Source organism: Phocoena sinus, chromosome 3 (assembly GCF_008692025.1).
Source record: "Phocoena sinus isolate mPhoSin1 chromosome 3, mPhoSin1.pri, whole genome shotgun sequence".
Lineage (NCBI taxonomy): Eukaryota > Metazoa > Chordata > Mammalia > Artiodactyla > Phocoenidae > Phocoena > Phocoena sinus.
Window position 1 is genome coordinate 54,574,902 of NC_045765.1, and position 283,614 is coordinate 54,858,515.

At 42.3% G+C, this 283,614-nt stretch overlaps 16 protein-coding genes and 2 non-coding genes across 57 annotated transcripts in view; 8 read left to right on the top strand and 10 right to left on the bottom strand.

Moving 5' to 3' along the window:
• Positions 1-14,594: 14,594 nt before the first annotated feature.
• ZMAT2 (zinc finger matrin-type 2) lies at positions 14,595-20,087 on the bottom strand. The gene is made up of 6 exons (XM_032625352.1): positions 19,983-20,087; positions 19,561-19,654; positions 18,208-18,331; positions 16,880-16,953; positions 16,286-16,431; positions 14,595-15,656 (listed from the first exon to the last, which is right to left on the bottom strand). Exons 1-6 carry the CDS (start codon positions 19,998-20,000, stop codon positions 15,513-15,515), a joined length of 600 nt encoding a protein of 199 aa, XP_032481243.1. The 5' UTR covers positions 20,001-20,087; the 3' UTR covers positions 14,595-15,512.
• On the bottom strand, positions 14,615-28,586 carry HARS2 (histidyl-tRNA synthetase 2, mitochondrial). Of its 4 annotated transcripts, none has more exons than XM_032625348.1 (18): positions 28,291-28,586; positions 27,007-27,081; positions 26,485-26,604; positions 26,280-26,375; positions 25,458-25,583; positions 25,245-25,352; positions 24,886-24,984; positions 24,472-24,565; positions 24,017-24,144; positions 23,682-23,924; positions 23,402-23,518; positions 22,076-22,222; positions 19,983-21,659; positions 19,561-19,654; positions 18,208-18,331; positions 16,880-16,953; positions 16,286-16,431; positions 14,615-15,656 (listed from the first exon to the last, which is right to left on the bottom strand). In XM_032625348.1, the coding sequence occupies exons 1-13, from the start codon at positions 28,507-28,509 to the stop codon at positions 21,600-21,602; spliced, it is 1,632 nt and encodes a 543-aa protein (XP_032481239.1). In that variant the 5' UTR covers positions 28,510-28,586; the 3' UTR covers positions 14,615-15,656; positions 16,286-16,431; positions 16,880-16,953; positions 18,208-18,331; positions 19,561-19,654; positions 19,983-21,599. The 4 variants fall into 4 exon arrangements, with proteins under 4 accessions (XP_032481239.1, XP_032481242.1, XP_032481240.1 ...); XM_032625349.1 differs by having other exon boundaries at positions 14,617-15,656; positions 21,399-21,659; XM_032625351.1 differs by lacking the exons at positions 27,007-27,081; positions 28,291-28,586 and having other exon boundaries at positions 25,458-25,587; positions 26,485-26,526.
• Positions 28,587-28,666: 80 nt separating this feature from the next.
• On the top strand, positions 28,667-42,130 carry HARS1 (histidyl-tRNA synthetase 1). The gene is made up of 13 exons (XM_032625353.1): positions 28,667-28,827; positions 29,107-29,196; positions 34,238-34,357; positions 36,548-36,643; positions 37,284-37,409; positions 38,040-38,147; positions 38,299-38,397; positions 38,627-38,720; positions 38,946-39,073; positions 39,166-39,408; positions 40,654-40,770; positions 40,971-41,117; positions 41,517-42,130. Exons 1-13 carry the CDS (start codon positions 28,738-28,740, stop codon positions 41,586-41,588), a joined length of 1,530 nt encoding a protein of 509 aa, XP_032481244.1. The 5' UTR covers positions 28,667-28,737; the 3' UTR covers positions 41,589-42,130.
• Positions 42,131-42,274: 144 nt separating this feature from the next.
• DND1 (DND microRNA-mediated repression inhibitor 1) lies at positions 42,275-45,253 on the top strand. Its single transcript, XM_032625355.1, is given in 5 exon segments — positions 42,275-42,568; positions 42,672-42,789; positions 43,174-43,635; positions 44,313-44,705; positions 44,708-45,253. Coding segments are annotated over 5 exon segments (1,062 nt in total). The 5' UTR covers positions 42,275-42,544; the 3' UTR covers positions 44,773-45,253.
• WDR55 (WD repeat domain 55) lies at positions 45,099-50,607 on the bottom strand. The gene is made up of 7 exons (XM_032625354.1): positions 50,322-50,607; positions 46,794-46,894; positions 46,613-46,700; positions 46,329-46,508; positions 46,133-46,232; positions 45,874-46,043; positions 45,099-45,792 (listed from the first exon to the last, which is right to left on the bottom strand). Exons 1-7 carry the CDS (start codon positions 50,510-50,512, stop codon positions 45,474-45,476), a joined length of 1,149 nt encoding a protein of 382 aa, XP_032481245.1. The 5' UTR covers positions 50,513-50,607; the 3' UTR covers positions 45,099-45,473.
• A 1,748-nt stretch (positions 50,608-52,355) lies between these two features.
• On the bottom strand, positions 52,356-64,542 carry IK (IK cytokine). Its single transcript, XM_032628740.1, has 20 exons — positions 64,360-64,542; positions 63,736-63,802; positions 62,297-62,389; positions 61,505-61,564; positions 60,518-60,685; positions 60,224-60,338; positions 59,692-59,762; positions 59,552-59,598; positions 58,498-58,661; positions 56,303-56,411; positions 55,916-55,955; positions 55,541-55,754; positions 55,273-55,291; positions 54,730-54,808; positions 54,390-54,470; positions 54,077-54,134; positions 53,150-53,238; positions 52,839-52,947; positions 52,629-52,663; positions 52,356-52,544 (listed from the first exon to the last, which is right to left on the bottom strand). Exons 1-20 carry the CDS (start codon positions 64,373-64,375, stop codon positions 52,517-52,519), a joined length of 1,662 nt encoding a protein of 553 aa, XP_032484631.1. The 5' UTR covers positions 64,376-64,542; the 3' UTR covers positions 52,356-52,516.
• Positions 64,543-64,645: 103 nt separating this feature from the next.
• Positions 64,646-66,512, top strand: NDUFA2 (NADH:ubiquinone oxidoreductase subunit A2). The gene is made up of 3 exons (XM_032627930.1): positions 64,646-64,781; positions 64,904-65,010; positions 66,201-66,512. The coding sequence occupies exons 1-3, from the start codon at positions 64,681-64,683 to the stop codon at positions 66,290-66,292; spliced, it is 300 nt and encodes a 99-aa protein (XP_032483821.1). The 5' UTR covers positions 64,646-64,680; the 3' UTR covers positions 66,293-66,512.
• Positions 66,471-71,963, bottom strand: TMCO6 (transmembrane and coiled-coil domains 6). 6 transcript variants are annotated; one of them, XM_032627926.1, is made up of 12 exons: positions 71,793-71,963; positions 71,546-71,658; positions 69,874-69,989; positions 69,584-69,767; positions 69,221-69,325; positions 68,959-69,044; positions 68,610-68,726; positions 68,282-68,393; positions 67,981-68,167; positions 67,743-67,837; positions 67,164-67,331; positions 66,471-66,913 (listed from the first exon to the last, which is right to left on the bottom strand). In XM_032627926.1, the coding sequence occupies exons 1-12, from the start codon at positions 71,875-71,877 to the stop codon at positions 66,800-66,802; spliced, it is 1,482 nt and encodes a 493-aa protein (XP_032483817.1). In that variant the 5' UTR covers positions 71,878-71,963; the 3' UTR covers positions 66,471-66,799. The 6 variants fall into 6 exon arrangements, with proteins under 6 accessions (XP_032483817.1, XP_032483820.1, XP_032483818.1 ...); XM_032627927.1 differs by having other exon boundaries at positions 66,475-66,913; positions 67,981-68,044; positions 68,610-68,744; positions 71,793-71,955; XM_032627924.1 differs by having other exon boundaries at positions 66,475-66,913; positions 67,755-67,837; positions 68,610-68,744; positions 71,793-71,954.
• Positions 71,964-77,517: 5,554 nt separating this feature from the next.
• Positions 77,518-80,874, top strand: CD14 (CD14 molecule). Its single transcript, XM_032627638.1, has 2 exons — positions 77,518-78,131; positions 78,221-80,874. The coding sequence occupies exons 1-2, from the start codon at positions 78,129-78,131 to the stop codon at positions 79,334-79,336; spliced, it is 1,119 nt and encodes a 372-aa protein (XP_032483529.1). The 5' UTR covers positions 77,518-78,128; the 3' UTR covers positions 79,337-80,874.
• Positions 80,875-83,364: 2,490 nt separating this feature from the next.
• On the bottom strand, positions 83,365-105,604 carry SLC35A4 (solute carrier family 35 member A4). Of its 3 annotated transcripts, none has more exons than XR_004349077.1 (5): positions 105,574-105,604; positions 104,490-104,588; positions 102,147-103,891; positions 88,143-88,260; positions 83,365-87,180 (listed from the first exon to the last, which is right to left on the bottom strand). XR_004349077.1 is itself a non-coding variant. In XM_032625747.1 (3 exons), exon 3 carries the CDS (start codon positions 103,272-103,274, stop codon positions 102,300-102,302), a length of 975 nt encoding a protein of 324 aa, XP_032481638.1. In that variant the 5' UTR covers positions 103,275-103,891; positions 104,490-104,588; positions 105,574-105,604; the 3' UTR covers positions 101,370-102,299. The 3 variants fall into 3 exon arrangements, 1 of the variants encoding a protein (XP_032481638.1); XR_004349076.1 differs by having other exon boundaries at positions 84,656-85,211; positions 105,574-105,600; XM_032625747.1 differs by lacking the exons at positions 83,365-87,180; positions 88,143-88,260 and having other exon boundaries at positions 101,370-103,891.
• On the top strand, positions 86,787-100,725 carry LOC116750722. 7 transcript variants are annotated; one of them, XM_032625739.1, is made up of 19 exons: positions 86,787-86,922; positions 87,120-87,198; positions 88,975-89,067; positions 89,236-89,546; positions 89,631-89,678; positions 89,823-89,942; positions 90,530-90,607; positions 90,932-91,014; positions 91,546-91,632; positions 91,707-91,823; positions 94,696-94,829; positions 96,596-96,804; positions 96,877-96,960; positions 97,894-97,947; positions 98,054-98,108; positions 98,181-98,251; positions 98,688-98,852; positions 99,995-100,153; positions 100,232-100,725. In XM_032625739.1, the coding sequence occupies exons 6-19, from the start codon at positions 89,859-89,861 to the stop codon at positions 100,475-100,477; spliced, it is 1,626 nt and encodes a 541-aa protein (XP_032481630.1). In that variant the 5' UTR covers positions 86,787-86,922; positions 87,120-87,198; positions 88,975-89,067; positions 89,236-89,546; positions 89,631-89,678; positions 89,823-89,858; the 3' UTR covers positions 100,478-100,725. The 7 variants fall into 7 exon arrangements, with proteins under 7 accessions (XP_032481630.1, XP_032481624.1, XP_032481625.1 ...); XM_032625733.1 differs by lacking the exon at positions 87,120-87,198 and having other exon boundaries at positions 86,814-86,922; positions 89,236-89,311; positions 89,434-89,546; positions 89,619-89,678; positions 98,057-98,108; XM_032625734.1 differs by lacking the exon at positions 87,120-87,198 and having other exon boundaries at positions 86,814-86,922; positions 89,236-89,311; positions 89,434-89,546.
• TRNAE-CUC lies at positions 93,057-93,129 on the bottom strand. The gene has a single exon. It is a non-coding gene; the product is annotated as a tRNA-Glu (tRNA).
• LOC116751028 (SLC35A4 upstream open reading frame protein) lies at positions 103,694-105,588 on the bottom strand. The gene is made up of 4 exons (XM_032626511.1): positions 105,574-105,588; positions 104,490-104,588; positions 103,982-104,038; positions 103,694-103,891 (listed from the first exon to the last, which is right to left on the bottom strand). The coding sequence occupies exons 1-4, from the start codon at positions 105,586-105,588 to the stop codon at positions 103,694-103,696; spliced, it is 369 nt and encodes a 122-aa protein (XP_032482402.1).
• An 83-nt stretch (positions 105,605-105,687) lies between the features above and the next one.
• APBB3 (amyloid beta precursor protein binding family B member 3) lies at positions 105,688-111,977 on the top strand. 7 transcript variants are annotated; one of them, XM_032625742.1, is made up of 13 exons: positions 105,688-105,945; positions 106,486-106,649; positions 106,732-106,808; positions 107,356-107,453; positions 107,657-107,803; positions 107,926-108,053; positions 108,306-108,311; positions 108,481-108,595; positions 108,734-108,818; positions 109,062-109,145; positions 109,412-109,527; positions 109,665-109,856; positions 111,423-111,977. In XM_032625742.1, the coding sequence occupies exons 1-13, from the start codon at positions 105,883-105,885 to the stop codon at positions 111,657-111,659; spliced, it is 1,512 nt and encodes a 503-aa protein (XP_032481633.1). In that variant the 5' UTR covers positions 105,688-105,882; the 3' UTR covers positions 111,660-111,977. The 7 variants fall into 7 exon arrangements, with proteins under 7 accessions (XP_032481633.1, XP_032481634.1, XP_032481636.1 ...); XM_032625743.1 differs by having other exon boundaries at positions 105,698-105,945; positions 107,393-107,453; XM_032625745.1 differs by lacking the exon at positions 105,688-105,945 and adding an exon at positions 105,952-106,198 and having other exon boundaries at positions 107,393-107,453.
• Positions 111,978-112,118: 141 nt separating this feature from the next.
• Positions 112,119-124,498, top strand: SRA1 (steroid receptor RNA activator 1). Of its 3 annotated transcripts, none has more exons than XM_032625750.1 (6): positions 112,119-112,790; positions 112,916-113,041; positions 116,669-116,874; positions 118,067-118,175; positions 118,330-118,400; positions 124,042-124,498. In XM_032625750.1, the coding sequence occupies exons 1-6, from the start codon at positions 112,766-112,768 to the stop codon at positions 124,135-124,137; spliced, it is 633 nt and encodes a 210-aa protein (XP_032481641.1). In that variant the 5' UTR covers positions 112,119-112,765; the 3' UTR covers positions 124,138-124,498. The 3 variants fall into 3 exon arrangements, with proteins under 3 accessions (XP_032481641.1, XP_032481639.1, XP_032481640.1); XM_032625748.1 differs by lacking the exon at positions 124,042-124,498 and adding an exon at positions 121,017-124,027; XM_032625749.1 differs by lacking the exon at positions 124,042-124,498 and having other exon boundaries at positions 118,330-118,760.
• On the bottom strand, positions 118,902-242,993 carry LOC116750720 (ankyrin repeat and KH domain-containing protein 1). Of its 16 annotated transcripts, none has more exons than XR_004349073.1 (38): positions 242,538-242,993; positions 219,391-219,544; positions 215,240-215,396; positions 214,372-214,519; positions 213,489-213,636; positions 211,657-211,890; positions 209,659-209,753; positions 198,163-198,400; positions 197,743-197,934; positions 192,931-193,040; positions 182,318-182,374; positions 173,616-173,703; positions 170,816-170,943; positions 170,464-170,607; positions 168,748-168,850; positions 159,362-160,120; positions 152,742-152,887; positions 152,405-152,516; positions 151,768-151,913; positions 151,128-151,270; positions 150,473-150,686; positions 148,246-148,421; positions 147,865-148,027; positions 145,876-145,971; positions 145,305-145,421; positions 140,375-140,549; positions 139,132-139,588; positions 138,178-138,324; positions 136,100-136,249; positions 134,321-135,933; positions 131,208-131,384; positions 129,346-129,597; positions 128,644-128,792; positions 127,746-127,910; positions 124,561-124,670; positions 120,220-120,393; positions 120,008-120,063; positions 118,902-119,303 (listed from the first exon to the last, which is right to left on the bottom strand). XR_004349073.1 is itself a non-coding variant. In XM_032625731.1 (37 exons), exons 1-37 carry the CDS (start codon positions 242,829-242,831, stop codon positions 120,216-120,218), a joined length of 6,711 nt encoding a protein of 2,236 aa, XP_032481622.1. In that variant the 5' UTR covers positions 242,832-242,993; the 3' UTR covers positions 119,721-120,215. The 16 variants fall into 16 exon arrangements, 13 of the variants coding, with proteins under 13 accessions (XP_032481622.1, XP_032481612.1, XP_032481613.1 ...); XR_004349072.1 differs by having other exon boundaries at positions 119,962-120,063; XM_032625731.1 differs by lacking the exon at positions 118,902-119,303 and having other exon boundaries at positions 119,721-120,393; positions 134,321-134,432; positions 135,657-135,933.
• On the top strand, positions 141,243-141,352 carry LOC116752381. Its single transcript, XR_004349464.1, has one exon. It is a non-coding gene; the product is annotated as a U6 spliceosomal RNA (small nuclear RNA).
• Positions 242,994-271,210: 28,217 nt separating the features above from the next.
• The window catches only part of SLC4A9 (solute carrier family 4 member 9), a 12,499-nt gene continuing 95 nt past the window's right edge, over positions 271,211-283,614 (bottom strand). Inside the window, 25 exon segments of the mRNA XM_032627682.1 lie at positions 271,211-271,264; positions 271,608-271,760; positions 272,166-272,340; positions 272,600-272,666; positions 274,513-274,583; positions 275,758-275,936; positions 276,084-276,245; positions 277,464-277,577; positions 277,707-277,894; position 278,070; positions 278,108-278,166; positions 279,402-279,658; positions 279,824-279,957; positions 280,132-280,297; positions 280,461-280,577; positions 280,943-281,097; positions 281,445-281,519; positions 281,521-281,533; positions 281,791-281,948; positions 282,099-282,154; positions 282,590-282,637; positions 282,640-282,687; positions 282,973-283,081; positions 283,084-283,141; positions 283,495-283,614. The exon segment at positions 283,495-283,614 is cut by the window's right edge and continues 95 nt beyond it. Coding sequence (XP_032483573.1) covers positions 271,211-271,264; positions 271,608-271,760; positions 272,166-272,340; positions 272,600-272,666; positions 274,513-274,583; positions 275,758-275,936; positions 276,084-276,245; positions 277,464-277,577; positions 277,707-277,894; position 278,070; positions 278,108-278,166; positions 279,402-279,658; positions 279,824-279,957; positions 280,132-280,297; positions 280,461-280,577; positions 280,943-281,097; positions 281,445-281,519; positions 281,521-281,533; positions 281,791-281,948; positions 282,099-282,154; positions 282,590-282,637; positions 282,640-282,687; positions 282,973-283,081; positions 283,084-283,141; positions 283,495-283,614 — 2,737 coding nt within the window.

Here is a 283,614-nt window from a genome sequence, read left to right on the forward strand (position 1 = left end):
AATAGAAATTTAAAAAATAAAACAAGACAAACAAAAAAATAGGGAACCTTATAGAAAGTGCTCAAAAATTATTTTTAAAGGTTATCTTTTTGCTTTGTTACCATGTTTTGGATATTTTTCTTAATTCCTCCATGTGATTATGAATAATTCTAAAATACTGTTCATCATTAAAAGGTGGTTCAATTGCAGGTTTTGTTGTGATGATGGCTTGACCATATGCATAGATAAAGCAAAGGGTATTTACTAACACACATTAAGTCTTTTTGTATGGTCAATAAATTCAGAGCCATACAGCGCTGAGCAACTACTAGGTCCACAGAATTAACTGCTGTTTGGACATTACGTAAGGAATCTAAGATTGCATTTCCAATAGCCTCTGTCTTTCAAAGATGCTGTTATTACTCTTGCTTGCTCATCTATTCCAATGCTAGAAAACCAAAACCAAGATGTTTATCTCAATCAAGTTCTGTCTTTAGCACCAGTAAAAGTGAGTAAATTCTCCTTTCCTCTAGATTTCCAAAATTTGCTAAATTCCCAGCCTGCCAGTAAGTAACATTCCTTATTCTTTGTGACGTTAGGATCCATAGGCCCAAATGAATAGACCTCAGACCAGATTCTTAGATGAGCTTCTTAGGCACTAATTCCACATATGAAATACAACTCATGTTTCTTTTTTTTTCTTTTAATATCTATTTATTTTTGGCTGCATTGAGTCTTAGTTGCTGCACACGGGATGTTTCATTGTGGGTGCACGGGCTCTTCCTTGCAGCACACGGGCTTCTCTCTAGTTGTGGCATGTGGGCTCCAGAGCACGTGGGCTCTGTAGTTGCGGCACGAGGGCTCAGTAGTTGTGATGTGCGGGCTTAGTTGCCCCGCAGCATGTGGGGTCTTAGTTCCCCAACCAGGGATTTAACCCACGTCCCCTGCATTGGAAGGTGGATTCTTAACCAATGGACAACCAGGGAAGTCCCCAACTCATGTTTCTTGATGATAGTATTGTCAAACCTAATAAAATTAAATCTGATTTCAAATATGATACTTTCAGTGTGGTCTTGATTGCACAAAATTTTTGTCAACATAATTTGATTTGTCCAGTTATTAAAAATCATATTTTTTAAAAAGACAGATTCTGATGGAAGCTATTGCATAAAAACTAAAAGGAAATTCTGGTTCCAGGGAAGGTGAAGTAATCACATTCCACCTTGTACAGATGCATTCTCCCACCGAATGAAACTATAAATGCTATATAAAATGCATGGAGTAGCTATCTTAGATTTCTGAAAAGTTAATAGTAGCAGGCAGATTTGTGAAAATACCAAAACTCTGAAGTTCCACTGAATCAATAGTGTTTGTCATTTTCCTCCTCTGATACTGCCCAGCCTGGACTCAAAGGCAGCCTGAAACTCAGAAGTGCACACCAGCTGTAGACAAAGAGTTCCATTAGAATCTTTCTCTTTCTAGTCTTGGAACCAGAATTAAGAGGACCACACCTCAGAGACAGTAGGGGAATTCTTTTTTTTTCTTTTCCCCCTCTTTCTTGCTTCATCCACAGGTGTCAAAAACTCTGAGGAAGGGGAAAACTTCTCTGCAATGAAAGGATCTGTGATCCCAAGAACATGGAGCAAATCCCTGTTGCTTTTTACAAATTATTCTGTCATCTGTTTACTTGGTCCTGAATGCAGACACCATCATTGGAAATACGTGGCAGAGAAAGGAAACTGAAGCCTCAGCTTTCAGACTGAGCAGAATAAAGAAAAAAGAATGAAAAGCATTGAGGACAGTCTCAGAGACCTCTGGGACAACATTAAATGCACATTTGAATTATAGGGGTCCTAGAAGAAGAAGACAGAAAGAAAGTGTCTGAGAAAATATTTGAAGTGATTACAATCAAAAACTTCCCTAACATGGGAAAGGAAATAGTTAATCAAGTACAGGAAGCACACAGAGTACCATACAGGATAAACCCAAAGAGAAACACACCGAGACACATATTAATCAAACTATCAAAAATTAAATACAAAGAAAAAATATTAAAAGCAGCAAGGGAAAAGCAAAAAATAACATGGAAGGGAATCCCCATAAGGTTAACAGCTGATTTTTCATTAGAAACTCTGCAAGCCAGAAGGCAGTGGCAGGACATATTAAAAGTGATGAAAGGGAAAAACCTAAAACCAAGATTACTCTACCCAGCAAGGATCTCATTCAGATTTGATGGAAAAATTAAAACCTTTACAGATAAGCAAAAGTTAAGAGAATTCAGCACCACTAAACCAGCTTTACAACAAATGCTAGAGGAATTTCTCTAGGCAGGAAACACAGAGAAGGAAAAGACCCACAAAAAGAAACCCAAAACAATTAAGAAAATGGTACTACAAACATACATATCGATAATTACCTTAAATGTAAATGGATTAAATGCTCCAACCAAAAGACATAGACTGGCTGAATGGATACAAAAACAAGACCCGTACATATGCTGTCTACAAGAGACCCACTTCAGACCTAGGGACACATACAGACTGAAAGTGAGGGGATGGAAAAAGATATTCCATGCAAATGGAAATCAAAAGAAAGCTAGAGTAGCAATTCTCATATCAAATAAAATAGACCTTAAAATAAAAACTATTACAAGAGACAAAGAAGGACACTACATAATGATCAAGGGATCAACCTAAGAAGAAGATGTAACAATTGTAAATATTTATGCACCCATCAGAGGAGCACCTCAATACATAAGGCAAATGCCAACAGTCATAAAAGGGGAAATCGACAGTAACACAATAATAGTAAGGGACAAATCGACAGTAACACAATAATAGTAGGGGACTTCAACACCCCACATTCACCAATGGACAAATCATCCAAAATGAAAATAAATAAGGAAACACAAGCTTTAAATGACACATTAAAGAAGATGGACTTAATTGATATTTATAGGACATTCCATCCAAAACCACAGAATACACTTTCAAGTTCTCATGGAACATTCTCCATGAGAGACCATATATTGGGTCACAAATCAAGCCTTGGCAAATTTAAGGAAACTGAAATCATATCAAGTATCTTTTCCAACCACAATGCTATCAGACTAGACATCAATTACAGGGAAAAAAAACTGTAAAAAAATACAAACACATGGAGGCTAAACAATACGCTACTAAATAACCAAGAGATCGCTGAAGAAATCAAAGAGGAAATTAAAAAATACCTAGAAACAAATGACAATGAAAACACAATGACCCAAAACCTATGGGATGCAGCAAAAGCAGTTCTAAGAAGGAATTTTATAGCAATCCAATCCTACCTCAAGAAACAAGAAAAATCTCAAATAAACAACCTAACCTTACACCTAAAGCAATTAGAGAAAGAACAAAAATGACCCAAAGTTAGCAGAAGGAAGTAAATCATAAAGATCAGATCAGAAATAAATGAAAAAGAAATGAAGGAAGTAACAGCAAAGATCAATAAAACTAAAAGCTGGTTCTTTGGGAAGATAAACAAAATTGATAAACCATTAGCCAGACTCATCAAGATAAAAAGGGAGAAGACTCAAATCAATAGAATTAGAAATGAAAAAGGAGAAGTAACAACTGACACTGTAGAAATACAAAGGACCATGAGAGATTACTACAAGCAACTATATGCTGATAAAATGGACAACCTGGAAGAAATGGACAAATTCTTAGAAAAGCAAAACCTCTGAGACTGAACCAGGAAGAAATAGGAAATATAAACAGACCAATCACAAGCACTGAAATTGAGACTATGATTAAAAATCTTCCAACCACAGTGAGAGGCCACAACAGTGAGAGGCCTGCGTACGGCAGAAAAAAAAAAAAAAGGTACTCAGCATTTAGGGCTTCCCTGGTGGCACAGTGGTTGAGAGTCTGCCTGCCAATGCAGGGGACACAGGTTCGTGCCCCGGCCCAGGAAGATCCCACATGCCGCGGAGTGGCTGGGCCCGTGAGCCATGGCCACTAAGCCTACGCGTCCAGAGCCTGTGCTCCACAAAGGGAGACGCCACAACAGTGAGAGGCCCACGTACCACGAAAAAAAAAAAATCTTCCAACAAACAAAAGCCCAGGACCAGATGGCTTCACAGGCGAATTCTATCAAACATTTAGAGAAAAGCTAACACCTATCCTTCTCAAACTCTTCCAAAATATAGCAGAGAGAGGAACACTCCCAAACTCATTCTACGAGGCCACCACCACCCTGATACCAAAACCAGGCAAAAATATCACAAAAAAAGAAAACTACAGGCCAATATCTCCGATGAACATACATGCAAAAAACCTCAACAAAATACTAGCAAACAGAATCCATCAGCACATTAAAAGGATCATACACCATGATCAAGTGGGGTTTATCCCAGGGATGCAAAGATTCTTCAATATACGCAAATCAATGTGATACACCATATTAACAAACTGAAGGATAAAAACCATATGATCATCTCAATAGATTCAGAAAAAGCTTTTGACAAAATTCAAGACCTATTTATGATAAAAACTCTCCAGAAAGTAGGCATAGAGGGAACCCACCTCAACATAATAAAGGCCATATATGACAAACCCACAGCCAACATCATTCTCAATGATGAAAAACTGAAACTATTTCCTCTAAGATCAGGAACAAGACAAGGTTGCCCAGTCTCACCATTATTATTCAACATAGTTTTGGAAGTTTTAGCCACAGCAGTCAGAGAAGAAAAAGAAATAAAAGGAATCCAAATCAGAAAAGAAGTAAAGCTGTCACTGTTTGCAGATGACATGATACTATACATAGAGAATCCTAAAGATGCTACCAGAAAACTACTAGAGCTAATCAATTAATTTGGTAGAGTAGCAGGATACAAAATTAATGCACAGAAATCTCTGGCATTCCTATACACTAATGATGAAAAATCTGAAAGAGAAATTAAGGAAACACTCCCATTTACCACTGAAACAATAAGAATAAAATACATAGGAATAAACCTATCTAAGGAGACAAAAGACCTGTATGCAGAAAACTATAAGACACTGATGAAAGAAATTAAAGATGATACAAACAGATGGAGAGATATACCATGCTCTTGGATTGGAAGAATCAACACTGTGAAAATGACTATACTACCCAAAGCAATATACAGATTCAATGCAATCCTTATCAAACTACCAATGGCATCTTTCACAGAACTAGAACAAAAAATTGCACAATTTGTATGGAAACACAAAAGACCCCGAAGAGCCAAAGGAATCTTGAGAAAGAAAAATGGAGCTGGAGAAATCAGGCTCCCTGACTTCAGACTATACTACAAAGCTACAGTAATCAAGACAGTATGGTACTGGCACAGAAACAGAAAGATAGATCAATGGAACAGGATAGAAAGCCCAGAGATAAATCCATGCACATATGGTCACCTTATCTTTGGTAAAGGTGGCAAGAGTATACAATGGAGGAAAGACAACCTCTTCAATAAGTGGTGCTGGGAAAACTGGACAGCTACATGTAAAAGAATGAAATTAGAACACTCCTTAACACCATACACAAAAATAAACTCAAAATGGATTAAAGACCTAAATGTAAGGCCAGACACTATAAAACTCTTAGAGGAAAACATAGGCAGAACACTCTATGACATAAATCACAGCAAGATCCTTTTTGACCCACCTTCTAGAGAAATGGAAATAAAAACAAAAATAAACAAATGGGACCTAATGAAACGTAAAAGCTTTGGCACAGCAAAGGAAACTATACACAAGAGGAAAAGACAACCCTCAGAATGAGAGAAAATACTTGCAAACGAAGCAACTGACGAAGGATTAATCTCCAAAATATACAAGCAGCTCATGCAGCTCAATATCAGAAAAACAAACAACCCAATACAAAAATGGGCAGAAGTCCTAAATAGACATTTCTCCAAAGAAGACATACAGATTGGCAACAAACACATGAAAGGATGCTCAACATCACTAATCTTTAGAGAAATGCAAATCAAAACTACAATGAGGTACCACCTCACACCAGTCAGAATGGCCATCATCAGAAAATCTACAAACCATAAGTGCTAGAGAGGGTGTGGAGAAAAGGGAACCCTCTTGCACTGTTGGTGGAAATGTAAATTGATACAGCCACTATGGAGAACAGTATGGAGGTTCCCTAAAAAACTAAAAATAGAACTACCATAGGACCCAGCAATCCCACTATTGGGCATATACCCTAAGAAAACCATAATTCAAAAAGAGTCATGTACCACAATGTTCATTGCAGCACTATTTACAATAGTCAAGACATGGAAGCAACCTAAGTGTCCATTCACAGATGAATGGATAAAGAAGATGTGGCATATATATACAATGGAATATTACTCAGCCATAAAAAGAAATGAAATTGAGTTATTCGTAGTGAGGTGGAGGGACCTAGAGTCTGTCATACAGAGTGAAGTAAGTCAGAAAGAGAAAAAAAATACCATAGGCTAACACATATATATGGAATCTAAAAAAAAAAAAGTTGTGAAGAACCTAGGGGCAGGACAGGAATAAAGATGCAGATGTAGAGAATGGACTTGAGGACACGAGGAGGGGGAAGGGTAAGGTGGGACAAAGTGAGAAAGTGGCATCGACATATATGCACTACCAAATGTAAAACAGATAGCTAGTGGGAAGCAGCCGCACAGCACAGGGAGATCAGCTCGGTGCTTTGTGTCCACCTACAGGGTTGGGATAGGGAGGGTGGGAGGGAGATGCAAGAGGGAGGAGAAATGGGGATATATATATATGCATAGCTGATTCACTGTGTTATACAGCAGAAACTAACACACCGTTGTAAAGCAATTATACTCCAATAAACATGTTAAAAAAAAAACAACTACAGACCAATATCCCTGATGATTACAGATGCACAAATCCTCAATAAAGTACTAACAAATTGAATTCAACAGCACATTAAAAGGATCAAGTGGGGGAATTCCCTGGCCGTCCAGTGGTTAGGACCCTGTGGTTTCACTGCTGAGGGTGTGGGTTCAATCCCTGGTTAGGGAACTAAGTACAATCCCACAAGCCAAGAGGCATGACCAAAAAAAAAAAAAAAAAAGTCAAGTGGGATGTACCCCTGGGATGAAAAGATGGTTTGTCATATGCAAAGCAATAAATGTGATACTCCATATAAAATTAATGAAAGACAATGTGATCATCTCAATAGATGCAAAAAATTTCTGAAAAAATTCAATATATTGGGCTCCCCTGGTGGCGCAGTGGTTGAGAGTCCGCCTGACGATGCAGGGGACAACGGGTTAGTGCCCTGGTCCAGGTAGATCCCACATGCCGCGGAGCGGCTGGGCCCGTGAGCCATGGCAGCTGAGCCTGTGCGTCCGGAGCCTGTGCTCCGCAACGGGAGAGGCCACAGCAGTGAGAGGTGCGTACCGCAGAAAACAACAACAAAAAAACTAACATACAGACCAATGGAACAGAATTAAGAACCCAGAAGTATACCCACACTTACATGGTCAGCTAATTTTTGACAAGGAATGACGAATACTCAATGGGGAAAGGATAGTATCTTCAATAAATGGTGCTGGGAAAACTGGATATTCACATGCAAAAAAGTGAAATTAGACGCCTTTCTTACACTATTCATATATATTAACTCAAAGTAGACCAAGAGATTAAATGTAAGCAATGAAACCATTAAACTCTGAGAAAAAAACATAGGGTAAAAACTCCTTGACATAGATCTTGGCGATGATTTTTTGGATATCACACCAAAAGCACAAACAAGAGCAAAAATCAACAAGTGGGACTACATCAAACTAAAAAGCTTCTGCACAGCAAGAAAAACAATCAACAAAATGAAACAGCAGCCTACAGAATGGGAGAAAATATTTGGAAACCATACATCTGATAAGGAGTGAATATCCAAAATAGGTAAGTGGCTCATACAACTCATTTAAAAAAAAAAATTAAAAATGGGCAGATACCTTGAATAGACATTTTTCCACAGAAGATACACAAATGGCCAACATGTACATGAAAACATGCTTAATATCACTAATCATCAGGGAAATGCAAATTAAAGCCATAATGAGATATCACCTCATATCTGTTACAATAGCTATTATAAAAAAAAAAAACAGGAAACGAATACTGGTGAGGATATGGAGAAAAGGGAACTTTGGGGCACTACTGGTTGGAATGTAAACTGGTGCAGCCACTATGGAAAATAGTATGGAGGTTCCTCAAAAAATTAAAAACAGAACTACCATATGACCCAGCAATTCCATTCCTGGGTAGTTATCAAAAATAAAAAAACCCTACCAATTCAAAAAGATATATGCACCTCTATGTTCACTGCAGCATTATTTACAATAGCCAAGATATGGAAGCAACCTATGAGCCCACTGATAGATGGACAGAAAGATGTGGTTTTATATATATATATATATACACATATATATATGCAAAGGAATATTACTAAGCCATAAAAAGAATGGAATCTTGCCATTTGTGACAATATGGATGGATTTAGAGGGTACTAGGCTAAGTGAAACAAGTCAGACAGAGAAAGATAAATACCTATGATTTCATTTATAAGTGGAATCTAAAAAGCAAAACAAATGAACAAACACAGCAAAACAGAAACAGAGTCATAGATACAGAGAACAAACAGGTGGTTGCCAGAAGGGAGTGGGGCAGGGGCATGTGGGAAATAGGTTAGTGAGATTAAGAGGTACAAACTTCTAGTTACAAAATGAATGAGTCACGGGTATGAAATGTTTAGTGTGGGGAATATAGTCAATAATAATATAATATCTTTGTATAATGACAGATGGTAACTAGACTTATGGTGGTGGTGATCATTTTGTAATGTACAGAAATGTTGAATCACTATGTTGTGCGCCAGGAAATAAAACAGTGTTGTAGGTCAATTATACTTCAAAAGCAAACAAAACTCATAGAAAAAGAGGTCAGGTTTGTAGTTACCAGAGGCAGGGGGGGAGTGAGGGGAATTGGATGAAGGTAGTCAGTCAAAAGCACAAACTTCCAGTTATAAGACAAAAAAGTACTAGGGATGTAATGTACAACATGTTAAATATAATTAATACTGCTTTATGTTATACATAAAAGTTGCTAAGAGAGTAAATCCTAATACTTCTCATCACAAGGAAAAAAAATTTTCCGTTTTCTTTTATTTTTGTATACATATGAGATGTAGAAGTTCACTAAACTTATTGTGGTAATCATTTCATGATGTACATAGGTCAAATCATTATGCTGTACACCTTAACCTTATACAGTGCTCTATGTCCACTGTATCTCAATAAAACTGGAAGGAAAAAAATGTTTAAGGAAAAAATGACCTGGCTTCCAGGTTGCTGCAGAATGCCAGCGACCTAAATTTGAATCTCTCCACCCATCCTAAAAACAAACAAATGAACAAAAAGGAAAGCTAGGGAATTCCCTGGCGGTCCAGTGGTTAGAACTCGGTGCTTTCACTGCCAGGGGCCGGGTTCAATCCCTGGTTGGGGAACTAAGGTATCCGGTAAGCCATTTTGTTCAGCAAAAAAACCCCAAACAAACAATAAAACCACCTATGACTGCAGCATAATTTGGAGACAGAGAATATTATAAACTTCATTTTATATATAAACTGGTAACTATACAACCCAAATCAGCAGATCCAGTTACAAAGCCATGCTACTGAAGAGAGGCCAAGATGGTAAAGATTAGAGAGCGGCAGAATCCTACCAATGGTGGAAGACAGATAAAGTCACCACCAGAAAAAGAGTCCCAGCTTGAGTGGAGAAACGCTGACAATAGGTCTCAGACCTGGTGGATGAGAGGAATTGAGGACTCTAAAAGAAATTCTTGAAAATGAGACCGGAAACGGAAATCTTTGAAAGGCATCTTGTCCAGAGGAAAGAGATGATTTGAAGGGCAGGTATCCTTTGAAGGCTTGATGGTGAAGAGAAAGAAGGAAACAAGGAGTGAAAATGAAGACTACCAGGGAAATGAAAGAGAGTCACAAAATCAGAAGACACATCAACCTGGGCTCCACTCGCAAAAAAGTGCCTTCTATTTGGAAAAAATGCACTACATTCTACCAACAGAAGAGGGCACTCTCAAACTAAGAAATCTGATAAAACATCCAACTGCCTGCCTCATTTGCAATTGCTGAGACTGGATAGTAGACATTTCAAAATGAACAGAAAATAGTAGGTATAATATTATATAAAGACAACAAAAAAAGAGAATAATTTTTTTTCAAAACTAACCATGAGACAAGAAAACTCCAACCTGATTTAAATAACCTTAAACAGTCATTTGGTGATATGAAAAAATACTGTGAATCAGAAAAATAACTCAGAACAAAAATGGACAAAAACAAAAAGATATAAGACAAGGGTTAGTCAAAATCAAAAGAAACTGATCAAAAAGAAAAATCATCTCAGGAAAAAAAAAAGACTAAATTATAAGATGTCCAAGGGGAAGAGATTTTACTTAAAATATAATAACTGGTTTTGACAGAAGGAATTAAAACATCCAAGAAAATAAAAATAAAATTAAGAAATCAGTAAGAAGGATCAGAGAGAAAGTGCTAGATAGAGAGGCAATTAGAAGATCCAGTATATATTACAGTCCCTGTAGAAGAAAAACAAAATAATGAAACCGGTGTTAATATTCAAGAAAACTTCCTGGAAATAAAACTTCAATCTACACATCGAAGGGGTCTCCCAAGGACCAAAGAAAATTGATATGGAATGGTCAACTGTGAGGTATCTTAGAAAATCAATTAGATTTGAAAGAAAAAAATCTTCTGGGCCTCAGGCAAAACGACCAAATCATTTAGGAAGGAAAAGAAAAGAAGTGAGAACCAAGATTTTATATCCAGCCAATCTGTCCTTTAAGTACCAAGGCTATAAAAAATCAGTATTAAATATGCAAGAACTCAGAATACTGTACTCAGGAGCCTCGTTTGAGGAATCTACTATAGAATGGGTTTCACCCAACTAATACTCATCATGATGGTGAGTATTAAATATACTAATGAGTTGTAGATCTGCAAGTTAAAATAAAGGTGGTGACAAGGGTGGGAAAAGAGTATGCAAATTGTTTTCTAAAAACAATATGACTCAAACTGGAAGGGAGGAAAGGGAAAAATGGAATAAAATAATTGATCTTTATATAAGTAATAGGAGGCAGTCAAGATAGAGCTGACAAATGAAATAATACAGCCCACCTATGGAAAAGTTATTTGAGGACTTAGAAAAAATACAAGTATAACTGATAACTATTGGAACAAAAACGCAAACATTACTTAACATCAAAAGTAATTTTAAAAGTAAGTGGGTTTTTCTTTTTCTTTTTTTTTTTGGTGGGGGGGTAGGTTGTTTAGCACTTCCTTACTTCCTGGAACTACTAGGTGAATCCAAGATGCTCTAGGCTCATCTCTGTATTTCCTGCCCCAGTCCTAGCACCAGCCATTTCTCCAACGAACCCTGGTTCCTAGTCGAATGGGAGCTGAACACCTGCTGGAAACCTGGTCGCTTTGGTGCTCTCGTCAGAAGAGGAGTCTCAAAATGCTTCCTCGAAGCGGGATCACTGGGAAAATGAAGAAAGCTGGTATAGCAAAAGGGATTAATAGGAAAATGAAGAAGGCCGGGACAGCAAAAGGGATTAATGGGAAAATGAAGAGGCTGGGACGGGGGCAAAAGGGCTGGAGAGCGCCCGCGGGTCTCGAACCACTCTCGGAAGGGTGGTTGAATCACAATGCGGTCGAAGGAACCGCTGAGCTATAGCCAGCCCGACTTCGGGTTCTGGATTATATCCCCTTGGCTGTTGAGAAAGAGGTGCGTCACAACAAACCAACCAGAGCAGATACGATCCAGGCTGATTTAGCGTGCTCCCCCACCCCCAGTCCAGACACTCTGAGTGTGCCCATCTGCCGACACACAACAGTGAGAAGGACCCAGGTCTCCCCTACCTCTTAGTGAGCTCTTCCGCAGTTGCTTCCGGGCTTATTCCCTCCTACCACGCGGCAGTCACCAGGTCCACCAGTCTCTGGACTTCTGGTCCAGCCTCTACGCTCTCCCGACAACCACACAGGGCCGCTCACTCTGTGATCTAAACAACTTTCATAGTGCCTTGGGTCAGGAGAGTGGAATCTTTACAAGCTGCTAATTGTTACTTCAGGCCTTATCTTGGAACTTTGCAGCTAAACCCCACGGCTCCTCTCCCAGGTGTTATACAGTTCCCAGGTGTCATATAGTATCACTCCTTCTGTTACTATTTTTAAAAAATTCTAAACTGCACAAAATCACCCTATTCCTTTCATGTATACTGTAAACAGCCACAATCCCTACTTTTCTCCAGTTAACCATGACTATGATTTCAGTGTGTACTCCTCCAGTTTTTTCCCTCAATCTACGTATTTAACTGTACACACAACATAGTTTTGACGGGCAGGGGTGAAGGGTGGGCTTATTGGGGATTGGGTTGTTCGGTATTGTTCTGTTACACTTAACAGAATGTCTTGGAGATCTTGTCAGTACATACACTAGATCTAATTCATATATATTGTAATGGCTGCATTATACTCAAGTATAAATGTACCGGTTTTATTTTAAATGTTTCACTGTTATAAACATAGCTGCAGTAAACATCCTTGTATGCATATGTACACATAAGCAAGTCTGTTTTTAGGATACTTATATGAGTAGAATTGCTGAATTAAAGACTTCACATTTAAATTTTTGGAGGTTATGGGAGAGATGTGAGAGGCCCTGGGACGCCTGAAGTCACAAAATCTGAAGCCATACAGATCTTTTGTTCCCTAAATACTTTAACTGGCAATTCCACCAGAATGTAAATTCCATGACACTTGGGACCTTGTTGCCTTGTCCCAGAAGATACTACCAGGGCCTAGAACATGTTCAGCATCTCAGCACTCACCGAACGAACTCATGTAGGCCGGTCACAGGCATATGACTCAACCAGAATGCAAAATTTCCTTGGATTTTTAGAAAGACCGCAAACATCAATAAAGCTTCTCTTCCAGAGTTTGGAGTTCTCTAGGATTGCTCTGGGGTCCTAAATTTCCATCCCATCTCCTTCCTCCCCCCGCTTTTTTTAATTCACCAGCTTGAACCCCTCCAAATATCCATGACCTAGACAGACCCCTTGGAAACTCAAACCACTTGCCAGTCCCAAGAGAATTTAGAGAAAATGGACTTCAGAATTGCTTTTTAGTAGAGATGACCAGAAGTCAGATTCCACCGGCACCAAAGAGGGAAATCACTTGAAGCCAAGTTGAATTAACTACCTGAAGAATGAACACTGAACCACGGAAGGAACTCAGCTCATTGTTACATTCTCTAGCCTGCCTTGACAGGGGGAACAAAAGGACCCAGTTGACTAGGGTAGATTCTTACCCAAGGACCTGTAGAACACATAATCCTGCCAAGGAAAGCACCAACTAATATGTCCGCAACTGGCCAACGAATATTGTATGAGAAATTTTGAGCCAGTCCTTGAACCAGTAGATAAAGGCACATTCAGTGTTTCCATTGGCAAGATTCAGCATCAGAAATAAAATTAGGCAGGGAATTCCTGGTGGTCCAGTGGTTAGGACTCCGCTTTCACTGCTGAGGGCTCAGGTTTGATCCCTAGTCAGGGAACTAAGATCCCACAAGCCGCACAGCACGCTGCCCCTCAACCCCTCCCCCAGAAAAAGAAAAGTCAGCAAAAGAGATGCCTAACAGCAAGGGGATTTTGCACAGAAGTCCAAAGGAAAGAGTATGGTGCTTTGGGGGACCCACAAGTGGTTCAGATGCTACATAATGGTGTCCAAAGGGCTAGATAAGGCAGAAAATGTCAACAAGCCATATGGTAGCAGCCTTGTTAGCCCAAGCAGAGCCCACTTTTCAAGGAACAGAAGCAATTAATGTTGTTACACAATTCACCTGTTTGAAGCTTGTGTAACTACCATTTGTTTTTTTACTTTAAGGAACTGACTTCTTTTTTCCATCTGCATCCCTAGGGCCTGGCACAGTACCTGATGTAGGGAACATCAAAGTTGTTTTTGCTTTAGTTAGCCAGTCTGTACCATCTAATTCTCAAGTTAGACCCAACTTGAGGCAAGGCAGCTTCTCAATAGTTCTCAGTGGGGCTAGCGGGGGAGGAATTATGCCCCGCCCCCCTCCAGGGACACAGACATCTTTCATTGTCATAACTTGGGGAGAAGGTGCTATTGGCAACTAGTGAGTAGAGGCTAGAGATACTCTAGACACCCTACAATGCACAAGGGAGCCTCCACAACAAAGAATTACCCAGCCCAAAATGTCAACAGTGTGAACACCAAGTAACCCTGTGCCTAGCCTAACTGCAGAGAGTTAGGAAATCACTAAGTTTTCAACCCTGAGCTCTGCTGTTCCAGAAACAGAAGATCAAAGGAGGCTAAAATTACAGGAAAAGTTATATTCAAACTCCTCTAGACACAGATTACATCAGAGTAAAGTATAACTCGTGTTGAAGGCACCTAGAAAAAAAGTGACAGGGCTCAAATGAAGGGAGAAGAATAAGTATGGGGAAGAAAAAACAATACACAGGGAAGAATATGGGATGTTCCCACCAAATGTGAAATAGGCCCAGTCAATGCTATTTATTATACATGTTGAATAGCCTCTGAGACCCAAGGGCTCCCATATGAGGTTTTTCTCCTTTTTCTTTTTTGCATCAAACAGGTTCTTCCAAGAGCCTGCTTACAAGGAAGACAAAAACAGAGTAATCCTCAATAAAATGAAACAAATAGGAAAAGCTGAACAGTTTACATATGAAGAACAAAGGTTAAAAAACTCACCAGACAAAAACCACACCAAACACTCATCCCATTTAATTTCCTGTTACATGCTCTGAGGAAGCTGAGAACACCAGGCCCCAAGGCAGCAATGCTCCTGAGGCTCTAGCTTAGGCTCCCTCTATGTGACAGTTTCATGCACACGCACCCGCACATACCAATGACCCAGGCAGAAGTACACATGCATGCACAGGTGGCCGGAGAACCACGGGGCGGGACTGGGGGAGAATGGCAAAAGGAGGGGCCAGTCAAGGATATGCTATCAACTGGAAACTGGGGACCCAGAGAACCCTTCTGCTGTAGGCTAAGCAAGAGTAAAAATTAAAACAAAGGCAGAACACAGGGTAAATGTAGGATGCTCAGATGAGATGGACAGATGAAGAGGGAAAGATGCAAGGGGAGTTTCGGGAAAGCAGCCTCAGAAGAGGTGGTTTTTCTTTATTGGGAACTCAGATGATCAGACGTCCTCTGTCTCCAGTGAAATACTGAGGCTGAAGGAACATGCCACAGCACATTCCTTTGCATCCTGTGCTCTCTCCCAAGGTAGAGGGAAACCACAAACACCCACCCTCTAGCCCTCCCCACTGCCACTCTTAAGGACTTTCCCCAGTACCTCCCAAAAGATGACGCCCACACACACAAAGTTAGGCCTGGCAAAAAGCCAAGCATAGAAAGCCTCAGTAACTCTTCTTGGTGGAACCAAAGCCAGAGAAGCCCATCACAGCTGCCATCTCATCATCCTCCTCAAATGTCAAGTCCTCCTCAGCCCTCCTTTTCTTCTCCTTCTGTTTCTCTTTCTTGTAGGCTTTGGCCTTTTCCTCCTAGAAGGGAAATCACTCAGAATCAGTTCAGACTCGTGAGCCAATTCTATCTTTAGAATAAAATAATTAAAGACAAGTAAAATTTCAAGAGCAGAGGAAAAGCCACAGTAAAGATCATAAGGGACAAGAAAGAGAAGTTTTAGCCTGTGGAAAGCATTTCTCAATCCTACATCCCAGTTCATCTCTAGTTCTTAACAAGGTGATGGGAGTAAAGCCACATAATAGGAACTAACATTCTGGGGCATAGAGTACAAGCCAGGAACTGGTCTAAGTGCTTTAGGTATATTATATACTAAGATCTTGAATATGGGGAAACAGAGGCACAAAGAGGTTATATAGCTTATCCAAGATTCACAGCCAGTATGTGAAGGAAACAGAATTCTGACCCAGTCAGCCTGGTTCCACGGGCCTGCTGGGGACTAGGTGCATTTAATTAATCACTCCTGTAGTTAAAAAAAAAAAAAAAAGTATGGCCCAGAGAGTCCAGAAAAAAAGGATAGGTTTAGAGCCATTTCCTTCAGATTATGAGAGTCCCAAACAAGGGCAATAAATGTTCCCCTTAATGTACAGAAATTCAGGAGATATAACTCTCCTCTGGGGATGGGAGTGGAATGAGGAAGAGAGCCTACCTCTTCTCTGAGTTCCTTCATCCTTTCCTCAAAATCATAATCCTTCTGCTTCTCTTCCATCTTCTTCTTGTTGACTTCAAAACGTTTCTTCACCTGATCCAAAGTGGAACGTTCTACACGCATAGACATGCCCAGGTTTCGCTGATCTGGGTAGGGTCAACAGTGAAGAAGGTAAGGTTGTTAAGACATCCTAAGTCCCTCAAAAGGTCTTTTCCTGACATTAAAAAAAAAAAAAAAAACAGACTCATAAAACACACAGTAAAAATAATTAGGGCTAAAAAAAACTTCCCTGGCAGCAGCCCCAGATAACAAGATATAAGCAGCTTTCAATTACCCTTACTGAGCAGATGCACACCAGTGGGGACAGCTGGGCCCTGGAGAAGACCATGGTCTGGGCTTGTTGACAGCTTAGAACAGATACTCACCTCATGGACTCCAGAAACATTAAATAATGAAGTAAAGAATGACTTAAGCTGAAGCAACTAGAGAATTCCCCAGACACTGAAAAAGAGGCCCAATAGTAACTACCCTTTCCCACACCCCACCTCCAAAACTCAAATCCAGCCCCAATCACAAACTACCTCCAAGTCTTACGTTTCTTTCCATTAATGTGATCCAGGAAGTTGATAGAGTCTTTCACCACACAGTCACAGACATTGCAATAGTATCTAGAAAACAGAAAGAAATAGCACTATGGACACATCTGGTTGTAAGGATTTTATCGTTTTCAACCAAAAAACTCATTATTTTTAGGTAAAATTTGTTTTTAGAAGAAGCATCCTCATTTCCACAAAGCCTTGGCTCTTGGAAGAGTGTGGCTGCCAACTTCCAAGATGGCCCCAACAATGATCCCACACTCCTGGTATTCCTACCCTATATAGGCCCTTCCCAATTTGCACAAGCGTTAGTCTGTGTGATCAATAGAATGTATCAAAGGTGATGCTATGTCACTTCCAAGATTAGGTTATGAAAAAACATGGATTCTGTCTTAGTCTGTTCACGAGGATCACGTGCCCTAGGGAAGTCACTTGCTTTGTTGTGAGCGGCACTATGGAGCGGCCCATGGAGCATAGAACTGAGGCCTCCAAACCACAGCCACGTGACAGAGCTTGGAAGCAGATCCTCCAGCCCCACTTATACCTCAGATGAATGCAGACGCAGCAGACACCTTGATGACAGCTTTGTGAGAGACACTGAGCCAGAACCACCTAGGTAAACCTTTCCCGGGTTACTTCCCCACAGATTCTGTGAGCTATCCATTGTTTTATGCTGCTAAATACTGGGTTAATGTATTAATTTAAATAGCAATAGATAACTAACACAAAGAGGAAGGACAACAGTGGACAACAGTGGATTTACTCAGAGAAGCAGCTCAAAAAAGTGTCACTCGTTGTTATCTGTGTTATGCTCCTGCTGGAAAACCTAACTGGACAGAGAGGTAGTGGTGAGCAAAAAGATGAAGAGTTCTTGTGGGACCCTTCTTCCTAAAGGTTATAGTCTTGGTCTAGGAGGAAGGTGCACAACCAGGAAATCCAAAACAGCTACAACCTTTGCAGCCAGTCTGGAACCTCAACCCCCTTTATTCACCATCAACAGCTCCCGGGCTCCATTCTAGCTTCACCTAATTTCTCCCCTAGACATCTCCTCAGTAGTCCTTTTCTTCATTTCTTCCTCTGGCAGGAGAACAAATAATCTCTTTTAAGATATTAAGAAGTAGTTACAGTGCTAATATGAAGACGCCTACAGAGTGACCCCTCTTAGAGACACTATTATGTTAACTTGAGACCTTGGAGGACAATGGATGGAATTACAGGAAACAAGGTTGTTATTCTAAGGCCAGGTACCCTGCTCAACACTTCCTAAAACCAACGCAGTTTATTAGACTTACTCCTGGCTGCAGAGAAAGATGAAAAGTCACTCACCCTCCCATCTCAGACTGTGGGGTGGTCTTGGTAATGACGATTGTCTTCCCAAGTTTGGATTCCAGGTCCACCTTGTAGTCCCTATGCCGGAGAAGCTCTCGCTTGACTGGCTGCACTGGTTTTCCTGAAATATAATGGGGAAGGAAGTCCCTTCATTATTAGAGTTCCTTAACCAGAAAGGAAAAGAAACACAAGAAATCCAAAATCCTGAGGCTTACTTTCATGTCTTTTTGAAACCTGAAGCAAGGGACACAACAGTCACTTCTAGCAGCAGCTAAGGAGAAGCTCAACAGAAAAAATGACAAGCAATCCTTAACTCTCTACATCTTTCCTCCACTTCAAATCCAACAAGTCTAAAAGCAATGTGTTTTTTTTTTGTTGTTGTTGTTGTTGTTGTTTTTGCGGTACGCGGGTCTCTCACTGTTGTGGCCTCTCCCGTTGCGGAGCACAAGCTCTGGACGCGCAGGCTCAGCGGCCATGGCTCACGGGCCCAGCCGCTCCGCGGCATGTGGGATCCTCCCAGACCGCGGCACGAACCCATATCCCCTGCATCGGCAGGCGGACTCTCAACCACTGCGCCACCAGGGAAGCCCCTAAAAGCAATGTTTTTTATTCATTAACTAACTGAATTGAAGGGAGGAGCTCTGAATTTTCACAAAAAGCAACCTTTTAAAAGAAGAGTAAGACCACTCAATAGTGCTTTCAAACAGATATCCCAAGCATAAAACAGAAAGGAATCTTCTGAAAGTTGGGAAAACTTTTAAAGGGGGACCAACATTTAGGAAATATCTGTTATATGTCAAGTACTATTGTACAAGTTACATAAAAACCAAAAGTTAGATTATGCAACGTGGTGTAGAAGTAAAGCAAAAGAAAAATGTACAGTTTGAAAACAGATGAGAAAATAAGACGTTTCTTTTTATACAGTGGACTCTCTAGGAGAGAAGCACCAACTCCCTAACATAGTATAACGCACAGAGAACAGCACTAAGCGCTAGGTTAAACAATACCATGTTCCCTGCTGCTCTTCAAAAGCAATAATACAAAGCAGCAAAATACTCCTTCTTCTGTCACTAGTAAGGATCCCACTCTCTTCTCTGTACTTGAGGAAAGTACGAAATGAACCAAACAAAGGTAAGGCAAGGAAGCAGAATCACAGAGCTGGAAAGCACCTCAAAAGCACTTCAGTCCATCTCCTCGCTCTCATACCTGAAGAAACTGAGGACCAGGGAGGCAATGCTCTGCCAAAGGTTACACAAGAAATGAGGACAGCGCATTTCAACTCCCCACCCACTCTCCAACCATTGCATCGCCTCTATAATACACTTAGCACTTGATGGAGAAGGCACCCACCATCCTTCTTTTCTCTCTCTTCCGTGAGCCTCTTCTCGGCGAGCTTCTCATATTCATCTTTGTCCCACTTTCGGCGAAAGTCCAAGTTTTTTGTCTGGGGAGAGGAAAAAGCGCTTGAGATTCGTCGCTAATCGTGTCCGACTCCTGGAAAAACGGAAGCGCGTCCTCGCTGCCAAGGGCCCCGGGACCTGGGGAAAGCGAAGCCTCTCCGGACAGCACCAGGAGGCTGAGGTTGCCTCAGGACCCCAACCAGAGCCCTCCCCGATTCCACTGACCCTGTACCAGGGCCTTACGAAGAAGCTCTTGAAATGGGGCCATTAGATTGCGAGGAGGTGTCGGGAAGTCAATCGGGTGCAGAATACTCGGCGCCGAGAAGCCACCCCCGACCCCCCACCGCAAGCCTCCTCACACACAACACCTACCCCACTGCCCGACGCCATCTTCACTTCGAAGTGAATGGGAAGCCGGAAAATGCCGTAAAAAGCGGCCTTGAGCCGTAAAGCAAGCTTGCCTCCAATAAGCTTAGACTCTCGTGTTCTGAACGAGCTAAGCACTGGAGGGCATCTAAAACAGGATTTCGGCCCCGCCCCCGCTCCAAAGAAATAGCGCATGCGCAAAGAAAGTTTGAAGCAACACGGAAGTAAGGGCGCCTGGAAACGTTTTTGCCGTGGCTTTCAAAACAAGCGTAGATTCAACTTGTCTTTTTAACCAAAGAGGAAAATGAGATTCGGATCAGTGCTCTCTGATCTAATCTAATCAACCTGCGTGCACTGCCAAGAATTTCCAAACCTTCTTTAAGGCTGAAGCGCCGTTATAGGGGCTCTAGATGCACTAAAAATAGGGCCCCAAGAGCGCTGAACTGTTTGTAAAGGCTGCAGCCTTTCCAACGCACATATGCAAAGCGCTTTTTGCGGCTTGCCTCTTTATCTTGAAGCAATGCTATCAAACTTTGGTTAACTCATTTTTCCTTCAGCTGAGAAACAGTCATTCAATCTATAGTGCACAGTTTAATCAACATGATGGGACTTGGGAAGGTCGGTCATCAACAACACTCTAGGGTGAAGAACTCTAGCAGATATCTCACTATACATTGATTTAGTGACGTGACTGTATCTCCAAGTTGGGGGGGAAGGGGAACTGTGGCTGCTCCCCTCACTGAATACAGAAACATCACCCCAGGGAAGTTACTCCTAGCTCACAGAATCCTCCAGTGTACACTCAAGCGTTTTCCATGGCCTATGCAAACCAATCCCTTGGTAACAAATTACCCAAACTATTATATTTAATATTTTATTTAATATATTATACAACCACTTCTAGAACAGGCACCTCCATGGCAGGACATGGAAGTCAGAGCAGTGATTCTGGCACAGGTAATGGTCTCCAAAATCTCAAAAGATCAGATCTCAATCTTGTCAGGTCACTTATTAAGTTCAACATTCAAGATTATTAAACAGACAGCCTCACCCTGCTATTATTAACAATGGATGGGCTAGAGAGATGCCACATCAATATGGGCACTGCTATGCCCTTGGGATAGCACCTCTGTCCTCAAACAAAACAGAAGACAGTCATTGCCCAACTCTTTGCTGTCTCCCAAAAACTCCCTGGACAGGCCAAGGGCAGGTTATGGACAAACTTCCCAGAAACTGGCTCAGAAGCCAGAGCAGAAGGCTAAGTATTTGACTTTTGATCTCAATGGTCAGAATCCTCTCAACCTGAGGTGACTTTCCCAGAGACTTGCTCATAGCAACCATCTCAGCACCTGTTGGCAGCACTCAGTGGCATTTCAAACCTGCCATCTGCCTCGGATGTTAGAGCATGTCTCTGTCACGTACCAGCCATCTGCGCCCATGCAGAATAGCTGCTCACACTAGCCCAGGAGTCCTCAGGGCCTTCTACAGTTCTGTACCCAGGAAGGATGAAGGATGCAGAGGCACTTGTCACCCATCCTGGCCAGCAGTTATGAAGTCCCTCAGGAAGTCAGTCCTAGATGAAACCTTTTCTACAAAGAGCAGCAGATGGCATTCAGGCAAGGATCAAGACTCAGACAGTCGCTTCTGAATTTCAGCCACAAGATTTTCCCGTGTAATGGCCACCTGAAACATAACAGAACTCTCATGTGACAAACTAGAGAGTGATACTAGTTCCTTAGCCACTACTTTTCTGGATTCATTTAACTGTGCAACTGCTCCCACTACTTATGCAACCAGTAGGGAGGAGTATGTGCTTCAACCTGACCTGGAGAATGTATGCCCTCAAGACTAAAGGGATTCAAACACCTGATCTATGTCTATTTTGTTGATGAGTCTTGAAATACCCATAGAGATTTCGTTTGTCCTTTTGCCCACCCAACCAATCATCGGCTATAATGGTTGCCTAGGGTGGGTGCTCATTCATCTCTATCACGATTAACCCTGGAGATATTTTCTCAGCCAAAAGATATATATTTCTTAAAGAATCTAAGAAAAGTAGAAACACTTGGTCCCTCCTATTTCTGCCTGCCCCCACTCACCTCCTCCCTGCTGGCCACGGAACGGAGCTTGATGACCCCTTCCTTCAGTTCTTGCTCACCAATAATGACCACCAGTGGGATGCCCATGTTCTCACAGTAGTGCAGTTGAGTTAGTAGTTTAGGGTTGTTCTTATACATCAGCTCTGCCTGAAAAGGGTGAAGAAAGAATAGGGGACTTAGGGACTTCCCTGGTGGCACAGTGGTTAAGAATCCGCCTGCCAATGCAGGGGACATGGGTTCGAGCCCTGGTCCGGAAAGATCCCACATGCCGCAGATCAACTAAGCCCATGCGCCACAACTACTGATTCTGCACTCTAGAGCCCGTGAGCCACAACTACTGAGCCCACGTACCACAACTACTTACTGAAGCCCGCAAGCCTAGAGCCTGTGCTCTGCAACAAGAGAAGCCACCACAATGAGAAGCCCACGCACCGCAAAGTAGCCCCCACTCGCCGTAACTAGAGAAAGCCTGCGCGCAGCAACGAAGACCCAATGCAGCCAAAAAATAATTAATTAATTTTAAAAAAAATAGGGGACTTAGAAGTGACCATACCGAAGCAACCTAAGTGTCCATCAACGGATGAATGGATAAAGAAGATGTGGCACATATATACAATGGAATATTAGCCATAAAAAGAAAGAAATTGAGTTATTTGTGGTGAGGTGGATGGACCTAGAGATTGTCATACAGAGTGAAGTAAGTCAGAAAGAGAAAAATAAATACCGTATGCTAACACATATATATGGAATCTAAAAAAGAAAAAAAAATGGTTTTGAAGAACCTAGGGGCAGGACAGGAATAAAGATGCAGACATAGAGAATGGACTTGAGGACACGGGTAGGGGGAAGGGTAAGCTGGGACAAAGTGAGAGAGTGGCATGGACTTATATATACTACCAAAAGTAAAATAGATAGCTAGTGGAAAGCAGCCACATAGCACAGGGAGATCAGCTCAGTGCTTTGCGTCCACCTAGAGGGGTGGGATAGGGAGGGTGGGAAGGAGATGCAAGAGGGAGGAGATATGGGGATATATCTATATGTATAGCTGGTTCATTTTGTTATAAAGCAGAAACTAACACAACATTGTAAAGCAATTATACTCCAATAAAGATGTTAAAAAAAAAAAAAGAAAAGAAGTGACCATACCACTCAAACCCCAGGAGCAGGCATATCCAAATAAGTAAGTAGCTCACCCTCATACCCTAAGAAGACACACTAGTGAAGACTAGAAAGATCTTGAGTTCCACCTTAGGCATAAGGTAGAAGTGGGCCTGGTGCATGAATTCCACATATACCTAGATGTTTTGGATATTAGCTCCATTATACCTTGATCCCAGCATCCCAAAGCTCTGCAATTAGCTTCAGCCGTTCTTGGAGAAAGTTCTTCTGTGGTGTGGCCACAAACACTTGGGTCTCTGTGGTCCGTATCTTCTCACCAAAAGTCTAGTAAAAGAGAGAGAGAAGGTAAAACTAATAAAAACTTCCTTTGCACCAATAATTCAAAAAAAAACAAAAACAATCATCAGAAAAACAGTCCAACTGCACTTCCAGAAACATGAGAGTTTTTAAGGTCTGCAGCCCCACTCTAACCCTACCGGGGACCTACCTTCATCCTCTGCTCCACAATGGAGAAGATCCGCTCCACCCCAATGCTGAGCCCCACACATGGCACGTTGTGGCCTTTGGGGTCAAACATGCCCACCAGCCCATCATAGCGCCCACCAGCAGCCACACTGCCCACATTCAGTAGCTCCTCCTCAGCATGAGCTGGGGTCTGTAGCAGCACCGCTTCATAGATCACTCCTGTATAGTAGTCCAGGCCCCGAGCCAGGCTCAGGTCAAAGGAGATCTGTGGGGACAAGGTTATAGTCAGTCTTAGACAAGACTCAGGACCCTGAGAGCCCTAGACACAGCAGGAGGTGCACTCCCTACCCAGCTTACCTTCTCAGCAATTCCAAATAAAGTCAGGTATTCAAATAGCAGCTTCAGGTCTCCCAAGCCCTCTAGGGCCTGCTTGTTCTGGGATAGTCTGGGATCCTGGAACATTTGTTTCACCAAGGACACCCCTCCTGGGGAGACATGTGGGGAGAAATAATGTCTGTGTTATACACCCAGATGTGTTTCATCCAAATTTATCCCTAATATGCTCCAGCTAGTCCTCCTCATTTTCTTAAAAAAAAAGATCCTGATCACATATGACCAGATGCTCCTCTTCTGCCTCCATCTTTGACACCTAAAGACATAACTGGTTACAGTAAGTAAAAAGGTTATTAAATTAAAACCAGGCTCTGGAACTTAGCACATTTATGAAAAGGAGCTGTTTCAGACGTAGAAGTTATACACTTATCACCCTCACTCTGGTTCTATCATGTACCTCTGAAAACACTGATTCTTACCATGACATTGGACGTAATCCCCAATTCGATCAGCTACTTCAGCAGCCAGGCCTTTCTTTGCCACCATCTCATGTCTCACATCTTTCCAAGACATCTGCACAAACACCCAAACATTAGCCTAGCCCCAAGATCCTTCTTTCTCTTAATGGAAAAGGACATCTCATTTCATTCATTATGTATGTCACAAGTAGCTAACACTCTACTCAGCAAAGTCAGAGGCAGCTTAGGAAATCCAGCCATAATCTCCACTGCACAGCAAAACTCAGGTCTCGTTTCAGAATGTCTCCCTACCTTCCTCCCAGAAATAGTTCACTTCCAGCCACCATCTCCTTATTTTCCTCTAAAGGTATATATAGATTTGAAGGCAGGGCAGAAACTCTGATAGGATCTACTGAAGCATGTCTTCTTTGTTACCTTGTCTAGTTTGTCTACTGAGGAGCAGATGGCATGGAACTTGCTTTCAGGAACACCACAGACAGCAAATATCCCATCCAAAATCCGCCGGTCATTGACCTGTGAACTCAATGGAAGTGACCCAAGTGGGTTATGAATGACCTTCTCCCTCAAAACAATGGCAGTCCCTACTTGCCTGACTCATAAAAGGGATAGAAAGGAAATTCCACAGGGTGACTATATAGATATAGATATAAAATGCAACACCTGTACTAAGAAAGTCCTAGAGCTACAGGCTTAATGGCTGGGGTCACCTATGTTTTCAAACAGCATTAGGCCAAATCCAGACTTCTCCCCTCAGTCCTCGGCTCTGGCCACACCTTAATGAGAAAATCCCCCAGCTGCAAGCCACTAAGGATTTCACACACGATCTTCAAACACTCTGCATCAGGGATCATAGGGTCAAACTGACCAGCAATGTCAAAGTCCTACAGCAAAGAAAAAGACGGGCGAAAAAAAATTAGTGAGCAGCCAGTTCCTAGGTTGTGGTCCCCAGAACTATCAAACCACGCTGCCTCCATCAGGTCACTTACACACTGGCAGAACTCCCTGTAGCGGCCTTGGGCTATGGTTGGGCTCTCCCGACGCCACACCTTTCCAACATGATAGCGTTTCATCTTCTTCACTTTATTCATGGCCAGATAACGAGCAAAAGGGACCTCACATAAATAGGTTAAGGAGGAAGAATACTACATCCAGAGCTTAGCCCCAGTGGAAAGACATTAGGGAGGACTGGGCCTCTATCAACTGGATCTCATCCACTAGGATTAGAACAAGGACTTTCTCTGTCTCCTTTCCCACTATCACCAAGGCATAGCAATCAATAAACACTGAATAGTGTCAAATGAAGGAATCCCCCTGCAAGTTTGGTAGAAAGCAGGGGAAGCAGAGATAGAAATGATCCAAGAACTTCAAGTCTGGGCCATTCCCTCCCATTCAGATCAAGTCTCAACTGTCTCAGAAGAGTCAAGCTTCAGAACCTGGATTTGCCTACAACTTCTATATCAATGTTTCTTCAAGTGTTCAAGGACCACCTGCATCTTTATTATCCAGGTACCTATTTAAAATGCAGATTTCTGAACACCACTCCAGCTACAGAATTAAGAAAATCTGGGGCTAGAGGTCAAGAATCTGTATTTTTGCAAGATTCCTCAAGGGATTCTGACACACTATAAACTTAAATGACAGAGCTCCAGGCCAGGCTCTGCTGGCAGAATTGCCTTCTGGAAGAAACTTGAAGTAAAGGCTGCTGCCAATGAACCTATAGGGTCCCAGAGTCACTCCTGTCCCGTTATCAGAGAATGACCTCTGGGTTTGGAAAGAGGTAAGTCAGGCTGCCGTACTCAGAAGGATACAGTAAGGTCATAGCGCAAGGACAATAGCTCTCCACCCTGATCCTTCAGATCATAGATGAGCCCAGAGTCCTCTCCATACTTCTCAGTAAGCATTTCCTACAGCGGTCAAACAGAAAGTGCCACGGTTAAAAGGAGGACTCCAGAACATAGGCTAGAAGCCCTTTGGGAAAGAAATGGGGTTCCTGCATTTTTTTTCTCCTCTTACCTTTAGCTCAAATGCTGGGGTATCCAACCCCTTTGCTCCATGACGTTTAAAGCAGCTAACAACCATATCAAGAATTTTCTCCCTCACGACCATCTGCTGGGGACTAAGATCTCTGGTGCCCTAGAAACCAAAAGGAGCCAGAGTGAAAACAAAGACAAAGACAAGTCCATTTAAGACAAAGAGTTAAACTATATCTATAATCTAAGGTCTGGAGTTGAAATCTCTTTGAGTTCAGACGACTATGAGCTCCACCCAGTATCTCAAGAATAGGGAAGAATTAGTGAAATAGTGAAAAATTAAAAATAGGGAATACCCTGGGGGTCCTGTGGTTAGGACTCTGCGCTTTCACTGCCAAGGGCCTGGGTTCAACCCCTGGTTGGGGAACTAAGATCCCGCAAGCCATGCAGCACAGCCAAAACAAACAAACAAACAAAAACAAAAACATTAAAAGTGGTCAGGAAGAGAAGCACAGGGCAGAATTCCAAGGCACTCTAACAGACAGGGCGGGGCAAAGGGCATTACCTTTGGGGTCTTGATAATAAAATTTGATTTCTCTTGATGTGGTTTCAGTTGGGTTGCTAACGCTGCCTCCGCAACCTGGTAGAAGAAATGTGAGATATGGCTCCTCTCAATACTGGCCAAACCTGGGGTATCTCTGGCCCTGTGTACCACCAACCTGAAAATATTTTTGGCCCTGAGCAACAGGAAGTCTGAACACTATCTTATCTATCCCAATCTCAGCCTACTTCCAAAAACCCAGTTGTATCTGCAACATATATGTAACACATATGGGATCAGATGTTTACCATACAAGCTTCCTCACTATAATTGGAGTTTTTAAAAGTATGAAAAACTTTAACCAGCAAAAAACAAGGAAGGCACAAAGCAACCCAAGACTACCACCACTAACCATATAGGAGTAGGGATTAGTACAATCTCCAGTTCTCAGTTCCTACTCAAAGAGCAAAAACTAAGAATTGTTAATAAGGTAGTAATGGTCATTAGGTTTGGAGATAGGGAAAAAGTAACTGGAAGACAGAAGAGAAACAGCCCAAGAACACAGAACATGCCTGTGGAATGAAAAGGAATGGATTTCCTGATTGGAAAAAAAAAAAAAAAGTCGACTGGTAGGATGCTGTGACTGCAAATAACAAAAGATCTGAGCTCTGTTGTTCATGATAGCACAAAGCATCTACTAGGAACACAAAAGTGTCATTCCCAAGGTAAAACAGAATCTGTGATTTTGATTATCCCCAGCAGGTTGTATGCCCTTCCAGAAGTATAGAGCGTGTAGTAGTTCATACTTTGGCAGATTCTGTGCTCCAAAGGACAGCAGTTGAAGCCCACAACCCCTCCTAAGAATCCATAATCTCTGAAAACTAAAAATTTTGAGGTAAATTCTAATGTGAACTCACTCTACTTATGGCCGTTAGTCATCTCACTTAGTGGGAATATTCATATATTTTGCTTAAAAAAATTTAAATGTGTTTGATCCCAAAAGGTTCAGATAAGGGACTGTGGACCTATATTAAAATGCTCCCTTACTATGTAGCCATAGATAAGTCATTTAACCTTGGAGCCTCCGTTTCTTCAACTGTAAAACGGAAATAATAACCCCAACATCTCAAGATTGCTATGATGATTAAATGACAAAGCATCCTAAAAGGCCTTAGCTCTGTGTCGGTACATAGTGGGCACTCAATAAAAAACCGACTGTTAACACTGCGGGAGTAAAGGCCGCGAGTCTATGCTTTCAGACCTGGAGATCCTGCCCCGACAGACCAGAGCTATCTCAGTCTGGCTCACCTGGCTATGAGAATGGACTGCCCTGATGCATACAGCACCGGGCGGTCGCCGGAGCTGGCCAAACAGCACAGCCCAGGCCCTCCCATGTAGGAGTCCGAGCTGGGGCATCGTGCAGCAGGAGGCAGGATTTCCGGAACACGAGGCAAAGGACCTAGGAAAGAGGCAGACAGGACCCCAGGAAGGGTACAGGGCGCTGTAGAGGCGAAGCCCGAGCACCATAGAAGAGGTGAGCGTTTCTACCACTCCCGAATTCCGGCAGGTTGCTCCAGCCCTCTCAGGCTCACGCCCAGTTCCCGCACTTCCGGTAGGAGCCGGAAGTGATTGTTGTACTGAGTGGTGGCTTTCTAGGCGTGCGGGCCCTCGACTCGATAGCCGGAAGTCATCCGAGCTGAAGCTGTGGCCCACACAACCTATCTAGACAGTAGTCAGCTCCAGTTGGCAGCCAGTATGGCAGATCGTGCGACGCTGGAGGATCTGGTGCGACTTCAGGGAGAGCGCGTGCGGGCCCTTAAGCAGCAGAAGGCCAGCGCCGAGCAGGTATGACCCAGGAGGCAGGAGAGGGGACAAAGGAAGGCCTGGGAGAACAGAGCGGGGAGTGGTCTGCACAGAGGATGGGGATGTGGAAGAAAGGACTGGACTTGTAGGTAGGAGGACGGGCTGGGTGGGGAGGTAGCTGCGGTAGGACCCGAGAGAAGCAGAGCTAGGCTTGGGAGAGAGATATGCCCCACATCCTGCTGAGGGAGGGATACTGAATGAATGACGGAAGAGGGAGGGGGTGGCAGATGTGGTAGCCCAGCGCCTACTTTCCCTCCACAGATCGAGGAGGAGGTGGCAAAACTACTGAAACTGAAGGCACAACTGGGCCCTGATGAAGGGAAACAGAAGTTTGTGCTCAAAACCCCCAAGGTAAATATTCCTTTAGGGAGCCTCTGAGACGGTCCCTAATTCCACTCACAAGGACGCATATATGCCTGCTTCTCTGAATCAGGTCATTGAGGAGGATCTGAAATCCTGCAGAGGAAACAACAGTTGGTTGTAGGCGCCAGGCTGGATTGGACTCTGAGTCATTCTGGGATGGCAAAGTGATGGCAGAAGCTAGGCCACCTGGGTGCTTAGGGGAGTCTACCTGCTACTGCTACTCCTTCTTTCATTCAGTAAATATTTACTGAGTGCTTACTGTGTGCCTAGCACTGTACAAAGCAGTGAGTGTACCATGGTGAACAATATAGCCTGCCCTCAGGGAGCTTACATTCTAATGAAGGAAACAGACTTAGGAGAAATAATCCCACACATGGATATGTAACTACAAATTGTGTTAAGTGATGTAAAGAAGTAAAAAGGATGCTCTGAGAAAAATAAGGGAGAACTGGGAAGTCTGAAGAAGTGATAGACTAGCTGACCTAATAGATGAGTGGAAGACAGCCGGGTGAAGAGTGTGAGGAAGAGTCCAGGTAGGGTATGGAAATCCTGAAGTGAGAAAGAACCTTGGTAGTTTCCAGGAACTATAAAAAGACCTTTATGACCAGAACCAAATAGAGAAGGAGAGTAGAATGGAATGAAGTTGGAGATTCCTAGCTCAACCACCATTATTTCAGTTCAGATGCCACTTTCTGTAAGTTCTATAAACTGAACTATTTACCTATCATCTGGGTTCCCTTGGCACTTCATAAGTATCTCTGTTATTGCATTTATTGCTGACTTTTCATTATTCACATGGTTTATTTAACCTGAGAGTCTGGGACTAAATAGGTATTCAATGAATGTATGTGAAATTTAATTCCAAAGTAGAGGGGAGATGATCTGTCTTCTTTATGTTGAGATGTCACTGTTTAAGAGTAATTCTTTGGGCTCCTAAAATCATTGAGCTATTCCTTTCTACATATAACTCATTTCAAAGGTTAAAGAGGGGCTTCCCTGGTGGCTCAGTGGTTGAGAGTCCGCCTGCCGATGCAGGGCACACGGGTTCATGCCCTGGTCTGGGAAGATCCCACATGCCGCGGAGCGGCTGGGCCCGTGAGCCATGGCCGCTGAGCCTGTGTGTCCGGAGCCTGTGCTCCGCAACGGGAGAGGCCACAACAGTGAGAGGCCCGTGTACTGCAAAAAAAAAAAAAAAAAAAAGTTAAAGAGATGGTGTAAAACCCCAAGGCAGTGACCATCAATAGTTATTCAAACTATTGGGTGAAAAGATTAATGGCGATTTATGATAGATCAGGCTGACCTCAGCTAAACCCAGTGATCAATCTTAGCATCACTAAAAGTAGGACAACCAGACATTATATTCCTCTTGATGTGATGCAATAAGAAGTACACAGCACCACCTATGAAGTATTCTTGCCAAGAAGAATTGTACCTGAATCTAATCAGTCTTCAGACTTAACTACCAGTTTACCTAACTACCAGTTTACTGGAAATATGGGAAATGGAGGAACATGTTAAATGACCACATTGAATATACAGTTAACCAAATCTAGAATGAGAAAAAGTCTTTCAGAAAAATGACTCAGTTTCCTCAACAAATAAAGGACATTTTTTTTTAAAAAAGGAAAGGAAACTGTTGCAGATTAAATAGACATGAGACATATCAACCAAGTACAAGTTATGAACTTATTAAGAATCTGATTTAAACAGTCAACCATAAAAAGATATTATTGTGGCAGTTGGGGGTAATTAAACATGGCTTGGGCACTAGGTAAAGGGCTGCTGTTAAGTTGTATTGGTTGTAAAGAAGGTATTGTAGTGTTTTGTTTTTTAATCCTTATATGTTAGACAATTATACTTAAATATTTATGGATGAAAGTATATGATATCTGGGATTACCTTAAAATACTGCAGGAAAAAAAAATATTGGGGCTTAGATAAAATAAGAATAGCAGATGTTGATAGTTGTTGAAGGTAGGTAATAAACACAAGGTGGGGTGGTCCAGTGTTCTATTCTCTATAATGTGTGTTGGAAAATTTCCATAATTTAATGTTAAAAGAAAATGAGATACAGCAGAAACTAACACCACACTGTAAAGCAATTATACTCCAATAAAGATGTTTTAAAAAAAAAAACAAGAAAATGAGAATATACTGGAGAGTTAATATCCACTTAGTTTGTTGAAATACATTTCTTGACACGTGATTCATAATTAACAGAAAACTCAGTATTATGGGGAAAGGACTTTTTCAAGGGACCTTCCTGGTCAAAATTATTTTCATAATGTCATTTGCCTTTTTCACTTCGTTTGCGACGAAGGTGCAAAAGCAGTGGTGTGTAGAACTGCTGGTGTCTTAGCACAAATTAAGATGTTGGCACTGAGCTGTACTAATAAACATTATGTTCTTTACTGTCGTGAACTCACAGTAAAAAAAAAGATTCAGTTTCACTTAAGAATGTCCTTGATAAAACAGTAAAAATTATTAATTTTATTGAATATCGACCCTTGAGTACACTGTTTTTTAATATTCTGTATGATGAAATGGAAAGCACAGATAAAGCACTTCTGCTGCATTCCAAAGTAGGAAAAATGCTGTGCCATGTGTGAACTGTAGGCTGAACTAGCTACTTTTTTCATGGAAAACCTTTTTTATTTGAAAGAAAAACTGAAAGATAAACTATTGTGTTAAAGATTTGGATATTTGGCAGACATTTTCACAAAACTGAACAAAGCGAGCCTTGTCACCTCAAGGAAAACATTCAACAGTATTTGTTGCCAGTGATAAAATTCAAGTGTTCAAGTCAGTGTTAGAACTTGTATTTTCCACCATGAGCTTGACAGGTTCTCAATACTTGAAGACTTTCCTGATGAGATCTATGGTGACATGAACAAATATGGTTTTTTGATATTGTATAATGAGGCATATCAACATTTGGAAGATCTGTGTAACTGTTATCAAAGAACAAATATTTTCTAAATGACCAATGCATGATGTTATAAAATTGTGCCTGCGTAGAATATCCAAAGTACAAGATAGAGTAACAGATATTTTTTAAATTGTACTAAAATATACATAACATAAAATTTGCCATTTCAACCATTTTTAGGTGTACAGTTCAGTGGCATTAAGTACATTCATATTGCTGTGCAACCATAACCACTATTCATCCCCCATAACTTTTTCATCATACCAAACTGAAATTCTTTACCCATTAAACAGTAACACCCCATTCTACCCTCCCTTCAGCCCCTGGTAACCATCGTTCTACTTTCTGTCTCTGTGAATTCTGGGTACCTTATAATAGATTTTAATGTAACAATGTGAAAAGTTCATTGATGTACTTTCAGATTCCACATTGCAAACCAATCCTTAAGAAGCTCTCCTTCTGGATTTTGGTGTAGTTTAAGAAGAATATCTACAATTAGCTGAAAAGTTTATTAAAAATATTCCTCCTTTTACAATTACACATCTCTGTAAGGCTAGATTTTCTTTATATATTCAACCAGAACAACATATCACAACAGAATTGAATGCAAAAAGCATATATGAAAATTCAGCTGTCTTCTATTAACCCAGGCATTAAAGATTGCAAAAATGTAAATCAGTGCCACTCTTCTCACCAGATGTTTTTGTTTTGGAAAGTAGTTACATTTTTCCTAAAATGTTATTTATGTTAACATGTAGTGGATTTTCTTTTTGTTAAGTGAATTAATATTTTTAAATGTTTGCAGTTTTAATTTATAATACGATAAATATTGATAGGTATAATCCACCTTGGGGTCCTTAGTAAATAGTAAGAGTGTAAAGGGGTCCTGAGACCAGAGAGGTCCTACTTGTGAGTAGCATATAAAAGCCCATACTAGAAGCTCTGACCTGGAAGAACAGAGTTCTAGTACCGACTGCCAGGAACTAGCTGAATGGCCTTAAGTAATGACTTAACTTCTCAACACATTCAAATTCATTAACTTAGCCCTTGTCATAGGGCTATCAGAAAAAAATTAAAGAAAAAAATAGTGGAGACTTCCCTGGTGGTGCAGTGGTTAAGAATCCACCTGCCAAAGCAGGGGACACGGGTTTGAGCCCTGGTCTAGGAAGATCCTACATGCTGCGGAGCAACTAAGCCTGCATGCCACAACTACTGAGTCTGTGCTCTAGAGCCCGCGAGCCACAACTACTGAGCCTGCGTGCTACAACTACTGAAGCCCGCGCACCTAGAGCCCATGCTCTACAACAAGAGAAGCCACCACAATGAGAAGCCGGCACACCGCAACGAAGAGTAGCCCCTGCTCGCCACAACTAGAGAAAGCCCGCACGCAGCAACGAAGACCCAATGCAGCCAAAAATAAATAAATGTAAAAAAAAAAAAAAGAGGGCTTCCCTGGTGGCGCAGTGGTTGAGAGTCCGCCTGCCGATGCAGGGGACACGGGTTCGTGCCCCAGTCCGGGAAGATCCCACATGCTGCGGAGCGGCTGGGCCCGTGAGCCATAGCCGCTGAACCTGCACGTCTGGAGCCTGTGCTCCACAACGGGAGAGGCCACGACAGTGAGAGGCCCGCGTACCGCCAAAAAAAAAAAGAAAGAAAGAAAAAATAGTGTTTATTAGGATTTCCTTTTAAGGTATGTTGGGAGAGAATGTTACTTGTAAAATTTGGAATTCGATTCATTAAGCCAGTTTGAGTTGGTTATATGCCTGTCATCAGGTAGATGTTTTCTATTAGGCAGGGGAATGTTCTGTTTCCCAGAAAATGAGTTTAGGAAAATTTCTCAGAGAACAGAGTTCCAAGAATTCTAGAAGACAGAACCAAGCTAAAAAGGGGTTGGAATTTAGAAGGGTGAGAGCAAATGGGTGTGGTAATTAATAGGGAATTGTTTGTACTTGTTTTACAGCTCAGTGACCTGTAGGAAAACCTAAGTTTGGGGCAGGTTTTCATTCGCCATCATTGAAGTCATGCTTTTATATTTCTAGACCTTACTGTTCTTTGTTTTTAAACCCCATCCCTGGTTCTCTGGCTGATTTTGACTCCAAGGGCACAAGAGACTACAGTCCCCGGCAGATGGCAGTTCGGGAGAAGGTGTTTGATGTAATCATCAGCTGTTTCAAGCGCCACGGTGCAGAAGTAATTGATACACCTGTGTTTGAACTAAAGGTGAGGGGTGGATGAGGAGAAATTGCCTGGTGGAATAATGGGTATACAAACAACAAAGAGGATGGCAAGAGAGTGAGGCCCAAAGGTCTCTCTTGTTGCAGACAAAGGTTGGCATTTTCTCCATGAGAAGGGGGACAGGACTGGCATAGAGAAAGAGGCCCTGCTTTTTATTTACCTTGGTTGTGGCCGGCAGCATCCAAAAGAGAGCCCTTCTCAGGGGTGGAAGTTGTTATGGCTCATGGCTACATTAAATTCCATGGCACCTGTACTTGAGATGTTTCCTAGATACATGTAAATCGAACATATAAAGGATAAATATGCAACCAGTCTCCTATTGATGGACCCTGAGGTTGTTTCTAGTTCTTTGCTATTAAAAAACAGTTCTTTGCATCCCTCCCTGCTTAAAACCCAGTAACTCCCAATGCATTTATAATAAAATCCAAACTCTTTACTCAGGCTTACAAGGCCCTACATGATGTGGCAACTGCCTACATTTCCCACCTCATCTCATGCGCTTCTTCCCCTTGCCCACTGTGCTACCATGGTCTTTTTCTATTCCTGGAACATACTAAATATGTTTCTATCTTCAAGCCTTTGTTCTTGCTCTTCCCTCTTGCTGAACTTCCTTTTTCTCTAGCTCTCTGCATGACTTTAATTCCAGAGTAAATTAGACATAACAGATTTTAATTTCAGATTTCAACTAAAATGCCATTCCTCAAATACTCCTCTCCAACTGCCTTGTCTAAAGCAGCCCTTGTCTATCACATTGACCTATTTTATTTCCGTTAAAGAAGCTATCACTATCAAAAGTTATGTTAATTTGTTCCCTTGCATTAATGTACTGCCTGTCTCTTTTCATTACTATAGAAGACCCATGAGGGCATGGACTGCCTTTGTTCACTGATGTATACACAGGGCTTAGAACAATGTCTGGTACTAGTGGGCATTTATTTGCAGGGTAAATTCACAGAAGTAGAATTTCTGGGTCAAATGGTTGTACTCATTCCTATTTCTACCAACTATATTAGTTTGCTAGTGTTCCCATATCAAAATACCATAGACTGGGTGTCTTAAAGAACAGAAATTTATTGTCTGGAGGCTAGAAGTCCAAGATAAGCTGTCAGCAGGGTTGGTTTCTTCTGAGGGTCATGAGGGAAGGATCTGCTTATGGCCTCTCTCACTGGATTTTAGATGGTGTCTTTTCCCTATGTCTTCACATCATCTTCCCTCCTCTGTGTCCAAATTTCCTCTTTTTATAAGGACATGAGTTATATTGGATTAAGACTCATCCTAATGACCTCATTTTACCTTAATTACTTCTTTAAAGACCCTGTCTCCGAATAGAGTTACAATCTGAGGTTACGGGGGCCAGGTGGGTGCAGGGAATAGGGCTTCAATATATGAATTTCGAGGGGACACAATTCAGGCCATAATACCAACCACTGTATTCTCTGGCCATAACACCAACCATTGTATGAGTATTTCTATTTTCTACACACTGGGAATTTTCAGGTTTTTTGAATTTTGCCAGTCTGGTAGTGAAATATGTTATCTTGTTGAAGACATCACAGGGCAAGGACTCTCAGTTTTGGCTTTTGACAGTGTTCAAATCTCAGGCCGTCATAAAAACATTTACCTTTGTTGATCTAATGACCCACTCCTAGGCATTTATACTCCAAAAAAATATTCAAAACAAAAAACTGTGTACCCAAATATATTTATTGAAATGCTATGGAATTTTTTTTCAATTGGAATAACCTAAACATCTATCAGTGTAACACTAGGTAGGAAGGAAATAGCTTCTTCTCACTAGAATATTATGCAGCTTTTTTTTTTTTTTGGCCATGCCGCACGGCTTGCGGGATCATAATTCCCCAACCGGGGATTAAACCCAGGCCCTCGGCAGTGAGCGCGCAGTCCTAACCACTAGTCCGCCAGGGAACTCCCAATGCAGCTTTTAAAAACAATACTTCAGCTCTGTCACAAAATGGAAATGTGATAAGCAGAAAACCAAATTGGTATTTCCTTGATTATAACTACATCAAATAAGGAAACATTGGGAGAGAGAACAGAGGAAATGTAGATAAGTTGAAATCAGTCATAGTTAGAATGGTGGGTTTTTGTTTTTAAAAATTCCTTTCAAATTGTTATATTTATCATTATGGTCACATTTCTTTATGTTTTCTCCAGGAAACACTGACTGGAAAGTATGGGGAAGACTCTAAGCTTATCTATGACCTGAAGGACCAAGGTGGGGAGCTGCTGTCTCTTCGCTATGACCTCACTGTATCTTTTTAAACTTTGGATGCATTGGCCCTTACTGGGCTGGGGCTTTTTCTAGCCTCAAGTTTGGGGGCAGCTAGACATAGGTGGGATCAAATATAATGCATCTTGCAGTCAGGGAAGTTATTTCTCTAAACCAGGAGCTGGGCTTTGGCTAAACAGAGCATAGCTAGCCTTTGAAGGCTTCTGAATCCTGAGTGAGACCTCAGCTTTATGTCAGGGTCCAGTTCTGACTCTGCCAACAATCCCCTGGATTCAGAATATGTCTCCCTTGCCCTGGCTGGTGGACAGAGTTCTCCCTAATTGACCAACAGCACGTTTCCTTTATCTCCAAGCTATATCAGAGAATCATCTGCTTAGAGATCCCTACTTGGGGCCCTTTTTCTGCTCCCTGGCCAATCTGCCCACCCCCATGCTGTGCTCAGCATGGCCCAAAAAGAAAAGAGCCTTAATATTTTATGAGACTTCAGCTGCCCTGTATGGTAACAAAGTTGATTCTTGCTGATGTTCAGAAATGCTGTTAATCTTACAGATGGTGGTTTTACCCACACAGGGTGCGGTTAGACCCCAGCTTCTGTTGGTGATGATAATCAACTTCCAGACTCTGAAAGGTGGGGCTTTCCCCTTAACTCTTTGTCATCAGGTTCCTTTTGCTCGGTATTTGGCAATGAATAAACTGACCAACATTAAACGCTACCACATAGCAAAAGTGTATCGGCGGGATAACCCAGCCATGACCCGAGGCCGATATCGGGAATTCTACCAGTGTGTGAGTATGGGGGCAGGATGGGTAAGGAGGCCCTCCCTTGAGCCAGTAGAATCTATTGAGTACTTATGGTGTCCTGAAAAATCTAGATGCCCCAGATAATGCTAACCCTAAGATTTCTTTAGTATTTTCATATACAGGACAGGGATTATGCTCCTCATTTTATCTGAGGAAACTTGAGGCTCAGCAAGATGAAGAGATCATAGGGATAAGAAAGGCAAAGTTAGGACTAGAACTCTTGGTCCAGTGCTTTTTATATTAAACCACAGTGATAGGATCAGAGCAAAGGATTAGGAAACTGGATTTGAGGTACTGTCGCACAGACTGGTGGCACAGCTTCTGAATGAATAAAGGACTAAGGCCGTATAATTGCTCCCACAACAGTGGAAGGAAATAAGGAAAAATAGATGAGTGAGATAATGAAGGAATAGCCCTGTGGATGGGAAGAAAACCAGGACTGGTAAGAGACCCAGGAATACTGGGGTTTTGCTCTGGGCTGACAGTCAGATGGAGAATGAAGAATGTGGTCTGCGCATGAGTGCAAAGAGGCCTCCTTCATAGAAAGCAGAGCTCCCAGGAGGCCTCCCTCAAGGTTAAACCCCTGAGGACCTCTAGCTAGCCCTCTCCCTACAGGATTTTGACATTGCTGGGCAATTTGACCCCATGATTCCTGATGCAGAGTGCCTGAAGATAATGTGTGAGATCCTGAGTTCACTCCAGATAGGCGACTTCCTGGTCAAGGTCAGAGCTGAATGGGGCTGGGAGGGCAAAGCTGGGCCTGGCCTCTCACAGGAGAAGGTCCTTGTGCAGAGGAACCAGTAGCCTAAGTGTCCAAGGCTATCGAGGGTCATGTAAGGAGATCCTCTTCTCACTATGCCTTGGGTCGCTGCAGGTGAATGATCGGCGCATCCTAGATGGGACGTTTGCCGTCTGTGGTGTTCCTGACAGCAAGTTCCGCACCATCTGCTCCTCAGTGGACAAGCTGGACAAGGTAATGACCCAAACACCTGACTCTTCTTTTCCCAGATCCCACCCTGCCCTGAGAAATGGAAAAGATTAGGAGAGAGAGGGCCCTGCTTCTATGCCCACAGAGGAAGATTAGCCCCAGGATATAGGTTGACGGGCAGCTTCTGCTTAAGACCACACCCTGAGAAGGGCTCACACTTGCTCTGCACTGGGGAAGCTGCCCAGGGTTCCCTGACTGGTATCTGTCTGCTCAGGTGTCCTGGGAGGAAGTAAAGAGTGAGATGGTGGGAGAGAAGGGCCTGGCACCTGAGGTGGCTGACCGCATTGGGGACTACGTCCAGCAGCATGGTGAGAAACAAACCCTGCCTCCCCGGCAGCCATCCCACTGCCCTCAAGCAAAAGCCAAACTCCTCCGTGTGTGTGCGTGTGTGTGCGCGCACGCGCACTGGAGACAGAGGGAAAGGGAATGCATGTGTGTGTATGCACACATGCATACATGTGTAATCCAGAGGAAAAGGTAAAGCCCTTATCTTTTTCTTCTTGTCAGTCTGGCTCACAAATCTGTCTCCCCAGGTGGGGTATCCCTGGTGGAACAGCTGCTCCAGGATCCTAAATTGTCCCAAAACAAGCAGGCCTTGGAGGGCCTAGGAGACCTGAAGCTGCTCTTTGAGTATCTGACCTTGTTTGGCATTGCTGACAAGGTGAGTCAGGTTGGGATGGGAGCCTTAGCTGAGCTCCGGGGCTGGAGGCCTTTGATCCTCATCTGCTGCTGACCATGTTCTTATCCCTCCAGATCTCCTTCGACCTGAGCCTGGCTCGAGGGCTGGACTACTATACCGGGGTGATCTTTGAGGCGGTGCTGCTACAGCCCCCAGCCCAGGCAGGGGAAGAGCCCCTGGGTGTGGGCAGTGTGGCGGCTGGAGGACGCTATGATGGGCTGGTGGGCATGTTTGACCCCAAAGGGCGCAAGGTGCCATGCGTGGGGCTCAGCATTGGGGTAGAGCGGATCTTCTCCATTGTGGAGCAGAGGCTGGAGGTAGGTCTTGGGGCTGGGTGGAAGACATTCTGGGCAGATGGTGGCACCTGAGCTATCTTCTTTGATCTCTAAGGGAGCAATTAGTACTGCATTGGGCAAGTTGCATCTTTGCAAAGAAATGGAGAGAAGACTGTTGCTGTCCTTCAGACTCCCACCCCATTATAGGCCAGCTTGACGGATCTTTGATCATTCTTTCTTCACAAAATCCTTTGCTCCCTACTTCCTTCAGAGCTGTCAGGAATCTATGCCAGTATATCCAAAGACCTGGATCTTCCTCATAATACAGAACACTTAATACTTTACTACTCTGTGCTAGGCACTGTGCTTAGTGTTTTTCACGCATTGTCTAATAAAACTCTTAAACAACCCTCTGAGGGTAGCTACTTTCATTATTTACATTTCTCAGGCAAGGGAACTGAAGATAATAGATCAAATAATTTGCCCGAGGTTTAAGTGGCAGAGTCAGAATTCGGATGCAGGCAGTCCAACTCCAAAGTCTTGCTCCCAACCACTCTGCGATATTGTCTCTAAGTGGGAAGCGTGTATCTGAGGCTGTGGGATCCCTCAGATGGCTATCCTGACTCTCTAGCACCTAGAGTAACATGAAGGAAGCCCTTCTTGGCCTCAAGCCCACCTTTGTTGCTACTGCTCTTAAGTGGCTGGTTGCCTTTCATCCCTTGGGTAATGCTCTGGCAATAACCTTCCCACTGCTCCCACCCTTTTCTCTAGAGTGGAACCCACTGGTGTTTTCCAACTGAGGTCACAGTTCCAGTAGGCATCTTGTGTTGTAAGAACAATGGGAATAGTTTTCCAGAAAAAGAGACAGCAGCAGCATTCTTTCTCCCCTCCATCCACACCCCGACCCAAGTCGTGCCCTATGGCTGACGCATAAGAGACACAGTCTCCTTGTGGGAACTAGGACTGCCAGGGGTGATTGGATTGCCTGGGTGAGCTCAGAATATCACTTATGATGCATAAGGTTCTAGATGGAGATAAGCTTGAAGTTACTGTACATAAGCTACCTTTGCCCTCCATTATTAATTCTGGCAAGTCATATGTACAAGCCAGTCAGTTCATTTCTTATTCTTCTAAGAGCTACTTTTTGCCCAATTGCTAGATGAGAAGACTAGCCTGCCCTGGTGGAGTTGGGCTTGGTCTCAGACTCCTGACAAGAGCCTGCTCTGTTTGCTCTTTGAAGGTGTTGTAAAGGGTAGCCCAGTTCTTTCTTAACTGCTTCTTCCCTAGGCCTTGAAGGAGAAGGTACGGACCACAGAAACACAGGTGCTTGTGGCATCTGCACAGAAGAAGCTGCTGGAGGAGAGACTGAAGCTCATCTCAGAGTTATGGGATGCTGGGATCAAGGTAGAGGAGGCAAGCCCCAGGGTGGCAGCAAATTTGGGAGTGCTGGACACAAACGAAATAAAAGCTTATCCATAGTGGCCCTGCCATTACTGTGGCTTCTTGGGGTGAAGGTCAGAGAAAGGTGCCAACTTGGGCCCCAAGGAGATTGTCCCGGAGGACTGCAGAAGACAGCCTTCATCTCCTTCCCTGGTCCCCTGCAGGCAGAGCTGCTCTACAAGAAGAACCCCAAGTTACTGAACCAGCTGCAGTACTGTGAGGAGGCAGGCATCCCACTGGTGGCCATCATTGGTGAGCAAGAGCTCAAGGACGGGGTCATCAAGCTCCGCTCGGTGGCCAGCAGGGAAGAGGTAAGTAGGTGGACAGGAAGGCTGAGGGATGGGGAAGGCTGAGGGATGGGGAATGTATGCCATTTCGGCAGACCAAGGCCGAAAGTTACCGTACATAAGCTAGACCAAGGCCAAGTCCCATTCAAGACCTAAGCAAAAGCCTGGCATTCATATTAACGCCCAGTCCTAAAGGACTTAAGGGGGTAATATGTTACTATGGTCATGGTAGGGTAAAATCTCCATCCCCACACATACCCTGTGTCTCTCCACCTCCCCCAAGAAGCGCTGTCTCCCCTGAGGTGTTTGATTGGGTTCCTGCGCCCAGCTGAGCCAGGCCTGATGACTAGAAGAAGGCATGGGTGCTCAGAGAGCAGTGGAACACAAGATGCTCATACCACCTTGTTCCTCCATCCTGGCCAGGTGGACGTCCGAAGAGAAGACCTCGTGGAGGAAATCAGAAGGAAAACAAGCCAGCCCCTTTGCATCTGCTGAGTTGAACTATCAGAGGAAAGTGGGACTGGCACTATTTAAGGCTAAGACAAAACTCTGCATATGTACTTCAGCCGCTTTGCACGTTTCCTTCCCAACAGGAAGACCTGAAGAGTGGTCAGAACAGAGACTTTTTTATTTTTATTTTATTTTATTTTTTTTTTGCGGCACGCAGGCCTCTCACTGTTGTGGCCTCTCCCGTTGCGGCGGAGCACAGGCTCCGGACGCGCAGGCTCAACGGCCATGGCTCACGGGCCCAGCCGCTCCGCGGCATGTGGGATCTTCCCGGACCAGGGCACAAACCCGTGTCCCCTGCATCGGCAGGCGGACTCTCAACCACTGCGCCACGAGGGAAGCCCACTTTTTTATTTTTATTATGATTATTTTATTGGTAATCACTGGCAAAAATGGCCACCCAAAAATGGGTGGGCCACGGGGAACTGGCCCAAGATGGTCTCCTCGGCAGGGCCCTACAACCAGGTGGAGGGAACGCTTCCCACAACCAGCCGCCGCGGAAGGTCCAATAAAATGCCTCAACCACTGGAGCCTGCCTGTGTCACTACTGCCTAGCCCTGCCTTCCCTGTTAGAGCCGGGGCCTCCCACTGCGACCACTTCAGCGGTGGAAAATGGGGAGAGACACTTACAGTAGCTCCCACGGGCTATTCCGCAGGGGAAGGGCGCCCCTGACATTCTCGCCTCCACCCTCCATCCTGCAAGTTTGCGAGCCGTGTTTTAGGAGGTGGGGCTACCCGCAGACCCACCCACTAGGGTCTCTAGCTTTCACCTGAGGGTCCGAGGTTCCCGCGGCGCACGTGCGGCGGATACCCCCACCCCCTTGGTGGGCGGGGTCGTGCTCAGAGCCAATGAGAGCTTTGGGGGTGGAGGAGTAGGGAAGCTTCCAGAGGGGCAGATTGGGAGGAGGTTATAAAGGGGGTACGAGCGAGCCAGTGGAAGAGCAATGCAGTCCAAGCGGGAGTGTGAGGTAAGTGTTTGCCTACCAGGGGGTCGGCGAGCCCTGGACGTAACAGACGAGGTGGGGGTGGACGCGGCGACAAGGCATTCCAACCTGCCCTTTTCCCCCTCAGCTGTGGTGTGAGAGGGTGAATCCAGAGAACAAGGCGGCGCTGGAGGCGTGGGTCAGGGAGACGGGCATCCGCTTGGTGCAGGTGAACGGGCAGAGGAAGTATGGCGGGCCACCCCCAGGTACGGTAGTCCCAGCCCTACGCCTACGGGAGGGCTAAGGCTGCCTCGACGGCCACGAGCCGCCGCGTTCGGGGGAGGGAGGGGCCTACGCCGAGGCTCCACAGTCAGAAACTTGTAACTACCCCGTTACCCGGCCCCCAGATGATGAAACTCATCGTCTGTGGCTTCCCACCCACCCGCCCCCTCGAGGAAGGGAGCCAGTCTTAAGGTGCCAGCCCCGTTGGTAGCTCAGTCACCCAGTTACGCCAACGACCCGGGGCGTACGGGTGTTGTAACCATTTCACAGACGTTTGCACACATACTCCCTCCTGCGCTCGGTTCCTGGACCTCGACCCCGGAACCGTCCGGGTGGTTGACGGTGCCCCTCCCCACCCCCTTCCCCAGGATGGGTGGGCAGCCCGCCGCCGGCCGGGTCAGAAGTGTTTATCGGGCGGCTGCCCCAGGATGTGTACGAGCACCAGCTGATCCCACTGTTCCAGCGCGTGGGCCGCCTCTACGAGTTCCGCCTGATGATGACCTTCAGCGGCCTGAACCGCGGCTTCGCTTACGCCCGCTACAGCTCGCGACGCGGCGCCCAGGCCGCCATCGCCACGCTGCACAACCACCCGCTGCGGCCGTCCTGCCCGCTGCTCGTGTGCCGCAGCACCGAGAAGTGCGAGCTGAGTGTGGACGGCTTGCCGCCGGGCCTGAGCCGCCAAGCGCTGCTGCTCGCGCTGCAGCCGCTGGGGCCCGGCCTGCAGGAGGCGCTGCTGCTGCCCAGCCCCGGGCCGGCGCCCGCGCAGATCGCACTGCTCAAGTTCAGCTCGCACCGCGCCGCGGCCATGGCCAAAAAGGCCCTGGTGGAAGGTAGGGGTGGAGACTGCGGGGGGCCGCTGGTTGGGGCTAAATGCGTTCTACCCGGCACTTTACTTCAACACGTCAGCGTAGATCAGCATAGCGGGTTAAAGTCGCGAGACCTTAGGGTCAAACACACTTGAGTTTGAGACAGACTATCTGACCTCACGTTTTTAAATTTCCATCGGTGCTACCAGCTACCACTCACCTAAACTTCACACTTCACATACACTATCTCCTGACTTAACCCTCCACATTGCAGTGAAACACAGAACATTGTCCCTCTTTAGATAGGAGACTGTTTTAAGAAAAATTTACTTGCCCAAGGCAATCCAACTGAGCCTACCTTTTATCCACTGTAGAACCCGCTTCCTGAAGCTGAGAATTAAGCAGCATTTAGCACATTCTGTAGTTTTTGGCAAGTATTCATGGTAAAGGTTAGCTATTCTGATGGTTATGAGGTAGACAAAGCCTGCAATCAGCCAGTACTCCAAGGAAACTTAGAAGGTAGCAGTTATTGCACTCCCTTTGTAAGTAAACACAAAGAAGCCTAGAGAAGTTATTTAACTTGCCTGGTGTCACACCAGGAAATGGGGAGGCTACAAATTAAACAGGCTTGTGTGACTCCAGAGGACTCTGGTGCTTGGGCCCAGGGCTTAGACCCCGCCCTGTCTGCCTTTTTCCTGCAGGGCAGTCACACCTCTGTGGAGAACAGGTGGCCGTGGAGTGGCTTAAGCCAGACCTGAAGCAGCGACTCCGCCAGCAGCTCAAGTGTCCGTCTCTACAGTGCCTACAGCCAGAGGGCAGCCAAGTAGCCCTGGCCAGGGACAAGGGGCTGGAGTCCCAAGGGGCTCGGGCTGCCCTGCAGCTGCTATGCCAACGGATGAAGTTGGGCAGCCCACTGTTCCTCACCAAGTGTTTGGGCACAAGCTCTGCTGGCTGGCACCGATTCTGGTACCAGGTGGTGATCCCTGGGCATCCAGTGCCCTTCAGTGGCCTCATTTGGGTTGTGCTGGCCCCCAGTGGGCAGGATGGGCATGAGGTGGCCAAGGATGCTGTGTCTGCAAGGCTGCTGGAGGCACTAAGTCTGGGGCCAGCCTCCAGCGGTCTGCTGGGGCTGAGGCAGGAGGTACCATGGTTCAGCAGTGATCTAATCCTCTCCCCAGGCAGCCTGAATGAGTAGGCTGAGCCTGTGTCAGTCCCTGGCCCAGCAGGCCTGGGCAGCTGCTATCTGATCCCAAGAAGGGGAGGAGCATGGGCCCTGCCCTAGGCCTGACACAGCCTCCCAGCTGAGGCAGGGCCCACAGCACCTCGGGGCAGCTCAAGTTTGGCTAAGTTGTGGTGAGGGAGCTTCCCTTCTCCCTCCCAGCCTGGGGTTTAACCTGACCCCAGGGTTGTTCTCTGACACACAGTCGCACACACACCCCTCTCTCCTCCCACAGCTTAGCATGAATCTTTGCTTCTTATTTTCTTGATTTGTCTTTGTTGATGTTTTTATTTGGGGGCTGGCTGAGCCAAAGGGTCAGAAATCTGCCTTTGCCCCAACCACTTGGCATTCTGGTTTTGGTGTATGCGTAGTTTTGAGTTTTTCTATGCTGGTTGTATTTATATTAAACCCCTGGTTGGTTTACACCTGTGTCCGTGCTGTCTTGCGCCATCTGTGGGCTTGTCTTACAGTGGTGGAGTGAGCAGCTGCTACGGGGCAAGTGCTTCCCCACATCAGTGTGCCGATCCTGAGCATCTTCTTGTGCACAATAGGATATTTTAAATTCCCAGCCTCTCTAGGGATCCAGCCCAGAAAGCAAGACTCTTGTCTGCTGAGAACGCATCCTGAGATTCGGCTCATTCCCTCAGTCACTGTCATCCTCAGTCTCCTCCTCCTCCTGAGCTGTGGCGTCCTCTTCCTCCTCCCTCAGTCCTGCAAAGAAGTCATCCGTGCTCCAGGCCTTGCTGCTCAGCGCCCGTAGTGGCCTTCCCTTTTTCTTGCGCCGGCGGTAGTCATCCACCACCAAAGCCCGCACCTGGGCCATGTCCCAAAACTTGAGGCGCTGGTCATGGCCACTGCTGGCCAGGAAGCGGCCACAGTGGGAGAGGGCTAGCTTCTCCACAGGTTCCCCGGCATGTTGGCCCACACTGCCCACCACTCGGTTTGGCAGGATGTTGACAGCCCTGGACAGAAAGAAAAGTGTTTGGTATGGGCCGGTTAGGTCTGCCCTTCCTATGACTGGAGGGCCATCCGGCTTCTCTCACCTGATGACTCCATCAGTGGAGCCGGTACACAGCAGACTCTCAGTGACTGGAACCATGCAGTCAATGGACTCAGCTCGCAGGGCAAAGCGGTCACTTGTGGCCCCAAAGCCATCCCAGTTGAAGAGGTAGATGGTACCTTCACTGGAGCCACAGGCCACCTTCTTCCCACACTGCAGGGAAACAGGGCAAACCATGTTTGTGGAGCCACATCAAACCAAGTCCCTATCGCACACCCCCATCCTGCCCCACCCAGCTGTACTTTCATAAGTGTGACAGAGGTCAGGTCTCCAGACTGAGGCTCGGAGAGCAACTCGAACCGGCGTCGTCTGATGTTGAAGACACCAAGGCAGCCATCTCCGCTGTAGAGAGAGCAAAGCAGCAGGCTTGGCTGGAGGTACCCACCAAGGGAAACATTTAACACAGGGAAGGGAGGGGATGCAGCTTCAAGGCTGTACCTGGCTGTCAGCAGCAGCTTCTTGGCTGGGTCCAGAGCCATGTCAGCAATGTACTCCTCATGCTGCCGCATATCCATTAAGGGGCCCTCCTTCCGCTGGTCCCAGAGGCGGATGCCACCTGTGTCATCCCCAGTTGCCAGAACATTCTCATCCACCAGCAGCAGGCTGTTGATGGGGGCACTAGAGACACAGATACAGAACTTCTTTGAGCACCTTTGTCCCAGTAGGGATGTACCAATCAATCCTTACCCTTTTGTCTCAACACACAGTTGGCTTCCCCTTACCTGTGAGCCTTGGAAATGCGTCTTTGCAGTTGTCCCAGCTCCACATCTAGAAAATGGATGGCTTTGTCCTTGGACACAGTAACAAGCTCTGTGGGGAGGGAGGGGGAAATGCCCAGGTCATGGTGCTGTTCATTGCTCCCTTCCCACCACCACACTGCTGGCTGCCTTTCCTAATACTCACTCTGCCCATCTTCAGAGAAGACAACGGCTCGGCAGGACTTGAGGTGGTGACCTGAGGACCAGTGCTCCTTGGTTTCTCCCTCTTGGCAGGAGTAGGAAAAGCTGGGGAGAATGGAAGAAGAGTGAATGACTCCAGACCTCACCTGGGAGTATAGAGACCAACTAGCCAAACTTCCACCTACCTAGGAGTTCCTGCTTGTACACCTCCAAGCCCAAGGAGCTTACCATCCCATTTTCTTTTTTTTTAAATGAATAGGTATTTATATTATTATTTTCTTTAATATTTATTTATTTATTTTGTCTGTGCTGGGTCTTAGTTGCAGCACGCAGGATCTTCATTGCGGTATGCATGCAGAATCTGGTTCCCCGACTAGGGATTGAACCTGGCCCCCTGCATTGGGAGCGTGGAGTCTTACCCACTGGACCACGAGGGAAGTCCTCCATTTTCCCATCTTCAATGAGCTTCAAATGTGAGGTCTTTTTTTCATTCAATGTACATTTTTGTGACCTCACCCTACCCCTCTTCATCATCTTTGAAAGCCATAACCTGGGGAAAGATTAGGTCTGAATCACTCTGGAGGTCCAAAAATAGTTGATGACAGAACAGCCCAGAAGTTGGAAATGTAAAGATGAGTAAGACAGGGATATTACACTCCAGGTCTACAGGAGCTAAAGAAAGCCACAATTAATTATGGCACATTGGGCTTCCCTGGTGGTGCAGTGGTTAAGGATCTGCCTGCCAATGCAGGGGACACGGGTTCGAGCCCTGGTCTGGGAAGATCCCACATGCTGCGGAACAACTAAGCCCGTGCACCACAGCTACTGAGCCTGCGAGCCACAACTACTGAAGCCCATGCGCCTAGAGCCCATACTCCCAACAAGAAAAGCCACCGCAATGAGAAGCCTGCGCACCACAACGAAGAGTAGCCCCCGCTCGCCGCAACCAGAGAAAAGCCCGCGTGCAGCAACGATGACCCAACGCAGCCAAAAAAAAAAAAAAAAAAAATTACGGCACATTGTGAACATGTGTGGCGGAAGGATGGATGACAAGGGAGGTAGAGCAGAGAGGCACCAGCCTGTAAGCTCAGCTTTGGGGCAAGTACCTGTCAGAGATTATCCCTAGTGTCTGCCTCAGCAGATCTTCAAAAAGGGCTGAATGAATAAGTGCTTACTTGCTAGTTGAGTTCCAGGCAGAACTGGGTCTACTTATTGTTTGTTCTGTCCCAGTGCCTAGCATGAAAAAGCTGCTTAATAAACAAAGATTGAATGAATACTTTGGAAGGGAAGAGAGCCCTGGAAAGCTAACTAAGGTGATGACATGTGAGTTGGATCATCAAGAATAAGTAGTTCACCTGGCAGAGAACAAAGGGCAGATACTGGAGGCAGATGCTGATGTCTCTCCCACGAGGAATGAGGAGAGTTCAAGTGGGAAGAGAGAGGTATAGCTGAATCTAGTAAGATGGGCTGGACTAGGCTTGAGACAACCATGTAGGCCAGGCAGAAGTCTGAATTGAATCCTTTGGGAAAAAGGAACCTCTCTGCAATGGTCATGGGAAAAGTTTGAGGCCTCCAGAAGGCAGTGGCTGAAGGTAGAGAAGAGGAGACAAACAGAAGCCAGGGGTGTGTGTGAAGAAAAGTCCAGAGTGACTCCCAAGTGTCTGGCACTGTAAACATGGATAAAAGTAGTAAACCTCTCTGCAAGGTATGTATTATGGTTCCCATTTTCTTTCATCCTTCCTTCCCGCCTTGCCTTCCCTGCCTACCTGCCTTTCTCTCTCTTTCTCCCTCCCTCCCTCTCTTTTTTTTTTAATATAAATTTATTTATTTTATTTATCTTTGGCTGCATTGGGTCTTTGTTGCTGTGTGCGGCTTTCTCTAGCTGCGGCAAGCAGGGGCTATTCTTCGGTGCGGTGCGCGGGCTTCTCATTGCAGTGGCTTCTATTGTTGGGGAGGACGGGCTCTAAGCATGTGGGCTTCAGTAGTTGTGGCTCGCGGGCTCTAGAGCGCAGGCTCAGTAGTTGTGGCGCATGGGCTTAGTTGCTCCATGGCATGTGGGATCTTCCTGGGCCAGGGCTCGAACCTGTGTCCCCTGCATTGGTAGGCAGATTCTTAACCACTGTGCCACCAGGGAAGCCCCCCTCTCCCTCTCTTTCTCTTTTTCTCTCTCTCTCCCTTTCTCCCTCCCTCCCTCCCTCCCTTCCTTCTTTCCTCCCTCCTTCTTTCCCTCCATCCCTCCCTCCTTCCTCAGAGCCACAGGGCTTGCAGGATCTTAGCTCCTGGGGCCCTGACAGTGAAAGCGGGGCCCTGGCAGTGAAAGCACGGAGTCCTAACCATGGGACCGCCAGAGAATTCTTTACTGTTCCCATTTTCAAAGATGAAAATCAGAAATTAACTTGCCCAAGGCCATTGCAGCTAATGAGGGGTTTGGGGTTTAAATTCATTAAGTAAATCTGATAGCACAACTCTCCTGGTTAAGGCCTTCAATGGCTTTTCACTGCTTCTAGCCTACATCTTTTATTCAAAATCAAACGTGTATTGAGCACTAACCCTGGGCTAGAAGCAGGAGATAAAGTGGAGAACTAAAGAGACTACAGATTACACTCCAGAACATTGTTTTTCAGACTCTAGTCAGGACCCATTACTGAGCTGCAATCAGCATTTTCTGTGTGTGCCCACAATAACAACAGAATAAAATAAACCAGAAAATATTAGAGTGCATCACACATAATATAAAAGCTATTTTTACTGTGGGGCGAGGTCAAAAAAGTTTAAAAAACATTTTTTTAGTGGAGGAGACAGTGTTCAAATAATTATGCAAACGGATGTATGATTACACACCATTATGTAGTTTATGAGGAAAAGGTATCTGGTGCCAAGGCAGCATTTAACAGGTAATCTAATTTAGTCTGAGGCATGTTTGAAGAGTGAAGAGATGCTGGGGACTCTGAGACAATAGGTGCAAGTGAGGGAAATTCCAGGAAGAAGGAATAACATGTGCAAAGGAGCTGAGGCTTCAAGGTACGTTAAAAAGGTAACGATGAATAAGCACAGAAAACAAAATAAAGTGAGTAAGGGCCAGACGGTCAAAGCCCTGAAAGCCGGATTAAGGAATCTCAATTTAATTCTAAAAGCAAAGGTAAACTATTGAAGGGTTTTAATCAAGGAAGTGAGGTGGTTGGATTTGTGTTTTTGAAAGATCAATTAAAATGGGCAAGAAGCGAAAGCAGGGGGCCCAGTTGGTTCTGTTTCAGGATCAATACAATATTTCGGTGGGAAATAACAGTGTCCTGAACGCCTGCCTGTCCGGGCTCCGTCACGACTTTCCAGCCACTTTGTCTCTCAGTTCTTTCAATAGATTTGTGTGGTAACTTGCTTAAAGGCGAATGTTATTAAACGAATTGGACAAGACTGAGTCTTGTAAACTTAGTCTCCCTGTAACTTTCTCTCCTCATCCCAGCTCCATCGCTGCAGAGCTTCCAGACCGAGCAGCCCCACACCCACCACGCCCCCATCTCTGCCCCGCACTTACACGAACACGTCCCCGTCCACGTCCCCAGCCGCCAGAAGATCGCGGGCCGGATGGAACGCCAGTCCACTGGCCGGAGCGTCCAGCACGATATCTTCCGGAGTGTCCCGGATCCGGGCTGGGGCTTCCGTGGAGTCGGGGTCCTCCTCGTCTCTCCCATCCTCTACGGGCCTCTCCTCACATGTGCGGTCCATGAACCAGAGGATCCGAGCCGCGCAGCAATTGGTAAGTAAACCCAAGAACCAGTCACTCGGCGGGAGGAGTGGCCCAGGGAACCGCTTCCGGGGTAGGGGGCCAGGCAGGAAATGGCGTCAAGGCGTTCTCCGTAACCCGGAAAAGGCGGGGCCTGACTCAGCTGGTGGGAGGCACCGACCCGAGGAGCCCGGCCTCCTCATCCAGATACTTCCCAGTGTTGCAGCGGAGGAGGTTCCTGTGTCAGATAGACGGCGCATCCATCAGTCCCCTCCTTGGTCACTTCACGTAAAGTCGAGAACTGCGTTTAAGTTCTTTCCCCTTTTCCTGAGCGGTGCTGACAGTTTGGTAGTGTCTCCCGCAATCAGTAAAGGATGACTGACTGCCTGCCTTCGGGAGAGAAGAGCGGGACGCCAGTCGTTCATGGTTTGGTGAAAGACCAAGACAAGCGACAGCCAGTTTGGTCAGTAAGAGACAAAAGCCCACGCCGCGAGAATTTGACCTGCGGGGGTCGTAGACAGCAGGCAGTACGCGCACACACTTAAGCTGCAGCCCTCCATGCCGAACATCCTCGTGGCCAAAGCAACAGCGCCCCGCCCGTTCCTACCGTTTGGCTACAGACCCTCAGCGGGACTGGGCCAGCAGTGCTCAGTGCTGTCAAGGAGTTGCTGAAAAGGAAAAATGGGCACAACAGTTGACGTTCTGGACATCCCGGTTACCAAAGGTTCCACAAAGATGAGAGCACTGTGTATGGTGGGGCAGATAAGGAGGAGCATGTGCTCCTGTCTGGATCTTGGTTACTTCCACAAGGCTTGGTGGTTCTTGCAGAAACTTATTTTAAACTGGTAGTCAACCCCCAGAAGGTCTCGATCTTAGTGACCCTCTAGGTACCTTCATCTGAGCCAGGTGGGTCTCTGTGACCTTTTTCCTAATTGTGACTGCTGCCTACAGCCATGACATCAGGGTGTCACCTACTGTCTGAAATTAGCCATTCTAGGTGCTATTGCAGACAGTGCCCAATTTCAGCCTCCTAGGCGCCGTGCATAAAGCTGGCTTCCTCAAAAAGCTCTTGCCCTGCCAAGGTGAAAGTAACCAAAGGCAATGGCTAAAGTAGCCATCTAGCTCTTCTTGGATCTTGTAAGCCCACAGGTCTTAGCTCAGGGCAGGCAGTGGCAGCTATGGATCCAGCCAGAAAGAACTGGTGACCTTTGCTAATGAGTACCAGACCAAAGTGCTGGCAATGAGCCAAGAGGAAGAAAAGGGTGGGGATGGAGTGATTTGGAGGCCAGCGATCCCACCCTGGGCCTTGGCAAACTTTCAGTGTGTTGAAGGGCACTAAACTCTTCTGGTCTAGGACAGGGATTCTCCAAGGCACTTCCCCTTCAACCAGGTAAGCAGTGATTTGTGCTTGGAATTACTAAAGATCCCAGAAGGGCATAAATTTGTGAAGGGTTTTTGTTCCCAGGAGTGTTTCTCATCAGGTGCCTTTACCTAGAGCCCAGTCCTGCACAACCTTGGGATCAGACTGGCAGCCCACTGGGCTGACCCTAATTCCCAGGGAACCTCTGCCCTAAGACTAGGTCCCCGGATGGGCCCAGATGAGTCTGATATTTAAGACCAATCATCCTTAAGTTTCTCTACCCACCTCTTGCCTGACAGTGAGGGTCATTCTTCCCTCCTCCATTGGGCACCCTGGCTAGTATATGTCCTGCTTAGCAATCTAGAGCCACAGCTCAGGAAAGGACTGAGCTGACTTTCTCCATGTGATTTTTATAAAATCACATGTATATGAAATTAGTAGCCCTCTTGGTGCATCTGGGCCCTCAACATAGAGAAGATAAGAGAGCAGGTTAACCAATTTTAATGGAACCAAAAGATTATACAATGAAATTTTATATACATTCACACACAAAAAAAAACATCGTGCAACTTTTTCTGGAATTGTAGAAAGCGAGCAGTGGAGAGCACATCCTTGTGGAGATTATTCTTGGGGTTGGAACCAGAGATTAGTATTTTGGTCTTTTCACTTCAACCCTGCAATAGAAAGAGAAATGAGCATAAGATCAATACACTAAGCAGTTCTCACCAGTCTCACAGAGGAAGAATAATGCTGCTCACCCATCGGCTTCCATCTTCTTCCTCTTCTCAATGATCTGCAAAAAGAACAGTTATAGTTGATGGTTATGCTGCCAGTCTAAGCTCACCTGAGACCCAAGGCTGACCTCTCTCCTACGTCCATGGCTCTCTGACCCACTGCCTGTTCCTGAATCTGTGGGCCAGTATCTCCTCCCAGCTGAAGCTCTCCCACCCAGAACCAGTCCCACTTACCGCACTAATCTTTTTCCATTGGCGATCAAGCTCTGCTTTGTCATTGGTTTCCTTAAAGCGCCTGGTTTTACGCCCTTCAGACATCTTGATGCCATACTGAAATGCAGCCCTGAGGGAAAAAAAGGGCAGTTGAGGGAAGAAGGCATCCGAGGTTGAATAGCAGTAGCAAGGTGTTCCCAGGAGACCCGGTGAGCAGAGAACCGATTTCAGAATGTTTCAGCCAGACTACACCCTCTAACCTGCTGTGGGCTAGTCCACCCCCACCACCATCCCTCTCCTCACTCTTAGCTGTATTTAGTACCAAGACTCACTTGGGCAAAGCCTCCTTGTTGTTCATATACTCGCTGTATTCCTCCTGGGTATCAAAGTCCCAGCGGCCTAAAGGGCCTTTCTTGTTACCCTGTTGCAGGACAGAATGGGGGGCAGGGAAGGAAAAGATGTCAGTGGAAATGAGATTTTAGCCCTTGATTAAAGCCAGGCTCTCCCATAATCCCAGGTTTTATCATTCATAAATCCTACCCTAATAAACAATAATAAATGTTAACTGTGTACTTACTATGTGCCAGGCATCATTCTGAACACTAAATATGTATCTTATTTAATTCTCTCAAAAACTCTATTAAGAGAGAACTATAGTTCTCTCCATTTTTCTAATGAGGAAACTGAGGAAAAAGCAGTAAAATAAGTTGGCTTGGTCACAAAACCAATACCTGGCAGAGCCAGGTTGTTAAGCAAGGCTCCAAGATAGAATTAAACCATGCTATTAAGCATTGCAGTACAGAGAAAACAAGGAAAAGTATATGACACTTCTTTACCCTTAATGGTGTTAGTGTTTGTTGGTGTTTTTGTTTGTTTGTTTTTGTTTTAAGGCTTAGAGGAAAATGTCAATCCTGGCTAGAATAAAACTCAGTTTGTTTGTTTTCCAGTTATTTTCTAAAAACTGAAATTCCTTCTTCCCTTTCTACATGTGCACTAAAGGCCTGCTTACTCCCTAGGATGGAAATCAAAGCCTGGCACTTCACAGAAAATAAAAAGTAATATATTTATGGCCCTATCTCATTTGACTTTGTACAGATGCTTTAAAACAGTCAAGCTGCCCAGGACCCCACAATGCTGCTGTTCCTATTGCTGCAGCTGAAGGAAGATGAGGCCCAGGAAATGAAACAGATCATTTGGGAGGAGGGAAGGGGATATGCGCTAAAGATTAACTGTCCCCACCCATCCTTCCAGCTCCACACCTGGTCCATTTTGCTATAATCCACCTCCTCGTCACTGTCCACAGCCATGTCATCCATCCTAAAGAGAAGCAACAGTTAAAGAGATAGTGCAGACCCAGACTCCTATGGTTCATGCAGAAACCTACCACTAAGAGGCTATATGCCTAGGAACAACCACCCCTCCTAGGCCTCCCACTCAGAGCCTAACAGAATACTTTACCCAGTAAGAAGTACCCCTGGGTCCCAACAAATCAAATTTACACCTCACTCCCCCGCCCCCACCTTGTTCTGCAATCATCCCAGCCTCCCTTCTTTGTAACAGAGTCTCACGTACGTGGCTGGGTAGCACTCAGCATAGCTATTGGACATGCCAAAGAAATCTCCCAGCTGCTTCTTGTCTTCTGGCTTCTTCAGCATACGTTATGTTAAAGAAAATAATTCTCCCAATAGCAGAAAAACTTCAAGCAGGAAGGGCCAAGGGCTAGAAGCCCCAACATGAAAACTCTAAGGAGAGGGCTGTGAACATGAATGAGTCCTCTGAGAAAGGGGAAAGTCATGACTTCATCCTTGCCAAAATTCAGCACAAAAGGGAAAGAGCAAGATGGGGGCGGGGAGATTGTGGGGAAGCAGGGAGGCAGGAGGAGTTGGAATGAACACGCTGAAATAAAGGATATGATTCAGTGCCTTCCCAGCCAGCAGATCCAGCAAACTTTTCATTGATCGACTTGATCAGCTCCTTGGCGGATCCGGGTCCTGGGCGAAAGAGAACTCTGTTCAGACTTTGAAATAAGGAGCTTACAACCTCTTCCCCACAACACACTTCCCACCTGTGCCTTTCATAACAACATTTTTTAAGCAACAGAACCCTTTAGCTAACAAAGTTTTAATCAAATTCCAATTCAAAATGAGCTACTCTGCTTGAGATGTACTAGTGTGCCCAGAATACTGTCCACTCAACCTGCCCCACGTCTTCAGAACCCCACAGCTGGGAGAATTATATCAAACAGAGCAAATATGCCCTGCCCTTGCCCAGGAAGACAGAACTCCAGACTCATCTTCTGTCTATTCCATAAAGCAAGACACGGATCTTCCGAGAACCCAGAACTAGGAAGTCCCCCAGTCCCACCCTTGGCAACTCTGAGTTCTGGGTCAGACTCTCAGCCCAGAGGAAAGCAGCACTGCCAGAGCCAATGCAAGATGCCATGGGTAAAACTCACCTTTGTCAACATCCATGGGCTAGAAAGAAAACAGAAACTGAAGTGAGTGTCACCAGGAGGGATGCCCACTCATCTCTCCCTCAAGTTTAAATCAATTCCCTACCCTACCCCCTGCCCCCATTTCCAGGATGGTTCCCACCCTGGATTAACTGACCCAGTTGCTGCTGTGAAACCATGAGCCACCTATATAACAGAGGGATTTTGTACCTGGTTGGGCAGCCACAGAGATGGGCAGCTCCGCCACCTAGTGCCCGGGACTACATCTCACCTCATCGTCCACTTTTGGCTTCTCAAAGTAGCTGTGCCTCTTCTTCTCTTCTTCTCTCTCTCGGTCCCGCTCCCGCTCTCGATCGCGTTCTCGCTCTCTGTCACGGTCTCTGTCTCTCTCCCGATCACGCTCCCGTTCCCGGTATCTCTCCCGCTCCTTGTCTCGAGGTGTCTTGGTTGTGGAGGGCACATAATCCCCAATGTCTTCAAATATACTAGGAAAACAGAGATCCCTAGCTGACAAGGTCACATAAACTTCCATTTCCCCTGGCCATTTCTCCAGATTCTCACACCAAGGCCTCCCCCAAATGCCAAAGACAGGAAACCCAGAGGCCCTTCCTCCCTCAGATCAGGGGGCAAGGGCTAGGATACATACTTCATGTCAGCCTCAGGGGGTTTCTTCTCTTCCATTTTCCCTGTAACATAAAGAGAGGAGTGAGGAAGACACTCCTGAGTTATTTCCCACTCAGCCTCAACATGCTTTTCAGTTCTCAATGCCCTTTTAAACATCTTCTGTTTAAAAGATGGGACAACAAAAGCTACCCCATACTCCCCCTCCTCAAGCCTCAAAACTGACCACTGCTTCCTGGGTGGGTCAAGCAGACAGAACCTGGATGTAACCATCCCTTGCTAATGCTCCACTGCTCCCATTTTTCTCTGGTCCCCAGGAGCCTCCCAATGTTCTGGAAGCTCCAGGAGACCTTGGTTCCATCTTAGATGCCCCTCCAGGGGTAAGGTTTCTCTCCCTAACTCTCCAGATTACCTTTATCTTTCTTTTTGAGCTTCTTGTTGCGGGTACCCTGCCTCAGGTAGGAAAGGATCTGGGTGAGCTTGCTGATGACAATGTCATTTGTGGTCAGTGTGGTCTGGGCCTGAAAACCCCCAAGGAGCAAGAATGTTATCCCACTGAGCAGGACTCTCTTCATTTACTTATTCATTTACTTAACAAATTAACAAATTAAAGGAAAAGTGAGAATTAAGTAGGTGAAGACAGGGAAAGGAGGTGTTGTAAAAGGATATTCCAGACAGATGAAACAGCATACAACGGCCTGGGTCATAAGTAAATCTAGTACATTCAAGAAAGCCAGGATGACTGGAGAATAAACTGGGAAGCATGGTAGAAAGAGGCTGGAGAGGCCAGGAGTTACAGAGCCTCACAAGCCATGATACAGACTTTGGCCTTGGGATTCCCTGGTGGCACAGTGGTTAATAATCTGCCTGCACGGGTTTGAGCCCTGGTCAGGGAAGATCCCACATGCCAGGGAGCAACAAAGCCCGTGCACCGCAACTACTGAGCTTGCGCTCTGGAGCCCGCAAGCCACAACTACTAAAGCCCGCGCTCCGCAACAAGAGAAGCCACTGCAACGTGAAGCCGGGGCACCACACTGAAGAGGGGCCCCCGCTCACCGCAACTAGAGAAAGCCTGCACACAGCAACAAAGACCCAATGCAGCCAAATATAAATTAATTAATTAAAAAAAAAAAAAGATTTTGGTCTTTATCCTAACACTAAAAAACCATCAAGGGGCTTCCCTGGCAGTCCAGTGGTTAAGAATCCACCTTCCAATGCAGGGAACACGGGTTCTATCCCTGGTTGGAGAAGTAAGATCCCACATGCTATGGAACAACTAAGCCCCTGCGCCACAACTACTGAGCACGTGAACCACAACTATAGAGCCCATGTACTGCAACAAAGATCCTGCAAAACTAAGACCCGATGCAGCCAAAAATAAAATAAATATTTTTTAAAAATAAAGAAACCAAAAAAATAAATAAATAAATAAATAAAATAAAGAAACCATCAAATCTTCTAAACCGGGGGCAGGGCATATATGGGAAATCTCTGTACCTTCCTCTCAATTTTGCTGTGAACTTTTTTTTTAATTAATTAATTTATTTATTAATTTATTTCTGGCTACATTGGGTCTTTGTTGCTGTGCACGGGCTTTCTCTAGTTGCAGCGAGCGGGGGCTCCTCTACATTGCGGTGCGCGGGCTTCTCATTGCGGTGGCTTCTCTTATTGCGGAGCATGGGCTCTAGGCACGCGGGCTTCAGTAGTTGTGGCTTGTGGGGTCGAGAGCGCAGGCTCAGTAGTTGTGGCACACGGGCTTAGTTGCTCCACGGCATGTGGGATCTTCCTGGACCAGGGCTCGAACCCGTGTCCCCTGCATTGGCAGGCAGATTCTTAACCACTGCACCACCAGGGAAGCTCTGCTGTGAACTTTAAACTGCTCTAAAAAATTATCTTAAAAAAAAAATAAATGACAATAGTGAAGGAAGAAAAAAAAAAACCTTCTAAACCATGATGAGAAAAAGTCATGCTGTTAAATGATCACTCTGGCCATGTGTAAAAATGCTAATGGAAAAGGGGACGGAAAGATGTGGGGAGTGGTAACGGCCAGAGTACAGGGTTTCTTTTCGGGGTGATGAAAATGTTTTAAAATTGATTCTGATGCCGGTTGTACAATTCTATGAAAATACTAAAAGCCACTGAATTGTACACTTTAAAGGGGTGAACTGTTTGGTATGTGACTTACATCTCAACAATACTAAAAATAAATAGAATATTGGAAGGGAACCACAGTGGAAGTGGGGAAACCAACTAGGAGCCCCTTTTAATAGTTCCAACAAGAGATGATGACTTTTTTTTTTTGGCCATGCTGCACAGGATGTGGGATTTTATTTCCCCAACCAGGAATCGAACCCATGCTCCCTGCATTGGAAGTACAGTCTTAACCACTGGATCACTAGGGAAGTCCCAAGAGATGATGGCTTAGACTGGAATGTTATTGTGTTATTGGTGGAGACAGAGAAAAGTGAATGGATTCAACTGAGATTTAGGAGGTTAAAAGGTGGGCAGGCCTTGGTTAAATGTGGTAGATGAGGCTCAGGGCAGAAGTGAAGCTGATTCCCAGGTTTGAGGCTCACATAGCAGGCTCTCGGGACTTGGGTCACTCACCTCCATGGTGGGGCAATCAGCTTTGCTGCGGATGAGAGTAGTGGGGATGTCAGTGTCAGCATACTCATCATCCAGGTCTACCACATAGGCCATGCGGCCTGGAAGAAACAGCTCATTCCGCTCATATGCTTTGCTCTTGAAGAGCATGCGGTAAACATTTCGGCCTACAAAAAAGAGAAAGAGTAGCAAGTAGCCAGTGAGAAACTTCTACAATAACAGCTACTGTTTACTAAGTGGTTACTGTGTGCCAGCCACCATGCCAACTGTTATGCTTGCTTTGCTTCATTCAGTCTTCACAACAGCCCTGTGAGGTGGTCATTATTATCTCCTTTTAGCTGATAAGAATACTAAGGCTGAGAAGTAAGGGTTTTACTACCACTTAAGTCATATGACTATTGCAAGTCCTATAGCTACTAAGCGACAGAACAAAGAATGGGACCCCGGCCGTTTAACTCCAAAGCCTGAGCTCTTATCCACCCTTCCTACATTGCCTTCTCAAGGGCACTATGTGCCTAGCATTGTATTAGGCCCTGTGAGGAAGAAGGATGAAGTTTAAGGTAATACTGATGAAGATGGGAAAAAATAGCTCTACTATATGCTCAGTGTGATAGGCATGTTGCATGTATTATTTCTCTTCGTCCCAGTAATCCCATGAGGTGAACGTTAACCCCATTTTTGCAAGTGGACAAACAGAAGCTGAGAAGTTAAGTTGGTTGCACCCAAAATCACATGTTTAGTGTGATTTCATTACAGGATTCAAATGCAGGTTTCTGAATTCTGAGTTTTTAATCATCAACCATGCTACCTCCCATATGGATAAGCCCAAATCTGAAAGAGCTTCCAACCTAACTGAGGGGATATTAGTAATATATATGAAATAACTAAGTCTACATCTGAGTTCTATTAGAGTATTTTGTGGGAAGTAGCTGGTTTGGGGACAAAAAAGAGATAAAAGTAGATTGAGGGAAAGGGGAAGCATATTCCATCCAGAGCACTAAATTCCTTACAATTCCCCTGGAATGCACAGCCACTAGTGTAGAAATTCTGTACTCACCCAAACGTGTTTTAAATTCTATTTTATTTTCAGGATCCTCATCTTTCCTGAAAAGACAAAAAGAACATTTTTTGCTAAATGAGTTCCTACTTTTGGCCCCTCCTTTCTAAACTCTCAAGCTCTCCCTGATGTTTATTTACTTGGTTTCCTTCTGGGGCTTTTCCATCAGTTCTTCCTCCTCTTTCTCTTTGCTGGCAATTTCTGCTCGTACCTAACAGGAAAGCAAGTAAGGTTTAGACATTTATTCACTTTACATATCCTAACTGAACACCATTATACCACACTGTGCCAGGAACTAAGAACTCAATACTGAACAAAACAATATAGTCCTTGCCCTAATGGAGCTTATAAAAAGAGAGACAGACAAATTAAACAATTAAACAACAAAGTGTGATAAATGCTGTAAGTAAAACAGAAGAGCTATGCAAGGGTGCAGGTAGTGGGAGGTGAGGGGTGGGGAGACTTAACAATACACAGGTGATCAGGGAAGGTTTGTTTACCCAAGAAGATAAAACTGAGGCTGAGACTTGAAGGATGAATAGCAATTAGTCCTACAGAGGGGACACCGTTAGTTCTTCTACATGGTCTGAACTAACAGCAGTCTCCCTCCTCACCCCAAAAGGTGAGCATTCAGCATGCTAGTATTACTCGCCATCTACCAACCAAGCTCACCTTCTGAAGCAGAGCAAAATCCAAGCCTTTCACCAAATGGGTGTGTTCCATGTCACCACCCAAAAATTTGGACTCCTGGATCAACTGTCTTCTCTTCTCTGCAGCTGATTTGTCCCTGTAGAATGAAAGAGGCCACATAAGAACCATCCTTTGTGGGTGGCAAGTGCCTCTTGAAATGGCTTGGCATGGGGAAATGGCTTTCCAGAGCAAGGAAAATGTGAGGAAGAATTCATACTGCCATTGTATGACTTTGCAATGCTGAGGGAACCATGCCCTGGCCCACTCGGTACTCACGCCTCAGCAGTGGGGCCCACAGCCCTGTAGTTAGCTGTGGTGCTGATCAGCTCAGTTTCCTCATAATCTTTGTTCACTCCATCCCGCCGTTCCTTGGCACGGTCCCGGTACTTCTCTGCTAGTTCTCTTTCTCTCTCAATTTCTTGTTGGCGAAGTTTGGCATAATAACTGTGACCAGGGAAAGGCAAATGTGTAAGGCTCAGCAGAACTGTTCCTGCCTGTTTCCCTATACCTTCACCCAACTCTCTATGCTGAAAGCTCATATATGTCCTCATAGAACTGCTGGCCACCTCTTGATATTCCTCAAAAACAGAACTACAGCATCTTCCAGCTCACAGATACACTGTTCTAATGCCACCATAGTATACTCCAACTGTCACTTCAGAATCCTTTGATGTCACCTAACTCTACATCACCGAGTCTCTACAAGTGAGACTTTACCATACGGCAACCAGGAAGTCTCTGAGTTTTTATCACGTTCCAAATATCACCTGAAAATATATCATTCCTTGCCAGTCCTCCTCAAGAAAAGAGAAAAAAGCAAAGTACCAGGTCTAGGAAGCTTCGTATCATATAAATAATAGCAATGACAATGATAACTGACAGCAGCCAAAATTAACTGGGTGGTGACTATATGCCAGGCACTGGTACTAAGTGTTTACATGGACTATCACAGTTGATCCTCATGACAACCTGGTAACAGTTATTATCACTATCTTGATTCCACCCATAAAAATATTGAGGATTAGAGAGGTTAAACAAAATGCCCACAGCATCCAGCTAGAAACTGGTAAAGATGAGATTAAAACACAAGCTGACTCCAAAGCCCTAAACAGCCATTCTAAATATCATTCCTCTCCACTATTAAAGCAAGACTCTCAAGACAAGAAAGGAAAAGTTCAGTCTCTTGCCTCATAACTAGCCCCTACTCCTTTTCCCAGAACAGTATCCACCATAAAACCCAACACTCTTCCATCCTTCCTTTACCTTTTCTTTTTTCTCCTTCGTGCAGCTGGATCTTCATCCTCATTGTACTCCCTTGGCATCCTAGAAAAGAAAGAAATTCACTGATTGTGAAATATTGCCACAGCCCCAGAAACCCCAAGAAGTGGCTTTGAGGACTGAAGAAAGGCTTAGAATACTGACCACAGCAATAGCTGACCAGTTTCAATCAGGCAGAGATCCATGTCAGTATTTGTAGGTGAGTGGTTCTCAAGCTTTAGAAAGCATCACAACCACCTGAAGGACTGTTAAAATTATATATTCCCAAATATCTGCCTTAGAATTTGAGTCCGTGGGGCTAGAATAGACCCAGAAATCTACTTATTTAAGCACCAGTAGCAACTCTAGTACAAATGGTCCATGGAACATACTCTGAGAAAAAATGAGATCCCCATGGGACTTCCCTGGTAGTCCAGTGGCTAAGACTCCATGCTCCCAATGCAGGGGGCCCAGGTTCAATCCCTGGTCAAGGAACTAGATCCCACATGCCGCGACTAAAAGTTCACACGCCACAACTAAAAATCCTGCATGCAGCAACTAAAAGATCCCGTGTGCCACAACTAAGACCCGGCACAGCCAAATAAATAAGTAAATATTTTTTAAAAAATGAGATCCATACAGCATCCCAGTCTTTCCTGGAGCTTCAATCTCAAAAGGCAGAGAATCAGAACCATGGACCTCAAAAGAGAACTAGCTTTCCAGTTCCTAAGATAACTAGTTCAATAAATTTTCCATAGGAAGGAGATGGGAAACAGATTGGATCACCCCAGAACTTACTCATGGTGACGTGACTTAGAGGGTGGTGCAGAAGCAGGTGCAGCCCTTGGGGTCATGAGAAGTTTCCTGAAGTCTTCATTAGTGAGTTTTGATCTAGAGGGCGAAAATTTTATAAATTAGTACCCAATAAGAATTGGAAAAGGAATATGTAAAAAATATGGTTCACTTTACTAGAAATCAGAGAAAAACAAATTAAAACAAAGAACATGCCACTTTTAATGCATCAGACTGTTAACGATTAAAAAGTTTGATAAATTGGACTTCCCTGGTGGCACAGTGGTTAAGAATCCACCTGCCAAAAAAAAAAAAAAAAAAAGGTTTTCCCTGGTGGCGCAGTGGTTGAGAGTCCGCCTGCCAATGCAGGGGACACATTCGTGCCCCGGTCCGGGAAGATCCCACATGCCGCGGAGCAACTAAGCCTGTGTGCCACAACTACTGAGCCTATGCTCTACAGCCCGCGAGCCACAACTACTGAAGCCCGCGTACCTAGAGCCCGTCCTCCACAACAAGAGAAGCCACCGCAATGAGAATCCTGCACACTGCAACAGAGTAGCCACTGCTCGCGGCTACTAAAAAAAAAAGTTTTATAAATCAAGAATGAGTGAGAGGATGGGACTTCTCTGGTGGCACAGTGCTTAAGAATCCGCCTGCCAACGCAGGGGACACTGGTTCGAGCCCTGGTCCGGGAAGATCCCACGTGCCACAGAGCAACTGAGGCTGTGCGCCACAACTACTGAGGCTGCGCTCTAGAGCCTGCGAGCCACAACTACTGAGCCCGCGTGCCTAGAGCCTGTGCTCCGCAACAAGAGAAGCCACCACAATGAGAAGCCTGCACACTGCAACGAAGAGTAGCCCCCGCTTGCCACAACTAGAGAAAGCCCTCGTGCAGCAACAAAGACCCAATGCAGCCAAAAATAAATAAATTACTAAAAAAAAACCCAACACAGGTGGCAAAGTTGATATATAGACAATATATCACTGATTAATTTTAATATTTTAATTCACAAAGCAATGATGTATTTTACTCAGATATGAATGTGTGTACACAAATACATTTAAAAAGAGTAGGACAAAAAGATAAGTGTAAAAAAGGTAATGGTGGTTACCTCTAAGAAAGGGGATGGAATTGGGGATGTTATCAAAGACAACATTACCCTTATTCTGATGTTTTAATTTTCTACAAGAATTAATTCCTATATAACGTGTAATTAAACATCAATTTTAAAAACTAGCACTCTCCCTGCCATAATTTCCCCTCTAATACTCTTATACAGTTGGCCTGATCCAGTTAAAGTTCACAAAGATAAAGAGGCAAGCGGTATGATTTTTTTGGTCATCCTTGCTGACAAGACATTCAGAATTCTTTCACCACCACCACCACCACCACTACTTTACTCATTACCCAGCTCATTCCCATGGTTCTACATCAAAACACTCACTGGTGGAAGGAGTGAGGATCGTCCACATCATGGCCATCTGGGGCCAAAGGGTTGGAGAACGGCTCGCCTAAGAAAAGGAATTGATGTTAATCAATCTCTTTAGTCAGGTCTTGTGCAAAAGTTGGGGATCTAGTAGTGAACAATACAGACGTCTTTTCCTGTCGAGTTAAGTTGCTCACAATCTAGTGAGAAAGAAAGGCAAGAACATCGACACTGACAATACAGGGTAACAAGTGCTGAAGTAGGAAAATACAAGGAGCTATGGGAGCTCAGAGGAGGGGGCCCCTAAACCAGCGCTGGAGGATCAGCAAAAACTTCTTGAAGATGACACCTAAGATACTACACGAAAGATAAATTTACGGAACCAAAAATTAAGTGACGGGGTCTGGGGGTGGTTCACAGATAAATCTCATCTGTCGTGGGTTGGGGCAAGGACAAGACTGAGGGACAGTCTGGAGCTGCCCGGCCTCGCTCGGGGCCCAACTGCTTCGCCAGGCTACAAGCGTCACATCCCGGCCCGCCTCCACCCTCGCGCACACAGCCGGCTTAAATTCTGAGGCCAAAATAACGCGCCAAGTGTCCCGAGTCCCGCGGGGAAGAAAGGGCAGATGCCCCGAGCCTTACTATCTCGCTCCGGCATTTCGTCCGCGGTACTTCAACCCAGCAACGACCGAGGACCCTACAACAACACGGCAGCTACAGGCGACTCCCCACAATGCACCTCAACAGTCTACCCACAGTGCCTTTCGTGCCCCAGCTTTTCCGCCGCAACGGAGGGCGGAGAAATCCGAATAAGAGTTGACCTGCAATGCTTTTATGGCATTGGCTAAACTTGGCCCCTCCCCTTACGTCAGCCAACCTATCCCGGGGCTGGAGCGTCCGCGGCTGGTCTGATAGGATCACTTGGCCGGAAGGTCTAGGGCGGATGAGTTGGTACTAGCCCAGATGGCGGCTGCTGCAGCGAGTAGGGGGATCCGTGCCAAATCGGGCCTCCGTGAGATTCGTATCCACTTATGCCAGCGCTCGCCCGGAAGCCTGGGAGTCAGGTGAGGCGCGGCCCAGTGAGGTGGGCGGGCTTCGGGACGCTGGGGTCACGACCTCGACCTCCCGGGTGTTTGAGGAGGCCCGCGCCCACACCGCACGCACGGTGCTCTCTTCGGCCTTGCAGGGACTTCATCGAGAAACGCTATGTGGAGCTGAAGAAGGCGAACCCCGACCTGCCCATCCTAATCCGCGAGTGCTCCGATGTGCAGCCCAAGCTTTGGGCCCGCTACGGTGAGCACAGGACGCCGGGGACCTGAGACCCCGGTGGAGGAACAAGGGTTCGAGAAAAGAAACGGCCGCCCAAGGTCACACAGAAACCTTGTTCAGGGTCTGAATTCGGACTTGCTGTTGACCTCGTTGCAGATAAGGAAATATACATTCGCAGAGTTACAGGATGCTTTGTGTCCCAATAACATCTATGTGGAGGCGGGCCCTGTCCTGCATAGGGATCAGAAGCTGTCGTCTTTGTAATTCAGAACAGGCTTCAGATAGGGGAGAAGGGATGCTGGTCCAGTCCATCAGTGTAGGTCCTTCCAAATTGTGTGGTCAGTGCCGGTCCAGACAGAGTGAGAATCTCAATAGTAAAAACCTAAAATAATGACTGTGTTGAGCACTTACTGCTAGGCCCTGTGCTGAGTGCTTTCCTGCCTAAATCTCATTTAACCTTAATTAATATGAGGGGTGGATTCTTTGGTTATTCAGCTAGTATGTATAACAGGGTTGAGCTTCTACCTCTGTTCCCCCTTCCTAGACTGCACTTCTGCCAGACTTCCATGGCTGGCTCTTTGTTATAATTCAAACTCCTCAAAAAGGCATTCCCTGGCCAGTTATGTAACATTGCCCCTTTACCCTATACAATTTTACCACATACTTATTAATGTGTCATTTTACCACAATTCGAAAATAACTGTCATGCTGCCTGACACATAGGGACACACAATAAATATTTATACTCACTGAATAATGGTATTTTTAATCACAGCTTTTAACTAAACCTCACCCTAGCAATGTCTGGAGGACGGCAGGGAGTCACACCCAAGGCAGATCCATTATAACAGTGGACAACTGCAGTATGCCATGCACTAAACATTGTTTGGAGGAGGAACAAAGGTTTTCCTCCCAAAAGGCAGTAGAGAAGGAGATGGACACAAATAACTTTAGATGAACAATGGGAGCCACTGAATGGGCACCATTAAAAGGCAGGCTCATGTAATACACTGCTCACAATGGTTAATAACAAATGCCTACCATGCCCCTTAAAACGTTCCTGAAACACTTTCCTTCCCATTATGACTGCCCAGAATCAGCCGAAATTCTACTACCCTTCCTATCCTACCAAGACTGTAAGTTGAAGACAGTATTATACTTTGGTAGCCCGTACAGTGCAGAGCGGATACTTAATCACCTCCCTCTCTCTTCAGCATTTGGCCAAGAGAAGAATGTCTCTTTGAACAACTTCAGTGCTGATCAGGTAACCAGAGCCCTGGAGAATGTGCTACGTGGCAAAGCCTGAAGCCTCCACTGAGGATAGCAAGAGCCCCAGAGCCTGAGCTCTGCTGGACTGAGTACAATGTGGAGAAATGTGTTCTTCTGCTCTTTATAAAGCTTGTGCTGAAAATGCTGTCTCAGGATGTTCTGTTTCTCATTCCACCGACTACCCCTTATTGTGCAATCAAATGAGGCAAAGCAGCTGAATATAAAAATAAAACTTATTTTATTCCGTCCCATCAAAAGCCACCAGCTGCTGAAGAAAAGAAAAAAAAAAAAAAGAACAAGAAAAAAGGAGATTCTATGGACCCAGATTAAGTAGGCCACACTGGGTTCCCTCTGGTCCTCCCACCTGGACACTGCTGGGTAAAACAGGAGGAGCTGGGATCCAGAGATCTTAACTTAGGCTTAGGTGTGGGAGCAGAGGGCATGATGTCACTATGGTTCTAAACCTCCCAAAGGGGCTCTGTGGGCCAGGAAGCTGGGGAGTGGGGGAGATGGGGAGTGGAGTACATGACTTTGAGAAGTCAAGTCACCCATGAAGAGCTGTCTGCTGGAGAGCATGCACACGATCCTGGAGCTGTGCTACCTCCTCATGCCTTTGTAGGGCCTGCAGCCCTGACTGCTGCAAGAAGGCCTGGGCAGCCTGAGAGCAGGGAAGAAAAGGATTCAACACTGGGTCCCTCAGTGCTAACACGCAATTACCACAGCCTTATGGGTTAGCCCACCTCTTCTTGGAAGAATGCATTCCCAACAAGAGTATGGAAGTTCGGACCTGGAGCCCACATAGGCTAGCCAGGCCCAGAGCAATGACTAAAGTTACTGGAAGGAAAGGGGCCATGGTGAGACCAGAGGCTTCAGAACAGAAGGATTGGGGACTAAGGCCAGAAACCCACCCCTGGCTGATAGAGGAACAGCAGTTGCAGCAGCTCCAAACTCTGGCCTACTACTTCAGTGTCAGAGAAGGCCAACGTGTCCAGCAAGGAGGAGAGCAGGGGCCCTGGCCATAGACGCTGACAGTAAGCAGGACCTTTCTCTGCAACGTTGCACAGAACCGTGAGCACCTGCAGACAAATATATGTACACAGTCACCACAAACGATGAAAACCAAAGATTTTAACGATAGCTTCTGTGGAATGCTGACCACATGCCCAGGCACTGTGCCAAGCAGTTTTATATGCATATTCTGTAATCCCCTCAGCCACCCTCAGGTAGGATTACTATTCCCAATTATAAATGAGGAAACTGAAGCCTAAGGTGGTTAGTTGATTTGCCCAAGGTTAGTTACTAGTAAATTACAGTTTAGGGACTCACACCTAGACTGTCTGGTCTATGACTGATGGTCTGGCCCTGAAGCCATCCATACCACACCACCTGCCAGCTCTCAGCTAAGGGCACTTCTGAGGGCTCAGGGCTGCTCCCACTGTTTACACTTTGGCCACCAGACCTTGGACTCAAGTGACCCCAATACCTACCAACACGCTCACCACATTAGATACAGACAACAGGTGCAAGAGGGGCTCAATCAGATCCAGGGAGAGCAAGGAGGTGCAGAAACTAGGACTGTTTGCTGGAAGGGAAAATGTCAGGGTGAAGTTCCTCCAACTGGGGCGTGAAACCAACCCACTCCCAATCCTACCCTTGTCAGCCCAGGCCATGAGGCATTATTCCCAGTATCTAAAGGCCCAGACCTAGGCAGATTATGGTGCTTACCAGTGAGGTTGTTAAGGAGCCAGAGGCCCTCAGGAAGCAGGCTGGGCTGTTTCTGGAGGAGGAACTGCAGGAGGATAAATAAGGCTGCCACAACACGCTCATCTCGGAGCTGCAGTTGCCCTCCCACAGCCTCTGCTGCTGCCTCTGTTAGCAAGTTGCTTAGACACCGAAGCACAGGGCATGCCAGCTGCAAAGACGAGTTAGGGTTCAGGTTTAAGGAGGAAGGGGCAACCTGCACACTGGAGCAGGAGCTGAGTAAAAAGAAAGGTCACCCAGAGGTTGACCTGTCCTCTTCACCTACCAGCTCCAGTCCTGCATCCTCAGTTCTCTGGACAGCCCCAGCCAAGTCCAACAGCAGCAGCCCCAGGGTGGACAGAGCACCCTGGGTGATGAGCAGGGCATTGTTGACCTGGCTGGGCAATAGGAAGCAAGTAGTCACTACTCGGTCAATCCTACCTTTAAGGTGGCAAATGGCCTAGGTCTGTGGGTTTCCTGAGCTCCAAGAAGAGAGGACCATAAAACAAGGAAAACTCACCACAACAATTCCAGAAACCAAAGTTCAAAAACCTGAGTGTCATGGAAGGAAGCCCCAGGGGAGGTTTGTGGCACTTCCCCAATTGACCTATTACCTGCAGATGATATAGTGAAGGCACCAGGCAAACTCCACAGCTACTCCAAGGTTCAGCTTTGGGCCAGGTTGCAACAATTGCAGCATATGTTGTGGGAGAGTGGAGCCCAGGACAGAGCTGTCAGTAGAAGCAGAGCTGTGAGTAGGAACCACAGAAGGCAAGATGCCAGTCACTCTTCCCAAACCCTGAGAGCAGGTGGGAAAGCGTCCAAACCCAAAGCTCTTCCCAGTCAGGCACATGGGGTTGAAATGTGCAACAGCTTTGGAAACAAAACTCGATCAGGCATCAGGAGCTACACTACCAAGTAGGTCACACCTGCACACACATCTGGAGACTCAATTTTACTTACGGGATGATCTTCTCTGGAGCTTCCTTAGCCTGCAGAAGCTGGGACAAGGCATATCCAAGAGCTTCCAGCACAGTCAGATGGGGAGACTAGAAGCAGACAGAGTAGGGATCTGACTCTGGAGCCTAGGCCATAAGATTTCCTGAGACTTTCAACCCCTTAGCACAGAGCAGAGGCTGGAGCTGCCTACCCAAAGCAGGTGGGGCATGTGGAGAGACGTGAGGGGAGGGGTGCCCAGAGAGGAAGCAAGGAGGTGGACACTTACCTGGATGCAGGCAGCCAAGGCCGGAACAATGCCCTGTGGCAGGAGCTGCCTTCTCACAGCCTCACTCTCCACAATCAGGTTACCCAGTGTATACAGACAGAGCTCCTGACAGCAGGACAACAAAAGCACTGGGCTTGGCCTGTCTCAGGCCGGGGTGGGGTAGGGGTGGGAGTGGGGAAGCTGGAGCATACCTGTCCTTGAGGATCGGGGCACAGGGGAATGGGAGATGATGGGTATGTGTATGGCTGGGGGCATCAGGAGAAACAGGTTTTCCTCTTTTGCCTACCTGCCAGCTCAAACTGGACCCAAAAGCACAATTTTTAAATCCAAACCAAGAACAAGGTAGGAAGGGGCAGGGCTTACTATAAAGTCTGAGCTGTGACCGGAGAGGTAGGTGAGAAGGTAGGAAGTGGCTGGCAGGCAGGCCTCAACTACTGCAGACTGCTCAGAGTGAGAGAGCTCATGAAGGCACCGAGCCGCCTCAAGCTGCAGCAGGGCCTGGTTGCTGGTCAGGAGCCCGACTAGGGTCCGAATGCTGCCCTCCAGCCTACATGAGTGAGCACCAGAGCCCTGCTCAGCCAGTGGCCCATCCCCCCCACACTCCTGTCCACCCCTCAGAGACCCAGCCACACACTCACACCACCCGCACTGACCTGATGAAGGTCTGTTGCGTCTCAGGGTGCTGCAAGCCTCGCCGAAGGCTGACCAGAGCCCCCTCTCTCTCCTTTTCCTCTGTCCCCCGCTGGGCTAACCGCAGGAACTGCTGGATCTGGAGCCCAGGGCAGGGAGAAGAGAGATGGCAACACATAGTTGCCAGAAAGCAAGGCATGAGTTCTGCTCTTCCCACTTCAGCTGTGAGCCCTTCAATATGGCACTATTCCTAGAACTCATCATTCACAGTAATATGGCCAATAAGTGCCAACCTTGCAGTAGAGTGGACAGAAGAGGGAATCAGAACTGGGTTTAATACAAGCCCTGCCACTTACGCTACAGGGGACTAAACCCCAGTTTCTCACCTGAGAAAAGAGCATAACATCTACTCTGCCTTTTTACTGTGTTATTTCAAGGATAACATTTAAACCTCTCAGCCTGACACAACCTATCCCTCTAGCGATTCTCCCCATGCAACCGACACTGCAACAACACTGCGCATCACATGACGTGTTTTTTAATGCTTCCAAGCTTGCGCATAATCTATTCTTTCTGCCTGGAATACCCTCCCCAGATCCTCCACTTCCTTTAGATTTCTGCTCTCACTGCCTCCGGGAAGTTAGCTCTTTCTGGCTCCCTTTGGAAGACTCAGGGGTTTCTACTGTGCCTCATGTTTCCTTCATGACAGGTAGGAGCACATCTGTCTCCTTCAATGGGTTGTGAACACGTCAAAGAAAGGGACTCGCTCTTCACCTTTCTGTACCTCAGTACCCAGCATAGGTGCCTTGGTATAAAGTAAGCACACAATGAATAAATGGTATAACCTAGGTATAAGTGCTTTGTAAACTATATATGTAAACATAATATAAACAGGGGATACCCAATGCTTGCTGAATGAATAAATGAGCTGAAACAAATTCTTTCGTTCACTTATTCCATAAATACTGAGCATCTACTATATGCCAGATACTGTATAGGCATCTGAGTTTTCACTGATGACAAGTAAGGTCCAGGTTCCTGTGGATTTAAAGTCTAGTTGGAGAAACGGTAACAAGCAAACAATTAGTATGATTAATACTCTGCAGACCCACTTTAGATGCAGCAAATGCAAAGGCCTTGAGACAGGAAAGAGCCTGGTATATTGTTCCAAGAACTGAAAAGAGGACAATTTGTCTGAAATGAGTGAACTGATAAGGTTGGAAGTAGCAGAGGTTAGACCATGCTGGACTGTGTAGATCACAGGAAGGATTTTGGTCTCTGTGTTTTTAAAAGACGCATCTGACTGATGTATAGAGAATTAACTTGAGGAGGCAAAATTTCTGCAGATGACCTGTTAGGAGGCTGCTGTTAAGTATTCAGAGAAGAGGGTGGTGGCGATCGTGATAGCAACGCCATTTAAAAGACTCCATAGCAAAAAAAAAAAAAAAAAAAAAAAAGACTCCATAGCTCTTTAGGAGGTAAAAAAAAGGAGGGGGGGACTAGGACTTGATGATGTATTGATGTGGGGATGAGGGATAGAGTTGTCGAGGGTGATTCCCTGGTTTCCGGCTTGGCCCACTAGACGGAAGGTGTTGTTGAAGGGACCGCGTTCAGGTTTGGGGGCGGACCTCGAGTACAAGAGAAGGTATTTGCCGCTACCTGGTGTGGATCTCACCAAGCACCCTGCCCCCTCACCTCGGCTTCCCCGAAGATCACGGCCACACATCCCTCCTCGGCTTCCTCCAAGGCTTCGTCTCTCAGCAGCCTCTTGCTGACCAGCTGCTGCTCTCTCCGTGCCTTCCGCAGTGCTGGGAGCAAAGGAGCCGCTTGATCATGGGAGGGGCACCCAGGACCCAGAACCCATCTCCAACCCTGGAAGCCGCCTCACCCCTACTCCGACCGCCATACCCTCATCCTCCCGTGTTCCCTCGCCCGCCCGCACCTGCCTCCCGCTCCCGCCGGCGGCACCGTAGCTCCTCCACCCCGCAGCATAACGGCTTGAGGCGGCCCCGCTGTCGGCTCCACATGCTGGAACTGGAGTAAACCTGCACCAAAGAGGACGCAACGGGACCGAGGAGTCTAGAAGATGGTACGGACTGCGCAGCCGCAGCATAGAACGGAAGGGGAGGTGCCAGTGGGCGGGGCATGACGTGAAGTGAAGGAGGGGCGGAACACTGGGAAGAGACCACGGGCGGGACGGGGCGGGGCGGAGCTCTAGACGAGCGAATTCCAGATAGCTGCCCCTTCGCTTGGCCTCCGGCTTCTCGGCTTCCGATCTAGTAAAGGAAGTAACCCAACCTCGACCCGGACAGCCCCAGGCCCCTAGCGTCACCTTCCACTCAGCACACACAACCAACCTACCCCTAACAGATTCTAAACGAACATTCAAAACTACCCCGAGTTCTAGGAAGATGTCGAACGCCATTTCACTAATAACACGGCTCTCAGTGATGAAAGCTGGCTAACCCCTGGAAGTAAGTGCATTACCTTATTGAATGTTCGCCATGACAATTATCCTCATTTTTCAGGTGAGAAAAAGGAAACAAATTCAATTATGTGTCACTGTTCTGGGTAAAAGTGAACCGCAAAGGCTTCACTGGTGGCGCAGTGGTTAAGAATTCGGCTGCCAATGCAGGAGACACGGGTTCGAGCAGTGGGCCAGGAAGATCCCACATGCCAGGGAGCAACAAAGCCCGTGCGCCACAACTACTGAGCCTGCGCTCTTGAGGCAGAGAGGCACAACTACTGAGCCCACGTGCCACAGCTGCTGAAGCCTGCGCACCTAGAGCTCGTGCTCCGCACCAAGAGAAGCCACTGCAATGAGAAGCCCGCGTACTGCAACAAAGAGTAGCCCCTGCTCGCTGCAACTAGAAAAAGCCCGTGCACAGCAACGAAGACCCAACGCAGCCAAAAATAAATAAATTTATTAAATAAATTAAAAATTTAAAAATACTTTTAAAAAGTGAATGGCATTATTTTCAGGATAAAGTAGTTCCTTCATCAAATTTTGAGCGCCACTAATCTAGTAGGTACTGGGGAAACTGGTGAATTAAAAACTGTGCTCCAGGGGCTTCCCTGGTGGCGCAGTGGTTGAGAGTCCGCCTGCTTATGCAGGGAACACGGGTTCGTGCCCCGGTCCAGGAAGATCCCACATGCCGCGCAGCGGCTGGGCCCGTGAGCCATGTCCGCTGGGCCTGCGCGTCCGGAGCCTGTGCTCTGCAACGAGAGAGGCCACAACAGTGAGAGGCCCGCGTACCGCAAAAAAAAAAAAAAAAAAAAAAAAAAAAAAAAAACCAACAACAACTGTGCTCCAGGGAATTCCCTGGCGTCTAGTGCTTAGGACTCGGTACTTTCACTGCCATGGCCCCAGGTTCAATACGTGGTTGGAGAACCAGATCCTGCAAGCCAAACAAACAAAAACTGTGTTCCATACCCTCAAAATCTGAATTGTGGCCAACTAAGCCCTACATGGTCTAATCCCTGCATACCTCTCCAGCCTTACCTTACTCATCCCTCCTAGGATCTTTGTTCCCTAAATAAGCCCTGCACTTTTTCTCTTCTGGGCTTTTGCACAGGCTGTTCCACTGCCTAGAGCCCTGTCTCTGCCACCCCACCCTCACTACAACCAGCACTCTTCCCTTAATTAACACTGTCCTCAAGATCTCCAGTGTCCCCTACTCAGAACTACTGGACCAGTGCCCCCGTTATGAGAGCATATAGCACTGTACGCTTCTCCTTCATAACCCTTTTCACAGCTGACATTAAGTTACAGTGTAATTGTCTGACGTTGTCTCCTCCCAAACCGCCTTCACAGCTCCAAGAGAGTAGAGTCCTGGTAGCACTTAAGAACTTTTTTTGAGGGAATTCCCTGGTGGTCCAGGGGTTAGAACTCCACGCTTTCAGTGCCAGGGGCCCGCGTTCAATCCCTCGTGGGGGAATAAAGATCCTTCAAGCTGTGAGGCCAGAAAAAAAAAAAAGTTAAAAAGAATTCTCACTGAGGCCTCTAATCTTTAGAAAGCTACTACTTAGGGCTTCCCTGGTGGCGCAGTGATTGACAGTCCGCCTGCTAATGCAGGGGACATGGGTTCGTGCCCCAGTCCGGGAAGATCCCACATGCCGCGGAGCGGCTGGGCCCGTGAGCCATGGCCGCTGAGCCTGCGCTTCCGGAGCCTGTGCTCCGCAACGGGAGAGGCCACAACAGTGAGAGGCCCGCGTACCGCAAAAAAAAAAAGAAAAAAAAGAAAGCTACTACTTAGACAAATGTGCAAGTAAGAACAAATCCAGGAATGGGAACTGTTCTTCAAACCCATTTCCTTCCCTTTAATTTAATTCCACCTCTGGAGTCAATTGATGAAGTCTTTGATTTCTTCCACAAAACATCTACTTAAATATCTGCAGACCATCATCCTGTTCTCCATATCTTCTCTTCGGGTCCAGCATCCATCCAGCCTCTGGACAGCCACTTATTGAGCACCATTTATTTATTTAACTTTATTATTATTTTTATTTTGGCCGTGCAGCTTGAGGAATCTTAGTTCCCCCACCAGGGATCGAACCCGTGCCCCTTGCAGTGGAAGCGCAGAGCCCTAACCACAGGACCACCAAGGAATTCCCTGAGCACCATTTATTAATGCACCATGCTCTGGCTGGGGATAGGATCTGGGTCTTGTCCCCTTCCTCATGGGGCATGCTGGCTTCTAACACCTACATCTTTCTCCTGGTTGGGAAGATAAGGCAAGTCCCCAGGAAAAATCTCTGCTCTGCCCAGAGTGTCTGCTCAAATAGTTACAGCTGCCCAAACTGTTTTTTATTTGGAGTTTTTGTTTGTTTGTTTGTTTTTGTTTTTTGCACTTATCTGCCTGGCGACTCTGTTAATCCTGTAAGAAACAGCCCCATGTTCTCTCTACTACAAGGCTAGCTGTTCTTTTCTCTAGAGCTCCCCCAAGTCCTTGTCTCCTCTGTAAGAGTCCTCTTCACTATGGACTGTAGTTCTGCATCTGCATTTGCCTCCTGCACCTACTAGAGTACTTGAGGAACCATGTGATGGTCACATCAGCAACCCAGGGCTTGGCATTTAGTGCTGGCACTTGGTTTAGACAAACGATAGATTTTTTTTTTTTTTTTTTTATAAATTTATTTATTCATTTATTTATTTTTGGCTGTGTTGGGTCTTCGTTTCTGTGCGAGGGCTTTCTCTAGTTGTGGCAAGCGGGGGCCACTCTTCATCGCGGTGCGCGGGCCTCTCACTGTCGCGGGCCTCACAGGCTCCAGACGCGCAGAGCTCAGTATTTGTAGCTCACGGGCCCAGCTGCTCCGTGGCACGTGGGATCTTCCCAGACCAGGGCTTGAACCCGTGTCCCCTGCATTGGCAGGCAGACTCTCAACCACTGCGCCACCAGGGAAGCCCGATAGATATTTTTTGAATCAAGATGTTAGTTGGGGACCTTTGCAGAAACATTATTGCCCCTCTTAGCTTGGACCCCTCATGCAGAGTGTCTCCCCTAAGGTGATGGAATTTTTTAACTATTTTTTGAAAATTGAAGTATAGTTAACTTACAACGTTGTGTAATATATATATTGGGTTGGCCAAAAGGTTCGTTCGTTTTTTTCCGTAAGATGGCTCTAGTAGCACTTAGTTGTCTTTAACTTCATTCAAAATGATTTTGTTAGACTGTATGTGACAGCTGTCATATCAGCATGCATTTTAAAAAAGAGTTATCGAAATTGGTGAATTTTTGTGTAGCCATTTTAATATTGAAGGGCTTCCCTGGTGGCGAAGTGGTTGAGAGTCCGCTTGCCGATGCAGGGGACGGCGGTTCGTGCCCCGGTCCGGGAGGATCCCACATGCCGCGGAGCTGCTGGGCCCGTGAGCCATGGCCGCTGAGCCTGCGCGTCCGGAGCCTGTGCTCCGCAACGGGAGAGGCCACAGCAGTGAGAGGTCCGCGTACTTACAAAAAAAAAAAAAAAAAAAACCGAAGGCACTTTTTGGCCAACCTGGTAGATATATTCTTTTTCAGATTCTTTTCCATTATAGGTTATTATAAGATACTGAATATAGTTCCTGTGCTATACAGTAGGTTCTTGTTGTTAAGGTGATGGAATTTCCCGAGGAGCCAGCCTTCAGTGGCCTGAGTCTTCTGAATGCAGAGACTCTGATGAAGAAAATAACAATGAAGGGCTATTGTTACAACCTTAGCCGTAGAGCTGGGATTCCAAGCCTTTTTGACTGACTGCAGAGTCAGTGTATTTCACACTGAACTATACTTGTATCTTGGTCCTCAGGGATGTCCCAGTGACATGGTCTGGCCTTTAGGCATGGCTTAGGGTATTAGAACATGCCCAACAGGACACATAGGGAGCAGTGTGGTTCGATGGGGCTTCCTTGTTTGGATCGTGGACAGATGTAGCTACTTCTGGATAAAGGGAAGTGAGAATTCAAATGTTTTTCATGTAACTCTTTGCCCAGAAATCCAGAAGTTCAGACTTGTGAGGGCTGTTTTAAAAGCATAGCCCTTCTGAAATTGAGGGCAGTCATCAATTAGATCCCTTGAACTGTAACTTGCTTAATAAATAATATCGTGTAACCTGCCTTCACCTATCAAGCTTGCCTTAATTGTTCCTGCAAATTACATATCCTCATGTAGCTTATACAATATGTCACAAGACTCCTTTAACTGCCCCTCTGTGGATAACACCTCTGACATATGGGTTGCTATAGTAACGGTTCCTTAAGTTGATTTTCAGGAACTTAGAGTCAGCTCTTGCCAGGTTGTGTTCCAGCTGATTAAGACTGCTTGGAACCACTGACCCTCCAACTGGGCCTGTGCGAGTGTCAGATGGATGGCCTTTTGACATCAGAAGGCCAAAACTTCACCCTCAGATCATGCTAATGCCACCACTTTCTGAACATGCATCCCATGAAGAAGGATGTAACTCAGATACACCTGAGCAGAATACCGATTACCTCACCTTTTTCCTGTCCCCAATCACCTTCCCCTGTACCTCCAACCACCCTATACCCTTCACCCATAAATATCCCAAGCCCCTTGCCTTCAGGGAGGTGAATCTGAGACTTGTTCTCCCTGCTCCTCACTTAGATGCCTTGTGAATAAACTCTTTCTCTGCTACAAACCAAAGCGTCTCGTCTCAGTGTTTGGCTTACTGCCTGTTGGGCAAACAAACCTGGTTTGGTAACAATTCCCCACCCTCTGGGACACTTGCTTTTTTTTCTTGACAAAGCAGTTGAGTTACTAATTAATCCTCATTCAACATAGGCTTTTCATTCCTAGGGCATAGGAATTGTCCTGGGGAAAGGGCAGGAGATAGCTAGGTACAAGTGGGAAAATTATATGTAGGAATATCTCATTTCTCAAATTTCAGGGTGGGGAAGTGGAAACTAAGAGAGCGAGGGGCTTGGCCAATGTGTCTCTGTTAAACACATAGACTTCTCTACTTTTAAGAAAGCTATCACTTTAAAAAATTGTGAGGGGACTTCCCTGGCGGTCCAGTGGTTAAGACTCTGCTCTTCCAATGCAGGGGGCACGGGTTTGACCCCTGGTCGGGGAACTAAGATGCCACATGTCATGCGGCCAAAAAAAAAAGCTATTATTTCTTAATAAACAAATTTAAAGAACAAGTCATCAAAAAAAAGGAGGGCGGGGGGAGCTATTCCTCAGACCAACTTCCTTCTCTTGAACCTAATTCTAGCCCTTGGAGTCAATAGATGAAGTTTGCAATCTCTTCCACAAAATATCCAGTTAAATACCTTAGGATATTCAGGGAGTTGGACTTGGGTGACAGGAGGTTAACAGTAATTACCAAGACTAGGGAAAATTAAGGAACTACCGGGGTTGAGTCACTGGGCTATAGGCAGGGGACGTGAGAGTCCTGGCCTGAGGCAGTGAGGATCTTCCTTTCCCCATCCCAGACAAGGCTGGGGGCGCCTGAGTCATCAGGGCACTGCCTGAGGCAGAGGGCCCTAGACACCTTGCAAGATACTTCCTGTTATGGCTCCTCTCCTGGCAAAATCATTCACTGCAAAATTTCCTAGGACAGCGGATGGGGTGGTTGGGAGGAAGAAATGTGGGGAGTGACAGGGTTCAAAGAGGAGGGAACTGAGTGACATCCCAGGTTTACATAAACTTTCAGAGGCTGCCAGAGGGTAAGGACAGATAAGTTTGTGGAGCCTGGAAGCCGACGAGAGCCGCTATAAAGGAAAGAAGCCACAGCCCATCCCAGAGCCAGGCGGAGAGGCAGAGGTTCTGAGGACCTATCGACCATGGTGAGTGTATGCTCTTGGGGCCGAAGGAGGGCTACTCGGGGAACCTTAGGGACCGGCAGGATCCGCCCTGACCTCCGCTGTCTTCGCAGGTGTGCGTGCCCTGTCTGCTGCTGCTCCTGCTGCCACTGCTACGTGTGTCTGCGGCCACACCAGAGCCCTGCGAGCTGGACGAAGAAGATTTTCTCTGCGTCTGCAACTTCACGGATCCGAAGCCTGACTGGTCTAGCGCCATGCAGTGTATGGTTGCTGTCGAGGTGGAGATCCGTGGCGGCGGCCGCAACCTGGAACAGTTTCTAGAGAGCGCCGACGCCGACTCGAAGCGGTACGCTGACACGATCAAGGCTCTGCGCTGGCGGCGGCTCACGTTGGGCGCTGCCCGGGTTCCTGCTCTGCTTCTGGTCGCCCTTCTGCGTGCTCTCGGTTACTCCCGGCTCAAGGAACTGACGTTTGAGGACCTGGAGGTAACCGGCCCGATGCCGCCGCCGCCTCTGGAAGCCACTGGGCCTGCGCTCTCCACTCTCAGTCTCCGTAACGTGTCGTGGGCAACAGGAGGTGCCTGGCTCGGCGAACTGCTGCAGTGGCTCAAGCCTGGTCTCAGGGTACTGAACATCGCGCAAGCACACTCGCTTGCCTTTGCCTGCGCACAGCTCCCCACTTTCCAAGCCCTCACCAGCCTAGACCTGTCTGACAATCCTGGACTCGGCGAGCGCGGGCTGATTGCGGTTCTCTGTCCGCACAAGTTCCCGGTCCTCCAAGATCTAGTGCTACGCAACGCGGGGATGGAGACGCTCAGCAGCGTGTGCGCTGCGCTGGCGGCGGCGAGTGTGCAACCCCACCGACTAGACCTCAGCCACAACTCGCTGCGCGCCACCGCCCCGGACGCTACCTCGTGTGTCTGGCCCAGCGCACTGAGCTCTCTTAACTTGTCGTTCGCGGGGTTGGAGCAAGTGCCTAAAGGACTGCCGCCCAAGCTCGGCGTGCTTGATCTCAGCTGCAACAGGCTAAGCAGGGCGCCGCGGCCAGACGAGCTGCCCGAGGTAAATAACCTGACACTGGACGGGAATCCCTTTCTGGACCCTGGAGCCCTCGAGCACCAAGAAGACCTGAAGAACTCCGGTGTGGTCTCAGTCTGTGCACGTTCCGCCTTGACCATGGGGGTGTCAGGAGCCCTGGCACTGCTTCAGGGAGCCGGGGACTTTGCCTAAGGCCCAGTGGAGAAGGGGGAGAGGAATTAATTGGCTCAGATTGTCCTGGCTCTGGGAGAGCCTCGTCAGGACATCTCAACCAACCAACCCTCTGCCCCATCTTCATTAAAATCTTAAACAGCGGGTCCGTGACATTCACTCAACAGACATTTACTGGGCACATTGCTGGATAGTGAATCCATTATACTTAAACTTTCTTCATCCTAACTCCCTAGAAAAGAACTACAGGGGCAGAAAGGGCAGGGAAAAGTCGCCTGTCTAGGGCTGTGTGGCAGAACCAAGGGTTTCTGCCCAATGCGGGCTTTCTGAACAGATTACTGGCACCTATTAAAGGATGTTTGAATGGTAAACATGCCTAGGAGGATACAGAATGTTTCCTCTCTGGTGCATTTTCCAAGAGTCAGCTTCTCCCTTTCCAAGGTGATAAAACCCAGAGCCATTTGCTTATTCTCACTCTCTTTTTTTCCTCCAACCCCCAGTGAGGAGAGACAGCTATGCCACTTGTTCTACATAAGCTCTGAGTTTTAGAATTTCAGGGTTCCTCTCCTGTAGCGTACAGCCCCTCTGCACACACAGGTACACTGGCTTTCGCTGTGTCATGTAATGGGGAGTTTGGGGTTGGGGAACTGATACAAGATGCTGTCATTTAACAGCCTGTCTCTGAACCAGAGATCTTGTGACTATGTTAGTACATGTGTGTATATTCGTTCTTTGATTTGCAAACAGGATAACACCTTAGACCCTTCACAGCTTCTCAGACCCCTGCACAGGGCAATTAAAAGTATACGTCCTCTGAACCACATTATCTCAGTGACCCAGGACATCAGCCAAGCAGCCAAGAGGTACTGTTCCTTCTAAGGGTCCCTTCTTCATTACATCAAGTAGGCAACCACACCCAGCAGAGATCTAGGTATCTGCCTCCAGGCGGACCTCAAGAGGAGTGGGAGGAGGCATGTAAACATAGCCCTCCAGCCTGCCTCCCTCCAGTGTCCAGAACCACACAGATAGGAATGGAGAATGCAAATTAACATTGATGAGAGAGTTACACAGGTTATCAGACCATGGGCTCAAAGAGTCATAGGGGCAGCTAAATAAACTGCCAATCTATGTGGCTGAACCACACTGACTCCGTTTTGTCACCTCCATCTTAGGCCCACAGTCTTGCCCCTCCCCTTTCTGCACAACTGAGCTTTAGTCTACTCACAAGGAGTGCACCCAAGCCAGATTACTTTCCTAACAACGTTTACTCTTGCCTTCATGTGATATGAAAACTGGAAGAATGCCTTTTTTGACACAGATGGTTAATGGTCATGAGACCCCCCAGGAGGAAAAAGCCCCGGTTCCCTTGGATGCAGATGTGCATCTTACTTGGTAGTCAATTTCTGTCTTTCACTTTGGCCCCTTTAAATCCAAGGTATCCCCTTCGCAGAACACCGCTGTGAATGCCTCTGGATCCTAGCTGTATGTAAGATCACAATACGCATTATGTAATATGGCTGTATGTCAGTACGCACAATAAACTTCAAAATTGCACTTTATGGAGTTGCCTGCTTTGTTTTTTGGTCTCAAGGTTCTTTCTCAGTTCGGTGGATATTATTCAATATCTCTGCCTCCCAACAATTTTGCATGTGGATAGACAGTTTTCCCAATACCATTTTTGAAAAGACATTGAATGGTCTTGGCATCCTTGTCGAAAATCATTTGACCATATATGTGAGGTTTTATTTCTGGGCTCTCTATTCAATTCTATTGGTCCATATATCTGTTTTTTGTTTTTTTTGCGGTACGCGGGCCTCTCACTGCTGTGGCCTCTTCCGTTGTGGAGCACAGGCTCTGGACGCGCAGGCTCAGCGGCCATGGCTCACGAGCCCAGCCGCTCCGCGGCACGTGGGATGTTCCCGGACCAGGGCATGAACCCGCGTCCTCTGCATCAGCAGGCGGACTCTCAACCACTGCGCCACCAGGGAAGCCCCATATATCTGTTTTTATGCCGGTACCACACTGTTGTGGTTACTGTAGGTTTGTAATAGGTTATGAAATCAGGAAGTGTGAGATCTCCAATTTTATTCTTTTTTTCAAGATTGTTTTGGCTCTTTGGGGTCCCTTGAGATTCCATATGAATCTTAGGATGGATTTTTCTATTTCTGCAAAAAATGCCATTAGATTTTGACAGGGATTTAATTAAATCTGTAGCTTGCCTTGGGGAGTGTTGATATCCTAATAATATTGTCTTCCGATCCATGAATATGGGATGATTTTCCATTTACTTGTGTCTTCTTTAATTCTTTCAGCAATTTTTGTAGTTTTCATTTTAAGTCTTTCATCTCTTCAGTTAATTTCTAAGTACTTTATTTTATTTTTTGATGCTATTGTAAATGGAATTGGTTTTCTTAATTTCCTTTCCAGACTGTTCATTATTAGTGTATAGAAACTGCTAAACTGAAACAAATAGACTGCCAGATAGTTCTCCTGCAAAGACAGGTTTCTTTGGGATCAGCAGAGAATTGCAATTCAGGTGTCTGCAACCACGGCGAGCTATCAATACATGCAAGTTTCTGTATGGCAAAGGTAGGAGAACACTTTTATATAGAGGAAAAGGAAGGTGGGAGGGCTCCTTGCCAGTAAAGAAGGAGTCTTTCTTCTTCCTGTTGGGCTCTGCTAAGGTCTCAGGGCATGAAGCAGTCCCTTCTGGTCTCCCAACTCTATTTAATTGAGGTTTCTGTTTATTTTTTTACAAAACTCACTGGATTTTGTTTGTTGGTTTTGTATGCCTCAACTTTGCTGAATTTGTTTATCAGTTCTAACAGGTTTTTTTGTGTGGAATCTTCAGGATTTTCTACATATAAAATCATGTCATCTGTGAACAAAGACAATTTTACTTCTTCCTTTCCAGTTTGGATGTCTTTTGTTTCTTTTTCCTGCCTAACTTCTTTGGCTAGGATCTCCAGTACTATGTTAAATAGAAGTGACAAAAGTGGGCATCCCTGTCTTGTTCCTGATCTTAGAAAGTTTTGTCTTTCACCATGGAGTATGATTGATGTTATGTTCATAAGATAATCTTCATTAAGATGAGGGAAACAGCATGATTGTATGCAGATAGGAATAAGATATATATTTTTTCTCTTTATTCTGGTAAAAATATATATATATAAAGTTTGCCATTTTAACCATTCTTAAGTGTAAGGTACAGTGGTATTAATTACATTCACAGTATTGTGCAACCATCACCACAATTTCCAGAATTTTTTTGTTACCCCAAGAGAAACTCTGTACCCGTTAAGCAAATACTCTCCATTTCCCTTCCCCTAGAGCCTGGGAACATCTAATCTACTTTCTGTCTATGAATTTGCCTATTCTAGATATTTAATATAAGTGGGATCATACAGTATTTGTGTCTGGTTTATTTAACTTAGTATAATGTTTTCAAGGTTCATCTATGTTGTACCATGTGTCAGTACTTCATTGCTTTTTATGGCTGTATGATACTCCATTGTATTATAAACTACATTTTGTTTATTAATTCATCTATCGATGGACAGTTTTTGGCTATTGTGAATGATGCTACTATGAACATTTTAGTACACAAATCTGTTTATGTACCTCTTTTCAGTTCTTTTGCATATATACCTAGGAGAAGTATTGCTGGATCATATGGTAATTATATGTTTAATGTTTTGAAGAACTTCCAAACTCTTTTCCACAGTGGCTGCACCATATTACATTCCCATCAGCAATGGATGAGGGTTTGGACTTCCCTGGTGGTGCAGTGGTTAAGAATCCGCCTGCCAGTGCAGTGGACACGGGTTCGAGCCCTGGTCTGAGAAGATCCCACATGCCGCGGAGCAACTAAGCCTGTGCGCCACAACTGCTAACCCTGCTCTCTGCAGCCCGCGAGCCACAACTACTGAGCCCCCGTGCCACAATTACTGAAGCTCACGTGCCTAGAGCCCGTGCTCCGCAACAAGAGAAGCCACTGCAATGAGAAGCCCATGCTCCACAATTAAGAGTAGCCCCGGTTCGCTGCAACTAGACAAAGCCAGAGCGCAGCAACGAAGACCCAACACAGCCAAAAATACATTAATTAATTTTAAAAAATGTATGAGCGTTCTTATTTATCCACTTTCTCACCAACGGTTTTCTTTTTAATTACGTTACCTCTTTTTATTTTACAATACATTTCAAAAACGCCATTAAAGTTGCCTTAACTGCTCTATAAGACCTGGAATCAAAGAACACTGAGAATTAGAACACACAAACATCAAGCTGTAATACCTACTTGTGCTGAACGATTACTACCAAAAGGATGTCATTTTTTAAATAAGCAGATGTGTGTCAATGCAAAATACAATACAAACTTGTTAAAACAGAACAGTAAACTTTGTTTCAATGGCTATAGAAAGGAGGTGGTTTTGTTTTTTTTCAATGCATCTGGTCTGGCAGCCAGTTGCATTATGCATTTAAAGCAATACGTGCCCTGGGGCTTCCCTGGTGGTTCAGTGGTTAAGAATCCGCCTGCCAATGCAAGGGACACGGGTTTGAGCCCTGGCCCGGGAAGATCCCACATGCCACAAAACAACTAAGCCCGGGCACCACAACTACAGAACCTGAGCTCTAGAGCCCATAAGCCACAACTACTGAGCCCACGTGCCACAACTACTGAAGCCTGTGTACCTAGAACCCATTCTCTGCAACAAGAGAAGCCACTGCAATGAGAAGCCCGCCCACCACAAGGAAGAGTAGCCCCCGCTCGCCGCAACTAGAGAAAGCATGTGCACAGCAACGACGACCCAACATAGCCAAAAATAAAAACAAACAAATAAATAAATGTATATTAAAAAAAAGCAATACATGCCCTGAAAGTTTATATTTTCAGTTGTGTGTATCAACTGAATCAGAGCCCATTTTTTTCTTTTTATTAGAGCCATACTAGTGAGTAAGAAGTGGTACCTCATTATGTTTTAGATTTGCATTTCTTTAATGACCAAGGATTTTGAGCATCTTTTCACATGCTTGTTGGCCATTTGTATAGCTTCTTTGGAGAACTGTCTATTCAAATGTTTTTTCCTAGTTATTAATTGTTGCTTGTCTTTCTGCATTTCACTAATGTATAATGACGCTGAGCATCTTTTTATGCACTGTGTATATGTTCTTTGGAGAAATGGCTATTCAAGTCTTTCCCTCATTTTTTACTTGAGTTGTTTGTCTTTTTGTTGCTGAGTTGTAGGAGCTCTCTATATATCCTGGATAGTAGATCATCAGGTATATAATTTGCAAATATTTTCTCCCATTTTGTAGGCTGTCTTTTCATATTTTTGATAATGTCTTTTGATGCACAAAAGTTTTTAACTTTGATGAAATTCAGTTTATCATGTTTTCTTCTGTTGTGCTTGCTTTTGGTATCATATCTAAGAACTCAATGCCAGATTAAAGGCCATGAGGATTAATTTCTGTATTTTCTTCTATGAGTTGTATAGTTTTAGCTCTTAAATTTGGGAAATTGATCGATTTGAGTTAATTTTTGTATATGGTCTGAGGTAAGGGTCCAACTCCATTCATTGGTATCTGGATGTCCAGGTGTCCCAGTGCCATTAGTTAAAAAGATTAATCTTTCCTCATTGAATGTTCTTGATGTCTTTGTCAAATCAGCTGTCCATAGAAACATGTGTTTATTTCTGGACCCTTACTGCTCTGCTCTCTCACTGATCTCTATGTTTGTTCTTATGTCAATACCACAGTGTCTTGGTTACTATAGCTTCACAATAAGTTTTGAAATCAGGAAGTGTGAGTCCTCCAACTTTGTTCTTCTTTTATAAGATTGTTCTGACTATTCAGCATCTGTTGAAATCCGTATGAACTTTAGAAGGAGGAACAGAAGCTGAGAGTGAAGGAACGAATAAATAGGTTATGCAATGAAGGAAATCCAATATTACACTAATGCTTCAAAAGAGGCTCAGAGAAAAAGATGGTATGTCCCTTAGTTCAGTTATACCAGATGTCGCAGGGTGAAACCATCTAATCTTGAGACCACTTTTGCTTTGGAACCTGATGAGATATAGGAGAAGACTGCAAACCTGGGTGGCCTTGTCGTGGGAGACATTTTGATCGTAAATTATAATGATGGACTGAACTAATTACTCTCATTTTTCATGTAACACCTACACAACGAGATATAACACTGGCAGTGTTGGTAAGACTACAGTATTAATATTGATAGTCAAATGTATGGGAAAATACAAGCCTCCTATGCCTACCCCACACTGATTCCTCCAGATGTTAGGCATATTCATCTTGTTACTATTGCTCTACCTGTTATATAGACATACACCAAATGTAGATGATCAGACAGGTATGATTCTTTTGGCTATAAGGGATCCTTGGTGAAAAACCAGAGAGTGGCTTGTGATATAATAAAGAACTTATCTGGTCTTTGTCTTCAGTTACTGGCACAAAGCTTCAAAAACCTTTGGAATTTCCGGAGCAATAGGAGTCTCTCTGTTATACTAATGAGGTGACTTCTGGCAGGGCTCCTAGATAGCTCTAGGATGGAAGAGGTTACTCACTAGAAATAAACAACCATGCAGGGACTTCCCTGGTGGTCCGGTCGTTAAGACTCTGTGCTTCCACTGCAGGGGGCACAGTTTTGATCCCTGGCCATGGAACTAAGATCTTGCATGCCACGCAGCACGGTCAAAAAAAGAAAAACCATGCAGATTGAAGGGCTGGAGTTGAATTCAATCACATAGCCTATGATTTAATTAATCATGCCTACATAATGAAATCTCATCGAAAAATGCTGGACAATGAGGCTCAGGGAGCTTCCTGGTTGGTGAACACACTGATGTACTGGGAAGGCATACCCTCACTCCACAGGAACAGGAGCTCCTGCCACTCAGGACCCTTCCAGACCTTGCCCTACATAACTCTTCTGTTGGAAGCCATCCTGGAGTCCCTGCGCCGTGACAAAATCATGATGCAATCAAAGGCAGGACTGCAAAGCAGCACTGTCCCAGCACGGCGGACTACATCTCTATTGATTTGTTTGGTTGTGTTAAGCTTATATATGGAAATAGCACTAGGGGGATTTGCACCCAGGGTTAGGAAAATGAGAAAAACTACTACCCACCCCCCTACTATTATTACCACAAAATGGAAAGTACCTATTCCGGCCCCAGGAAACTGGGAACGCAATACACAATCTGGAAATATAGGGATGTTCCTATGGAAAACACCCCCAATTGAACAACTGTGGCCCTATGAAGGGGTTGTTGATGATTTTGGTTTTATCTGGGTCCACTATAAAGAAAGGTTAATACTTTGGCAATAATTGCCGGATGATAAACAGGAGTGTAGGAGGTATTGTGAGTGCTACTAGTGGAGTCAGCAACACAGGAACTGTAGGATATATTGTAAATATTTTCAAGGCACTATTCAAAACACTTGCCCATGCAGAAAGAACACGAAGATTGCACTTCTGTAATAAAGACTTACATAATAGCTTGGCTTAACGACTAGAAAATAACCTGCAACTAATGAGAACTTGGGGAAATATCTTGATAGCACATCTAGAAACTACAGACAATTCTAAGGTAATCTTTTGAGGAAATCTTGTGGTCAAGGGTTTGAGGCCTAAGGCTAGACTATATTATGATAATTATGTTTTGATTATGTAAACCAAAAATATATAAGCTTGCTGAATAACAATAAAGTATGCTACTATCTGCCTGACTCCAGAGACAGTGTCAGTCTCGTTCTTTCTCCGTCGCTGATGCTGTTCCTCCCTCAGGTACTCCTGGACTCGTTGCAGCTGGACTCCAACACTCTTCATCTGATTGTTCACTTGCATGCTTTATAATTAAAAAAAGGTAATCATAAATAGAGCACTTTCCCGAGTTCTGTGAGTCATTCTAGTGAATTATTGAACCTGAGGGTTGGTTGTGGGAACCCAGGAATCTGTAGCCAAGTCAGGCAGTACTACAAGTAACTTGGGGAGCCCACTTGTGGCTGGAACCTGAAATAAGGGGTCTTACTGAGAACCTTGCATTTTAACTTGTGGGATCTGGCGCTAACTCCAAGTAGTTAGTGTCACCTACAAATTGGCGCTTGCCATCTACCTCTACAAGGATCAAATTATGAGCTGCTGCAACTGCTGACCTTTAACACCCCCTGAAAGGAGTTCAGGGTGGAGATGAGGAATGAGGCGCTATGTGCTCTAGGAAAAATTGGCAAAACAGGTCTTCAGATACATATTTTCAGGAGACAATTTTATGAGTCCAATTGTTGCATCTCCTTGTACCTAGAAAAGCACTAAAATCATCCCTCATGGTGACACCTGCTCCTGGTGACTAGCAGTAACCTTCACGAGACTAGCAGAAACCTCCTGCAAAGAAATATGTGCTTCATTGCATGTACTCTCCCTGCACCAAAATCACATATATACTGAACTTCCCCCGCTACCTCTTTGGAGCAGCTTCTCAGAGCAATCTGAAATGCTGTCTACTGGACTATAGTCCTAATTTTACCCCAAATAAAACTTAACTCACAACTCACAGGTTGTGCTTTTTTTTTCAGTCGACGTTAGTATCAGAATTGGATTGAAATGTAGGACGCCCAGTCAGTGTTAGAGAATTGGTGTCAGATACAGTAACTATAATGCTTTTTTGGGTTCTGTAAGTCATTCCAGCAAATTATGGAAGCTGCAGGAGTAGTGGGTATACCTGGGAGTGTAGATAGCTAGTCAAAGTGAGGACCCCTGAGCTTGAGACTAGCGTCTGAATTTAGGGCAGTCTTATTTCAACTGTGCTCTTACCTGTGAAGTTTGGCCAAACTCCGGGTAGTTAGTGACAGAAGTAATTTCATCCTACATGGAACATTATTCAGCCACAGAAACGAAAGAAGTACTGATACATGCTACATCATGGATGAACCTTGGAAAACAAGAAAAAAGCCAGTCACAGAAAGAACACATATTATGTGAGTCCACTTATATGAAATGTCCAGAATGGGCAAATCTATAGAGGCAGAGAGTAGATGAGTGGTTTTTTAAGGGTCAGGATAAGGTGGGGGTTAGGGAGGTTATAGTAAAGGAAAGCAAGTTTCTTTATAAAGTGATGGAAACGTTCTAAAATTAACCGTAGTAAGAGTTACACATATCTGCAAACGTACTAAAAACCATTGAATAATACACTTTAAGTGGGTGAATTGTATGGTATATGAATTATATCTCAACAAAGCTGTCATTTTTTAAAAAGGTAGTTATCTTGTATAAATACATACTGAAATAGCTATATGTGAAATATAAGGTGTCTGGGATTTGCTTCAAAAGAATCCACTGGGGGCTTCCCTGGTGGCGCAGTCGTTGAGACTCTGCCTGCCGATGCAGGGGACGCGCGTTCATGCCCCGGTCCGGGAAGATCCCACATGCCGCAGAGCAGCTGGGCCCGTGAGCCATGGCCGCTGAGCTTGCGCGTCCGGAGCCTGTGCTGCGCAACGGGAGAGGCCACAACAGTGAGAGGCCCGCGTACCGCAAAAAAAAAGAATCCACTGGGGTGGAAGGGGGAACAGAAGGAATAAAACCGGCCATAAGTTGATAACTGCTGAAGCTGAGTGCCTGGAAGCTCATTAAACTCTTCTCTCCACAGTTATATATGTCTGAAATTTTTCATAAGAGGGAAAAAAAGAAAAACTCCATGCAACAGTCTGGCTCACTCAGAAAAGAGAGGTCACCTCCTATGGTAAGTTATTGTTCAGAGGCCCTACCCAGAGCCCTCAGATCAGGGAGATGAATTATTGAGGGGAATCTGAGAGGCACAGAAGCCATGGAGTGCGGAGAGGCGATGAGCACAGGGGCTGCTTTGGGCCGGGGCAGCTCAGCCCCTTCAGTCCTCACTGACAACCCACAGACCAGGCTGGCCGTGGTGGTGGAAGTAGAGCGAAGGAGAAGATCTGGTAAGAAGCCTCCACACATTCATCTCAGAGGTAACACAGCCTGGGAGAGCCTCTTGGGAGAGGGGGAGGGCGAGGCCATCTCACATTAGGAAACTGAGGCAAAGGTTGAAGGCAGGACTCAGGAGTCCTGAGAGTTCAGTTTCCCCCATGAGAGTTGACATGTAGCCCACCTGTCTCAGGCCCCGAGGAGACCTGTTGCCCCACGCTCCTCCTGGAGGGGCCCAAGAGCATCCGCCTGTGTCAGCGTGGGATTCTGGAGAGTCAGGTAGAGATGGGATGGGCTGGGATGGGGTGTGGGTAAGTCCAGGGAAGATGGGAGTGACACTGTTGACTCCAGTTCTGCTCACAGGAACAATGCGTCACCTTTGACAGAGTCCTGGGTTCTGATGCTCCTCAGGTAGGGGGGTCTGGTAGGGTGATGGGAGGAGGGTCAGAGCACTCAGGACCCTTGATCCTGGAGTGCTGAGTGCTTCCCAAGCTCTCTGGTCAGGGCAGGCTGGGCAGGCACCTGAGTCGGAGATGTGCCTGTGTCTCCCTGCAGGAGGCGGAGCAGGAGTTGCTAACAAGAGTCCAGTGCATGCTGGGCTCGGTGGGCCGAGGGTACACTGTGGCCCTGCTGCTTCGGGGTCGAGAAACAGAGGCACCCCGGCTTGTGCCTCAGGTGAGTCCCAGAGGATGCACCAGTCATAGTTGTTATGAGACTCAAGTGTTGGCTCCTCAAGGAGACCTTCGAGAACTTTCCCCTCCCCACCCTAGCTGGACTAGGTGCCCCTCCTTGGGGTTCCTATAGCACCCTGTGGTCCATACAGGATGTCTTTCCAGCATCAATCACGAAGCTATTGAGAGGTCAGGGAAGGTGGGAGGCTGGGGTCCATGAGGTGAGGGTCAAGGAGGGGTGGTGTGCAAAGATCAAATACTCAGGGAAGTCTACTTTTCACTGTTCTTAGTAATACTAATAATGATAATAAACATTTTGTTTTTAGGCTTCAGCAAAGTGCCCCCAAACTAAAACAGTTGCCTCAAAACCTTGTCATGAGCCCCTACCCTAGCAAACAGGAGGTCCCACTGAAAATGTCTGCTCACTTGTCTGGCTCGCTGTGAACCACAAGGCCGGGGGCTATTTTTGTCCTGGCCACCAAGTCCATAGCACCTAGCACAGGGCCAGGCATAGAAATAATTTCCTTGCCCTCAGGAAATGTTGAAAAACAGGTTAATCCCTTCTCAATCCTCACTCACCCTTCTCTTTAGCTGCTGCAGATGCTGTTTGAAGAAGCTCTGCCCCTCAGGGGCTCTGATGCCGTGCTTAGTACACTTAGCCTGGTGCAGGTGAGGCCCTGGGGGGAAGGGGAGACCTGGGGAGCCAAGGCCATGTTGATGCTGCAAAAGAGCCCAAGGCTCAGGGACTGCCTGAAGAGTTTGGATCTCTTGCCCGTCCAAACACCTACAGCTAGTCTCTCATTGGCTCCCCCTCTTCCCGTTCATCCTCCGCACCACTGTCGGCTTGCCTTGCTGGGGTCTCCTTTTTCCTGCCTGAGATGGCTGAATTTTGGTGCCCTGCTTGGTTCACAGGGCCCCAGCGGGAGGATCACATGAGCCAAAGGCTGGGGAAAGGTTCGGTTTGTAACAGATGTTGTGCTTGTGTGATCGCAGCTCAGCACCAGTGGGAGGAGTCGGGACCTGCTTGCTCCAGGGTCAGAGAACCTGTCAGTGCTGGATGTGTCCCCTCTGGGCTTGTGAGTGTCCAGAGCCCAACGGGGTCTGAGGGAGCTTGTCTTAAGTCAGGGCTGACACCCCAAACCAAGCCGTTGGAGGCTTCTCCCCACTGCCACTCCAGGGAAGGGAAGTTATGAACTTGGGGTCATGCTTACAGGTTTTACGTTTGCCCCCAGGACTCCCTCTCACCGTCTTCCCTTCATCCCATATCTCCATAACCTCTCGCTCTTCTCACCACCCCATCCACTTACACCTCTTCAACTCAGTCATTACCATCCCGGGTGATCTGAGCATCTCACCGAGCAGAACTTCAGTTTCTCCATCTATAAAATGGGAGCAATCCCAACTATCCTGTTTCCCTCACTGGGCAGATGATAGGAGAAAAATAAGATCATGAAGATGAGAGGCTTTTAGGGGATATATTGAGCTTGGAGTCTTGGGGATGATTCTTATAGGCTCTTGGGCCCCCATGGGCTCCCCATGCAGAGATTCTGGGGGGCTGGACAGAACCCTTGTGCTTAGGAGCTGAGATCAGCCTTCCCTTCCTCCAGGGTGGTAGAAAATGCCAGTGAAGTGGAGGTGTCTGACTCAAGAGCTGCCTCAGAGCTGTACTTGCAGGCTGCAGGTGGTGGAGACAGGTGAGGACAGGCGGGTGCCTTCACCCACCCCCACCCCCTAGCCATTTGGCCTGATCCTTTGATCTCCTCCACAGTGCCTGCTCTCTGCTCACTGTCACCATGTCCTGCCCATGGCCTGACCCTCCTGAGGGACCTGGGACCCAGGGCATGTGGCGAGGAGCCTTGCGGATCCTGCAGCTTCCAGGAGCCCTGTAAGTTTGATGGAACCTTTTAACAGCTTTGGGGAAGGCTTGGGTAGGTGGCTGAAATATGGATGTAGAGGCCCAGGGCAGCATCAGAGTCTCCTCCTTTCCTCATCTCTGACATGCTGAAGGATTTGCTCCCTTTAGTATTTCTTGTAAGGCAGGTCTACTAGCAATGAACTCCCTCAATTTTTGTTTATCTGGGCATATCTTACTTTCTCTTACATTTCTGAAGGATAGTCTTGCCAGATACAGAAATCTTAGTTGACAGGTTTGGTTTTTTGTTTTTTTTTTCTTTCAACACTTTAACTGTGTTATCCCACTGCCTTCTGGCCTCCATAGTTTCTGATGAAAAATTGGTTTTTAATCTTACTGAAGATCCCTTGTGCATAATAAGCTGCTTCTCTCTTGTTTTCAAGATTCTTTCTTTGACTTTGGATTTTGACAGTTTGATTATAATCTGTCCTGGTGTAGATCTCTTTGAGTATACCCTCCTTGGAATTTGTTGAGCTTCTTGGATGTGTAGATTCATGCCTTTCATAAGTTTGGGGGACTTTTTGAGCATTATTTCTTCAAATATTCTTTCTGTCCTTTTCTCTTTCTCTTCTCCCTCTGGGACTCCCATTATGCATATGTTTGTACACTAGATGGCAGCCCACAGGTCTCTTAGGCTCATTTTCCTTCATTCTTCTTTCTTTCTGCTCCTCAGACTGGATAATTTTATTTGACCTATCTTCAGGTTTGTTGAGATTCTTGTGCCTGCTCAAATCTACCCTCTAGTGAATTTTTAATTTCAGTTATTGTACTTTTCAGCTCCCATATTTCTACTTGGTTCCTTTTTATAATTTCTATTGTTCTATTGACAGTCACTGAGACATCATTTTCTTTTTTTTTTTTTTCTTTATCTTTATTCCCCTTCTCCCACCACAAAATTTTTAGGAAAATTCCCAAGATAGCAGTGAAGATAGAAGTTGGGTGGGAAAGAGGGAACTGGGAGTTGACAGAGGAGCCAGCCTGGGTGAGACATCATTTTCTTGATTTAGTTTTCTGAAAATATCTAAGACAGTTGATTTAAAGTCTTTGTCTACTGAATCCAGTGTCTGGTTTCCTCAGGGACAGTTTTTATTAATTTCTTTTTCTTTTTTCCTGTGAGTGAGGCATACTTTCTTTTTTTTTTAATTAAAAAAAATTTATTTATCTATCTGGCTGTGCCAGGTCTTAGTTGAGGCATGTGGGATCTAGTTCCCTGACCAGGGATCGAACCAAGGCCCCCTGCATTGAGAGTGCAGAGTCTTAGCCACTGGACCACCAGGGAAGTCCTGAGCCATACTTTCTTATTTGCATGCCTAATAATTTTTTGTTGGAAACTGGCCAATTTGAGTATTTTTTGTAAAGACTATATTCTTTATTGGGTTGGTCTCTTAAGTCTCCATTCTTTTTCCTTAGTGCTCTGACACTCTGGATATGATAATCAGGTAACTCTGAAAGCTGGATTCTCCCTCCTCTCCAGGGTTTGCCTTGTTGCTTGTTGTGAGCATCAGCCATCCATTTGCTTACTTTTCCAAACAATTTTTGCAAAGACTGTATTCCTTGCAGTCACTGAAGTCTTCATTCTATTATCTCAGTGATTAGCCAATGACCTGACATAGAATTCCCTAACCTCCGAGAATGCGCCCCCCCCCCAAAAAAAAAAGAAAGGAAAAGGAGAAAAAGGAGGAGGAGGACAGGTAGGGGAAAGGGAATGAGGAGAGAGGAAGGAGAAGAAGGAGGAGGCAGGGAGGAGGAAAAGGGAAAAAAAGGGAGAAAGGAAGAAAAAAATTCTCCAGGTTTCTACAGACTGGCTCTGTGTTGGGTCACTCCTTAAATGCTTAGCAAGACCATTTACAGCTCTGCCTTAGCCTCACCTGATGCTTGCACTGAGCCCTAATTCAGACAGAGGTGAAAGCCTTTGGTCTTCTCAGGTCTCTTCTGACCACATATACTGCCCTGGACATATGTGTGGCTTTCTAGGCACCCTAGTACACATGGGAACTTTTCAAAATCCTTATTCCTCCAAAATTTCACTCCCCACCTTTTCTCCCTGTCTTTCCATGTGTCTATTGTTTGCCCCAACTGTTATTTTTGCTTGTTCTTTCATCTCTCAATGCTTTGGGGGACTGTCCTCTGGCATAGCTCCTCTGTTCCAAGAGAATTCCAAGATAAGTGAGACAAAGGGAGGCAGCTTTTGTCAGTCCTTTGTGGGAAACCCCAGACAATCAAAACAGACAAACACAGTTCCCTGGGAACAAGATCTACTCTGCTCCTTTCAGAACCAGGTACCCCCACCAGAAATGTGGGCTGTGCTGGGGAGAAGGTTGGGGCTAGGGTAAGTTAAAAACACCACAAAGATCTCTTACCATATTTAAGCTGCCTTTCTCCTGGTTAAACATTCACTTGATTGCTGTCAACCTTTGACTATCTCCCAGAGTTCCAGTAAGGTTGATTCTGACCATTTTTTTTGCCAGATGTTTCTGGGAAGGGACAGACTCCCAGAGTTCCCTACTCTGCCATTTTTGTTGATGTCACCTTGCTTTGCCATTTTACAATTGGGCTGTATTTTTTATTATTGAGGTATAGGAGCTCTTTATATATTCTGGATACAAGTCTCTTGTCAGATATAAAATTAAATTGTTTTTACTATGAGAATGTATTATTTGTGTAATTTTAAAAGTAATCAAATATAAAATAAAATAAAGATCTATACAAGGTTGCAAATCTGTCTGGTGGTACACAAAAGTGACTGGAAACAGTCAATCTTTCCATCAGAGTGTGATTTGGGCCAGTTTCTTTCTGCATCCACCGGTGGACATCTCTTTTCTTCCTCCATCCCTCCCTCTGGCAGAGACTGTCCCTTGCTGCAGGTGTTGGCTGGTAAGGTTGTTGGTGAGGAGGTGGAGGGCTCTCTGCCCTGGATTGTCTCATGTCTCCTGGAAGGAAACAACTACAGTGGCCTTCTTCTTCGCCTGGACCCTCAAGGTGGCCTGGGGGAGGACGTGGGTTTCTTTGGGAAGCTCTAGGATCTGGCCTTAGGTCTGGCCCCCCTCTCACCCAACCAGCGGCAGCCCCAACCCTAGCCAGCCGAGAGAGAGCCTGAGCCTCTGGGACGGCCAGGATTCAGAAAGGTCCCAGAATTGCCAGGCGCTCACCGTCTGGAAAGGTAAGGCCAAGAGTAAAAGCAACCCCTCACCCTTTCAGAGAGCTTCAACAGTTTACCAAGCATTTTTACACTGACTAAAACCTTTGATTCTTACCACAATGCCATGAGGCAGATCGAATCTACGGGCGAGGGAAGGGAGGCAGGTTTAATTTATAGACGAGGAAAGGGAGGATCAGAGAAGAGAAGGTACTTTCCTATTTTCACACACTCATTAAAGATCAGGCCTCTGTGAAATGATATGTCAGAAATTTGGGGGAGGTCAAGTGGAGGGTATAGATCAAACAAGAATGACCATGAGTTGATATTTGTTGAAGATGATAAGGTGATAAGTAGATGAAATTCCTAGACTTTGTATATGTTTGAAGTTTTCCACTAATAAAAGAGTAAAAAAAAAAAGTCTGTGGGGCTTCCCTGGTGGCACAGTGGTTAAGAATCCGCCTGCCAATGCAGGAGACATGGGTTCAAGCCCTGGTCCGGGAAGATCCCACATGCTGCGGAGCAAGTAAGCCCGTGCACCACAACTACTGAGCCTGCGCTCTAGAGCCCGTGAGCCACAGCTACTGAAGCCCGCACGCCCAGAGCCTGTGCTCCGCAACAAGAGAAACCACCGCAATGAGAAGCCCGCACACCACAACAAAGAGTAGCCCCGGCTCGCCGCGACTAGAGAAAGACCACATGCAGCAACAAAGACCCAACGTAGCCAAAAAAGAAAAAAGAAAAGTAAAAGTCTGGCCCTCTGTCTTCAGAAGCAACAAACACATTCATTTGGCCAACATATTCCCAGACCACAGCCTACATCAGGCCCTGTGGAATGAGGAAGATAAGTTGGGGCACTTCACACTCTCAAGGACAAAGCAGGGAGGGAAGGAAGTGTGTTTGTGTATAGGCCAGTTTGGGATCGTGACTAAGGGCACAGGCTTTAGTGTCAGACAGAACTGGGCTTGAGTTTCAGTTCTGCCACTCACCAGGAAGTTGCTTGACCTCTCTGAGGTTCAGTTGCCTCATCTGGAAAATGTGGAGGGAGACAGGGTAAATTAGGGTTGCTGCCTCACTGGAGTATTGTGTAGCTAAAAAGAGACAATCCATGAAAAGCCTTAGCACAGTACCGTCGAACACATGGAAAATGCCGGACAGGTGTTAGCTATTTTTTTTTTAATTAATTAACTAATTTTTGGCTGAGTTGGGTCTTTGTTGCTGCGCGCGGGCTTTCTGTAGTTGCGGCGAGCGGGGGCTACTCTTTGTTGCGGTGTGCAGGCTTCTCATTGAGGTGGCTTCTCTTGTTGCGGAGCACAGGCTCTAGGCATGTGGGCTTCAGTAGTTGTGGCTCACAGGCTCCAGAGCGCAGGCTCAGTAGTTGTGGCACACGGGCTTAGTTGCTCCGCGGCATGTGGGATCTTCCCGGACTAGGGCTTGAACCCGTGTCTCTTGCATTGGCAGGCGGATTCCCAACCAATGTGCGACCAGGGAAGCCCAGGTGTTAGCTATTTTTATGAATAGTACTGTTAATAGAAATTAAAAGTTTTACAGGTAGTGTGCTTTGGAGTTCAGAGGAAGGAGGGATTCACTCTGTGTCTCCCCTTACTAGGCAGCTCCCTGAGCTTGCTCCAGGCTGCTCTGTTGGGGGCCGCAGAAAGGAGGATGAAGGTGAGACAGGTGAGGCCCACCCTCTGGGATGCAGTAGAAGAGGCCCGGGCCCGGCGGGCTGGCCTGAAGAGCCTGCGTTCAGGCCTCCTTGGGGACGCCCTGACAGATAGTGGGCTCTGCCAGCTGGGCAAGGCACTGCGGGAGTTGCAGGTGAGCAAGGTGAGGTCTGTGGGTGCCTGGGCCAGCAATGGCCAGAGCCCACCCAGAATCCCCTCTCCACAGGTGGTAAAAGCCTGGAACCAGCGCTCAGGAAGCTGGATGCTCAAAACAGTCAAAACTGAGGCTATGGGGCTCCCAGAACCACAGGTACGTCTTCCCATCCAAACTCTTGGGAGGCCTATTGATGCCTGCCTCCTTTTTCTCTGTTTACAGAGCACTGTGAGGGGGCTCTTCCTTCCTTCATTAATGTATTGATTCCTGAACATTTATTGACCACTATGTGCCTTTTTATAATCCTCTGGAAAGAAACAATTAACACCATGATAAGTGCTCTGAAGAGCTTATCCAAAGGGCTCTATGTGGGTATCTAAGTTAGTATTGGCGAGAGAGGGAAGGAAGACTTCATGCAGGAAGTTGAAACCTGAAGGAGATGGCTAGCAAAGATGAATGAAGAACATTCCAGGCAGAAAAAATAACAGAAGTGTCAGAGGTAAGCGAGTCCTTGATCTCTTTGGGAGACTGCAAGCAGCTCAATTTGCTGGAGGATAGAGTTTGAGGAAGAAAGTCCAGAGAGAAGGATTGGAGACTGAAGTAGGGGCCTGGTCACGCAGGTCTTTGTAAATCAATTGAGATGTTTGGAGTTTGTCTGGAAGGTCAAGGGGAAGCCACAATTTATTTTAAACAGGGAAGACAACATTGCTCCCAGCATTGCTTCAGCAAACTGAAGCTCTGAGAAGTGATGTGAGTATCCCAGGGTCACTAGGATAATCAAAGGCAGCAGAGGTGCAAAGACATCCAAGTCCTTAGACTCAGTATGGCACTCTTTCATCCCCTTAGGATGCGTGTCCTCCCTTATGCAGAAGGGGCGCTGTCTTCCATGATTTGTCACAGGGTGGTTGGAAGGTCGCCCCTGTCCAGCTTTTCCTGGTGCTTTCATTTTCTTAATTACTTATAACTTGTTTTTACAGCCCTGGGCCTTGGGAATTAGGCCTGTAAACTCCAAGTTATTGAACAGGGCTGGCCACTGCTAAGTGCTTTGGGTGCCTTATCTCATTTCATGCTCTCTACAACTTTTATCAGCTCCATTTTATGGATGAGAAAATGGAGACTCAGAAGACTAAACACCTGCCTGAGGTCAAACAGCTAAGAAAAGGAGGGGCTGGGACCCTGATCTGATTTCAAAACCAACACTGTCCTAGGAGAAAAGGTAATAGAATTCTCATTCGTAATATATTCTCAGCAGGTCACAGATTCAACAGCAAGCCCCAGCCCAGGCCTCCAGGAAGAGCCTCAAGGTGAGGCTGGTGCTTGGGGTGGAGCTGGAGGTCTTCTCCACCTTTGGTGTGCTTAACTGCATTTCCCTCCAGTGGCAGGAAGAACAGCATCTATAGGACCTGATCTCCACCAAATGCACGCTCTCAGGGACCCTGAGGAACAGGTAACACCTCATGTACCCCAGAACAACTGGAAGCTGTTGGGGAGTAGAGTCGCAGAGTCCTGATAATATGTGTCCTGCTTACCTTGCCCTAACATGAGGGAGAAATATGGAGCTTTAGGCAAATAAAGGGCCTCAAGGGTTACTGTATCCCTCAGGGAGGGGCATGGGAAGGGGCTGTTTTCCTACTGGGTTGGTTTAGGGGTATGGGGTCCCTAGGGCCTCCATGGCACCTACTGGCAGAATCAATACCTCTCCTCTTCCCTCACGGCCTCTGAGTCTCTGTCCAGGCCACAGGCTCTTTCAGGCCAGCTAGTCTCCTGGATGTAATTCTAGGAGCTGCCCTGGTAATGGCGGTCTGTTGGAAAAGTTGGGCCCTGTGTCCCAAGGCTGTGTACACACATGGGCTTCTGGCTGAGCCTAGAATGATGCCACCTAGGCCCAGCAGGCCCCGGATGTGGCCCTGCAGTTCTTCCTGGCTCAGGCCCAGAGGCAGAGACTGCGAGAACAGCACCAAATTTGGATCCAAGAGGAACTGAAGCATTTGCAACAGGAGGAAGAAGCGGTGGCAGGGGTCCACGTCAAAGGCCTGGTGGCTGAAGAGGTGAGGAAGGTCCAGTAGGGGACTTGAGGCTCCTACTTCTGTTTTTTTTTTTTGCTGAGTCAGGTCTTAGTTGTGGCACGGGGCATCTTCGTTGAGGCATGTGGGATCTTTTGTTGTGGCACTTGGGCTTCTCTCTAGTTGTGGTGTGTGAGTTTTTCTCTTCTCTATTTGTGGCGTGGGGGCTCCAGGGCACGTGGGCTCTGTAGTTTGCGGCACGCAGGCTCTCTAGTTGAGGCACATGAGCTCAGTAGTTGTGGCACGTGGGCTTAATTGTGCCACAGCATGTAGGATCTTAGTTCCCAGACCAGGGACCAAACCTGCATCCCCTGCATTGCAAGGCGGATTCTTTACCACTGGACCAGCAGGGAAGTCCCTTGAGGCTCCTTTTAACCTGGCCAGGTACTGTGCTGGGATCTAGCATCAATCACAGCAGACTGGACCACAACCTCTCTCATGGCCCTCACAGCTTTGTGGGGGATAGACGATGCAATTCTCAGTGCTAAGTGCTGTAAATGAGGGAGCTAGTGACTTGTGGGAACAAACAGGTGTACCTGGCCCAGGCTGGAGTGGAGCAGATGACATCTAACCTGAGACTTTAAGGACAAACAAATTAGCCAGAGAAATTCACTAGACTCAGATCCACAGGGCAGTTTGTGCTCATCACATGGAGGCACTAAGTAAACAGATCTTGTTTAAACAAGAAACAAAACTTGTGTGCACAGAGGTTGGATCAGGGGAAGGTGGGAGACACGCTCTTAGGAGAGAATCCTGTATAAGCAAAAGTCCAAACGGAAGCAATGGCAAAGTAGGTTCTGGGTGTTGCAAACTGTCCATCTGGCTGGAGCCTGGCAGGTGCATGGTCAGAGTCAAGGATAAAGAGACCGTGTGCCACGCCTCTGGATTTGGACTTTACCCCAAGGATGACGGTGAACTATTGAAATGCATGTGTCATCTCAGTTCTGTCCCTCACTAGCCATGTGAATTTGGTCAAGTTAGGTCACTTCTCTGACCCACTGCTTCCAAATCTGTAAAATAGCAATTACCTCAAAGGTTATCATTAAACGAAATAATAATATAAAGTAAGTAGAGCAGAGCCTGGCACACAGGTTGTGCTCAACAAACGGTACGTATTATCACTGAAGGTTTCCGAGGAGAGGCAGAGATGGCACCGGGAGTGGACAGGGCTGAGACTCCAGCTGGAGGCCCTTCAGGCAGAACGGGACACTGCGGAGCAGGACCTGACAGCCCTCTATGACCTGCACGGGCAGGCTGCCCGGGCTTGGACGTGCCACGTGCTGCAGGTCAGTGAGGACAGAGGGCAGGCCTTGAATTGGTTCCAAGGCTGGCTGACTGATGGGGATCTCTGAATCTGTGCACAGGTATTCCGAGCCTGGCGGGGGCTGTGGGAGGAACAGGCCATGGCCACAGAGCATCACTATCGCAGCCTGCTGGCTGGCATCCTGCAAGACACCATCAACCTGGCCACGCAGAACCAGGAGCTCCAAGCCCAGAGCCAGCGACTTCAGCAGACTAGGCTGGGCGCAGGCATGCTGGATCCCCGCCCTGAGGAGAAATGTGGGGATCAGGAATCCTTCAGGGGCAGTCTCCTCTCTCCTCATTCGTAAAGGTCCTAGAAGGGAGAGCAGTTGGGACACAACAGCCAAGCTAACCTTCATTATGGATAATTAATAACACCACTAACTAGGTCTCGTGCCAGTACCTGCTGAGCACATTAACATCCCTTATTTGATTTAGTCATTTCCAGTCCCCTTTATAGTAGTAGGTATCATCTGACAACCCCCCCCCCCCCCCATTTCAGAGATAAGCCAACTAAAGCTAAAAGAGGTTAAGTAATTGTTCAAGGACAGTCAGCCAATAGGTGACAGAGCCAGAATTAACACTCAAGCCTGGTTGGCTATAGTTCTACACTGCCAGAAATAGTAGTTCACAAGTTGCAGTGTGCATCAGAATCACCTAGGAAGCTTACTGAAAAGAAAAAAAAAAAGAATAAAGAAAAAAAATTCCCAAACCTCACTCCCTAAGATTCTGCTTCAGCAGGACTGGGATTTCTCTTTTTTTTTTTCCCACAAGCTTACCAGGTATTCTACCATGGGAGCAGGGCCTGACATTCCTCTGGTCATGAGAAGAGACGACAGGCAGGAATATCAGTGAGGGATCCAGAGGAGATGAGAAACGAGACCACCTTGAGTCCTAAGAGCACTCTAGCCTACAGTCTACAGTTTGCCTTGCTGGGCCCAACACTTTCTATTCCCAAGACTCCTTCCAAATTCTCCAGGGCCCAAGTTCTATGCTTCAGAGAAACTTCCAAAGCTCCGTGACAGAAAATAAGTCTCGGCTCCATGGAATTCTCAAAGGAAACAATGCTGTTAGCAACAGCTGGGAGAAAACAGCCTCTTCTCTTAGTCAATAAGTCACCCCAGGATTAAGATACTCAGGGCACCAGAGGAATGAAATTATGTTTGAGAGGAGCTATGCAACACAGAAGACACAGGACAATTATGGCCAACTGTAGGAACCACCTATACCCCAGAGCACTTTATTAAGACCTTATTGCTTATACAGACACTGATTGAGCTATACAAGTTTCCCTGTGCCTGGTCCCAGGTCACTCTGTGTAGTTTCCCTAGGCTGTTGGGAGCTGGGACACTGCTAGGAAAGGGCAGGACTCAGAGTGGGAAAGATGGTACCTCCTAGAAGCTATAGAGGGGACAGTGGGCTATGAGAGAGCCCTTAGAGTGAGCAGAGAGGTCAGGAGTGTAGGCTTAAGCCAGGGCCCAGGGACAACATCCTGAGATGAGTCAAACCCCAGTCCTCTCTGAGGTTTCCAGAACAAAGGCGGGATAAGGAGAGAGTGGGGGCATTATTTCCAGGTGCTGCTGCAGCTAGGGGAGCATGGCAGAGGCCTGGGTGATGGGCGTATAATCTGCGGCAACTGGGCTTTCCTACATGACAGTGGGGGGTGAGCATGTTATGGGGGAGTCATGCACCATGGCTGGGCTGGAGCAGCCAGCACCAGGCCTGGGGGCAGTGGGTCTGCTGGGGTGACCACAGTAGGCAAGGAAAGCCAACTGCTGCCCACACCCCACTTGAAGAAACTGCATTCATGCAGGTTGAGGCAGGGCACCTCCTCCCATCAGGCACGGTATCATTTCTCAGGCCCATGAACTGATGCTCCCCTAATTCCTTAGTCAGGAAGAACTTCTGGGCGTGTAAGAGTTTCCTTAACCAAACCCAGGCTTCAAGTCTCCCAGGCTCAACCCTCCATCCACCTACCTCCAGGAACTGACATGGCTGCTCGCACTTCCCCAGCTTTTCTCGCAAGGCACTTGTTACAGGGCTGCTGAGGGGAGGGGTCAGCACTGGGAGGTGGCTCCGATGGTGGCGCCCAATCTACAGGTCAGGAATCAGGGTGGAGGTGGTGAGGGGCTAGCGACTGCCATAGTACAGGCGCACAGCCAGGCCAATGAGCAGCGTGGCCAGGAAGAAGGCAGCTGTGAGCTGAAGCTGCAGCAGGGCTGCTGAGAGCACAGCGTTGACCACTAGCGAGCAGGACACAACGAAGAGGCGTGTGATGCTGCTGCCGTGCTTCATGACAGCTGACATGAGCAGCCCATTTAGTGCCTGGCTCAGCACTACAAGTGCTGCCCATCCTGAGAAACCCTCCAGGAGCCCTGGGCCGGGGCCGCCACCTGCATGCAGACCTAGGTTCAGGAGCACACCAAAAGTGTAGAGGAAGAGGTTCTGAAGTGCCAGGGGCAGCCGCTGTCGCTTCATGAGCAGCTCTGTGTACACGGAAGACAAGCCTGAGATGAGGCAGTACAGGATGAGAAGCAGCAGTCCCAGTGGACTGATATGCAGGGGCATGGGGCCTGCAGCAGCTGCAGAAGGGGGCCCAGGAAGGGTGTTCCCAGGATCCTGCAGGCCACCAGCTGCATAGCAGGCTCCTGCTGCCATGAGCAGCAGCAGTGCTAAGCCCTGGCGTGCAGAGAGGCGGTGTCGGAGGCAGAGGCAGTAGAACAGGGCTGTGCTTCCAATCTTGAGATTGCTCAGCACCTGGTAGGTGCTGGGGTCCATGTAACGTTGAAGGTAGATCACCAGGTTGTTGCTGGCGCCGTAGAGCAGGGCTGATAGTGCGAACGGGGCAGCCTGGCGCCAGGGTGGGGTTTGCTGGGGCCATGCTTGCCAGCCCACCAGGAGGGAGAAGGCGCACAGCAGCAGCTTGGTCAGTTCAGTCAGCAATACAGCCGAAGACGGTCGGAAGGGCACACGGCCATCCACGTGGCACAGTGCCAGCAATGGGGCATGGGCTCCGTACATGGCAGTGGACAGGAGTAGCATCAGGGTCCAGCGGGCCTGCCTGGGATGGCCCAGGCCTGGCACACCCCCATCCTCTACACTCATGCCCAAACTAGACCCTGGGTGGCCTGTGTAGCTAGCAAGGGGGGTCAGTGGGGATTGTGACACGTTCGGGGAAAATCAAGTTATGGAGCTGGCTCCGGGGGGAGAGGAACCTTGGTACATCACCAGAGAGAATACTGAGAATCAAGAGTCAGCTGCATACTCCACAGTAAGGGCTAGAAGAGGAAGGGGCTGGTAGTTCTAGAAGCCACTGTCTTGGGGCCAATGCCATGGGGTTATGGAGGCGAGGAGTCCAGGGTGCTGGCTGATGAGCCACTGTCCAGCCTCTGCAGGAAGGCGGCAGGAAAGCTGGAGACAGCAAATGGGTGAAAGCCAGGGAGGCCAGATATGGCATCTGTGGTTGAAAGGCCTCCACCTGCAGGCCCCAGCTGCTCATCCTGCCTCCCCCATGGGATCCAGAGCTAGTCGGGCCCCTTGCGCAGTGATTGAAGATAGTCCCTCAATGTCTTCTCCACATTGGGCACAGCATACGCCTGAGCTGCATATATGCCAGTGCAGGTGCCCACGGCAAAGCCTAATACTGCTGACGCCCTCAGTTTGGCCACCACATAGCCAGCCAGGAAGCCCTTGAGGAATGGAGAGGACAAGAGCGAGCCATCCTGTGGAGGAAAATGCAGGAGAAAATTCAGCCAGGCTCTCCCCTTCTCTGCCCAGGAGCTACTCAAGCTGGGCTTAGCATGTTCCACTACCTGCTCCTCCTTACTCTGGAAAACCGTAGTATGCTCACCAAAGATTTTTTCAAGGTCCTGGGCAGAAAAAGAACCTAGGAGTCATGATCACACAATGTCAGAACCCTGAGGTTAGAAGGCTCTAACCACAGAATCCCACTGAGAGAGATGTCTCTGAGGAATCTGACTCCTGCTTGCTTCTCCAGTCTCATATCCTAGCATGCTACCCCACTACTGCAGCCAAACTGAACTGTTTTCACCTCACATGTTCATCATGCTACCTCCGACCACAAGGGCTTTGCCTCTGCTGTTCCATCTGCTGGGAATGTTCCCTCCTCCCCCCTTCACCCAGTTAACCCCTACTTAAGATCCCAGTTCAAAGGCCATTTTCTCAGGGAAACTTTCCTTGGTGACACAGAGAATAGGCCCTCAATAACCAACCATTTGCTGAATAAATCTCTACCACCCACTCAAAAGCATATTGGCCAATGAAGCCTAAGCGGGAGGCAGGGGGCAGGTGCACCTTTACCTGGTCTACACCACTGTTGACTTCGTCTTCCACACGTTGCTGCAGGCGCTCCAGCTGGTTCTTGAGAAATGCCAGGTCCTTAAGCTTGGGCAGAGAATCCTAGGACAAAAGAGAGGTTGGCTCCAGAAGGTTGACCCAGCCCCATCCCCTGCTCAAGTCTATCAGAGGCTGGGGGCAGGAGGCAGTGAGCCTAAGAAACCCCTTCCTATAAAACCTTCTTGAGATGATAGTGGTAAAGCAAGAAAGGCATAGAAAAGTAAAGAATTCACACGGGGGCCTGGGAGGGGGTGACCGATGGGATCTGCATCGGTAACTTACAGCAACTCTTACAGGAATTTTATACAGTAAACGGTGTATAGAGAAGACAAGAGGGGCAGCTGGGGGACCTAGGTTTATCCGGCAAGCGCTAGTGAGTAGGAAGCTACCTGAAAGTCTATCTTGGTGTCCCGAGGCCTAACACAGGGACTCCAAGTACTTAGTAAATGTGTGGTTGGTGCTGAACTTCCAGACTACCGGTGAGGTAGTTCCTTGGACAATTTGGGGGTAAACCTGATTTCTACCTAGGCTTCTCCCTCTTCCTCCCCAAACCCATCCCAAACTGAATGTGTGACTGGATGAGCTGGGGTTTGGTGCGGGGGGAGGGAACGTGGCTGTCTGCAAGGGTGTGGGTAAATGAATTCAGGATTTTGGTCGCACATAACGACGAAATTAGTGTGCCCAAGGAATGTGTTCGAATGCGGGTGTGTCTGTGTTGTTGGAAACTTCCTGTCTCTGGAAGGGAAATTTCGGTGGCTAGAGAATAGAGAAGAGTGAGGACTGTCTGCAAGTAACTAAGGATCATCATGGTCCGGGGTTGGGGGTTGGGGTGACACCTGAGGGATTCCCGGTTCCGCTTGCCTTGCACAATGCTCCGCCACTCCACTTCCCATTATTGAGGCGGTCGACAGGAGTAAAAGTCCGCTCCGAGGAGAAACAAGGGGCACCCCCCCCCCCACCCAGGAGCCCCGCCATCTGTCGTCTCTCCCCAGGACTAAAAAGGTGTGAAGCCCACCCCGGACTGCAGACAACGTTCCAGTTCGCTCACCTTGTCATCCGCCATCTTGCCTGGCGAGCTTGTTGCGCAGGCGCAGCACCGCCTCCCTCCTGGCAAATGCTACTGCCATCTTTACTGAGGGCGCAGGCACTTCCGGGGCATTTCCGGAACGGGTGGAGGCGCTTTCCTGAAGGTCTTCTTTTCGCAGATACTCCCACGTGACCTCTCCCTTTGCGACCCAGGCTGCGTGTGCGCGCGCGTAAGACTACCTAAACGCCGTGATCTCACTCGTGCGCGTGTGCGCTCCGCGCAAGTTCGCCTGGCGGATCTTCCGCCGCTTGATGAGCTCACAATTGAGCTATGATGTCAGCGTGCGCGCCGCGGACCTTGCTCCTCCTCCAGACCTTCGCACGCCAACGCGCGGTAACTGGGGGATCAGGACGGCTGTTTTCACGCGCCACCTTTCGACAGGAGGCGCTGCTCAGGCGGGTCCTTTCCCGCCCCAGGACCCGGCCCCTGCCCCGCCCCGTATTTGTGCGGCGCCAGCTGGCCAGGCCGATTCCAGCGCAGAGGCTGGGCTTGTAGGCGCAGCAGCTCCGGAGGCGAGCTGGGGACGCGACCAGGGCTATGCTGGGCAAGGATTACATGCTGGCCATCATTCTGGTCAACTGCGATGGTGTGCACAGAGGGTCCCGATGGGAGGATCGGGAGCTGAGGGGGGACGAGGGAGCGCGAAAGGCTACCCCAGCCTCAAAGACAGGGAGGGGCGTACGTCTCGGAGTGAGGACCAGGGAACAAATGAACCGCGATCTTTGCACTGCAGTATCCAAGGTTGGAAGCCTGGACCCTCAGGCTGAACCTTCAGCGCTAAGTTGTGCCTTTTGGGTTGGAGGAAGGGTTATGACAAATTGTTATTCTGAGCGCACATATATGCCTTCCTTCTCCAATCCCACGTTCCTGTAGATGACTTGTGGGGGGACCAGAGTCTGGAGGGGGAGCCAGGTTTGCCCCCTGGCTGGAGGAAGATCCGCGATGCTGCAGGTACTTATTATTGGCATGTACCCAGCGGTAGCACCCAGTGGCAGCGCCCAACCTGGGAGTCAGGAGATGCAGAGGACCCAGGCACGGTAGGTGGCGTGTGAAGAGGGGGCCTGAGCTCATGTGTGGATCTAAGCCTACTGCCACACTGACCTAGCCCCCTCTCTACAGAAGACGGAGGGAATTTGGGGACTTCGGCCCCCCAAGGGGAGATCCTTCTCCAGCCTGGAGAGCTCACTGGACTGGAGGTAACAGGGATAGGCCAGGCAAAAATGAAAGGCTTGGGGTTCCATGGCACTCAAAGATGCAGCTGGACCCACAGTACGCTTTCCAGCACAGGTTCTGGACTGTGTTCCATGTTTAGGGTTTTGTTATGTGTTCTTGGCTCTGTCCCATATTGTTGACTCTCCCAGTGTTTTGAGTTTCGTTCCTTGTTCCAAGCTGTTTTTTGTTACATGTTGTTTTATGTATTCTGGGTCCTGACCTCTCATGTTCTAGGCCTTGGTCACTACCCTAGGTTCTGTCCACGGAGGTTCCTATCCTGTGTTCTAGGGTCTTCTTGTCCTGATTTGGGGCGCTGGTCCAGATTTTGGACCCTGTTCCATGTTTGTTTTATTCTGTGTCCTGTGTGTTGAATTTTCCCTCAAATTCTAAGCCATGCTTTATGTTACATTTATGTAATATGTCCTGGGCTTGTCTCACTCTGACTTTATATTTGGGACACTATATTCTGGGTCTTATCCCACATCTTGTGCCCATCGAGTAGTCTGGTCCTCACCATTGTCCCTTCTGTAGGAATTGTGGTCCTCTTACGAGCTCTGCTCTATTCCAGTAATTCTCTGTCCTGGTATGGTGAAGAATCCTACATCCAGAGAATGGAGCCAGGGGCTAAGGTAGTGATTTGGGCCTGAGGGCCAGTCCAGGGCATTGGGGAGGGTCCCAAGGGAAAGGTCAGGGGTGAGACTGGGCTGAGCAGAGGTAATCAAGGCTGAAGGGAGGTCTCAGAGGGTTTATATATGTGGAGCCTGTGGCACCTCCCACCCTACTTCACCTCTACTTACTCAGGGTCCTCCTGTCCTTTTCCTCAACCCGTCAGTGCTTCGCAGTCCGCTCTCTGGGCTGGGTAGAAGTACCTGAAGAGGACCTGGTACCAGGGAAGAGCAGTATTGCAGTCAATAACTGCATCCAGCAGCTGGCCCAGACTCGTAGCCAGAGCCAGCCCCTGGATGGTACCTGGGGCGAGGTAAGCTGGCTGGCCCTTTAAGGGGTTCAGCCCAGCATCCAGCAGAGGTGGTTGTCCCTGAATTGCCTGTTCCTCATGGCAACCACCTTCATCTGAGCTCCGGGCTGACCTCTCCTTGGCAGGGCCAGAACATGCTGATGATCCTGAAGAAGGATGTGATGAGCCTGGTGAATCCCCTGGACCACAGTCTGATCCACCGCCAGCCTCTGGTGCACATTCGTGTATGGGGTGTGGGCAGCTCCAAGGGCCGGTGAGGACCCCTACATCCCTTGAAGTGAGAGTTGCTCCTCCCTCCCCCCGGCAGGCTGTGATCCCCGCTGATGCTGACCCCCTGTACTTGAACCCCTGGACACAGGTCCTCTGACATGTACCCAAGCTCTGCCTCCCCTGCCTGGTCCAGCCCTGGTTGGGGAGGGTGGGCCCAGCTTAGCAGGGACGGATGGGGGAGAGCCTGAGAGGCTGGGCTGATTCTCTCCTGTGCTCCCACATGCTTCTGGAACAGTGACAGGTGAGTGACAGCCAGGTGCCTAGAGCCCCAGCCCTGATCTCCTTGTTCCATCCCTGCCATAACCCTGACTTTCCAGCCTTCTGCAGGCACTACAGGCCCCTGTCCCTACCTAGCCTCTACCCCAGCTCCATCCCTGGCCCTGCCCTAGCCCCATCTCTGACCCTGCCAGGGACTTCGCTTTTGTGGCGGGTGACAAAGACAGCTGTATGCTCAAGTGCCATGTGTTTCGCTGTGACGTCCCTGCCAAGGCCATTGCCAGTGCCCTACACGGGCTCTGTGCCCAGGTAAGGGCCAGAGTGGGGCAGGGAATGTGGGTATGGAGCTGGGTCTGAAGCTGCTAAGGTGGTTGGGTTAGGGTGGTATTGGCTCCCTTACCTCACTTCCCCCTCCCTACACCTCATGCTGGCTGCATTGTGTTTCAGATCTTGTCAGAGCGAGTAGGGGTCAGTGGTGATTCCCCTTGCTGCTCACTAGACCCCATCTCCCCTGAAGACCTGCCTCGACAAGGTATGGAGAGGGAAGGGCTGCACTGCACCAACAGGCTACTTTGGTGAAAGATGGGAAGGGAGTTCTGGTTATTTAGTACTTCTCTGGAGATAGAGAACTTCTGAGGTGTCCTTGTCCCAGGGATCCCAAACTCTATATTGGAGGAACATCCATGGCCTTTTTCCTGCTAGTTCCAGTTCCCTTAGAAGCGTGGAGAAAGGGGTCACTGAGAGTACCCAGGCCAACTTGGTGTATATATTTCAGTGGAGCTACTGGATGCGGTGAGCCAGGCTGCTCAGAAGTACGAGGCACTGTACATGGGGACCCTGCCAGTCACCAAAGCCATGGGTGAGGACTGAGTGGGCTGGAGGGGGTGGGCTGCATAAGAGAAGAGGAAGGTGGGAAAGGGAGGATCTATCATGATTTCTAAGAGGGCTCCCATGGCCCTCTATAGTCTGGGATGTACCACCCTTCTCAACTCAGGAGTCTAAACCTGGCTGCAGCTATTCTGTTCCCATCTCTCTGAATCCTAAGTCAGTGAGAGGGGCCTAGACACTCCCTGCAGATCCTTCTTTATGCCTGGGAGACACCATGGTGGGCTTGTCCCCCCCCAGGCATGGACGTGATGAACGCGGCCATTGGTACCCTCACCACCCATGGGGACCGGGACGCCTGGGTCCCTGCCATGCTCAGCATATCTGACTCTCTCATGACTGCACATCCCATTCAGGTACCAGCCAGAAGAAGGTGAAGTTGGGGGTGTGGAGGGGTGGGTGAGGATGCAAAGGGGTTATTGCTTGCTACTGGAAGTGCTCAGTGGGTCCAGCTAGTACCTGGCCCCCTAGTGACTAGGCCTGATTTGGGCAGGCAGAGGCTGGTGCAGAGGAGGAGCCACTGTGGCAGTGCCCTGTGCGCCTCGTGACCTTTATTGGTGTTGGTCGTGACCCACACACCTTTGGCCTCATTGCCGACCTGGGCCGTCAGAGCTTCCAGTGTGCGGCCTTCTGGTGCCAGCCCCATGCAGGGGGACTCTCCGAAGCTGTGCAGGCTGCTTGCATGGTGAGTTAGGGGTGGGAATGGGTGGGTGGGATTGCCCTGCAGCTGCTCTGTACGGGTGACTGGGGTTCAGGATTGGCAACCTCTCCAGAGATCACAAACTAGCCATGCCAGGGCTGACTGTGGTTCAGCAGTATTTTATTTGACCCTCATGCTGTTTTTTTTTTTTTTTTTTTTTTTTCCTCATGCTGTTTTTAATAGGCTTTAATTAGTTGCCAATATTTAAAGGCCAGGACATTTCACATAATAATTGCCATTTGTGTTTTTTGTAAAATATCAGAAGCTCTGGCATTTGGGTCCACACGTATACATTTCAGCATTTAGCTGGAATTGTGTAAGGGCTGTGCCTTGAAGGGTGAGCATTGTCTTTCCTGTTTTCTCTCATTTAAATTGTTTTCTGGTTATCTGTGGGCATTTGAGTATGGGACACTTGCACTCAGTTCAGTTCACTTATTCACTCAAATAAGAGTGCTTGCCGGAACTCAACCATACTGGACCCTGGGAATTCAGTGGTTTAGAGGGCATAGCCTTTGCCCTCACAGAACACTTAGGTTAGAGCAGAGACAGGCCAGAAAGAAGTTGTACACCACAGGATGATGGAGGATATGGCCCCTTTGGAGGTTCAAGAAGGCTACCTGAAAGAGGTGATAGAAAACTGAGAGTTGAAGGTCCAAGGAGGGAAGTTATCCAGGTGAAGGGGAATGGGACAGGACATGTGCCAAGTACAGGGAACCCCAGCTGTGAAGGTGAGAGGGATGTCAGTGGATTAGAGTATGTGAAAGTATCTAGTGTATCTGGAGTGCAGGGGGAGATGGAGTGAGAGATAGGGGCAGAAAGAATGGCAGAATCCAGGTCATGGAAGAACTTACAGGGTAGGGTGATGAATTTGTTTTATCTTGAGGCACTTTGAGCCATTGAAAGATTTTAAGCAGGACAGTGAAGTCAAGTTTGTGAATTTTGAAGATCACTAAAGCTATAGTATGGGTAGAAGATTTGGAAGACACAAGAGAAGTAAGAAGACCATTTAGAACCCTGTTGAGTTCAAATGAGAGAGGAGCAGAGCAGTTGCATTGGGACTGGGTTGTAGAACATCCCTTTGACTAGGGAGTCCACTTTGCCAGGGTCCAGTCCACTGCAATGAGAGATGGAGGAGAGTTAGCATAGTGGTAGGTATGGATAAGAGCACAGGCCGTGCAATCAGAACTAGTTTTAAATTCCAATTCTATCAATTTCTGATTATGTGACCTTGGGCAAGTCATGTATTCTCTCTGAATCTCACTTCCTCATTTGCAAAATGGTGATTATAACACCCGATAAATAACTAGATCGATTAGATTATATATATAAAGAATTTAACACAGTGTCAAGCTCTCCTTAAATGCTCAGTGAATGTAAAGTTTTAGGCGTTTGTTATTGAGCTACCTGTGAATGCTGTAGGCGCTCCAAATGTGGCAGACTACCAGCTTCATTTCCTACTGAAGCCTTGGCCGCCGGGTCCCTGTCCTGCAGAAGCTTTCAGGGGGTCCGGGGCAGAAAGGAAGTGGATCCTCACATTCCCCTTCTCCCTAGGTTCAGTACCAGAAGTGTCTTGTGGCCTCTGCGGCTCGAGGCAAGGCCTGGGGTGCCCAGGCCCGTGCCCGCCTGCGGCTCAAGCGGACCAGCTCTGTGGACTCCCCTGGAGGTCCCCTGCCCCTCCCCCTGCTCAAAGGAGGGGTTGGGGGTGCAGGGGCAGCCCCTCGAAAGCGGGGCATCTTCTCTTTTCTTGATGCCTTCCGGCTGAAACCCTCTCTGCTCCACATGCCCTAAATTAATCGGGGAGGACTGGGGAAGGAGGTTCTGGGTCCATGCCCGACTCTGTACCCCTTCATTCCCCAGGGACCTGCAGCCTCTCGCCCCTTGAAGCCTTCTCTGCTTTCCCCACTGACCCTTGCCCACCCTCTATTTATTGCCCAATTTATTGTTTATATGGATGATTGAGAGGTCCTGTACCACAGCCTAGGCCCCGGGCTCTCCTCTCCCTGGGTCCCTGTGTTCCTTGCCCCTGTCCAGCCCTGGACAGTTGGCTCTACCTCAGCAACACTTTATAGCAAAATCGGTACAAATAAAAATCCCTCAGTGACCTTACTGGATGTGAGTATATTGGGCCTGGGGCTGGGTTGGGAGTTAACAACCTGTATGAGATGAGTGTCTGCATCTGTGCTTGGTGTCGGTGGCTGCAGGTAGTCACATAAGGGCATGGGAGTGTTGGAAAAATGACTTCATTTAAGAAATATATTTTTATGAATATATAGGCACTAGGCACTAAGGTCGGCACTGGAGGTATAATAAAATAGGAGTTCCACCTTCTGAGACTGTCAAACAAGAGTCAAATAAACAGCACTGAAGATAATATATAGTACAACTAGGAAATCTCAGAAGGTTGTGGGAGCTCAGTTGAGACACCTGAAGTACCTGGTCTGAGGTACTTTAAGTGTGCTAGGCTTCCTAATAAATACATTCCAGCCGAGAGAGTGTAAACGTTCAGGGAAGTGGACAGAGGTTCTGGAAGTCCACCTGGCTAGATCATAGTGGGGGCATGTGTGGGGCATGAGCTTCTGGTGGTTTAAACTTGCTCCTGAGAGCAACTGTGAGATTTGGAGCGAGGGAACCCACTTGGGCTCCTAGAGCGCCACCTCCTGGAAAAAAGCCCCACTTGGTACCATGTAGTTAGGGCCCCGTGCATTATTAGCTGGAGTACATTTAGAGTTCCTTAGGGAGTTGGAGCAGGGCCTCGACGACGATTCCCAGCGTTTCTGAACTGTCCAACCGGGAGGGCTCCAGGCAACCGGCCCTGCCGGGGGCGTGCCCCAGCCGGCTCGGGTGCGGCCGCCCCGGAAGTGACGTGATGCCCCGCTGGCCGTGCGGAAGTGGAGATGGCGGGGCTGTACGTGAAACCGGGTGAGCGCGGCGGGTGGGCTGGGGCGCTGGGTCTACCGCCGGTCCAGGCTGGGGGCGGTTACCGCGCGGGGTGCGGACCCTCTGCCGCCCCCAGGCTCGCTTCACACGTCCTCTCACCTTCGCAGGCAACAAGGAGCGCGGCTGGAACGATCCGCCGCAATTCTCATACGGGCTGCAGACCCAGGCTGGCGGACCCAAGCGCACGCCGCTCACCAAGAGGGTCGCCGCTCCCCAGGATGGATCCCCCAGAGGTGCGTGGGGGCCCTGTGCGCCGTGACCCGCCGAGAATGGTTGGTGCCAGGAATAAGCTTGTACCATGGGCCTTTTTTGCTCTCTGAGGACTTCCTGAGGAGAGAGGTTGGAGCCCCAGAAAGGGGCCCAGTTCTGGCCCTTTTCCGAGCTCCTTACCTGTTGCCTAGATAAATAATTGGTACGTTGGTCTCAAAGGAATATCTGGGCTTTCGCCCTAGGTGATCTCATCCAGACCTACGGTTTTTAATATAGTTTTTAATTCCCAAATTATTTTCAAATCCTATTTCCAACCTGGATCTTTTCTCAGAACCCCATCGTGGTATACCCATTTGTCTGTTCTTCCTCGTCACTTGGCTGTATGATAAGCATCTCAGACTTAACGTGTTATTCACTTAATCAGTATCATCTACTGAGCATCTACTGTGTTTGAAGGCAAACTAAACAGCAGTGAACAAGACAAAAAGTTTTGTTTTCTTGGAGTCCACACTATCGCTTTGGAGATAGATGAAATGGTGGTAAGGGCTTTGCAGAGAAATAAAACAGGGTGATGTGAGAGTGACTGGGTAACTAAGGTATCCGAGGGGCTGACACTTAAGCTGAAATCTGAATGATTAAAAGCTAGCCACACAAAGATCAGGTGCAAGAGTATTCAGGGCATTGGAAACAGCTATTGCAGGAGCCCTGAGATAAGATTGGCAAATTCAGAGACTGAAGGAATATCTGATGACTAGAGCACAGTGGGCTAGGGATAGAGATTAAGAACTGAGAAGTAGGCAGGGGGCCAGATCACAGTGGGTTTTTGTAAACCAGGATAAGGAGTTTGTATTTTAATCTACGTAAAGTGGAAGCCATTGAAAAATTTAAAGTAGAGGAGGGCATCCTTTCCCCCTGAGCATTTCCCGTGCCAATAGGTGCATCTGTGGCCCTGAAAAGGGAGCTCAGATTCAGCTCTTTTCACTCCTCTCTTATCCACACCCGTAACATTGCAGAGTTATAATATAAATCAGAGTTTCTTAACCTTAGCACTAATGGCATTTTGGGCCAGATAATTCTATTTTGTGAGAGACTGTCCCATACATTGTAAGATGTCTGCAGCATCCCTGGCCTCTACTCACTAGATGTCAGTAGCACCCACCCAGTTGTGATAGCCAAAAGTGTCTCCAGACACTTGTCCTGGGGGCGAAATCTCCCCAGGTTGAGAAACACTGACTTACATCTTTAAAAAGATTACTGTGTCTACTGTGTGGAAAACAGATTTTAGGGAAGAAGTGGAAAGACAAATTCAGAGGCTATTTTGCTAACGTAGGTATAAGATGTAATGATGATTTGGACAAGGGTGGGAGTACTAGAGGTGGTAGAAATTGGATGAATATAGCATATGTTATGGAGAAAGTCAGGAATGAGTAGGTATAGTAGGTGAGGTGAAGGAAGAAGCAATGTAACATACATTTTTTCACTTGAGGAACTGGATGGTGTTGTTCATTGATATGGGATAACTGGGTTTTGGTGGGTGAGGAAAAAAGCAAGCTTTCTGTCTTGGCCATGTTAAATTTGGGCTGCTACTCTGGGGAGAGGTCTAGGCCAGAATTACAGAAATGTGTCACTGTCACATGGATGGTATTTGATGTCATGGGCTTGAATAAAGAGAGTGTGTGGATAGAGGTCTAAAGAGGATCCAAGACAGAGCCCTAAGGTGCTCTAGCATTTCAAGGTTGAACAGGGAAGGAATTAGCAAATGAGACTGAGAAAGAGTAAAAGAAGTAAGAAGAAAAGTAAAATTTACTCTGAGAGAGATTAAAATCTTGATTCAACCCTGATGAATGCTGCTGAGAGGTTAAATAAAATGAAGAAAAGGTACTACTTGATTTGACAAACATAGCCATCACTACTGACCCTAACAAAAGCAGTCAGGAGTGATGAGAGCAGAAACCCAGCAGGAATGGGCTGAGGAGAGAAGGTGAAAAGTAGAGAGAGTAACTGTAGTCAGCTCACTGAAGAAATTCTCCTGTAAAGCAGAGATGAGAAATAGGGCAGTGCCTGAGGATGCAGCGTGAGGTAAGGGATGGTTCTGTATGCTGATGGGATGTTTTAGTAGAGAGGGAGAACTGATGGCACAGGAGAAAAGGGATAACTGCAGGAGGGAAGCCTAGAGAAGGCAAGAGAGGAGGGGATGCAGAGTACAGCTGGAGAGATAGCCTCTGATAGGAACAGGAACCTTTCATCTATTAGAGGAGGAAGGAAAGCAGCCACAGATGCAAGTGGGTTAGTAGAACTGGTGGTGAGAAGATGAGAGTGTTCCTGTTCAATGACCTTTATTTTCTCAGTGAAATATGAGGTAGGGTCAGAAGTACAGAGACAGCAGGGAAAGGAAAATAAAAGAAGGTAGAAAAGTTTAGAGGAGATAAGATGTGAAAATAGTTGTTCTGAAGAGTGGAAAAATGAGGCAAAGTATATGATTTCCAGGCAATGCTGGATGCCTTTTAAAATCCGCAGCTATGAATTTAAAGGGAGTGAGTTATTGCACCTCAAAAATCTGAGCAGCTGAGCTGGAAGGGTATGAGGGGTGGTCATTGTTGCTGAGAACAAGGCAGAGGGGGATGGGAGGCTGAGGTAGGGTAGAAAAAATGGTTATTGGAGGTGAGAAGGTCAAATTGACACACCAAATTAGATGAATTATCATCCATGTGGATGTTGATACCTAAAAGTAATTTTTGAATTTTCTCCTCCAGTTTTCTCATTTTCCATAGTGATTCCACCATCCCATCATTAAAGTCAGAAACCAAGAGTCATTCTTGGCTTCTCTCTCCTTCACCCCCTGTTCCATCAAGATCTGTTCTACCTCCTCCTAAATATATCTCAGACCACTCCATTTCCCCTCATCTACTCTTTCACTCTAGTCCATGCCAGCATTCTCTTTCCTGGACTATTGTTAACCTGCCCTCCTCTACCTATTCTCATCAACTTTTCACAGACCATACAGAGTGAACGTCATAAAAAACAAGTTTAGTGATATCAGTCCCTGCTTTTATAAACCTGCAGTGGCTTCCTGTTACCACTAATGGAGTAATGCTAAAGATTAAACTCCTCCAAAGCCCTGCAGGGTCTGGACCCCTGCTTACCTCTCCAGTGAAAGCTCATACTACTTTCTTCAGTGTTAATCATTTCCAGCCACATAGGCCTTGTTTCTGTTCCTTGAACAAGTCAGGACTTTTTCCACCTCTTGGGCCCTTCCCTTAACCTCTGCCCTAGTACATAGTTCCTTCAACTCTTTATGGCTGCATCTATCTCATCCAGGTTCTTAACTTTGTGAGCACTTTTTGCTACACACTAATGTAGCAGCTGTACCTATATTCTTACTTAATTATCATTGCAACCCTGTGAAATAAGTACTATTCCTATAATATCCCCATTTTACAGAAGAGGAACCCGAGCTCAGAGGTTAAAGGTAATTTGCCATATGTCACATAGTGTGTGAGCTGGGATAAACTTAGATATCACCTTATAAGGCCTTCCTTGAACACTCAGGCTAGGTAGGTGCCTCTACTATTCCTCTTTATCACATCATCCATTTTATTTCTTTGTACCTATTTAAGCCATGTTTGCTTGATCTTGCTTTACCTTTTCAGTCCCCACCTCAGAGACATCTCCTGGGGCCCCCCCAATGGGGCCTCCACCTCTGTCAAGTAAGGCTTCCAGACCCCCATTTGTGGGGAGTTGTCCTCCCTCCAGCATGGAGCCCACAAATTTCCCAGTCGTTGAGTCTGAGATTCTGCTGGAAGATGTACTGAGACCTTTGGAACGGGCATTGGAGGACTGCCGTGGCCACACAAAGGTAAGTGTGAAAGCTCCCATCAACAGCCAGATGCAGGTATGACTCTCAAAGGTAGACCCTCTGACCCTATGAGCAATGGCTCTTAATCCTTTCTGAGTTATGAACCCCTTCAGAATTTGCTAAGGACTTCCTAGAAAAATGAACACAGAATTTAGGAGGGTTCACAAGCCTCAGAAGAGGCTTATAGGAGCAAGAATTGAATTCAACTCCCATTAGTGACACTAACAGCCTGATTTACGTACCTCTAGGCCATTGAGAATAGACCCTGCTGATATTATGCTTAGGGAGGGGAAAAAAACCCCAACAACAACAACCCCTTTTTTTATTGATAATGTTTCCTAAGTTCTCTGGAGGCAAGGGATCTGAGGAGTCTTAAAGGAAAGTAGCAGAGGGGCTTCCCTGATGACACAAGTGGTTAAGAATCCGCCTGCCAATGCAGGGGACATGGGTTCAAGCCCTGGTCCGGGAAGATCCCACATGCTGCAGAGCAACTAAGCCCGTGCACCACAACTACTGAGCCTGCGCTCTAGAGCCTGTGCTCCGCAACAAGAGAAGCCACCACAATGAGAAGCCCATGCATAGCAACGAAGACCCAATGCAGCCAAAAATAAATAAATAAGTTTATAAAAAAAAAAAGTAGCCGAGTGATCTTCACCTCTCTGGTCCTTAGTTTCCTTATTTGTTTTATTTTTTTATTTATTTATTTATTTTTTTTTTGTGGTACGTGGGCCTCTCACTGTTGTGGCCTCTCCTGTTGTGGAGCACAGGCTCCGGACACACAGGCTCAGTGGCCATGGCTCATGGGCCCAGCCGCTCCGCGGCATGTGGGATCTTCCCGGACCGGGGCACGAACCCGTGTCCCCTGCATCGGCAGGCGGACTCTCAACCACTGCGCCACCAGGGAAGCCCAGTTTCCTTATTTGTAAAGCAGCACTACAGAATTAATTTCTGAGCATATGAGAAACTCCAGAAATTTAAAAATTCTAGCCATAATGCATTTTTCTTGAGAGGAGATCCATAGATTTCATCAGATTCTTAGTGGGGCCTCTAATCTTTGCGTAAAGAACCATAACTCTAAGATTAGAGTGTAAAGTTCCTGGGCCAGACAAAGCAGGTGCTTCCTATGTGGTGCTCCTTTCCCTGCCCCTGTTGGGCTGGCAGCACTGACTTGGAGGGGGCTTCTGTCTCTCAGAAGCAGGTATGTGATGACATCAGCCGACGCCTGGCTCTGCTGCAGGAACAGTGGGCTGGAGGGAAGCTGTCAATGCCTGTAAAGAAGAGGATGGCTCTGCTGGTACAAGGTGTGGCTGGGTCCCTTGGTATAGCCTAAGTCCCTCATCCTGCCATGGTTGTCCAAGTTGGACTAAGTGCTGAGATTTTGACTGGTTGGGAGGGGAGGAGTTGCAGCTATGTTTTTTGCTCCAGGTTTCTTGCTCAGCCCCTCTCTCTCCTCAGAGCTTTCAAGCCACCAGTGGGATGCAGCAGATGACATCCACCGCTCACTCATGGTTGACCATGTGACTGAGGTCAGTCAGTGGATGGTGGGAGTTAAAAGATTAATTGCGGAAAAGAGGAGTCTGTCTTCAGAGGAGGAGGCCAATGAAGAGAAATCTGTAGCCACAGCTGAGCAGAACCAGACCATGCCAGGCATCCAACATGATCCTTAATCCTATGGGTTCCCCAGCCTCATCTCACACCATCTCTTATGCCTTGGCATGGGAGGCCTTCCCTAACTTGGCTCCCTTTTACCACTTGGGAGACTGTCTGCCCCATTGGGGTGTTTGGCCTGACCCATCTCTGGGGGAAGAGGTCCCTCCTGGACCACAGGGAGGCCACTTGTTACCTATACCATATGCATTTCAATAAAATATCTCAATGTGGTGGGACCTGGGTAGGAGAGATGAGCCCTTCCTATGCCAGACTGGTTCCCTCTGGTGTCCTTAACTGCCCTGCTTGCTGTGCACCGTGCACACCTCTGTTCTTCCTCTGTTCATCATGAATGGCCTTGCTAGGCATGAGCAGATTACTGCCTGCCACTCTCACCCAAATTAGACAGAAACATACATCCCTTGCTGGGCTGAGTAACCCTATGTTTGGATGATTTGTTTCAGTATGGGAACAGAGGCTCAAATAGCATGGGGAGATTTTTTTCCCTCAAAAAAAGGAGACTGACCTATTTGCACTGCATCACCCTTGAGGTATGCAAGTGCTACAGAGATTAGAACCTAGCTGTATAAATTGAAGGTGAAAAAGACCAGATTGCTGACATATGGGATCATGATTTTTTTTTTCAGGGGATGGAGAGAGTAGGATTATGACTCTTTATCTGACTCACCAAATAAGCTTCTGCCTCTGTTTGGGTCCTAAGGTCTTCTAATGCTTTGAGGACAACAGAACCAGGTGGAAGGGGCCAGGAGGCTCATATCATGCTGTGAAAAGGGAGAGTACAGGTTTCCAGTGTTGGAATATGGTTGGTACTTACAGGTGGGAGGCAGAAAAGGTATGGGGAAAGACAAAAGAAGGCTATAGGCTGGGGCAGTGCCTCTTTTCTCCTGCTCTGGAAAAGCTAAGGAGGGACTGGTAGAGAGGCCTGATTCCAGGAAGGCTGCTTCCTGGAAAGGCTGGAACAGCCCTTGGCAGGGGTCAGGCTATTGCTGTTTATGGTTTGACAGCTCCTATGGCCTGCCCCCAAAGCCTGCCTCAGGCTCTAAGTGCTGCTGGAAGTGGGCCCAGTGGGAGCTGGGAAGGAACCTGGGACCTCTGATCCTACCCAGGTTTGCTGGGACCCTTAGCTTTATGGCTGAGATGGGAAGATCAGCATTGAGGAGAACACTGGAGCCAAGGGATTTCTTTGAATGTTTACTAAGCAGTCAGACAGTGACATTCTCCATCCCCCAGCCCCAGCCTCAGCCTGAGCCGAGGGCCAGGGGTTGGGAGGAGTGCCTACAGACCAAAGAGTAGTAGAACTAAGGGCTTGGCAAGTTGCCCATTCCTATCCCCGGTCTAGCTGCCTCAGAGCTAAGGGAGGCCTAGAACCACCATGTCACCCCCTCCTGGATTAGATGAGGCCAGCTGGCCTTTGGATACCCCAGAAAAAGGAGGTAGCAGCAGCAGCGTGAGGGATTCCTCTTACTCCACACACAGAGTCACCTTCACTGGATTAGATGTCCATTTCAAACTGTGCGTCATCTGGAGAGAGAAAAGGCAGGAGGACTGGTTGCTGGGCTGGGGTCTGCAGGTTCAGCGTCAGTGAAGGAGCCCCTCTCAGAATCGAACCCCCACTCTACTTAACTGGGGCATTTGGGCTCAAAGCCATTTTAAAATTTTAGGGTCTGCTTTCCTTACCAGGTATTTCTTCCTCTGTCTCCTTCTGCTTCTTCCGCTCCTCGAGCCTGGAGGGTGGGGCTGTTGGAGGAGTTGTGACCCCCGGAATCTGAGGGAGGCAGCGGGGGGGCATCTGGGCAATGGGTGAGTTCTTGCACTCCAGCAGGAACTTTCGGTTGTAGATGATCCTGGTGCCTGTCAAGGGGTAGGGGCTAGGTAAGAGGCAGGAGCTTGGGTACAGAGCTGTGTGAGACCCCAGACACAGGCCTTTTAGGGACCAAGGGTTCACGTCTTCCCATTTTTTAAAGGGCTACTGCTCTGCAGCCCGGCCAGGATCTCAGCTGACTAGCTTTCACAGCACTTAAAAGTCTCCTGGGCCTACCCAAGATGTGTCTAAGCACCATAGAGCAAGTGGGGCATCCCAGCTGGTTTAGGCAGGGGCTTTTAGTTTAGGGGAGTTTCAGGTCTTGGCTGTAGGAGGAGCACCAAACTTGGAGCTCAAGTACTTCAGGAGGCTCCTGTCCTGCTCTGCTGGCTCTGGAACTTCACTGCTTTGGTTCACAAGGGAGGGCCTAGCCCTCCAGCCTCAGTTGGATGAGGAAGCCAAGAGCAGATACGAAGGCTGGTGCTGCCACCTGGGCTCTGATATCCTGCAGGGAGGAGCGGTGTTCCTCCTGTGAAATACAGGGACACACTGTTCTTATCCTGACCCCTCCCAAGTCCTGTCAGGCTCAGCTCAGCCTAGAGGAACTTGGCCCCAATCATGTCCTCCAAAGGCCCTACCCTGTTCTCACCCCTCCCCTTTGCCTCCGTGGCAGGAACCCCTGAGCAGGCATGATCCCAGGCTGCTACACCAGTCAGCCAGTAGTCAAGCCAGCCAGCGCAGAGACCCGAAGCTCCTGCCCCCAACTGCCAGAGTCCTGCATTTGCAGCTTTGCAAGACCCGGTTGCTTCCTGCTGAAGCCACACACAATTGGGGCCTCGGCTCCTGCTCCCAGGCGGCAAAGTCAGGAGGGCCGGGTGAGCAAGGAGCCCAGAACCCAGGCCATAGTGATGATTTCTGCCCAGTCACTCGGAAACTAGGCACAAGGCCGTGTTGCATCACTTTGAGAATTTAGGGAACTGGGCTTCGGCTCCAAGCACTCACCCCCGTCAAAGCTACAACCTGCAGAGGGGCCTGCAGGCAAGTCCAGGCTCGCACCTCCCCACCCACGTCCCGCGACACGCACACGTTGGCCTGGCCGCTGACCTCCGGGGGTAGTGGTGTATAGTGTGCCCCCCAGCGTGGTGCTGTAGCAGTCAGGCTGCCAGTCCCTGCCCCCAGGAATCGGGCAGCTGGTGGGTGTGGACATAGCGCGGGCGGGACGAGCAGGAAGGCAAGCGGCTGGTGCTAGTGTTGAGGACGCGGGGCGCAGCCGAGTCTGAGGCGGACTCAGTTGACCACGTGCGGCCGCAGCAACAACACCAGGACAACGTCAAGCCGGGGGCGGGCCGGCCGTCAATCAACCCGATGATCCCGCCCTACCCTCGCGGGAGGAAGCACCAAACTCAGCGAAAGTTGGAAGGAGTTCCAGGAGCCGCACCGGCCTCCAGTTAGTTCCTCCTGGCCCAAAATTGGCCAGCCTGCCTATGCCTGTAAGGGAGGCAGCTACTCAGCTATTTACTATTTACTGTTTATAGCGGGCGCTGGGGACAGGTGAGGTATGGCACATGTTATTGCCATATATTAATTCATCCATTCCTCTCAACAGTTTTGGACAGTAAAGCACTGTTATTAGCTACATTTTACAGGTGAGGATACCAAAGTCCAGAAAGGTTAAGTCATGGTTCAAAGTCACGGATTTTGTAGGAGGGGGAGCTGGGATTCATACCTGAGTGTGTCTGATTCGAGCATGTGCCCCCAGGCACAGCTGTGTAATGCCTCCCATTAATTTCAGTACAGGGTGAAAAGTGCCTTGACGGCCTGGTGCACAGCCATCAGGGTAGGTCAGGGAGGGAGAGTGGGCTTTCTGGAAGAAGTGATACCTGGACTGATTAAAGGATGAATAAAGGTTGGAAGATGGGAGAGTCCATTTCTTTGATCTCTCTGTCACAGCTAACCTCAGGAAACTAAGGAAGGACTGGGGGCTGCTAAGGAGGGCTTGGTCTTTAGCCTTCTGGAAAGTAAGATCAGAGAGTCTGGCCTTTAAAGAGAAGATTTTTTGATGTAGGCACAGTGATATGAAAGGAGGCAGGAGAGAGGTGGTGGGAGAGTAAGCACTAAGTCTAGTACCTGTATACACAAAAAGTCTCGACTTGACCCAGTTGTCTGCTGTTTGGCTTCCTCAGAATCACTATACCCTCAGCAATGCCACCCCACCACGAATTAATTGTAGACCACCTGACTTCATGCATTTATCAGTATTACTTCAGCACTGGCTTCATCAGATTTCCCCTCAGCTCTGATTTCTTGACTCATTTAAAAAAAGATTACAAGTCATTGCTTCTCAAACTTTAATGTGCACATAAAGCACCTGGAGATTTTGTTAAAATGAGGATTCTGATACAGTAGGTGGGACTTGAAATTCTGGGTTTTTAATAAAACCCCAGGTGATGCAGACCCTTAGGTCTGCATGTCCTCAGAATCACACTTCAGGTAGCAAGGATATGTATACTTTATTGTTCCAAAAAGGTTTTTGAGCCTCTTACAAAGTGGTGTATGCCTAAATAAAGTGTCTTAGCAATGAAGTGCTGGAGGGTGAGGCTTGGGATCAGATTGTGGAGGAACCATCTATGACAACTCAACTTTTAAGCAAGGTAAGTAGTCTAGTGAGGGGAGTGGGAGATGGGGTGGAGGACAGTGAGACTGGAGGTGAAGACTCCAGCCTAGTGAAATAGGGTAGGCAAAAAGGCAGTTGCTGCGAGGATGGAGAGAAGTGGAGGGGATACAGATACACAGAGGAGGAAGGGTAAGTGACTAATTTAAGGGTGGGGTGGGAGAGGAGATAAGCCAGGATAATTCCCAATCTTCTGACTTGAGAGTCTTGGTAGCTAGTAGTACCACCTCATATAATAGGGAAAACAAGGGGAGGAGCATATCTTATATTGGGGAATATATAATGTGTGTGGAATGTTCAGATGGAGAAGCACAGTAAGAAGCCAGATATACAGGTCTGAAGCTACAGAGGGAGAACTCTGGGCAAGTGATTCAGATTTGCGTGGAGTAAAATCCAAGAATGTGGGATGAGATTACCTGGGGAGAAGATACACCAAAAGAAGAGACCTGAGCATATCAACATTTATTTAAGGGGTAGTGGAGGAAGAGGATTTCACCGAAGGAGACACCAGCGAGAGTAGGAGAACTAGAAGTGTCAAAGGTTTTCAAGAAGGATCAGTGTGGACGTGATCCTTCTATTAATCTTTATTATAAAACAACAGCAGCAGTTACAGACTTATAGCAGTCTTACTACTGTAAGAGTACTACTAGAAGCTTACTTTTTTTGAGACACTGTGTGCTATAAGGGCTGGGGAACTAGAGAATAGGCAGTTGGTTTTAGAGAGAAAACCAGATTCATCATCCATTCAACCAGGATGAAGGACGAAGAGTTTAAATCAGAGGTTTTTTCAACACTGATTGCCCATTAGGGTATAGAAGCTTCCAAAAAAGAAAAAAAAAACTTATGCTCAGGTCCCAACCCCAGAGATCTGATTAAACCTGTAGGGGAATACCAGGTCTCTGCCACCAGGCAAATTACTTTGAACTCACATCAGTACCATTAAGATAAAACAGGAAGAGGTGAAAAGTAGTCACAAAATAGGTTTGCAATCTGAGCATTAGATTCACAATCTTGTTTTCCAAATTAGGTCTTCAAGCCCAAGCTCCTGCCCTTTTTTGGAGGTGGTCTTAACACACTCAAGTTTCTCACCCATTTCCTACAGGAGAGAGTGAAGGTAAAGTAACCTGTCAAATAACACTGACACATGGTGACAAATCTTTGAGGAATAGAAAATGCAGCATTATCAGAGTCCCTCACCCCAGGACAGGGTCCACTGGGAAGACGTCACAACTATCCACAATTCTTAGTAGAAGAGCTCTAGGGCTAGTTAGAGAACAAGATGTTCAGAAGCTGTTTTCCTACAGTTTGTTTGCCTCTTCCTGGGTTTACAATGTGGTACAAAGGTCTTAAACAGTTGGACAGAACCATGTATACTACTTGTACTCCTCTGTTTGGCTTGAAACTCTAATATGACCAGCCTTTCCCCTTCTAAAAGCTACCTCAAACTAAGGATGGTACCCTCCTGTACTAACTTTGACACTGGAAAGAGGACTTGACCAGAATCTGTAAGATGGAAACTACAGTTCCAAGTCCTGAGATTTCTTACCTCTGGTTAGGAGAGGCCACCATTGGCTGTCCAACTCTCTTCTTCGGTCTCGTTAGCTGAGGTGATGAGATTTCCCCTTTGAGAGCAGGGACTGAAGGAAGCAGACTGGCCTATAAAAGGGCAAGTCAGCACACTGTAGCCACAATAGGTTTAAAGGGTCTTAAAAACATCAAGAATTTTATTGGTGGTGGTATTTTATTACATTGAACACTACTTGAAATAAGTGGGTCCAGAAACCTTGATGATACAGTTTTGTTCCTTGAATGAGCTGTTATTCTCATAGGGCTTGATCTAAGCCTCAGCAGGATGTTTCTTTTCTTTTCCTTTTTTTTTTTCAGCAGGATGTTTCTTAATGACTTGAGGGCTCACTATGGGTATGCAAGGTTTTCTTCTGCCTCCACTAAATTCCCAAAATCAATAATGGCTCTCACAACAGCAGATTTTTGATTCCATGTAAGAACAAATGGTAGGGGCCCTCAAATCTCAGCAATGTACTGGCTTCTAGTAGTCCCATACCATACATTCTCATTCACAAGACAAGAGAATCTGTTAGAACTAGGAGACCCTTTTGAGTTCATTTACATTGTTTCATTTACAGATGATGAATGTGAAGCCCAGAGATGAGAAATGATTTGCCTATGGTCATATAGCTTAAAGTGGCAGAAATGAAAAGAGAATTTAGGTTTCTGACTCTTGTTCCACTCTACCCGTTCTGCCTCCCCACAAATCCCTTGTATATTCTGAAAGTAATTAAGTTCTTACCTGAGCTAGGTTTAATCCAAGGTTCAGGTTGGTAAAATAGCAGTAAAGTAATGCCAGGAAGAGGCAAGACAGAGGAAGAGATTAGCAGGCAAAATGGAGTGGGGAGTAGGTTACTGGGATTCAAATAGAAAGAAAAGAAGGCAGTGGTGGTAAGAGGGCAGGAAGTAGAGTATCCTAAATAACTGCTACAAACTGCACAGCTCCTGTTTTTTCCTAATCCTTCTAGGGGTTTCTCATAATTGCGTCCTCTTCTTATGGGTTCTAGTTCCTGATCTGAGATAAAATTTCTCATTCTGTTGTCCTCAAGGTGTAGAAGATATTGGAAGAGCTCTTCCAATAATTCAAGTGTACTTTAAATAGTTAAGATAGAACAAAACTCACTTTTTGCCCCACTGAATAATTTACTTAATATTATCTCTCTCTAGTATATGTTTCATCAAGAGTAGTTTCATTCATTTCACTAATATTAGGTGATTTTTTTGGTTATTAGTGGTAAGTGGAAACAGCAAGATATGTAGGTGATCCCCGGGGTCCTTTGGTCCCCTCAAGGGGGTCTCTTGAGACTACTTGATGTGGTTATTAAGCATTACAAAGGCAGTAGCTTCAATACCAGTGATAATTTCCAAATCCATTCAAAATAGAAAATAAGAAATGAGCTTACAGAAGCACTCTCATATGTAAAATGATATGGAAGACAAACCAACCAGGTATGTCTAACACAGAACAAACATGGTGTGTCTCATCTAGTGGCAGCTCTAGGAGCAAGGGAGAGAAGATTAAGAACTTCTGTTGGTAGGAGAGTAGAAAAGTGCTTCTGGTATGGTTCTGCCCCTAGTTATTATTTTTCTGTGCATCCTTCTTTGCCTTAATGTGTGTTTTGGCTCCTCTATCACCTCAAACATTTTCTTGTTTTCTTTTTTAGCTCGCTTTTATCTAAGACCAGGTAATTCAACCATATTAAAACATGAACAGTCAAGTTGATGACTGTTCTTTTCATTGGGCTAGTTTTTTCTTCTCTACTGCATCAGATTCTTGGCATAGCCTATAGTTTGGCCAAAGCACTCCATTCCAGTGTTCATGAGTTTAGCCTGTTGACCATATTGGCTCTTCATGGAACTAAGCCCAGAATTAGTCACATATTTATAGACATTATTCAGCTGATTCAACAATACAACAAAATTAAAGGAGTCACCCCCACCCCCTCCTATGTCCCAACCCAAATAAAACTTAAACACCTATAACCAATATAATCTTTAGATAAAAAAGTCAGGAAGCACAAAAGGAATCTGAAGGATGATTTGGGTGTCCCTAAGTTTTTTCAGTGTCATCTGACTGAAATCCTGTTGTTCTTATTGACATACTCATGATCCACAAAGAGCTAAACCTTTTAATGGCCTATCTGCTAAAGTCAGATAAGACACATTGCAGGGGCTTGAAACATTCTCACTTTTAAAATGATATAGAAGAGAACAAAAGAACAAGGAATGTTTAACACAGAATAAGTATACAACTAGTCTTAAAAGTGCTTTTTCAAGGCAGGCTAAGAATGGACTCTAAAGTGTAAAATGTGAGAAGCCTATCACAAATATGGTATTAACAACCTGGTTCAGTATGATTGTGGATTGGGTAGTACCTGCATGACCACTGAAAGGATCACACCCCACTTCTAAACACTGTTCATCTTTTTATTGAATATTCTGGTAAATATTTCACATTAATACAGGCCACATTAAGTAGAGCCACTATATGACAAGAAATTTACTCAACCTTTTCATTTTAAGTATGTAAACAATTGTACATGTATTTACCACCCTAAAAGGTTGAAACATGTAATCATCTAATTCTCTTCTGCATACAAATCGCATTCAGTATGTTTAGCCCAAAGCACTAATTTCAAAATGGCTAAACTAACCAGAGAACATAATCAGATGGATAGGAAATCACTTTGTTCATATACAATGGGCAATCAAATTTCCATTGCTAAAGCCTCAGAGAATATTTCTTAGGCACATTAAAAAAAATCCCCAGGGTTCTTCCAAGGTCAAAAGTTTCTCAAACAAGGCTAAAGAGTAAGACCTTCTAACTTAGTTGACATATTTGAGATGCATGTTTCCAATATGAGGTGCCCACGTGCCAGGCCAAATCTGAAAAGGGGGAGGAAAAATTGGAATTTCTAATTAGGAATCTTTAGACATTTACAAAATGAATATATAAATGCAATGGTAATTCACTGTTTCTGCCTAGGAAGAATACACACACATGAGATAAAATGTTAAGTAGCATCATCTTGATATTGAAAAACTTAATTCAGTTCAAGGTAGTCAGATGTCATGACATTTGATATTCAGAACTTGCACTACCCAAAGAATTAAAAGAATGACATCATAAATCTGAAAAATAAAAGAGCATTAAGTCCATTTTACCTGCTGGGCATCAGTGCATTCAGTTGAATTTTGAATAACTTTTATCATAGGGTTCCAAGCAGGATCTGGGTTGTGAAGTCCATTAAACAGAGGGCCTCCTGGAACATCAGCAAGCTGAGGATGGGAGGGTATTATGGTGCCTCCATACATGGAAATTGGTAGACCCTAAAACAGCAGAAAGGTGTAATCATGAAGTGATTGTAAATAATGATTCCACAATACCAGCATAGATTCTTATTTCCCTTCATTCAAAGAACTCCAGAGTATCCTGTAAGTATAGCAACACTGTACAGTCTTGGGAAACCAAAAGTGGTTATTTGTGTCAGCAACATTTTTCAATGAGAACAGAAAAACAAAACAAACCAAAACAACTAAATCCAATATCAAATCATCAGGAAATTCCCAATACTTAATGAACACATATAATACCCTCAACTTTCCATATTTAGGATTTACTAATAAGCTTCTGCCAAGAAAAGGGGAATTCTACATGATTGCTTGCAGCCACAATCTGGCTTTATGGCAGCCTGGAAGCTCTCAGAGGAGACAAGAGGGCAATGGGGAGCTCACAGCCAGCTTTTCAGAGAGGAAGAGGCTTCTCTCTAAGCTGTGGCAGCCAAATGCAAAGCAGCAAAACCCAAATCTCTCAGGTTTTGGACGGAAGACGGGGGCTTCTTCAGGATAGTTTGAGGACAAACTAATGTAAACAACATAATCCACTTTTGAAACTGGATAAAAGATCTGGCAAAGTCATAGAAACAAACTAGTTATACCAAAAGGGAGAATTATTTCAGTACAAATTCCTCCTTAACACATGACTACATTAGCTGGCAATGTGTTAAACAAGTTACAATGATGTTTGTCAGCTCACTTTAGAAAAATCCACAAAACTGCTTACCATAGGCTGATGAAAAATGTTAGAGGGGGCTACCATTCCAGAATCATCTCTCTCCATTGGTTGATGCTGAGAGAATGTGCTTGGGTCTGATAATTGTTGATGCATTGGATGGTTCCCTATCACAGACTGTGACCAACCTGATAAGCCTTCTAGAAAGAAGAATTGAGATCAAGGTTAGATATTTATTTGGAATAAAATAAAACATTACCACTGGATTTTTTCATACTAAATTTAATCAAAAGCATTCCTTTGAGAAGCTCAGGACACATTCATGAAAATCTTTGCAAACCAAAATACAAGTTCCTGGAAAACTGGGTGGAGTACTCTGAATACCCCAAACACTCTACCTGTCCTGCAAAAGATTAAGTGCTCTCTGAAAGAAATCAAATGATTGTCCTATTCTATAATGAAAAGCTTAAGAAGGAAAGGAAGTATGCTTTGAATCTTTTACTTCTAATCAAGTCTGTATTTATTATTTTATATATATTACTATCATACATATTACATCTATTATTATGTATACTCCAAACTAACATTCCAGACTTTGAGACTGGACTGAACTCCTCAAAGGTTTAAACAACCTTACTGGTTAAGTGCAGGAACTAATAAGCTTATTTATTTAGGTAAGGAACTAAGTTTAAAAGGCAAAATCCCACAACTTACTCGAGATATCCCTCCAGACAGAGGACGCTGTAACTGTACCTGACATGGCATTGACGCCAAATGACCAGATTCCACTGTGTCCAACAGGAGCAACAAAACTGGTCCCCACAGGGGCTTGTGCAACAGACCCTCCTTGCCGAATTCGGGCTAGTCTCTCTGTTCCAATGGGGGGAGGTATCTTTCGATCCTGACTGGCACTGCCTCCTTTCGGTTGGCCCAATGTTGGTGGGGCAGAAGTGGCTGAAAGAGGTGAAGATGATCCCGAAGAAACAGATGGAATAGGAGAGTCACCTGGTGGCAAAATATTTCTCTATTGTTTTATTACATATAAAAACTAATTATAAGAATATGAGAAACCTTGTTGGAAAGATCTGTTCCACAACATAGGTTCTGGAAAAAAATTTTCATTTTACAAGATCATTCAAATGAAAATATACAGGGACTTCCCTGGTGGAGCAGTGGTTAAGACTCCATGCTCCCAATGCAGGGGGCCCAGGTTCGATTCCTGCTCAGGGAACTAGATCCCACATGCATGCCATAACTAAGAGTTTGCATGCCACAACTAAGGAGCCCACCACCTGCAACTAAGACCTGGTACAACCAAATATATAAGTAAATTTTAAAAAAAAGAAAATATGTAAGTTCTATAAATATTATCCTGTACTACTTCTGCCTGTAGTAAGTATAAACAAATAGTCTAAAAATATAGTAAGTACAGACTAGTCTAAAGAATTTTCTCAAATTGAACTGAACAAGGCTAGAAAGGAAGAAGGTCGTATTTATTCTTATTGTAGTTCTGCTGGCTTGCGTGATCTTGGTTTCCCCACCAGGGTTTGAACGCGGGCCCTCGGCAGTGAAAGCGCAGAGTCCTAACCACTGGACCACCAGGGAATTCCCCTTACTGTAGTTCTAAAGAATCTTCTCAAAACATATATTGTCACATTTTAAATTAACTTAAATGTGGCTATGTTTGCACGGTAACTATCATATTATCTGGAAAATAGCTGCTGGTCCTCTGTAATTATTAGCTGTTTTCTTTTTTCTCTTTCTACAGCCCCTTATTTTTCCCCATAAGGAAGGAAGGTTAAATGTTAGTGAAGCATTGTAGGATTCAATTCACAGCTTTGTTTCTTAATGGGACTCTCAGGTAATATGGGTAGTTTTCCTTGTCAAAGGGCCAATACTCACTGACTTTCTCATGATGCTCATTAAAAAAAAATCAAATCCTGTTCAAATCCTTTTAGAACTTCATCTGTTCTAAATATTGAAATAAGTCAGAACAGAGGAATATTTTCACTTATAAATGGCAATCATACAGTTTCCTCAAATGTAAAAATAAATGAGGAATCATACCAAACTGACCAGATACTTAAATTCAACTTCTTTGCAGACCTAAGAAATTATTTCACAATACTGTCCCCAAAGGGTCTTATAAAACTACTTGTAGTGCCTCTTTTCTTTTTTTTTTGCAGTACGTGGGCCTCTCACTGTTGTGGCCTCTCCCACTGCGGAGCACAGGCTCTGGACGCGCAGGCTCAGCAGCCATGGCTCACGGGCCCAGCCGCTCTGCGGCATGTGGGATCTTCCCAGACCAGGGCATGAACTCGTGTCCCCTGCATCGGCAGGTGGACTCTCAACCACTGCACCACCAGGGAAGCCCAGTGCCTCTTTTCTTGATCTAAGTCTCAGTGTAATCTCAATTCTGGCTTGGAAGAATAGCTTCACCCTTCTCAAGTTTTCTATCCTATAAATGACTGATAATTTTTGACATGACTGCAATACAAACCTTGGGTATTTGCATACAATTTAGATTACTAAAGTTACAATATAGCGTTCCCTGAAACAAATGGTTTAATAACTTATTCAAGACTCTTTGGGAAGAGTTCCTCCAGGATTCCTACATGAGTTTGAGGCGCTTGTCCAAGGGTGGGGAGAAAAATGTTGTCTGTTGAAACTGGGAGTCCCAACGGGAGCTGGCCCTTGCAGGAAAACCCGAGTTCCTGGTATGCCGGAAAAACTTGTCAGAGGAGCAGAAGAGGAAGATTGGGAGCTGCCTGATGGGTCAATGGATGGTAACCCTGAAATAAAAACAGGTCCAAGACATCAAATTAGCCAAGGCTTTAAAAATGAATGTCCAAAGCTTACCTAATTCCTCTTTAAAAAAGAAGAAAGAATGCAGTTTATTTTGTGGATCACAGCAATAAGAATCCATTTATATCATACTGTATGTCCCCAAACTATTTTTTTCTTACAGTCCAGAAGAATATCACCAAGCAGGACTAAATATAGAAATGTGAGCCCAATGTTTAGGAATGGCAGTCACCTGGAATATGTTCTAGATAAATCTCAAAGCTTTCATTGGAGGGGACATGAAATAAGAGCATGTTGTGTTACCCATCACTTAGAAATATAGCTGTTCATCTATATAACTATAGTCATTTCCTGTGCAAGATGAGTAACAAAACCTACCAATGTTTGCTTCCTAACATGAAAGGAAAGCATACTATTCAACTAAAGATAATTTCAGTATTCCATCTGATTAAAAAAAAAAATCAACAGCTGCAAACTACATCAAAGTTTCTATCTAGTTTGCATGAGTCTGAATTTAGCAGTATTCTCAAATTCCACTGCTTTCTCTGGAGAACATTTTAGGGAAAGAGGTCAAGGATCTGGAAAAGGACTATAGGTACTCATTTCAGAAAAAAGTAGTTAATATCAACATAAAAAATTCAAAACTTTTCAAGCAGGTCTTATTCATCTATAAAGTATATAATTCAAAGGCTTTTAGTATATTCACAGGGTTGTACAACCATCACCACAATCAATTTTAGAACATTTTTGTCTACCCTAAAAGAAACTCTGTATGCATTATCTGTCACTCTCTATCCTCCTTTACCCCATATCTGAACCTCTAAGCAACCACTAATATATTTTCTGTCTCTCTAGATTTGCTTATTCTGGAAATTTTATATAAAAAGAATTATATAATATGTGGTCTTTTGTGACTGGCTTCTTTCACTCAGCAAAATGTTTTCAGTCTACCCATGTTGTAGCACAAATGAGTACTTCATTTCTTTCATTGTATCTCATAATACAGAATATACATTATACTAAGAATAATATCTTATACAGATATACCACATTTTGTTTTTCCATTCATCAGCTGATGGACATTGGACTGTTTCCACATTTTGGCTCTTAGGAATGGTGTTGCTATGAACATTTATGTACCAGTCTTTGTGTAGACACATGTTTTCTCTTGGGTATACCTAGGAACAGAATTACTGGATCATATGGAACTCTTTTTAACTTTTTGAGGAACTGTTGAACTGTTTTTCCAAATGACGTACCATTTTAAGTTTCTACCAGCAGTGTTTGAAGGTTTCAGTTTCTCCACATGCTTTCCTGTCTTTTTAAGTATCACTATTTCTTACCTGCAAACTAGGAAAACTAAACTATATCCACGAAAGAAGAGCATCAACAAAAGAAACCACCCAGTCAGTTAAGAAATGAAGCCAAGCTTAATCAATCCTGGACCCCGGAAGGAAGGTCAAGGATTAATGCTTGCTTTTTTAAAAAATTATTTTTTAACTAGTAATAAATAATTTTGATGTTATAGATCTGAATAATTCAGGTTCCCAAACCTTGTTTGCTACCAAACTAGATGGATGATTTCCTTGACTTTCTTTTCTCCAGCCATTCATAATCTGCACATCTTCTGGGATATAGAATGTGGAGTGCAAAGAGCTCAAACATTGGAATATGAGAGATCTGAAGTCCCACTCTAGCTAAGGCACTCTAAATTCACGTATTAGTTAGTGCCAATCAAGTCAAGGATTAATTAAAAAATTAATTTTTACCACAGTCTGAGCACTGGCAATGAGCTCTTCTTTCATTCTGGGGCCTCTGAAAACCTTTTTATTAGTCTGCCAAAATGAAAAGTTAAAATAGATACCTATTTATAGAAAAGAAGAAAAAAAATCCAAGAGAATATTTTGGACCACAGACTGTCTTATGCAAGCTTTATTTCTATTCAAAAGATGATGTAACAGCTATGTTTTCCTGAAAAGATAAGTAAATGGAAACATATCTGATAGAAAAGCTAAGGCTATGCCATATCCATAAACTCACAAATTTTAAACAACCTAGATCAGTTTATAATTAGCAAAAAGGAAAGATGGGCTATGGGACAGTTTTTCAACTGGAAGAAAAATGCTAAGTGGCACTAGTTCTTATTACCCCCATTCTAGGTCAGCCACAATTTCTAATTTGTTTTTCAGAATAGAGCAAAGAGATTGGACTAAAATTTGGCCCTTAGACTCTGGAAAATAGATTCTGGTTTTCCAAATATCTCCAAGTCACCACTAGCCTCTTATCTTTCTAAATCTTTCTTATACTGACTCAGCAGCTAATTTCTAATTTCAAAGAACAAACAGCTGGTTCAAAATGTTTTTTTTTTTTTTGTTAAATATGAGCCTATACATGACTGGATCTCTTCAAATAGCTCTATCTAATATAAATAATATAGCGTTATGACATCATTTAATATTCATTCTGAGCACCCAAGACTGAAAACAAAGAATGTAGATTATGGACTGTAACCTAAACACCTTCGTAACCCAACCTTTTTAATCTCAGAAATGCAGGCAATCACTATGATTTAAAAAATGTCTGTAAATTTGGAATGCTTGAAGCATCCTATGAGTCCTTTTTTATTAATATCATCTTATACCAATTCTAAGAAAATGGGCTGACACAAGGTATAACTTCCTTGAAATGAGGTACAGAGAGATCACAAAAGAGAATATAAAGCAGCTCATATGTGAGTGACTTACCTACATTTTGGCCACTCAATCAGCAGTCATTAAGGGGTCTTTACTATTTATGACAAACCTTCATTTCTTTAAAAGATCATGCAATATTATGTACAAAATAAATGCTTTATTATTTTGGAAGGTTAGATTATGTTGTTAAAGCCCCAAACTGTGAGGTAATGATAGTTATAATAACTTACCAACTGGACTAGTAGAAACTCGCTGGGAAGGTGATCTGAAGCCAGGTGCCTTGGAGTTGTCAGGGTGCACATTTTCCAAGTGTCCAAGTACAGAGTTACCCAGGAACGCTGACTGAACAGTGAAAGAGGCATCTGCAGTAACTCGTGAGGACAGTGGACCATCTCCCCAACCCTGGTTAGCTGGCACCTGACTGCTGTCAAAAAGACTACTGAAGTGATTGAAAAGTGTGGCTGGGCCAAACGTAGGTGGCAAAGATTTATTTGCTGGGTTAATGTGCATCTGAGAACCATTCATAATGTTCATGGCTGAAGAAAGCTGCACTGCAGCTGGTGGGCCTTGAGGTGGTGTTAAAGGAACTGGATTTGTCACAAAAATAGACTGGGGATCCTGGTGTATAGTTGCATTTGGTACCACCGAGTAAAAAGAACTTCTGGGTTGCATTCGATGAGAAACTCGAGGTGCTGGTACAGCTAACTGAGGTAAATTACTGGTATCCTGATTATCAGCAGCAACCAGTCTAGGTGATGCCAAAGTCAATGGAGCAGGTTCTGAATTAGATGCAAAAGGCATTGACATAGGACTTAAATCAGACACACTGGATGGCTGTGTTTCCTCCTGTGTGTTATTGGAGGGAGGAGTGGGACTACCAGATGGGTGAGTTTCTGGAGCTCCTGGGGTGTTGCTGGCAGAGCTACTGCAGCTGTTGGCAGTTGAAGAGGGGGTACACAGGTTTGCCATGGACTGGTCCTGTGTGGACACTTTCTCTTTGGGGGCTGGCATGGAAGAGAAAGACTCCGTCTTTTGTGAAGAAAGCTGTGCTTGAGGAGTACTTGCAGGCAGAAATGTGGTGGGAACTTGCCCACTAGTGATAGGTGCAGAGGAGACAGAAGGCAGGGAACTACAAGTGCTTGTCACAGAGGAAATCACTGCTGCTGGAGGACTTGTCTTAGGCACACAGGCAAACAACTGCTTTCTGACTGATGAAGGAGTCCGGGTATTAGTCACACACAGTTGCTGACTGGCAGCAACTACAGAAGAGACAGTGATAGGACAACTGGCAGTAGCTAGTCCAGCAGACTCTGAGGGTAAAACAGTCCCGTTCTGGTTAGGTAGACGGCCTGTATTATTATGCTTTGGAGAGCTATTTGTGTTGCCAGGATTCACAGGTCTCACTGGGAATGGTCCCCAAGTGTTAGGAGAAGGTGAAAATGTTCCTCCAAACTGGGCCATGGGTAAACGAGGATGCCGAATCTGTTGCATAGTTTGAGCAGCCAGCAGGGCAAAATGAGGGTGAGGATAAGCTAAGGGTAGAGAAACTGGGAAAGAAGAACGTACATTTGCTGGAACGTTCTTATTAAGTTTATTAGTGGGCTGGAACGTAGATAATGTTGTTGCCTGTGAAGTTACAAGACTTGGCGCACCCAAGGGAAATGCATTTTTACTGGAAGCTGCTGTGGTGCCTACTCCAGATGAGAAGTTTGCATGGATGGCTTTGGTGCTGGCAGGTGTTCTGATATGGTTTTTAGGAATCAAGTCTTCCAGTTCCTTAGCAGGATCTTGAATAAGTGCATTGATAAGTTGAACTGCATATCTTGTTGATTCTGTACCACCCCTGGGGAGAAAACAAACAAAAAAACAGAACAAGATCAAAAATATACAAAACTAGGTCATCTTTATCATGAAACAGAATTCTTGATTGTACCATACCTAACAAAAATGTACTTCTAATAAAATTTAATTTCCTCATAGAACTAACGATACATATATCTCACAATTACCTTATTGTGATCATTCTCTCGCCATTCTTATCTTTTTGTTTATCCACATCAATATGGGCACCAGTAACATCTTGTATTGCAGTAATGTTGCATCCTCCTCTTCCCATTATCCTGGAAACCACTGAGGCTGGAACAGACAATTTCTTTGACCTACAAAATGAAGACCACACATGAGCTTATGAAATCAAAAGGTCTATTAAAAAAGATGTCTCAGGCTTTCCTGGTGGCGCAGTGGTTGGGAATCCGCCTGCCAATGCAGGGGATATGGGTTCAATCCCTGGCCTGGGAGGATCCCACATGCCATGGAGCAACTAAGCCTGTGTGCCACAACTACTGAAGCCCACGCGCCTAGAGCCCGTGCTCGGCAACACAAGAAGCCACCGCAGTGAGAAGCCCATGCACCGCAGGGAGGAGTGGCCCCTGCTCGCCACAACTAGAGAGAGCCCGCGCACAGCAACAAAGACCCAACGCAGCCAAAAATAAATTAATTAATAAAAAAAAGATGTCTCAGTAAGTATGTTCATGAACATTTGTAGAATAGTATTTCTCAAACCTTAAAGAGGAAATTACTAGAAGTTTTTATTTTAGAAACTGGCCTCTTATTATATTGAATTTAATTTAGTGAAGGTAAAAAACACACTGCCATTTAAAAAAATTATATTTAAGTCACTCATGATCTCAGCATTCAAATCTGCATAAACTATCACATGTTAACTAAACTGCAATGATCATATATCGATACTTTCAAAATTAAAATAATGCATACCACATTGTTAAACTCCATACTGAAAATGAATAAAGGCAGCTTATCAGTGTCAACAACTTTACTTAGCAATAAAAAATAAAGTCTCAGATTTGTACATAAAAAGCAATCCACAGGTGGAGCCTGGGACTTCCACTTGTGTGAGAAAACACCAGAGGCTGATTTTGGGATCTGACAAGATGGCCTGGGTGTCCTGCAGGATTATCACAGAAACCCAGTGTTTGCTGGCAGAACCAAATGAGAACAACACCCATTATTTTCATGTGGTCACTGCTGGCTGCCAGGATTCCCTCCTAGGGAGGGACCCTCAAACTTTGAACTATACCTTCCAGAAGAATACCCAATTGTAGACTCTAAAATACATTTCATGATCAAAATTTAATATCCTAATGTAGACAAACTGGGAAGAATATATTTAGCTATTTTGAAAGCTAGAGCATAGACCAGGCCATGAATAATACTTAAATCAATCTGATCATCAATTGTGCTTCACTTCTGTTCTGCCAAGACTTCTTCCTTTTTTGTTTGCTTTTAATGGACACAAAGTCTTAGAAAAATTACAGAATAAAAACTCAGACATCTTAGTCCTTTGGTGATTAAGTGCACATTAGCAAACCTATGTCTTATTCTGATTCCCTGTTGTAAAGCATGAGCAGAGGCTAGAAATACCTTCTGGATTGTGTGAAACATTTAAAAGCAATGGCTCCTGTCTGCTTTTATTCATTTCCCCCATCATGGTTTAAGTATAAAGCAGTGTGAATGAAGGGAGTTGTCAAAGTTAGCTGCAGGGGTGTTGGTATTTGTATTTATTTATTTATTTTGAGGGGAAAGGTAGTTTTAATTTTATGGGCTCCCCCCCACTCTTTATGGTGATCTAACTGCATTGGTTAAAAGCAGATATAGATTCTCTAGCGAAGTCTAACTTTATTTAAATGCTGTAGATGGACAAACTTGTCTGAATCAAAATGGGACCATTAAACAAACATCATAGCCTTCACAAATAGCATTATGACTTTGCTGTCAATTGAATCTTCCCCTTAAGAAGCCTGTGACCTTTTTGTATGGTTTGTCTGTAAACTGTATGTCTTATGTTTTAATAAAATATTTTTTGTTATTCTAAAGCCAACATTTCTTGTATCATATAAAATATGCATACAAAATTTACATACTGTTTCTAATTTTGCTTTAGCCTACTCTGGATGTAGTATGGCATTGCAATTGAATATAATAACCACATTCAAATTATTCATTAATTAACTGGATAACCATCTCACAAGAGGAGAAAAGTTAAAAAGACGAGACTAATACTACTTACCTTCGAACAACTTCTTTCCACCCTTCCTCTCTTTTTTGCCCCCTTTTAGGGCTAGTCAGATTCAGCTTTATGTTTGAAGAGCTTAATGGCAACGACACTGACTTGTACGTTGTTGATAAGGAATTAGGATTCACTTCACCTTCAAGTCTGAGAAGAGAAATATCAAGGCCAATAAATGATAAATTTTAAGATAGAAACTCAAGAGATTTGCTGAAGTATCTGAATTAAAATTTGGCACACCAGGGCTTCCCTGGTGGCGCAGTGGTTAAGAATCCACCTGCCAATGCAGGGACACGGGTTCGAGCCCTGGGCCGGGAAGATCCCACATGCCGTGGAGCAACTAAGCCTGCTCACCACAACTACTGAGCCTGTGCTCTAGAGCCCGCGAGCCACAACTACTGAGCCCACGTGTCTAGAGCCTGTGCCCTGCAACAGGAGAAGCCACTGCAATGAGAAGCCCGCGCACCGCAACAAAGAGTAGCCCCCGCTCGCCACAACTAGAGAAAGCCCGCGTGCAGCAACCAAGACCCAATGCAGCCAAAATTAAATAAATATATATAAAAAAACCCAAAAACCTTGTTAAAAAAAAATTTGGCACATCAAATTATTAACAATTCAGAAAAATAGAAATAGGGCAAAGAGTCCATTATTTATTTTAGTATTAAAATGTATTCAGAAGCCAAAAGAACTATATATAATCAATAAAAATGACATAGTTAAAATCAAGGAACGCTAATATTTTCAGCTTCAAAGTTGAATGTTAAAAGTTCTAACAATCTCATTGCATAACTAGCACATGATAAGGAGCACACTGGTGAATTTCAGTTTTAAATGCTGAAGACAGGTAATGTGGTAGACTTCAATTGTTCAACACAACTTATGTTACTTCAAGTTCTTGTGCCAGGCATGAAAAAGGAAAGGTAGGTGCAGAGTTAACAAGTCAGAAAATTTTACCGTGTCTGAGTTTTGGAAGCAGCAGTACTTGTCTTTTCTTCTTGGGAATGGAGTAGCAGTGAGGGGTATCTCCTATCACTAGAGGAATTCACATCCATAGTGAAATTTAACTCTTGGCTTTTACCACCACTACTACTCTCACTGTTGCAATCTGTGCTGTCCAAGTTATCTGAATCACTATTCCCACCTGCACCGCCACCTCTGGGTTCTCCATTTATTTTATTCTTATCTGCCTTTTGCTGTGCTAAGGATATATGTTGTTCTGGTAATATTAAATGTGCAGTGGGAGGTGTCTCTTTTGTTTTGTTCTTCTTATTTTTCCGATTGGTGCTGGGAGTTGTCACAACATTGGCCCTTTTTTTCCCAAACACATTTGTGAATGTTGCAGATGTTGCAGAGATTCCGATTGTGGTGGTGGTGGTCGCGCTAGGAGGTTCTATGGGAACTTCTTGCTCCACTGAAATTATGAAAAAGGATAAAAATCACACTGAGAGCCACAGACCTCAAAACAAATTGTGACAGAATATACCTAATAATTCAGACCCTTAGGTCATATTTTCCTTTTACCAGTATTCACTAGTAAATAAAGAAATCTTTACTGTTGTGAGAATACACTATATCATATTTTGATGTCTAACTTGGTATAAAACATTAACATTCTTAAGATCTGAAATGCTAGTCTCATAAACTATACAAAAATCACAATATAGTTTGAATTTAAGAAATTTTTCAAATAGCATTTTAGAATTAGAAGTCAAATAGAGCAAAATTATTTGCCTACTACAACCACTGCCAGACTGTACAATAAACAACTCTGAGAGTAATGGACCCCAACCCAATAGAGCTTCAAGACTGAACCTTAGTTAAAAATTTATTGAGGAACTGGACCTCTTCCCAGTTTCCAACTGGGGAAGGAGAGGGTAGAGAAGAACCTGAAGAAAAGCTGGCAAACCTCTTACTGTTATCACTTAGGACATACATAATGTTTTTACAGGGGAACTTAAGTTACAACTGAATGTCTTCAAATTATGTGCTTGCCTTCCCCCTTCAGTTTCTCTGTGTCACTTTACAATGTAAAATATTTAGAAGTATTTACTATGGAAGTCAACTGTCTATTTCAGATTAAAGTAACTGAATATTTAACTAGAATTAGTTTTGAGAGTTTTGAGAGCAAAAAGCACTCAAAATGAAGTTGATAAACACAGAAGAATTTTATCACTAATTCAGATGGTTCATTGCTCACCATCTTCATCATTCTCCTCTTCATCTTCATCCTCTGGTAGTTCTGAATTCTCCTTAGGTTTGTTTTCCTCATCTTCTTCCTGCTTCCTTTTCTGCTCCTCTTTTTTCTTTTTTCTCTTTTCTTTTCTTTTCTCTCTTTTAGCTGCAAGAGCCTGCTTTCTGCTCTCCTCTCTTGACTGCAAATAAAGTAGGTATCTCATTTTATCAATAAGGCAGTAATTTAAAAAAAATAATGAAATGATATTTTTGTTTATGATACATGGGGTTTCCCATAGATGTCAGTCTTAACACACATTTATAAAAGCAACAAAAGAAGAAATAGGTAAGCTGGACATAATCAAAATTAAAAGTTTTTGTGTTTCAAAGGGATCATCAATAAAGTGAAAAGACAACCCATAAAATGGTGAAAAATTTTTGCTTATCTGGTAAGGGCTTGTATCAAGAATTTATAAAGAACTCGTTAACTCAATAATGAAAAGACAAATAACTCAATTAAAAAATGGGCAAAGGATCTGAACAGACATTTCTCCAAACAACATATACAAATGGCCAATAAACACATGAAGAGATAGATGCTCAGTATCACAAGCCATCAGGGAAAAGCAAATCAAATCAAAATGAGATACCCACTTCACTGTCACTAGGATGCCTATAATCAACAAAAAGACAGATAAAACAAATCATGGTGAGGATATGAAGAAATCGAAGCCTTCATATACTGCTGGTAGGATCATAAAATGGTGCCGCTACCTTGGAAAACAATCTAGAAGTTTCTCAAATGGTTAAACACAGAACTGCCATATGATCTAGCAATTCCATTCCTAGATATATACCCAATGAAAACATATTCATACAAAAACTTGTACACCATGCTTGCTTCAGCACCATATATACTAAAAAAATTGAAATAACACAGAGAAGATTAGCAGGGCTCCTGCATAAGGATGAAACACAAATTCATGAAGCATTCCAAGTTAAAACAAAACAAACAAAAAACTTGTATACCTATGAAATAGAAACAACCTACATGTCCATCAACTAATAAATGGGTAAACAAAATGTGGTATATCTATATAATGGGATATTATGCAGCAGTAAATAAATAAATAAATAAATAAATAAATAAATGAAGTACTGATACATGCTACAACATGGATGAACCTTGAATACATTATGAATTGCAAGAAGCCAGTCACAGAGGACCAAATACTGTCTGATTCCATTTATATGAAATGTCCAGAATAAGCAAAACCATAGATTTATGTGGCATTTGTTTGACTAAAATGCAGCTATTGCTGGAAAGGGTGTGGAGAAAAGGGAACCCTCTCGCACTGCTGGTGGAAATGTAAATTGATACAGCCACTAAGGAGAACAGTATGGAGGTTCCTTAAAAAACTAAAAATAGAACTACCATACGACCGAGCAATCTCACTACGGGGCATATACCCTGAGAAAACCGTAATTCAAAAAGGGTCATGTACCACAATGTTCATTGTGGCTCTATTTACAATAGCTAGGACATGGAATCAACCTAAATGCCCATTGACAGATGAATGGATAAAGAAGATGTGGCACATATATACAATGGAATATTACTCAGTCATAAAAAGAAATGAAATTGAGTTACTTGTAGTGAGGTGGATGGACCTAGAGACTGTAATACAGAGTGAAGGAAGTCAGAAAGATAAAAACGAATACCATATGCTAACACATATATATGGAATCTAAAAAAAAAAAAAGGTTCTGAAGAACCTAGGGGCAGGACAGGAATAAAGACTTAGACATAGAGAATGGACATGAGGATGGGGGAGGGGGAAGGGTAAACTGGGACAAGTGAGAGAGTGGCATGGACATATATACACTACCAAATGTAAAACAGATAGCTAGTGGGAAGCAGCCACATAGCACAGGGAGATCAGCTCGATGCTTTGTGTCCACCTAGACAGGTGGGATAGGGAGGGTGGGAGGGAGAAGCAAGAGGGAGGAGATATGGGGATATATGTATATATCACTTTGTTATACAGCAGAAACTAACACACCACTATAAAGCAATTATACTCCAATAAAGATGTTAAAAAAATAAAATAAAATGCAGCTATTATGCTTTTATAAGGTATTAACAAATTTCACTATGAAAATATCCACAGGAGGCCATTATAGAAATTACTTTCACCTTACTTTATAGCTTTGCTTTGGTTAGTACTAGAAAATATATTTTTTTCAGACAGGGGAACATGGTAATGGTCACCTCACATCATAATGAAAACTCAAAACAAACAGAAAATACATCAAATTACTCATATTTGTGTGGAAATTATCTAAAAAAGGTTCACCATAAGAATCTGTCAGTGAAGTCCAGTTGTCCTGGTAATTAAGTAAAGCATTTTCCTCAAAACTATAATTTACCATTCTGAGTCATGAGTTACTCTTTGACATTTTTACTTATCTAATCAGGCATTGGCAAACTATGGCCTGAATGTTAAGACTTTTACATTTTAAATGGTTGAAAAAATAAAAAGAAGAATATTTTGTGACATGAAAATATTATGAAATTAAAATTTTGATGTCCATAAATAAAGTTCTATTGGAACACATTCATTTAGGCATTGTCTATGGGTGCTTTCGTGCTATAACAGCAGAGTCAAGGAGTTATGACAGAGATCGTATGGGCCTACAAAGCCTAAAATATTTACTCTTCAGCATTTCATAGAAAAAGTCTGTTGGGAATTCCCTGGTGGTCCAGTGGTTAGGACTCTGCGCTCTCACTGCCAAGGGCCTGGGTTCAGTCCCTTGTCGGGGAACTAAGATCCCACAACCACGAGGTGAAACCAAAAAAATTTTTTAATTAAAAGAATAAAAAAATAAAAAGTTGGGTTTCCCTGGCGGTGCAGTGGTTGAGAGTCCGCCTGCCAATGCAGGGGACGCGGGTTCGTGCCCTGGTCCAGGAAGATCCCACATGCCGCGGAGCGGCTAGGCCCATGAGCCATGGCCACTGAGCCTGCGCGTCCAGAGCCTGTGCTCCACAACGGGAGAGACCACAGCAGTGAGAGGCCCACGTACCGCAAAAAAATAAAAAATAATAAAATAAAGTCTGTCAACCCCCTATGTAAATGAGAAAGGGGCTGAGCATTAAGAGAAAAAATAATTGTTAACTGAATATGCAGTTTCATCACTCGATTGGCATAAGAGCAAAACGGCTGTTTAAGGAATTGCTGACCATATCCCTGGGTAGTTAAACAAAACTAAAAATTACAGAACACAGGAGGGACCTTAGTAGTCATCAATCTTCAAACTTCATTTAAAAATGAATATTAGTTTCCCCCTTCTGATTTTAACTGTAATCAAGTTTATCATGGAGGTATTAAATTTATTTAATTTCCTAATGATAAAACTTTAAGGTTTATACCCTTCCCCCTGTTATAAGCAATTTAACAGTGAATGTCCTTTTGTATGTTCACATCTTTGAGCATTTATCAAAGTATTTACCTTAGGCTAAATTTCTAGAAGACGAGTGACTGGAGTAGGTATGCACCCTTTTTAATTTAATGCATTTGTCAAATCATCTCCATTAATAGTTATACTAATTTATACCATACATCAAAAATCATACTAGAAGGCTAATTTCTGCATACCCTAGCCATCAATATCTATTACCAAACCTTTAAATTTTAAGTTTTCCTAATCTGGTAAAAGAAATTTAAATCACTCTTTCACTGTGCATTTCTTTGTTTATTCATGAAGTTGAGCGTTCTCCATGTATTTATTGAACATTTATATTTCTTCTGTGAATTGCCCATTTGTGTGATCATTTTTCATTCTGGGCAAGTTATCTTTTTCTCATTGTTTTTTTTTTTTTTTTGATATGACCATTTTTAAAGTCTTTATTGAATTTGTACAATATCGTTTCTGTTTTATATTTTGGTTTTTTGGCCACGAGGCATGTGGGATTAGAGGCAAAGTCTTAACCTCTGGACCACCAGGGAAATCCCTTTCTTGTTGATTTGTAAGCAATTTTTTCTTCTGTTTTTAACTTACAAGTTTTGATTTTTTTTTAAATTAAAAATTGATGTCAAAATTTTAGCATCTCTCAAAATGATCCTTTTCCTTCCTTTTATCATCAACAAAATATCTTAATATTAAGCTATCTCCTGCATTTCTATAATAACTCTACTTGATTATGCTATTTATTCTTTTAATATAACTTCTGGGTTCATAATAACACCCTCCTTTTCCAGGTAAGCACACTAAGCCTCAGAAAAGCGACCTTTTTTTTTTTTTTAACTTTTTCAATTATACTACCACACATCCTAGGAAACTTAGATACTTGCTCTTTAATAAATTTATTTATTTATTTTTGGCTGCATCGGGTCTTTGTTGCTGCACACAGGATTTCTTTAGTTGTGGTGAGCGGGGGCTACTCTTTGTTGCGGTGCATGGGTTTCTCATTGCTGTGGCTTCTCTTGTTGCGGAGCACGGGCTCAGCTGCTCCGCGGCATGTGGGATCTTCCCGGACCAGGGCTCGAACCCGCGTGCCCTGCATTGGCAGGCGGACTCTGAACCACTGCGCCACCAGGGAAGGCCAGATACTTGCTCTTTAATTAAGGATCTAATAAACCATTTATAGCCCAGATCTTATAATAAACAAAAGATTTCCAATGTTTAAAAAAATTTCTTCCCAGACTAATATTAAAACCACTTAGGCAGTAATGTTATTTGGAAAATTGTGATCTGCTCAGAAACTAATTCCTCACTTATATGGTTAAAAGTATTTTTTATGTATAGGTCAGAATCAAAAAATTGATGGTAGTTTGATAATCTATTAATCATTTTTTAAAAAGAGATTTTGTTAAGATTATGGTCATATCAGTGGCAAATTTATTCTACTAGATTTTCAACCATTTCTAATAAGGAAAATTATTTTTCCCACTCACCTTTTCCAGATCAAGTTCCTTTAAAAGAATACTTGCATTCTTATTTGCTTCTGCAGCCTGCTGGTCTTTAGCCTTCACAATTGTCTCAACACACTGGTGACATTTTTTCAACAGTTCCTATAGTGGAAAATGGAATTATATAAATATAGGAACACATAAACAGGCCAATAAAACTTGAGCTGATAAGTATACCAAAGTTCAGGGCTTAAAGCCTCAAATTACTGAATATTCACTAAACCAAATTAAGCTATCCTTTGAGTCTAGTCTTTGATTGAAAAATCAAAATAAGGTACCATTTTCTAAAAAGTTTGTGTTCTTAGAAAATTTTCTAATCAGGCTAATAGTCTAGTAATAAACTTTAGCTGCAGTCACTGTAATTATGGTCCATAATAGGAAGGAAATCTCAAAATAATTTATAAAAAATATACTCATTTGCAAATGGGGAAACTAAAGCATAGAAAAATCAGATGATCAGTCTCATAGAGGATGAAAAGAACGGGCTGCTAACATATACTCTGGCATATAATTCAACAAAGAACAAAAATGTGCTTCAACAGCATATTAAACCTACCTTATCTGTGATTGTTGCTATGTATCTCATGCATTCTATATCAGAAGGGAACTGATTGACCTCTTTCACCAAATACTGAACAACTTTTACATGACCCTGTAAGAAGTGTAACAAAAGAATACTTTCAAAATTGGCCCATATGCTTAAAAACTTAAGGGTAAAAGGTACAGTAACACTTGAGAGTTTACTAAACTTAAAATTGAAATTATGAAAATAGAAACAGTGTTGAGTTTATAAACAGAAAACGATAAGTACAACATGCTGGGAAATATATGGTGGACCAAACGACATTTCTCCTGAATTTAATCTGCCCACATCCCATTGAAAACAGACAAACTTTAAAAAATATATACCTCCTAGAATAAATCGATTAGTAAAATAAAAATTGGTGACGTGAAATGAATCTCAATATAAAAGGGAAATTAGTCCGAAAACAAAGAGGATGTTCTAGATTTCAAAGCATTATTTTGGCTCTATCTTACGAAAATAAACGAGGTAGGTTGTCATATTTATCTTGAGTTCTATGACTTGAATCTAGGTAAAACACTTTCTAAATGCCATTGTCAGGGGCTGGATGATCTGTAATCAATTGTAAGTACATCTATTTTAACATAACCAAACTTGCATTGTTTCCCCTCTTACTAAAGCTCGTTTAATCTTCAAGAATTAGTCTGATGGGGGGACTTCCCTGGCAGTCCAGTGGTTAAGACTCCACACTTCCACTGCAAGGGGCACGGGTTCGATCCCTGGTTGGGGAATTAAGATCCCGTACACCGCACGGTGTGGCCAAAAAAAAAAAAAAAAAAAAATTAGTCTGATGGTGACAAAAATCAGAAAAGTGGCTGCCTCTGGGGCAGGGAATTAACTGAGGATGGGCATGATGAAACTTTCTAGGATTATGGAAGTATTTTATATCTTTATGGAGTGTGGGTTACATAGGTATATGCATTTATCAAAATTCATGTACCTTAGATTTGTGTTTTTACTATATATAAATTATACCTCAATTAAAAGGAAAGAAAAAAATTGAAAAAAAAGGAAATATTTAAGATTTTTTTTAAGACTCATAACTTACACTGCTCTCATTCAATAGCTATTTACTGACCATCTAGTATGTGTCAGGCACTGAGCTGAACAACTGGGTACAAACACTGGTGAAAAAGACAGTCATGAATCTTAGCTTTCACAGATCTTGTAGTCTAACTGGGGAGATGGGCATTAAAAAAGTAATACATGTTTGAATGTATAATTACAAAATGAGATAAGGAAAATAACAGTGAACTATAAAACAGAACAAGAGAAACTTTTCAGATTGGGAGTTAGAAAAGGACTTTCTGAGAAGTGATATTTAAGGACGAGTAGATATTAAAGGATGAAGAGAAGTGAGCCAGGTGAAGAGTAAGGAAAAGAACATTTCAGGAAAAGAAAACCAGTGAGCAAAGGCCCTCAGGAATTTAAAAATTTAGTGCATTCTAGGCCAGTGGCTGAAGTGTAGTGACCAAAGGGGAAGGGGAGTAGAAATGATTGGTCTGAGGCTGGCATGAGCCATTCATGCAGGGCTTTGTGAGCCACATTGAGTAGTTTACATGTTATCACAATTGCAATGGGAAAGCTTTGTAAAATAGAGCAGATAAGTAAGCCTTAATATATACAGGAGGTGTAATAAATTTTTATGAGAGTCCACTTGTTTTTGTTCTTTAGGTAGAGAAAACATTCATCTACATATAATATCTGTCCTTAAATCTCACGTTTTATGTACAAAAACATAACAAAACTAGTCAAGACACCAAGTGATTTAACAACCAAGTTGCTTATAGGGAACTACCATATAGCTCTTAGATTTGGCCACAAAGAAAGTGGAAAGACAGCAAAGGTTTGTATATAGAAACAGAGTCAATTCCTCAAGACCAATTTATCTTTCTCACGATTTCAACTTAAAATTTAGTAGTTTTAAACAAATTCTATCCTTTTTCCCCCACATCAAGTTACCTTGCGAAATGCTGACATAAGAGGCGTGATTTTCCGGTTATCTGCTGCATCCACATCAGCACCTGCTTGCACTAGCAATTGCACCACATCAAAATGACCACCATTGGATGCCAACCAAAGTGGTGTGTTTCCCTTCTTGTTACGAACATCAATATGGGCTCCCCTATAAAAATCAAATAATGTTAATATAGTTTGTTTCCTATGAGAAGAGGCTGACTTTTTCTATTTTTCTCTAATTTGTCTTTCATCTTTTATAAAATAGCAAACAAATAATCTGTTCTTTAAAATGTCAATAAAGTAAAACAATTTTATTAACTGTAAAGGCTCTGACAAGTGAAAGGGATCATAGAAATTCTATAAATAAATATAAAATTTACCCACCTATTAATCAGGAGCTCACAAAATTTGTAGTGTCCTTTGTCCGCTGCTATTGTTAAAGCAGTATCTCTTGAGGAAGGCACAGGGGGGGCATTGACATCTGCTCCTTTATCTAGGAGAACTCTTCCAACCTCTGCATATCCTCCAGAAGCAGCTTCCATCAAAGGGGTAAGACCAGTCTGTTTAAACCAAAAAATTATGTGAGTAAATTATATTAATTTCTTTAAGGGACTGAAACAATTGACTTATAAGTGTATTCTATTTCTGATTTTCTCTCACAAGAGAGCTAAGCAACATTCACTCTTAAGCTTTACTAAGCAGCAAGTGAAAATTGTTAGGTTCAGTTAGACATGCTAGAATGATTTCTCTTACTAAAAAATTTTTAAAAATATGCTAAAAAAATACACAATTTCATGCTAAAAAAACAATTTCATAACATCTCTACTGCTATAAATTTACATGAGACAATAACTTCTCTGCACAACAAACAGAAATATTAAAACGAATAAAAAGAAAATTAAATATGGCACAATGTTCAATGGGAAAACTTTGTTTAGAATATACTCTATCTTGTTTAGAATATACTCTATCTGAAAAGGCAGTTTGCTAAATAACCCAGGATAAACTCCTTAAATGCTACTCAAACTTGGGTAAAATAGATTAAAATATCATTTTATAAATTTTATGCATGTGTCTTTGCTCATTAGTCTCCAACATTTCACCAGAAGACTTTTCCTACTGGTATCATTACCAAAATAATATGGCTTTCTTTAGGACTTCTAATAGATAAATGGGTCACACTGAATACTTGTAATACAAAAAGTAATGTCGTGGTCAGATTAGATTTTAGTTGTCTTAATTGTATAATCTATGCAGCAATTTATTTTTAATAGTCATGCTTTTATTTATTTATTTATGGCTGCACTGGGTCTTTTTTTTTTTTTTTAAACAAATTTATTTATTTTTGGCTGTGTTGGGTCTTTGTTGCTGCACACGGGCTTTCTCTAGTTGCGGCCAGCAGGGGCTACTCTTTGTTGTGGTGTGCAGGCTTCTCATCGCGGTGGCTTTTCTTGTTGTGGAGCACAGACTCTAGGCGCGTGGGCTTCAGTAGTTGTGGCACACAGGCTCGGTAGTTGTGGCTTGTGAGCTCTAGAGCACAGGCTCAGTAGCATGGTGCACATGTGGGATCTTCCCAGACCAGGGCTTGAACCCGTGTTCCCTGCATTGGCAGGTGGATTCTTAACCACTGTGTCACCAGGGGAGTCCCTGCATTGGGTCTTTGTTGCTGTGCAGGCTTTCTCTAGTTGTGGCGAGTGGGGGCTACTCTTTGTTGCGGTGCACAGGCTTCTTATTGTGGTGGCTTCTCTTGTTGCGGAGAACAGGCTCTAGGCACGTGGGCTTCAGTAGTTGTGGCGCACAGCCTCGGCAGCTGTGGTGCGCGGGCTCAGTAGTTGTGGTGCACAGGCTTAGTTGCTCTGCGGCATGTGGGCTCTTCCTGGACCAGGGATCCAACCCATATCCCCTGCATTGGCAGGTGGATTCTTAACCACCACGCCACCAGGGAAGTCCCTGCAGCAATTTTTTTTTTTTTTTTAAATTTTTTTATTTATTATTATTATTAATTTATTAATTTATTATTTATTTATTTACTTTTGGCTGTGTTGGGTCTTTGTCTCTGTGCGAGGGCCTTCTCTAGCTGCAGAGAGCCGGGGCCACTCTTCATCGCGGTGCGCGGGCCTCTCACCATCGCGGCCTCTCTCGCTGCGGAGCACGGGCTCCAGACGCGCAGGCTCAGCAGTTGTGGCACACGGGCCCAGTTGCTCCGCGGCATGTGGGATCCTCCCAGACCAGGGCTCAAACCCGTGTCCCCTGCATTGGCAGGCAGACTCTCAACCACTGCGCCACCAAGGAAGCCCGCAGCAATTTTTTTGATTGGGGTTTTTACCAATGGTAAGCACATGCCTCATTAAAGGAGTTCTTCAAGCCATGCAAGGCTGAAGTTGGAAAAAAGTACTGATTCTATTTTTCTCCACTGCCTTTAATAAAAGTCATGAATGGTGATAGTGTGCCACTGACCAATGGCCAGTGACACATTGTATAGCACTATTCTCCAGTCCTGCATTGGGGCATCAGTTTTAACTTATGACAGTTTAAAATAGTACATTCAATTTAAGTTGCTCTTTCTATTAAAAATATATCTGAAGTAGAGGACAAGTTATAAAATGCTTACCTTTGCCCTATGTTCAACATTGGCTTTTCGGTCCAGAAGCAAACTCACTACTTCTGCTCGTCCTTGGAAACAGGCCAAGGTGAGAGCTGTGTTCCGATTGGTCTCTATTTGGGCATTAATGTCTGAACCCATATCAAGCAGCAGCTTCACTGCAGGAACATGTCCATTCATTGCAGCCAACATCAGGGGAGAAATACCTAGTTTACTCCCAGTCCTAAGGGGGGGAAAATGTGCTTAGAAAATTAAAATAATATGTTGCCTATTGTTTTCTTAAAAAGCATAGAGAACATAAAAAATGAAAAAGCTTCAGTAAGAAGAAAGGTTTCTAACTCCAATGAATAGATTTTATTTGTTTAGACTAATAATTAGAAGTAGGAAAATCTCACAATTTAAAACATAATCCCTATGCAGAGGCCATAAATTTCCAACTATATATAACAATGTTTTCTGAAAAGAAACCTCTTTAAAAACAGCAACGTTAGCTGAAATAAGCTTTGATTACTTATAAGCACATTATAGGAATAACTGTTGGCCTTGCAACTTTAGTACTGTTTTAATTAAAAATGGTATCTGTCCAAATATTTAGGGGAAAACACTTAATTCCAAGGTAATAATTTACTAATCATGAGTAATAAAATAAACAGGTGATAGATACCTTGAATTAATTTCTGCCCCGGCATTAAGCAGAATCTTAATGATATTCACATATCCTCCAGATGCAGCTAGACTCAGTGGTGTATAATCAGACACATTCCTATGTTCTTTATTTGCACCCCGAGCCAGCAGCAAGTCTACTACCTACAAAGTAAAATATGAACAGAGAAATCTAGTTTACACCAAGGGTCTATCTTATAATGAAGGAAGCACAAAGAAATGGGATTTATAACTTCCTTGTCTAAATACCTAACATTTTAATTAAACCCTAAATATTCAAATATCAGCACTACAGAAATGAATTCAATTTCATATCAAGGAATTCAGAGCTATGAAATTCCAATCATACTGAAATAACAAGTTGTTACTGTTTCTATTCCTCAATTATTGAGTGATAAATTTGCATTTCATGTGTTAGGACTGTGCTCTATTGAATCCCAATAAACGTAAGGATGATGAGAATTTTTATTTTGCCTGAAAGGCAAGAAACAGATTCTTTAAAAGGGCATTTACTATTCTCATTAAATTTAATATATAGAACATGTCAAAACACATGCAAGTTTTATTCATGTAGCTAAATTACTAAGCATATGCATATTTAAAATACAAGTAAAGTGTTTACAAAATGAACATTAACATACTTCCTGACGTCCACCAGAACATGCCAATGAAAGTGGAGTATCCTTAGTTCGTTCAGATTGTGCTTCTATGTCTCCACCTTTATCCAAAAGGATTTCAACAACTCCAACATGTCCTGCTGTTGCTGCCAGGATCAGTGGTGTGAAACCTAAATCAGAAAATAAAAATCTTGGTCAAATTTGTGTTTTTTAACATATTAAGGCACTGTTTTTAATTCTCTATTATTTTAGTAGGAAAAGGTCTTTAGGGCAGATACTTATAATCATTTAACATAAAACTGCTTTAAACCCTAATTTGTTAGTGACAAAACCCCATAAACACCTGATAAAAAGAAAATGCTAAGTCAAACGAAACTATTAAAGTTTATACTCATAATAAACTTTGATACCTCTGCATGCTCTACTTTTAGATTAAGGAGAAAGCTAAACACAGCTTGCTTCCTTGATGATCTACAGTCTAATTTTTGAATTTTTGAAGAATAATTTGGCTCTGTAGATTAACAAATCCAGATATTCTTAATTGAAATATGCGAACCCATTCTTTCACTGAATAGTCTAGGAACCACTTATTGATAGTAAAAAATGAATTGTTTTCTGATATAATTACTCTCCAACTTTATTTCTCACTAACATTTCTTACCTTTTTTGTCTCTGTGTTCAATTTTAGCATCTCGTGCTATGAGTACAGATACAAGTTCTTCATGACCACCTGCACAAGCTAGCGTTAATGCTGTGTCATGGTTGCTCTCAGTCTAGGAAAAGGAAAAAAACCTTAAGAGTCCGTGGGCCACAACTAAGAGAGCTCACATGCCACAACTACTGAGCCTGGGCACTCTGGAGCCCACGCACCACAACTAGAGAAGCCCACGCGCCACAATGAAAGATCCCGCATGCCACAACAAAGACCCTGTATGCTGCAACTAAGACCCGACACAGCCAAAAAATAAATAAATAAATAAATAAAGCAGTCTACTCACATGTGCATCGATGTCAACTGAAGGATACACAGGAGGCACAGACTGGGAAGCCACATTGCTTGGAGACTGCGAACAGGGCTCAGGTGTAAGACATTCTGCCGTCTGAGAGGAACTGTTTGAACCAGTGGGCACTCTGCTACTCACAGCTGAAAAACAATATTCATATTGCTGAATTCTACTTAAAAGAGTAATGTCATTTGTGTACAGAAAAACACAGAAAACGGAAAATTCTATAGCAGTAATATATATAATGTAGTAATTAAATCACAAGCTTTAGTCAGATAGACATATGTTTGAATCCCAGTTCTACCAATGACTTTCTGATCTTGGGCAAGTAATTTAACGTCTCTGAACCTCAACTTCCTTATGTGTAAAATGGGATGATAATTACAGTACCTCCATTGTAAGGTTGTTGGGAAAACCCCTTGAGATAATGAAGTAAAATACTGAGCATCGTACCTGATATTTAGTGCATATACAACAAATGGTAGCCTTTTATATTGTCAATAGGGAGAAAATAGTTTCCAATAAAAAAAAAGGAATATTACATTTTAGTTTGTAAAAGGCAATTAGATAAAAACATCCTGAGGACAATGCATTAAAAAAGAAAAGAAGGAAAAAAGAAGCAGAAGAAGCAGAAAAAAGGGAAGAACAAGTTAGAATATTTCTCACATAAATAGCAGAGAGTATGTGTTTTTAAAATTCAATATTTACTCTGAAAATTTGCTAAAATGAATCAATGTCTGAAAATCAAACTATTTTAAAAATAAACATTGGAACTTTTATTTGGGACCTCAAAATCTAATGTCTGAAACTGAATTAAATGAAATTATATCTTTATCTCTCTGCATATTTCTTTTCTTTCATGAGATGGAGTTTGCCCCATGAAGCGGGAAATAGGACCTATCTCAGAGGGATGTTGTGAATTATCCATGAGAAATGTGCAAAAAGTATTTAACACAGTGTTTGGTAAGTGCCTAATATATGTAATTATCAGGTATTTTATAGGATTTTCAGTACTATTAATCACTGCATTTAAAAATAAAAACGTTACAATTCACTTAAGAAAGAAAAAACTCAGAAAAAACATATAATCATTAATAATACAGAAAAAGACAACAAAGTTTCAATGATGGCAATAACTTCCTCTTACCCACACTAAAAGTCAATCAAAAACACACAGGTCTTAAAGAAAAATGTAAGCATTTCAAGATTGGAGAATGCTTTCTCTCTAGAATTTTGATATGACTGGATCCCAATCAAGGATACTGATCACAAGTATGAAAGATAAGTGTAGTATGCTAATAGTACTACACTATTATTATAGTACTATACTATATTTAATAGTATGCTTTAAATAATAGCAAATTTTAAGATGTTCAGATATGTTTCCACATGAGCTGTCCCTCCCCGCTCGCAACAAATATATATAAAATCACATCTTGATAATATGAATTTCTACAGCTTCTGTCACCACATAAATATACATAATTTAACTATATGGTTACAAATAAAAATGATTATTATAAATATTTCTTTTGCCTGTTAAGAACACGCACAATGAAAACAAAGCTTTAAAAATTTTTGTCATTGAATGAATTAAAAGCAGATAGTATTTTGTTATGCCTCCTCAAAACAGCTGATATGTTTGGAAACAGTTCCAGAAACAAGACACTAAACATTGATATATGGCACCTTTGTAATAGTAAGATTTTAACAGTAGTCATATAATTATCAACATATATCTTACTAAAGAATTACTTTTCTATCATTAAATTTGTTTATTCATGTTATCTTTTTGTTATTATGAAAAACAGATATTCAAAAAATTTAAAATAGTTGACTAGGGTGCTATGCCAGAATATGATGTTATAAAAGACTTTTTTACAGAGTTGGTTTTTAAAAAATACTTTTGTACATTTAACAGCTCTGTTACCAAATATGTATTTTTACATTGATTGTACATTTTTGTACAACAGTATCCTCAAGACATTTTTTCCTCCCTGTAATAATGACAATCAGAAATATTCCACAGAAGTGACTTTAATAGGATTAATTACATATGAAAAGTTCTAAAGATAAAACTAGAAAGTAGCAAAGATTTTAAAAGTACATGTGGAATAAAGGTTTTATGAAGATAAAATTATACCAGGACTATGAAATTTTTTCATAAATCCTAAAATGTTTTCTATTTCTGAACAAAATGTCTCTGAAAATGACCAAAACAGATCACTATCACAAAAGTCACTACATAATTCAAATTAAATTTATGCACTATCCTAAAATGGGGTGATAGAAGAACTTAAATAAGTGTAATATTTTACTTAATTCTTTATGAAATTTAAGATAGTTTTGTAGGCAATATGGAAGACAGTAATAAACTTTACTACATAAACATCTCAGATACTAGGTATATGTAAACTATGTTGCAAGGCCTTAAGCAATTAAATCACTGTAATCTGTTTTAGATAATAGTAACTTTATTAAATAGTTCCATATAAATAACAATCTATAAATAAAATATTAACATCTATTAGAAGAAATTATTACTTAAAGGTATTTTACTGTAAATTCCCTCAAAGATAATTTCCTAATTACTTTTTTATTCTTAAGCCTAAAATGACTACCACCGGATTACTTAAAGCAAGATACTATGGGGCTTCCCTGGTGGCGCAGTGGTTGAGAGTCCACCTGCCGATGCAGGGGACACGGGTTCGTGCCCCGGTCCGGAAAGATCCCACATACCGCGGAGTGGCTAGGCTCATGAGCCATGGCCGCTAAGCCTGCGCGTCCAGAGCCTGTGCCCCACAACAGTGAGAGGCCCCCGTACCACAAAAAAAAAAAAAAAAAAAGATACTATGGAATTGGAATTTGTTTGAAGAGAGCCTATTAAGATGTCAACAACAGTAACAATGTTCTCAAGTCACAAAACTATATTAAACCTTACATGCACATCAAATCTTAATATAAAAATAATAAGGGAAATTGTTATTTAGTAGAATTTAGAAGTCTAAGGAAATAATATCTTTAATATAAACTCAGAACTTCAAGTTGAATCAGATGCATGCATATTACTTCTAAGGTTCTTAAATTGGCTGAACTGAGTTTGAATCTTAACACTTACTAGCAACTTAATTTCCATTAGCCTCAGTTTTCAACAGAAAAACAGAGATGGGATATGGACTTATTTTATAGTATTACTATAAAGAGCCCATGAGATAATGTATATAAAAGCATTTAGCACTGAGCTTGGTGCATGGTAAGCGCTCAATAAATGTAAATAAAGTGATATTAGTTGATTTTTTAACCAAGCTTCTTTATATATTAAGACTGAAAATTTTACTAGATGTTTCTAGAACTGCTCAATGGTCAAAGCTATTTTGAATTTCTTTAAATTGCTTTTTATTTTCAGACCTTAATTCTAGACATCTGAACTGAGAATCATTTGCTATTATGATAACTTCTAAAAGCCTGACACTTAATTTCAGAAGAAATGAAACTGAACAACCATGCTTCCAATCAAGAGTATACATATATTCTGGCTGAGACTATATCAAGTATGATACGTTTAAGACTATATAGTTATGGCTGTCAGTCAGCTAGTCAAGTTATGACATTCATAAATTATGTATCTAACCAACTCATTATCATGACAAATATTTTGAGAGTAGAACAGCAATAAAGAAAAATACTCTTGGGCTTCCCTGATGGCGCAGTGGTTGAGAGTCTGCCTGCTGATGCAGGGGACACGGGTTCGTGCCCCGGTCCGGGAAGATCCCACATGTTGCGGAGCGGCTGGGCCCGTGAGCCATGGCCGCTGAGCCTGCGTGTCCGGAGCCTGTGCTCCGCAACGGGAGAGGCCACAACAGTGAGAGGCTCGCGTACCGCAAAAAAAGAAAAGAAAAGAAAAGAAAAGAAAAGAAGAAAGAAAAAGGGCTTCCCTGGTGGCGCAGTGGTTGAGAGTCCGCCTGCCGATGCAGGGGACACGGGTTCGTGCCCCGGTCCGGGAAGATCCCACATGCCGCGGAATGGCTGGGCCCGTGAGCCATGGCCGCTGAGCCTGCGTGTCCGGAGCCTGTGCTCCGCGACGGGAGAGGCCACAACAGTGAGAGGTCCATGTACCAAAAAAAAAAAAAAAAGAAGAAAGAAAAATACTCTTATTTAAAGAGTGAAACTTATTGCTATTATATATGAATATTATCTAAAGTAAAATTGTAAGATGTACAGTATCCTCTCTTCCTCTCTTTTATTAACTATGAGGCATGATAACTAGATTTAATTTAGGTAAAATTAATTATATCTTTGGTCTGATCTATAATTCTACTGGTATATTAACATATCATAAAATCAAAGAATTAGGTATTTACCTAATTCATTCTTATTTATTTCATCTTCAATTAAGAAATTAAGAGAAATGTAGACTTAATAAAGTTTTAAATTTTGAGGTAAGTCATCATTTTGAACAAAGAAAATCTAATTATTGCTATATATTTTAAAATGTAAGCTTCAGCAAAATGAAAAAAATTTTAAATGAAGACAATTTTCAGGGAATTCCCTGGAGGTTCAGTGGTTAGGACTAGGCACTGTCACTGCTGGGCGCCTGAGTTTGATCCCTGGTCGGGGAACTAGATCCCACAAGCCAAGCAGCCAAAAAAAAAAAAAAAAAAAAAAGAGAGAAAAAAAATGTGTAATTTTTAATGTATTGATGGATTTATACTTTAAAGTATATTAATAAAAGAATATTGAACAATATGGTGGGGCAACTGTCACTAGACATTAATGTCTAAGAGAAATTAAATTTTATTCATTTATATTAATGTTAAATATAATTAAAAGATGTTTTCTAAACCAATTTTTTGAAGTTTCATGTGAACTTTGTAAAAGGTCATTTTAATTTAACAAATACTTCAGTGAAATAACCAGAATTTGACCTCCTCTACAAGAAACAGCAGTAAATACTACCATAAAGTTAACACCTACAAGTTCCCTTTAGAGCTGTTTCTCCTTTAAAAAAAAAAAAAAAAAAAGAGGACAGGTCCTAAGTTCCAACAAACTAAACTGATCAATAATGTGGGTTTCATAACTGCAAACTGAGTACTTAATTAGGAACATTATAATGATATTTATAGAACCCTACGTCTTAAAAATGTTACTCTTAGGTCACCAGTTTCATCATTATTATTTATAATCATACTTCACACTCCAATATTTGCTTTTACCAGATTAGAAATCAGAACCATAAATGAACTATAAGAGTTTATTCAAAATTTATAACAACTTGCAATGCTAATGACACAAAGTCAATTTGAGTTAAGTGGCTATGGGCTGAAGATATAAAAAACAAAAGTAAAGAATAAAGAATCTAACTCCTTAAAACATTTCCCAGCATTTTTATTTCCTTTATGAAAACTAAGACATTCCTCCTCTGCACAGCAATACCTATTACATATCAGAGGAGCCTCAAAGGCACTATTATAATTCTATAACCACTTGAAGTCATATACATGCCCAATAACATTCCTGAATTAAGTAATCTTACTCCACATTTTAAAAGATTCAGTAAAGATTAGGAAGACTAAAGGCTCACAAAAGAAGAAAGGAAACTGGGATAGCATAACTGGGATGGGAGGAGGGGAGGAGAATACGACAAGAAGAAACAGACAACAGTAAAGAAAAAAAATGTTGCAATCAAGAGACAGAGGACTGGCCTGCCTTTGAATATCACTCCAGCTACATCTTAGTTCTTGGTCTTCATCCACTGTCAACAGCCATTCTGGCTGCATTTCTGAACTGGGCTCTCATGGAGGTGATACATTCACCAGCCATCTTTAGGAAGGTAAATGATTAATTGCACTGTTTTCCCACTGCTGCAAGGACAATGAAACGGAAAGTAAACTTGTGCACCTCATTTCATATCTAGTTGTAATTTTCCACACAACAATAAACAGAAACATATACTGTAAGTTTATAAGGCTGGTTTCTTTTTTGCTTTGGTGTGTGTGTGTGTGTGTGTGTGTGTGTGTGTGGTGTGTGTGCTTTCATCAAGACAGTTAATACAAAAATCCCAATCTCCAAATCGTTATCAAGTTGACAATGATCGTCTAACCACAAATATTTTAAAAACATGGAATGCTTATAGTTTTTTTCTGAACATCCCTTTTAATTAGAAATGTTTAAATTGATCTAATAAAATTATAAATAAAGAAAAAGCAATGCGATTTAGAATTCTGATTTCCAAATATGAAAATCACCAGCAGGAAAATTAAATGTATAATCTTATATGATTATCTCTGAAGCCTACAAAGAAATTCTATTTTGAGATCTCCTACCCAAGATACAACACAGGGTGATTTTGATACCAAAGGGCTAAAATAAAGGATCATGGCAACTTTATTTCTTTGCTTTTGCAAATAACAAAAAAGAAGAGGGAAAACACACTTTTGTGTGTTAGTGTTGCTGAGTTTAGTTAAATTCACTTCCAAAACACCTCAAGAAATGAGTAATTTTATAAAGATAGTTCAAAATGGAAAAGCACCAAGTTGGTGTTTTAGGAAAGTCATGTAAAGAAGTTGAGCACAAAGATTAAAGAGAAATGATTACAGGTATATTTCTCAACCCACCTGCTATCAGGTCATCAAGAGTGTCGGTAAGCGTCTGGGCTGGAGTTGCAACCATTAGTCCATCTGGTTCTTGCACTAACAGCCCCTGATCGTGTCCAGTAATAGCAATCTGAGGCTGTCCTATAATCTGATGATTACCTGATACTTTCTGAAGTTCAAGAGAATTTGTCCCATTAGAACCTAATTCACTGGAAAAGTTACACTGTGGAGATGATAAAGGCTGGACTGGGACAAAATCAATTTGTTCTGCCGATGGCGGAGACTGTTGCTCATCATCAACATCATTATCTTTAAATAAGATTGTGTCAACCTGAGGTAACTCTGAAAAGTGATCCTCTGGGAGACTACCATCTCCTTCCCCTTCTGGGAAGACTCCTCTATGACAGCACTGCTGGTGTGGAGATACTGTGTCTTTCTGACCTTTGGTTTCCAAGTATTCTTTGGTAAATTGCTGCTGTGTTTTCATCTGCAACTGCCTTTCCACTTTCTGCAGTTCTTTCAGTATTTTCTTCTTCTTCTGGACTTGCTCTTCTCTGTTCTTTTTAAGTTCTTCTATCTTATCCTTGTTCAGAGGTTCACCTTGAATTAACTCCAATGATTTAAGCTGTGCTTTTTCAATAGCACTAATTCTTTGTCCCAGTTCATTCAGTTTTCCTTCAGTCTCCTCTACTATGCACTCCAAAGGCTGGTATGGGTGAAAAGGTGGCAGTACGTCCTGATCTGCTACCTGCAGGGAACTGGACTTCTGCTTGGATGTACCTAAGCACATGAAAAATGTTTGAAAATGTGCCATGCTAAAAAAAAAAAAAAAAAAAAAAAAAAAAAAAAAAAATCCCAGCCCTCCCTCCGCCCCCCACCACATACTTCCCTCCCAAAATCCATATAACTAATGCTATAGAATGAATGTTCAGATTCATACCAGTTGTAGGTAGATTAAAGACCAGACTCATCTATTTTACATAGCACAAACAGGGATGTTGCCAATTCAAAAAATGTGACTTTTTCAATTAAAAAAAATCTAATATTTATAGGAGTGGATGATTTTGGAAAACACAGGATTAGGGAGAAAAGGAAATCAAAGAGGAAAGAACCTCAAAATTCTGCTTATTTAATTGGACTTTTTAAAGAACATCAAATCTAAAGCAGTATCAAAATAATGTTGAGGGTATCATTAATGTTGGCTTGACTGCCCAATTGTTCTTTTTACAATATTAGTACAGGTTACTGCAAGAAACTGTAACTTGTAGATCAAAGTAGGGAAAAGTGTCTTTCAAACTGCCAAAATGTTTCTTTATTATATTAAAATATAATTTGAAATCAATTTTTAAGATATAACCTTCTAAAATTTTTCATTAATTAAGTCTTAAACACTTCTGTACCTGAACACTGTATTAAACTTATATCACAAAGGACAATTATTCTGAGTTTAAATAAACTCTTCACGTAAAAGTCTATGAGAGAAACAATGAATAATACCTAGGAGAAAATCAGACTTCCCATATAGGATTACTCATATTGACAGTGTATGTTAAAAATGAAGTAACTGTATATTAATTTAAGGTTTTCGATCACACTTAAATTAATTTACTCCCCTCATGGCAAAATAATTATCAATATTAACAATCTTAACATCTGGGCATAAAGTGGAGGAAACATATAATAACTACTTAGAGGCAAATTCAAGGCTTAATCTTGTTTAGGAAGAACTGAGACTATTCAGCAATAAAAAGGAACTACTGATATAGCCTACAACGTGGATGAACCTTGAAAACATTATGCTAAGTGAAAGAACCCAGACACAAAAGACCACATATCGTACAATTCCATTTATAACAGATCTACAGAGAAAAGGCAAATCTATAGAGACAGAAAGGAAAATACTGGTTGCCTGGATTATAGTGGTAAGAATGAGGATTGATCAGAAACAGGCATGAGAGATTTTTTTGGAGTGATGGATCCAAAACTTGATGGAGGTGATGGTTATGCAATTATGTAAATTTTCTAAAAGTCACTGTATTGTACATTTAAAATGAGTGAACTTTTATGGTGTGTAAACTAAACAACAACAAAGCTGTTTAAAAACAACTGGGGGGCTTCCCTGGTGGCGCAGTGGTTGAGAGTCCACTGCCGATGCAGGGGACGTGGGTTCGTGCCCCGGTCTGGAAGGATCCTACGTGCCGCGGAGCGGCTGGGACCGTGACCCATGGCCACTGAGCCTGTGCGTCCGGAGCCTGTGCTCCAGAACGGGAGAGGCCACAGCAGTGAGAGGCCCGCGTACCACAAAAAAAAAAAAAAAAAAAAAAAAAAAAACCACAAAAAACTGGGTAAAAAACAGTTGTCTATTCTTAAGGACTGTAGTCAATATATATGAATAACATATGTAACTTCAGATTTAAAAATAAGCTCATCCAATGCATTCAAAATGATTCTTAGGTCCAAAGGAAAAAAATAATCCACTAGATGTTTAAATGCTCAGAACTGCAAGAGGGTGACAAAACTACTGGACAAAAAAATAAGAGATTTCACTGCTTTTTTTGCTAGAATAGGAGAACTCAAAACTGCAGGTAGCTCAAATATTTGCAATATGTTATTATCAAAAAAAGTCTAACAGGTTTTCCCTGAGATACTGTCTTTAACAAGGTCAGACAACCACAGTTCCAAAATCACTGCAATTAAAGACTTAGTTATTATTATTATTTTTAATACTAACGAATGTTTTGTTTTATTTTATTTATTTTTTAACATCTTTATTGGAGTATAATTGCTTTACAATGGTGTGTCAGTTTCTGCTTTACAACAAAGTGAATCAGCCATACATATACATATGTTCCCATATCTCTTCCCTCTTGCGTCTCCCTCCCTCCCACACTCCCTATCCCACCCCTCTAGGTGGTCACAAACCACCGAGCTGATCTCCCTGTGCTATACAGCTGCCTCCTACTAGCTATCTATTTTACGTTTGGTAGTGTATATATGTCCATGCCACTCTCTCACTTTGTCACAGCTTACCCTTCCCCCTCCCCATATCCTCAAGTCCATTCTCTAGTAGGTCTGTGTCTTTATTCCCATCTTACCCCTAGGTTCTTCATGACCTTTTTTTTTTTTTTCTCCTTAGATTCCATATATATGTGTTAGCATACGGTATTTGTTTTTCTCTTTCTGACTTACTTCACTCTGTTTGACAGACTCTAGGTCCATCCACCTCACTACAAATATCTCAATTTCACTTCTTTTTATGGCTGAGTAATATTCCATTGTATTTACGTGCCACATCTTTATCCATTCATCCGATGATGGACACTTAGGTTGCTTCCATGTCCTGGCTATTGTAAATAGAGCTGCAATGATTAGTTATTTTTTAAAGGCAAAATTCAGCAAAATGTATTGTCCATATTCAATTTTATACTTCTATCTGAGCAAAGTAGTGGGAACAGACTTTATCCTTTCAGAGCAAAAGCCATTAGTTTGTGAGATAATTTTATAACTATTTCCTCAAGATCATATAGGAAATAATAGTTTGCTTTACTTGTTCAAAGTACCTAATGACAATCATTGGTAGGAAAAGGGAGTTTAACTGCCACAAATAGCAATGTATAAATCTGCGAGCCCAGCAAGGAAATTTTCAGTTGTGTAACAAATTCAATGACATCAGCAGAGTAAATTCAGAAGTTCTGCAAAGAAGTTCTGAATGCTCCTCCAACATTATTTTAAAACACCCTTGTATAGTTTTTGTATTTTGTAATTTGTGTTTCGTAATTTGTATTTAAGATTAAGAAAATTAGGTAAGAGTTCAACACTAATCAGACTAGTAATTAATTATGACAACATTGGACATTCACAGATTTAAAATCTTATAATAGTAAGATAATCCAAAATAAGGCTAGAATTTTGAGGATAATAACAGAGAGAAATGGCTGTACCTTGTTAAGAAATAAAATACAAAAAGCTTAGAGCACAAGATTACAAAGAGTAACTTATTTAACTGAACACAGAGACAAAAAGTCCAAAATATATGTAGCAGGAAGAACAGAGGATGGTGAAAGTAATGCACAAAAAGCAGTTCTTCCCCAAATAGACAATGACTGAGTATCTGTAACCATGGAGTTAGTGGGATTGCCTAGATACACATCAAAGCACTAATACAAGCTACAACATCACGACTAAGCCATGTTGGTAAAAAACAAATGTCACCTAATCATTCCTAGAAGCTGAAGAAACAACTTCATTTTGGGGAAAAGTAGAGAATGTTAACAAGTGTCCTTTTAGCAACAAAATTTTCAGTCTCTAGGAAGGTAGTAGTATAAGACACCAGAATATAGAACAGTTCCATCTTCCTCAGACATTGCCCACTGTCAGATAGAAATATATAAATCTATTCATTGTCTACTCATTGGTAGCATTGAGTGATATCATAAATTAATATTTAGGAACACAGGTAAAGTTACTATCTTATCTCTTTGGTTTGGTTACTACCCTACTTCCTCAATTTTCACTTTTCCTCCATTAATTAAAAAAGTTTGCAACAGGAAACCACGATATAGAGACAGCTTAGAACATGGCCTTTATTTTTTTATGGGCAGTGAGGAAATGAGATGGACATAAGCAGTTATATGTTAAAAGACATTATTAAATTTGGACATATATAAATCCACATAAGCATGATTACTAATGGAAATCTACTAAACTAGAGAATATTAGTAGTAAAATTTCCAGAGAAACACTCAACCTCATTCACTGTACATATAATTTTTCTATACAATTTTAATGATTTGATATTAAAATGAGAACTTTTCATGTTACCTACTCCAATAAACAACTCTGGGATATAAAGCATCATGTTAACCTAATGCTTACTTTACATTTACAGTTCTGTTTTCAATCTGTTCCCCAGCAGTCTAAAACAGTACTTCCTTTTTCTTTTTTTGCAGTGCGCGGGCCTCTCACTGTTGTGGCCTCTCCTGTTGCGGAGCACAGGCTCCGGACGTGCAGGCTCAGCGGCCATGGCTCACTGGCCTAGCCTCTCCGCGGCATGTGGGATCTTCCTGGACCGGGGCACGAACTCGTGTCCCCTGCATCGGCAGGCGGATTCTCAACCACTGTGCCACCAGGGAAGCCCTAAAATAGTACTTCTTGACTAAGTTCTTAAACATCCCCTTTAATCACAATGTCGCTCTTCTTAAAAATTCTTGGGTTTCCCTGGTGGTGCAGTGGTTGAGAATCTGCCTGCCAATGCAGAGGACACGGGTTCGAGCCCTGGTCTGGGAAGATCCCACATTCTACGGAGCAACTAAGCCCGTGCGCCACAACTACTGAGCCTGCGTGTCTGGAGCCTGGGCTCTGCAACAAGAGGACACGACAGTGAGAGGCCCGCGCACCACGATGAAGAGTGGCCCCTGCTTGCCGCAACTAGAGAAAGCCATCACACAGAAACAAAGACCCAACACAGCCATAAATAAATAAATTTAAAAAAAGAAAAAAAAAGAACTGCACCAACATTAAAAAAAAATTCTTAATAATTTTCTTTTGCCTTCAGAATAATCTATATTCTTAGCCTGGCATTTATTAATTTATTCAACAAATATTTAACATCTAGTACAAGCAAGCCATAGTGGACCATACAAAGACGAGCAACCTAAACCCTGCCCTCAAGGAGCTTACAGTCTAAAAGGGGAGATAAAAATGTACAAATCCAAATAAAAGGATAAAGCCAAGCGTTGGCAGATATGGAAATGGGATGGGGGCGTATAATATAGTAACCCTTACACATTGCTGCTGGGAGTGTAAACTGCTGTAGCATTCTAAAGAGTGTATTCACAGTACTTTGTCAGATAAACATTATGCATTCCTATGACAGGCAATTCTGCTCCTGAGTTTATCCCAGAGAAATTCTCATACAGATCCATAAGGGGACTGTACCAGAATTTTCACCACAGCATTGTCTGTGGTGGTGGGGAATGAGAGACAATCTGGGTACCCATCACTGAGAGAAAGGACAAGTAAAGAATAGAGGATATACAGGATGAAACACTATGTATGTAGGTAGAAACAATCTAGAGGTAGACATATGGATAGATCTTAAAAACAGTGCTGGTGAAAAAAGTAAAACACAAAACAGGATCTATAGCATAATACCATTTATGTAAATCTAAAAATATATAAAGTAGTAAACATTTTATAAGAACTTGTAAGAGCAAAAGAATCTGCAAATCAAACACATTAGAATGACTGCCTAAGGGCAAGTATGGGCATGGAAAAAGGGATAAAAAGGAACAAAGTAGAACAAGAGCAGAGCCATGATGGCAAAGTCCAGGAATTAAGTATGATTAACTCAACCTTCCACACTTGAAGTCCAAAGGGGAGGTGAAGAAGGTGCAGGAGTGACCAGAGCCAGAAGGAAGATCCAATAAAGTGCTATAGGAGTTCAGAGAAATGACTCCTCAAGAGGGCCTTGAGGTACACACAAAAGATGTGTATTGTTTATCTTGACATCATTTTAATGCTTTGCAACGGATTAGTTAGTTCCACACAAAGAATAATCAGAATCCTATTTTAGGCTCTCTGTAGAATCAGTTACTACAAATGAATGAGATGCAACAAGTGGCTTCAATCAACAAATTTATTTACAATATTAAATTTGGAAAGACAAAGGTTTGATATTACTTATGTATCCTTTCCCATGTGAATATTCATAACTATAGATGATAAAGCTAAACAATGCTAGAAAACTGAGCATATCACTCTTACCTAGTTTCACATTTTGTTTATAAAGGTGATTCTGAGGCCTCTGTCAGATGCCAGCTAGGATCTCAAATCCTTGAAAACTAACAATGGGTAAGTGAGATTAATTTCCTAAATCAGGAGAATATGAGTCAAGATGGAAGGAGCCTGGATGAATGGTGAACATGAAAGAAAAGAATGTTATAGTAGGATATATAAGAAACACCTTGGTAAGATTTATGGGCATGAATATATTTTAAAAGGATGCAGATATGAATAAAGACTTCATTCAGATAGGAGTAATATGTTATAAACTTGAAAAGATGATTGCTAGAATAGAAAGAGAGTCCTAGAGAGTAAGAATCCTTCCTCCATCCCTAGCCACATATGCAATGCAGGTATAATCTATGGACTTAGGAAAAAAAAAAAGCAAAACGGTCAAACAGCAATTTCATCACTCAAAGGAACTTCTCTAGCTACATAAATGAGAAATTTTAAGAAAAAGCCACTTTAAGGAGAAAATAATATATATTTAATAATTTAAGATAGATCTTTCTATCTACCCAGGTGATTCAATGTGTACTTTTACATCATCAATTGATTTTTCCTAATTTACAGTGATATAATATTCTATTACGCACACGATTTATATCAATACTAACATGAAATCTTAACGCAATGCATTATCACAGCTTGCTCCCACATAAATAAATGTTGGGTTGGCAACACCACTTGGCATCTGGCAACAGCAAGTGCCAAGTGTCTAGATACAAGTGTTAATTTTTTCCTTCCCTAATAATTTAGTAAAATGAAAGATTCCTTAAAAGGTTAGTTTATTTTGACACTATTCAGTAAGTAATAAAACATCAGGGACTTCCCTGGTGGTGCAGTGGTTAGGAGTCCACCTGCCAGTGCAGGGGACACAGGTTCAAGCCCTGTTCCAGGAGGATCCCACATGCTGCAGAGCAACTGGGCCCGTGCGCCACAACTACTGAGCCTGCGTGCCACAACTACTGAAGCCCATGGGCCTAGAGCCCGTGCTCTGCAATGGGAGAGGCTGCCACAATGAGAGGCCCGCGCACCGCAGCAAGGAGTGGCCCCCACTCGCTTCAACTAGAGAAAGCCTGCACGCAGCAACAAAGACCCAACGCAGCCAAAAATAAACAAATACATTTATAAAAAAACAAAAAACATCAGTGAAGAAAATAAGTAGCTACTCAGTATAAGAAGGTATTTCAGTAAGCAAAAATATGACTACTCACTTGAGCATCAACTTAAAAAGTCACTACCCAAACGTTTCAGTTGACTTACATATTAAATCTAAATTTAAAATGTTTTACTTCCTTTCTGCACATACTCTGTGTCCTTCCTAGCTTATTTCTTGGTTATTTTGTGGCTCTGTGTTAATAAATATTTTTAAAATGATTTCTTATTTAGTACTGAATTTCCCTAGCCAAAGTTACTACAGTCCTCTATAGGATACAGCCAAACAAAGAGCAACAAAAACAGAGGCATTTAGGTTTAAATATTTTACTAAAGGCTGTTAGCCAGTTAGGATACTCAGATTCCTTAACAAGTACATGCTTAATTTGTTTTTTATTTCTTAAGACTAAAAAGAGCAGTCTTCATTTTCTGAAGTTTGAATAGCTAGGTGTCCAATGGAAAACTGCTAGAATTAGCTTAAGTCAGAGAGACTACAGGTATTTTATCTCTGAAATTAATAGTTCAGAAATGAAGTAATCCTTGGTGAAGGCCTACAATACTCTAAAATTACTAAAATTGACATTAATTTGAAAGAAGCTTCTGTTTGCTGCTGTATAGTCATTCCTTACCAACTTCACTTAAAGCTGTGTTAAAGATACAAATACATACTTATACACTTCACTGTGATTTCAAAAATCTAGAACTTCATTGTCATATAATGAATGAAATACGCTTATACATTTGTTTTACATATAATAGTTTTTAATACTTTACATATTACCTATTTTCTTTATTTCAGAGAACTCAGGTAGGACAACCACATACATTATTACCAAGTGAAGGTACTTTATATCTACAAATGAAAATACAGCAGAAAAATAACAGAGCTCATAAACTTGAGTCCTTTAAATAATGTATACACCTTGATATTCACTTGGATATTATTCATATACTTTTTTATAGTTATTTGTCCGTGTTCACATATTGACAGATGTTAAGCCATATATTCAGCATTACATGAAAGAAACTAAATATAATTCTTAAACTTCTCACTCACCAAACTGAATCAATGCTACTAAGACTTGACAGCAAACATATTTTCATTCCTCATATTACTGTTTAGCTAAAGAATTGTGAAATGAAAAATGAATGCCTGATAAATTTTTGCTACTTTAATATAATTTGCTACTTTATTTAATATAATGAAGAACTTGGTATATGCTTAAGTATTTTTGCCTACGCCAGATGAAAACGACACCTAGAAGTACGTTAGCATTTTAAGAAATCATTTTTCCTAGTAGTTGTGTCTTTTCTATTTTAAATAATATGTAAGATGATTAGCATTTGTCAGAATTACCTACCTCAATTCTGGATACACAGTAACTGTGTACCATTAAAGTACCTTTATGAATTCATACTTTAGGTGATAAAATACCCATTTTAAGGAAAATAATTCAAGAACTAACCTTTTTGTACTCCTAAAACAGCAGGAGAGTTCTCCTGTAAAGTTCTGTCAGGTTCCTGTGGAGGTACAACCATGGCGAGTGTATGCATTGGTACACGTGGAACCTAAAAAGTCAACTCAGAAAAAAAGAATCTCAGACCAAAGAATAAAATAAAGGTCCATAAGTGAAACAGAGATCCTGTTTTAGATTTTCTTCATATACCACCAAATTAACTTTTTTTGTTTCTTTAAAAGAAAAATAAAGAAGAAGAAGGAGGAGGAGGGGAAGAAGAAGAAGAAGGGGAGGAAGAAGAAGAAGAAGGAGGAGGAGAAGGAGAAGAAAAGGAGAAGCAGCAGCAGCAGCATTATTCACCAAGCAGTAATTTCTGAGAATACTGATTGGGCAAATTCAGGCATTCTACAAACAGTCAATGACAAACTAAATGGAATTAATATCACTCTCTTGTTACAGAGAAATCCTTGCTGGTTTCAGTTATAGCTAGAAGTACAACTCACATATTCAACTAGCCAATTTACCCTTGTTCAAATTCTATATGGGTCAAAAGAAAAAAATCCAACACATTTCCTGAATTGGTGTATTTCAGTAGTTCTCAGAATAACTTTGTAGAAAACAATTTCAGATTTCACTGAACTTTGTATACTTAGTATACTCTCTATATTCTCTCCGTATTTTTAGGTAGGTTTAAAAATTACTTTAATGAATTTTTGGTGCATATATCCTGGTTTACCCACACCTTCCTGGATGACAAAAGTAACGATCTCTAGGATAATTAATATTGTCTTGGGAGGTATTAAGGGAAAATCATTCTCTTGGTTCAAGATCATGCTTAATGTATTCATAAAAAACCAAACAACCTTAAAGACCTAGTTGTAATAAAAGGACAACTTGGAATACTTATATTTATATTTGGTATTAAGTGTTTCTTTTTTTTTTTTTTTTTTTTTTTGCGGTACACGGGCCTCTCACTGTTGTGGCCTCTCCCGTTGCGGAGCACAGGCTCCGGACGTGCAGGCTCAGCGGCCATGGCTCACGGGCCCAGCCGCTCCCTGGCATGTGGGATCTTCCCGGACCGGGGCACAAACCCGTGTCCCCTGCGTCGGCACGCGGACTCTCAACCACTGCGCCACCAGGGAAGCCCTGTGTTTCTTTTTAAACACTATTTTCAGTAAATAAGACAATGAAAAAAATTTCCATGTACTTTTGAAGAAAATCTTAAAGAATTTAGGACCAGGTTTATTCAAATTTAAAAGAGAAATAAGCTGGACTTCCCTGGTGGCACAGTAGTTAAAAATCCGCCTGCCAATGCAGGGGACACAGGTTCGACCACTGGTCCGGGGAGATCCCACATGCCGCACAGCAACTAAGCCCGTGCGCCACAGCTACTGAGCCTGTGCTCTAGAGCCCGCGAGCCACAACTACTGAAGCCTGCGCGCCTAAAGCCTGTGCTCCGCAATGAGAGAAGCCACTGCAATGAGAAGCCCGCACACCGCAATGAGAAGCCCGCACATGGCAACGAAGAGTAGCCCCCACTCGCGGCAACTAGAGAAATCCCGGGTGCAGCGACAGAGACCCAACGCAGCCGTAAATAAATAAATAAATTTATAAAAAAAAAAAAGAGAGAGAGAAATAAGCCCATTTTACTAAAGGCTTATTTTAAACGAAAACTCCCAATTTGAAGAATATTTATATTTACAAATAAGCTCTGTTTTACATTACCTGAGATTGATCTTGACAAGGTGGGGTAAGCTGAGACACATCTGTGGTAGGAACTGACAGAACATTGTTTGGATAATCCAATAGATAAGAAACAACATTAGTATGGCCACCTTTTGCAGCTTCAATGAGCATTGTTGAGCCATCCTGAGAAAAATTGACACCATAATTAATTATTTATTAATTTCTTTTTATAATATGATTACTAAACACATTTAGTTTCTTAGCAGCTCATATAAAATCAAAACTCATTTAAACAGTAATGAATATTAATAATAAATATTAAGCACGAAAATATTTGAAATATATTTTAATAATGACGTATATATTATTTACTTATTTTGAAGTAGAATACCTTGAGACGATGAGTAGGGTCAGCCCCATGAGCCAAGAGTAGCTCCACAACTGCCAGGTGACCTCCTGCACATGCCAATGACACTACTGTATGATCGTTATTGGCTGTAGCCCTATTCACATTGGCACCTTCAAAGAAAAATAAACAGCAATCTTAGCAAAGCCAGTTCAGACAATATGATTTTAAAAACTTTTTTGAAGTACAACATAGATACAAAAAAGTGCACAAATCATAAGTGTATAGTTTGAAATTTTTTCACAAAGTGAACACACTTGTGTGACCAGCACCCAGATCAAGAAACAGAACATTATCCACATACCAGAAGCCCCACTTTGTGCACCTTTTCAGTCACTACCCCACCCTCCAATGGTAACTACTATCCTGACTTCCAAACTGGTTTTAGTTTTTGAACTTTATATGAATGAAATCATACAGTGTACTCTTTTGTGCCTGGCTTCTTTCGCTCAATATAATATTTTTGAGATTCATCCACATTGCTGTGCATAGCTGTAGTTCATTCATTCAATATCACTTCTAAAATGAAAAATCTAGATTAATAAATATATACAGGTTAATGTGAGCACCAAATAATATCATTGTATGTAAAGACAATGACATTTTTGATCTACTTCTAAAATGTGGCAGTATAGCCAGGTCTCAAAGCAGAGAAAACAGATTTTTTTAAACAATATTTACGAGAAATATAATTCTTCCTATTGTATATTTTAAGGGTCAGAGAGACCTGGATATGAAGAGAAGACAAAAGATTATCCAAATACCTTATTAGAAAGGCTATTTAGTAAGTTGTTCAATAGCTTTGTACAATATGACCAAAAAGAAGTCTAAATGCAAAATCTTTTCTTAGCCTCTTTTTTTGGTAAATTAATTTTGATTCACGGAAAAAAAGACCTCTCATTTTTAGTTCAACTACCTTTTACAATCCCAAAAGGACTCAACTAGATGGTTAAGACTATAGCAATGGGGACTTCCCTGGTGGTGCAATGGATAAGACTCCATGCTCCCAATGCAGGGGGCCTGGGTTTGACCCCTGGTCAGGGAACTAGATCCCACATGCACGATGCAACTAAGAGTTTGCATGCCACAACTAAGGAGCTGGTGAGCTGCAACTAAGGAGCTTGCCTGCCGCAACTAAGACGCAGTGAAACCAAAAAAAAAAAAAGGACTATAGCAACGTTCATTCTTCCTTCTTCCTTAATTCGACTTATTTTATGAAGGGAAAAATAAACCTAGGGGAAACTACTATTTATTTAATTTTCAAAAAGACCCAGCTGAACCTAATCCTAACTTGTATTAAAGTACCTTTGGGAAAGACGAGGCACACCAATAAACATCCTTACATTACCAACATAAGATTATTTTTAAAGTTGTTAATAATAAATTTAGTTGGGATTGTTTAGCACTTACTACAGCCTAGAAAGGCTATAATCAATGTGTTCTTATTCTTGACAAGCCTGATTATATGCTTAGCAGGGTAGTTGATGGTATGATTAGGAAAGGAGCATGAGAGAACTCTAAAGGTTATCCATCTGTTTATTACTTCTGCATGGTTGAAGTAAATAGCTTTTACAGACTAAGTTATGACATTATATAAGATATGCCTTACTTGGTAGCAAAATGTGATGTGAAGAAAATAGGCCTAATTTTATCCAATTAAAGAAGAAAGCAAGTATATTTAAAATGATAAAATCTTACACTGCATCCTTAATGGTACAAAATGTCAGAATTCTATTGGAATATACAATAGATATAAAATGTTTATTTGAATAATGTGACAAGACTTGAGTGGACCTTCCTTACAGTTTAACATCCTAAGATTTTTTTTATCAGATGCCAGAATACCTCGAACACTACACAGAGTTAGGCTGAACCAAAAGAAATTGCTGCTATTACCATCTTTGACATATACAATGACAATTTTATGTGGTTCAACATAAACTGAGTTCAGCAGCATTTCACTTTTCTATAGTAAATAGTCTTGAACTACCTCTTATCCATCATTTGAACTTCTTTGCCTAAATATATTCTAATAATAGAATCTCTAGAGGAATATAAAAATAATAAATAACACCCTTGTGTACTTGGTTGATTTAACTGTACCATAAACAACAGTAGCAGACTTTCTCTCCTCCACCCTTCCCCATTTCCAGCAGAACTGCCTTAAGTGCTGAACGATACTGTATCTACTAAATATAGCTGGACGCTTTACCTTTGACATTTCCAACTTTGGGGAGTAACCATATACTCTTTGGTTGATAAAAACTTCAAACTCAAAACTAATAAACAGGACTTCCCTGGTGGTCCAGTGGTTAAGAATCCGCCTTCCAATGCAGGGGACGCGGGTTCGATCCCTGGTCAGGGAGTTGGGATCCCCCATGCCGCGGGGCAACTAGGCCCCTGTGCCACAACTACTGAGCTCGCGAGCCTCAACTAGAGCCCACGCGCCGCAAACTACAAAGCCCACGTGCCCTGGAGCCTTCGCGCCACAACTAGAGAGAGAGAAAAAAAAACCCACACGCAGCAACGAAAGATCCCGTGTGCCACAACTAAGACCCAATGCAGCCAAAAAAAAAGGACCTGATGCAGCCAAAAAAAAAAAAAAAAAACTAATAAAGATTCCAGCAAAGTACCTTATGAACTCTGCTTCCTAATAAAATACAGCAACAAAAGACTGGAATATAATACTTATACTATAGGTAAAGTAGCTTTAACAGAAATTGCAACAGTTTAGGAACTTTTTTCAGAAGTTGTACTTTCTTGGAAATGCACACTTGTACTTTACCTTTGCTAATAAGAAACTGCACGGTGCACAAATGGCCAGCTCTCGCAGCTTTCATCAAAGGGGTTCTTCCACCTTCAGATTCATGTTCCTAGTAAAGAAACATAAAATAATCCATCAGTGCCAATTCATTAACCATCTATTTTTAACACTTAGTATCAATGACATAAGAAATAATGAAGATTTAATACTTACTCAATGCAGTCACTTATGTTACCTACCTCAATTCCTCCAAAATACAGGATTAATTTCAGTCCACATTAGATGGTGTAACTTTCTAAGAGCACGTTCAGTTTTACATACCAAACAATAAACATTAAGGATAAGACTTATGTTTAGTTTGATCCCCAAAGAGAAGTAACTGCATTTTTCTAATACTAAGGTTAAAAAGATATTTCCCTAACTATTCATCTGAACTATGAAAAAGGAACCTTAATTTTGTGAGGTGATTTTGAGGATCTCATCATATCAGAAGCCAGTAAGAGATCTATCAAAGGAGAGAAACCAATCTCTGAAGAAAAACACTATGGTATTTCAGGAGTAAAGGGAAAAGGAAAAAGAAAAACATACAAATGAGCTGATTATTTTTTAGAGTAGAAATTAAATGCTTGAATAGTCAAAGACAAAAGAAGCAGTCTTACAATAGTAGGAAGATTGTTATTCTTCCTAGCAAGTTTGTCCGCAAGAGGAATGAATGAGAAAACAGCTTCTCAAGCATCCTAATATCAAATGCCACTAAAAAAAGCTTGCTTGTATGGTAAGTAGTACTGCCTGTTGGGAGTACTGTGAACTCTTACTACATTCATCTAAGTATTAAAATGTAGCTGACACATAGCTTTTACAAAAAGTTCTCTCAACTATCCCCTCTTTCACTATGTATGCAAACATTAATTTCTGTTGTTCTTGTCCTCTTTTGTTACTAAGAAAAACTTGATAAAGAACGGTGATTTCTTCTTACATAACTATATCTCACTACAACTTTGGCAAACTAACAATAAGAATAGATTGTCAACCCAATGGAAACTTTAAACTGGACTGCAGTGACAGGAATTCCACTCTAAAAGAAGTTTTTTTCTTTTATCTTGATAGTGTAGAATTCTCAACCTCCTAGTTTATGTTTTGATTTTTGTTATGCATATTGATTAGACAACAATCTTTATTAACTCTAAGGTATGGAGGATGAATAACTATAGATAATGCCAACAAAATTTGGCTTTAGAATGAATTTTGAACTTATATTCAAATGTAGGTAAATCTAATATTCTGGCAATTTACTTCAAACAAAACGGAATACACATCATGAAGAGCTTACTCAGAAAGACCTAGAAAGTTGTGTCAACACACTACATGCTGGAGTTGTTGTATCAGCTACACACTGGAAAGAAACTGCTCCTTTAGCAACTGCTATTTCCCCTCCTGTCTCAGGATCTGTGTGCTTAAGCTGCTCTCTCTTCCCTGTAACACTTCTTTGTTAGCTCCTTTTCATCCTTGACTGTCTCAAGTTAAGTGTTATTTGCTCAAGGAAGACTTTCCTGAACCTTCTTGACTAGATCACTTTTCCTACTATTGACTTACAGTTCTACGAACTGCTCTTTCATAAGTTCCAATCACATATTAGTTTGTGTTAACTATTTGGGTAACATGTCCACCATTCAAGTATAAGCTTCATGAGAAAAGCAATCATGTCCATTTTTGCTTATCATTATATACCTAATGTCTAAAACAATGAAGTACTTGAACACTGTTTACCAAGAAGGAACCTAAGCACATGTGACCTCTCAAATCTTCCCTTTCATAGAAATGAAGTTTGAAGTTTAAATTTTCTACTAGGTAAATATGAGAAAGGTAAGTTAATTTTAAGACTGGTAGCTAAACTTAGAGTAAGACATTCATTACCTTCATTTGATAATACATTATTACTAGATCATGGGTGGGCAATACTAATGTCACTTTTCCTTGTTTTTTCTGTCTTATCTCTTAAGCCTGGCAGTGACACCCATCAATGCAACTAGTAGTGGCAAAGACAAAAGATTCTGAAAGCCCTGTTTAGAATAAACTTGTAAAGTAACTTTTAAAGTACTTGTTAGTTCTGTATATTTAAAATATTCCCATAGCTGTTAAAAATAAGAAATCAGAAGGTATAATCTCAAGATGCTCACTCCAAGTGAAATTTCAAAATTCAACATACTAATAAAACTTTGGAAATAAAAGGTGTTAAAAGCTGCCTATTTTATTTTCCTCCCTATAAATTCATTCCTTTGGTTCTGAACAATATGTTTGAGGAAACAGTTGATACGATACTACAACTTTATAATGTATTATAATATTTCTTGTCCTAAAATTAATAATGCATATTCCACAACACATACCATTTGTCCCAAAGTATCTGACCACTGAATCCTTTTAGGATAGGAATCAAATTTGTCTATACAGTTGACCCTTGAATAACATCGGTTTAAACTGTGTAGGTCCATTTATATGTTGATACCTAAGTTCTACACTACACGATCACAGGGGTGCAGAACCCCACACAACACGGGTAGATGTGGTTATATGCGGATTTTCCACTGCACAGGTGGACATCCCAACCCCCACGTTGTTCAAGGATCAACTGGCTACTTACTTATGAATGTTGGATTTATTATTTCAGCCAATATTTGTTCAATATCAATAAAATTTTAGGATACGAATTATGATTATTTCCTTCATAAACACAGAAAATTATTTTTCAAGGCTACAAACTTAGGTATTGTGCAATTTAACCTTTTTTCTTTCTTCTTTTTGGAGAACAGCTAGAATAATATAGGGATTATCTATTCCTTGAACATTTGGTAAAACTCACCTATAAATCCATCTGGGATCCTCTTACCTTCATTAGGTGGATGGTTTTGAATTACTGACTCAGTTGGTGAAATGGTTGTTTTATTGAGGTATACGATTCTAGAATCATTTTTTTTTGGGCCATGCAGCGAGGCTTGTGGGATCTTAGTTCCTCGACCAGGGATTGAACCTGAGCCCTCGGCAGTGAAAGCACAGAGTCCTAACCACTGGACCGCCAGGGAATCCCCTTGAATCATTTTTGATAATTTATATTTAAAAATCAGTATTCATTTCATCTAAATATTCAAACTGATTGTTCATATTGCCTTATAAATTTTAAAGTTCTCTACTATATCATATAGTTATAACTCCCTTTAAGTTTCTATATCTTTTGCCCTTTTGAAAAAAGCTGGGCTTATTTTATCTGTTTCAGAATTTTTTAAAAATCAGCTTTTATTTTGCTGTTCATCCTTATTTTTTCTTTTTTTAACTCTATTTTTTGTTGTTTACTATTCTATTAACTTTTTAAAAACTTTATGTCCTTCCTTCTTTGTGCTGTTGTTCTTTTACTAGCTTCATTTACTTTCATTATACACATACACACACACACACACACACACACACACACACACACACACACACACAAAATTTTCCTTCTAAGGACCACTTTAGCTGTATCCTTTCACCCAAGTTTTGATGTGTAGTTTTGGTGATAACATCTATTTTGCAATTTTTACTGGGATTGCCTTTTTAACTCATGAATTATGTAAAAGTATTTTTCCTCATTTTCTAGTTATATGGGATTTTTAAAATAAGGTTTTATTGTTAATTTGTAATTTTAAAAAGACAGAGACCAGAGAATGTAGTTCATATGATTAAGAAGTTTGTTTTAAAGACTTTTTTGTGGCCTAAAACATGCACCAGATTTACACATATTCAATGCACTGGAAAATAGCATATTCCATATTTATTGGGAACAAAATGATAGCTCTCTATTTATAGAAGCAAATTTGATTTTTCTATTCTTAACAATCGCTTTATGTATTTGATCTATCAGTTTCATAGAGAAGTGTGGGAAAAAATCCTATCACTACAAATGTAGAGCTGACTAATTTTCTTGTAATTCTGTAATTTTCTATTTTAATTGGAGGGTAGATCTTAGTTACTGATTAGTAATTGATTGTTATACTAGCTGGAGGAGCATTTATTTATCTCTAAAAATGATTTTGGTTTAAAATTCCATTTTCCCTGATATTAATATTGCCTTACATAACTTTTTCCATTACTTTGTCAACCTTTCCCTGTCATTTTTTTTTAGATCTTTCTCCTGAAAACAGAATTTGCTAGATTTTGATTTTGAATCTAATTCAAGTCTATGCCCTTTCAACAATTAAGTTCAATAGGTTTATATTTGTTCTGATTAATAATATATTTTTGTAAAAAAGAATCTTTAAAGTTATTCAGTACCTGATTCTTCACTCCTAAGCAACACAAGGATTCTAGAATGGCTTTTGAACTTTCTAACATATTCTGCTGAATTTCATACTATTGCTGTCTACATTTTTAGTACTACTTTCGTTTTAAGCATAAAAATTTAGGATTTATACTCACAAATTCGTATTTATAGTTTACCAATTTCTGTGCTTACCGTAGCTTCCTGCATCCCACGCCTTCCACGCCTTCCTCCAGGGTTCTTTTTTCTCCTTATTGATGTACATAACTTTTAGTAGTTCTTTTGGCAAGGGTCTGAGGTGGTAAACTTTTATTCTTTGTAGATCTGAAAATATGCTTATTTTTCCTTCTTTGGAATGTTAGTTGAGTATAGAATTCTATATTGTGTTATTTTCTTCTGGTTTTTTTTTGGGGGGGGTGCTGCGTTGGTTCTTCATTGCTGCGTACAGGCGTTTTCTCTAGTTGCGGCGAGCAGGGCTACTCTGAGTTGCGGTGTGCAGGTTTCTCATTGTGGTGGCTTCGATTGTTGCGGAGCACGGGCTCTAGGTGAACGGGCTTCAGTAGTTGTGGCACGCAGGCTCTAGAGCGCAGGCTCAGTAGTTGTGGCACATGGACTTAGTTGCTCCGCAGCATGTTGGATCTTCCTGGACCAGGGCTCAAACCCGTGTCCCCTGTGTTGGCAGGTGGATCCTTAACCACTGTGCCTCCAGGGAAGTCCCTCTTATGGTATTTTGAGAATACTACTCTCCATTGTTTTCTGTGATTATTTTTGTTGATGAGAATCTAACATCAAAAATTTAATTGTTGTTCCTTTGAGAATAATTCATTTTTCCTCCAATAGCTTTTAAGATTTTTCTTTATCCTTAAAATTCTGCAGTTTCATTTGTTCTGCTTAGCAATTATTTTTCAATCAAGGATTCATGTCAGGCTTCAGTTCTAGAAAATTCTCCATCATTATCTCTTCAAGCATTGCCTCTGCCTTCTATTTCTAGCTTCTGTTCCAGGAACTTCATATATATATATATATATATATATATATATATATATATATATATAGTCAAATACATATATGGCCTCTCAATTTCTCTTTCATATTTTCCATCTCTTTACCTTTGTGCTATATTACCTATTTTATCATTTGATTCATTAATTCTTATTTTTTTTTTTTTTTTTTTTTTTTTGCGGTACGCGGGCCTCTCACTGCTGTGGCCTCTCCCATTGCAGAGCACAGGCTCCGGACGCGCAGGCTCAGCAGCCATGGCTCACGGGCCCCGCCGCTCCGCGGCACGTGGGATCTTCCCGGACCGGGGCACGAACACGTGTCCCCTGCATCGGCAGGCGGGCTCTCAACCACTGCGCCACCAGGGAAGCCCTGATTCATTAATTCTTTATTCAACTGTCCAATATACTGTTTATCCTATATATTTAGTTTTTATTTCCACAATTTTTTCTCCTGAAAGTTTGTTTTATTTCGTATCTATCTGTTCTTAATTCATAATCATCAGCTTTTGTTTCATTGTCTCACATTGTTTTATGGCTATTGTTCATAGTTTAAAATAAGCATGCTTAAAATCTTTGACTCAAGTCTTTTATTTCAATTTCCTTGGGCCTGTACTCTCCTGTGCTGCTGCTTTTTGTTTGCTTGCATTTGGACTATCTCTCTTCATGTAGATTTGCTCCTGAACTTTATAAATTTTTTATTTGATAAAGCTCATTTTGCATGGGAGTTGTTTTTTTTCTTTTATTTCCATCCACAAACTTATCCCTTCTCATTAGATGGTCTGAAAGTTACCTCAGTCTGGCCCATTTCAGAAGTAGCTCTTTCTTTGGCAACTTAAGCTTCTTATCCCATGAAGTTATTTCTGTTCTTCTCACTAAATCAAATAATGACGCCCTCCAAGTTCTTAGTTACAATGTTGTCTTTGCATCTTCTCTCTATGAAGAACAATTTGCTAATTTCTGACTGCGACTCTGGGCAGTTGCTTGGAGCTTTTTTTCCATGCTGCTTCATAGGCTGGGCAATAAGACTGTACCTATTGGCCAGTTCCATGTGAGATGCATTCAGTCCCTATTCCCTTAAAGATGATGAAATTCCAGCCCCCAGTGCCCATTTTTTTTTAGGTTTAATTCTCCTTGGGCCTACAGCTTCAGCTGTGGATCCAGGGTCCATTTCTAGTCCACAGAGTTCGTTGGTCTTGTTTCTGAGTATAGCTATATATTTTCAGTTTAGTTTGTTTTTCTCCCATATTTTATTTATTAGATCTATGTACTTGAATGATAGAGAGCAGAGAGGTTTCAAAATATACTAACAGTGACTTTACTTTCTTGACTGGAAGTCATTTGTTACTTACATTTAAACAACTTTGAGATAGAACTCATTCAACATACAATAACCTAGAAAGAAAGAACTTGGCCTTTAAAAAAAAAAGTGTATTAGGAGTTTTGTGTATTGCACAGATAGTTTTAAGAATCAATAAAAAATTGATAAAAGTTTTCCAGCTTTAAGTAGTAAAGTTTTAAAATATGTATATACGCTACTCCTTAATAAAAAGTTATTTAAAAAGTGGGAGGTCCTATTTAGTTTATTAAGGTAAACTAATCAACAGTTGAAACATATTTATAAGTGGATAATCAGAGCTCATGAGCCTGCTAAAATCTTGTCCATAAAAAATGCACTGCAAAGTTCTGGTTCCGACGCATAAGCATTATGAGAAAAAAGGTGCATTTTTTTTCTATTTGGCTTTAGATAACAAAATTTAATTTTAGATTTAGGCTTTTTTTCTTTAAAATAATTTGATTTCCTTTAAAACCACAGTCCTGGGCAACCAAGGTATATATCAAAGATTGTAACTATATCACAGAGCCGGTGTTTCTTGCAGTTGAAGGAGGACACTGTCTAGGGGGAAGGACCAGAATCAGAGGAGAGGAGAGGGAGACTGCTTTATACTATGTATGTACTAAAGGATTCTTACACTCTCCCCTAGGGGATATGTTCTTCCAACCCACCACTGTATATTACTCATTAACTTAGTGATCTGTTACTGATCAGATTCATATCCCTCAGCAGAACTGAGATGGAAAAAGATTAAGAGGCACCGTTTTAGGGTTTGTGTTTAGCTCAGTTTCTAAAAACCACAAGTAACAAAGACAAAAACCAAGCTTACTCAGTTTGGATGAAGGAAGAATGATAATAAAGCAAAGGCTGGAAAAGAACAGAACTCAGCAACGATGCAGAATAATCTACAGACTCTAGCAATGTCTCAAAGTGTGGAATACAGAGGACTTATGAGAATCTCCTGGGATATCATTTAAAATGCAGACTCCCCATTTCAGATCTGCTGAATCTGAACCTCTAAAAGTGGGGCTGCAAACCTCAATTTTAAAAAGTATCCCAAGTCTTGAGACTTACAGCTAGACAGACAGATTTAAAATCACATTTTCTTTAACAAGTCCAGGGAGAAAAAAATAACTTTATCTGAACTAACACTCAGCTTTACATTCTTGATAGGAGCCACAGCTATTACATAAACTGAGTAAAAGTTTACATTTTCACATAGCATTTTGTGAAAGAAATTTATTTACTTTCTTCAAAATAGAATGAATATATAACAACTTCTCATTCCAAAAGCCAATAAAAAAGATACTTAATAAGCATTATGGTTAAGAGTGGCTTGACACTGAAAAATTTATTTTAGATGGCCTAAATTAATTGTGAAGCAATCACAACTTATTCCTAATTTAAAAATTAAGCACTGCTCCTGAGTATAAACAAATCTCTCTGGATTACAATGGATATTAAATTTGCTTGACTTTTAAAAGCATCAGACACAAATTCCACACATTTTTTTTCAAAAGAAATGTTTGTTTATCAACAAGTATTCACCTTCTTAAAAGACAATCTTAGAACGAGGTTACACGAGAGGATTTTAAAAAGAAAATTTTAATTTTATAGAAATTAGGGCATGAGTAATATAGTAAATGTTTCACTAAAATGTTTTGTTGTTGTTGTTTGTTTGAGGTATATAGAAAAAAATCCAATATATCACCCTAAATCTGAGTTTCAGATTTTTGTTGAACAAAGTTGAATACAAAGGGCTTTATGACTGAGACTTTCTCTCTGGGTTATCTTAACTCTCTCAATAAGGGAGAATGCAAAAAAACTATCTGAATAAGAAAGTCTATTTTAACCTAAGAGATTTTTTTTTTTTTTTTTTAGGAATACCACATAAAAAGAATACTAAGGAGGCAAACCACTAGTAATGTAAATCTCTTTTTATTGGAATTTCATAATCTTTTTCAATCAAAGAGGATTTCCTTTGTCACCCAACAGGGTCCTGGAACTTCTTGACTGGAATTCAGGTATCTAGAGTTCTGGTTACCTACATCATCTATTCTTTATGTAGTAGCTTACAAGCATCAAAGGCCACCCTCACCTGATGCTTGGCCGGATCTATGCCCTCCAAAATAGTCTTCATGTCCTCCTGCTTGTCCTGTGAAAGGAAAAAGAAGAACTCACGGATCTTATTCCAAAAACGAAAATCACATTTGGCCATGAAGACCTTGTGACCAGTACTTCAGGTGCTGGGCTTTATTAACTCAGGATCTTCAACTAAAAAGATTCTCATCTGTAGAGACCATAATCTCATGAACAGAGTATGATTTTCAAGTATGATAATATGGTTCTCTACCAATATAACTTCAATATAAACCTTAACATACGCAGACCTAATTCTGCTAAAGTTTTTGAACTCATGCCTTTATCTCCAAATACAACTAAAACCACAGAAAATAGAGCAGTATCTTAATATCTAACCAAGGAAAATAATTAAATCAAAAGATTTGCGAATATCAGAAGCTGAGAGATAAAAGTAGGAAAAATACTGTAAGAGATTAAATAGTTCTGTAGTACCTCCTCCCCCCATTATAAATGCACTTAGTGCTCACACTTTTCAACTAAAACAGGAGACTTGAACGAACTTGAGAGATGGAATATCTGTATTTTTCTAGATCTAGTCTCCAGACAGGGAGAAAGTACTCAAAGATGAGACAGGGAGATGGTTGAAGAAACAGTAGTAAGAATTGCAATCACTGACCAGGATCAACTATATCTCCAAATAAAAGAAATGTGGCCTAGAGAAGGCTTCACCCTAAGTCACTCCTACCTCCTACCCTGGATGATATGCTTACCCTAAGGGGATGCATGCTCCTATGGTAGAGATTTGGTGAGAAAGTATTCTGAGTCAACTCTATGATTTGAACAAGCTGACTGTTAAAGTTCACTTCTCCCTTCCTCAACCCCATATGATTTTCAACAAAGACAAGCTCCATTCAAATAAGAATAAATAAGCACAAAGTATCCAACACAGAACCTATTAAGAAGTTCCTACAAAAATGGAAACAAAATTTTAGTCAAATGTTCCCTTGTACTTTCAAAAATATTAAAGAGAATATGAACGCTTTAACTAGTGGAACAAAGTGATATAACAGCAAGAGGAAACTTAAAAGGGAGTTGGGGGTACTTCCCTGGTGGCACAGTGGTTAAGAGTCTGCCTGCCAATGCAGGGGACATGGGTTCGAGCCCTGCTCCAGGAAGATCCCACATGCCACGAAGCAAGTATGCCCGTGCGCCACAACTACTGAGCCCGTGAGCCGCAACTACTGAAGCCCATACACCTAGAGCCTGTGCTCTGCAACAAGAGAAGCCACCACAATAAGAAGCCTGTGCACTGCAATGAAGATCCAACGCAGCCAAAAATAAATAAATTAAAAAAAAAAAAAAAAAAGAAGTGAGTTGGGGGACTTCCCTGGTGGCGCAGTGGTTAGGAATCTGCCTGCCAATGCAGGGGACACGCGTTCGAACCCTGGTCCAGGAAGATTCCACATGCCACGGAGGAACTAAGCCCGTGTGCCACAACTACTGAGCCCGCACTCTAGAGCCCGTGAGCCACAACTACTGAGCCCACGTGCCACAACTACTAAAGTCCGCACACCTAGAGCCTGTGCTCCACAACAAGAGAAGCCACCGCAATGAGAAGCCTGAGCATTTCAACAAAGAGTAGCCCCCGCTCGCTGCAACTAGAGAAAAGCCTGTGCGCAGCAATGAAGACCCAACGCAGCCAAAAATAAATAAATAAATAAATTTATCAGGGGAAAAAAGTGAGTTGGAAGAGCAGAAGATAACTAAGTAATGATGAAACCATGAAAACCACATTAGAAGCAGCAACAAGTATACAGAAAAAATAGTGACCTGGTGGATGGGCTTAAGAAAGAAACAATACAGAGGAAAAGGACAAAGAAATGAAAAGAATCAGACATAAAAATAATAAGGGAGATTCAATATGTGTATAATAAATGTTCCAGAAGAAAACAGAACAGAAAAAGAAGTATTCAAGGCTGCAACAGAAAAAAACTGGAGAAGGATGATGAGGAGAAAAAAAAGGAGAGGGGAGAGAGGATGAACTAAAATCTTTAAATAGAAAGCACTCACGGTTTTCCAGGAAAAACTGTTATAAAATAATAAACACCAAGACACATCCTGGCGAAATCACAGAGGTTTAAGTATAATGAAAGAATCTTATGATAATCCGGGCAGAAAGGAAATCACTTACATATAATGGGGAATATTCTAGCAGGCTTTGGCAATATTTAATACCAGAAGACAGTAGAATAGAGGGCTTAGAATTTTGAGGGGAAAAAACAAGTGATTCATTAATTTTATATTTGGCTACATTCATTTATAAATACAACATAAAGTAATATCAAAAATGCAAGCACCTGTGAACTCTTTTTTGGTTGAGGAAAGTAAATTCAAAACAAAATACCAGTATCAGCCAGCCAAAAGGTGAGTCAAGTTCAGGAAATCAGGAATTCAGAGTCTACATAATATGAAAGACTAGTAAGGTAAACACTGAATCCACCTAAATATACAGTTAAACAACTTTGAGAAATAATAGGGTCATAAAACAGAATGTAAATGTTATAAAATCATGACAATGTAATAATAAAATAACTCATGAAAATCCTATGGTGGAAGACACATTAATCTCCTCTTCAGAATGGAGTCAATAAACATTGTCTAAATATCTGATTTTTAAAAAATCAGTTTTTTAAAAGAAATTAACAAAATATTTCAAAATTTGCATTTGTAAATGATGTCTGAATAAATACTTTTCCAGGAAGCAACTTTATACCTGTGTTTTATATAGTTCAACAATTAGTTCAGCAATTAGTGAGCAGCTCATAGGGCTACTTGGAACACAGGAATTTTTTTAGATAAAAGAAACATGGGGACTATGATCAGAGATTAGAAAATTAAACCATAAAAAAAGGAAGGAAGGAAGAAGGAAAGGGAAGGGAGGGAGGGAGGGAGGGAGGGAGGAAGGGAGGGAGGGAGGAAGGGAGGGAGGGAGGGAGGGAGGGAGGGAGGGAGGGAGGGAGGGAGGAAGGGAGGAAGGAAGGAAGGAAGGAAGGAAGGAAGGAAGGGAGGGAGGGAGGGAGGAAGGGAGGAAGGAAGGAAGGAAGGAAGGAAGGAAGGAAGGAAGGAAGGAAGGAAGGAAGGAAGGGGAAATCTAACCCATGTTAATGAGAATATAAGAATCAGGAGACCTCAATTGTTAGTAGAAGTATAGACTAGTTCAGCATTTTTGTACAGTTTCGCAGCAGCTATCAAACTTTTAGATGTGGACCCTCTGAAAACTGGCAATTTCACTTCTAGGAATTTATCCCTATAGATATATTCACAAAAGTAGCAAAAATACGTAAATCTGCATAACAATATTTAGTGCAGTACCATTTGTAATCTTTAAAAATTATAATAACCCAGATGTTTATGAATAAATAAATGGTTAATAAATTATATAGAACACTGGGTACCTGTGAAAAAGAATGAGAAATCTTAGGAATTGACAGAAAAATATTATATTAAAAAGAAAAAAGTTTCAGAACAGTATATGTGGTAACAAATCTATTCATATAAAAAAGACATATAGCCCACATACACAATATATATATGCTTGAGTGTATAGAAATGTTTAGAAAGACACACAACATATTGCTTAAATTAAAAAAAAATCTTACAAAAGAGGATATAGAAAAGAAATAGAAATCCTCTATTTCCTAAGATTTAATATAGATAACAAACTGATCCTTCAAATTTTTTGTTTCTTTTAAGGTAAGTCCATATCAAATCTAATTTCCAGGATTAAGAACCGGAGGGTGCTAATGTATCCATGTCCAAATCACCCACTTTCCACTAGCTCAACTATTCTAGGAAAACGCCCCCCAAAGTTCATTTGGCTAGAACACAGTCTAAGAAAAGCAACAAGGGTCAAAGAGCTTACTTCATGGTTAGGGAGGAAAATCAGTGATAGACCAGTACAACATATTCAAGGGGCGTAATTTACTCAGTGCAGAAGTGCTTCGATTTTCATTCCAACATTAAAAATAATAAACCTTTAAAAGTTATGATCGGGCTTCCCTGGTGGCGCAGTGGTTGAGAGTCCGCCTGCTGATGCAGGGGACACGGGTTTGTGCCCCGGTCCGGGAAGATCCCACGTGCCGCGGAGCGGCTGGGCCCGTGAGCCATGGCCACTAAGCCTGCGCGTCCGGAGCCTGTGCTCCGCAACGGGAGAGGCCACAACAGTGAGAGGCCCGCGTGCCGCAAAAAAAATAAAAATAAAAATAACTGATTTGCATAGGACCAACTATTACTCAATATGGCAAAGACCCAGAATTAGCAACACTGTGTGCCCACCACACTTCTTTAGGTTGGTTCTATTTATTTTCTTTGATCTACTGCATCTAAAGCAGATTTATTATGAGCTTAAAGAAAGAATCCATGTCCTATCTTGTCCTTGGAAAAACCTCTCCATCTTCCACCCCTATTTTCAAGGTGGCTAACATCTCACAGTAAAACGGTATTTCTAAATTCCTTGTCTCTCACTGGGCATTACCTATGCATACTTGAAAGCCAAAGCTGAAAAACCAATCCTAAAGAAAGGAAATTTTGAAAAGTTTGAAGGCATATGAGAAGAGGATGTAACAAAAGTTTATTCTGCTACTCAAAATAAAGTTTAACCAAAGGAAAAGAAGAATAAATTCATAATTGAACAATTCCAAAGATAACTGGAGAGATTTTATTCTTAAGAAAATAGTTTACTTACAATAAAAATCCATGTTAAGAAAACTTTTCCTACTTCTTTGACAGTATTTAAGTAGGATAAAATACTGATAGTAAAAAGACAGGGTGGGAGAGATATGATTTAGCATTATAATGCCAAATTATTCTTTACTGGGATGGCCTTACCACATTACTGTGTTTTCTAGGGATTAGTAACTTTTATCTATTAAAATATTTTATAGTAAGCTAAATTTGCTAATTATTAATTATAAATAATGCCCCAAATTAAGTAATTTAAGATACATTTAATATACCCAAAGATTTTAAGAGAGAGAATAATTTGTGTAACACATCATTATTATTAATTATGACTCACACCTTAAAATTTCATTTTCTTCAAGGATCCCATAGCACTGCACACATTCTTGGGCTAAGTACTCATCTAGTCCATCTGATACCTCCAAAAAGGTAGCTAGTTAACCTGTTCTTTAAAAATCATAAAATTAGATTTCTTAAGCCACGTCATTAAAGATCTTCTGGTCCAAACCCCTCATAAAATAAAGGAAAGGGGGGAGATGAGAAAGAAAAACAAAAGAAGGCTAGGGAATCTAAGTGATTTGCCCTAGGACACCCAGCATAGCCAAAGAAAGAATATTTACAGGACTTGGGTAAAATAGTCCAGAAAATAACACTAGATTTTATTTTACAGATGAGAATATTGAGGCAACTATTTACTTATAGATCAGTGATCTGATGGCTGTGATGAAAATTCCAGTGTCTTGTCTAATGCTCAGTAGCATCTCTAATGTTGAGTTCTTTCTAAATAACTAAGTGTAGCCTTTGTCACTCATTAGCCCTCCATTCAGATACAGGATTACAGGATGCCTTCCACAGGTATTTCTTCCTTTTAGTAGATTTACTTTCAAATAGCAATGAAGGCCTGTAACATGCTAAAGTGGGTCATAAAAAATCTTTATGTGAACACAACTAAAATATATTTACCTTCTCTAATATCTATGTCAGTTGTTTATTATGGGAAATACTACTTGAGTTCCTCTTCTAGACATGAAAGGCCAAGGAGCTGTAGAGAAGGAAGGAATACTAATTTACGGAATTTATATATCACTCTCCCTTTCCAACCTTAGCTTTGTTGGCAAATACATGTGAAGGAAATTCCACAAGTATTTCTTTTATCTCAACAAATGTATCAACGTTTTAGTGCTGAAATTAACATGCCATGATGAAAAGAGAAAGATTCCATCATCTTTACAAATGGTTTGAAAATCAGAAACACCACCAAATCAAAGCAACTCTGTACAAACTTCAAGTTATAAGTAAGTACTAGGGATGTATTATACAACATGATACATATAATTAATACTACTGTATGTTATATATGAAAGTTGTTAAGAGAGCAAATCCTAATAGATCTCATGACAAGGAATAAACTTTTTTTCTATTTCTTTAATTTTGTATATGAGATGACAGAGGTTCCTAAATTTATTGTGATTATCACAAGTTAAACTTATACAGTATTGTATGGCAATTATATCTTAATAAACCTGGAAGAAAAAAATAGAACAAAATAAAAAACAACAAAAACTCCTACTATATATATATATATATATATATATATATATATATATATAAAACAGAAAAACAAAACAACACTGACATGTTAACCAACACTGTTGCCACCTAAACATCCTATCATTAGGGCGTTTGGAAACTCTGACCTGATGCAGTCATCTTTCATAGAGATGGATCATCTCTATAACAAAAACATGGTTGGGCATGGAAGCCAGGAAAACACAGACAACAAAGTAAGTCAAAATTAAAAGCAAGCAAGAGAAAAAAAGAAAGAAGCAGAGTAGGGTTTTACAATCCAAGTTATACTATTGAATAGTTAACTATGCAAATTCTCCACCTTGAACATAAAAGTAATAGTAAAGAGGGGGCTAGAGGACTGTGGTAAAAGAAATCAAGCCATATAAATGCTTTAGCTGAAGTAAGCTATCAAGATACAAATAAGAATGAAATATTAAAACTCTGCCTTTTGGTCTAAAGACCAGTAAATGGGGAGAACAGCCTAAAGTAATAATTATACAGTACACCAGGACAGTGACTCAAAGACAATGGAACTGAATCAACTTCAGTTTTCATTTTTTTTAATATTGCAGATGTCAATTTTATTTTTATTTATTATTATTTTTGGCTGTGCCTCACGGCAGATGGGATCTTAGTTCCCGGACCAGGGATTGAACCCATGCCCCCTGCAGTGGAAGTGTGGAGTTTTAACCACTGGACCACCAGGGGAGTCACTCAACTTCGATTTTTAAATGGTGTTTATTGATTATTTCTGGTCAAGCAGTTCAATAACAAATTTGTAAGGATACATAGTATACTCCTTTTCAGAGAAATAAGATTAGTTTCCAAAGGCTGGTTTATTTTTTTTTCTTTTTTTTTAAAATTTCTTTTAGATTTTAAGTATACTACAGAATGCTAATGTGTTTTAATACAAACTTTCTTACAATGGGTTTACATCATATTATACCTGTAATCACACCAAATACTAAATACTAATTTGGGCCCAATAAACAAAAGATGCTATGCAGATAAAGAAAGTACATAAAGGAATAATCTTTATTTCAACATATAATGATTCCCATTACAGTGGTAACAAGAAGTACAACTATATGGAAGACATGGATTAGGTGATTTGTTCAAGGCTCTCTGCTTATTCAGTAGTTAAAATGATTTTGCATGTTAAATAGGGAGAATTTTCAAAAAGAACTCTGGAATTAATGGACAATTTTTTATTTCATTTAATTTTTGATTTCCAAAAGGAACATTTTAAGTGGCTTATTTAAGAAAACTAATCTAGTCCAAAGGTTTTTAATAATGGATTATTCAAATTTATGCAATTATTACAAAGGTAGACAAGTTACATATCAATCCATAACCTTCTAAATATGATAGATATTTAGGGTTTTTTTTACTGGAAATATCTAATATTTTTTCATTTTAAATATTTTTAAAACAAAAAAAAATTTCAAATAACTAAGTTTCAAATGAGAACATGCACATATTTTGAGGATCTACCTGAAAATGCTCAAGTATACTATCAGTTCTGGTTGTGGATTTTAAAAAAAGCATTAAATAAGAAACTGTCTAGATTTCCTTTAAAACTAAGTTCTAAACTATACCTACTACACATGTAGAATGAAAAGCCTTAAAACCTCTCAGTTTCATCTCAGGAAACAATATAAGAAATCCAAATTGTTGCATTACATTTTTATAAAATTGTAATTAATATCCTAACTGATTCTACAGAATATTTTTTAAAATGAGAGACAACAACTTTTAAGCTCTTTAAAAAATATATAATAACAGCCTTCAATTGTGGCAAAAGTTAAGCTCTAAAAATCTAACAAAGCATGGTCCAGATTGTGTTTCAAAGGTTGACTTGTGCGTTCTTATTTAAAACCGAAGGTAAAAATAGTTCCCCCCCAAATGAAGGTTCTCAGCTAGCCCACGAAAACAAACAAACAAACAATTTAATTTAAAGAACTACCAAACCTAGACATCAAGAATACATCTATGGGATGCCAGAAATGGAATACATCTCCACTCCATGCAATGGGAGCGTAGTCTTCCAATTCCAAACCACTGGAGGAAATTACTACAGTCCTAAACAGATACTAGGAGGTGACAGAAAAGAATGAAGGACAAGAAAGGTGCTACTGTCTTTTTAGGTCCAGCTAGCAAGAATTATCAGTCATTTTCTTCCTCAGGACCCAGGGACTGATCTGCCTGCTTTACTTACTTCTTGTTTTTCACTAGGTCTTTTGTTTCCTGCCTATGGCTTATAGTAAAGTCTGAAATTATTTATAGGTTTTAAATATCAAACTTACTATGCTTTTCCATACTTTCCACATTTTCTATAAAGAACAAGAACTGCTTTTTACAATCAGGAAAATAACTAATATTAAAATTGAAATATCTCTCCACAGATAGCAAAAGCATAAAATAGGAATACATTTTTTAAGTGAAAAATTAATATATGAAATAATTCAAAAGGAGAAAAATGTTATGCACATGAAATTATTAAATCTAGCAGTATTTACAACAGTGAAAAATAAAAAGCAAGTCAAAAGTTCAATAATAAGTGAATGATTATGGCTCATCAACTTGATGGATTATGCACAAGTTATAAATATACAGAATATGTAGCAAAATGGAAAAGATTATGACAGAACACACATCCTGGAAAATAGAAAACAACTGTACTATACTATGATTATAATTACATGTATATATGAGTGCAAAGACGGTTTGCAAAAGAGAAAAACAGTTACGTCAGAATAACAGTATTACCTTTGTACTTAAGGTAAATATTTATCTGAGCCATTTTTTAATCTTATATTTTGAATGTAAAACAGTATGGTAAATTCAAATCTTTCAATCTGCTTATTTAATGAAATTCTTCTAAGGAATTTTAATCACAATTTACCTAATTCCAGAAAACTATAAAAATAAAAAATAGAAAACAACCATTTTGTTTTCTATTTTTAAATGCCCTTTGTTTTAAAGGGCATTTAAAAATATTTCATAACAAATTTTTAACTCTGTCAAAAGTCACTAAGGTTTTGCTATACTTTAAAGTGCATTTAACAGATAATTCCTCTTTTCCTATTTAATATTTTTAGAAGAACTAGCAAATTAGTCAAGAAAGTGACTTAGCTATGGAAAAATGGAAGGAAGAATTTTGATAAGAATTCAGAGGATAAGAGTATTAAACTTTGCTTATATTATCTAAGCTTTTATGCTCTACCCTGTTTATTCCAAGTGATGAAATGCTTCAATTCTTAATTTTTAGATGACCCAAAGCAACTCTAAAAAAAGGAATGAGATAAAGAAAGAAGGCAGAAGATTAAGATCTACTTAACATATCCATCATAATTTTCAAACGAAAGAAGTACACCTCTTAGAAATTCTAACTGGCAGATCCTAATTAATGAGAATGAATGCTAGTCTTATCACTATAATATTTATTAGAAGTAGAAATGATGATAAATAAATAGCATAATTACACTATACACTTATTATAGTCAATAATTATTTTCCAACAATGTTCTCAGGTATTTTGGAGGGAATGTCTGTTATTGAAATTGGTTAAAAGACAATACTTGCACAGTTTTTTCTAAATAACTGAAATTAATAAAGTTGATTCTGTACAGCATTTATAATTATGCGTGTCTCATACAGATTTTTAAGAAATACAAAAGGGAATTCTGGAAGAAACTCTAGAAAGCAGTTCAAAATAATCTCACAAAATAAAAATTAGTCAAAGCAAACATTTCAGCAAGAAGCATAAACCTTTAAGTGGGATATTATTTATAATTTCCCATAGTTGTAAGGATTATTACATATATGAACCTGCCATCTAATTTGAAACTTTGAAAAGCCAAAATAGAAGATATTAAAAGAAAAGAAAAAGAATGAAATGCTGTAATAATGTTGTTAGGAAGATGACAGTAGCTTTATTTTAAATGTCTAACTAATTAAAAAAACAAAAGAAATCACTCAGAGTGATTTGACAGGTTATTCTATGTTGCAAACATATCACTGAATTTGTATGTCTAATAAAGGGCAGTTAAAAAGATTCAGGAATGTCAAATGGGACTGGGGTGAGAGGAAGAAAGAAACAAATGTTTTTACCTAGGAAAAGAAACAGTATGCCCTTTTAAAGACTATTTTCAAATACATTTAATAAATGCAACAACTAGAACAAGTAGCCAAACTTTTAAAAGTTATTTTATACAAAGCATGCAAACTATTGATCTTCTTTACTAGTGCTTTCTAAATGTTAAAAATAAAGGAGTATTAACATTCACACAAAAATATTTGAAATTAAAAATATCTTACTAAATCAGCCCCTGCTTGAAGTAAAACATCTGCAACATCCGTATGTCCATTTTCACAAGCGTAGGTTAAGGCTGTGTCTCCTGTTGCTGTTGTAGCATGAACGTTAGCACCTGGCAAACAAAAAAAGTACACATTTACTTTGTGAATTTTATAATTTGGTGAAACTCATAAACTCTAAATATGAAAATATCAGATTTTAAGAATCCTAATTTTCCTTTAAATGTTTTGGAAGAATGCTTTTAGCCACACAGAAAGGAACTATACCAAATGATTAAAAAATACAATAATCTGGACTTCCCTGGTGGCACAGTGGTTAAGAATCCTCCTGCCAATGCAGGGGACACGGGTTTGAGCCCTGGTCTGGGAAGATCCCAAATGCCGCAGAGCAACTAAGCCCATGCGCCACAATGACTGAGCCTGTGCTCTAGAGCCCGCAACCCACAACTACTGAGCCGCGTGCTGCAACTACTGAAGCCTGCGTGCCTAGAGCCTGTGCCCCACAACAAGAGAAGCTACCGCAATGGGAAGCCCGCACACTACAACAAAGAGTAGCCCCCACTCGACGCGACCGGAGAAAAACCCACACGCAGCAACAAAGACCCAACGCAGCCAAAATAAATAAATAAATAAATTTATTTTTTTAAAAAAATCTGCCTATACATTCCCCATAAGATATACCCTAAGAAATAAAAGGGTTGCTAAAGCCAAAAATATCAAACAGTTTTCAGAAATCATATTGACAGTAGTTTTGGTTTCTATTCTATGGATATTGTGGTAAAAATCAAATGAGTAATCCTTTGGTCAGTGAAATTCAGGGCATGGCTGAGAGAAAACACAGATAAAAGATTGCTGAAGTTAAGTAAAACCGTATGGTTCTGAATTGGAAGTACTGACATGAATTCATATTGTTTTATTATCTGTAAGAAAAATATTTCCTCACTCTGACCAACCAAAAAGGCCTAGAGACAATGAAAGACCAAGCCGAAATAGCATCTCTAGCTAAGATTGTGATCTCTAAGTACCATATCCTACTAAATGAAATTAGGGCTTCTTAAAGAAATAATTGGTTACAAGACTGGGGGAGAATCTGTATAAGATGGGCCTGAAACACCTAGCAATATCAAAAAGCAAGGAAACAGACTATAATGAGGTCACACCAAAAGGATTTAGGAGCTAAACTTATTGACCAAAGATAGTGAAACTGTCCCATATTTCAGCAATTTTTACATCAAAAAGAATGAGGACTATGATAGAATAAAAGCCATCATGTATGTTTAAATCTAGAAGTTCAAAATGATGTTCAAATCAAAACAAAAAAAACCACTTCCTTGGTCACCAGTGAAGGATACTAGGGGTCCACCTCATTATTTGCGGTGAGCGGGGGAGAGAAAAGGGGGGGAAAATCAAACATTTATACTATTGTTCCTATATGATTTATACCTAAGAGTAACCAAATAGTTGATGAAGGGAAGTTTCTCTTTATAGACATATTTCTGCTAATAAACAAAGAAGGAATAATAGAATTTAGAATATTACCACTTTGTAACCCTTAACGAATTGATAGATCTAAGCAATGATCATCAATATCTAATAATCAAAAAGAGAGACAATCAGACATTAACTACCTCCTGAAGAAAGTACACAAATACTACCTATGAAGTAGTCTTAAAAACAAAACAAACATACATCATACCTGAATTTAATCAAGTCTCTAGATCTAAGTACTACTTGCAGGAAATTCAAGGGACAGAAAAACAAGTTAAATGAAATCGTGGAGGTGCATTTAGCAAAATCCATACTCTGGGAAGCCTAAAGGATAAACATTTCATGTCTTCAACCAAAACTTGCAAGGGAAAAAAGAAAAGAAAGATGATGAAGAGCCCATAAATTAAAGGGACTTAAGAGATGTATTGATCAAGAGTTACTGTATGAATCTTATTCGAATCCTAATTCAAAAAAGTCATTAAACGCACACATACACATTTATAAGACTATCAGGAAACTATGAAAACTGCTTGGGTATTTAATGACACCAAGGAATTATTATTTTAAAAATTTAGGTAAGGAAATGGTACTGTGGTTACTTTTTTCTTTTTTTTTTTTGCAGTATGCAGGCCTCTCACTGTTGTGGCCTCTCCTGTTGCAGAGCACAGGCTCTGGACGCACAGGCTCAGCGGCCATGGCCCACGGGCCCAGCCGCTCCGCGGCATGTGGGATCCTCCCGGATCGGGGCACAAACCCATGTCCCCTGCATCGGCAGGCAGACTCCCAACCACTGCGCCACCAGGGAAGCCCAAGGTTTTTAAATTTTTTTAAAAAACTGTATAGGCAATGTATTAAAAGACCTGTTGGATTCTTCTTTAGTGCTACACTATAAGAAGAAATGCATGTAAATAAATCACACTCTAATCTGGAAAAAAATTGTTTTAGGTAGTGATCACATAAAAAGTGATTCTCAGGCCTGCGAGACAGTTCCAGAAACTACCTACTTCAAATTAGCAAAAGTAGCTAAATATGAGAATCAGTGGTGATGCAATAGAAAAAACAATGTCAGGAGTTCTAAGTTTGAATATTGGCCCTGTCACTTATTAGCTTGATTTGCTTAGGGAAGTTATGTAACATGACTGTACATCAGTTTCTATATCTATAAAATGTGTGTAATATTTCTTACTATACCAGTGGCCAGTGGTAATTAATAGAGTTAACAAATGAGCTGAGCAGAATGTCTGCTGATTTCTTAGTTAACATTATTTATTCCTTCTTTTTTTTTTTTTTTTTTTTTTTTTTGCAGTACGCGGGCCTCTCCTGTTGCAGAGCACAGGCTCCAGATGCGCAGGCCCAGTGGCCATGGCTCACAGGCCCAGCCGCTCCGCGGCATGTGGGATCCTCCCAGACCAGGGCATGAACCCGCGTCCCCTGCATCGGCAGGCGGACTCTCAACCACTGCACCACTGCGCCACCAGGGAAGCCCCTATTTATTCCTTCTTTTAAAAGCCTCTTAACAATATCTTGACTACTTAGAGGGATGTGGGGAGAATGAAGACTGATAAGCACCGGTAAAGAAAGACTCGTGAATGGGACACAGACAGTTACAGAAAATAATGAGGGAAAAATGACTGAATAATGCACATACATTTACTAACTACAGCAAATAATAGTATTTGAGTCAAGGAAGAGGTCAGCCTGTATGGCTGGTTTGTGCATTGGTTCAAAATCTAAACAATCATCCAAACCGCTAATGATCTGGATTAAGAAATTATTGCAATAATAATCCAAAGGAATAACTGATGCTGGGCTATAATCAAATTAATATTAACAATAAAGGATGAATAACGTTTTGCTAAATATTTTATTTTCCTTTATGTATTAATTTCTTTATATGTCAAGTTTTAAACAACTTATTAGCTATGGATAAAAAAATTTATACTACTTCTAAAGGATAAATAAAGGTTTACATCTGTCTGGATCAATTTTTTCTGATATATCCTTAACTTGCTCTATATAAAACTACAAATATTCTATGTAAAAAAAACTTACTTCTTACCACTGGTTCACAATATATAAAGCACAAATTATTATTATTTTTTTTTTTTGCAGTACACGGGCCTCTCACTGTTGTGGTCTCTCCCGTTGCGGAGCACAGGCTCCGGATGCGCAGGCTCAGCAGCCATGGATCATGGGCCCAGCCGTTCTGCGGCATGTGGGATCTTCCCGGACCGGGGCGCGAACCCGTGTCCCCTGCATCGGCAGGTGGACTCTCAACCACTGCGCCACCAGGGAAGCCCAAGCACAAATTATTTTAAAACTAAATACTTCTGGGACTTCCCTGGTGGTCCAGTGGTTAAGAATCCACCTTTCGGGGCTTCCCTGGTGGCACAGTGGTTGAGAGTCCGCCTGCCGATGCAGGGGACACGGGTTCGCGCCCCGGTCCGGGAAGATCCCACATGCCGCGGAGCGGCTGGGTCCGTGAGCCATGGCCGCTGAGCCTGCGCGTCCGGAGCCTGTGCTCCGCAACGGGAGAGGCCACAACAGTGAGAGGCCCACGCACCGCAAAAAAAAAAAAAAAAAAAAAAAGAATCCACCTTTCGCGGGGACGCGGGTTCGATCCCTGGTCAGGGAACTAAGATCCCACATGCCACGGGGCAACTAAGCCCACGTACTCTAGAGCTCGCGTGCCATACTGGAGAGCTCATGTGCCACAACTACTGGGCCCACGCGCTCTGGAGGCCACGTGCCACAACTAGAGAGAAGCCTGCACGCCGCAACGAAGAGCCTGCACCACAACAAAGATCCCTCACGCTGCAATGAAGATCCTGCATGCCACAACTAAGACCCAATGCAGCCAAATAAATAAATATTTAAAAACAAATTTTAAACCCCCAAAAACTAAATACTTCTGCCAAAAAAAAACATTCCCACTTGTTCGTTCATTCTTTCTTATTTTTTTTGAAAAGTCAGAAATGTCAAGAAATGAACAGGCTTAAGGGTATCAAATTATAACCTCTATGTCATCCCCACCTCCTCCTATTAATAGACACTAGGAGGAACTAACTTCTCCCCTCCAAAAGCCACCAACATTCAATAGAAAGATAAGGTCAACGGGAAGCCTTACAGTCACCAAGCAAACATTAATAACTCTAAGAAACCTTTTAAAGAAATGACATTTTTGGAGATTTAAAAGCCGAAGAAGAGAGTTAAATTATGGAGCTGTCTTTCAACTTTTGTAGAAAGTTGAAAAAGTTATGGTTAATTGTCAAAGTTATGAAACAATATAAAAGTCTTTTTCTAAAAGGCGTTTTTAAAGCCACATACCGGCAGCCAGTAAATATTTAACCAACTCCAGGTGTCCCTCCTGAGAAGCCTCCATCAGAGGTGTGGAGCAGCCAAGTTCTATGTCAGCCCCTGCCTTAATCAGGAAGTCTGCAACTTCAGAAAATCCTCCACAGCAAGCCAACGTCAGAGCAGTTTCTTGGGTTTCTTCTGTCTGAGCATTTATATTTGCTCCTGAGGAAAGCATGAAAATAGATAAAACTAGTTACAAAAGACTTACAGTAAAGTGTTCTGATTTGTGATAATTATCTTTTCTCTGCTGCTGGGGTTCCTTCCAGGGTGTTGATGATTTATTTTATCATCAATGCAAAAAATATCTTAGTTGTAGTAAACTTCAGGGATACTGACACAAAAAAACCAAAGGAAATCGATTTTTTAATTAAAGAAATAAAACTATTTTACCTTGTGCTAAGAGTAGTGCCACCATCTCTTCGTGTCCTTCCCGAGCAGCTTCCATCAAGGGAGTGTATCCTTCATCATTAACTTCCTCAAGATTTGCGCCCCTCTCAATAAGTAGAGCTGCCAATTCAACGTGTCCTCCACAGGCAGCTAGCGTTAACGGAGACTCAAATGAATCTGCAGGCATATTCACTTGAGCACCACTATCCAAAAGCAAACGTGCCACCTCTACATGTCCATCCTGCAGATTTTCAGAAGTAAAACAAGAAGAAGGAATTTTTGTTTTGTTTTGATATTTTTTAAGTGAGAGAAGAAAAGCAAGAGATTGAGGAAAGACAAGAGGGAAAAAAAGGAGAGGCAGCTTAGAGGCATATATATCACCACGACCATCTGAACAATTTTTGAAATCTATCTTACCAAAAGTCCATTAAAATTATTTTACCTTACTTTTGAGCAAGCCCAAAATTTTCCACATGAATCAGACTTGTGAGATACAGTTACAACTCCAAATAATTTTGAATTTCCACATTCTTTGAAGTTCAAAAAATTGTTAAATCCATAGTCAACAGTAACTCAAGATAAAATAATTACTGTTTATACTACAGCCAGAGTCAAATATAGCTATAGCCTCAAACTTAAGTGTCATGTTTAAGTGTAGAAACTGTTAGATCTATTTAAGAAAAGAAGACTTCGCATAAAGTAACACAACAAATTCTGTTAAGTCATTACCACTTGGGATTATGTCACCAAGGTAAATCCCTGTGGACTGATCCTATATTTTTTCTCATCACTAACTTGTAATGAGGCAAAGAATTTTACAAAGATGTAAAAATAAGTCGTATTCACTTGTAAATAATTTTACCATGAGCCCATCTGCATAGACAGTAAGGCAATTAATATTCTCATGGAGTGTATCCATTCTATCCCTCTATCTTCATACATACATTTCTTTAGTTTCAAATTCTATGCTACAAAATTTTATGTAACTCCTTAACTCCTGTTGTGCATATAAAGACAAATGGTATTGTTCTTTATTTCAAAAATGACCCAAATATTGCTAATGAAAAGTAAAGACTGAGTACAAAAATAAGGTTTTATAAGGTTGGGCAATTCTTTTACTAAAGAATTAATTAAAGAAACCTTAATTAAATATTAGGTTTCAGGATCCATCTAGAGTTTCATTATACTTAACTAAATAACTAACTTAGCTGTAACCACTTTTGACATGATGTCAAAAACAAATGACTTCACATTAAAATTTTAGTTTTACTAATACTTCAAATATATGTAAAATAAAATATATTTTAACCAAATTCCTATATTGAGTTACTGGTGTTTGATATACAATTCTAATTGAAAAGAAAATAAGGGTTTATGAATGCCCACAGATCAGGGAACTACTATTGCACCCAGCTTCTCTAGGCTCCCAAGAAATTGTTTTGCTTGAATTTAATTTTTGAAGAGTCTTTATATACTCTGCTAGCATATTCTGAGTACATACCTTACAGAGGAATTATACTAAGCACTTTTTTTATGTTAATGAACAATATTATTTCTAACAAAGGAAAAAAGAACAAAATAAGAAATTAAAAAAAGAATAATCCACTCTTAAAGGCCTAATACCATTATTAGAATTTTTTTAAATTCTAAGACTTTAGTCTTAGCCTTTGAGCAGCAGCTGGGATTGGACTTACTCTCTATCATAAACAACTATAAAAATTGGGGAAAAAAGATAAAACAACTGGAGGCACTGGACAGCAACCAAGCTAGGGCTAGGGTTATGGTAACTTAAAGAAGGGAGCATTTGAGATGCTCCCTTTTTTTTAAATAAAATATATATATATTTTTTAGCATCTTTATTGGAGTATAATTGCTTTACAATGGTGCACCAGTTTTGCTTTATAACAAAGTGAATCAGCTATACATATACATATGTCCTCATATCTCCTCCCTCTTGCTTCTCCCTCCCACCCTCCCTATCCCACCCCTCTACATGGTCACAAAGCACTGAGCTGATCTCCCTGTACTATGCGGCTGCTTCCCACTAGCTATCTATTTTACATTTGGTAGCATATATAAGTCCATGCCACTCTCTCACTTCGTCCCAGCTTACCCTTCCTCCTCCCCGTATCCTCAAGTCCATTCTCTACGTCTGCATCTTTATTCCTGTCCTGCCCCTAGGTTCTTCAGAACACTTTTTTTTTTTAGAGTCCATATATATGTGTTAGCATATGGTATTTGTTTTTCTCTTTCTGACTTACTTCACTCTGTATGACAGACTCTAGGTCCATCCACGTCACTACAAATAACTCAATTTTGTTTCTTTTTACGGCTGAGCAATATTCCATTGTATGTATGTGCCACATCTTCTTTATCCATTCACCTGTTGATGGACACTTAGGTTGATTCCATGTCCTAGCTATTGTAAACAAAGCTGCAATGAACACTGCGATACATGACTTTTTTTTTTTTTTTTTTTTTGCGGTACGCGGGCCTCTCACTGTTGTGGCCTCTCCCGTTGCGGAGCACAGGCTCCGGACGCGCAGGCTCAGTGGCCATGGCTCACGGGCCCAGCCGCTCCGTGGCATGAGGGATCTTTCCAGACCGGGGCACGAACCCGTGTCCCCTGCATCGGCAGGCAGACTCTCAACCACTGCGCCACCAGGGAAGCCCCATGACTCTTTTTGAATTATGGTTTTCTCAGGGTATATGCCCAGTAGTAGGATTGCTGGGTCATATGATAGTTCTATTTTTAGTTTTTTAAGGAACCTCCATACTGTTCTCCATAGTGGCTGTATCAATTTACATTCCCACCAACAGTGCAAGAGGGTTCCCTTTTCTCCACACCCGCTCCAGCATTTATTGTTTGCAGATTTTTTATGACCAGTCACACCATTCTGACTGGTGTGAGGTGATATCTCATTGTAGTTTTGATTTGCATTTCTCTAATGATTAGTGATGTTGAGCATCCTTTCATGTGTTTGTTGGCTATCTGTATATCTTCTTTGGAGAAATGTCTATCTAGGCCTTCTGCCCATTTTTAGATTGGTTGTTTGTTTTTTTGATATTGAGCTGCATGAGCTGCTTGTAAATTTTGGAGATTAATCCTTTGTCAGTTGCTTTACTTGCAAATATTTTCTCCCATTTTGAGGGTTGTCTTTTGGTCTTGTTTATGGTTTCCTTTGCTATGCAAAAGCTTTTAAGTTTCATTAGGTCCCATTTGTTTATTTTTATTTCCATTTCTCTAGGAGGTGGGTCTAAAAGGATCTTGCTGTGATTTATGTCATAGAGTGTTCTGCCTATGTTTTCCTCTAAGAGTTTTATAGTGTCTGGCCTTACATTTAGGTCTTTAATCCATTTTGGGTTTATTTTTGTGTATGGTGTTAGGAAGTGTTCTAATTTCATTCTTTTACATGTAGCTGTCCAGTATTCCCAGCACCACTTACTGAAGAGGCTGTCTTTTCTCCACTGTATATTCTTGCCTCCTTTATCAAAGGTAGGGTGACCATATGTGTGTGGGCTTATCTCTGGGCTTTCTATCCTGTTTCATTGATCTCTATTTCTGTTTTTGTGCCAGTACCATGCTGTCTGGATTACTGTAGCTTTGTAGTATAGTCTGAAGCAAGGGAGCCTGATTCCTCCAGCTCCGTTTTTCTTTCTCAGGATTGCTTTGGCTATTTGGGGTCTTTTGTGTTTCCATACAAATTGTGAAATTTTTTGTTCTAGTTCTGTGAAAGATGCCATTGGTAGTTTGACAGGGATTGCACTGAATCTATAGATTGCTTTGGGTAGTACAGTCATTTTTACAATGTTGATTCTTCCAATCCAAGAACACGGTATATCTCTCCATCTGTTTGTATCATCTTTAATTTCTTTCATCAGTGTCTCATAGTTTTCTGCATACAGGTATTTTGTCTCCTTAGGTAGGTTTATTCCTAGGTATTTCATTCTTTTTGTTGCAATGGCAAATGGGAGTGTTTCCTTAATTTCTCTTTCAGATTTTTCATCATTAGTGTGTAGGAATACAAGAGATTTTTGTGCATTCATTTTGTATCCTGCTACTTTACCAAATTCATTGATTAGCTCTAGTAGTTTTCCGATAGAGTCTTTAGGATTCTCTATGTATAGTATCATGTCATCTGCAAACAGTGACAGCTTTACTTCTTTTCCGATTTGGATTCAACTATGTTGACTAATAGTGGGGAGAGTGGGCAACCTTGTCTTGTTCCTGATCTTAGTGAAAATGGTTTCAGTTTTTCACCATTGAGAATGGTGTTGGCTGTGGGTTTGTCATATATGGCCTTTATTATGTTGAGGTAAGTTCCCTCTATGCCTACTTTCTGTAGGGTTTTTATCATAAATGGGTGTTGAATTTTATCAAAAGTTTTTTCTGCATCTATTCAGATGATCATATGGTTTTTATCCTTCAATTTGTTAATATGGTGTGTCACACTGATTGATTTGCACATATTGAAGAATCCTTGCATTCCTGGGATAAACCTCACTTGATCATGGTGTATGATCCTTTTAACGTGCTGTTGGATTCTGTTTGCTAGTATTTTGTTGAGGATTTTTGCATCTATGTTCATCAGCGATATTGGCATATAGTTTTCTTCCTTTGTGACATCTTTGTCTGGTTTTGGTATCAGGGTGATGGTGGTCTTGTAGAATGAGTTTGGGAGTGTTCCTCCCTCTGCTATATTTTGGAAGAGTTTGAGAAGGATAGGTGTTAGCTCTTCTCAAAATGTTTGATAGAATTTGCCTGTGAAGCCATCTGGTCCTGGGCTTTTGTTTGCTGGAAGATTTTTTATCACAATCTCAATTTCAGTGCTTGTGATTGGTCTGTTTATATTTTCTATCTCTTCCTGGTTCAGTCTCAGTAGGCTGTACTTTTCTAAGAATGTGTCCATTTCTTCCAGGTTGTCCATTTTATTGGCATATAGTTCCTTGTAGTAAGCTCTCATGATCCATTGTATTTCTTCAGTGTCAGTTGTTACTTCTCCTTTTTCATTTCTAATTCTGTTGATTTGAGTCTTCTCCCTTTTTTTCTTGATGAGTCTGGCTAATGGTTTATCAATTTTGTTTATCTTCTCAAAGAACCAGGTTTTAGTTTTATTGATCTTTGCTATTGTTTCCTTCATTTCTGATCTGATCTTTATGATTTCTTTCCTTCTGCTAACTTTGGGGTTTTTTTGTTCTTCTTTCTCTAACTGCTTTAGGTGTAAGTTTAGGTTGTTTATTTGAGATGCTTCTTGAGGTAGGATTGCATTGCTATAAACTTCCCTCTTAGAACTGCTTTTGCTGCATCCTATAGGTTTTGGGTTGTCATGTTTTCATTGTCATTTGTCTCTAGGTATCTTTTTGATTTCCTCTTTGATTTCTTCAGTGATCTCTTATTTATTTAGTAGTGTATTGTTTAGCCTCCATTCACTCTAACTTTTTCTCTTTGGGCATCTTCCAAACCATGGCCCAAGGAAATATATCCTAAACAAAGTGTGAACATTTTTACGACCAAAGAGTAAGGACCTAGGAGTAAAAATGATGCTGAATTAAGCCTCAATAGGATCAGGGTGATTCACTGGTAATTTAACTGCCTGCTAGAACAGAATTTAACAGTCTTAAAAGGAATACAGGATAATCCAGGGCCTTGAAAAGGGATGGATCATCCACAGCATATGGATTACAAAAAAAATTACTAGACATATCAAGGGGCAAGAAAAAGTAACTGATCATCAAGATATAAAATAATAAAAGTTGACCCAGAAGTGAATCAAATATAGTAGTTAGAAGAAAAGAACTTCAAAATAACTACTAGATATATCAAAAATAAATACAGGGAAAAAATTGAGAAAATGGATGAGGGGAAAAAAAAAAAAAGGCATGTACCAAAATAACAAAGCTCCAAAATGTGGGGGAAAAGTGAAGCAACTAGAAGAAGAAATAGACAAATCCACAAGCATAGTTGGGAGATTTCAACACCCCCTCTCAACAACTGTTAGAACAGCTAAGACAGAAATTCAGAAAGGATGTAGAAGAACTCCACCATCTGTCAACAGGTCTTAATAAAACACTCCACTGACCAAAAGCAGAATATTCATTCTTTTCAAATGCCCATGGAATATATATGCACATCCTGACTATAAAATAAACCTCAAGAATTTTTTTTATGGTGTTTACTTTCTTTTTTTTCTATTGGAGTGTAACTGCTTTACAATGCTGTGTTAGTTTCTGCTGTACAATGAAGTGAATCAGCTATATGTATACATATATCCCCTTCCTCTTAGACCTCCCTACCACCCCCACCACCCATCCCACCCATCTAGGTCATCACAGAGCACCGAGCTGAGCTTCCTGTGCTCTATAGCATGTTCCCACTAGCTATCTATTTTACTCATGGTAATCAAACCTCAAGAATTAAAGAACTCAAATCATACAGAGTGTGTTCTCTGATCAGAATGTAATCAAAGTAGAAATCATTAACAGACAACAGGAAAATTTTCAAACATTCAAACGTTTAAAACTAAACAACACATTGAAAGAGAATAACATATACTCCAATAAAAATTAATTTAAAAAATGCGGGGACTTCCCTGGTGGCGCGGTGGTTGGGAATCCGCCTGCCAGTGCAGGGGACACAGGTTTGAGCCCTGGTCCAGGAGGATCCCACATGCCACAGAGCAACTAAGCCCATGAACCACAACTACTTAGCCTGCGCTCTACAGCCCACGAGCCACAACTACTGAGGCCTGAACGCCTAGAGCCCTGCTCTGCAACAAGAGAAGCCACTGCAATGAGAAGCCCTAGCACCGCAACAAAGAGTAGCCCCGACTCACCCTGCAACTAGAGATAGCCCGTACACAGCAACAAAGACCCAACATAGCCAAAAAGAAATAAATGAATAAATAAATTTAAAAAAAAAAGAAAGAGAATAACCATCCAATCAACCCACAGAATCATAAAAAATAATGCATGGCCATTGTATTAAGCCACTATGTTTTGAGTGATTTGTTATGCAGTAATATACAACTGGAAGTAACACAGGCAAAAAAGTGCTTTACTTAATCACATCTCAAAAAACATTTGTACTTCCAGGTAATTTTCTTGTCATTAAACCTGTCTTAAAAACTCAGATTGCTCTGATTTCTTTGAATTTGATGTATGCTTCACAGATATACATATATCTATGATATCTAAGTGCTTACAGATGTAGAAGAAAAATGGTTCCTGGACTGATCTATGACCAAATACGTTGGATACATTTTTGGAATCCAGCACTGTTTTATCAACAAAAGAATATATTTGCTAAGTAATATCCTTTGAAACATGTTTATTTGGAAAATTTGTGCTATCAACAGAAAATTTACATTAAATAGATTTTGCAACTGTTAGTAAAAAATTATTGGCATATGTAAAATATTTCATGTTTAGTGTCAAAATTTTTTCTATGATTTTTCTAACAAATATTCTTATTTTTAAAATTTGGTTTAAATAAGAGTCAGGGTAACGTTAGTGGCAAAAACACTCAGCTGAAAAAAGAAGACCTAGACTTAGAAAGGGCTACCACATACTGTTGCACAACCTACACAATTGATTGTGGTGTGCCCAGGACTCCAACATCTGCTATCTAACTCTGCATGTTTTGGGACAAGATTACCCAATTTCTTTGTTTCTCAGTTCTTTCAGTTATGAAATAAAGAGACTGACTTAAGGTTCTAACCTAAAGATTTTATGTTGACAGCATTAAAGGTAATATTTCTCTTTGATACAAAATGCTTGCATGATAAATCTAATTCTAGGTTATCCTGGAAAGAAGCAAATAAATGCATTCTAGGTTATCCATAGATTATATTAGTCAATTTACTTTATAAGGTTTTAATATGAAGCTACAAAGCCTTTAGAAAGATGTCTGTTACCTCCAAAATTAGAGTTTTATCAGTAATAACACTAAAGCCAAATACATTACTTTAGGGTTACATGTTACTGTCCTTTTCCAAAAACATACCCAATCATAACTGTGTTAAATCTAGAATCAGGTTAAGAAATCATACAAACCAGAAACCAATTAAAGAAACAAAAAAAAGAACAAACTAAACCAAAACTAGCAGAAGGAAGGAAATAATAAAGATTAGTGCAGAGATAAAATAAAGACTAAAAAACAAGAGAGAAAAATCAATGAAACCAATAACTCCTTCTTTAAAAAGATCAACAAAATCAACAAAGCTAGAAGAACTAAGAAAAAGAAGACTCAAATTACTAAAATCAGAAATGAAAGAGGGGATATTACTACTGATAGTATAGAACTAGAAAGGATTATAAAAGAGAACTATGAACAACTGTATACCAACAAATTGAATAACCTTGATGAAATGGACAAATTCCTAGAAACACAAAACCTACCAAGGCTACATCACAAACAAGTAAAAAATGTAAACAGACATATATCTAGTAAGGAGAGTGAATCAATAATAAAAAGTCTCCCAACAAAGAAAACCCCTGGACCTGATAGCTTCACTGGTGAATTCTACTAAACACTTAAGGAAGAATTAGCTCCAATCCTTCTCAAATTCTTCCCCCCAAAATTAAAGAGGAGGTAAGACTTAAACTCATATTAAAAGGATTATACACCATGACCAAGTGGGATTTACTCCTGGAGTTCAAGGATGGATCAACATACGAAAACTGATTGATGTAATATACCACATTAACAGAATAAGGGGAAAAAAACACATGATTGGGACTTCCCTGGTGGTCCAGTGGTTAAGAATCTGCCTCCCAATGCAGAGGATGTGGGTTTGATCCCTGGTCAGGGACCTAAGACCCCACATGCTGCAAGGCAACTAAGCCCATGTACCGCAACTACTAAGCCCGCACAACTAGACAGAAGACCGCACACCACAGCGAAGAGCCCACTTGCTGCAACTAAGACCCAATGCAGCCAAATTAATTAATTAATTTTTAAAAATTGTATAAGTTCCATTTAAAAAAAACTACTGAGCCCGTGTGCCACAGCTACTGAAGCCCGTGCGCCTAGAGCCCATGCTCTGCAACAAGAGAAGCCTCCACAATGAGAAGCCCACACACCACAATGAAGAGTAGCCCCCACTCACCGCAACTAGAGAAAGCCTGTGCACAGCAACGAGGCCCAACACAGGCAACCCCCCGCAAAAAAAAGATGTCAGTACTACCCAAAGCAATCTACAGATTCAATGTAATCTCTATCAAAGCCCAATGGAGTTTTTTGCAGAAATAGAAAGGACCATCTTAAAATTCATATGCAATTTAAAGAAACCCTGAATAGCCAAAACAATCTTGAAAAAGAAAAATAAAGCTGGAGGACTCACACTTCCTGATGTCAAAACTTATACAAAGCTACAATAATCACAACTTTGTCATCCTGGCTTAAAGACAAACATACAGACCAATGGAATAGAATAGAGCCCAAAAATAAACCTGGGTCAAATGATTGGTGAGATAATTTTTGGCAAGTGTCAAGACGATTCAAATGGGAAAAGTCAGTCTTTTCCACACTGATGCTGGCAAAACTGGATATCCACATGCAAAAGAATGAAATTTAACCCTTAACTAACATCATATACAAAAATTAACTCAAAATGGATCAAAGACCTAAATATAAGAGCTAAAACTATAAAACTTTGAGAAGAAAACACAGGACTAATGCTTCATGATATTGGATTTGGCAATGATTTCTTGGATATGACATCAAAGGCGCAGGCAACAACAACAAAAATAGATAAACTGAACTTAAATTAAAAACTTTTGAAAAAGAAAAACAAAAAAAACAAACAACTTTGTGCACAAAAGGGCACACTATCAACAGAGTAAAAGGGCAACCCACAGAATGGGAGAAAATATTTATCATGTATCTGATAAGGGATTAATATCCAGAATATATAAAGAACTCCTAAAACTCATCAACAAAAAATAGGCTAATTAAAAAATGGGCAAATGACTTGAATAGACATTTCTCCAGAATATATACAAATGGCCAATAAGCACATGAAAAGATGCTCAATATCACTAATCATTAGGGAAATGCAAATAAAACCTACAGTGAGGAAAATGAAAATCAAAGCTATAAACATCAGGATGATTACTATCAGAAAAAAAAAAAAAAAAAAAAAAGAAAGAGACTTCCCTGGTGGCACAGTGGATAAGAATCCGCCTTAAAATGCAGGGGACATGGGTTCGAGCTCTGGTCCGGGAAGATCCCACACGCCGCGGAGCAACTAAGCCCATGCACTACAACTACTGAGCCTGCTTTCTAGAGCCCATGAGCCACAACTACTGCGCTCTAGAGCCCACGAGCCACAACTACTGAGTCCATGTGCCATAACTACTGAAGCCCATGCGCCTAGAGCCCGTGCTCTGCAACAAGAGAAGCCACCACAATGAGAAGCCTGTGCACTGCAATGAAAAGTAGCCCCTGCTCGCCGCAACTAGAGATAGCCCACGCGCAGCAATGAAGACCCATCGCAGCCAAAAAAATAAAAATTAAGTTAAAAAAAACCCCAAAACACCCAGAAAATAACAAGTGTTGGTGAGGATGTGGAGAAAATGGAACCCTCGTACACTACTGGTGGGAACATAAAATGGTACACCTGCTGTGGAAAACAGTATGGTGGTGGTTCCTCAAAACATTAAAAACAGAATTACCATATGATCAAGGCATCTCGCTTTTGGGTATATATCCAAAAGAACTGAAAACAGGACTCAAACAGATATTTATACACCCGTGTTCACAGCAGCATTATTCACAATAGCTAAAGCATGGAGGCGATGCATGTGTCCATCAGTGGATAAATGGATAAGCAAAATGTGGTACATACAATAAAATATTATGTAGCCTTAAAAAACAAAGGAAATTCTGACATATGCTACAACACGGATGAACCTGAGGACATCATGCTAACTGAAATAAGTCAGTCACAAAAAGACAAATATTGTATGATTCCACTTATATGAGGCACTTAATGTAGTCAAAATGATAGAGACAGAAAGTGGAATGGTGATCACAAGGAATAGGAAGAAGTGGGGAATGGAAAGTTGCCGTTTAATGGAAACAGAGTTTCAGTTTTATAAAGATGAAAAGAGTTCCGAAAATGGATGGTAGCGATGGTTGCACAGCATTATGCATATACTTAATAACTCTCAAAAATGGTTAACATGGTAAATTTTATGATATGTGTATTTTACCATAATGAAAGAATTGGGAAGAAAATAAAAGTACATCAGTGTGTTGAAAATGACATAGCCAAGCCTGCCTTTTGTATGATTTCTTACATTAACAGATTTACTATCAAAAGATAAACAAAACATCGTAAACTCCCCCTTCCCTCTCTGATAATGTACAAAATTTTCAAGATCTTTACCATCTCATAATAATGATTTTTCCAAAAGAATACAAATAATTCTCAAAGGCTGAAACACATATGACCCTTTCTTCCCACAAAATCTCATGTGAGTGCAATTTAAAATTACCATGCAAGCCTCCATTAAGGCAGTGTGCATCTCATCTGTTTTGTGCTCTTGATCTGCACCAGCATCAAGCAGAAAGCGAACCATATCCAAATGGCCTTTAAAAAAAAGAACACAAATTTTAAAACTATATTTCTCAAGAACTATCAATTTAATATATAAGTATTAAAATAGGGAATCTTTTTCTTTCAGGTGTCTATACAAAAATTTACAAGAGAACTTATTTTGCGTTCAATAAAGAAATCAATGACAATTTTACAAAGCCAATCCAAAATAATAAGCAGGCTCTCGTCAAGGTCTTATCTAGGTTTTAAAGACTGAATTAGTTCAAAGCACATTAATTCAAGTAAAGCAATAAAGTAATAATACTTATTCTTTGATTTACTCTGTATAAAATATAAATCAAAACACTGAAATCAAATAGAATGCCAGGTAAAGTATGTTTGGATCATATTTTTCAGAAAAAAAGCTTTAAAATAATAACCATAAACTCACTGTGGCAATGAGCAGTCAGAGAAAACTCCATTCAAAATAATTTCAACCCTCCTGATATATTTAGTATATAAAAAGCCTTATAATAGTCAATAAGAAAAAGACAAACACTCCAGTAGAAAAATGGATGAAGGACATGAAATGGTAATTCAAAAAAAGAAATGAAAATGAATATTAAACTGATGAAAAAAATATTAAACCTTCCTATTAAAAAATTGCAAATTAAAATAAGACACCATTTTTTACTATCAAAATGGCAAATATTAAAAAGAATAATACCCAGTGTTGGTGAGGGTGTAGGGTGGGGTAAAGGGCACTCTCAAACACTGCTGGTGGGAGTGTAAATTGGTTCAACCTTTCTAGAAGGCAATTTGGCAATATGTATCAAAAGCCTTAAAAATGTCCATACCCTTTGACCCAGCAATTCCACTTCCAGGAATTTATCCTAAGGAAATAATCAGAGATTAGGCAAAGATGTCTGCACAAGGATGTTATCACAGTGTTTTTAATAATAGTGAAAAACTGGGAACAATGCAAGTGTCCAACAATAGGCAATTATGGTGCATCCATTTGATGTATTTGGCAGAGATTGCTAGTTTCCTACCCAATATACATTCTCTCATTTTTCCTTAATAACAGAACTCCCGATTTCATCTCAGTGGCAACAGGCCTGACTAAAAGACTACATTTTCCAGCCTCCCTTGCTACTATGTGTAGCCAATGAGATGTAAAAGGGACTTATAAGGCAGAACTTCTAGGAAGATTCCTTAAAGGTAGCTTACTAAGTTGGAAGGCATTCCTCATTTTGCCCTTACCCTCTTCATCCTTCCTAGAATATGGATTGCTGGAGCCCTAGCTACCATCTTTGATTATAGTTCCACATCTGAGGATTCAATCAACTTTGGATTGTTTAGTACTATAGTACACACTTACTGAAAAAAGTCTGTATGTAAGTGAACCTGTGCAGTTCAAAACCATGTTGTAAGAGTCAAGTGTATATATATTTGTTTATAAATGTACTTAAAAAACAAACTAGAAGTAAATATACTAAAATATTGTTTACATGCTTTTTAAATCTTTAGATGGTAGCATTACATGTCACTGTAAAACTTCTTTACACTATTCTGTGTTTTTCAGGTTTTCTATATCAAGTGTGATTATTATTGAGTGTGTATTATTTTTAAAATAAAGGTTGGAAAAATCATATAAAACAAAAGTTATTAAAGAATGGAAACCCTCTAAGTCTGTGCTAAGAGTTTTGGTTGACCTTATAGCTAGTTGAATAAATTTGAATTAAAATAATAAAAAAACATATACTATGAAACTATACTTCAGGAAATACATGCTAAAATGGACTTTCTATATAATCTCTTAGAAGCTAGATAATTTTATAGCACAGGGAAAGTATAAGAAATATAAAATTAACTCAAATACTCAATATTCAAATATTTAAATATTCAAAGTTGCTATGAAAAAAACCCTATAAACATATATATATTTATAGAGTACCTTTGTAGCATGCAAGTGTAAGAGCACTTTCTTTGAATTCGTTAGAATGAGTGTTGATGCCTGCCCCATGATCTAGAAGAACTCTTGCAACTTCCACATGACCTGCACTGGCTGCTTCCATTAAGGGGGTATGTCCATTTTCATTGTGATCTTCTATATTTGCGCCTTCATTAAGTAGCACTTTCACAATGTCAACAAATCCTCCAGCACAGGCATAAGTTAGTGCAGTGTTTCCTAAAAAAGAAAAAGAAATTAAAAATTATGATAAAACTGATATAACTATGATTATACTACTGCTCTAGTTCTATCTCTTCAATTACCTTACATAAACCACTAGAACTATTATCTCATTTTTTTGTTGTATTGGTTAGAAGCATCATCTTAATTTTTTCACTAATTAAAAGGCTTATTATAAACAAACCAATTTACCTTTCTCCATATTTCCTTAGCTTGTAAAATAAGATTAAGTGCCATCTTGAAAAATCATTTCCAACATATTTTCATATAATATATTTTAATGTACCACTCAAAGTTATTGCTTTTTCTTTCAACACAGTACAACTTAGAAACACTTAACATTTTCTTTCTATGTACATTCATTTCTTAATTTTCTTTTACCTCTCCTTTATCTTTACACATTTATTCATTTAGTCTACATTTATGAGACCCAGGGAGACAGATATAAATCCCTCTCAGCATAATTCCTTCAAAATAAAATTTATTTAAAAGGTCATTATTCCCTGATTTGCCACTTATTCCTTTCCTGATTTTGTTTTGAGGACTCTTATTTATTAAAGGGAGTAGGGAGATGATTTAACCATCCAACAGTGTGAGATTAAAGAAGACTGTTTTAAAGGTTCAGCAAGAAAACTATCATTTCAAACCCAATTTGTTCAGAATTCAACTGTTTAACAGTCTCAGACATGGAGGATATTAATATTACTATGACCTAGACAAGGTGGTCAGCAAAGTAACCTATAATCCTTTCTAAGAAGTCATGGTCGTTTAAAAAATAAATTAGGCTACATTTAATATATACTTAATGGTATGGAAGACTGATATACTTTCATTATTGAAACTGTATTTTAAGCCATGTGCTTGCCTCACTAAATCCAAGGAATCTCATTACTAAATGTACAGCTATAACTCAAGACATATGACCGAGGCTTATAAAGAACCTTACTAGAGTAGCTTTCATGCTGCAGCAGAATATCTTATTAGTAAATGCATTCTGTACACTTGACAGAAAAAACTCTATAGGGTTTTGACTCTCAGGTTAATCTATATAAGGGAGTTGTATTTAAATGAGATAAAGAATTGTGAAAGATACAGTTCATAAATTTGCCTCTTTGTACATTATATATATTGTGGCAAAAAAGAAATTGCCCCCAGCAAAAAAACTGTCAACCTTTTTTTTTTTTTGCGGTACGCGGGCCTCTCACCGCCGCGGCCGCTCCCGTTGCGGAGCACAGGCTCCGGACGCGCAGGCCCAGCGGCCATGGCCCACGGGCCCAGCCGCTCCTAGGCATATGGGATCCTCCCGGACCAGGGCATGAACCCGTGTCCCCTGCATCGGCAGGCGGACTCTCAACCACTACGCCACCAGGGAAGCCCAAAACTCTCAATCTTGACCAAACAGAATGTAAGAGTGTTTCAAAGACTTTTAAAGATATCAAATTAATCTATATTTTACTCACAGATTCTAAACAAGGGCTATGATTTTTCTGTATGTTTACAACCAGTTTTCCCTAGGAATCAAATTTTTATCTCTCAGGTTATAGTTATTTATATCAATTTGTTTTCCTAAAATTAACACATCATTTTCTACATACCTGTTGCAGACTGGGAGTTGACATCTGCATCATGAAGAAGTAATAATTTCACAATATCTAAATAACCTCCACTGGATGCTGCCATTAGGGGGGTTATATCTCCTTTATTCCCTCTGTCTTCAACATTAGCATGCATAGCAAGCAATACCTTTAAAACACATATGCACACAGAGAGAAACTGTCAATTCTTACTATTAACATTACTTCTAAAGAATATATTGAATCTGGGAAGATATTCTTTTAGAGTGGAGGCAAGGAAAAATAAAAAATAATCACCTTTTGGGAAAATATGCCAATGATGTTCACTGCTCAAAACACCTGGTTAGATGTTATATTTTACAATATCATTACATAGTAATCTTTAAGTAAAGTAGGTAATCACATTAACCATCCAATTATACAATTTAACTGCTCCTGTCAAAGAATTAGTGTTATGCTCAGGATTATTTAGCAAGAGAACAGCAAAACTATACTCACAAGACACAAACTAACTGGTAAACACATGGCTATTTCCCAAAATTGCTCTAACAGGAAAAAAAAAAAAAACTAAAAGAATTGGGATAATCTAGATGAAATGAAAATAAATCAATATCTTTCATTATACTTGTATATTATTTCTAAAGGCAAGTTTAAAATATTATTATTATTTCTATGTTTTCCTTATTCATTAGGACTATTTTTGAGTAAGTGGCAGAAAAAAACAGACCATGCCAAGTTGCATGTACAGACAACAAAAATTAATTATGCATCAGTTTCTATTTTACCTACTGCCAAAAAGGAAAGACCTTGGCTTCTAATGATAATTTCTTTTATTAATGATAAAAATAAACAAAACATCAAAACTCTTCCACAATTTTGATCACTAAAGATTATTTCTGCTTACTTGTGCTAATTCATAATACCCGGCTGAACAAGCCAAACACAGCAGGCTTTCTCCTTCTTCTGTATGTTCATTTACACTTCTGCCTTCATCTAGCAATTTACGAACAGCATTCACATCCCCATCTGAACAAGCCTCCGCCAGACTGCGACTGAAAACAAAACCAACAAAGAAAGACTCAAGGTCCTATGACAACGAGTTACATTAAATATATACGGTTAGTCATATATAGAAAAATCTGATATGGTAAGAAGAAAATTATTTGAATATTTGTTTGCAATACTAATTTTTCATGTATGTGAACCAAGCCAGAAAGGCAATAAATAAATATGAAAACAGCTGTCATTTTTATCTTTCAAAATGTCCTAACATACTCTCATATTAAATTTTAAATAAACGTTATACAGCATTAGATGCACAATTTTTTAAACTAATGTAATGATTCCCAAAGACATTTGGGATATAATCCTATGTCTTAAAATTTTATTTGATAACAGTGAGGTGACTAGATGAAATAGAAGGTAAAAATCTAAGTAAAATTTTTACTGCAGAATGACTAACAAAATCAGTGAATCTCAAACTTTAATGTGCATACAAATAGCCAATGTTTCTTGTTCAAAGGTAGATTCTGATTCAATAGATCCAAGATGGGGTCTGAAATTCTGAATTTCTATGATGCTGACGCTGCTAGCCCATGGACCATATTTGAGTAACACGGACCTAGATTATTGCATAAACAACCCATTTCATTTATTATTACTTAGGCAGTCAGTTTAGAGTTTCCTACTATAACCTTTAGAATAAGTAACTTCCTCAGAAATGAAAACCAGATATTGAATTGAATACCCAGCAGAAGTCATTAAACACATACGTGTCTACTTGTCCTGCATTGTGGCTGTTTTCTGCTCTCATCCGTGTCAGTGCAGCAGCAGCTTCATCCAGTGCACAACTTACTGAAGATGTCAGTCTTCGGAGTACCTCAGGATCTGCAAAGGCTTTACCATCAGCAGTTGACAATTTGCCAATTCCTTCAGTGTGCATCCATCAGTTCAGGGAAAGAAAAAGCATAAATGTGTAAACTGTAATTACATTTCTAAACACTATTCTCTAAGGCAAAATGGCATAATCTCCATATGCAAAGCTGATAATTTCAATTTTGTCACTAATGTCAAAAGGCCATTGCATAACACCTATGTTTTAGTCTTTTCATCTTTACAGTGCACATAATACTAATTTATCCTCTACCTAACTCCAAATTTAACTTAACATGATGCTTACTGTAATGAATGAATGAGATTTCTATCAAAGTACAATCACAGCATAAGATCTCTAGTATAGGATCCTATCTATTTTCAGTACTAATGAAGGGGCTATTCTGTAATATTAAAACAAACAATCCAACAGTTTCTTCCTTTGATTGAACAGCCACCTAGAACCATTTTCTGGGGCAAGAGTGTAAATTAAAATAAATTAATTCTCATATTTAGTATTTATTATGTGCTTATGATGTGCCAGACATTAGGGGGACAGAAAGGAATAAGACATAGTTCCTGTCCTTACAGAACTCACAATATGGTAAGTCTAAGTTGCCAATAAATCTTTTTGTCTAGATTCAGTGAGGAATCAGTGACTACTGCAACAAAATTTTGTTGATAATATCACCACCTGTTACTGCTGAAAATGAGAAACAGTCAATAAAATTTTATAGAACAAAAAAAGGGAAACTTGCCCAATAAGATAAAAAATATATTGTGATGCTATTCAATTACAACAGTATGATAGTATGATACTTGCAAAGAAAAAAGATAATTTTATCAAGGATATGTAATAGCAGCAAACAAAAAAAGAACTTAGATCATCTGTGAATTCAATATATGATAAAGGTGACATTTCAAATCAGTGGATATAGGAGGACTTATTTCATAAATATTGTTCAGAAACTGGTTATTTGAAAATTAGGTAAGATCTCAAATTCACACCATTTACAAAAATAAATACCAGGTAGGCTTAAATGAAATCTGAAAAGTACTATTATACTATGTAGTATTTTTCTATTGCTGATGTAGAGGAGGTTTTTCTAAGCATGAGACCAAATCACAAAAGCTATAAAGTAAAAAATTAGTAAATGTGATATTAAACATTTTTAATTCCAATAAAAATTTCTATATAATTAAAGACACCATAAATAAAGTTAAGGCAAAATAAAAACTGGAAAAATTAACACCCAATGAATTTATATCATTTATAAAGAGCTACCGCACAACTTATTGATAATATTGAATGAACACAAACTATGAAATTGACCAAAAGAAGACTGAGGAAAGCTGTTGATAGGAATGTATACTGGCATAAACTTGAGGGACCACTTTGATAAAAGCAATCAAAATTTTGAATGCAAAAATATCCTCTGACCCAGCAATATCACTTTCTAGGAATCTGTCCTATGAAGATACTTGCACAAGCAAGAAAAGTTATAGATATACATGGATATGAACTACAGCATTATTTGTGATACCAAAAAAATTGGAAATAACGTAAAAATCCTTCAATAAGCCATTGGTAAAATAAACTGTGGTGCATCCAAGCAACAGAATATTATCTTACCCTTAAAGAAGGAGAAAGATCAACATATCCTGTTATGGAAGGATGGCCACAATAAATTAAGTGAAAAAAAGAAAATTATAATTTGTATAATATGATATAATTTCATTTAAAAAAATCATGTATATTCAAACATATACATGTATTTATATAACTACAAGGGAAAGTCTGGAAGTATATGTAAACCTTTACAATGGGCAGGCTTAAAATCTACTGACTACATTTCATATTGTTTTAGCTATTTTATATATTACATTTATAATTTAGAAAAGACTTGTTAAAAATTCTTCTTGAAATGCCCTTAATTCTTAATTTTCTTTAAAAATCTCAAAGAATCTTAAAGAAAAAAATATTTTCAACTTCAATTTTTTTGGTTAAAATAGCATTAAGAATTCTATCTTCTTAAGAAGCCTAGTAACGTCTAACACATTCTCATAATTGAAAACAATGCATAAGTCTTAAATGTTATAGGCTCAACACAATGTCCAAAAAGCAAATGAAAATACTAATGAACAAAAAAGTATTCATTAAGCCAACTGACTTGCACAGGGCTTCAAAGGAGTACATCATTTTAAAAAACATCTGACAATTTCTTTGGATAAATATCATATCCAACAATGCCTGGAGTTTAAATTGTCAAAACACACAAAATTTTAAAATTCAGTAATTTCTCACACCTCCTGGAAGACATGATTTTCAAGGTTTATTTTCTCTCTCACAATATAGGTAAGAAAAGCAAGCAATTCTAAGGTATCTTATATAAGGTATAAGTATATAAGTACTTATACTTAACCATGAACCTAACGAAAAATGCTCAATGTAGCAGAAAAGAGCCATCCCTGAGTGAGACTCATGAGGTGGCCAGAAAAAAGAGAAATAGATTTAAAATCCTTAATTAGGGGTCTTGGAGTAGTACCCACAGTATGAGTGAAATGTCAGCCTAAACTAGAGAGGAGATGTACTATCACCAGTAAACAAAGCTTGATTTAGGGAAGGAAAGTAACTTAGTCCAGAAAAGACATGGAGAAGAAAAATGCATTTTCTCCACATTTCTCTCTGCTCTAAGCTGGTTCTAAAGCACAGGAAAAAAATTAAAAAATAAAAAATTTTTATATATGGGGTGGCCATGGCACTCCTATTTCAGGAATCTTACATAGACTATTCCTAAATCAAAAGTAGGAGACTCACAATAAATCCAAAGAAGGGAGGGACACCAAAGCAATTACTAATGTGATTTTTTTTTTTTTTTTTGGCCACACTGCACTGCACGCAGGATCTTAGTTCCCCAACCAGGGATCAAATCTCTGCCCCCTGCAATGGAAACTTTTTTTAAAGAAGGTTTAAATTAAACCGTCTGCTCTAAATTAAACCATCTTCTGCTAGATACTTAAATTGTTTTGTTCAATCTAATTTTAAGTTTCGGTCAGTTCCAAAAAGACACGTTAGATGGACTAAAAGTCAATCTGCTATAAATTTTACCTATGCTTTTTCATAAGAGGAGAAAGTTAAAGGAATAAAAAGAATCATCAAAATAAACACATTCCTAACATACTATATATATGTCTTGGGACTTCACTGGTGGCACAGTGATTGAGAATCCACCTGCCAATGTAGGGGACACGGGTTCGATCCCTGGTCTGGGAAGATCCCACGTGCTGTGGAGCAACTAAGCCCATGCGCCACAACTACTGAGCCTGAGCTCTAGAGCCCGCGAGCAGCAACTACGGAACCCACGTGCCACAACTACTGAAGCCTGCGTGCCTAGAGCCCATGCTCCGCAACAAGAGAAGCCACCGTAATGAGAAGTCTGTGCGCCTCAACGAAGAATAGCCCCCACTCGCCGCAACTAGAGAAATCCCACGCGCAGCAAGGAAGACCCAACATAGCTAAAAATAAATAAAATTTTAAAAAATGATTAAATGTTACTGTATAGCAGGGAACTATACTCAATAACTTGTAGTAAACCATAATGGAAAAGAATATATAAATGTGTAAAACTGAATCACTTTGCTGAAACTAACACAACATTGTAAATCAACTATGCTTCAATTAAAAAAAAAGTTAGTGTTGAGCCTAGAAATCACTCACTGAGAACTTTCAACCAAGAATTTTTTAAACATAAAATGTGAACATTTTCTTTAGGAAATTAAAAACAAAACAAATTTTACAGATTTCAAATTTTATATAACATATATAATTTGGGGATAATCTTTTATAACTTTGTATAGAGATGGAGTCTTGGGGGGGTTTTTTTTGTCTTTTTTTTTTTTCCAGCCATGCCACGTGGATTGCAGGATCTTAGTTCCCCTACCAGGGATCGAACCCATGCCCTTGGCAGTGAAAGTGCAGAGTCCCAACCACTGAACCACGAGGGTATTCCCTGGAGTCTTTTAAAAAGATGAAAAAGAGAAAATAAAGTACCTGCTGCTTCCAGCAATGCTTCTAGTCGTGCCTGTGTCTCTGGATCCACAGTGCGTAAGTCTGCTCCTTCTGCAGTACTTGATAAGAATATCTCTGATGTTGTTTTCAGCACCGGGTTATCCAGATCTTCTTGGTCCAAAATAAATGATTCAACCTGTTTAGGAATTAAAGATGCAATATCCATGAAGCTGATCTTAATATTGTTAGAATAACAGCAATTTAAGGTAATATGACTTCTGATGTGGAATTCAAATATAACCAAATAAATTATTGTAGAAACAGGGGGTTATAGGGAGGGACTTTGAGGGAGCTTCCTGACTATCTGCTTATCTTCAGACACGACTACAGATATAACCCAGACACACCAGATTAAAGTTTCCTGGAGAGCAATGAATCTTCTGTGCCTACCACAGAGCCTGAAAAGCAGCATTTTTTAAATGAAACAAGTACATCAACAGAGGCCCTAGGAAGATGTATGCAGGAGTAGATAGTAGAAAGCCTAGATAGCATAAATAGGTCATTAAAGTATCGTTTCTCCTCTCTTCCAATTAATATATTCAATTCTGACAAACTAAAGAAGATTTAACCCACTATCAAATATCCTAATTGCTCTAGACAGGAAAACTCTATTAGGTTAGGAATCATAGTCATTTGTTCACTGCTCTATCCTCTGAGCCTATGAATACCTTGTACATAGTACTTATTCAATACATATTTGTTGAAATGAATCCTATAAGCAAAATCAACTTACGAAAATAAACATGCAACCCTCTAATTTCAAATCAAGTTAATTCTAAATTTTCTTACCAAATAAAATATGCACAACCTTTCTGGGAAGCAATTTGGAAATGTGTATCAAAATGCTTTAAAAAGCACATGCCGTACTTCCCTGGTGGTGCAGTGGTTAAGAATCCGCCTGCCAATGCAGGGGGCACGGGTTTGAGCCCTGCTCCAGGAAGATCCCACATGCCGCGGAGCAACTAAGTCTGTGCACCACAACTGCTGAGCCTGAGCTCTAGACCCCAAGAGCCACAACTACTGAACCTGAGTGCCACAACTACTGAAGCCCACACGCCTAGAGCCTGTGCTCCGCAACAAGAGAAGCCACTGCAATGAGAAGCCCACGCACTGCAATGAAGAGTAGCCCCCTCTCACTGCAACTAGAGAAAGCCCGCGTGCAGCAACGAAGACCCAACGCAGCCATAAATAAATAAATTTATTTTTAAAAAGCACATGCCCTTTGACCCAGTAATTCCACTTTAAAAAAAATCTATCCTTAAAAAATTATCTGAATGCCAGACAAAAATGTGGAAGAATGTTCATTGCAGCATTAATTAAAATTCCAGAAATGAAGTGAAAAAAACTACAATAGGGGATTTGGTAAGTACATTTTGTATATTCACAGAATGGACCACTATGCAGTCATTAAGAACAATGTGTTTGAAGCATATTTAATGGCATAAGAAAACAGTCATAAAATTAAGTGAAAACCACAAGATTTAAAACAGTATGATATTTATTTTGCTAAAAGTATGTATGTATATGTATGCAAACATGAACATATGAGTACTCATGTATATATAATCATGAGTACATATTTATATACCTATACAGGTCTGTAGTATATAAATATGTCTGGGGCTTCCCTGGTGCTGCAGTGGTTAAGAATCCACCTGTCAATGCAGGAGACACGGGTTTGAGCCCTGGTCCGGGAAGATCCCACATGCCGCGGAACAACTAAGCCCATGCACCACAACTACAGAGCCTGCGCTCTAGAACCCACGAGCCACAACTATTGAGCCCGCGTGCCACAAGAGAAGCCACCACAATGAGAAGCCTGCACACCACGACGAAGAACAGCCCCTACTTGCTGCAACCAGAGAAAAGCCTACGGGCAGCAACGAAGACCCAATGCAGCCAAAAATAAAGTAAATTTATATATTAAAAAAAAGTGTCTAATCAGGGAGGTTAATATACTTGTAGACAGACAGAAAAACAGGATCAGAAAGGTTAAGTATTTCTGCCAGCTAATAAATGGCAAAGCCAGGTTTCAAACACAGGCCATATGGGCTTCCCTGGTGGTACAGTGGTTGAGAGTCTGCCTGCCAATGCAGGGGACATGGGTTCGTGCCCTGGTCCGGGAAGATCCCACATGCCACAGAGCGGCTGGGCCCGGGAGCCATGGCCGCTGAGCCTGCGTGTCCGGAGCCTGTGCTCCGCAACAGGAGAGGCCACAACAGTGAGAGGCCCGCGTACCGCAAAAAAAAAAACCCAAAAAACACAGGCCATATAACTCTTAGGCAATAGATACTACCTAACAAATTAATAAACAAAGGACCACAGTATTTGGACTACATTATTTGGAATACTTGACTAGTTGGTCATCAATTTTCACAATGGAGACCAAATAAAGGTATCTTAATAAAGACAGTAAAGTTAAAATGATGTGGATATAACAATATTTTATTATCTAGTGATGTACTTTATTTTTATAAAATAAATCTTTAACTTCAGACCCAGTAACACTGAGCCATGTACTATGTTGTAATACAGATTCTTTAATATATAATTACAGACAAAGATGTCATTCTAGATCAATGCCAGCAGATAAATGTAGACTACCAGTTTTCAAATGATTTGAAAGGTAACTGCTTGTACAACAAAGAGCCTGTTGCAAGTGCAAGAAAATATTACATATTTGCAGATACATATACCTGCCAGTTGTAAGGATAAAAACCATTCCAAATTCTGAAATTTATTAAATATGGTATTTAGATGTTAATATGTCTATTTTATAAGCAGCACTGTTCTGATGTAGTATTACACATATTACAGAGATGAATACAGATCACATGTATTATGTAACTTTTAAAAAATCCAAGTTAAGGATTTCCAATTCTCTCCCATTCATTCTCCAATATTTATTGAAGTCCTGTTTTATACAAAGTACAATACCAAGAGAGTATAAAAATGTGGTAGAAGAAATGTCAAAGACACCAACAACTATCACAAAAGGCCTCCAAGAGAAATAAATGGTAAAACTATATGCATTAAAGAGAAATCACTTCTAGCCCCAGTAATCCAAGAAGACTTTGTACAAGAAGTAGCATTTGAGCTAGGCTTTGAAGGATGCATAGAATTTCAGTAGGTGGTCAGACATGTGGGTGGAGAGTAAGGGAATGAAATAAAAAATGGGCTTGAAGATGCACTTAGAAAGTGACGAATGGTCTACTCTCAAAAAAGTAAGGTCCTTTGTACATTGCTAGTGGAAGTATAAATGATGAAGCCACTGTGGGACACTGTTCGGCAGTTCTTCAAAAATTAAACACAGAATTACCATATGACCCAGTAATTCCACTTCTATGTATATACCTAAGAAGACTGAAAACATACATGTTCATACAAAAACTTGTACATAAAAGTTCATGGCTGCATTATGCATAGTAGACAAAAAGTGGAAAAAAACCCGTATGTCTGTTAATTAGTAAATGGATAAACAAAATGTGGTATATCCATACAATGGAATATTATTCAGCCAAGTACTGACACACGCTATAACACTGACAACGTTGAAAATATCATGCTTAGCATGAAAGAATGCACAAAAAGTCACATATTGTACAATTCCATTTATATGAAATGTCCAGCACAGGCAAATCCCCAGAGACAGAAAGAAGATTAATGGTCTCCTGAAGAGTCAGGAAAGGAAGAATGGGAGTGACTGCTAACAGTATATATTATGAAATTATTACCACAGTAAGTTTAGTTAACATCTATCACCTCACAAAGTTACAACTTTTTTTTCCTTGTGAGAATCACTTGAATTTTCAAATGTAGTTTTAGGCATTTTATATTTAAGTTCTGACACACAAGATCAAATTTTAAATATCGTAACACTTGTGGGAAAAATCTTAAGTTCCCAGAATGAGTTATACATAACTATACACATAAATGACTTGAATACATTTGTGTCAATCAGATGTGCCAAAGGCACTCAATTCTCATACTTTTTTGTCCTACTTTCCATAAACTTTTTTTTTTTTTTTTTTTTTTTTTTTTTTGTTACGCGGGCCTCTCACTGCCGTGGCCTCTCCCGTTGCGGAGCACAGGCTCCCGACGCGCAGGCCCAGCGGCCACGGCTCACGGGCCCAGCCGCTCCGCGGCACGTGGGATCCTCCCAGACCGGGGCACGAACCCACGTCCTCTGCATCGGCAGGCGGACTCCCAACCACTGCGCCACCAGGGAAGCCCTCCATAAACTTTTAAAAGCCTGTCTCAATGTGGATTCAATAAAAGGATAAAATATCCAGTTATGCCTATTACTTTGGGACTATTTGGGGGATTGCTTTTGGCAGTTCATAAATATCTTACCTGATAAACCTGCTGAAACACATATTGTTGCAATGCCGATTGCAACAGCATTACCTCAAAAAGTACCTGGCCAGTCAAGATGGAAACCATTTATAGCTACATGGAAATAGTAAGACCAATACCATACATTTCATATAAAGGCTCAGTGATATAACACCAAAAAAATGTCTAAATAATAGATAAGTTCAAAGTAATATTATATCTGATGAAATTAGTTTTCATCATGCAAATGAATATATAAGCCTCATAGTTTCCTACATACAGCTAAAGGATCACAGAAATTTCCTTATTGCTTAACGGTAGTTACACAGCCCATCTCTATCCAGCAGCTACATTCAGCAGCAAACATAAAACATCAACCTATTGTGGTACTGTTTTTAACCAATGGCAAAAAAGTTTATTTCAAGTCTTAAACATGGCAGATTTTCTTCCTACTTCTGATTAGGTACAAAAATAAAACGCGGAGAAAAAAGAATGAGAGGAAATCTGGCCCACAAAAAACTACCTGTTTTTTCCCTTATAGGTTACCTCTTCTAAAACGCTAAAGTCAAATTCTTTATGTCTTCCCCCTCAAAAGTCTTTTTTCTCCCTCCCTTCTTCTAAAAAAAAATGAGTGTGTTTTTTAGCTTCAACTAGAATTTAAACAAAGGTAGAAGGGAGGAAAAGGGGAACAAGCATTTTGTCCCATATGACATTTCAAAATGAACCACTGGATGGCAATAGTTACTAGGGGGAATAACCACAGACTCAGCTATTACCACCTAAAAAAAAACAAAACACCTCAGTCACCCTGGCCAAAATCTAATTAGGAAAAAATCATTTATTAACCTAGCTATGATTTGGCCAAAACTCACTTCCACCAAGAAACAAACGAACAAACAACAACAGAAAACCCCACAATTTCGGGACTTCCCTGGTGGCACACAGTGGTTGAGAATCTGCCTGCCGATGCAGGGACATGGGTTCGAGCCCTGGTCCGGGAAGATCCCCCATGCCACAGAGGAACTAAGCCCATGCACCACAACTACTGAGGCTGTGTTCTAAAGCCTGTGAGCCACAACTACTGAGCTCACATGCCACAACTACTGAAGCCTGTGCGCCTAGGGCCCACGCTCCGCAACGAGAAGCCAACGCAATGAGAAGCCCACGCATCGCAATGAAGAGTAGCTCCCTCTCTCCAGAGAAAGCCCGCGCACGTCAACGAAGACCCAACACAGCCAAAAAAAAAAGAATAATCATCACTGGGCTTCCCTGGTGGCGCAGTGGTTGAGAGTCCACCTGCCAATGCAGGGGACACGGGTTCGTGCCCTGGTCCAGGAGGATCCCACATGCCGCGGAGCGGCTGGGCCCATGAGCCATGGCCGCTGAGCCTGCGCGTCCGGAGCCTGTGCTCCGCAACAGGAGAGGCCACAACAGTTAGAGGCCCGCGTACCACACACAAAAAAAAATCATCATCATCACTCCCATGAATTCCAACCAGAGCTATGAGAAAGTTCAAGAGGAAGGCTAAACCCTTTTTTTTCACTACCTCTTCTTATAAACCTTCAAAAATAAAGCTTCCTCAAGAAATTCAGACTTGATAATTAAAAAGGAAAAGCCAAATAAAACATTTAAACATCTAAAAAAAATATATTTTTAAAATGTACTTGCTATTATTTTTCTTCTCTCTTAGTTAACATTTGGAGAGATAAACATGTCTTACCTTTTCCCACCCAAAGTCTTTAAATTAGAATCATACCAATTTTAGAATACAGGTAGCTTACTATTGATTTCTACTTGGAGCAGCAAAAAGGATGGGTCAGCATTCCAAGAGATAATTACTGAAAGACATGGTAATTCCTTTTTGCAAAAAACGTGGTACTCCAAAGTTTCAACAGTTGCATCCACCACAAACATGCTCCAAGATCCACTCAAAAGGAAAAAGTAATACAGATGCAATTTGAGACCAAAATAATTATAAATTTAGGAACGAGTTTTGCTGATACTGTAAGGCCCAATATAATCAGCAACAACATCAGGAAGTAATGGAATGCAAAGGCTATATGCCTCATCGTAAAAAGTGTTCAAGTTTCTTTCTACAAGGAAAACTGTATGCCCAATTTCAGATCCACAATCCTCTTCTCAAAAAACATAACTGTTACCTTGGGATTTCTGAAGTTAATTAGTTTAAACAGCACAAGAGAGAACCATCAGGCTTTTCCTAATTCTCAGTTAAAGCTGGAGAAAATTAACTCCACTTTAGTCAACTACAAAAACTTCATTTCTACACCATAGTTTTAATACAGAATCTATTATTTTTTGAAGTTTCTAAACATGGGAGAAAAGAAAGGGTTTTTTTTTAAATAATAGTTACCATTAAGTGCATTTTCCATATATTATTCCACTCCATCATCTTTACTACTCAGTGAAGCAGATTAACATCTTCATTTTAACTGAAACTCAGAAAAGTTAAGTGACTTACCCAAGATCACATAACCACACAGGTATCTGAAGCCATGTGTTTCAGATTCCAAAGCTCACACCCTTTTCACCACACCAAACTGTATTAAGTGACTCTTCTAAACAGTGGAGTATGACTAAAACAAATGCATACTAACCAATGAAGTAAAGAGAGAATCTACAAGCATCATAATGTTGCAGTTTAACAATAAGAGCAATGTCAGGAAAAACCTTTAAATTAAATTAAATGTAATAGATTATCAAGCCCACAAACTCCTCTCTGCCAGAGTTCTTAGAGAGACAGACAAATCATGCTTTTATTTAGTAATTTCTGGCAGTACCACTACATTATTTCTAACCAACATACATACAACAAAATTTGTGCCACAATACATTTTAAAAAAGGGAAGACTCCTCGCATACTCATTAGGAAAGTCACAAGGAATGAAGAACCTGGCAATTAAGTCCAAGAAAATCTTAATGTTGAAATGTTATTCTGTATTTGCCCTATCATAATAAATGGGTAAGACTGAGGTTAGAAAGAAGTCCTGGCTTCTGCTCATTACCCTAAATAAAAAAATAAGCATCAAACACACCAAAGAAATACTTAATTTTAGTAAGTTAAAAAGAGACTCAAACACCTCCAATTCATACCAATAATGGGAGGAGAGGATAATGACTAACAGCAACGTCTCTTAGAACACTAGCCCACTGTTCACAGTGCCATCTTGGCTAACTCTTTTTACCGTTGTTAGCCTCATTTTCCTCAGCTATAAGATAAGGATAATAGTAGTAACTACATCACAGGGTTACTGATGATTAAGCAAGATACTATATCTAAAATTGTACCAACAGTGCTTAATATATGGTAATCACTCAACAAATATTAGTTATTATTACTATTAATATTACCATTACTACTATTATTAAGGTCAGTTTGTCTAAGGACCTTGTGTTCCTATACTCTTACTCTCTACTCCACAAAAATATAAAATCCATTATGTTGTCTTAGGCTAACAAGTAATCTGAGCATATTAAACACTATATATATAGTCAACATTGGCTTATTAAACCCAACATTTAATAAGCACCTACTAAGTGCCAGACATTCTACTGTATATGGGAAACACAAAAATAAATAAGACATGACTCCTGCTCATTAAGACAGATAATCAAATAAATGCAATAAAGTACTACAGATGCTATTTAACAGGGAGTTATATACAGACAACGTGGGAACACAGAGGAAGGAAGAAATGGTCGATTCCAGTTGGGGTAGTAATGAAGGAAATCAGAGGTGATGATCCGGAACAAGAAGGTATCCAACAGGATGGAGAACGGGGCCATTAGTGACAGCTGCAGTGTAGAGTAGTAGTTATAAGCATGGATTTTACGTTCCAAGAAACCTGATTCAAACCGTGGCTCCATCACTAGATGTACAACTTTGTGCATATTATACAATGTCTCTAAGCTTCAGTTTCCTCATCTGTAAATTGGGAATAATATCACTTCCTTCATATGGTAGTTGTAAAGTTTACTTAAGAACGTAAAAGTAAGCATTTAGTCCAGTGGACAATAAACACTCAGTATGCAGTAATTATTATCATGATTCTAGAAGCCAAAGCAGTGAGAGCAAATTACTTGGGACGTTTAATAGCTTGATATGTTCAGAGAACTACAGCAATTTGGTATGGCTGGAATACAAAAAGCAAATAAAGTAGGATACAGCAAGGATAGAAATAGAAGCCAAATCCTAAATAACCTTGTATGCCATACCAAGGAATTTGATTTATTCTTTATCTAAGGAATGGGAAGCCTTTTTGCCAAAGGAGTGACATGATTGAACTGGCATTAGAGAATTTACTGTGATAGCAAGGTAAACGAAGAATTAGAGGTATAATCACAGAGGTAGATAGGGCCAGGGATTACTACAATAAGTTCAGGTGAAAGATGATGACTTGATTTACAGCACAAGCAGTGAGAATACAGAGAAAGAGACAAACAAGATGCTAAGAAAGAACCTACAGGACTTAGTACCTGTTTGGATGTATGTGGTAAGAGATAGCAGATGCAAGCTTCAAGGTTTCTGACTACACTGACTAGTTTTAGGGCAATGCAATTTACAAAGGTGGGGGTGGGGAAGGGATAGGCGTAGAGGGGGAAGTGATGAGTTCAGTTTTAGAATTGTGAATCTGAGATGTTTATGGAACATACAGTAGGCAGTAGGAAGGGCTCTTAGCAGACTGCTAAAATAAGTGAGAGAGGGTAGCCACACAGATATCTAAGAGAAGAATGCTCCTGTGAGAGCCAACTGCAAATGCCAAAGGCTCTGGAGCAGGACATGCTTGGAGAGTTTATAGAACATAATGAAGCAGTTGTGGTTTTGCTCAAATATCTTATGCTGATGAACTTTGTATCCTTTCATTTTAAATCACTGCCCCTTTAAACCTGTCACTTAAAGTCCATCAAACTCCTGAAGTAAGACATCCAAACATCAACCTTTACAGTGATCATCCAACTAACACAGGACAATGATCCATATATTGAGTTTAGGATCTTGGACTGTCACAAGACTAGGAAAATATTAAATGAGGTGATGCAATTAAGGTACACATGCCTAGAACAAACACTCAAATATAATTTGTTATTATGTAAAACTAGTTTAGAAGGGCAAATATAATTTGAATAAATAATTTACCTTGTTTTCACATTCTCTGAAATGTTCATGTCCCTGAAAAGCCTGATTTCTTTAAGGGCAGGGACCACATTTTTTCATCTTTGTAATCCCAAAGCCCAGCACAAAGCTTAACAAATAGTAGATTCTAGTTAAATTATTGTGGAATCTACCCTACGATACCAATCAGAATTCTTAAACAGAGTGCCAAGGACACTAATCTCTGAAAGATATAATTTTATTATGCAAGATATCAGTTCATGAAAAAGAGGCTCTACCCCAAACTAAACACTGATTTTCCTCTGTAGAGAATGAGAGCACGCTTTCAACAGATTAACAAGGAGATAATACATAGTAGTAAGTACTTTTGATACTGTTATCATGCTATTCAAAATTTTGTGGGGGGTGGTAACAGGTCAAATACATGACCTGGGGGCTTCCCTGGTGGCGCAGTGGTTGAGAGTCTGCCTGCCGACGCAGGGGACATGGGTTCGCGCCCCGGTCTGGGAAGATCCCACATGCCGCGGAGCGGCTGGGCCCGTGAGCCGTGGCCGCTGAGCCTGCGCATCGGGAGCCTGTGCTCCGCAACGGGAGAGGCCCCAACAGTGAGAGGCCCTCTTACTGCAAAAAAAAAAAAAAAAAAAAAAAAAAAAAAAAAAAAAATACATGACCTGATTTAAGTATAGCCTTAAATAATGGTCTCTTCAAACTAAAAGAAAATAAACTTTTCTTTGTTAACTTGTCAGTCAAGTCTCAAGCAAAACAGGTACTAAAATATAGTACAGATTCTCACTATTCAGAGTCAAAATAACTAGTAAATTAAAATAATTGGGACCATTTGAGCAATAACATCCAAGATTTGTTTTTGCAGTTTAATCACACAGGTGATAACACTGGCTTGGGTGTCAAGCTAATTGTGTTTTACTCAAATACTGAATTCTCACCTCTTAAGCAATTGTTAGAAGATACCAGATGCAAAAACTCTAATTGCTATGTTTTATATTTTATTCCACTTATCCATTTGTTTATTATCCGGGAAAAAGAAATTCTGTCCATAGTCTTCTTGCAAGCTCTATATAGTCCACATCAGATGTACTTAAGACTACAACTACCCAAACTAATCACCTCCTCCCTCTTCAGTTTTGTCTCCTCTCAAACATATATCCAGGCTTTGTCAGGGAGGGGATGCATAAACAAACAAACAAACATTACAACAACTTCCTCTTCTGGTAGCCTAGCAAACACAGGTTTAAATCATAAGAGTTCCCAACCATCCACCTTCAGTGTATACAAGAGGGGCAGAAATTTCAAGAAATGGAATATTATTAATGGAGGAGGGGTGGTTTTTGTGTGTGACCACAAATTCTGTAGCATATAAAATACCCTCTATTATACCTCTTCCGAAGACCAGATGATGGGCACAAACATATCCAGTAACCCAGAATAGCCAAAAGAATCTTTAAAAAAAACAAAATTGGAAGACTTACACTTCCCAATTTCAAAACTTACTACAAAAAACTACAGTAATCAAGACAGTATGGAACTGGCATGAGAAGACATATAGAACAGTGGAATAAAATAGAAATAAACATTCCAGAAATAAACCATCACATTTAAAGTCAACTGATTTTTAAAAAGGGTGTCAAGACAATTTAATGGAGAAAGAAGTATCTTTTCAACAAATGGTGCTGGGACAATTGGATCTCCACATTCAAAAGAATGAGGTTAGATCTCTACCTCCCATCTTACATAAAATCTCAATATGGATCAAAGACCTAAATGTAAGAGCTAAAAGTATAAAACTCTTAGAAGAAAAGAAGAAAACAGGTGTAAATCTTCATAACCTTGGATTATGCAATGGTCTCTTAGACATGACACCAAATGCACAAGCAACAAAAGAAAAACTAGTTAAATATAAAAATTGGGCCCAACCAAAATTTAAAATTTAATGGCACAGGACTTCCCTGGTGGTGCAGTGGTTAAGAATCTGCCTGCCAATGCAGGGTACGTGGGTTCGAGCCTGGTCCGGGAAGATCCCACATGCCACGGAGCAACTAAGCCCGTGCACCACAACTACTGAGCCTCTGCTCTAGAGCCCGCAAGCCACAACTACTGAGCCCGTGTGCCACAACTACTGAAGCCCACGCACCTAGAGCCCATGCTCCGCAACAAGAAAAGCCACTGCAATGAGAAGCCCACACACCGCAACAAAGAGTAGCCCCTGCTCACCGCAACTAGAGAAAGCCCGTGTGCAGCAATGAAGACCCAACACAGCCAAAAATAAATAAATAATTTATTTAAAAACTTAAAAAAATAAAATTTAATGGCACAATCAAGAAAGCGAAAAGATGGCCCACAGAAAGGGAGAAAATATTTCCAAATCATGTATCTGATAAGGCACTGGTATGTATCCAGAATACATGTTTTTTCCTAAAAACAAACAACAAACATGATTCAACAATAAAAAGACAACCCAACCAAGAAATAGGAGAAAGATCTGAATAAACATTTCTCCAAAGACATACAAATGGACAACAAGCACATGAAAAGATGCTCAACTTCATTAGTCATTGGAGAAATGCAAATCAGAGTCACAATGAGGTAAAACTCCAGGGGCTTTGCTGGTGGTGCAGTGGTTAAGAATACACCTGCCAGTGCAGGAGACACGGGTTCAAGCCCTGGTCTGGGAAGAGCGCACATGCTGCAGAGCAGCTAAGCCCGCAAGCCACAACTACTGACCCTGTGCTCTAGAGCCCACGAGCCACAACTACTGAGCCCATGTGCCACAACTACTGAAGCCCGCATGCCTAGAGCCCATGTTCTGCAACAAGAGAAGCCACCACGATGAAAAGCCTGCGCACTGCAACGAAGAGTAGTCCCCTGCTCACCACAACTAGAGAAATCCCACACACAGCAACAAAGACCCAAGGCAGCCAAAAATAAATAAATTTATTTTTTAAAAAAAACCAACCAAAAACTCCATACCCACTAGCATGGATATTAAAAAAAAAAAATGTTAGCAAGGATGTGGAAAAATTGGAACCTTCATACACTGCTGGGAATGTAAAATCATGCAGTTGCTACAGAAAACAGCCTGGTGGTCTCTCAGAAAATAAAACAGAGTTATAATATGATCAAGGTTCCACTCCAAGGTATACACTCAAGGGAACTGAAAAGATATCGTCATAAAAAACTTGTACACAAATGTTCATAGTATCATTATTTACAATAGTCAAAATGTGGAAGTAGGGGCTTCCCTGGTGGCACAGTGGTTGAGAGTCCGCCTGCCGATGCAGGGGACACGGGTTCATGCCCCGGTCCGGGAGGATCCCACATGCCGCGGAGCGGCTGGGCCAGTGGGCCATGGCCGCTGGGCCTGTGCTCCGCAACAGGAGAGGCCCCAACAGCGAAAGGCCTGCGTATCGCAAAAAAAAAAAAAAAAAAAAGTGGAAATAATCCAAATGTCATCAACCAATGAACAAAATGTGGTATATCCACAAAACACATTATTCCAATTTAGTACTGATACATGGTACAACATGTAGAAATCTTGAAAACAATATACTAAGTGAAAGAAGTGAGGCACAAAAGATCACATATTGTATGATTCCATTTATATGAAATGCCCAGACTAGGCAAATCCAGTAAGACAGAAAGTGATTACCAAAGACTGCAGGGACAGAATGGGAAATGCCTGCTAATGGGTACAAGGTTTTGTTTGGGAGTGATGAAAATTTTTTAAAATAGATAACGGTGAAGGTTGCACAACTTTGTGAATGTATTAAAAAACCACTGAATTGTACAATTTAAAGAGTGAATTCTATATTATGTGAATTCTATTTCAATTTTTTTAACTTTAGTTATTTGAATTTGAAAAATACTTCGGAAATTTATTAAATTTCCTATTTTGATAAATACACTGTGGTTATGTAAGAGAATGCCTTTCTTGTTAGGAAAGATACACTAAAGAATTTAAGGGTAAAAGAGACAGGATGTATGCAGTCTACTTTCAAATGATTCAGAAAATAAACTACTTGTTTGTCGAGAGAGAGAGGAATGGGACAAAATGAACAAAATTGGTCTGTCTAGAAAAAGGATATATGGGAGGAGATCTTTGTACTATTCTTGCAACTTTCCAGTAAGTTTGAAATTATATCAAAATAAAATGTAGTAAAAAAAAGAGAGAATATATCCAATATAATTGAACTACTGCCCCTTTGGGGGTTTGCTCTTTGATAATGACAGTCTGTGTCACATATGTTACTGAATTTATCAACTGTACAATTTTTAAAAGGCCAAAACAGAAATGTAGAGATTTAGCAGAATAAGTAAACACGAGGAGAAAATCAATTAGAAGCTGGTAAGTGCTGGAAGTACTTTCAAAGTGTACCACTCAAGGTATCAACTGACATGGCCAAACCTTTATTTTCTGACTCAGATTTCATAAAATGCCTATGTGAAAACTTTTAAATTCTACATCATTAAAGAAAATACTGCAGGTTCATTTATCTAGATTTAAGATTGAGACCAGATTGAGACAATTTTTCCGAAATGGAACTCATCCCATCTCTAGTGATAAAAAGCATAAAAAGTATTCTTCCTAGCATTTTATCAACATATGAAGCATCATGATCAATCACAAATTAGTCAATATGAGGACAAACAGGGAAAAAATAACGATTATATTACAGAAACATCTACTTAGGGACTTCCCTGGTGTTCAGTGGTTAAGACTTCACCTTCCAATGAAGGGGATGCAGGTTCGATCCCTGGTCAGGGAGCTAAGATCCCACGTGCCTTGTGGCCAAAAAACCAAAACATAAAACAGAAGCAATATGGTAACAAATCCAATAAAGACTTAAAAAAAGAAAAAAGAAACATCTACTTAGAGCACAGTATTCCATGTGAACTGGGTTCAATGGCTTCAGGGAGGACATCAGTGAGTGCTCAGTCTCCTCCTGTCATAGAAGCTTTCAAATGTTTTGTCAGTCTCAAGCTTTTTGATTTGCTAATATCTACTGTGGTGAAACAATTATGTAAGATTTGTTTTCAAACTTGTTCTCATAAAGCAATCTATAGATTCAATGCAATCCCTATCAAAATCCCACAGCATTTTTTACAGAAATACAAAGACCCATCCTAAAATTCACGTGGAATCTCAAGGAACCCTAGCTAGTCAAACAATCTTGAAAAAGAACACAGCTGGAGGATTAATACTGCCTGACTTCAAAACTTACTACTAAAGCTACAGTAATAAAAACAGTGAGATACTAGCATAAAGTCAGACATATACACCAATGGAATAGAACAGAGAGCCCAGAAAAAACCTTCCCATATAAGATCAATTCAATTCAACCAAGATACCAAGACCACTCAATGGAGAAATTACAGTCTTTTCAACAAGTGGTGCTGGAAAAACTGGATATCCACAAGTTAAAGAATGAAGTTAGACGCTGACCTTACACCAAAAACAAAAGTTAACTCAAAATGGCTCAAAGACCTAAATGTAAGAGCTAAAAGGATAAAATTCTTAGAAGAAAACATTGGGAAAAAATCTTCATGACATAGGATTTGGCAACAACTTTATGGATATGAAACCAAAAGCACAGACAGTAAAAGAAAAAACAGATAAACTGAACTTCATCTAAACTAAAACCTTTTAAGCACAAAAGGACAACAGAGTAAAAAGGCAACCAATGGAATGTTAGAAAATGTGTGCAAATTATACATATGATAGGGATTAACATCCAAAGAACTCCTACAATTAAACAATGAAAAAACAACCCAATTAAAAATGGGCAAAGGGGGAATTCCCTGGTGGTCCAGTGGTTAGGACTTGGCGCTTTCACTGCACAGGCCCAGGTTCAATCCCTGCCTGATCACGGAACTAAGATTCCACAAGCTGGGCAGTGTGGCCAAAAAAAAAAAGAGCCAAAGGATTTGAATAGACATCTCTCCAAAGACGATACACAAATGGCCAATAAGCACATGAAAAAGATGTTCAACATCAAACCCACACCCATTAGGATGGCTATTCTCAAAAATAGAAAGCAAGTATTGGCTAGAATATGGAGAAATGAGAATCCTTGTGCTTTGCCAGTGGGAGTGTAAAATGGTACAGCTGCTATGGAAAACAGTATGGTGGTTCCTCAAAAAATTAAAAATAGAATTAACAGATGTTCCAGCAATCCCACTTCTGGGTATATACCAGAAAAGAAGCAAAAGCAGGGACTTGAACAGGTATTTATACACCTATGTTCACAGCAGCATATTCACACCAGCCAAAAGGCAGAGGAGCAAACCAAGTGTCCATCAACAGATGAATGAATAAACAAAATATGGTATACACATACAATAGAACAGTATTCAGCTAAGTGTCAGACATGCTGCAAACATGGATGAACCTTGAAGGCATTATGCTAAGTAAAATAAGCCAGTCACAAAAAGTAGAAAAATTGTATGATTTCACTTATTTGAGATACCTAGAGTAGTCAAAATCATAGAGAAAGAAAGTAGAATTGTGGTTGCTAAGGGGCTGGAGAAGGAAGGACAGGGCATTACTGTCTAATGGGTACAAAGTTTCAGTTTTGGAAGATGAAAAAGTTCTGAAGATGGCTGGTGGTGATGGTTGCGCAACAATGTGAATGTACTTTAAACCACTTTAAAATGGTTAAAATGGTAAATTCTGGACTTCCCCAGCAGTCCAGTGGTTAAGACTTCACACTTCCACTGCAGGGGGTGAGGGTTCAATATTTTGTCGAGGAACTAAGATCCCACATGCCACACGGCATGGCCAAAACAAACAGGTAAATTTTATGTTATGTATATTTTAACACAATTTTTTAAAATGGTTAAAATGGTAAATTTTGTTATCCTTGTTTTACCACAATTTTAAAAAATTGTTCTCAACCTAACTGTCCTCATTACAAAGCATCAAAACTTGACAATTTAATAAACTGTTCTCCTGTTCAACTCTTTGGTTCTTGGGGCTAATCCCTGGGAGTGTACTTGCCTTTTTCTTTTCAAAATTGCAAACTAGCACAGTGAATCAAACCACTAGGATACAGTGGGATATCTACTTTAAACAAACAAACAAACAAAAAAACTCTTTCTACTAATGAAAACAGCATCCATTAAGGGAAAAACTTTGTGAGAACAGAAGGATGTATAGCGGAGGAAGAGCAGAATGTGTTCTTTGACAAACTGTTGCTAAATTTCAGCTTATCAAATTAAAAAAAGCTTTATATACAACTTTACTTTCCTCCTGGTTTAGGTAAAGTTGACCAGAAAAAAGGTAAACCAGTCAATCATCATAAGGCAAATGATCTTTATTCATAGGAAACATACACTATAAGTGACTACCAATAGAATAGCACACAGATTTTAATTTTTACAAATTAAAACCAATGTTTCCCATAGTGGCAAAGTTGGTTAAATGCCTTTCTATACTGGTACTTCTAATACTTCTTAATTCGCTTAAAATGAAGAATAATAAGACCTAAACTTTCCGAGTTTAAGTGCAATTACAAAATTACCTTAAAGTAGTGTTCCTCCAATACTCAATGGCACACCTTTGACTGCCTTTTTTTTTAAATAATTTTTTTAAATTTTATTTATTTATTTTTATTTTTGGCTGCCTTGGGTTTTTGTTGCTGCGCGCGGGCTTTTCCCTAGTTGCCACGAGCGGGGGCTACTACTCTTCCTTGCGGTTCGTGGGTTTCTCATTGGGTGGCTTCTCTTGTTGCAGAGCACGGGCTCTAGGTGCGTGGGCTTCAGTAGTTGTTGCACTCGGGCTCCGTAGTTGTAGCTCGCGGGCTCCAGAGTGCAGGCTCATAGTTGTGGCGCACGGGCTTAGTTGCTCTGCAGCATGTGGGATCTTCCCGGAACAGGTATTGAACCTGTATCCCCTGCACTGGCAGGCGGATTCTTAACCACTGCGCCACCAGGAAGTCCCTGACTGCCTTCTTAATATACTGATTGATCTACATGGCAGTCACCAATTTCATAATATAAAAGTTTTCCAACAAGGTGAACTACGGATTAAATGCTAGTTTGAGAAGGCATTTCCTAAGCAACTAATTAAGTTCATGCATCAGAAGAGAAACAGTCAGCAGGACAATGTAGCAGTTAAGATAACTATAATGGCAGTCACATAACCTATTTTCTACTATAAATTAGCTGTGTGATCCTGAGCAAGTCATTCAGATCAATGGTTCCCAGACTGTTATGGCTTTACCCAGAGTCCTAACATGAACTTTCCAATTTGATATTTCGTCAAACACGATTATTTTAAAAATTAATTTCATAAGAGTAGGAAGGGCATTATCTCAAAGTAGAAACAAGTGAGAGGACTTCCCTGCTGGCGCAGTGGTTAAGAATCCGCCTGCCAATGCAGGGGACAGGGGTTCGAGCCCTGGTCCGGGAAGATCCCACATGCCGCGGAGCAACTAACCCCGTGGACCACAACTACTGAGCCTGCGCTCTAGAGCCCGTGAGTCACAGCTACCGAGCCCGCGAGTCACAACTACTGAAGCTCATGTGCCTAGAACCTGTGCTCTGCAACAAGAGAAGCCACTGCAATGAGAAGCCAACGCACTGCAACAAAGAGTTAACCCTGCTCGCCGCAACTAGAGAAAGCCCGTGCGCAGCAACAAAGACTCAACGCAGCCGAAAATAAATAAATAAATAAAAAATTTAAAGTGTAAAGGGCAGGATACTTGGGAGCAGGAGTAAGGTCAAGACTTTTTACTTTATTTGCCTTCTTTATATTAGTCTTATGAACTGTACAAATGTAAATCACCTATGAAAATGTACTAAATAACCAAAAGAAAACCTCTACATACTTCGAGTTTCACAAAAAGGTTTTCCTCTACCCATACCTAATCAACTGTTTCGACCCACCATCCATATAACCATACTCACCAACGAATCATTTTATGTAAAGTCTTAAGGCTTTATAGAATGAAACTTGTGCAAGGTTGATGCTCATGCAATATAAAGAATTGTTACAGGGGCTTCCCTGGTGGCACAGTGGTTGAGAGTCTGCCTGCCACTGCAGGAGACACAGGTTCGAGCCCTGGTCCGGGAAGATTCCACATGCTGCGGAGCAACTAAGCCCAGGCGCCACAACTACTGAGCCTGCATTCTAGAGCCCGTGAGCCACAACTACTGAGCCCATGTGCCACAACTACTGAAGCCTGTGTGCCTGGAGCCCAAGCTCTGCAACGGGAGAGGCCACTTCAATGAAAGGCCTGTGTACCGCAGCAAAGAGTGGCTCGTGTTCACCACAAGAGAGCCCGCTCGCTGCAGTGAAGACCCAACACAGCCAAAAATAAAATAAATTAAATAAATAAATTTTTTAAAATTGTTACAGTAATAACATGTAATTTTTCCTTCAATCGACATTTTTATGTCTCCAAAATTTGCTCACTAGAATGCCAAGGTATATTTTATCACTATTGATGATAATTTATGAAGTAAAGCCTTTCTACCTTGAACAAAGTCCCCATAAAGGATTTTTAGAAATTCATTTTCATGGACAATAAATGAGTTTTTCAAAAACAATACAGCATTTTAAGTTTCCTAAAATTATAAATTTACCATGGAAAATTTACAACATTAAACCAGTCCGGGGCTTCCCTGGTGGTACAGTGGTTAAGAATACGCCTGCCAGGGCTTCCCTGGTGGCGCAGTGGTTAAGAGTCCGCCTGTCGATGCAGGGGACGTGGGCTCGTGCCCGGGTCCGGGAAGATCCCACATGCCGCAGAGCGGCTAGGCCCGTGAGCCATGGCTGCTGAACCTGCGCGTCCGGAGCCTGTGAGAGGCCTGCGTACAGCAAAAAAAAAAAAAAAAAAAAAAAAATGCCTGCCAATGCAGGGGACACGGGTTCGAGCTCTGGTCCGGGAAGATCCCACATGCCACGGAGCAACTAAGCCCGCCTGCCGCAACTACTGAAGTCTGCGCGCCTAGAGCCCGTGCTCCGCAACGAGAAGCCACCGCAATGAGAAGCCCACACACCGCAACTAAGAGTAGCCCCCGCTCAACATAACTAGAGAAAGCCCCCGCAGAAACGAAGACCCAATGCAGCCAAAAATAAATAAATAAATAAAATTAATTAAATTAAAAAAAAATAGAACACCTGTCCGTACCCTCTTTCAATTTCTCTCTTGTTCAGGTTATGAGCATAAGCCCTGAGACGCTATTAAAAGCAGTGACTCACCTTGTTTACCTGAACTTTGAATACAGAGTATTCATGACAAAATTGCCATCCCAGATAAGAGTGGGCCTCTAGACCAGTGATTCTCAACCAGGGGTGATTTTGCCCCACAAGACATTTGGCTTTGTCTAAGGACATTTTTAGCTGTCACAACTGGGTGGGTTTTACTGGCACCTAGTGAGTAAACGCCAGGGATGCTGCTAAAGCACAGGAGAGCCCCTCACAACAAAATATTATCTGGCCCCAAATGTCGATATGTTGCTGTTGAGAAACTTTGCTCTATCTAGATAGTAGGTCATAAGTAACCCTAAAGGAACTGATCCATCTGCTATTAGAGAAAATCAGAATGGACCCTCTGTATGGTGTGTGCTTTTGACTCTTTAACATAATCTTCAGGAAAAAAAAAAAACCCCTACAAAGCTTTTGCTATAATTTGCTATAAAATGTTGTACACAATTTCCATGTGCTTTTAACTAATTGTAAATATAGCACCTGTCTCAAGATAGGATATCTATCTTTTAAGTGTGTATATGAACATGTATACATATACATATAGGCCTATGTAGGCCTGGAAATTTTTCTAAAAGAAAAATTTCAATACTGGTTATCTCTGAAGAGTGGGATTTGAAGGGTCAGTAGGGGTGAAAAGAACTTTTACTTTTCATCTTATATCTACTATCTACACTGTTGAACTTTTTTACCATAGGACTATATTACTTTTATAATTTTAAAAGGAAGATGTCACACACATATACATACAGTATATGCATACATTCTTAAGACAAAAGATTAAAGATCATAAACCCACCAAAATCCTTTCTTTAGGAATTTTATTTTCCTTTTACCTTACTTAAAAAAAAAGACTACAAATCTAAAGTTAACATTTAAAAAGAGATTTTTAAAGAATTTTCAACCTGACTTCTATTCTGAAAAATGGGTACATTTCAAAATAATCCAATGCAAGTTCTGACTCTTCTATTCAAGGCCTTGGACATCTAAGGAACATGCTCAGCATGCCTGAAGAAATACAAAACAGGTATTCACCCCAATGTTTAAAACAACAAGAACCAAATATCCCAAACGGTGACATTCCCTAAGCTAGCACAATTCTAATATAAAAAATTTACAAAAAGATCCAAGCCCCTTCTTCAAACTAAAAGGTGTTTTGACTTAGCCAGCGAGGGAAAGTACCTTGTTTTTTCTCAGCTGTAGGCTCTGATAATGAATAGAAAAGAGGTCCTTAAAGTATTTACATTTCTGTATACCAAAAGTACAGAATTTCAACTAACTCTAGAGCAAATGCACTGGGCCTCCACATTTCTTACTCATTTCTCTCCTAGTCCTGCCCCATTCGGGGAACAAGACAAACTTCACTCTCAAACTACACACCAACCCATCTCTCTGAATGTCTACATTCTAAATATTTGGTTCTAAAACATCTAGGTATGATGAAAATAAAGATTCTATTATTATTCATCAAATGCCAGTTGGGTGAGTGTTTTTTGAAGAATATTATGTATGGTCTTTTCACACTGGAAATTCAAAGTTAATAATATGGGAGAAGACACTCATCTTGTCAGAGAAAAGAAAATCCAAGAAATTTGCTTGGGAAAAAAAGGTCATTTCACTCACAAAGGTATAGACTATATCCTACTACACATAATATACAACAGACAGTAGATATTCCAGGAATTTCTTCTCCATGTCATATGGATGCGCGAACAAGCCTCACATAAATGGTTATTTCAAAAGCTCATTTACCCAGATATAACACATGAGCCCATAGAGTTAGATCCATAACTTCGGAAGCTCACTAGCACTCTACCTCTGAAGAAATTTAAGAATACTACTGAAGTAAAAACAAATGTGTGATGTTTCATCTCATCAATGACAATTATGCAAAAATGGTCCAGAAAATCAAGGACATCATCCTTCTATCACATCCAGACCAAAGCAAACCTTTTCAGTCTCTCTTAGAAGTTTCAAAGAAAAATAGACTCTAATCTTTTAGAGCCTAAAGATATTCCCACTTTATTTCCTAGGTAAAAGGTAAATGTGTTCTAGGTTCATCTCTCGTCAATTTTCATTCAAAGTCTAAATGAAAGCCTTACACAAGACCAGGAGTGGAAGTGCTCCAGAGAGTCTCTCCCTAACTGCCTACTCAAATAAAATCCTATCCCACCTTGGCTTAGAAGTTATTTCTCTTATAGTGAAATTCAAAGATACAGATATTCAAGGAACTATCTCCTTTACAACCCACACAGTTTTTTCCAAAGCAAAATATTGGGGTTAGAATACACTAAGGTTTTAAATCTAAAGGAATTCCTGTTCAGACCAAGAATGGCAAGACTGTGCACTAAATGTATTCTACAACCCACAAATGCAGTGTCTCCTTATTCCTCTCAAATACAAAAGCCAGGATAGTTGTACATATATAGAAATCCCTGTACTTTAAGACCAACACCGGAGGTTAAAATGTCATAGGGGGTGAACCAGGCACCTTAGAACCAAAATAGAATACTCTGAGCACTTAGAACAATAGTCATCACAAGACAGTACTATAACCAAGCCAAAGTCAAGGGAAAAAAGTGCAGATATAAAACATCTCCTTTTGCTCTAGAGCCCAAAAGTTGATGCCTACCATTCTAGGTTGCCTAGACCTAAAAAGGCCCAGTATAAGAGTTAAAAGAAACTAAGGACCTGATAACAAATTTCCCTCACTGCAAAAGGTGTCCATACAGGGCCTCATCTTCTCCAAGCCTAAAAATCTCCAGAGTTCAGCTATCCAGCTGTTGCGAAGCTCAAAGATGCACTGGAACTTTCTTTTCCTGTCTAACTTCACACAAAGTTACAGGCGCAAGACTCACGTGATTTTTCAGCGCAAAAGCAGAGAGCTCCTTAGTACTCACCTGTCTCAAACTATAGAGGGGAATTAAGACCCCTCCTTAAACACACAAGTAAGGCATAAGGCAAATAATGTCCAACCCTGCAACTCTGACGAGAGACACAGTACAGTGGCAATGCTCTTTAGGCAAGCCAGCTCTGTCTCTCTGTCTCTGTCTCACTCTCCCTCTCTCACCCTGACCCTCTGTCTCGCTCTCTCAGTACCAAGGGCAGGGACTCTGGCAAGACCCCGCCCCCCCATCTCCAAAGCGGGGTGGGCGGGAGGTGCCCGAGGAGTCCCGGTTCCCGCGCGAAGCTCAGAGACCAAAGGATTCCCTATTGTGGGTCTATGGATGGTGACGAGAAGCGGTCCGGCTCGAGCCGCGGGCTGAAGAGTAAGCCGAGGGCGCACTAGGCCCGCACCGCTGCCACTGCCGCCATGGAGCCGATCGCTGTCAGAAAACGACTCCGCCTGAGCAGCGGGAGGGTGGCCCCTGCCCTGCGCCGGCCCAGAGAGAATTCGTGCCTCAAGCTGTGTGGGAGGCGGGGGTCCCAGAGCCGTACCTCGGACACCTCGTCCTCGTCGCTACCAGAGGCACCACCTCCACCCCCGGTCCTCAGGACGGCAGCCGCCAACTTGAAATCCAGCGCCGCGGCGTCTCCTCCGCCCGCACCGCTGCCGCCGCCACCGACTCCCGGAGCCGGCCCGGCCTCCCCAAAGAGTCTCACGGTGCGGATTCCCAGTCCGACCCCTCCCGGCGGAGGCGGCTCCGAGGCCCCGGCTGGGGCGGATCGCGGAGCCACTGAGTCCAGATCCTCCTCAAAGGAGGTGCCGCCGCCTCCGCCGTCGGTCAGCATGGTTCTCACGCGAAGCCGGAGACGCTGCCGAGTCACTCGCGGCCGCGGCCACCGCCGCCGCCAATCCCGGGAAACGAGAGGACCAGCAGGAGGAAGAAGCGTCTCCTTCCCCCCCGTCCCAGCAGCGCCACTAACTTCTCACAGCCTAACCTGCTGCCTCCCGCCCCCACACTCGCCACTGGCTGCAGCTCCCCAGCGGCTGCAGCTCATTGGCCAAGGCGAGCCGTCGCTCAGACTCTTCGTCACGCGCCGCTCCCTGGCTCGCAGCCCCCAAGCTGCGTTGACCCGCGCAGGCCTAGGCGGTTGCGAACACCCGCCTACTATTCCCCACGTGCCGACTTCCGGTCTTTTTCTATGTCTATTGGCCAGTCTCGCTGACTATCGCGTCACGACCTTAAAGTGGATTAGTTGGCCTTGTGGTCAGTCATAGTGACCCCTGACAATGGGAAACTTCATTGGCGACAGAAAGTGTCGGTCACTTTGTCACAGGACGTCGCGTGGTACAATTGGCCGGTAAGTGTACCATTCATCCCGCCCCCATCTGAGGTGACGGGAAAGGGTTGGGGAATTTCCACTCTTGATTAAAATGACGGCCGAAGTGACGACCTGGAAGAATTGGTGAGATTTGGAGTGAATTCACCCAGCGTTTAGTGAGGCTCTTACGTCAGTGGTGCAAGAGGCGCGGAGGTAACGCAGTCCCCACCTGTCGCTCTCTGCCAGGCGCGGAGAGTTGCTGCACGCGGATTGGAGGGAAGAAGCTGTCAGTCTCAGGTAGGCTCCACCTTCCTTCCCGTCCCTGGTTGGAGGAGCGGCGCGTCAGTCACTAGAGAGGTCACTGCCTCTGGGACAGGGGAGGCTGTGTAAACTCTGCTTCTGGCCCTTTGGGCGGGAGGAGGGGGCTGGGAGAGACGATCGAGCGGGGTCGTTACGGATGAGTGCCTCCCGCCTTTCCGAGAGGAGCCTAGCCACACGAGCTGAGGGAACCAGAGAGCCGCTGAGGATGACCGCCCGGAGGCGATTCGGCCAGCCCGCGTGCCAGGACGTGGCTGGGCGCGGCAGTTCTACAACCTGCGGGCGGGGTCGCCCCTCGGGGCCGCGTTCTCTTGCCTGTGGAAGGCGGCGGGCCTGAGGGCTGGACAGCGCCATGCCTCAGTACCGGGAACTGTCCCACGAAGGAGGGTGGGAAGGCCGTGGATAGCGCGCGGTATCACACCGCGGGGCTGAATGCAGTGGTTAAGAGTGCGTGATCTGGAGCAATTTCGAGTTCTGGTGCCGCCACTTAGTTACTGTGTGACCTCCGGGCGTTAGTTGTTTAGTCTCGGTGACTTTCAGTTCGCCCGTCTGTAAAATGGGGCTAATATTAATACCTCCCTCATTGAGTTGTTGTTATGAATAAATTGGTAATAACGTCAGGCGCTTAACAAAGTGCCAAACTTACAGCAAAGACTAACTTTTTTTAGTTACTCTTCCTTCAGGAGTCCTCCACCTGCCCCCTGGCTCCTGCCAGCCACACTAATTGTCTCTGTGATGCAAAACAAGGCTAGCTAAGGGGGTCTTCCCCCCTCAGAGGAGATCTCTGTACCTCTGTTAGCTCTATCTCTCTATCGCCTTTGTCAATAAAGAGGGCTTTAAAAGAACTAATGCTCTAACTAATCCTGTGATCAAAGATCGCAAGAAAGGCATTTGGGGAAGTTTGTATGGCAAATGTTCTTTGACCCTGAGAATGTCCATACGAGTTTAGCCAAGAGAGATTGGCTAAAAGCAAAAGCTTTGGCATTGTCTACTCTCTTGCACCTTTAACAAAGGGCCTTGTATATCTTGATTGTGTAATTTTTAATATTTCACCTCCCTTGAACTGGAATCTGAAAATTCTACAAAAATTGATTTTTAAAATGACTTTAAAAATCGATTCTGCCAAACATTTATTTAAAGAGCAATTCGAAGATTGTGAACATTTCTTTGGCTTGGTAAATGCCCATTTTGGCATTTCACATGTCAAAAAGAGACAGTTTTCTATGAGCAGAACATTTTAGGTAAATGTTCTTTCTAGATAATACATTGTAGAAAATGTGGGGAAAGTACCTTTTCTAGAAAACTATTTTGATGTAAATGCCATGTACACTGGCTTTAGTTAGAATTTGTGGAACTTAATTAGCTCATATCTTCAGTAGGCATGTGTGACTAGGTCACAACTCAAACTAATAGCGCCAACAAAAGAAACCCAGCACTGCCCAACCCACTTCAGAGCTGGATTATCCAGAATTGGTATGGCTACATCCTTAGGCAAAAACAGGTATTGACTGGTGCAACATTACAAAGGAACTGCTTGTCATTTCTACCACTATCACAAAAATAATTTCTGATGCAGCTACCTGAACAAACTCTTTAAATTCATTACGTGAATCTCAAGGACAGAGAAAGGAAATCTGGATGTATACATTTCCCCCAGTATATTTGAGAGAGAAAAATATACTCTCTACTCAGTCCCTAGCGACCAACCCTGAGTATAACTGTGAGTATAATGATCAAGCAGTGATCTTTGTTTCACCAGGACCTTTACCTAAGACACTTGTTTTCAGTAGTTTGACAGTCAGTATTGGAGTTAGGAACTCTCAGTCTCCTAGATTTTGGTGACTGCTATATAGATTGTATATTACATATAATTTAATATTTCCATATATGCCACATTCATGTGGTTTTACAAATGTGAAAACTAATTGAGAAATCATATCAGGTAATACATTTGATGAATATATAAAGTCATACTCAATGTATTCAGTGTATCAATAAGTACTAATGTGATTTAGTGGGTAACCTTGGTTTTGATATATATTAAGATGGTATTTACTACTGAAAGAAAAGTGATACACTGATTTTTCAAAGGCTGAATAAGTAGTGGAGCACAAAATCCCTCTTAAAAGTATATTTGTTGGAAATTAACATTAGAATAAAATGTTTTCCCACAGAAAACCAGTGGGAATATTTATTAGGGTCTAATTTAACATGTTTCAAAGCACTCTCTTCCTTTTGATCATCTTTCAGACACGGAAGGAAAATGGGAAACTGTATAGTCCAAGGATTTTTTTAACTTTGAGGTAATAAAAGGCTTTATTCCTCATAAGAAATATGAGATTGACAACTAAATTGTAGATACAGGGACTTTAGCTACATGTAGTTCTTTTACATGCAACCTGCATTTTCTCAAGACATTTAATTTCTGCATGTCAGTCCATCTCAGTTCAGCCCATGTATATAAGGAAAGAAGGATAAGTAAACCAACAAATTTGTTGCACTTGGATGTTATGTCATTTAACCTTTATAATAACCCTATCAAGATTTCACCCAGGGCTTCCCTGGTGGCTCAGTGGTTGAGAGTCCGCCCGCCGATGCAGGGGACGCAGGTTCGTGCCCCGGTCCGCGAAGATCCTACATGCCGCGGAGCGGCTGGGCCCGTGAGCCATGGCCCCTGAGCCTGCACGTCCGGAGGCTGTGCTCCGCAACGGGAGAGGCCACAACAGTAAGAGGCCCGCGTACCAAAAAAAAAAAAAAGAAAGAAAAAAAAGAATTCACCCATTTTACAGATAAGGAAATTGAAACTCCAAAAAGGTTATATAACTTGCCCAAATATATAAGGCCAGTATATTAAAAGGCTAGGATTTGAATTTATTTCTGCCTGATCCCAAAACCCATGCTCTTCCCACTGTATCACTTTGATTCCATGGTACCCTCAAAGGTAGAGGAATTTCATCAATCAGGTAAACTGATATAATACTTCAACCATTATATCTTTATAAACCTGCTAATTAGGACTCTAGGTAAATTATCCCTGACTGCTACCAAATTTGATCTCTCTCTCTTTTGTAACAGTTGGAAACATTTAATTTAAAACTTATCTCCTGATTTCTCCAACTGTATTGTTAGTTTCTTAGACCATGTAATTTCACATTAAAAAATCTGAATAGTTAATATATTCACATGGTTCACATTTCAAAAAGACTTTTAAAAATACGATGAAAGTAGTCCTTTTACTTTGTCCACTAAACACCCAGATCCCCTCATAAGCAAACCATGTTATCAGGTTTCTAAGTCTCCTTCTAGGAATGTTTATACATATATAAGCAATTTCGTACCTGTCTACTTTTTTAACACAAATGGCAGCATACTATACACACTTCTGTATCTTGCTTTTTTCACCTAATATATTGTAGAGATATTCCATGTCAGTATGTAAAGAGCTCTGTAATTCTTGTTTACTGCTTCATAGTATTCTGTTGACCAGGCATACTATAATTTATTTATCCAGTACTATAAACTGGATAGGAAACTACTGTTTCCTATAATAAACCTACTCTCTATCCTCCAGGAAGTTCTGGGCACAACTTAGTTCAATTGAAAAACCATAAAATTGCAACCAGGCTGAAGGCTACCACTTATTTGAGCTATACTTGAATATAACTGCAAGATGTAGGAAGTGGGCATGTTTTAAAAAACAAGGAGCTATGCCTGCAGCTGGACTACCCCACCACATAGCCTAAGAAAATTATACCAAATTATTCAGAAAATTTACTAAGCCTACCTGAAAATGGGAAAAGTGTGTGTGTGTATATATATATATATAAAACTTCTAAAACTAACAAGTATATAAATACCTCTTGTAGTAGAATCACTCAGGTTCTCAACAACGGAGAGAGGAGAGAACAATTAATACCCATATTCATTTTCTTCCTTGGGGTTCTATCAGGATTCCTTAATCCTTGAATTGTTTAACAGAGGACAGCATATCAAGGAGAATATGCAATAGGGTTGAGAGGAAGTAGTAGGATTTGGTGGGAGGGTCTCTGAGTTGAGAATCAGAAATACCAAATCTACTTCAAGTGACTAGTATACTTCTGTGCGTGATGCTGTGCTCCTTGACCAAGAAAGTTTGTGTGTCCAGTTGACCTTTTGAGGTACACTTTAAAGGTACATAACTTAAGAGACATTCCATACCACAAAACATAGTCATCACTTTAAATCAAATATCATACATGTATGGAAAAAGTATGGTAGGTTACATGTAAAACCAAGATGTTAATAGTAATTATCTTTGGGGTAATAGATTCGTACGGAGATTTATAAAATTCTTTTTTTCTTTTTTGAATATTTATATTTTCTAGGCTTTTCTTTTTTACTTTTCCACAGTGAACATATACTTTTTGTGTAATAAAAGTTTTTTCAAATATTTCAAATTAGTTTTGCAATTTTTTCACATGTACATTCAACCAACATTTATTTAATTCCTGTTGTGTGCATGGCACTTTGCCAAGTCTTTAGAGAAAACATAAAAGAAGCAGAAGATAATGTACTTCTTTTCAGTTACACTGATGCATATACTTATTGACTGATGATTAGGTAGATAAAATGCACGTGGGGATAATAGAGAACAGTTAACAGAAAGACAAATTCAAGACACTACTATTTTGCAGTATTGAATAGGTAGAAAGTAATAGAGAAATCAAAACAGAGTAAGTTTATTTAGGAAAAAGCTTTTTTTTTACATCTTTATTGGAGTATAATTGCTTTACAATGGTGTGTTAGTTTCTGCTTTATAACAAAGTGAATCAGTTATACATATGTTCCTATATCTCTTCCCTCTTGCGTCTCCCTCCCTCCCACCCTCCCTATCCCACCCCTCCAGGCGGTCACAAAGCACCGAGCTGATCTCCCTGTGCTATGCGGCTGCTTCCCACTAGCTATCTACCTTACGTTTGGTAGTGTATATATGTCCATGCCTCTCTCTCGCTTTGTCACAGCTTACCCTTCCCCCTCCCCATATCCTCAAGTCCATTCTCTAGTAGGTCTGTTAGAAAAAAGCTTTGATTATTATCATTTTGAACTAGGAACTAACTGAGGGAAATAGAAGAGGTAAAGCCTTCCAAATGGAAAGGAATGGTTAAAAGAATAACTTGGTCAGTGCAGAGAAATCAGAAAGAGGATTTAAGAGAAATTTGGTTAAAGAAATGTTGAATACTGGACTGAGGGCTTTAAATTTCGGTTCGTAGTTACTGAAAAGCAAAGTTTCCAAGATAAAAATTGTCAAAGGGAGATTACAACTTTTTGTTTTGTTTTGTTTGGGCTGCATTGTATGAGTTGGGATATGGAACAAGGAGGTACTGGAGTCTAGGAAACAAGCAGTCTTGCTGTTGTGCTTAGGCCAGGTGTGAGGTAATGAAAGCCTGAGTCAGGGGAGTGGCTATCAAAATGAGAGAATGGAACTGTCAGCAAGCATAAGAATCAGCATGACTTGATACCTGATGAAATGTGGGGAACAGTAGAGTTAGGAACAAAAGTTACTCTAGAGAAATCAATACAAACTTTCTGAAGGGAAATGTGGTATTATGTATCAAGATCCTTTCTTTAAATTTTTATTTCCTCCTATTAGAATGGCTAAAATCCAACAAACTGACAGTACCAATTGCTGGTGAGGATGCAAAACAACAGCAGCTCTCATTCATTGCTGATGAGAATGCAAAATGGTACAGCTATTCTGGAAAAGAGTTTGGAAGGTTCTTACTATGCTAAACATGGTCTTACCATACAATGCACAATTGCACTTCTAAATATTTACCCATTGATTTGAAAACTTATATCCACATAAAATCCTGCATGGGGAAGTTTATAGCAGCTTTCTTCATAATCATTGCTTCTGGAAGCAACCATGGTGTCCTTCAATAAATGAATGGGTAAACAAAGTGTGGTACAGCCATACAATGGAATACTATAAAAAGGAATGAGCTGTCAAACCATGCACAGACAAAGATGAATTTTAAATGTATATTGTGAAGTGAAAGAAGCCAGTTTGAAAAGGCCACATATTGTATGATTCTATTTATATGACATTCTGGAAAAGGCAAAACTATGGAGATAGTAAACAGATCAATGTGCCAGGGGTTGAGGTGGGGGAAGAGTTGAATAGGTGAAGCACAGAGGATTTTTGGGGGTGGTAAAGTTTTGAATGATATTGTATTCTGTATGATACTGTAATAGTAGATACATGACACTATTCATTCGTCAAACCTATAGAACTTTACAGTACAAAGAGTGAAATTTAACGTATGAAAAAAAATTTTTTTAATCATTTAGTAGTCCAGAGGATCCCAGAATGGAATGCAGACTATGGCAAAAGAATCTAATTGTATCACAAATGTGCAAAACAGGACTTCCCTGGTGGCACATTGGTTAAGAATCTGCCTGCCAATGCAGGGGACACAGGTTCAAGCCCTGGTCCGAGATCCCACATGCCGTGGAGCAACTAAGCCCATGCACCACAACTACTGAGCCTGAGCTCTAGAGCCTGCAAGCCACAACTACTGAGCCCAAGTGCCACAACTACTGAAGCCTGCACGCTTAGAGCCCATGCTCCACAACAAGAGAAGCTACCACAATGAGAAGCCCATGCACCGCAACGAAGAGTAGCCCCCGCTTGCCGCAACTAGAGAAAGCCCGTGCGCAGCAATGAAGACCCAATGCAGCCAAAAATAAATAAATAAATAAGTTTATTTTTTAAAAAATGTGTGAAACAACCTCACTGAAGGAAGTGAAGGAAAAATATACTGACCTACGTAACTTTGGAAATGAGTGGTGGCTCTAAGACTAAAGACAAAAGGAACAGCACATAAGTGCTGTACTATGCTTGATCAAGTTGTTTCCCATGGAGATTATGCATTAACAGTTCTGAAACCACTATGTATGTGTACTGGAACTGAACAATTATGTAAATGGATGACAGATTGTGGGAGCCTACTTTCTCACTGTTAGAGTGGGAGACTACAGATGAGCAAGCGGAATAGGCTAGAATGATCTGTGTGGTGATGGGTTAGAGCTGGAAACAAGAGTATGAACTCATATTTAGTTTACTATAGTTAAAAGTGAATATATGTAGAAATATGTATAGGTATGTATATATACACAAATTAGTATACACATATTTTTTTTTGCTCTGTCAGCTAGAAATGACATTCCAGTAGCAACATGCACACCTTATACTCCTGGTTTTTAATATCGTTCTTCAATAAAAGGAACCATGGCTGCTTAGAGAAATGACTGATTCTAGGACTGGGGCAGTAAATATATTGTATAAGATGAGCCTGGATCATCTTATAGTGCCAGAAAGTAAGAAAGTACTAAACATACACACATACACAAAATAATGAGGGTATCTCAGAGAGATACAGGAGCTAACTGAAAGAGCTCCCAATGGCCAAAGCTGGGACAATTTGAGCAAATAATTAGTATTGGATTATAACCCAAAGTATGAAATAAATATCCATGAGTTCATATGTATATAAGTAAATGATTGAATAAATAAATGAATGGAGAGAATAGATAAGTCTTCCATGCACAAGAATTCCAAATTTATGTAGATACTTTGCCCTCAAGGAGGTGAAGCATAACTCCCTTTTCCTTAAGTGTAGGTTGTGCTTAGTGACATCCTTCCAGAGAGTACAGTATGGAAAAGGGAGGGGGAAGGGTAACTTTATAGTGGAGAAACCTGACAAACACTACCTCAGACAGGTGTCAAGATTAACATCAACAGTGATAAATCATGTTAATAGTATGTATCCTTGATATGTGCAAGCAGTATGAGAACTGTCATAGTCAAGAGGAGCCTAAGGAGACATGATGACTAAATGTAATATGATATCCTGAATGGGATTCTGGAACAGGAAAAGGACATGAGGTAAACACGAAGGAAATCTGAATAAAGTATGGACCTCAGTTAATAATAATGTATCAATTAGCTAATAATAATGTATCAGTGTTGGCTCATTAATTGTGACAAATGTACCATACTAATGTTAAGATGTTAGTTACAGAGGAAACTGGGGATGGGCTATTTAGGAACTCTGTACTATCTTTGCAACTTTTCTTTAAATCTAAAACTATTCCAAAATTTAAAGTTTTTATTTTAATTAAGTTATTTTATTTTTACATTTATTTATTTTATTTTTATTGTTCCAGTTTTATTGAGATATAATTGACATATAATTATTGACACTAATTGTATTAGTTTAAGGTATACAACATAATGATTTGATACATGTATATATTGCAAAATGATTAACCACAGTAAATTTAGTTAACATATGTCACCTCAGTTTTTTTTATTGTGATGAGAACTTCTAAGATCTACTCTTATAAAAGTTCATTTTAAAAAATGTTTATTTCTTGGACTTCTAAGAATTTATCTTTAAGAGTTAATTAGACATGGCACAAAATATCATATAGTAAAAAAAAAAAAGTCAATACAACCTAAATATCTAACAGGAATTAATTGATGTTAACTCGATTTTGGTATACAATTTGATTCTATAGTTATTAAAAATGAAGTTCACATTATATTAAATAAAAGATAAAATTATAAAACAAAGCATATATAGTATTCCCAATACACTAGAATGGATAGAATATTCCCAAACATCAAAATGACATACAGCAGACAGAGAGATTATCTGTGGATGGTGGGATAATGGGTGTTTTTATTTATTTTATTTATTTATGTTTTCAGTTTTTCTATACATAGTATAGTACTCTGGTGATCAGGAAAATAAATTTAACATAGTTTGTAAGAAAAACTCACTTTATGTATAAAATCAGGGAACTGATCAAATGGGGTATTTATTGGCAGTGTTAGAAAAATTAAGCAGGAACAATTATTTTTCAGATAAAGAAGATGATGATGAGTTCACCTTATGTGTTTGGTTTCAAACAGCAATGGGGGGAACTTAGCCAATATAGAACATTACATGGTAAGTCCGCAAGAAACCCTCAACAGGAACATACTGAACAGAAACAGATAAAGGGGGACTTCCCTGGTGGTCCAGTGGTTGGGACTTCACACTCCCAGTGCAGGAGGCCCGAGTTCAATCCCTGGTCGTGGAACTTAGATCCCACATACCGCAACTACGCCTGCGTGCCCCAACTACTGAGCCTGCGTGCTCTAGAGCCCACGCGCTGCAAGGACGAACCAGCACAGCCAAAAATAAATACATAAATAAATAAAATTTTAAAAAAGGAACATGTTTTTACTGTAACTGGAAGCAAATTTTTAAAAGATGTCAAGTTGTAGCTTTGCTTTCCACAAAAAGAAACATCTCTATGCAGAAAGGTCATGTGGTTAGCAATGAAGGTGAAGTCACTTTCCCCCCAGGTGAATCTTTGGTGAATATATTTTGGGTATTGCCTCCACTGAAAGATGCATACTGAAAATATGAGTACTAGCAGCAATTCTATGAGCTTCCCGCTATCCCTCAGTACTAATTAAAAGGGAAGGTCAAGAATCACACTGAGGAATAAGTACCAGTAAGTATATAAGGGTTCAGCCCAGATGCACTGGTCACAGTTGTACGAGCACTTTGACAAGAAGAGGGTTCGAAGAGCCTGCAATCAGTAGATCCCTTGGAGAAACACAGAACCCTATCATGTGCATCGCAATGAAGCCCCCACCTATCCTATTCCACACTTGGGAAACCTGAGGCTAACCACTCCAAACATCCTCTTGTGCCCTACGACTTGGGCAGCCACACCCATCTTTTGTAGAAGCTCTTCTTGACTGGTACCACGGCATTCTGCCATAGACTTTAGAAGGTCCCACGGCTGGAATGGAATCTCATGGTTTGGAAACTGATGGGAGAACAGTTAAATAGTAAACCCCACAGCAAGAATCAGCTTATCTTTCAGGCCATGGTGGTCTGGCACGTAGTAAATCACTTTTGAATCAGAAGGGCTCTTAAGGAGTCCTTTAGTCTTTTTAATAAACACTCCCGGGTCTTCCCTGGTGGCGCAGTGGTTAAGAATCCGCCTGCCAATGCAGCAAACACGGGTTCGAGCCGCGGTCTGGGAAGATCCCACATGCCGCGGAGCAACAAAGCCTGTGCGTCACAGCTACTGAGCCTGCACTCTAGAGCCCGTGAGCAACAACTACTAAGCCTGCGTGCTGCAACTACTGAAGCCCACGTGCCTAGAGCCTGTGCTCCACAACAAGAGAAGACACTGCAATGAGAAGCCCGCGTACCGCAACGAAGAGTAGCCCCTGCTCGCCGCAACTAGAGAAAGCCCGCACGCAGCAACAAAAACCCAGTGCAGCCAAAAATAAATAAATTTATAAAAAAATAAACATTCCCTCTTTTTAATAAAGGAGGAACTGGAGGAATGGGCATTAGGGTCAATACCTTGCTGGAAAATCTCTGAGGTTCCTCTATGACCCTGTCTATCTAACCCTCCGATGTTTCCTGTAAGAATCAGAAGTACATCATTGTTTACCAAAGTCAGGAGCGAACAAGCCCAGGATTCCAGCTCGGGGAGGAATTTTGGCTTATATGTGAGAACTGAGTCATTCTGAAGGCTGATCTTGGAGACTCTAGTGGAGTGTTTGAACTCAATTCAGTTTACCACACCCCTTGCTCATCAAGGCAGGCTCATAAATCAGGAGACACAGCATGGCATTCACCTTCAGGTCAGGTAACAGTGCCACCTCCCAGATGTTCTGCCCCAAAGAAGTGGCGTGGTGTCTACTATGGCCCCGAAAGTATACCCATAGATAGTCTAGTTGAGACATGAGTCTGGTACAAGTTCACAGAAGCTGTAAGGAAAATTGTGGTCAGGACTCTACCTTGAAACTTCTCACCTAGAGGGCCTTCTTAAATCCTGGCATTGGCACCACTGGTGACAAGGAAGAAAAAAACAGCCAGGGTTGGACTTTTCCAGCAGAGATCTAGTGGATGCAAAAGGTTTGTCAGTTGAAGAAGATTCCTTCACCAGTACAAGAATTATGTAGGACAAATGTCTGAGAAATGGGCAAGCCTGTCAGTGGCCTCTGGGGTTTGGCTAAAGCCCTAGACTGTCCCAATGCCTCTGCCCATAAGCTGGCAGCTTTTTTATCTGAGACTGAGCTGTAATAGAGAGTCTTAAGAAAGCAGCAATATTGCTCTATCTACTAGAGATTTTAGAGGAATACTAGGATTCCCGGAGAGTGACCAAAGGATTCAGAAATATTAAAAAACCCAAGAGCAATGGTGAGACCACTATTCAGTCCCTGATCATCTCCTGCCCAGCAGTTACACTAAACAAGTCCCATGTTGCTCTCTCATATACCTTTAGCAGGAGTGAAAATTGATACAGTCTTTAGGGAAATCAGTTTGGAGGTGCCTTCAAATTTTAAAAAAATTTTTTTAAAGAATAAATTTATTCTATTTTATTTATTGATTGATTTTTGGCTGCGTTGGGTCTTCGTTGCTTCACACAGGCTTTTTCTCTGGTTGCCGTGAGCAGGGGCTACTCTTCGTTGCGGTGCACGGGCTTCTCATTGTGATGGCTTCTCTTGTTGCAGAGCACGGGTTCTAGGAGCGCAGGCTTCAGTAGTTGTATGGCATGCGGGCTTAGTTGCTCCACAGCATGTGGGATCTTCCCGGACCAGGGCTTGAACCTGTGTCCCCTGCATTGGCAGGCAGATTCTTAACCACTGTGCCACCAGGGAAGCCCAGCCTTCAACTTTTTAAATGTGCATACCCTTTGATTAGCAAATCCACTTCCAATTCTGGGGGAATAGTGCCCAGAGACACTCACACATGAGCTCAAAAATATTTGTACAAGGAAATTCATTGAAACCTTGCTTGTCCGTCAATAAGAAAGTGACTAAGTTGCAGTACAGCTATAAAACGACCTGGTATACACTTGTTAAAAAGAATGAATGAAAAAAAAAAAAAAAAAAGAATGAATGAAAACTCTAAGTAAAATGTTCATGGTAAACTGCTGAGCAAAAAAATATATGCAATTATTTCTGTTTTTGAGTAAAAATATTTTATTTGTACACTTATTGTTTGAATTTGTTTACAATGAGCATATAACACTTTTGCAATAATAGATTTCCAAAAGCACCCGCCATTATTACCTTTAAACTAAGAAGTTGGTAGATGATTTTCTTAAATTTTAAAATAGCTCTATTGCTGTAATGTTACTTGTCCAATAAATTAAAATTGGGAGGAAAAAGCAAATTCATTAAAATTTAGAATGTACTTTTTTTTTTTGCGGTACTTGGGCCTCTCACTGCTTTGGCGTCTCTCGTTGTGGAGCACAGGCTCCGGACGCACAGGCTCAGCAGCCATGGCTCACGGGCCCAGCCGCTCCGTGGCATGTGGGATCTTCCCAGACCAGGGCACGAACCCGTGTCCCCTGCATCGGCAGGCGGACTCTCAACCACTGTGCCACCAGCGAAGCCCTAGAATGTACTTTTTAAGGTCAGATATAGAGAATTATATTTAACTCAGAGAAATGTGAACTTAGGGGAGAACTATTTTACATATATTTTAATATACACGCACATACACACACATATATTGCCACAGTTCTCATAGTATGGTTTATAGACTCCTGGAGGCCCCAAGGCCTTTTCAGGGCTGTGGAATCAAAACTGTTTTCATTATAATTCTAAGATACAACTCTTCACTGTGTTGACTTTTTGATAGTATGAAAGCAATGATGGGTAGAGATTTCCCTGGTGGTCCAGTGCTTAAAACTCCATGCTCCCAGTGCAGGGGGCCCAGGTTTCATCCCTGGTCAGGGAACTAGATCCCACATGCTGCAACTAAGACCCGGGGCAGCAAAATAAAAAAAAAAAAAGCAATGGTGGGTAAAAATTGCTGGTGCCTCAGCACGATTCAAGGCAATGCTATCAAACTGTACTAGTAGTTAATGTAGTCTTCTCCACTCAGCATGCAAAGGGGAAAAAAAGCCAAATTTAATACGAATATCCTTAATGGAGCAGGTAAAATTAATTTTATTAAAACTCAACGCTTGGGACTTCCATGGTGGTCCAGTGATTAACACACCACGTTCTAAATGCAGGGGTCCCAGGTTCGATCTCTGGTCAGAGAACTAGATCCCACGTGCATGCCACAACTAAGAGCCCGCATGCCACAGCTGAAGGATCCTGCGTGCCACAACTTAAGGATCCTGCATACCTCAACGAAGATCCTGCACACAGCAACGAAGATCCATGTGCCACAACTAAGACCCAGTGCAGCCAAATAAATAAATAAATATTAAAAACAAAACAAAACTCTACACTTGAGTACATATATTTTAAATATTCTATGTGAGGAAATGGGAAGTATACATAAAGCACTTCTGCTATACATTGCTTGCCTCAAGTACATGATTGTCTCAAGGAAAAACACTTAGGCAGCAAAGCTGAACTTTCCAGTTGCAAAGCTGAACTAACCACTTTTTCATGGAATACCATTTTTACATGAAAAGTGTGACTGACAGATAAGTTTTGGCAATTCAGACTTGTGTATTTGGCAGACATTTTCTGGAGCCTGCCATCTGAAGGGAAACAGCTGACAGTATTTGTTTCCAGTTATAAAATTCAGGCTTTGGGGCAAAAATGAGGATTTTGCAAAATTGTACCCACTACCATTGGTTTACAGTTTCCCAAAACTTAAAAGACTTTTCTGAAGAGATAGAGATAATACTTTTAAAAATATTTATTTATTCATTTGGCTGCGTCGGGTCTTAGTTACCGCATGTGGGACCTTCGTTGCTGCGTGCAGGATCTTTTAGTTGCAGCATGCGAACTCTTAGTTGCGGCATGCAGGATCTAGTTCCCTGACCGGGGATAGAACTCGGGCCCTCTGCATTGGGAGTGTGGAGTCTTAACCACTGGACCACCAGGGAAGTCCTGAGGTAGTGATAATATTAACAAATGTGGTTTTCGATATTATATAATTAAATGTGTCAGTATTTGCAAGACCTACATAACTCAGTGGACCAATATTTCCCAAATGACCAATGGCTGATGTTACAAACCCATATATGAGTAAAACAACCATCCAAAGATAGACCAATAAATTTTAATGTAACAGAATATGAAAAGTTTATAGTTATGTTTTCAACCTTTACAAAATTAACAGTCGTTTAATTTTGATGTGGTATTAAAGGGAATAACCACAATTATCTGGAAAAGCCATTAAAATATTTTTCCCTTTTCCAACTACATATCTGTGTGAGTCCAGATTTGCTTCATGTTATTCAACCAAAATACTATATTGCGATTGACTGAATGTGGAAGCAGATAGGAGAATCCATCCATCTTTTATTAAGCCAGACATTAAAAATTCCACCCTTGGGGCTTCCCTGGTGGCGCAGTGGTTGAGAGTCCACCTGCCGACGCAGGGGACACGGATTCGTGCCCCGGTCCGGGAAGATCCCACATGCCACGGAGCGGCTGGGCCAGTGAGCCATGGCCGCTGAGCCTGCACGTCCGGAGCCTGTGCTCCGCAACAGGAGAGGCCACAACAGTGAGAGGCCCGCGTACCGCAAAAAAAAAAAAAGAAATAAAAACTTCCACTCTTCTCATTAAATTATTTTTGTTTTGAAAGATCATGGACTTGCCTGGTGGCACAGTGGTTAAGAATCCTCCTGCCAATGCAGGGTACATGGGTTCGAGCCCTGGTTTGGGAAGATCCCACAGGCTGCGGAGCAACTAAGCCCATGTGCCACAACTACTGAGACTGCACTCTAGAGCTCGTGAGCCACAATTACTGAGCCCACAAGCCACAACTACTGAGTCTGTGAGCCACAACTACTGAAGCAAGCATGCCTAGAGCCCATGCTCCACAACAAGAGAAGCCACTGCAATGAGAAGCCCACGCACCACAACAAAGAATAGACCCCGCTCGCCACAGCAACGAACACTCAACACAGCCCAAAATTAATTAATTAATTAATTTTTAAAAATATGTAACTCGTGTTCACAGTTATGCAATGAAATTACGGATTTTTAAAAATTCCTCAGTTTAAATTTCTGTTACAGTAAATATTGGTAGACAAAATATCAATAGACAAAGCCTACATATATAAACAAGAGCTCTTTGGGTCTGTAATAAGTTTTCAGAGTGTAAAGGGGTTCTGAGATCAAAAAGTTTCAGAGCTGCTGCAGTACTATAGTATAGCGGTTCCAGCAGTGGCAGAAGAATGGAGGAGATGACCTATAGAGACTCTGCTGGGTTTTCAGTCTTTTCCCACTCAGCCACTGCTCATCTTTAGCCCAGCAGTCAAAGCATGGGAACAAGAGCTCTGAACTGTGCTCTGGGTATCTCAGATGTGAGTTTATGAAAGGGAAAAGGCACTTCTTTCCCTTCTTCTCCCTGTCTAAGTCTCCAGATAAGACTTATGGGTTGTGCTGGGTAAAGAGAGAGACTAGGAAAGGGAAGATGAGAGTGAGGCACCTGCACAGCTATTAAGGCGTTTAGAAACTCCGAAGTTAGCTGGTAAAGACAAACTTTCAGGGGCCACGTCCGGTCCACTTGGGCTCAACAGCATGAACAGGAAGGAGCCAGGGACATCCCCTAAAGCAGTAATACTCGGATTCCCTTCCTCCTGCTCTGGCCCATTTCTTAAAATAGCCTAAACCCTTCAATGGCCTTTAAGAACCAACAATTCTTCTAGGCCACAGTACCACCTGGTTAATTAGAATAGATCAACATGAAATCAAGTTTAAAGAGAAAAAAATGTAAACCAACATAATAACAACTGCTACTTTCCCATATACCTCCCGTTCCACCTCCACATTCACCTAAGCTTCTACTTTCCTCCTACCATCCACCCCTCCCCTGGCCTGAGCCCTTCTCTCCTTAGGCTATTGCTGATTCATTAGGGATATAGTCACTAGGATGGGGAATTTAGGCATAAGACATTTCACCATGATTTGATACTCCTTTGTGCCATTTACTGGCTGTGTGATCATGCAGATCACTCTCCTTCTCTGGACCCTCAGTTTCTGCATCTTTCAGATGAGATGATCTTCCAGCTCTGTGATCCTATAGTTATTAATGAACAGGAGATATGTCCAGGCTGGAGCTAAGGACTCTGAAATAAATGTCATTGAAAAGAGCAGAGAATCTAGAGAGGGAACAAAGCTCTAGTTTGCATCATTACATATTATCCCCTTTGGACATGGATATATTCATGGGAGATGAACAAACACAGGTCTCTGAAAACAACCTGGAGAAACCTCCCAAGGCCATGATTCTTCCCTTGGGTTCACTTAGCTAGTACGTTCCTAGAGTTGGTATTGGAGAATTCCCCAGTTCTTGCCCAGCAGTGGTAATTCCTTTGGTCTTGGAGGCCCTAGAGGCTTTCAGCTTCCCTGTTGTGACTCTTCTAATTAGATATCGGGCTCTGGCCTCTACAATTCTTTTTATTTTTTTAACACCTTTATTGAAATATAATTCACATGCCACACAGTTCTTCCAAAGTGTATATTTCAGTGACTTTTGTTATATTCACAGAGTTGTACAACCATCATATCTATTTTAGAACATTTTCATCACCCTTAAAAAGAAATCCTAAACCCATTAGCCATTATCTCTCAACACCCCAGGTCCCAAGCCCTAGGCAACCACTTGTATACCTTTTTGTCTTTATAGATTTACCTATTCTAGATAGTTCATATAAATGGAATCATACAACATGTGGTCCTTTGTGACTAACTTCTTTTACTTAGAATGATGTTTTCAGGGTTCATCAATGTTGTAGCATTTATCAGTGCTTTGTTCCATTTTATTGCTGAATAACATTGCACTGTATGGGTATAACACATTTTGTTTATCTATTCATGAGTTTGGGTTGTTGGGTTGTTTTGGGTTGTTTCCACCTTTTGGCTATTGTGAATAATACTGTTATGAACATTGGTGTACAAGTGTCTGAGTGCTTGGTTTCAATTCTTTTGGGTATATACCTAGGAGTATAATTGCTAGGTCACATATTAATTCTGTGTTTAACTTTTATTTATTTATTTATTTATTTATTTTTGGCTGCGTTGGGTCTTTGTTGCTGCATGCGGGCTTTCCCTAGTTGCAGTGAGCAGGGGCTACTGTTTGTTGTGGTGCACGGGCTTCTCATTGCGGTGGCTTCTCTTGTTGCAGAGCATGGGCTCTAGGCACGCGGGCTTCAGTAGCTGTGGCACACTGCTCAGTAGTTGTGGCCAATGGGCTCTAGAGCGCAGGCTCAGTAGTTGTGGCGCACGGGCTTAGTTGCTCTGCATCATGTGGGATCTTCCTGGACCAGGGCTCAAATCCGTGTCCCCTGCACTGGCAGGTGGATTCTTAAGCACTGCGCCACCAGAGAAGTCCTGTGTTTAACTTTTTGAGGAACACAAACTGTTTTCCAGGGCTGCTGTACCATTTTACGTTCCCACCAACGATGTGTGAGGGTTCTAGTTTCTCCACATCCTTACCAATACTTGTTGTTTATAGCCATCCTAGTGGTTATCAATGGTATTTCATTGTGGTTTTGAATTGTGTTTCTCTGCTGGCTAATGATGTTGAGCATCTTTTCATGTGCTTATTGGCCATTTATATATCTAAATAAATGTTTATTTAGATCCCTTGTCCATTTTTAAATTGGGTTATTTGTCCCTTTTATTATTTTTTTTTACATCTTTATTGGAGTATAATTGCTTTTGTCCCTTTTATTATTGAGTTGTAAACTAGATAAAAGTCCCTTATAAGATATATGATTGCAAATATTTCTCCCATTCTGTGGGTTGTCTTTTCACCTTCTAGATAGTATCATTTGGAGCACAGAAGTTTTAAATTTTTTTTTTTTTTTTTTTTTTTGCGGTACGCGGGCCTCTCACTGTCGTGGCCTCTCCCGTTGCGGAGCACAGGCTCCGGACGCGCAGGCCCAGTGGCCATGGCTCACGGGCCCAGCCGCTCCACGGCATGTGGGATCTTCCCGGACCAGGGCACGAACCCGTGTCCCCTGCATCGGCAGGCAGACTCTCAACCACTGTGCCACCAGGGAAGCCCAGAAGTTTTAAATTTTGATGGTGCCCAATTTATTTTTTTATTTTGTTATTTGTGCTTTTGGTGTCATATCTAAGAAACCATTGCCAAATCCAAGGTCATGAAGATTTATACCTATGTTTTCTTCTAAGAGGTGGTTTAGCTCTTACATTTAGGTTTTTGATCCATTTTGAGTTAATTTTTGCATATGGTGTGAGGTAGGGGTCCAACTTTATTCTTTTGCATATAGATATCCAGTTTTCTCAGCATGCTTGTTGAAAACACTATTCTTTCACCATTAAATTGTCTTGGCACCCTCATCAAAAATTAATTGACCATAAGTTTGAGGGTTTGTTTCCGGACTGTCAATTCTATATGTCTTTCCTTATGCCAGTACTACATTGTCTTGATTACTATACCTTTGAATTAAGTTTTGAAATTGGGAAGTGTGAGTCCACCAACACAGTTCTTCATTTTCAAGATTGTTCTGGCAATTCTGAGTTGGCCTCTACTATTCTTACCCCAAGGGACAAGGCCTCATCCACACCACTTCTTCCAAGGTATACATTATGGTCGCCTACAACCCTAATCCTCAGACTCTCCAGCCTCATCCTGAAATTTTCTCTCCCTCACTCCTCCACTCTAGTTATGTGGGCCTTTTCTCATTTTCTCAAAGATTCTGAAGTCCTTCCTGCCTGAAGGCCTTTGCACTGATATTCCCTTTGCCAGAAATGCTTCCCCTCCATCCCCTCCTCCCTATTCTCAAGGCTGACTTCTTTTTGTCATTCAGGTCTCTGCTCAAATGTTAATCTAAGGTAGTCACCCACCTTCTTTATCACATTAACTTGTGTATTGTACTTATCAGTGTCTGAAACAGTCTTATGTATATATCTTTATATATTTATTTATTTTCTGTCTCCCCCTACTATAATGGATACTCCAGGAGAATAGAGATCTTGTCTTATTTAACACTGAATTCCAACATATAAACACTGCCTGACACATAATAGATATTTAATACATACATATTTGTTGAATGAATGAATGAGTAAATGAATGAAGTGATCCATCAAGCCCTGGACAGCTCCTATACTGGGATTCAGCACCAAGAAGAGAGGAAAGAAGCAGTGAACTGGTCCTCAAACCAGGATTAATTACTTTCCATGTATTCATCTCCCATTTTGCACCAGTCAGCAATTTCTCCCTCCTTTTATTCGGAAGTTTCCCTGAAATCCTCCTTCTAACATGTGACTAATTTGAGAAGTAGATACAAACACATTCCTGCCTCCCCCAATATCTGCTGTGAATTGCTCTCAGGAAAAATGACCAAAGATGTCTCTGACCTTAGTATATATGGACAAATGCACACTCAGGTCCATTTGCAAAGACAAAAATCTAGAGTGTTGGGAAGCATGAGGCACTGGACAAGAGGACAGAAGAACACAGAACTAGGAAGATGAGAACCCAGAACCTTAGGGAGAATCAGAGCTTCAAGTAGACAAACAACAACAACAAACAAAAACAAACAAAGAACTTCAAGTAGAGAACCCAGAAATTCACATTATAACAACGTTTGAGTCCAATTCCCATGAAAGTTTGAGAACCATTGTTCCACAGCTACAGACTGGAGAGGAGAGAATATAGGTTACTGATAGGGCGAGATTTTCCCTGGGGCTTGGGAAGCTCTAATAACTGTCTATGCAGCACTAGGTCTTTCATCTAAAGATCTTAAAGAGTGCTCACTTTGGCAGCACATATACTAAAGATCTTAAAGAATGTTATAGGCATTAATTAACCCTCGCAGCATGCTAGAATCCAGGCTCTTGTCCCCATTTTACTGACAGAAAACTGAAGTCTATGGGTTAGAGCCTGGAAAGGAATATCTCAGGCCCATATGGTCTGGACTGACCAAGCTAAGGGCTAAGTCTGAAGCCAGTACTTCAAAATCTTTCCCATGGGCTTCCCTGATGGCGCAGTGGTTGAGAGTCTGCCTGCCGATGCAGGGGACACGGGTTCGTGCCCCGGTCCGGGAAGATCCCACATGCCGCGGAGCGGCTGGGTCCGTGAGCCATGGCCACTGGGCCTGCGTGTCCGGAACCTATGCTGCATGGCGGGAGAGGCCACAACAGTGAGAGGCCCGCATACCACAAAAAAAAAAAAAAATCTTTCCCATATGACAGTGGTTCCCAATCTAAAGAGTATAGAGCTCTTGGGAATTCCCTGGCAGTCCAGTGGTTAGGACTCTGTGCTTCCACTGCAGGGGACACGGGTTCAATCCCTAGTCGAGGAACTAAGATCTCGCATGTCGCCCTGGAACAGCCATAAAAAAAGACTATAGAGCTCTTAAATTCATGTGTATGGGGGACTTCCCTGGTGGTCCAATGGTAAAGAATCCTCCTTACAATGCAGGGGACACGGGTTTGATCCCTAGTCAGGGAACTAAGATCCCACATGCCGCGGGGCAACTAAGCCCACACGCCACAACTACTGAGCTCGTGCACCCTAACTAGAGAGCCCACATGCCACAAACTACAGAGTCCACGCACTCTGGAACCCATGCGCCACAACTACAGAGACCACACACCACAACTAGAGAAGAGAAAATCCATATGCACAACTAGAGAGAAGCCCATGCGCCGCAACAAAAGATCCTGCATACCTCAATGAAGATCCCGCATGCCGCAACTAAGACCCTATGCAGCCAAAAATAAATTAAATAAATAATAAATCTTAAAAAAAAAATTCATGTGTATGTTTACCACCCTTGACTGCAGGCAGATGATAATTTGGCTGGTTCCTTGTCACTCAGGTCTTACCTTAAGGTCACCTCCTCTGAGAAGCCTTCCCTGAACATCCATCTTAAGTAATGTCTTCTCCCAGTCCTTATATTACCCTGTTTGATTTTCTTCAGAGTATTTACCATTATCTGAGATGAACTTATTCATTGTTTGTTACTTCTATCCTTCACTACAATGTAAATTCCATGAAATCAGGAACCTTATCTGACAGGATACTGTCGATGTTCAGTAAGTATTTGCTGAATATTTAAATAAGTCTAAATGAAGATGATTTCAACAATATGTAGATGCTGTTAAAATGAACAAAATATACAATTATCTAAGTTTAAATGATACTTCTGATATATATTTCTCTCCATCAATAGATACTTAGACTATAATGTTAGGATCCTTCTTTATAACATTAAAAAGAGCCATCAGAATTTCCATTTCTGGCATTGTATGGATTAAAATTTCTGAACAACCTAAATAACTAAATGCTAGGTTAAACAACTAAAATGCTAGGTTAGATATAATTTTTAACTTTAAAATTCATAGACGAACTGGCACAAAAGTAATGAGTTAGCAAGATCCTAAAACAAATTTTAACCAGAAACACTTCGCTGTGAAACATTTTCTTACTTCAAGAATGATACCATATTCTTCTGGTTTTGCTTCCATGTCACCAGCCTCTCCTCAATCTTCTCCTTTCCTGGTTGCTCCTCAACCTCCTACCTCTTAACACCGGAATGTTCCAAGATTTGGTCCTTGGATCTCTTCTCTAAGTCCATTCCCTTGGCAATCTCACCTAGTCCATTTTAAATATAATTTATATACTAATAAACTTATAAATTTTTATCTCTGACTCAGACCTCTCCCCTGAACTTCACACTTGCATGTCCAGCTACTTATTTGACATCTCTGCCTTATTATCTAAAAGGCATCATACTTAAAATGCCCAAATATGAACTCAGTCAATGGCAATTCCATTCTTCCTGTCACTTATGCCAGAAACATTGGAGTCATCCTTGACTTCCCTTTTCTTTATACCCCAAATGCGTAGAGGGAGGAAAATGGAAAAGAAAATTAAAAGACAAGAAAGCTCAATCAATCCGAAATAAGATGAGAAAAGGGAAAAGAAACAGAAAAACAGAATAGAAAACCAATAAAACAAAACCAAATATATTAGTAATTACTCTAAATGTAAATGTACTGAGTTCTCTAGCTAAAAGACAGATTGTCAAATTGGGTTAAAAAAAACAACAACCATATCTCTCTATGTACTTGTTATAACAGATACACCTAAAATATAAAAACACAGACTAAAATTCAAAGAATGTAAATATACAATATAGGTAAATTCTAACCAAAAGAAAGCTGATTTAACTATATTTCTAGCAGACAAAATAACTTTTAGGCAGAAAGCATTCCTAGTCATCACAAAATAAGACCATTACAAAATAGTAAATGGATCATTTAACCAGGAAGGTATAACAATTCTAAACTGGAAAGCACCCAATAACACAGCTTTTAAAAATATATAAAAGCAAAATTTGACATATCCACAAGGAGATATTGACAAAATCATTATCATAGTAGGTATATTAACATACCTCCTCTAGTACTTGATAGTTCAAACAGACCCAAAAAGAACTTATGAAATATATAGAATATTTTGAACAGCACAACTAGCAGGCTGTCTTAATAGAAATAGGTAGGAAATTGCTCCCCCAAATTGGAGAGTAAACATTCTTTTCAAGCACACATGGAACATTTATAAAAACTGACCACACACCAGGTCATAAAGTTAGACTCACAAATGTCTAAATGCAGTTAAGTTAGAAATCCGTTATAAAAAGATAATTAATTAAGGGGGAAAAACCATAAGTTCGGAAAATTTTTAAATGTACTTCTCAACAACTTGTGGGTCAAAGAGGAATTCATAGTAGAAATTAGAAAATCCTTAGAAATAAATGGTAATGAGAATACTATATCAGAACTGTAGGATGCAGCTAAAGTGGTACTGTGAAGGAAATCTATAGCAGTAGTGCTTACATCAGGAAATAACTAAGGCTCAAAATAATGAGCTAAGAACTTAGAAAATTAACAGAATAAACCTAAAGAAATGGAAGGAAATAATGAAGAGTAGAAATTAATGAAGTAAAAAAATATTTAATAGAGAAGATCAACAAAGCCAGAAGTTAATTATTTAAAAAGACTAATAGGGCTTCCCTGGTGGCTCAAAGGTTAAGAATCCGCCTGCCAATGCAGGGGACACAGGTTCAAGCCCTGAGATCCCACATGCCGCGGAGCAACTAAGCCCGTGCGCCACAACTACTGAGCCTGCGCTCTAGAGCCCACAAGCCACAACTACTGAGCCCACATGCCGCATCTACTGAAGCCCACGCACTCTAGAACCCATGCTCCACAACAAGAGAAGCCACTGCAATGAGAAGCCCACGCACAGCAAACGAAGAGTAGCCCCTCCTCGCCGCAACTAGAGAAAGCCCGTGCACATCAACGAAGACCTAACACAGCCAAAAATCATAAACAAAAATAAATAAATTTATTTCCAAAAAAGACTAATAAAATAGACTAACTTCTGGCAAGAGTAACCAGAACAAAAAAAGAGAGTGCAAATAATATTAAAAATGATAAGGGACTATAGCTAAATGTGCTACATATATTAAACAGATAAAGGTTTTAATAACTTTATGCCAATAAATATGAAAACTTAGATAAGATGAATAGATTCCTAGAAAAATACAATTCACCAAAACTGGCTAAAGAAGAAATAAAGAGCCTAAAAATCCTATATCCTGAACCTAAAATGGTGCTAAAAAAAATACAGTCTTTCCCAGAGCTGAGGCCATGGAGCTTATGATGAAGCTAACCATCAGAGGCTGGGTTGGGTCACACTGTGACCCGCATTCCAAAAAGTTGGTCAAGTTACAGATTTGTTTACTTCAAAGGTACTGCCTATGTGATGAAGAGGAAGACTGGGACTCTTCAATTTAAAAAAATTACATTTAAGGGGGACTTCCCTGGCAGTCCAGTGGTTAAGACTCTGCACTCCCAATGCAGGGGGCATGGGTTCACTCCCTGGTTGGGGAACTAAGATTCTGCATGCCGCATGACATGCCCAGAAAAATAAATAAATAAAAAAAATTTTTAATTATATTTAACAACTTGATACTTCATATTTCCTTTCTCTTACTGATATAGATATCACTGTTTTAGTATATTCCATCACCATTAAAAAAAACACACAGGGCTTCCCTGGTGGCGCAGTGGTTGAGAGTCCGCCTGCCGATGCAGGGGACACGGGTTCATGCCCTGGTCCAGGAAGATCCCACATTCCGCGGAGCGGCTAGGCCCGTGAGCCGTGGCCGCTGAGCCTGCGCGTCCGGAGCCTGTGCTCCGCAATGGGAGAGGCCACAACAGTGAGAGACCCGCATAACGCAAAAAAAAAAAAACACACAATTGATTTAGGCCTCCATTATTTAAATCCTTATTTGGGATCATTAATTTATATTAATAGACTATGTACTGTCTTTTTCATTATGTACCTTCCCCAAAAGTTACTCTCAACTAGTGCTGCAAACTGTGAAGCAGATTTCTTAAATCATTTTGGGAAAGCATGGCAAAAGAGACAGCACTTTTCATTTTTTAGGGTAGAAAGTATGATTTTCTCTTCTCACTGATGTTCACTGAATATTTAACAATCATCTGTTGCATTCATAACATTTCTGCATCATTTATTCAAACACTCTTTCTCAAAACATTTATTGAGCAAATGCTTTTTTGCCAGGGGCTGAAATAGCCATAATATTATAGAAAGAGGAGGCTCAAGTCTATAAAACAATTTTTCTTTTTTTAATTTTTGGCCACACTGCCATGCAGGATCTTAGCTCCCCGACCAGGGATGGAACCCGTGTCCCCTTCAGTGGAAGCACGGAGTCTTAATCACTGGACCACCATGGAAGTCCCTATAAAACATTTAAGGGAGGAACTTCTCAAATTATTTGCCTATTAGTCACCACCTGTAAATTCTCCCCAGCCAACATAAAGCCAAAATTACCAAAATAATGCTGCTAAAACCTGCCCTGGACCAACTGAGATAAGATGAAGATAACATTTTCAGTAATGGAAAGGCTGTGTGCTTTGGAATCACAGTTTATTGTTTATGGGACGTTTTGGATCTCCATGTTTTGGGGAAAAAATTGTAGGCTGTTAAATAATTCAATAAAAACCTTCATTTTGGGAATTCCATGGCAGTGCAGTGGTTAGGACTTGGCACTTCCACTGCTGGGAGCCCGGTTTCAATCCCTGGTCAGGGAACTAAGATCCTGCAAGCCAAACGGCCAAAAGAGAAAAAAACAAAACTTCATTTTACCTTTGTTAATTATAAATTAAACTTAACCTCAATTTTTTATATCCTAAAAATATATAGTCTATAATTTTTTTAAAAAATCTTATAACCATTAACAAATTTGAATGAACTTAACTTTCCTCAAAGCCAGCACCAGGTCCAGATGGCCTCAGCAGTGAATTCTTCTAAGTCAACAGTAAAACAAATAATTGAATTGTGGTATTGTCATACAGTGGAGTGCTAAACAGCAATGAAAATAAGCAAACTACAGCTGCATAGGTCCATATGAATAATTCTCAAAACAATGCTGAGTGAAAGAAGCAGAGAACTCATATACTGTGATTCCACTTATATAACATTCAAAAATAGGCAAAATAATAATTACATAAGTATACATAAATAGATGTTAAAACTATAAAGAAAAGCAAGAAAATAATTACCATAAAATTCAGATGTGTTTATGGGGAGTTAGGGGTGCAGTATGCGAGGAACATACAAAAGGATTTCTGAGGTACTAGGATACCTCTTAACCTGAGTGTTGGATACACAGGTGTTCTTTTTATTGTTACTCTTTAATTTCATTCCTAGGCATATACTCTGGAGAAATTCTTGCACTTGCAGAAGACATTTTATATACTCTTTTGTATATATGATATCTTTTTTAATTTATAAAGTTATTTATTCTATGCAAGAGGAATGTTGGATATGTATGTAGTACCGACATGGGGAAAACATCCAACACATATTAAGTATCAAGCATGTTATAGAACTCAATAAATCTGAACAATATACACTAAAATGTGAACACTGGCTACCTCTGGGATGATTTCCATTTCAAAATTATACATTCTGGAGTGTTCCAATATTTTGCAATAATCTCATTCACTTTTGTGGTCAAAAAACTAAAGTTTATTTTTATATGTGTAAAAAAACTGTTTAAAATAGAGAAATACTTTTCTGGAAAGAGGGACTTTTTTTCCCTTTTGCAAACTGAAAAGAGTTCCCTGACAACACCCTGACTGTACAAAAGAGAATTTGTGAGGACAGAAGTTTCAAAATGGGAAGGGCTTCTAGACTTAGGTTCCTTCAATGGGGTAAAGAGTGAATGGGGTCTGGTCAGTCCCTCTGGCTTACCAGACTTTCCCAACCACAAAGCAAACCTGCTTGTCCCCTGCCATTCTCCACCCCCGGCTCAGGAGGGTGAATGAGGTCTTGGCCAGCTGCCTTCCAGTCCTGCCCCAACGTTCCAGGTTCCCAGCCGACTGAGCATCTGGCAGTTAAGCCAAAGGCCAACAATGTCCTGACTTCCTGAGTAAATACCTGTGAACAGAGAGAAGACATAGTGGGGTCAGAGCAAGGACTACACAACAAGGCAAAGAACAGAGCCAAGACGTGATAGGGGATAAGGAGAGCTCAGGAGATCTTGTTCTGGGCCATCCCGTGATTTTCCCTGTCTCCTTCCAGCCCCCAGAATTTTCCATTGCAACTGGTGGGGACTCGGGCTCTTGGGCTTGGAGAGACATGGCGAGGTGGAGCCCCAAAGAGTTCATTTCATCAAGGGGAAAGAAATTCCAGGCTTTTGCAGGTACTGTACCCTTTGTCTAGAACATTTTCCCTCCATCTTATCCTGGCTAGCTTCTGTTCATTCTTCAGATTTCAAATTATGGACCACTTCCTCTTGGAAGCCCTACCCAACTCCCACCACTGTACCTTCACCACCCTCCAAGAAGAGATCGGAGGCCTCTCTGCTGCCACAGCCTCTCCCTCCCTTAGCCAGCACTATCCCACTCTAACAGTTGTCTTTCCCACTGGAATTTTAACTTCCTGAGGTCAGGGACCATGACATGACTGTCTTACCACTGTGTATCTCTAGTACCTGGATACTCCAAAAGTACTCAGAAAACGTTTTGATAAATGGATGAATAAAATGAAGGAAAGGCAGAGAGGGCAAGTGACAAAGAATCTTTCCACTTGTCTGGAGTGTGGTTCTAAGCAGCCTATGGGAGGAGCCTCCAAGGCAAAGAAAGCTGCAGGAGGCTTTATCCTCCCTTCCTCTCCTCCCTGCTCCTTCCCGTTCTTTTATCATTGTGCCCTCCCCTTCCCCACCTCCCATCCCTTCCAGTTTGGTGTGAGCTTGAGCTCCCTCTACTGGCCAGACTTCAGTGCCACAGGGAGCCAAGCCCATGAACCCTCGCTTGTTTCCTTCTTTCCTCTGGAGAGACTCTGCTACCCCCTACCCCACTAGGGGGTTCAGGAGGGACTGGAGCATGTAGAGAAAACAGGGCTGTTCAGCACACTGGAGCTTTCCAAGGTCTGAGCCCGCACCTCCCCATCCTCAACACCAGGAACATTTTCCTCACACCCTTACCTCACGCTCAGTTTCCTGGAGCCCCAACTCCATACCAGCTAATTCACAGAGATGTTGATTTCCGGAGCCTATGGCTGATACATCAGCTCTGACTATGGAACAGAGATCCCAAGATGAGTTGGGAACAGAAAGACAAAAGGCTGAGACAGATAGCAGAGAAAAAGGAACCCAGAGAGTGAAAGGATATAAACCCACATTAAGACAAAGATCAGGACTTTGTCCCCAGGCCTTTCCACCCACCCTGGGCTCATATGAAGAAAAAATTTCCCTCGCTCCTTCAGTGTGCCTATGTTAATACAGAACAAAGAGGAATAATTGTGTTGATCAGATCTTCAGACTTAACAGAGATATTACACTTTAGGGGCAACTCCTGGAGAAGTCCTCTCTCCCACACCCCTGCCCTGTTCTCCTGAGAGGGCCCATCCTGGAGCTCACATCTTCATTGTCACTTCCACTGAATGAGTACTCTGGCTCCAGCCCCTTCTCAGTGATGCTTCTCTCCTCTGGCATCGGCTTATCCAGCCAGAGGAGTTCCTGTGGTGAGAAGACCCACTCCAATGCTTTTCGGACCCCCACCAGGTCTAGCAACTGTAGGGATAGAAACAAAGCCAAGGGCTGTCAGCAATAGCCATGTCTCTTAACTTCCTCAGTGAGTAAGAACAAAGCCAGAATCCACTTACATTATCACCTTACTGAGTAACAAAAGTGCCAGCCTTGCCTCTCCCAGGTCTTCAGTTTTCTTCTGGGCTTTATATCCCTACCTGTGGCTGATCAGCCCAAAGAGATTGGGAAAGGAATTGAACCAGGTATCCCAGGTCTAGCCCATCTGTAGTCATCTCTTGGCCATCTTTCTTTGTCCTAGGATTCCCAACCAGGCAGAGCCAAGGCAAGTGACAGAGGGTAGATTCTTCCTCTCATTCAGGCCTTGGCCACCCTCTCAGGCTGAGTCTCCTGGGAGCCATCAGGACACCACCCAACTCTGCCCCGAGTAACCATGAGGAAGATGATGGCTGCAGGGGTAGACTTGATTATCCAAAGCAGACCCAGGCAGGCAAGTTGGATGGCTGTGAAGAAGTGGACCCTCCTCAGAGGCACATGCCGCAAGAGCAGAAGGTCCGGCTGGTGCTTTGCTGGCATCAATAATAGCTGCACCCTCTTCATGAACTGGGGGAACAAGAGGAGGAGGAAAGCAGTGTACTCAGGTAGCCTGGAGGGTGTCACTGTTAGCTATCCAAGCCCAGTGTTGGGAATGGTCAGAAGGCTCCCTTGGTCCCCTCCCCAACCACAGCGTGGCAGCAGAGTCCCTGTGGCCAGGAGAGGCAGGAAAAGAGGAGAGGAGGGGAATTGGCAAATGCAGGCAGGAGGTACCAGCGGGAAAGAAAAGGAGAAGAGTGGGGTTACTTGGTGATTTTAATGGACTCATCTGGATGCTGCTAATTGCTGTCACCCCCATGTATAGGAAGATGCCATAGAGCAGAGGCATTGGGATGAATTGGTAGAGAGAAGTGGAGAGCTGGCAAAGTAGTTCACCTCTGCCAGCTGCCCAGATACCCCCCGCCCCAGGCTCCAACCCCAGCATCCAGCCTCCAGCATGTAAGCTACACACTTTGTATTGCCTGCTTTCATTGAAGCTTCACATCAATCAGATGGAGTAAATTCTATAATTTTCTCCATTTTACAGACCAAGAAATTGGATTTCAGAGAGGCTAAGTAACTGGCCCATTACCTCTCTTACCACTCTTCTCTCTCACATTCCTCTCTGCTCTCTCTGTTCCTGCTATACTGGCCCCCTTTCCTTTCCTCACTTTGTCCAAATTTACTTCTACCCCTTGCAAGGCCTTTTGCTTTGCTATTCCCTCCACTTATGTTTCTCTTTTTTTCCCCCCGACCAGGGATTAAACCTGGACTGCCAGAGAATTCCCTATTCCCTCCACCTAAAATGCTCTTCCCTGACATCCCTCTCACTACTCACGCTTCTCACTACTCATGTCATGACACCCCAGAAACCAGCCAATCTAAAGTAGACCCCTGGGGACTTCCCTGGTAGCTGAGTGGTTAAGAATCCACCTGCCAATGCAGGGGACATGGGTTCGAGCCCTGGTCCGGGAAGATCCCACATGCCACAGAGCAACTAAGCCTGTGTGCCACAACTACTGAGCCTGCACTCTAGAGCCCGCGAGCCACAACTACGGAGCCCATGTGCCACAACTACTGAAGCCCATGTGCCTAGAGCCCGTGCTCTGCAAAAAGAGAAGCCACCGCAATGAGAAGCCCACATACCACAATGAAGAGTAGCCTCTGCTCGCCGCAACTAGAGAAAGCCTGCACGCAGCAACGAAGACCCAATGCAGCCAAAAATAAATAAATAAATTTATAAATAAATAAATAAAGTAGACCCCTGGTGCTCTTAATCACCTTACCCTCTTTTATTTTTCATAGAAGTTATCACTATCTGAAATTATCCTAGTTTATAGCTTTAATTGTTTTTATCTGTCTCCTCTCACCAGAATGCAGGATATGGATGATCTGTTTTGATCACCACTATATCCCCAGTCCCTGGAACAGTGCTTGGCACATGGCTTATGCTCGGTAAAAATCTGCTGAATGAGAGTCACCTAGTTAGTCAGCGGCTGATCCGGTCCATCTGGCTCTTTCAACTACTCTCCTCTCACCCAGCCTCCGTGACCTTTCCCTCCGCTAACCTCTGGTCGTCCTGCCTGTGACTCCTTGACTGCTTTGCTGTCTTGGCTTGTTGAACCTTTCTGCTGTTACTTGTTGCTTAATTTTTATTCATGTGTATGTGTTGCTGACAGGGGCTTGGTTCCATATTCTTCTTCAATATTACTCCCCTGCCCACCCCCTTCTCCCAGGTGCCTCGCAGAGCCTTGCACACAGTAGGTGTTTATGAACATCTGGTGAGGGAGAAGTGAAGGGGTTTTGCCTCAAAGTTTTTCTGGGTTGTGATGATCACACTCTTAGTCTAAGGCTCATTGAGAGTCTGGAGCAAGGGTAGTGCTTGGGCCCTGGGGATGGTGGCATGTCTGCACCCTGCTCCACTGGGTAGAAAGCCTACTGGGTCAGAGTTTGGGTTCTCAGATAGATCTGAGAAACTAGGTCTCTTGGTGGTATCTTGTAAGTTCCTTAACCTCTTTAACCTTCAGGTTCCTTGCTGTTAAAGTGCATATGCCTCTCAGCGGTAATGTGAGGATTAAATGAGACTATGTATGGAGAAAATGTAACACAGTGCCCAGCATGTGGTAAATGTTCAGCCAATGTCAGTTCTTCCTATATTTATTATTATTACTGCCCTGCCCCCGATGCTGGCTTGTCTAAGGTGCCTTGAGTATAGGTGCCAGGAAGATGGAGATTCTTGTGAGGATGAACACCTCCAGGCCCGTCGGCCTCTGCTCTCTGTGGGGAAAGGAGGAGTTAGCTAGGGTCTGGGAGAGCCCCTGGGGTGCCCAGGCTGGGCACGCTGGCCAAACATCACAACAGACCCTGGCAGGAGGGAAGCGGAGGGATCCCCCGACAGTAACCTGGCAGGGAGGGGACCTTAGCTTGGTGTGAAAAGTTGGCAGAGAGGAAGGGACAGGTCACTTCAATACGGGGGTCCCAGTCCTCTTCAGCAGCTCAAGCTCAGGGCTGCTCTTTGTTGTCATCTTTTATTTTTTTTATTTTATTTTTTTTTTATTTTTGGCTGCATTGGGTCTTCATTGCGGTGCACGGGCTTCTCGTTGCGGTGGCTTCTCTTGTTGCGGAGCACGGGCTCTAGGCGCGTGAGCTTCGGTAGTTGTGGCGCGCGGGTTTAGCTGCTCCGCGGCATGTGGGATCTTCCTGGCCCAGGGCTTGAACCCGTGTCCCCTGCATCTTTTATTTAAAGAAGCCCCTCATCTTTTATTTTGATGGAAAATTAGCGATTTTTATACTAACATAAACACTTCTACTTCATAATTTGCAAAGTTGATTTCACATACTTTCGACAGTTAGACTGTGTTTCCAACAAAATTGTTTTTGTGATGGTTGCTTTGTAATATCAATGAGGTGCTTCTACACTGAGTGGGGATTATTAGGTAGCACCTCATCCTTGCTCAGCCCTGGCTGCCTCCACACTCATATCCATGATGCTCCTCTGGAGGCCCCTCACAGTCTCATGGCTGAAGGAGGAGAGGGGAAGACCTGACTCACCCACCTCAGAGCCCAGAACCCACCCATTCACCCCACAGCAGCACTCATGGGGCACTGAGAGAGCCCTCTGGAGTCACCAGCTTACATTTTTTTTTCTTCTTTTTTTTTGCTGTATGCAGGCATCTCACTGCTGTGGCCTCTCCCGTTGCGGAGCACAGGCTCCGGACGCACAGGCTCAGTGGCCACGGCGCACGGGCCCAGCCGCTCTGCGGCATGTGGGATCTTCCCGGACCGGGGCACGAACCTGTGTCCCCTGAATCGGCAGGCGGACTCTCAACCACTGCGCCACCAGGGAAGCCCACCAGCTTACAATTTAAGCTGCCCAAATAACTCTGCCCTGTACCCAATACCCCACCTTGCTGCCCACGTCTCATTCCAGCCTCCTGAATACTGGCCTCACCTGATGCCCAGGAAGCTGGGAGCCTCCCCTGGGGCACAGGCTCTGCTCTCTCTCCAAAGACTGTCCATGTGGGCCAGGGAGATGACAGTGGCTGAGACATACCAGGGCAGCCCAAGAGCTGATGTAAGCAGCATCAGCACGGACACACAGAGGAGGTCCAGGTGGAAGCCAGCTCCCTTCTGCAGATAGCGGTGGGGCAATGAGGATGAAGCTAGCCCAGATCTGGGCCCTCTGTCTTCTGGGGTGGGAAAGGGGGAGCCTGGACCCCACCCTGGAGCTCCTGTCCCTTGGGCTAGGGACCTAGGGTCTTACCCAGCAGGCCTTACCCGCAGTCTATATTCGGTGCGGTTGAGGATGACCCCTGTGATCTGCTGGTCCATGAAGATGAGGATAGACAATAGCAGGGCAGGCAGGGCGGCTGCCACACTCAGCCACCAGGGGTTGGCTCCAAAAGGTAACACTAGCCAGCCATGTCCAGGGAGTGTGGGCTAGGGAAGGGCAGTCCATGGACAGGTTGGAGAGGGTATCTCAAGAGCACCTCACCTGCACACTCCAGCCTTGTCACTCTTCCACAACTCCCCCCCTCATCCTCCCCACCCCCTCCCCGCATGCTCTAAGACACTGAATGCTAGGTGGGAGCAGTCTGTATGTGCACAGCTGGTTCAAAGCATCCCAGTGCAAGGATGGCAGAGGGCAGAAGGCGGGGGACCAGCCTAGGGGTTAGGCTGGAGCTAGGGGCTTTGGACTTTGGTTCTCAGGCTCCTTCCCTCCCTGCAAGAGGAGGAGGTGGTGGAAGAGGCCCGCCCACACTTCTTGATGTACAGAGAGCTTCTCCCTAGGCACCCCGCACCCCCATCCAGCGCTGGGCAACTCAGGTTCACACCTGCCTTGATCTGGGGCAGGGGCAGGGCTGGGTGTGTCTGAGTCTGCTCTGATTACAAGCGTCTGGTGCGGGGGAGGGCCCCAGTGCTGCCTTGGGTTCTGAGCCCCTGAGGCTGCCTCAGTTGGAGCCCCCGTGCTCTCCTGCCGTGAGGGAAGCTGGAGGGGAGGTCTCCAAATGCACAGGCAAAGTTTAGGTGCTAAGTCAGTGCTGAGCCTTGTCCTGTGTACTGTCGTGCCCTGGGCAGGGAGCTCCAGCTTTACTGGATCAGAGCAGGCAATCGTGGGTGCCAAGAAGAGTTTGGGGAGTAGTGTAGTGGGTAGGGCCATGCCAAGAGTAGGGAGAACATGTAACAACAATAGCTAGCATTTATTGAGGTCTTGGTATGTGCCAGTCCCAGAAATGTGATAGTGCTATGCACTATGATCTTCTGTGAATCTCAAAACAACCTATGAGGTAGAAACTATGGTAGTTTATTATTTCCATTTTATAGATGAAGAAATTGAGGCTCAGAATGCGGGTTAACTTCCCTAAGTCACACAGCTAGGAAGTGACAGAAGTGGAACTCAGACCTAGGGCTGGCTGACCAGAACCCATTCTTTTAACCCCTTACCTATAATAGTAGCTACCTATTCTGTGCTTGCTATGTGTCTGGCACACGATGTGTCCTCACAACAACTCTGTGAGACCATTATTATACTATTTCTATTTTATGAGTGAGGAAACAGAAGACTAGAGAAGAAGTATGGGATCTATTCATCTTCCTCTTCTAGGGTCCTTTCTGTTGGCCCTGCTTTGCCCTCTGCCCTCCACCCCCAGCTCTCACCTTGAACTCTCTGGGCACCGTGAGCTTCGGCATGGGTAGGCCCAGGAAGGCATCGAGGCCACAGCCCAGCAGGATGGCCAGGACTGAGAAGAAGTCACCCAGCATGTTGCACACCTGGCCACCCAGCAGACACTCAGTCAGGTTCAGGCCACCATCCCCTTCCTTCTGCCCCCTTTCCCATTTGCAGACAGGGCCCGAGGCCAAGAGCCAGTTCTCTCCCACAGAAAGAGAGGTGACACTCACCATGGAGGGGAAGAAGCGGCTGGTCTTTACGTGCTTGAGGGCCATGGCAAAGAGGAAGGAAGTAACGAAGACGAGAATGGAGAAGAAGGCAATGTCTGGGACTGTATGACAGCCAGGCCCATGAGGATGGCTTCCCTGCCGGGCACACTCAGGTGGGGACAGCAAGGATGCATTGACCAGGCCTAGGTCTTGTGTGGAGAGGTGGTCCTGGATGGGGTTATAGGCAGTGAAATAAATGTCCACTGATGTCCAATGAGACTGAGTACACAAGATAGGAGATCTGCAGCCATAGCAAATGGCTGGGCCTCAGTGACCTATGAGGGGTGGGAAGAGCCTGGAACTACTGACTTCTTTGGTCTCCACCCTTTCTTTCCCGGGCCCTCCCAGGAACAGGCCCTCACCACGCTGAAGATGTCATCTCTGTCTTTTGGCTTTGTGCTTGTCCACTGAGACTCATTTCCTGGAAGGAGAGAAGAATTCAGGTGGGGACTTCCCTGGTGGCACAATGGTTAAGAATCTGCCTGCCAGTGCAGGGGACCCAGGTTTGATCCCTGGTCTGGGAAGATCCCACATGCCGTGGAGCAACTAAGCCCATGCGCCACAACTACTGAAACTGCGCTCTAGAGCCTGCGAGCCACAGCTACTGAGCCCGCGAGCTACAACTACTGAAGCCTGTGCGCCTAGAGCCCATGCTCCTCAACAAGAGAAGCCACCGCAATGAGAAGCCCACGCACCGCAACAAAGAGTAGCCGCCGCTTGCCGCAACTAGAGAAAGCCCGCGCGCAGCAACGAAGACCCAACGCAGCCAAAAATAAATAAAAAATAAATACATTTATTAAAAAAAATAAAGAATTCAGATGATTTTTCCTCCCCTGGAACCTTCTCTAGCCCAAATCAGGAGCCTAATTTCACTGGTCCAGCTGAACCAGACAGTTCTTAGTTCTGACTCATCTGTCTGCTGACTCTGATCACTACCAAGTCTGTCCTCAGGAAATTGCCTCATGCCCTTGTCGCTTCAAATTCCCTACCTATCTGTAACCCAGGTGCCCGGCACAGGGCAGACACCCAACAAATGGATGAGCACACAAATCTGTGTGTTTCCACTGGGGCCAGAATTAGTCTTGTTCATGCCTAGTACAGAGTCTGGAACTCTTGAGAGGACACGTCTTCCTCAATCCTGGTCCATGTGGAGGTAAATGTGCAAGTGTAATACTCCAAGCTCCTCTCCACCCAGTCAGTAACTTGGCCCAGGAGAAGAGCAGTGATTTATTTGATTGGTGAGTTTGGGAGAAGAAGCTGGGCATGCCTGGCCCTGCCCCTTCCTCTCCCTCTCTGGGGAGTAAGCTGCCTGCACCCTGCGTGCATTTAGCTCTGCTCCTCTAGGGTGAGACAGTCCCTGTCCAGTGCAACCATGACTGGGTGGGTAAGTTGATCCAATTTTGGTTTCATCATTAGGAAGCCCATACACCTATAGATACAACAATGTCCTTCTCTCAGCACTGGCAGAAATAAAGATATTGGGTCTGCTCTGTTGACTTATTTTTCATCTGACTCAGAACCAGAATAGGGAAGAGTGCTGCTGGTTACTGGGTAAGTACTCAGCATTTTGCTGAACTTAACTAAGGGGGACAGTATGGGGACAACCCTTCCTGCATCCTCCCTTATTTTGCCAAGCTCCCTATTTTCCTCGCCCACCTCCTGGGTCTGTGTACTGGCAGCCATAGGCAGGAGAGCCAGGTGTCTGGATGGGATAGGCATGGGTCAAGGTCAGCATTTTGCCCATGGCATCATAAATGAAGACGAGGCTGATAAGAGCACAGAAGCCTTCCTCGGTGAAGCGGGTACAGTAGCGCACCAGCACGCTGGGCTCCGTGGCCACCAGCACCAGGCAGAAGGTGGCCACCCAGATGCCCACCCACAGGCAGAAGGGCAGGTAGTCCAGGCTGTGATCTCTGGGGGATGAGAGACAGGCAGGGCTTGGAAGTGCCCATTCTGCTCCCAACCTAATCCAGGTCAGGTGCCCCTGGAGCCAGTTTCCACCCTCCCCTATTGACCCAGCTGAGACCAGGCTGAGGGTGTGCTAGTGAGGGTCAGGTGAGGTGGGGGAGTTCTCCTGCCTGCTGAAGGAGAAGAGCAGGTGTTCAAAGACTAGCACTGGCCCGGTGCTGCTGAGGATGGTGAGGGGCTGGCCGGCCATCAGGCAGAAGGCAGCTCCAGTCAGTGCCGTGCCCAGGAAGCTTTCCAGCACCCGCTAGAAGCCAACAGTGGGCCCTGTCAGCACAAGACCCTGGATTCCTCAGCCCAGGAACCCAAGCTTCCGAGGAGTCTCCTCAGCCCAGCCATAGACCCAGAGGAGGGGGAAGGGCATGGCTGGTGGAACACCAAAGCTACGCCTACTCCCCACACGCCCACCTCCGCCCCCCACCTGAGCACCGTCGGTGGCTTCTCCCAGCAGACCCCCGAAAGTGATGGCGTTAGAGACGGTAACCAGGTAAATGTAGAGCACGGCCGAGAAGCACTGGGGGTGCAGGGCGTCCAAGAAGTCTTTGGGGTACCACGAGGCCTTCTGGCGCACGTCCTGGACAAGGAGCCTCCCGCCCGTGGGTCATCAGTGATCCAGGTTCCCGCATCCCACGTCCCTGGGGCCAGGTGAGCCTCCCTCGCCCCCCCACAGTGAGCGCACACCTCGGGGCCCGTGTGACTCCTCTCCCCGCCCAGGACAGCTACCCTCGCTCCCACCCCAGCTCTACTCACCTGCCAGTCCGCCGCAACTCCGGGCTGGCCGCGTGCAGCCCGCGGCTGTGCCTGTCCTCAACCGGGGTCCTTCGCCGGGCAGAGGGACCCTTGGGCTCCCACAGTTGCGAGGGGAGCCTGAGGACAAGGGGAACCCGAGTTGGCTGAGGATCCCCGATCAGACCACAACTCGGCGCCGGAGTTCGCGGCACCCTGCCCCCTGGCGGCGGCTCGTGTCTCTGCTGGCTGGGGGCGCGGCTCTGACCGCGGAGACCTGGGCCTCATTTCAACAAGGCCCAGATCACATTCTGACCTTCTAACAAGAGTGAAAGCCAGGCTCCGGCAGGGGAAGGTTCAAGGTCTCACAGCGACAGAGTGGTCCAGCAGAACTCAGGTCTGCTCCTTTCCTGTCCCCTCCCCTACCCCACTGCCCCTCCTCAACAGTGGAACTGGACCCAAGGCCTTTGGGGAAGGATCTCTATGGCATGATGACCCCCAGATACCTTTTGTGCTCAGAAGGCAGACATTTAGGCGGGGTAATCTGAGCTGTTGGGTCCCTTCGACCTAGAGGGAGCACTGTCACCTCCTCTAGGAAAGCATCCAGGGCTGCCAGAAGGTCATGAAAGTTGGTGGCCCACCGAACTGACCACTGGAATTGCTGGGGATAGGAGCACAGAGGGGCACTAAATACAGATCTGCACCCTTACATGCATTTTCACAGTTTCAAAACTAGACACAAGTCACATAGGCAGACAAGTCATTCAAGCATTTATTCACGCATGCATACATTCAGTGAGTATCTGTGGGTGCCTCCTGTGTGCCAGCCCTGTGCTAGGTAAGGGGTGGAGGTGTGGTGGTAGCCAAGAGAACTTCAGTCCTCATACTCACAGACATGAAGCCACACTCTGCTTCACTGCTGTACTGATCACACGTAGAGAGTCCATATACTCACTGACACAAGCGCACACACACGTATACAGACACACATGTGCCTGCCCAGCTCACCGGGTCACTGAGGAGGATGGCCACTGCCTGGCCCATCTCATGGTGGCCCCTTCCCTGTGTGGGAGGGCCAAGGAGGAAGGCAGAAAAACCTGAGGAAGGAACCAGGTCCCAGAGAGAGAGTCAGAGGCTGCTATCTCACAGGGCAGCCCTTGCCTCTGACCTCACTACCAACCCCCTATACACACTCCTGAGCACACCTTCTTTGCAGCGCTGACTGCCACCCCTCCCTGAGTACCAGTCCCCATCCCCACCCCCAGAGAACTGGACCCAAAAACCTCCTAATCCCCTCGCAGGTAAAGGCCTTCTCTGGGCTCCAGGATATCCAACCCCCACTCAGCAGCCTCACCTGCTGGGGAGGGGCACCTCAGTAAGGGGCCCCAGAACCACTAGATCCCGCAGTCGCACGAAGACCCCCATTGGCTGTTCCAGGAAGCCTAGCTCTCCTGCCAGCACAGCCCCTGCTTCAGCCCCTGGTAGGAACTTCTGTCTCAGAGGGTTCTGATACTGGGTTGGGGTTCAAGGAGACAGAGGATGAAAGGTTATTCAGGGAAGGGGATGTTGGCAGGATCTTGACTGAAGAGGAGTCCAGTGGAGGGTGGACCTCTGTTAATCCCTAACTCCTCTCCCAGCCCTGCCCAAGGAAGTGCCACAAACCTGTTCCTTCAGGGGGGCTTCCTCCTCGTAAGAAGCCTCTCTTGGACGAGCAGATTCTACAAAACAGGATTATGCAGTGATTACGAGCACAGGCTTTTGGGGTGGATCTACCAGGGCTCCCTGACCAGCTTTGCCAAGTTGTGAAAACTGGAGCACAACTTTCCCCTCTGCTTCTCAGTTTTCTCATCACTAAAATGGGGATAACTGTGGTATTACCTCCCAGGGTGGTTGTGAAGATTAAGTAAGATACTGTGCGTGGACCTCTGGCACAGTGCCTACCAAGACCATCCCTTCACAGAGCTCTGGCTGTGGTGATTCTAGCCCCTCCATTCTTCTCCCCTCACTACTACCCCAGCTTCTTCTCACTCATGAGTCCTGGGTTGAGGTCCAAGCTGAGGTTAGGCCACTCTTGGTCCAGGAAGGTGCAGGGGAGATCTGGGACCCTCCCACCCCAGGGTTTTTGGTCTTGGGCCCAGGGAGGGGCCTCTCACCTCAGCAGGGGCTGGTGCCTGTGGTCTGGATGAGGTGTGGGGGTCTCTCAGCTGCCCTCTCAGCTCTGGGCTCAGCGACTCCACTCTGGTCACCTGCTCTGGAGAACAGAGGTGGGGCTCCCACCCTTTCCTGCGAACTCCCTGCCCCTGAACTCTCCCCTTTGCCCTCTGCTCAGGTCCCTTTCCCTTCTGAGAGTCTAGGGTACGCAGGGGCCAGTGAACTTTCTCTTCACTCTGCATTTCTATCTCTCCCCTGTGACGGGGATGGGTAATCCCCCAGGGTGGGGCGGGGTGGGCTCTGGAGAATTCCAAAACTTTGTGGGGGAAATCTTATAGAAATGGCATGGATGCCCAGGCCCTCCCAGCAAAGGGTCACAGCATACCCACGAGCTCCAGGAGGCTCTGAGCTGGACAGTCCAGCAGGACAAGGCCCTTGGCCATCAGGCTGCAGAGCTTCTGGAGGCTGGGCAGTGCCATGGTGGGCACGGGGGGGGGGGGGCGCTCCACCTGCCTGCACCCACTTCCAACTTCTCCTCAAACAGCACCCACCTGTGGTGAAGAGGGGCAGATAATGTTACTGAGGGCATCTCTCCCAGGTTCAGGAATGGGGACACAGGAGAGCCAGGGAAAGTGAGACAGTGGGGAAGCTGTGGGCCCAGTGGTACAGAGTATGCCCCTCCCGGGCAGTCAGCCCTCATCTTGGGTCTTGGGGAACTCAAAACCAGACTGCAGGGAAGGCTGAGCGCCATAGAGGGTGAGGGTCTGAAATGGGGAACACAGGAAGGAACTCCTGATTGGGGGTGAGAATACCACGCCACACACAGGAAGAGCTGGGAGTCATGGAGGAGGCCCCAGTGGGGGAAGGGGAAGGGCCCCGTAAAACTGGCCTGGGTCCCACTCATCTGCCTGTCTCTCTCCACTCCAGTGCCTGGGGCCAGCCCAGCAGCTCATTCAGCTGAATGAAAGGCAGAGGGTCCTTGGGTACCCCCTGTTCCCTGCTGTCTGTGTCTAAGGGGCCGTCAGGG

Bases quoted from the DNA above. Each gene is read 5' to 3' on its own strand.
- ZMAT2 (XM_032625352.1), bottom strand. The intron at 16,954-18,207 runs GTGAGTGACTTT...TCTGTTTTCTAG, and splicing joins CCACAGTCTGAGATGGGAGG to ATACTATTGCAATGTCTGTG. The intron at 16,432-16,879 runs GTAAGACTTGGA...GACCCTACCCAG, and splicing joins TCACATTAATGGAAAGAAAC to ATCAGCGAAACCTGGGCATG.
- IK (XM_032628740.1), bottom strand. The intron at 58,662-59,551 runs GTGAGTACAGAA...TCTTTTTTGTAG, and splicing joins AGAATTTAAAACACGTTTGG to GCCGAAATGTTTACCGCATG. The intron at 52,545-52,628 runs GTGAGCAGCATT...TTTCTATTGCAG, and splicing joins AAGAAGATGGAAGCCGATGG to GGTTGAAGTGAAAAGACCAA.
- WDR55 (XM_032625354.1), bottom strand. From the start codon at position 50,512: ATGGACCGCACATGTGAGGAGAGGCCCGTAGAGGATGGGAGAGACGAG. The intron at 46,233-46,328 runs GTACAGCCTTGA...CTCTCTCTACAG, and splicing joins AAGCTGCTGCTGACAGCCAG to CGGAGATGGCTGCCTTGGTG. The intron at 45,793-45,873 runs GTGAGAGAAGCC...CTTTCTGTCCAG, and splicing joins TCCACTGATGGAGTCATCAG to GGCTGTCAACATCCTGCCAA.
- SLC35A4 (XM_032625747.1), bottom strand. From the start codon at position 103,274: ATGAGTGTAGAGGATGGGGGTGTGCCAGGCCTGGGCCATCCCAGGCAG.
- SRA1 (XM_032625748.1), top strand. From the start codon at position 112,766: ATGGCGGGGCTGTACGTGAAACCGG. The intron at 113,042-116,668 runs GTGCGTGGGGGC...TTACCTTTTCAG, and splicing joins CCAGGATGGATCCCCCAGAG to TCCCCACCTCAGAGACATCT. The intron at 116,875-118,066 runs GTAAGTGTGAAA...TCTGTCTCTCAG, and splicing joins ACTGCCGTGGCCACACAAAG to AAGCAGGTATGTGATGACAT.
- LOC116750720 (XM_032625720.1), bottom strand. From the start codon at position 242,831: ATGCTGACCGACGGCGGAGGCGGCGGCACCTCCTTTGAGGAGGATCTG. The intron at 214,520-215,239 runs GTATGTGTTTAA...TTTTGTTTTCAG, and splicing joins AATGCAGGACAAGTAGACAC to TCGCAGTCTGGCGGAGGCTT. The intron at 140,550-145,304 runs GTGAGTGGGAAA...CTTTATTTGCAG, and splicing joins AGGAACTTGATCTGGAAAAG to TCAAGAGAGGAGAGCAGAAA.
- NDUFA2 (XM_032627930.1), top strand. From the start codon at position 64,681: ATGGCGGCTGCTGCAGCGAGTAGGGGGATCCGTGCCAAATCGGGCCTC. The intron at 64,782-64,903 runs GTGAGGCGCGGC...TCGGCCTTGCAG, and splicing joins CCCGGAAGCCTGGGAGTCAG to GGACTTCATCGAGAAACGCT. The intron at 65,011-66,200 runs GTGAGCACAGGA...CTCTCTCTTCAG, and splicing joins CAAGCTTTGGGCCCGCTACG to CATTTGGCCAAGAGAAGAAT.
- TMCO6 (XM_032627923.1), bottom strand. From the start codon at position 71,877: ATGTGGAGCCGACAGCGGGGCCGCCTCAAGCCGTTATGCTGCGGGGTG. The intron at 68,394-68,609 runs GTAATAGGTCAA...CCTATTGCCCAG, and splicing joins CTTCACTATATCATCTGCAG to CCAGGTCAACAATGCCCTGC. The intron at 67,332-67,742 runs GTAGGTATTGGG...ATTTGTCTGCAG, and splicing joins CTAATGTGGTGAGCGTGTTG to GTGCTCACGGTTCTGTGCAA.
- APBB3 (XM_032625740.1), top strand. From the start codon at position 106,218: ATGGGAGGATCGGGAGCTGAGGGGGGACGAGGGAGCGCGAAAGGCTAC. The intron at 106,650-106,731 runs GTAGGTGGCGTG...CCCTCTCTACAG, and splicing joins ATGCAGAGGACCCAGGCACG to AAGACGGAGGGAATTTGGGG. The intron at 109,528-109,664 runs GTACCAGCCAGA...TGATTTGGGCAG, and splicing joins TGACTGCACATCCCATTCAG to GCAGAGGCTGGTGCAGAGGA.
- LOC116750722 (XM_032625733.1), top strand. From the start codon at position 86,866: ATGAGAACTTGGGGAAATATCTTGATAGCACATCTAGAAACTACAGAC. The intron at 98,109-98,180 runs GTGAGGCTGGTG...ATTTCCCTCCAG, and splicing joins CCTCCAGGAAGAGCCTCAAG to TGGCAGGAAGAACAGCATCT. The intron at 98,252-98,687 runs GTAACACCTCAT...GATGCCACCTAG, and splicing joins TCAGGGACCCTGAGGAACAG to GCCCAGCAGGCCCCGGATGT.
- HARS2 (XM_032625348.1), bottom strand. From the start codon at position 28,509: ATGGTGCTCGGGCTTCGCCTCTACAGCGCCCTGTACCCTTCCTGGGGT. The intron at 26,605-27,006 runs GTAATGCCCTTT...TTTGGTTTCTAG, and splicing joins TTATTATCAAGACCCCAAAG to GGCACCAGAGATCTTAGTCC. The intron at 22,223-23,401 runs GTATAATGGAGC...CACCCTTTTCAG, and splicing joins TTTGGGATGCTGGGATCAAG to GCAGAGCTGATGTATAAGAA.
- HARS1 (XM_032625353.1), top strand. From the start codon at position 28,738: ATGGCAGATCGTGCGACGCTGGAGGATCTGGTGCGACTTCAGGGAGAG. The intron at 29,197-34,237 runs GTAAATATTCCT...TTTGACTCCAAG, and splicing joins TTGTGCTCAAAACCCCCAAG to GGCACAAGAGACTACAGTCC. The intron at 38,721-38,945 runs GTGAGAAACAAA...CTGTCTCCCCAG, and splicing joins GGACTACGTCCAGCAGCATG to GTGGGGTATCCCTGGTGGAA.
- LOC116751028 (XM_032626511.1), bottom strand. The intron at 104,039-104,489 runs GTAAAGGTGCAC...TTTTCTGCCCAG, and splicing joins TCAACAGTGGTGTAGACCAG to GACCTTGAAAAAATCTTTGG. The intron at 103,892-103,981 runs GTAGTGGAACAT...TTTCCTCCACAG, and splicing joins TCCAGAGTAAGGAGGAGCAG to GATGGCTCGCTCTTGTCCTC.